The sequence below is a fragment of the Oryctolagus cuniculus genome, chromosome 1 (assembly GCF_051225735.1).
Source record: "Oryctolagus cuniculus isolate XC-2025 breed Fujian yellow rabbit chromosome 1, ASM5122573v1, whole genome shotgun sequence".
NCBI classification, from domain to species: domain Eukaryota; kingdom Metazoa; phylum Chordata; class Mammalia; order Lagomorpha; family Leporidae; genus Oryctolagus; species Oryctolagus cuniculus.
Window position 1 is genome coordinate 232,933,884 of NC_142867.1, and position 275,812 is coordinate 233,209,695.

At 59.6% G+C, this 275,812-nt stretch overlaps 6 protein-coding genes and 2 long non-coding RNA genes across 32 annotated transcripts in view; 5 read left to right on the forward strand and 3 right to left on the reverse strand.

Moving 5' to 3' along the window:
- The window catches only part of TOR1B (torsin family 1 member B), a 6,151-nt gene extending 1,547 nt beyond the window's left edge, over nucleotides 1–4,604 (forward strand). The window contains exons 3-5 of one of the 3 annotated variants that reach the window (XR_016225943.1): nucleotides 3–1,287; nucleotides 2,772–2,899; nucleotides 3,169–4,604. Coding sequence is in view for 2 of the 3 variants with exons in the window: in XM_051829512.3 (XP_051685472.1) it covers nucleotides 1,112–1,287; nucleotides 2,772–2,899; nucleotides 3,169–3,410 (546 nt within the window). In the remaining variant the exon portion in view is untranslated. Of the gene's footprint in view, nucleotides 1–2; nucleotides 1,288–2,771; nucleotides 2,900–3,168 lie in introns of those variants that run through there. The other 2 variants (XM_051829512.3, XM_089321237.1) reach the window with 2 other exon arrangements.
- A 3,983-nt stretch (nucleotides 4,605–8,587) lies between these two features.
- Nucleotides 8,588–15,082, reverse strand: TOR1A (torsin family 1 member A). Its single transcript, XM_008251716.5, has 5 exons — nucleotides 14,770–15,082; nucleotides 14,200–14,465; nucleotides 12,429–12,604; nucleotides 12,220–12,347; nucleotides 8,588–9,113 (listed from the first exon to the last, which is right to left on the reverse strand). Exons 1-5 carry the CDS (start codon nucleotides 14,948–14,950, stop codon nucleotides 8,863–8,865), a joined length of 1,002 nt encoding a protein of 333 aa, XP_008249938.2. The 5' UTR covers nucleotides 14,951–15,082; the 3' UTR covers nucleotides 8,588–8,862.
- A 14-nt stretch (nucleotides 15,083–15,096) lies between these two features.
- On the forward strand, nucleotides 15,097–15,895 carry LOC149128905 (uncharacterized). The gene is made up of 2 exons (XR_016225972.1): nucleotides 15,097–15,314; nucleotides 15,504–15,895. It is a non-coding gene; the product is annotated as an uncharacterized LOC149128905 (long non-coding RNA).
- Nucleotides 15,896–17,444: 1,549 nt separating this feature from the next.
- Nucleotides 17,445–21,833, reverse strand: C1H9orf78 (chromosome 1 C9orf78 homolog). The gene is made up of 9 exons (XM_051829511.3): nucleotides 21,706–21,833; nucleotides 21,389–21,448; nucleotides 20,089–20,140; nucleotides 19,926–19,996; nucleotides 19,188–19,265; nucleotides 18,654–18,851; nucleotides 18,211–18,347; nucleotides 18,023–18,121; nucleotides 17,445–17,696 (listed from the first exon to the last, which is right to left on the reverse strand). The coding sequence occupies exons 1-9, from the start codon at nucleotides 21,786–21,788 to the stop codon at nucleotides 17,605–17,607; spliced, it is 870 nt and encodes a 289-aa protein (XP_051685471.1). The 5' UTR covers nucleotides 21,789–21,833; the 3' UTR covers nucleotides 17,445–17,604.
- A 148-nt stretch (nucleotides 21,834–21,981) lies between these two features.
- USP20 (ubiquitin specific peptidase 20) lies at nucleotides 21,982–58,095 on the forward strand. Of its 5 annotated transcripts, none has more exons than XM_051829502.3 (25): nucleotides 21,982–22,089; nucleotides 32,586–32,697; nucleotides 34,720–34,816; nucleotides 39,173–39,226; nucleotides 41,521–41,583; nucleotides 42,017–42,148; nucleotides 43,273–43,369; nucleotides 43,766–43,835; nucleotides 45,547–45,660; nucleotides 46,397–46,475; nucleotides 48,173–48,620; nucleotides 49,017–49,157; nucleotides 49,397–49,512; nucleotides 49,685–49,857; nucleotides 50,416–50,510; nucleotides 51,814–51,847; nucleotides 51,931–51,976; nucleotides 52,469–52,649; nucleotides 53,146–53,272; nucleotides 53,553–53,722; nucleotides 53,802–53,883; nucleotides 54,027–54,135; nucleotides 54,781–54,883; nucleotides 56,190–56,261; nucleotides 56,790–58,095. In XM_051829502.3, exons 3-25 carry the CDS (start codon nucleotides 34,736–34,738, stop codon nucleotides 56,948–56,950), a joined length of 2,748 nt encoding a protein of 915 aa, XP_051685462.1. In that variant the 5' UTR covers nucleotides 21,982–22,089; nucleotides 32,586–32,697; nucleotides 34,720–34,735; the 3' UTR covers nucleotides 56,951–58,095. The 5 variants fall into 5 exon arrangements, with proteins under 5 accessions (XP_051685462.1, XP_051685465.1, XP_051685466.1 ...); XM_051829505.3 differs by having other exon boundaries at nucleotides 54,079–54,135; XM_051829504.3 differs by having other exon boundaries at nucleotides 22,080–22,216.
- A 1,817-nt stretch (nucleotides 58,096–59,912) lies between these two features.
- On the reverse strand, nucleotides 59,913–181,800 carry FNBP1 (formin binding protein 1). Of its 19 annotated transcripts, XM_070057987.2 has the most exons (18): nucleotides 181,526–181,800; nucleotides 136,642–136,757; nucleotides 118,780–118,836; nucleotides 117,232–117,379; nucleotides 103,977–104,039; nucleotides 103,553–103,657; nucleotides 88,869–88,997; nucleotides 87,536–87,682; nucleotides 82,940–83,137; nucleotides 81,922–82,104; nucleotides 74,897–74,911; nucleotides 71,720–71,829; nucleotides 68,139–68,271; nucleotides 66,902–67,008; nucleotides 66,673–66,812; nucleotides 65,500–65,658; nucleotides 62,098–62,133; nucleotides 59,913–60,327 (listed from the first exon to the last, which is right to left on the reverse strand). In XM_070057987.2, the coding sequence occupies exons 1-17, from the start codon at nucleotides 181,547–181,549 to the stop codon at nucleotides 62,126–62,128; spliced, it is 1,842 nt and encodes a 613-aa protein (XP_069914088.1). In that variant the 5' UTR covers nucleotides 181,550–181,800; the 3' UTR covers nucleotides 59,913–60,327; nucleotides 62,098–62,125. The 19 variants fall into 19 exon arrangements, with proteins under 19 accessions (XP_069914088.1, XP_069914083.1, XP_089177430.1 ...); XM_070057982.2 differs by having other exon boundaries at nucleotides 59,913–62,133; XM_089321304.1 differs by lacking the exon at nucleotides 74,897–74,911 and having other exon boundaries at nucleotides 66,673–66,809; nucleotides 181,526–181,799.
- LOC149128906 (uncharacterized) lies at nucleotides 157,368–158,407 on the forward strand. Its single transcript, XR_016225913.1, has 2 exons — nucleotides 157,368–158,251; nucleotides 158,287–158,407. It is a non-coding gene; the product is annotated as an uncharacterized LOC149128906 (long non-coding RNA).
- An 8,040-nt stretch (nucleotides 181,801–189,840) lies between the features above and the next one.
- GPR107 (G protein-coupled receptor 107) lies at nucleotides 189,841–255,457 on the forward strand. The gene is made up of 18 exons (XM_070058072.2): nucleotides 189,841–190,039; nucleotides 208,104–208,226; nucleotides 209,490–209,540; nucleotides 209,761–209,840; nucleotides 213,172–213,311; nucleotides 215,677–215,714; nucleotides 216,736–216,792; nucleotides 220,151–220,261; nucleotides 221,805–221,938; nucleotides 226,205–226,280; nucleotides 227,927–228,000; nucleotides 229,169–229,286; nucleotides 232,220–232,350; nucleotides 234,181–234,224; nucleotides 250,312–250,361; nucleotides 251,713–251,796; nucleotides 252,760–252,881; nucleotides 255,128–255,457. The coding sequence occupies exons 1-18, from the start codon at nucleotides 189,899–189,901 to the stop codon at nucleotides 255,222–255,224; spliced, it is 1,671 nt and encodes a 556-aa protein (XP_069914173.1). The 5' UTR covers nucleotides 189,841–189,898; the 3' UTR covers nucleotides 255,225–255,457.
- Nucleotides 255,458–275,812: the final 20,355 nt, after the last annotated feature.

The window sequence follows — 275,812 nt, forward strand, 5'->3', positions numbered from 1 at the left end:
AGAGCTGCAGTGGGCGAGGGCCGTCTGCCGAAACGCTGGCTTGCTGCTTGCAGTCTTTGTGATGGGCCGCGGGGCAGAGCGGGAACGTGGACCCAGATCTCCCGGCTGGAAGTGTGCAGAGCGGCCGGCCCCGCCTCAGGGACGAGGGAACGGGCCCAGGGTGCTGGGGCGGGTGGGGCGGGCTTGACCTGTTTGCGTGGCCGCCGCCTTTTCCCGCCGTCTCTGCTGTGGTTGCCAGGAGCACTGGAGGGATTTTCCCCTCCTGAATAGCGTTGATTCTTTTTTTATTTTTGAAGATTTTATTTATTTGAGAGAGAGAGCTACAGACAGAGAGGGCTTCTGTCCTCTGGTTCACTCCCCAGATGGCTGCAACGGCCGGAGCTGAGCTGATCCAAAGCCAGGAGCCAGGAGCTTCTTCTGGGTCTCCCATGTGGGTGCAGGGGCCCAAGCACTTGGGCATCCTCCACTGCTTTCCCAGGCCACAGCAGAGAGCTGGATGGGCAGTGGAGCAGCCGGGTCTCGAACCGGAGCCCATATGGGATGCCGGCGTGGCAGGCGGAGGCTTAGCCCACTGTGCCGCAGCACCGGCTCCAGCATTTATTTTTGTCCTCCCATCCTTTTCTGAGATGTCCCTTGTGTGAGGCTGGTGAGGAAATTCTCGCTAAGTGGGCATTGGCCCTGACGGGGTTAATCTAAGAAGAAATAGAAACTGACCGGCCGAGGAAGTGGAAGTGCACGCGCCACAGGCTGGGGCTGGGTGTCGCCCTGCTTCTCAGGTTCCTCCCAGACATCAGCCGTCCAGTGGGGCGGGGAGGGTGTCCTCGGGTGTCTCACGGTCACGGCCGCGGGTGTCGAGCCTGGAGGGCTCGTTGCCGGGGTGTTTTTCCGTGGTGTGCGTTTCCCCCGGACGTCTGCAAGACCCCTTGTGTTGCGGCGAGGAGCCGACCCCTGCCAGCGCCCACTGTGGGTGGATTCCAGACAAGGCCTGGGAAGCGGTCAGAGAGCCCTGACCTGGGGCCGCCTGGGCCTCCCGGGCAGGAGGAGGACCGGGCACCCGTGCCCCGGGAGCGTCCCTGCCCCTCCGCACACTGCTGCCTCTCTGCTTGGCCAGGACCAGCTGCAGAAGTGGATTCACGGGAACGTGAGCGCCTGCGCGAGCTCCGTGTTCATATTCGACGAGATGGATAAGCTGCACCCGGGCGTCATCGACGCCGTCAAGCCGTTCCTGGACTACTACGAGCAGATCGACGGCGTGTCCTACCGCAAAGCCATCTTCATCTTCCTCAGGTCGGCCGGGGCGCGAGCCCGATTCTGCCCTGGGCTGGGGCTGGAGTGACGTCCGTCCGGGCGACCGCCAGCATTTCGTTTGCCAGCCTGGCAACGGGCACCTAACTCACTCCAGGAAAAAGGACCTGAAGGCAGACCGACTGCTGGGGGGTGGGGCATCGCCCATCCGCCGCTTCACTCCCCAGACGCTTGCAGTAGCTGGGGCTGGGCCAGGCCGGAAGCCAGGGGCCTAGAACGGCATCCGGGTCTCCCACGCGGGTGGCAGGGAACGTCCGCTGCCTCCCAGGGTGCCTTAGGGAACTGGATCCAGAGGCAGGGCAGCCGGTACCGGGACCGGTGGGCTGGCTTCTGTCATTTCCCTGTTGCCGTATCAGCGTGGCCCAGAGAGTGAGCTGCAGAAATGGTCACTGATAAACGGGCGACTGTGTGACAGATGGGCGACCTGACTGTGTGTGATGGGCGACCTGACTGTGTGACAGACGGGCGATCTGACTGTGTGACAGACGGGCTGACTGTGTGTGACAGACGGGCGACCTGACTGTGTGTGACAGATGGGCTGACTGTGTGTGACAGACAGGCGACCTGTGTGTGACAGACGGGCGATCTAACTGTGTGTGACAGATGGGTGACCTGACTGTGTGTGATGGGCGACCTGACTGTGTGACAGATAGGCGATCTAACTGTGTGTGACAGACAGGCGACCTGATTATGTGACAGACGGGCGATCTGACTGTGTGACAGACGGGCGACCTGAGTGTGTGACAGACGGGCGACCTGACTGTGTGTGACAGGCGGGCAATCTGACTGTGTGACAGACGGGCGATCTGACTGTGTGACAGACGGGCGACCTGACTGTGTGTGACAGGCGGGCGATCTGACTGTGTGACAGACGGGCGACCTGACTGTGTGATAGGCGGGCGATCTGACTGTGTGACAGATGGGCTGACTGTGTGTGACAGGCGGGCGACCTGACTGTGTGGCTTCTGAGGGTTGTAAGAAACCATAGCAGGACCCAGCAGGTTCTGAAGAGACAGATTGTAGGTCCCTTGAGGGCCGGTGCCGGTATCTGTTTCTGTGTAGTCTAGCAGTACGTAGTAGCTGTTCCTTGATAAGCATGGCCTTAGAACAGGGTCATTGCCCAGTGCACAAGGGGTCTGACTTAATCTGTGAGGTTTTTTTTTTTTTAAGATTTATTTATTTATCTGAAAGAGTTTCAGAGAGAGGTCTTCCATCTGCTAGTTCACTTCCCAGATGGCCGCAAGGGCCAGAGCTGGGCCAGTCTGGAGCCAGGAGCTTCTTCCAGGTCTCCCACGCGGGTGCAGGGGCCCGAGCACCTGGGCGTCCTCCACTGCTCTCCCAGGTGCATTAGCAGGGAGCTGGATGGGAAGTGGAGCAGCCGGGACTCGAGCAGGCGGCAGCGTTCCCTGCCGCGCCACAGCGCCGGCCCCTAATGCGGGTTTTGTTCTGTGTCTCTGGCCTCACAGCAATGCTGGCGGTGACCTCATCACCAAGACGGCCCTGGACTTCTGGCGGGCGGGAAGGAAGCGGGAGGACATTCAGCTGAAGGACCTGGAGGCCGTGCTGTCCGTCGGGGTCTTCAATAACAAACACAGTGAGTCCACTGGGGCGGCCCGGGGCCTCGGCCAGCCGTGAGCTGCGGCTCCCCGGGCTCCTGGGCCGCGTGGTCGCCCTCGCCTCGTGGCCGCTGAGGTCAGGACTTCTGTTCCAGAAACCAGATGGGGTCCAGCCGAGTGGTGGGTCAGGTGTGTCGCCCCTTGGCGCCGAGGGGTAAAGGCCTAGAGGGCGCACTGAGCCGGGATCAGGGCGGCCCGGGTGACGTGGCCTGGATGGGCAGGAGACGCGCCGGGTCTCGTTTCGCAGGCGGCCTGTGGCGCAGTGGGCTGATCGACAGGAACCTCATCGACTACTTCGTCCCCTTCCTGCCGCTGGAGTACAAGCACGTGAAGATGTGCGTGCGGGCGGAGATGCGCGCCCGGGGCTACGTGGTGGACGAGGACGTGGTGAGCAGAGTGGCCGAGGAGATGACCTACTTCCCCAAGGAGGAGAGGGTCTACTCGGACAAGGGCTGCAAGACGGTGCAGGCGCGCCTGGATTTCTACTGAGCTGCGCCTTTGCCCCGCTCCTCCGGGTTTGGCACGTTTGCACCTGCGGGCTCTGGGGACATCGCCAGTGGAAGATTCTAGGAGTTCGTTTTTGGAGAGAGAGACTCACCTGTCTGGGACGCGGGTCAGTCTGCCACGTGACAGCTCGTGGACTTCCAGGATCCCCCAACACTGAGGTGGCCGTGTGTGCGCCTGCCAGGCCCACGGCGGCCACACCCCGGGAGCTGCTCTGTCTCGGGGCTCCCGGCCCGCTCTCCATGAGAGCTTGGGGTTGGCAGCTGCCGTAGACGGGGTCTCCCTGCCTGGGAGGATGTCAGTTCGGAGCCCTTGGCTGGCGTGAGCTGGCTGCGTGTGGGGTGGGGGCACCCCTGGGCCTCTGCAGCTGCCTGGGCAGACCGGGCGGCCCTCCGTGTGTCCCTGGCCCTGGCGCCGACAGCCCCGGCCCTGGAGTTCCTGTGCCTGCCTCTCCCTTGTGTCGGTCCCAGCCTGCCTTGCATCGCATCTCTCACGTGTCAGTCACTGCCGGGGTCCCTCCCCCCCGGGCCCCGTACACCATCACCAGAGACAGAAGGAGACCGCGGCCTTTCCATTTGAGTCCTCGGTCCCCTCATCTGTTACATCCCACGCGGTCGGCCGCCCCGCAGAGCCCCATGAATCAGCAGGAGCTGCGCACGCTGCAGGGCGGACGAGGCCGGACCCAGCAGTCCGTGGGCAGATGAACCCCGCGTGGCCCAGGGAGTGGCCCTGCGGGACGCCGGGGAGGCCGGGTTTTAAGGATATATTTTTTTATGTTTTTACTTCATAAGGTGTTGCTTGTTTTAAAGCAGGGGGCGGGCGCAGAGCGGGACAAAGCTCATTCCTCTCTCAGGTGCTCCACGGTGTCCCACGTGGTCGCACCTGGAGCGGGAAGTGGGCAGAGGCCAGCCCCTGGGAGTGGTTCTGTGTGTGTGTGTGTGTGTGTGTGCACGCCCTAGTCCTGCAGCCTGTTTGCACGTGAGGGGCGACAGTGAATGTTTGGCGACACAGAAGTGCCTTGAGGTCCCGCGCAGTGAGGTGAGGCTTTCGGTGTTCAGGGCACGTTCCAGAACCGGAGCTGGGTTACATTTCTCTGACCACCTTCTGGGTGTCTGGACGAGAGCAGACACGACTTTGTGTTTACGATGACGCAATAAAGTCCACGTGGTGGCCACCTTTGACCGCTGTCGCTGATTCCTGACTTGGAAAGGCCCTCGGCGAGCACAGCCCCGCGCCAGCGCCGCCACCACCCCTTGCGAGGTGGGGACAAGGCCTTGACCCGACTTCTTGAATGGGAAGTGGCAAAGCTCCCGTCGGCCGGGTCGCATGTCACTGGCTAGCTCTTCCTGTTCACTTATTTGGTAGCAGCTTGAGCCTGGAATCAGGCTGTCAGGCCGGGCCGGGACCTGTGAGTTGGCAGTCTTTGCATCACAGAACCAATATTTACCCTGAAGACTATTATCCCCAAACAGACAGGATGGAGCTGCCTTAGGTGATGGGCAGTTGCATCAGCGATGGGCTTCTCTCTGACAAACGTGCTCCTACAGTGAGTGGAGAGCGGCCGGTGCTGTGGTGTAGCGGGTGAAGCTGCCGCCTGCAGCGCCGGCATCCCATGTGGGCGCCAGTTCAGGTCCTGGCTGCTCCACTTCTGATTCAGCTCTCTGCTGTGGCCTAGGAAAGCAGTGGGAGATGGCCCGAGTGCTTGGGCTCCTGCGCTTGTGTGGGAGACCTGGGGGAGGCTCCTGGCTCCTGGCTTCTGATCAGCCCAGCTGTTGTGACCATTTGGGGAGTGAACCAGTGGATAGGAGACCTCTCTCTACCTCACCTCTGCCTCTCTCTAACTTTGCCTTTCAAATAAATAAAATCTTAAAAATAAAATGAGTGGAGGAAGCAGATTGAGATGCTGGGAAAATGATTCCTTGATGGTTTCCCTGAACCCAGCTCGCTGGACGCTTAGGCCCGTGACTGGCAGATAAGGAAATCCTGGCTATGTTCACCAGGTCCCAGCGCGGCACTGAACTTGGCGGCTTTTCTCTTACCAGGAAGTGGGTGAACCCAGGCCCATCCACAGGAATGAGGAGGAACTGACTTCCTGTAAAGTTTAAACCCCCTGCACCGGGGTTCCCCGCTCACTCCTGCCATCTCTCAGTTCAAGGGACCCAAGTCACAAGACGCCGGCTTTGTAGGGCTGGTTCTCAGTTTGCTCCAGCCCGCAGTGCCTCGAAACGGGACCCCTGTGTCTCCAACGAGGGTCTGCAAGGTGCGGTCTTCGCATGACCGATAGGCTGAATCTGGCTGCCAGGGCTGGGACGGCAGGCCAGCTCCGGCGCGACACCAAGAACTGCCTTGGAGACCTGGGATGTGCTGAAGAGGAGCCCAGGCTTCCTCTGTCAGAGTGCTGGTTCGAGTCCCGGCTGCTCCACTTCTGATCCAGCTCCCTGCTAATGCACCTGGGAAAGCAGCAGAAGGTGGCCCAGGTGCTTGGAACCCTGCCGCCCGCGCGGGAGACCCAGATGGAGTTCCAGGGTCCTGGCTTCAGCCTGGCCCAGCCCTAGCTGCCGTGGCCATCTGGGGAGAGAGCCTTGTCAGTCAGGCACAGCAGTGTGTCTAAGACAAGGAGTCAGGGCCAGTGTTGTGGCGTAACGGGCTAGGCTGCTGCCTGCAGTGCTGGCATCCCACATGGGCGGGGTTTGAGTCCCGGCTGCTGTTTCTGATCCAACTCCCTGCTGATCGTGCCTGGGAAAGCAGTGGTGGATGACCCACATCCTTGGGTCTTTGCACCCACGTGAGAGGCGGGATGAAGCTCCTGCCCAAGCCCTGGCCATTGCAACCATCCAGGGAGTGAACCAGCGCACGGCAGATCTCTAACTCTGCCTTTCAAATAAAATAAATCTTCATTAACGCAAAACAGAGTCCACGTTCCTGCAGCCCCTGATCCTGCGTGGCACTGACGCCTGGGCTTGAGCTCCAAGGCACCAGGCGGTGATACCAGTGCTTGGCGAGGGGCTGCCCTGGTCCCGGCGGCCTCGGTCCTGTGTCAGACGTCACCCGGATCTTGCTGGCTAGGCCTCCGCTTCGAGCCTCAGCTCCTAAGGCAGCGGAACACAGCCACGAATCACGTGCAGTGCTATAAAGCCGTGGCCGTCGGCACAGGTAAACGCTGTTCTCAGCTGAGCCCTCCCAGGTTCTGCTCTAACAGAAAAGAGCGAAAAATGAGTCGAGACTTAAACAGCGTGGTGAGTGACCTCCACTGCGTTTTAGAAGCCAGGAGAGAGCAGGGGGCGTGGCTCGCCGGGGGAGCCCAGGAAGCAGGTGCCAAGCTGCCTGCACTTTGCTTTCCACTCTGGCTCCACGCACGGCAGCTCAGGTGCCACGCGAGACGCTCACGTCCGGTACCAGACTGCCCGGGACTGAGTCCCGGTTCTGCTCCCGACTCCAGCCTCCTGTAATGCAGACCCCAGGGAGCAGCAGACGGTGGCTGCTGGGCCCTGCCCCCAGGTGGGAGACCCGCGTTGTGTCCTGGCTCCTGGCATCTTGGGCCTGGCCCAGCCCTGGCTGTTGCAGGCATTTGGTCTGTGAGGCAGTGGATGGGAGATTCTGTGTCTGCCTTTTGCAACAAATGAACGCTCAGGGTCTGAGAGCAGTCACGTGGTCCCAGCCTGTCTGGTGCCCGCGTGACCCCCTGAAGTACCTTCCTTCTACCCATTCATCACTCCCCACGGTAGAATGAGAAGGCCATGCCAAGATGGCCGCTGGCAAGGGCGCGCCAGTTACTCAGGAATGGCTTCGGAAACTCCCTGGGAAACCACCTGGCAATGGCGCCTGCCTGGCAACAGCCCGCGATTGGTTAGGGCATAAGCCACCCCTTGACCGGATTGGCTGCCTCGGCTATATAAGCTGCTGTACCAACAGAAATAAACGAGTCTGGGGGCTGCTCCCCTCTGGCCTGCTTTCACTGGACTCTGGGGTCTGTGCAGTGACTCTGCGCCTCCTGCCTCCACCACACTTCTCCTCTCAGAACAAATCCATAGCAGCAGCTCCCAGCAGCATTGGCTGTGGTCACCCTGGGGTGGAACTGGCCCCTGCTGAGCCTGTCTCCCCTCATGCTGTCCCACAGGACAAACGCCACGGGCCGTGCTGCTTCACGATGTACATTACAATGACAGGAACTTAGGACACACGGGCTGCTGTTGTGGTCCAGTGGCTTCCCCCGCCTGCGACACCAGCATCCCCCGTGGTCACTGGTTTAAATCGTAGCTGCTAGGGCCAGTGCTACAGTGCAGTACGCTAAGCCTCTGCCTGTGGTGCCAGCATTCCAAATGGGCGCCGGTTCGAGTCCCTGCTGCTCCTCTTCCGATCCAGCTCTCTGTTATGGCCTGGGAAAGCAGGCACCTGTGTGGGTGAGCCGGAAGAGGCTCCTGGCTCCTGGCTCCGGATCAGCCCAGCTCCAGCTGGGAAGCAAACCAGCGGATGGAAGACCTCTCCCTCCCTCCCTCCCTCCCTCCCTCCCTCCCTCCCTCTCTCCCTCTCTCTCTCTCCCCCTCCCTCCCTCCCTCTCAAATAAAATCTTTTTAAAAATAAATAAATATGGGCCGGCGCCGTGGCTTACTTGGTTAATCCTCCACCTCTGGCACTGGCATCCCATATGGGCGCAGGATTCTGTCCCGGTCGCGCCTCTTCCAGTCCAGCTCTCTGCTGTGGCCCGGGAAGGCAGTGGAGGATGGCCCAAGTGCTTGGGCCCTGCACCCCATGGGAGACCAGGAGGAAGTGCCTGGCTCCTGGCTCGAATTGGCGCAGTGCCGGCCGTAGCGGCCATTGGGGGGGGGGGATGGACCAACGGAAGGAAGACCTTTCTCTGTCTCTCTCTCATTGTCTATGACTCTGTCAAATAAATAAACCCTAGCCGTCCCACTTCTGATCCAGCTCCCTGTTAATACACCTGGGAATGTAGCAGAGGATGGCCCAGGTTCTTGGGCCTCTGCACGCACGTGAAGTCCTGGATGGAGTTCCAGGTTCCTGGCTTTGACCTGGCCCAGCCCCAGCCATTGTGACCATTTGGCGAGCGAACCAGCAGATGGGAGATCTCCCTGCCTCTGTCTCTCCCTCTGTAACTCCATCTTTCAAATAAATGAATAATTAAAAAAAAAATAAAAGCCAACAGCTTACATTCTAAAAAGTTTCTCATAATGTTAAAAACCATTTTAAATAAAGTTACCACATTTTCAGTAAAACATTCATCCTTCCTTGAAACAGAAACACTTGAAATTAAAATATAATTTAAAAAAAATCATGATCGCTTGTGGGAGCTGGGCGCGAGGGCCTCGCGTCCATGTCCGCCGTCCCTGAGCGGCGACAGCCTGCGGCTCAGAGCAGTGTAGACGAGGTTTGTCCGGTTCCCGGGCGGGGCTGTTCCTCCTTCACTCGAAGCCGTCAGCTGTCAGTCGTCGTAGTAGTAATCCAACTTGGTGAACACAGTCTTGCAGCCCTTGTCCGAGTAGACCCTCTCGTCCTTGGGGAAGAAGGTCATCTCCTCGGCCACTCTGCTCACCACGTCCTCGTCCACCGCGTAGCCCCGGGCGCGCATCTCCACCCGGATGCACATCTTCACGTGCTTGTACTCCAGCGGCAGGAAGGGGACGAAGTAGTCGATGAGGTTGCGGTCGATCAGGCTGCTGTGCCAGAAGCCACCTGCGAGGAGCAGAAGGTGCTGTCCCCACCGACCCTCCGCCGTCTGTCTGTCCTGTCCGACACCCGGCCGCTCTGTGCCCCTCGCACCGGCCCCAGGGAGCGCCTGGCCACCTGCAGGGGGCTCGCAGCCCAGGGGGCCTGGGGGCTCCACGGGCGCGACCGCCCACCGGGTGAAGAGGGGCTCGCGGCCCAGGGGGCCTGGGGGGCTCCACGGGCGCGACCGCCCACCGGGTGAAGAGGGGCTCGCGGCCCAGGGGGCCTGGGGGGCTCCACGGGCGCGACCGCCCACCGGGTGAAGAGGGGCTCGCGGCCCAGGGGGGCTCCACGCATGCGACTGCCCACCGGTGAAGAGGGGCTCGCGGCCCAGGAGGCCTGGGCCAGCAGAGGCGGCCGGGAGGAAGCTGGTTCTCAGGCTGGCAGAGTTTCAAGACAGTGAAAGGAGGGGCGGGTTCCCAGGGAAGGGCTGGGCCGGCCACGCCCTTTCGTCCAGGGCCTCCATCGGCTCCCAGCAGTGGGAGGGGCCAGACAAGTGCACCTGGTCCCTCTGGGCAGGGGCCGTGCCGTGTGTCCCCCTCCCACAGGGGCTGGCGCTGCACCTGCCCAGTCCCCCTCCAGGCTCCTGGAACCCTGACCCAACACTCGCTCCCTCCTTGTCGGCCACGGGGCGCCCAGCACCCCACGGCTTTCTCCCCCTGAGCCGTTTCGCTTCAGCGTCCTCTGACCCTGCTCCCCCAACCAGCACTGCTGTGCACACAACTGGTGCCGACCAAAGGCGGGACTGGCCGGGCGGGGCTCACCTGTGGCCCTGGGAAAGAACTGACACGGAGCGGTGAGGGCTGGGACGCTGCCTGCCCCCTCCAGCTCGCTGGAAGGCCTCCCACGTGCAGACTCCCACTCGGCCCTGGGAAAGGGGCAGAGAGCCAGCCAGGGTGGACGCTGCCCGCATGGGTCTCCCCTTCTGGGTGCAGAGACAGGGGACAAACCAGTGAATTCACAGGTTCAGGCGGTGCTGGGGACACTGGAGAGTGGGCCAGGTGAGCAGTGTAGACGCAGCGAGGGCTGGCTGGGGGGGGGGGGGGTGTCCCCCGGACGCAGTCTGAGTGACAAGGACCAGACCAGCCAAGACAGGAAGCTTCGCAGAACAAGGGACCTCAGGGCTGGCGCTGTGGCGTGGCGGGTAAAGCCGCAACGCTGGCATCCCAAACGGGCACCAGCTCCCAGGGAAAAGCAGTGAAGATGGCCCAGAGATGGGTCCCTGCACGTACGTGTGAGACCCGGATGGAACTCCTGGCTTTGGCCTGGCTCAGCTCTGCCCGTTGCGGCCATCTGAGGAGTGAACCAGCGGATGGAAGACCTCTATCTCACCCTCCCTCTCTGTAACCCTTTCAAATAAAGACATGAAATCTTTTAAAAAGTAACACCTGGGGTCTCAGCCCATGGCTGCACAAGCACCTACTGCTGATGCCCAAAGGGGCACCCCCACCGCGCAGCCTCCCCGACAAACCACAGCGGCCAACCTCCTGCTCGCGCCCCTGCCTGGAGGCCCTACACACCCTCACGCGGCTGACCTGCCCCGCACCAGTGTCCCTTTCCAGCCGCTGAAGCCACACTCCTCCCCCACACAGCCCCGAGGGAGTCCCCACTTCGACCTCCAAGACCCCAGAATCCCAGCACCTCGCCCCACCCGACAGCTACCGCGCCGGTCTCCTGGCCCCTGCTGCCTTCGGTCTGCGCCCCCGGCAGCCGGCACAGCCCAGCGCCAGCCGAGCCACCACCTGCTCGGAAGCCTCAGCGCCTCTCCCACCTGGAATCAAACCCAAGGCCTCCGTAACCTGCGCCCCCGCTCTCAGCCCTGCTCACCTCCACTTCCTCCCGGAGCAGCTGCCACTCCTGGCCTGTGCCCACTGCAGGGCCTCGTCGGCCCACTCCCTCCCACCCTCCCAGGGAGCTGTCCACTCAGATCCAGCTTATGCGTGTCCCAGCACCCCCAGATCCTTCCTTAGTTTCTTCTCCCCGCTGGGGGCAAGAAGAGAACATACATACACCTGTGGGGGGGGGGGCACACATGTTATCTCCCACCATCTGACAGGCTTTACTGACATTAAGATGTAAACTGGGGGCCGGTGCTGTGGTGTAGCGGGTAAAGCCGCTGCCTGCAGTGCCAGCATCCCTTACGGGCGCTGGTTCAAGTCCCAGCTGCTCCACTACCGATCCAGCTCTATGCTGTGGCCTGGGAAAGCAGTGGAGGATGGCCCAGGTGCTTGGGCCCCTGCACCCGCGTGGGAGACCTGGAGGAAGCTCCTGGCTTCGGATCAGCCCAGCTCTGGCTGTTGCAGCCATCTGGGGAGTGAACCAGCGGATGGAAAACCTCTCTCTCTCTTTCTCTGCCTCTCAAATAAATCTTAAATAATAATAATAATAAAAAAGGGGAAGCTGGGTGAGGGTGGGAATGTCTTTCTCCCCACTGGCTGTGTGAACCTAGCAGGTGCTCAGTAAGCCTGGGGGTATCTGGCACCTGCCTGTGACCGGAGCAGCAGCCCAGCCGGTCTGCCTGATTCCCAGGCGGGTCCCCCAGAGTGGCTTTGCAAGCTGGCACGGCGCAGGCTCTGGGCCGCCGGCCCCCATTGGGGACGTGCAGGATTTAGTCTGTGAGTCGGCACCCGTCCTGCCGGCTCTCCACCTCCCGGGGTTCAAGGCCAAAGGTACGGATGACATTCATGAGAGAAGCAGCGAGCAACACAAGCTCCGGTTCTGGCACCGGGGACACGGGACAGGGCGCCCGTCTGCCCGAGCCTCATCCTCACCGGCACACTAGGGACAGCCGCAGTTTCTCCCCCCAAGGTTACTGAAAGGAGATGGGACGAAACGGACACGTGGGCAGTGCTGAGACAGCGGGGGCCCAGCGGTCACCTCCCCGACAGCCATCCTTGGTCACCATCTGCTCGGCTTCTACAAGAACCGGCAGCTGCAGAAATGGGCCAGTGCTCTGCAGGTTCCCAGCGCGACGCCGCTTCCGGGCCTGTGCCTCGCGGGCTGGAAGGGGCCGGGGCAGTGCCGGGCGCACAGGACCAGGGCTGCGGGGCGGTGGACGGGAGGGGCCACTTACTGTTCTTGTTGTTGAAGACGGACACGGACAAGGCGTGCTCCATGTCCTTCAGCCTGATGTCCTCCCTCTGCCTTCCACGCCTCCAGAAGTCTAAAGCCACGTCTGTGATCCTTTCCGCGCCCGCATTGCTGCAAGACACGCCCAGCGGGGTCACGGCTCCGCTCCCGGGGGCCCAGAACCGGCCCAGCCAGCCCCGGCCCAGCCCTCACCTGAGGAAGATGAAGATGGCCTTCTGATAGGAGACCTCGTCCACCACGTCGTAGTAGTCCAGGAAAGGCTTGATGGCGTCGATGAGGCCGGCGTGCATCTTGTCCATCTCATCGAATATGAAGATGGACCTGGCACAGGCACTCACGTTGCCTCGGATCCACTGCTGTAACTGATCCTGGGGTGCGGGGCAGAGGTCAGTGCCGGCTTCTTGGCGAAGCCTCGGGCCCTCGGGCCAGCGCCCACCACCTGCGCTTCCTGGTGCCGTGTGCCCGCTGCTCTGCTCAGAGCACTGCACATGTGAGCCCTGTGGTTCCCTGAACACCCCGTGCAGCGGGCGCCACCATACCCATTGGACAGATGAAGAAACTGAGGCCAACAAGCGCTTAGTCACCTTGCCCGAGACTGTAAGATCAGTGTGGCGGAGCCGGCTCTGAACCGACCCTGCCAGCTTCCCGAGCCCCACGCTTGGGTGGGGGAGTCCGTGCTGTGAGCATCGCCCACGCGTATCCCGGGCACTGGGGAAGGAGGCGGAGAGCAAGCGCAGAGCGGCCTGGAGAGGGGGAGGGCGGGAGGGCCGGCGGCGGCTCCGTGGGCAGCGACGCGCCTGGGCCCTGGACCCCGTGCCTGACAGTGTTCCATGAGCACACACTTGGGGCCTCCTGTAGGACAGGACCCCTTGAGGACATCTAAGACCTGAGCTCTGGTTCTAAACGAGTGGGCGGTGCCCCCCGTGCCCCCCGCCCCGTGACAACAGGGCCATCCGCTGTCTGTCGTCTGGGGAAGATTCTGGAAGTTACGGCGTCAGTCTTGCCGCCTTTCAGTTTTGACGGGGCCTCTGTGGCTCCGGTGACAGTGCCGCCTGGAAGCTGAGGCGGGCGGCAGCCGCCTGCCCTGGCCAAGGGGGCAGTCACCGCTGGAGCGGGGGCTCCCTCAGATCTGCTCGGCCCCCCACAGCCCAGGATGTCGCCTCTGCCACCTGGACTCCGTGAGCGACAGGAGACACACGGCGCCCGCTCACCGCGGGCACAGAGCACAGAGCTGGTCCCAGCGGCGCCCACACGGCCCCCCTGGAGCCCGCCACGGCGGTTACTGCTGCGGCCCCGCTGCTGGGGGACACTTGAGTGGCACAGGCAGGCCGGGACACCTGCCCGGAGTCGCCCAGGTGCAGCCGCAACCAGACCACAAGGACCAGCGCCGAATGCTCCTGGCTTTAGCACCGAGAGCCCAGCGTGCCCGGGTCAGGGTGGGGGTGGGGACACGCTCACGCAGGCAGAATGAGTTCACACCAGTGAGCGCCCCCATCCTGCCCACACTGGGGTCTGCTGCCCGGCCCCTGAAAGATCACAGTGAGCCTATGCTTGAGGTTCGGGTGCCTGGCAGGGTGATGGGTGCGAAGCCTCCCACGCACCTGTGAGCCTCTCCAGGTGGGAGAGCAGGGGCTGTTAATCAGTGACCTGCCCTGGGAGCCCAGTTTGCAACAGTTAGGCTAAACAAACACGTGCCTGCTTCCTCCTGGACAACATGAATGAGACCTGGGATCCCCTCCAGGCACCGCGCCCACGACCTGGGATCCCTCCAGGCACCGTGCCCACGACCTGGGATCCCTCCAGGCACCGCGCCCACTGAGCCGCACCCTCAACCCCTCTGCAGCTGCCACACCTTTCAAAGGGAAACTGAGGCGGGCGCCAGGCTGGGGCTCACTCCCCTCCGCAGGGACTCCCGCACCCCTGCCCACGACGAAGCGGCCGCAGCCGGGAGCGGGGCGCTTGCCTTGTACAGGGTGACATTGGAGGCGTGGGGGAAGTGCAGCGTGGCCACGAACAGGTGCACGTAGTCGCTGCTCAGGCCGCCCTCGTAAATGTTCTCCGCGATGATCTTGCTGACCAGGTTCTTGCCAGTGCCGGTCCAGCCGTGCAGGGAGAGGGTGAGCGGCTTCTTGGGCTTGGGGTTGCTCAGGAAGCCGGACACGGCGTTCAGGATGACCTTCTTGGCCAGATGCTGCCCGAACAGCTTGTCGTCCAGGTCCCGCTGCAGCGCTGGCAAAGACAGGGCCGGTGAGGAGCGGGGGATCCTCCAGCCTCTGGCCAGAGGGGTCAGCGCCCGAGTCCCGCCTGCTGGGGACGTCCTGGCCCCGCGGCCCCAGGGCCCCTGCTCGGTTCCTCCAGGCCCAGCGCCCGGCAGGGAGAGGACCCAGTCCCTGGTGCCCTGGCTCCGACCACGACGGAGACAAGCTCTTCGGAGAACGCCCGCGGAGCCGCCCACCCTGCAGCTCGGCTCCCCCAGGCCTCCGCCCGTCCTGCGGCCGGAGCCCCGCCGCCGCCAGCCCCCACCCCCGCCTACCCTCCCGGTTGAGGCTCCGCTTCTGGCCGCAGCACTCGGTGAACAGGCAGTAGAGGCGCGGGTAGGAGATGTAGCCGGTGAGGACGCCGGCCAGGGCCAGACCCAGGCTGATGGGCTCCACCGCCCGCACCACCGACGGCGCCAGCAGCAGCAGGCCCAGCGCGGCCCGGCCCAGCTTCATGCCCAGACCCGCGCCTCCCCGCGCCTTCCTGCGCTGACCACCGACCGGCGCTACCGCCAGACACGCTCTTCCGGTTCCACCCCGCCGCCGCCGCCATCTTTGTTCGGGGCGGGCTATAGCTGTCTCCGGTGTCCGCCATCTTTTTTAGGGGCAGCGCGGCTTCCTGCTTCCGGCAAGTGGGCTCCCAGGAGACCTCGGTTTGGTTTTTGTATTTTTATAAGGATACGCAGTGTTGTTTTTTTTTTTTTTTTTTTTTAAGGACAGTTTTGGACTTACAGAAAAATTGACGAGACAGTACGGAGAGACCCCATAAGCCGCACCCCCACAGTTTCCCCTGTTACTAAAATCTTCACACTGGTATGCTGTAAGTAGTATTTGGCTATCAGTTGGTTCCGATCTCTACTTTCTCTGCCCCAGAACCCACCCCCTCCCCGTCTCGTTGCCACATCTGCGGTTACCCCTGATGGTTTCTTAGACTTCCCTTATTTCGACGGCCTTGGGTACTGGACAGCACTGGTCAAAGCTGTTGCAAGTTCTCCCTCTGTTGAAACAGGCACGGTGCCGCTCTGACCAGGCTGGGGAGCGGGGTCACGGGAGTGGAGCCGTGTCTTCACCTGCCATACCCAGGGCAGCGCTGCCCACGTGACGGAGGCCATGAGGCTGCAGCTGTCCACCCCAGGGGCAGGAAGCTGCCCCACTCCTCGGGACAACAGCGGCGCAGAACTACCCATGCTCCCCACGGCCGGCCTCTCCACGTACTTATTCACTCAATTATTACAGCAGTGTGGGCCCTCGGCCGCTGATTTCACTCTGGGTTGTAACCCACTACTGTATTGTTCCTTGGATTGTTCTGGTTTTGCTCACGGAAGTCTCAGCTGGTCTCTTGTGTTCCTTTGATGTATAACCAATGTATGCATATTTTAAACAAGGTGTGCGCTTTTAAAAGATTTTTTATTTACTTGAGAGGCAGAGTAAGAGGGAGAGACAGAGAGGTCTTCCATCTGCTGGTTCACTCCCCAGATGGCCGCAGCTGAGCCAGTCCAAAGCCAGGAGCCAGGAGCTTCTTCCAGGTCTCCCATGTGGGTGCAGGGCCCCAAGGACTTGGGCCATCCTCCACTGCTTTCCCAGGCCACAGCAGAGAGCTGGATCGGAAGTGGAGCAGCAGGGAAAAAGACTGGGGCCCATATGGGATGCCAGCACCACAGGCAAAGGCTTAGCCTACTACGACACAGCACCAGCCCCTATTGTTGGTTTTTTAACCATTTTATTCATTTATTTAAATTTTTAAAATTTATTTTCATTTTATCTGACAGTTAAGAGACCTTTCAGCCCCAAGTTTACTCCCCAAACACATGCAGCAGCTGGGGTTGGTCCAGGCCAAGGCCGGGAGCCGGCAACTCCGTCCTTGTCTCTCTCATGGGAGCAGGGGCCCACGCACACGGGCCATCTTCTGCTGTCTTCCTAGGGGAGCTGGCATGAAGCTGTGTCCCAGGCGCGGCAGCTGGGCTATGCACTGGCACTCTGGTGCTCACGTCGCAAGTGCCCCACAACGCCTGGCCCCTCTCCATTTTATCGATGAGAAAACCGAGACTCGAGGGATTAGGAGCAGTGAGCAAGGGTCCGATCTGGCCCATGTGCACCAAGCCTCCACGGCCACGGGGCTTGCACGCGGCCAGTCCGGCGTGCACCAAGCCTCCACGGCCACAGGGCCTGCACTCGGCCAGTCGGCGTGCACCAAGCCTCCACGGCCACGGGGCCTGCACTCGGCCAGTCCACAAGTCTCAAGCCCACTGCTTCCCTGGCCCGTCCAGGGAAACACCTCGGCCAGCCGGTCGGAGCGTCTCCGTCTTTTGAGTCAGCGGAGGGGCCCGGCACTGTGGTGTAGAGGGTTTGAGTCCCACCTCGATGCTAAATGCCCCTGGGAAAGCAGCAGATAAAGGCCCGAGTGCCGGGGCCCTGCAGCCACGTGCGAGACCCGGGGAAGCTCCGGGCCAGGCCCTGCCGCTGCCGCCGTTTGGAGGATGAACTTCAGCTGGGACGATCTCGCTCGCGGTCTGCCTCTGGCTCTCCTTCTCTGTAATTAATTCTTTCAAATAAATCACCTCAAAAAACAAGAACGGAAGGAGAACCCGTTTCTCAGGAGCTCAGTTTGACATCTGAGCCCCCCAGGCCTCGGGCTGTGAGAGCGTCACCTGGTGTTGCTGAAGGCCACGAGGCCGCGCTCGCTCTGTATTTAATAATCCAGCCCCACACGGGGGAGGACAGGGAGTTCTCCCTTGCAGAGAGAGAGGCCATTTTGCAGAAGTCAGAAAATGCAGGCGTCCGCTGAGGTCGTCCCAGCTGCTGCTGCTCTGAGCCGTGGACGCGTCCCTCCCCAGTGTCTGGAAGTGGAGGACACGAGTCCATGTCCACCACTGAGAGCCCAAGCCGAGGCCGGGACCACCGGGCACACACAGCTGTTCCCTCCCAGACCAGAACAAAGAGAGAAAGCCAGTCTATTTACAAACAAGATTTAATAATGCAGAGTTTGTCCCCAAAACACACAAAGTAAACCCAGTTTTTCAAAGTTGACAACCTGCGTGCTTGAGGACCCCCAGGCAAGCCTGGGTGAGCCTGTTTCGGGAGCGCGTGCCCGGGGCCGGCAGCCGCCCCCCTCAGTACCGCCTGTTCATCTTCTTGAACTTCTCGTAGTGGTAGTCATCAGTGGCTTTCTCGTTAGCGGGCCGCTTGCGGTTGGGAGGGGACCCTGCAGGAGAAGACAGCGCCCCACTGGCACCCCCAGCCTCCTCCACGGGAGCCCCAGCGCCTGACCCAGCCCGTGGACGCAGCAGGCCCCTCACTGCCGGTTACACGAGTGACTTGTAGCTCCAGGTTGCTGACGGCAGCTTCCTGCCGTCTCTTCTGCGCTCGGCAGCCTGGTGCGTCCCGAGCGCACGCCCAGGGGCGCGTTCTGGTGCAGCCCCACTTAGAGGGGGACACCGCGGCGTGGGGAGGGCCGGGCGGGCTCCACGCGGGCATCCCGGCCCTGAAGCCCAGGCTCTGTCCCGCCCCGCCCGGCCCCGCGGGACTCACTCTCGGGCTCGGGCTTCTCCGTGTCGCCCACTCTCAAGGGCCGGGCCTTGGGCTCCTCCTTGTTTCTCCGGATGGGGGCGTTGAGCTCCTCGTGGTAGACTGCAGCGAGAGACCAGGGGAGAGTCAGGGGGAGAGTCAGGGGGGAGGAGCCCCGGGACCCCTCCCACGGGCTGGGGGCTGGGGCTCACAGCGGTTGTGCTGCACGTAGTTCACGGCCATGTTGGTGGGCACGAAGGACGTCTCGCTGTCCTTCTTCTTGTTCTGCTGCTCGGCCAGCAGGCGGGCCTTGGCGTCCTCCGTGGAGATGATGTTCTTGATCTTAGCACTGCGGGGGAGGCCCCAGCGCCGTCAGGGCAGGGCCGAGGGCACAGGGGGCGCCCTCTGCTGCTCAGGGGGAACCGGCCTCAGAGGAGGGGGCTGCTAAGGCGGAGCCTGGAGGCCAGAGAAGGGGCTCCAGACCCCCCCCACCGTACTCCTTCCCCCTGCAAAGCAGACTTCGTAGCCCAGAAACGGGACCAGGGAGGGCGGCTGGGGGGGGCGCGGCCTGGCCTGGCCTCGGGGGCGGGGCGGGGCGCGGCCTGGCCTCGGGGGCGGGGCGGGGGCACGTGACTCGCGGGTGGGCGGCGCCTACTCGATGCCGAGGTCCACCTCGGGGATGCCGCTCAGCATCTGGTTGGACAGCATCTCCTCCGTCCTCTTGGCGGAGCGCACGCGGATGCTCTCGGGCAGCTCGTACAGGCAGTCCTCCGCGCTCCGCGGCTTCACCCTCTGCTCCTCGCACTCCACGATGCCCTTCCGCCGCTTCAGCTCCGTCTCGATGTACTTCATCCTGGGGGGGGGGGGCGGGGCGGGGCGCTCACCACAGGCCCCGCCCGGGCAGGGCTCCCCGCGCCCCAACCCGGAAGTGCCCATCAGACCGCGGGGAAGCGGAGTCGGCAGTGTTCAACCTAGAGCACCGACCGCAGGCGCTGCCGGCTCTCTGATGGCGAGGCCGCCGCTCCGCCGGCAGCGCCGGGAGCACTGCCAGTCCTCGGCCCCTTTTCATGGGCTCTGGAGAGGCCTGCAAAGCTCTCAAGCCCGAGAGGCGGGAGGAGGGGCAACTTCGGTGTCTTCCAGGAAAATTCTAGAAATGCCAGCTCCGAGGGCGCGGCCAGGAGACACCTACATGTCCGCGTCCTCGTCCCTGCGGTTGGTTTCTGCGGAGAACGACGTCCCCAGGTGGAGGTCTTCCTCCTCGCTGATCCTGCAAGCGGGGACAGAGCCGAGTGGGCGGAGCCGCCGTCACCCTGGGCGGGGCGTGTGTGCGTGTGTGCGTGGGTGTGTGTGTGTGTGTGCGCTGCGCAGTGAGGAAGGCCGAGCACAGGAGACGCCCTGCTCAGGGCCGGAGAAAGCAGACGCTGCGGGATGGCGGGACACGCGGAGGAGCCCAGGACGCCCGGCAGGAGACCAGGGCCTCCGGCGCCCCCGTGGGGAATGAGCGGTGGTCCTTAAGCTTGTGAACTATCTGAGAGCACTCTTAGACCCCCAGGGGTCGAGAGACCACGGGCACAGGGGCACCCCCGCCCCCGCCGAGCTCGCTGCCAGTCGGTGTCGTTTCTGCCCGGTCCCAAGGGCCCGCGTGGTGACAGGCCATCCCAGGGTCAGGTACTGAGGCCGGCGGTGCTCAGAGGGGGCGCCCACGAGCGCGCCCTGGTGAGGCTGGGAGGACAGAGAAGCAGAGGCCACACGCCCAGCCACTGCCTGTCTCTTCCACCTCAGGCCACCGCCAGACGCGGCTGAGAAACCAGGGCTGTGGGCTGGGTGAGCCTCTCTCCTGCAGAAGCGGCCCCGTCACGCGGAACGGCCGGGCGCACGCGTGGAGCTGGGCGCAGGCCGAGGGGCCGCCCCGCCCGCCCGCACTTACTTCTCTTTGCCCCTCTCCTTCAGCTTCTTCATGTCCACCATGCCGCCCGTCTTCATCTGGAACGGGTCGTCCTGCGGGGAGCAGACGGCGCAGGGAGGCAGCTGCACACGCGGCGGGGCTTCCGGCCACGGAACAGCGGCCACGCGGAGGACCCCATACTTACCACCAGCGTGGTCTCTTCTTGTACCTTCTCTCCCACCAGCAGGGCGGCAGCACTGAGCAGAACCAGAGAGGAGAGAGGACTCGCACACCCCGAGACCACTCAGGCACACTCAGGCCTGAAGGTGCGACGTCACTTTAGGGCGGCATTTGAGAGGCAGACACCAGAGCCAGCGGAAGACCCCAGGACCGAGCCAGGGCTCACGAGCACTGTGGGTGCTGGGGAGGGGGTGCTGAGTGAGGTGGACACCAGCGGACACCACCCTGGCCTGGCGATCTCATTTTCAAGATTTTGCCGAAAGGGACTCTGCAGGTGAGCTGGAGACAAGTGTAAGAGAATAATACTGCGGCTCTACGGCTGGTGCACATTTACACGGCCTACGTGTCCCAGAGGAGGAGAGCTGCTGACAGACTACAGTCTGTACATCTGCTGGGATGTTAAACATCCCTCAAAAAGGTTTTCTGGGGTCGGTGCAGTGGGTTAACGCCCTGGCCTGAAGCACTGGCTTCCCACATGGGCGCTGGTTCGAGTCCCGGCTGCTCCACTTCCGATCCAGCTCCCTGCTAGTGCAACTGGGAAAGCAGTAGAAGATGCCCAAGCCCTTGGGCCCCTGTACCCGCGTGGGAGACCTGGAAGAAGCTCCTGGCTCCTGGCTTCAGCTCAGCCCCAGCTGTTGCAGCCATGTGGGGAGTGAACCAGCGATGGAAGATCTCTCTCTCTGTAACTCTGCCTTTAAATCAATAAATCTTTTTTGTTTTAAAAGATTCATTTGTTTATTTGAAAGAGTTACAGAGAGAGGTAGAGACAGAGAGAGAGAGAGAGGGGGAAAGAGGGAGAGAGGGAAAGAGGGAGAGAGGGAAAGAGGGGGAGAGACAGAGAGAGAGGTCTTCCATCCACTGGTTCACTCCCCAGATGGCCGCAACGGCTGGAGCTGCGCCGAGCTGAAGCCAGGAGCCAGGAGCTTCCTCCAGGTCTCCCACGCGGGTGCAGGGGCCCAAGCACTTGGGCCATCTTCCACCGCTTTCCCAGGCCACAGCAGAGAGCTGGATCAGAAGTGGAGCAGCCAGGACTCGAACCGGAGTCCCGGCTGGCGCTGTGGCGCAGCAGGTTAAAGCCGCCGCCCGCACTGCCGGCATCCCATATTCACCGGGGGCAGTTGCTGGCGTGCGGTAGCTTTGGGACACAGCCCCGGGCTACAGGGCTCAGGGCACGTCCCGGCTAAGCGTCGCGGCCGGGAACGCGGGTCCCTGGCCGGCAGTGTCCGTCACCCTTGCCCCGTCCTCCTCGCGTCCGCAGGACCCACCTCACGCCGTTGGGCCTCTTCCTCAAGTTCTGCACCTCTCGGGTCTCCTCCAGTTTTAATCTGGAAAAACAAAAAACCACGCACAGGCTGAGTCTGCTGCCGAGGCCGGAGGGCGACCCGGCGCCTGGGCCCACCGCAGTCAGCTCCTCCACGCGCCCGCTCGCAGCTGCCCGGCCCTGGGGCTCCTACCTCACCCCCAGGCGCCTCAATTTCTCCGTCCACAACCCCAATTCTCAAGCGTCCGCGCTGGGCCTGGCCGGCGGTCAGTCCCCCAAGCACATTGCTCCGGGTCTGCACGAGCCCCGCCCCCAACGCACCGAACCTCCTCTGAGTCCTGCTCATCTTCTTCCGACTCCGAGTCGGCCCGGCGCCGCCGGAAAGTCTTCCCGGTGACTGGCATAGCGGCAGCCGGGCCGGCGGTCCCGGCGCCCCGCCGCTGGACAGTGGCAGGGGGCCGCTTCCGGCGCGCCGCAGTGATGTCAGAGCGCCGGCCCCTCTGGCCCCGCCCCCAACCAGCAGGTCCCGCCCTCGACCAGCACCGCCCCCGCGTGACCACGCCCCCCCCGTGGCGCCGGCCTCGCCCGATTGGACGGCTGTGGGGGAGGAGGCGGGGCGCGGCCGAGCGGACTGCACGACCCTGCGCAGCGCGGCGGAGGGCTCGCTTGACTGACAGGCGGCGGCGGGGGCTGTGGCGGCGGCAGGTGAGTTCCGGGCCGCCGCAGGCTGCTTCAGGGGGGCCGGGCCTTTCTCCTGAGGAGCGACCCCAGCTGGCCCCGCTCCGGGCGGTCGGGGCCTGGTCGGGCCAGCGGCGCCGCACGCCGCGGCCAGGTGAGCGGAGCCCGTGGCCTCCTCCTCGGCGCCGCCGCCACTTTTGGCTTTCGCGGCCGGCGCCCGTGAGGGGCCTCTGGGGTGCCGGCGCCCCGCTTGCAGGCCGGGACGGAGGCCGGCCTCCGGGTTGCTTTCTGACGCGGCGTTGGAGGCTTGCGCGTGGCGTTCGGGGCTCTGTGGCTTTGGTTTCCCGGGGGCCCTGACGTGCGTTTTTCTCTTGCGGGACAAAAGATGACCGCTGCTCGGCGGTGGCGGGTTACAGCCCCAGCGCCGACCCCGAGGGCCGCGGGAGCTCGCGGGCTGGGTCGCCCCTCCAGCGCCCCGCCCCGGAGAGGTGCCGGGAGCGTACACTGGACGTGCGACGCGGGGCTCCTGCAGCGCCCGGCCGTGGCGCAGGTCCGAGTGTCCGTGTCGTCTCCAGGGGCCGGCCGGGCCCGTGCTGTCGGGAGACGGCCCTCGGGTTGTGTGGCTTGCTACGTGGCAGGCGCCTTGGAGGCTCTCAGAACCCTGCGAAATGCGTGCAGCCGCTTTGCGCTTTGCAGTGCGGATACTGAAGGTGGAGCCGGGCCGGCGGGCCCAGCGCGGCTATCCGGGCTGCCCAGCCGAGGGCGGGGCCTGCGGAGGCTGGGCTGGGCTCCCGCGCCGGGACCAGGGCAGTGCCTCGCCGGTCCCTCTGATGGGTGCTGCTGCTCCTGGCCATGGGGCCGCCAGGAGCCTCGGCACTGCTTGGCACAGCCCCTTGGTGTCTGCAAAGCCTCAGAAGCCTGCCTGGGGCGCACTGGCTCAGCCAGGCCCAGATGCACACGGCGCGCGCCGGACGCGTGGGTGTGCTGTGGGCACCCAGCCAGTGCCGTCTGCAGCTGCCCGATCGGGGCCCTCCCACCAAGGTGGACTCGCGGGCCCCCTTCCCACCCCACTCCAGGAGAGCCCGGCGACACCCAGCGGTCTGTGGCCGCTCCGGTTCAGTCTCCGTTAGCAGAGGGCAGGGGGCGGCGGGGCCGAGGGGCTGCAGGGCCTCTGGGGGGTGGGGGATGAGGCTGCTTCCTCCAGGGAGCTTGGGTTCCGCTCAGCTCAGAGTCTTGGTGGGGTCTGTGTGGCTGGCTGCTTGTCCAGGGCCGGCCTGGGGTGGGGTGGGGTGGGGTTGGCTTGCTGGTCCCTTTCCTGGACCTCGATGGAGCGCTGGCTGGGTACCGTGTGGCATCCAGCGAGGTGAGCGGAGCCAGTGTTAGCCTTCAGCAGAGTCCATCGGGCATTTGCTGCGTGGGCAGGCGCTGCTCTCGGTGAGACGTGTCCGGGTGCAGATCCCGGGTCGAGTGACATGCAGGGTGCTCTGATGGGTGCTTGGGGAGGAAGGGGGTCGGGCGCCAGGCTTCAGTCAGCGCGTTCTGGTATGTGGTCGGAAGGGTGATGAGGCAGACAGCGCACAGGCCCGAACTGCAGGCCCTGGGTTCAAGACCCGGTTCTGCCGGCTCACCCCCTGGGTCTGGGCAGGCTCCCCCCGCCCCAGCCTTCGTCCGTCCCGGGGCGGCTCCGCCCTTTCCCAGCCCTCTGCCATGTGGTGAGCCTCTCAGACCCTCAGCTGCTTGGGGGCTTTGGGGCCTTTGGGTCTGAACATTTTTTTAATTTCATTTCATTTGACAAAGGTGTTTGTAGAGTACGTGCGGTGGGCTCCAGTCCTGACCGGGGGACACGTGCAGTGCTGGAAAGCCCGCAGGTCAGCAGACAGCAGCCCGGCTGGCTCGCGCTTCTGGCCCAGCCCGAGCAGCCCCCGGGACCCCTGCCCCCCCCCTCCGGGAGTGCCTGGGTTCAAGCCCCAACCCCACCCCTGTCAGTGGGCTCCCTGGGAGGAAGCAGCTCGAGGTAGCTGGGCCCTGCCCCCCATGTGTGGGCCCTGCCCCCTGTGGGCCACCTGGATTGAGGGCCTGGCCTGGCGCAGCCCTGGCTGTGGTGGGGGCACTCGGGGAGTGAATCAGCACATGGGAGCTCTCTGCCTTCCCCATAAATCATTAAAAGAGAAGTCTCGGAGAAGACTTGAAAGCAGAGAACAAATATTTAAAGATACAGAAAAAATGACAGTTCTCTTTGGCTCCAGCAAGCAAACATGGATCAAAGACACAGAAGTTTCTGGAAGACCAGCTCCCATTTGTTACAAAGACTTTGAAACAAAGACAGCTGCCCTCTGGGACAAGAGCGAGTGCGGGTGATGTGGATGCCGGCTGACAGCGATTTCGCGGAGTGGGAGGGAGACGGATGCTCGTAAATCCCATTAAGCCCTGATCGCCAGGCAGACGCCGGCTGCCAGACGCCGGCTGCGTCACCTGAGCAGCCAGCTGCTGATTTCAGGCCCTAGGAGCCTGGCCCTCAGTGGCCGTGGCCGGGACGCAAGTCTGGGTCGGTTCCGAGTCGTCTCCGTCTGGCCTCCTGCTTGGTGCAGGATTTGAGGCTTCCTGTGGCTGGTCGCTGCCCCCGACCGCTGACTGCTCCCAGCGAGTGGCTCTCAGAGCCCGGTGCAAGGGTAGGGCCAGGCTTTGGGCTGCGCAGATGCTGGCCTAGGCTCAGGGCTGCCCACTGTAGAGGACGCACTGGGAAGGGAGGCTCAGAGGGGCTGCCTGTGAGGCTTTTCCTGGTGGGCGGGTGTTTGGGGAGCTCACCCGTAGGCCAGGCTGGCCGGGGGCTGTTGGGGCGCTGACAGCAGTCCTGGGTTCAGCTCCTGAACGGTGACCTCAGCCCGGAGCCGGGAGATGACACCAGCCTGGAGCTGCGTGATGACGCCAGCCGGAAACTGTGTGATGACCTCAGCCAGGAGCCGGGGGATGACCTCAGCCAGGACACTGTGATGACCTCAGCCGGGAGCCTGTGATGACCTCAGCCGGGAGCCGCGTGATGACGCCATCTGGAAACTGTGTGATGACCTCAGCCAGGAGCCGGGGGATGGCCTCAGCCAGAAACTGTGTGATGACCTCAGCTGGGAGCCGGGGGATGACCTCAGCAGGACACTGTGATAACCTCAGCCAGGACCCTGTGATGACCTCAGCAGGACACTGTGATGACCTCAGCCGGGAGCTGGAGGATGACGCCAGCCGGGAGCCGAGTGGTAGCCTCAGCCGGAAACTGTGATGACCTCAGCCGGGACCATGTGATGACCTCACTGGGAGCTGTGTGATGACTTCAACCAGGAGCTGGGGGATGACGCCAGCCGGGAGCCGGGGGATGGCCTCAGCCGGGACACTGTGATGACCTCAGCCGGGAGCCTGTGATGACCTCAGCCGGGACCCTGTGATGACCTCATCAGCTGCCCGGCCTGCTGAGCCCCAGTTTCTCCTGGATGGAGGTGGACTGAGCTTGAGACACTGCTGTCTCCCAGAGTGGTCGTGAGGATCCAGACACAGGCCTGTCAGTGAGGGCCGGGAGAGACCTCGAGGGCGTGGTGGGGGCTGAGTTGTGCTTGGCGGCTCGGCGGATGCTGGGCTCGCAGGAAGCTCAGGCTGGGCTGAGGGGGTGTGGGCTGTGTCTGGGACTTGGGGGAATGGAGAGACAGGAAGCAGGGAAAAAAGCCACACGTGCTGAGAGGCAGGGGGAGCGTGGGGGTGTGGGAGGCCGGCCCGGCAGGGCTGGTGGGCATCCTCTGCCCTGAGGGCCTGGCTCTGCCCTGAGAGGAGGAGCTTGGCCCGGAGCCCTGGGAAATGCTGAGTAACGGCACCCGAGGCAGCCGGGCGCGGTGGACGTGCGGCCTGTCCTGCCCTTGTCGAGTGGCCGTCCCTCCCCAGGTCCCACCCGAACTTGGTCCCGTGGGGGCAGGGGGAGCACCTTTGCCCTCACTCCAGTCCAGCCCTTATCAGGATGAAGCATCTTGGAAATCTCGCTGGGGCCAGGCATTGGTGCCCTTCCCGACGTCCCAGCCCTGCCCCCGCTCCTGCTCTTGGCCCCCAGGAGAGGAGGGTCTGGTGGGCCTGGGGGGCGAGCACACCCAGCCAGATCTGCTCCGGGCCTGGCGGCTTGCTGACGCAGCAGCGTGGTGGTCCAGCCGCTCCTGGGGCCTGAACCTGGGTCTTGTTCTTGGAGCACCCTTTCTCTGTGCATCCCACTTTTCTTTAAGGAGCCAGCCACATGGAGGAGCGTATAGGCCAGGAAGCTTGGGGTGGGTGGCCCAGAGGCCACGCGCCCTGGAGGTGCAGGGCAGCAAGGGCCCACAATGGCAAAAGGGCAGGCCCACTGTGTCCCAGGCCTTTAATCTGCTTCCAAAGGGGAGTGGTTAGTTAACCTGATTGGCAGGTAGGCACACAGGTGTGGCCAGGTAGGGGCATGAGGTCACACAGGGGCGTGGTGAAGGCGTGGTCTCCCAGCTCACAAACCTGATCCGTTTTATCTTGTATGCCTGCCTATATCATTCCCGGCTGAGAGACTCCATTCCCCTACTCCTAAGGGATGCTGATGGGTGTAGAGTCATCATGTCTTCTGTACCAGCTTCCTGCTATGAGGGGCGTGGTGCAGGCCCTGCCCGTCCTGGGTCTGGAAGTCTCCGCCTGTCTCATCTAACACATTCGCCTTGTGAGCTGGAGCAGTCTCGGCACCTCCAGTGTCTGTGTAACCAGGACTTGGACTCCACCTGTGTGGGATGCCAGCGCTGCGTGTGGTGGTTTAACCTGTTAGGCCGCAGTTCTGGCCCCTGAGGTCTCTCTCTTCTTAAAAGATTGTTTATTTATGTGGAAGACAGAGGGACAGGTGTTTCCGTTCTCCAGTTTACTCCCCACATGTCCACACAGCCAGGGCTAGGCCAGGCCAAAGCCAGGAACCAGCAACTCCATCCGGGTCTTCCGCATGGGTGGCAGGAACCCAAGTTCTGGAGCCATCATCTACTGCCCCCTGGGGGTGTGAGCAGGAAGCTGGATCAGAAGCGAGGGCGTGGCTGGGACTCGCGCCCTCCCACCGGCACTTGGATGTGGGAGGCAGGTGTCCCAAGCAGCAGCTTGACCGGCTGCACCACAACACCCACCCCCAGAGTCCTTTTCGTGTCTTGCTCTCTGGAACAGTCCCTCCGCTTCACTGAGAAGGGGCTCTTGCAGGCACGGGGAGGTGGGACTTGCGGCGGGGACGGGGTCCAGCAGGACCAGCTGCCTCTGCGGCAGGGCGCCGTGGGGCTCGGCACGGGTCCTGAGGCTGCCGTCCCTCTTGAAGCGGGGGGCTGGGGTCTTAGAGCCACCTGAAAATCAGAACTGCCGCGTCAGTGCCCTGCGGAGTGCCTGACTTAACCAGCGCCTTTGGGCGCCAGGGCTTTGCGGGGCCCCAGTGAGGAGCAATGGGGGCCCTTCTGTGTGACGTGGGCCTGTGACTTCCGTTCCTGTTTCAGTCTTCTCTCTCGGGAGCACGGCCATAACACACGCTGTGTCTGGTGCCGTGTGGATCAGTGGGAAATCTGAGCGACTGGCCTGAGTGCCCGCCCACGGAGGGAGGGCCAGGTCCTGTGCGCAGGGAGGCCTGTCTGGGCCTGTGTTCTGTTTCCTGAAGCTCCTGTGGAAAGTGTGAGATGTGGACGCTGGCGTTCTCGCGTCTCCTCTCTGTCTACCTGCAAGTGGAATTGTAAGGTCATATGCTAGGGGCACGAGCACGTTTCAACAGGTTCCTGAAAAATGGGTTTAAAGGTAAGCCTATTGGGGCCAGCGCCATGGCGCAGTGGGTTAAAGCCCTGGCCCAAAGTGCCAGCAACCCATATGGGCGCTGGTTCAGTCCTGGCTGCTCCTCTTCCGATCCAGCTCTCTGTCATGGCCTGGGATAGCAGTAGAAGATGGCCCAAGGGCTTGGGCCCCTGCACCCATGTGGGAGACCCAAAAGAAGCTCCTGGCTCCTGGCTTCGGATCGGTGCAGCTCCTGCTGTTGCGGCCATCTGGGGAGTGAACCAGCGGATGGAAGACCTCTCTCTGCCCCTACCTCTCTGTAACTCTTTATTTCACATAAATTAAATAAATCTTTTTTAAAAAGCCTGTTTTGGTGCAAAAAATTGAAATCCGTGCATTCTAGGGATCTTCTAAAAGTTCATCAAAAACATGTATTATGAAGATTCTGTGTTTGGATTTCACATTTCCCACAAACTCTTTGATGTACCCTCAGATGTTTAGCTTTATACGAGATTGCCAAACTGCTTTCCAAAGCTTTTTACACCATTTAACCCTCTCTCAGACTACATGAGAATCCATCAGTTCAGCAACACTTGGAATTGTCTTCCAGTTTCTGATCTAGGGAGTGTGAGGTGTTAGCTCGGGGTTTACCTTGGGTTTCTCTAACGACGATGATGTCGAGTGTGTTTTCATGTGCTCATTGACCATTATTTTTTTTTTTTTAACACTTACTTTATTTGAAAGGCAGAGTGACAGAAAGAGGGAGGGAAAGAAGGGGAAAGAGACAGAGCTTCCATCCTGGTTCACTCCCCAAATGCCTGCAACGGCCGGGACTGGGCCGGATTGAAGCCGGGAGCCAGAAACTGCACCGGGGTGTCCCATGAGGATATCAGGAATCCAAGTACTTGGGCCTTCACCCACTTCTTCCCAGCTGCATTCCCGGGATCCTGGGTCGGAGGCTAGGGAGCCAGGACTTGAGCTGGCACTCCCGGTCACGCCTATCCGGGATGCTGGCTTCCCACTGCACACAGGCCTGCTTCTCCCGATCCCTGTGTATGACACGGGGTAGGGGTTAGTTCATGTTTCTTCCACATGGATGTTGTTATCTGAGCACCACTGTTGAAAAGTCCATCTTGGCCGGCGCCGCGGCTCACTAGGCTAATCCTCCACCTGTGGCGCTGGCACACCGGGTTCTAGTCACAGTCGGGGTGCCGGATTCTGTTCCGGTTGCCCCTGTTCCAGGCCAGCTCTCTGCTGTGGCCCGGGAGTGCAGTGGAGGATGGCCCAAGTGCTTGGGCCCTGCACCCCATGGGAGACCAGGATGAGTACCTGGCTCCTGCCTTCGGATCAGCACGGTGCACCGGCTGCAGTGCGCCGGCCGTGGTGGCCATTGGAGGGTGAACCAATGGCAAAAGGAAGACCTTTCTCTCTGTCTCTCTCTCTCACTGTCCACTCTGCCTGTAAAAAAAAAAAAAAAAAAAAAAAAGAAGAAAAAGAAAAAAAAAGAAAAGTCCATCTTTTGCCCATTGAATTATGCTAACGTCTCTGTTGAAAGTCACTTGACTGTGTATGAGTGCGCTTCAGAAACCTCATGGAAAATGTGTACTATGAAGACAACTACAGATTTTTGAGGGATTTTTTTGGGCACTAAAATAAAAACGTTACCCTTAACTCCACCTTTCTGTTGACTTTGAAGTCCTCGTGTGTTCAGGTCTCATGCTGGAGTCTAAGAGATGACGCCACTCGGTGCTGTTTATTGTAGCTTTAGAGTCTTGAAGTCAGATGGTCTAAGTCCTCCAACTTTGTTCTTTTTAAAAATGTTTTGACTGTGCTAAGTCTTGGTTTGTTTGTTTCCATATGCACTCTATAATCAGCTCGACCATTTCTGTTAAAAGCCTGCTGGGGTGGGAATGGGCGTGGTGGCGTAGCGGTTGAGCCCCTGTTGGAACGCCTGCCTCCCGTGTCGGAGTGCCTGGGATCGCGTGCTCCCTTCACTTCCGATCCCACACTTTGCTAATGCACACCCTGGGAGGCAGCGGGTAATGGCTCAGGTTCTCAGTCCTTGACGCCCGTGTAGGGGCCCTGTTGGAGTTTCCAACCCTGCCTATTACAGGCATTTGGGGAATAAACCAGCAGATGGAAGATCTCTCTGTGTCTCTGTCCCCCCTCATCCCCTGGGTCTGCTACTCTGCCTTTCAAGTGACTTTTTCAAGCCTGCTGTGGGTGCAGCTATGGGGTGAAGCTGTTAAACTGCCACTTTGGGCCGGCGCCGCGGCTCACCAGGCTAATCCTCCGCCTTGCGGCACCGGCACACCGGGTTCTAGTCCCGGTCGGGGTGCCGGATTCTGTCCCAGTTGCCCCTCTTCCAGTCCAGCTCTCTGCTGTGGCCCGGGAGTGCAGTGGCCCGGGAGTGCAGTGGAGGATGGCCCAAGTGCTTGGGCCCTGCACCCCATGGGAGACCAGGAGAAGCACCTGGCTCCTGCCATCGGATCAGCGCGGTGTGCCGGCCGCAGCTCGCCAGCCGCGGCGGCCATTGGAGGGTGAACCAACGGCAAAAGGAAGACCTTTCTCTCTCTCTCTCTCTCTCTCACTCTCACTCTCTCACTGTCCACTCTGCCTGTAAAATAAAATTTTAAAAAGTGCTAGATCATATTAATTTATAAAAAAAAAATAAGCTGCCACTTTGGGCACCTGCATCCCCTATCTGAGTGCCTGGTTCTCGAGTCCTGGCTCCACCGCCCATCCCTGCTTCTTCCTGATGCATCCTGGGAGGCAGCACACGATGGCTCAGAGAGCTGGGTCCCTGCCACCGATGTGGGCAGTGACTGGGAACTCAGTCCAGGTCTCCCATGTGGGCAGTAGGGGCCCAGCTGCTTGAGCCATGCCCTGCTGCCCCTAGGCAGCTGGTCTGGGAACAGAGGCAGGACTGCAGTTCGGGCACTGTCGGGAGACGTGCAGGCGGCCCAGGTGGAGTCTTTCCCACCACACCAAGCTCCTGCCCCGGTTTCTTTCTTTCTTTCTTTTTTTTTTTTTTTTTTTATGATTTTTCATTTATTTGTTTAAGAGGTAGAGTTACAGACAGAAAGAGGGAGAGACTGAAGGTCTTCTATCTGCTGGTTCACTCCCCAAATGGTTACAACGGCCACAGCTGAGCCAATACAAAGCCAGGAGCCAGGAGATTCCTCTGGGTCTCCCACGTGGGTACAGGAACCCAAGCCCTTGGGCCATCTTCTACTGCTTTCCCAGGCCACAGCGGGAGCCGGATGGGAAGAGGAGCAGCCAGGACAGTGGGTGGAGGTTTAGCCCACAGCACCAGCCCCCGTCCCGGTTCTTAGTGGCTGCCTGTATGGTGCAGCAGCAGGTGTTGTCTGCCCAGTGGCCTGCTGGGGCTCACGCACACCCAGTTTCCCTCCTTTTACTAACAGTGGTGCAGAGAATGTCCTTGTTAGGTCTCTGCACACGGCCTTGTTTATTTACTGGATTTGTGTTCCCTGCTGCTTACGCTGTTGAAGCTGTTGGTGATTTGTGTGCAGTTGGATATGGAATGGCAGCGTTCCCGGCTGGCGTTTGGAAGCTGAGAAGCCTGGTGATTCAGAACAGAGCTTGGGAAACTGAGGCAGCGGGACAGGGTTGTTCTGGTTGGCCCATGAATTAAGAATTTTTAAGGGGCTGGCGCTGTGGCGTAGCGTGTAAAGCCACCACCTCTGCAGTGCTGGCATCAGATATGGGCACCGGTTCGAGTCCCAGCTGCTCCTCTTCTGATCAGCTCTCTGCTATGGCCTGGGAAAGCAGTAGAAGATGGCCCTACTCCTTTTGACCCTGCACCCACGGGGGAGACCTGGATGAAGCTCCCGGCTTTGGCCTGGCCCAGCCCTGGCTGTTGTGGCCATTTGGGGAAGATCTCTCTTTGCCTCTGCCTTTCAAATAAATAAATAAACTTTTCAAGAAAGAGTGGGCCTGTTGCCGTCATCCTGGTCCTAGGTACCAAGGTCATACCGGGCTTCCACGGTTGCCAACCGTCCAGCTGCAGTCAGGGCACATACCACAGATGCTAAGAACACCACACACTGCAGCTTAAAATAGCATAGGACTGATGCCAACTCAGGGCCCTTGGCCTCCACAGAAAGGATAAAAAAAAAAAAAAAGCAAACCAAGAAACCTGTCTTCAAGTGTTCACATAAGAAGGGCTGGAATTTAGAACCTTGAACCCTGTCATTGTCATGTGACTCTTTTAAACGTTAGCTTCTAACTGCCTCTCCCTCTTTGCCCTGCCTGCCAAGGGGGGCTGCAGCCATGCCGATGAGCCCTGTGGTGCCATAGCCTGAGCTCACTGATGACCTGGGGGCCAGGGGCCCTGAGCTCTAAGGATGATCCGAGGGGCCCGGCCGTCCTGTCCAGAGGGCCCGGCCAGGCCGTGGCAGCCTGAGGAAGGCCCCATGGCCCCCTCTGCATGCCGTTCGAGGTCTCCTGTCTGAAGGATCTCAAAGGTGATGCCTGGTGGTGACCGCTGGAGGGCCCTGCGCTCCTGGACCCAGGAGGGGCGGAGCCTCTGTGCCAACTCTGCCCAGGCCTTCTTAGCTGTCCCAGGGGTGGTGGGGTTTTACTGTGCCTGCGGGTGGAAAGGAGAGCGTCCAGCCATGGAGAAGTTCACCTGCCCCTGATGCGAGGAGTTCTGTGCTGTTTTTAGCTTTCTTTTGGTGGTAAGAGTGGTTTTTGAATAACAGGACCTGCTTGTAACGCACTGGTTCGTCCCCCAGGTTCCTTGGCCACGGTCGCCTGTCACCCCAGACCACCGCAGCCCGTCACTGCCGGCTGTCCTGGGAGAATGTGAATGCTGGCCGCTTGCTGTGGGCTTCGCTCCGCCCAGAGGTAGGCCCCCAGCTCCGCTCCCACGTGCACCCCTCGAGTGCAGACCAGGGAGGGAGATGTCTGCCCCCCCCCACCTCTCTGTAACTCTGCCTTTCAAATAAAAAAAAAAATCTTAAAAAAAGGCAAGAGGAAGTCGGAGGTAGAGACAAGACTGGCTGTAGATATTCATGGACGAGGCCAGGCGCGGAGCCGGGGTGAGTCGCAGCTGTGTCCATCTTTGCCCGTTCAGATTCCCTGCGAGTTAAAAGGGCGCCAGTGAGCCCAGCTAACTTGGGTTTCCTGTTAGCGGACTGTGCCTGTCTGTGAGGCCTCTAGACAAGGGCTGGTGCCCTGGAGTGTGGAGCTGGGCACTATGGGAGGTTGCAGCAGGTAGCGTGCCTCGGGGCTGACGCCCAGCTTGGTCAGTGCCTGGTGTCCGGGTGTGTGGGCCGGTCATGCCCCAGCTGCCTCTGCAGTGTGGGCCACGGCGGGGGGACCATGGGGGCCTGGGGTCCTCGACACAGCCCTGCCTTCGACGGGATGGCTCTTGGCTCCATTTGCTTTTGTGGCTGGTTTGGGCCTTTCTTGGCAGCAGAGTGGAGCGCTAATCAACGGCCAGATTCCTGGGTCTGGTTCTGCTGAAGACGCCAGGCAGCTGGAAAAACTACTCAGTTATTTTTAAGTGTGTTTTGAAATAATTACAGGCCGGCGCCACAGCTCACTAGGCTAATCCTCCGTCTTGCGGCGCCAGCACACTGGGTTCTAGTCCCGGTCGGGGCGCCGGATTCTGTCCCGGTTGCCCCTCTTCCAGGCCAGCTCTCTGCTGTGGCCAGGGAGTGCAGTGGAGGATGGCTCAAGTGCTTGGGCCCTGCACCCCATGGGAGACCAGGAGAAGCACCTGGCTCCTGCCATCGGATCAGCGCGGTGCGCCGGCCGCGGCAGCCATTGGAGGGTGAACCAACGGCAAAGGAAGACCTTTCTCTCTGTCTCTCTCTCACTGTCCACTCTGCCTGTCAAAAAAAAACAAAAAAAAAAAAAAACAAAAACAGATTCACAGGAGGTTGTAAACAATACACCAGGGTGTCGGTTCTGTGTGCCTTTGACCCCGCGGCGACACGTCACTGAGATGTCAGTAGTGACGTTGGTGCCACCCACGGGCTCTCCCAGACCCCGCCAGCTCTGTGGGTGCCCCCTGGTGTGTGTGACCGACCCCCTCCCCACACGGGGCTTCTGGCCCCGCCGGAGGCGCCTACAAAAGCAGTGTTCGTTTCCCAAGGCTGAAATCTCTAAAATCTGACCTAAAAGAGAAAAAGGCCACCGGCAGAGGAGTGCGGGGTGGACGTTTGCCCCGAGGTCACCAGCGATGTGTCCCCGTTTTACTTTGATCTCTCTGTGATGGACGCGTGTCACTTACACAAACCGACAAAGCTGTTTCTCCGCCCTTGCTTGAAGCCTGTCGCCCAGAGCTGTGCTTCCTGACGACCCCCTGCTCCCGGGACACGTCCTCCAGAGGTGTGCCGCCTCGCTGGCTGCCCCGGAATCGGGTGTTCAGGCGGCGGCAGGTGGGGCTCTCCGGGACGTGAGGGCCCTGCCTGGGCACTTGGCCTCACGGAGGCCCCTGCCAGTCCTGCTGGCTCCCAGGGTCGGGAGGCAGCCTCTGCCACTTGCCTTTTTGACACCCAGCCTCTCCACGCTGTCCCCTCCCCACCCGTGCACTTGGCAGCGGTGGGCCCCTGGACTTGGCCTCCTGAAAGAGCAGCGGTTGTGGGTTCTTTGGCAGGTGGCAACCTGAACGCAGGCAGGGCCTTTGTCCTCCCTACCAGTTATTCTCTCATCTCACCCACTGCTGGCCCAGTGCTCGCCCTAGGGTGGCCCTGTGCCGGGTTCTGACATCCTCAGTCATGGAGAGTGAGGCTCGGAGGTCCAGCGTCCCCCCTGCGTCCCCCACTGCTCTGTGCAGAGCCAGGACTCCTTCCCCCGCCCTCCCCGGCTCCCACCAGCAGTGGCTGCCAGTAACCTTGAATCGCGTGTGTCCTCTCGTAGGTGAGCCCGGGCCACTATGGGGGACTCCAGGGAACTCTGCCCTCACCTGGACTCCATAGGGGAGGTGACCAAAGAGGACCTGCTGCTCAAGTCTAAGGTAACGGATCAGGCCTGTGGGCCCGGGGCATGGCCTCCGCGGCCTTCTGTGTAAACGGGAGCGCCGGCGTCTGTTCAGAGGCCTCCTGTGGAAGTGGGGCTGTGTCCTAGCAGCCGTGAATTACAGTCTCAGCCGGGCCACCTGGGAGCCACTGATGCTGTCAGTCCATTAGCAGCTGGCCAGGCGCACAGGGCCAGCCTCCGGGCGGTGGAATGAGCGCTGCCCCCGGAGCCCTGGGGGTGGGGGTGGGGCAGGGCGTGGGGCTGGGAGGGCGGCGTCCCCTCTGAGAGGGAAGACACGCACTTTCGATGTCACTTGTGCTGTTCGCGTGGCTCAGAGGGAGGGACTGTGAGCAGGTGGGTGGCAGGAAGCCCCTCCCCGGGCACGCCCTCCCTCCTGCCTTTCCGGTTCCTGTATGTGAATACAAGCAGGCGGCCTCAGGTTTCATGTTTCCCTTTCTCACATGGACAGTGGGTGCCGGGGTTGCTTCGTCCCAGAGCAGTGGGTCGTGGCGTCCTCTTCAGCCTGGTCAATCTGCGTCTCCTTGCATCGTGAGTCACGGCGTGGACCCGGGGACTGGTCCTTGCTGAGTGGCCCTGTGGACTCTGCAGCCTCCCACCAACACAGGCCGTGTCTCACAGAATGTGAGGTGTATGTGGGCAGGGCGGGGTGCAGGACACATGGGGTCCGATTCCTGGACATCCTGCCAGGTCCTCTGTTGAGCCCCGGATGGCCGAGCTGGCCGTGGGAGTAGCTGCTCTCGGCGAGACTTTGCTTCGTGTGTGTGGTGAGAAGGGGCAGCGGGAGGCTCAGATGCGAATGTTTGCCCCGCTGACTGGCTTCTCTGAGTGCACAAGCGTGTGGGCTCACGCGCAGAGAGGATTCTTCCTGCAGGCAGGGATGGGGGCGGCCCTGAGGGCGGGGGAGAGGTGGACCTCTGGGAGCAGGTACAGCGTGGGCCCGTCCTGCTGGGCCAGCAGCCCGGAGGTGTGTCCGTGCCTGGAGCAGGGCCAGTGCAGGCCCGTGGTGTCCTGAAAGGGACAGAACAAACCAGCACTGTGCTAACATGTCAGAAAGTGCAGGGCTGCCACAGGGAGCTCACAGGGACGGGGACACGCGTGGCCCCCGTCGTCGGGGCGTGGCTCCTGAGAAAGGGCGGATACCCTTTCTCCGTGGGCAGAGGCGGAGTCCTAGTGTGCTCAGAGCTTCAGAGCCCGGTGCTGTGGGGACGCCTGGCCCACCACTCTGTAGCAGGGCTGGGGTCCCTGCAGCCTGCAACCCAGGGAAATGCATGCCGGAGAATGCGCTGGTTACAGCCCTCGGGGCGGAGCCTTCACCGAGCCATGAGCCCAGGAACAGAGCTGGGGCAGTCAGCCAGGGGAGGGCTGAAGAAATCACAATGTCTGGTGCGAGACCCCGTGCGCACGCCGCGTGTCTGGTGTGGGACCCCGTGTGCACGCCGCGTGTCTGGTGTGGGACCCCGTGTGCACGCCGCGTGTCTGGTGTGGGACCCCGTGTGCACACCGCGTGTCTGGTGTGGGACCCTGTACATATCACGTGTCTGCCATGTGGGACACTGCACATGTCACACGTCTGCCATGGCGGACCCATGCAGACACCATGGCTTCTGGTGTGGGACACCTCGCGGACATCCTGGAGCCTGAGGTCTGGTCTCCGATTGGTCTTAGGTGGATGCCCACAGATAGGTCAGTAGTGTCGGGAAGCTGTGTCGTGTGACCGGATCTCATCTACTTTGTGCGGAGCGTGTCTGGATGGCCGTGCTTCAGTGTCGTAGCCCAGGTGCCCCCGTGTGCTCAGGTCACACACGTGTGTTCACGTGGGGAGTTACATTGTGAGAACTAGGCCTGCTGAGGTCACACGCGGCGTGTTCACGTGGGGAGTGCACATCGTGAGAAAGCTAGGCCTGGACTTCCAGTTTCTTGGAACCCAATACAATTTTATCTTCTTCCTTCCTTTCCCACGAGCTTTTCGAAGTCCCCTCGTGTTTACCGTTGAGTTTCTGCGAGAGCACACGATGCGTTTATAGTGAAGGTGACTGAACGCATCAGGACAGGTGCACTGGGGAGTGCGGGGCCGCACTGTGTCCGGGCCGAGGGAGAGGGAAGTTCCCGTGGAGGCCGCGGTGGGCAGGGCGCCCAGCCCTTCTCGGGGGAGGCTTGATGACCTTGGTGCTCGGGGGCCCAGGCTGCTCCGTTGCACAGGGAGGCCGCCGAGCCCCCGTTCTCATCTGTGAGGAGGAGGCTTTGGTGGGGCCTGCTGCCCAGGTGGTGCCGAGAGTTCCCGGGGCCGCGTACGAAGCCTCGCTGGATGCCCGGCTCGGCGTAGTGCCTCGGCAGGTGTCAGCTCTCCCTGTGACGGCGCCTGATCACGCAGCTGCTGCCGAGAGCCCACTCAGCGCCCACCTCACAGTTGCTGTAGGATCTCGGCTGGCAGTGGCTGTCCTAGACACGCACAGACAGAACTATGTAGGGCACCGTTGAAACTGCGGTAACAGAGACCCTGTGCGCACAGAACTGGCCAGAAGTAGATGGGGCTCTGCTTTCTCAACACGTGGCTTTCGTCTGACTCCAAGGGGATTGCTTCCTCTCCAGCCATCACATCTGCGTTCCAGCACATAGTAAGAGAAGGGCAGGCCGGCGCCGCGGCTCAATAGGCTAATCCTCCACCTAGCGGTGCCGGCACACCGGGTTCTAGTCCCGGTCAGGGCACCGGATTCTGTCCCGGTTGCCCCTCTTCCAGGCCAGCTCTCTGCTGTGGCCTGGGAGTGCAGTGGAGGATGGCCCAAGTGCTTGGGCCCTGCACCCCATGGGAGACCAGGAGAAGCACCTGGCTCCTGCCTTCGGATCAGCGCGGTGCGCTGGCCACAGCGCGCCGGCTGTGGCGGCCATTGGAGGGTGAACCAACGGCAAAGGAAGACCTTTCTCTCTGTCTCTCTCTCTCACTGTCCACTCTGCCTGTCAAAAAATAAAAATAAAAAAATAAAGAGAAGGGCAAAGATGGCACACGGCTCAGAGGTGGCACACGGCTCAGAGGAGGCACACAGAGGTGGCACACGGCTCAGGTGGCACGCAGCCCTCTCTCTGCCATCTCCTTGGTGAGACCCGAGCCCTGATACAGGGGAGCTGGGCAACGTTGCCTGCAGCTGGCTGGCCGTGAGCTTCGTTAAGACTCACGTGTTCTGTCATTAAAGCAAGAAGGGGAGAGAGATATGGGTAGGCAAGGAGAGGCCCAGTCAGCAGACCACCAGCAACCGGGTGCTTTCTGTGGTCAGCAGATACGGTGATGGACGTGCCAGGTCCTCTGGCCTCACAGGTGTAGCCCAGGCTGACCACGTGTCTCAGATCTGAACGGTGAGAGAGGCTTCAGGAAGTGCAGGAAAGCGAGTGGAGGGGCTGGCGTGGTGGAGGAGCTGGCTATGCCGCCGCCTGAGACGCATTAAGCGCTGGTCGAGTCCCAGCTGCTCCCCCGATCCGGCTCCCTGCTAGTGCCCTCGGAAGGCAGTGGAAAATGGCCCAAGTACGTGGGCCTCTGCACCCACGTGGGAGACCAGCTGGAGTTCCAGGCTCCTGGCTTTGGCCTGGCCCAGCCTCACCGCTGTGGGCACTTGAGGGGTGAACCAGCAAATGGAATGTTCCTGTGTCTCCCTCTCTGTAACTCGGCCTCTCAAATAAATAATTTTCCAATAAATATGTAAGTAAGTTATAGAGAGGAAAAGGCAGAGAGAGGAGAGGAGTGGAGAGGAAGGTGAGGGAGTCTATGAGGGATCTGCTTGTTTATATTTCAAATGATTTTATTTCAAATGTTTTACAGACATAGGATTAAAAAAAAATCTGGGGGCCGGTGCTGTGGCGTAGAGGATAAAGCTGCCACTTGCCGTGCCGGCATCCCATATGGGCGCCGGTTCTAGTCCTGGCTGTTCCACTTCCAATCCAGCTCTCTGCTGTGGCCTGGGAAGGCAGTAGAGGATGGCCCAAGTCCTTGGGCCCTACACCCACGTGGGAGACCAGGAGGAAGCTCCTGGCTCGGGGCTTTGGATGAGCAAAGCTCCAGCCATTGTGACCACTTGGGGAGTGAACCTGTGATGGAAGACCTCTCTCTGTGTCTCTGCCTCTCTATCTCTGACTTTCAAATAAATAAATAATCTTGAAAATTTAAAAATTAAAAGAATCTGAACAGTGACAGGTACCGTGCCCGGGGGAAGCTTGCTCGGGTGGGTGGGGTGCTGCAGAGACCCGGCGGGCGAGTGAGCCTCAGGCGGGTGGAGCCGTGCGTGCGACGCCCTCCAGGCAGGACCGGAGTCCCCGCGCTCGCTCACGCTCCACTCTGTCTCTCCAGGGAACTTGCCAGTCATGTGGTGTCACCGGACCAAACCTGTGGGCCTGTCTTCAGGTAAGGAACCCCCTGTAGCTCCTGTGTCGCCCGTGGGCACCGTCGGAAACTCTGGGCAGGGGCACAGGGCCACGGGTGAGTGCGTCCTTGGCCGGCCGCTCTGGCAGTGGTAAAAGTGACGAGAGAGAGGCGAGCAGGTGGGCTAAGGCTCGCGCCGAAGGATCCGTCTCTGTGTGCACGAGTGAGCGGTGGCGGCGCCTGGCCTGGAGCCCTGCCCCTCCCCGGCCTTTGTTCCCTCACCTGCATAGGAGGGGCCTGTGCCACGCCCGTGGGGTCCGTACTGTGATGGGCTGTGTGGCCCCGGGCCCCAGTGGTGCTTTGATGACTCGGTTAATAAGAGTAAAAGCCGACGTGTCGGAAGCTGACGGTTCCTCTGGGTGGTGGAATTACAGGTCATTTTTTTTCTTTGTACATCTGTAGCCTTTTTCAAATGGACCTCGAGTATGTGTTTCATTTTACAATCACACTAGCAATGGCCGTTACTTAAAATTTCTTTAGACAAGAGAACAGCACAGGCCGGCGCCGGGGCTCACTAGGCTAATCCTCCGCCTGCGGCACTGGCACACCGGGTTCTAGTCCTGGTCGGGCACCGGATTCTGTCCCGGTTGCCCCTCTTCCAGGCCAGCTCTCTGCTGTGGCCCGGGAGTGCAGTGGAGGATGGCCCAAGTACTTGGGCCCTGCACCCCATGGGAGACCAGGAGAAGCACCTGGCTCCTGGCTTTGGATCAGTGCGGTGTGCCGGCTGCAGCAGCCATTGAAGGGTGAACCAACAGAAAAAGGAAGACCTTTCTCTCACTCACTCTCTCTCACTGTCCACTCAGCCTGTCCAAAAAAAAAAAAAAAAAGCACAGGTATAAATGAGATGGCCCGCAGGGGTCGGGGGTGAACGCACCCAGTATGGCTACTCCCGTCGGACCTGTCAGCCAGGGGGAAGTAGACTTCGAGGCGGGACACTGTCCAGGCCCCCAGGGGACCACAGGATGTGAGGCCTGGCCCTGCCTTGGGGGACCCCACAGCCCCTCCAGAGACAGGTGTGGGAACCTTATGCAGAAAACGGTGCCTGTTCTGAGACTCCCCTGCCTGTGCTGACGGCAGGTGGGTGTGACGGGCAGGTGGGTGTGACGGGCAGGTGGGCGTGATGGGCAGCTGTGGTTGCCAAGGGCAGAGGCCTGCAGGGGAGGCCCTGGAGCTGGGAGGAGGGTGGGCAGCTCTGGGATGGGAAAGTGCAAGGCCCCAGACAGGGTCCTCAGGGGCGTGTACGCCACGGCCCCCACCACCTCGCTGCTTATTCCGGACTCACTGCACATCCCGTGTGCCAGGCCGGAGTTGTGACTCAGCAAGTTAAGCCGCTGCCTGTGACGCTGGCGTCCTTATATGAGTGCTGGTGTGAGTCCCGGCTGCTCCACCTCCCATCCAGCTCCCTGCTAATGCTCCTGGGAAAGCAGCGGAAGATGGCCCAAGTACTTGGGCCCTGCACCCATGCGGGAGACCCAGGTGGAGTTCTAGTGTCCTGGCTTTGGCCTGGCCCAGCTGCAGCCATCGCGGCTCTTTGGGGACTGAACCAGTGGGTGGAAAATATCTCTCTCCCCGACTCTTTTTTTTTATATATATAAAAGATTTATTTATTTATTTGAAAGTCAGAGTTATACAGAGAGAGAAGGAGAGGCAGAGAGAGAGAGAGAAGGCTTCTATCCACTGTTTACTCCCAAATGACCACAACAGCCAGAGCTGAGCTGATCCAAAGCCAGGAGTCAGGAGCTTCTTCTGGGTCTCCCACGTGGGTGCAGGGGCCCAAGCACTTGGGCCATCTTCCACTGCTCTCCCAGGCCACAGCAGAGAGCTGGATCAGAAGTGGAGCAGCTGGCTCTTGAACCGGCGCCCATATGGGATGCCGGTGCTTCAAGCCAGAGCTTTAACCTGCTGCGTCACATTTATCTTTCAAATAAATAAAATCTTAAAAAAAAAAAAAAGAAAAGAAATGGTTCTGCAGTCTAGGGTTGCCCACCACACATGTTGGCCCCAATAACTAGCTCATCAGAAAAAGGGTTCTGGTGGAGGGAGAAGGTCTGGGATCCCAGCAGCCAGGCCGCAGCTGCACCCTGCCTGGGTTCCTCGTGGGAGAGTGGTCTTCCAGGGCACCCTGCCCAGCACAAACTGCAGGTGTAGACCATGTTCCCCCAGCGTGACGGTCCCACTCCCATGCAGGTCTTGGTGGGCGGAGAGGGGCGGCGTCTTTGGGGTGGGGTCGGAGACTTGCTGGGTTGATGCCATCTGCTGCCCTCCCCTCTCCCCAGGTCGCCTGCCCCTACGTTGGCTGCGGGGAGTCCTTTGCTGACCACAGCACCATTCACGCACAGGTGGGTGTGGTGGCTGAGAGCAGGGCTCTGCAGGCAGGCGGCCTGCGGTTCACACCCCAGCTCTGGCCACCTCCCAGCTCCATCTGCCTGCTCTGGGCCTCAGTGGCTGGGGCTGTAGAATGGGGATATTCACAGGAGAGGGACTGCAGTGAAGCCAGGGGCGTGTGGGTACTTGGCGCACATGCACCGGCTGACAGGTTGCAGCCCTTGGTGTTCCTGTCGGGAGGGTGAGCAGCGGCTGGGCGCACAGCCCCTCCCTGGAGGCTTCCTGAGGCTGAGCACACAGCCCCTCCCTGGAGGCTTCCTGAGGCTGGGCATACAGCCCCTCCCTGGAGGCTTCCTGAGGCTGGGCGGTGGAGGCAGCCCCGATGCAGGCTGGGGCCATCCGTACAGCCAGGGGATCCTTGACTCCATTTTGGGTCTTATCCCCTAGGCCAAAAAGCACAACTTGACAGTGAACCTGACCACGTTACGGGTGTGGTGTTACGCCTGTGAGAAGGAGGTGTTCCTGGATCAGCGGCTGGCGGCCCCCCCACGGGGATCCTCGCCCACGTTCTCTGAACAGGTAGTGGGGGCGGAGGGCTCAGTCTGGCTGCTGAGGACTGTGAAGGTCGGGTCAGCACTGTGGGGCACGGACCAGTGCATCCCCCATGCAGTCTGGTCCTGGGTTAGCACCTTGTCAGCAGACGCTCGCTGAGCCCAGCTCCGCACCAGGACCCCGTGAGGCAGTGAGTGTGCAGGACTGGCTGTCCACATGGAAGGCAGGGGTTGGGATGGGCCCAGGCTGTGGGTTGCGTGTAGACCCTTCCCTGCCCCATGGAGGGGGCTGAGCAAGGCCACAGGCAGCCCCCGGCTGCTCCGGGTCTAAAACACACCCTAAGGAACCACAGGTGGTCCTCATGGCTGCTTCTCCAGGAGAGCGTTCCTGCCAGCCCTGAGGGCCTGCCCTCGGCAGGGGCAGGAACCCTGCTGTGCCAGGGGCTGCCCACATGGACACTGGGGAAGCTGGAGTCAAGCCTGCATCCTCTATCAGAGTGCGTCCTGGGAAGCAGCAGGTGTGGCCCCGGTGCTCGGGTCCCCGTCACCCACCTGGGAGACACAGATGGAATTCTGGGATCCTGGCTTTGGCCTGTCCCAGCCCTGGCTGTCGCAGGCATTTGGGGATAAACTGAGAGACGGAAGATCCTGTGTGTGTGTGTGTGTGTGTGTGTGTGTAGCATGACTCTACCTTCCTGGAAGATGAAAACTAACAGTCCTCTTTTTAAAAAGGCGGCCAGCGGGTACTGTGTTGGTCTGTGGCTGCGAGGTGTTCATGAGTTTTACAAGAAGGCTGTGTTTGCACGCACCGTGTGCCACTCTGTTAGTTACAGACGTGCTTGGCAGTATAGGCTCTGCAGGTGCACGTGGACAGGAAATGAGATTGTGTTGTTTCTTTGTTTCTTTTTTCCCAAACTTGTTACGAATGAAGTAAGTTTGTTATTCATTATTGCAGCTCAAAATTATAGGTCAGGGAGTTCCCAGGGCAGGGCCACCAGGTCCGTCCCTCCCGGCAGTGCCCTGTGCGCTGGCGGGCTCTGTCCAGGCTCGGGGTGTGGGGCTGGGCTGCCCGCCCCCCGGAAGTTCCTGGGCCTCTGCCCCCTACCCACTGCCCCCATCCCTGTGTTTCCTCACCCTGGGCCTTTGCCGCAGGACTCTCCCCCGCCTTCCCACCCGCTGAGAGCCGTCCCCATAGCCGTGGCTGATGAAGGTGAATCCGAGTCAGAGGACGACGACCTGAAACCCCGAGGTGAGGCCTCCAGGGCCCGGCACCCGCGGGGGCTCCGTCTGCTGCACCGGGCAGCCGTGGGGGGACCAGTGACCTGAACGGTGTGGTGACTTCCCGTGGGGGCCAGCTGGCCCAGCTGAGGGCCTGGGGGGCCTGGCCATTCTCTCCCCCTCTCAGCCCCCTGCACCAGGGCCTCCCTGAATGTGTGGTGCAGGCAGTGGGCCTGGAGGGGTGGAGAGGCCAGGCGTCCGTTTCCCTAAGCCACTCAGGGAACCACAGCTGTTGGGAGCAGGGGCCGCCTGTACATGCTTGGGAGATTTCTGGGTGGGCACCCCTGCCCGTCCTCCTCTGGCTGGGTCTGGGGGCTGAGGGCCACAGGCCAGCGCCCTCCCCTCCTCTGTTGTGTTTGTCCCCCAGGCCTCACAGGCATGAAAAACCTTGGGAACTCCTGCTACATGAACGCCGCCCTGCAGGCCCTGTCCAACTGGTAGGTGGTCACCTTGCCTGGGACAGTGGGGGGTGGAGGAGTGGCCCCCATGCCATGCTGCACGTGTCGTCCACAGACATCAATGTGTATCTCAGAATCCCTAAGAAACACACGTGCCCTTGGACCCCGCGGTGTCTTGTGGGAATTTACCCCAAGGAGGCCCCGAGACGGGGAGAAGGCTTGTGTGGCGGGGCTGCCTGCCGTCCTGGGGCTTCATGACGGGGCTGCGTCCACAGTGGCGCGCTGGCCTGGGCTGCAGGAGCAGCGGTTCTTGGAGCAGGAAGTGTTCAGAACCTGGGGACTGTGGCGCCGGGGTCAGAGAGCCGCAGGTGGCGCTGCCTGTCTGGGGGCGACAGCGTTTCCTGTTGGGGGGATAAAGTTGCCAACCCCGTGAGCCCATCCCTGGAAGGGACTCCGTGTCCCATGTGGAGAGGGGAGGGAGGGGACGGGTAGAAATGCGTAGAAAAGTCTGGAAGGAGGAGCGCCCGGGTGTTCAGAGAAGACATCTTGCTTGTCTATATGTTCTGTTTTTTCTAAACTAAATTTCTGACAACTTTAAAAACATGCGGGCAGGAAGGTCTCTGTAGGCTAGGCCATAGGGGAGCAGGTGCTGGTGGGTCTTGGTCACAGGGCTGTCCCCTGGCCTGGCAGGACCCCTGCTGGGAGAGATCCCAGGGCCACCATAACAAAGGACCACAGGCTGGGCGACACCAACAGAAACGTTCTCTCCCCGGTCCTGGAGGCTGCAAGTCGGGGTCCCTCCCCGAGCCTGCCGGGCCTCGCAGCGTCTCCTCCCCGCCCCGTGCCCTCGTGTGTCTGGTGTCTCTGTGTGTGTCCCCTTTCCTCTGCACACGCGTGTCTGGTGTCTCTGTGTGTGTCCCCTTTCCTCCGTGCGCACGCGTGTCTGGTGTCTCTGTGTGTGTCCCCTTTCCTCTGTGCGCACGCGTGTCTGGTGTCTCTGTGTGTGTCCCCTTTCCTCCGTGCACACGCGTGTCTGGTGTCTCTGTGTCCCCTTTCCTCCGTGCACACGCGTGTCTGGTGTCTCTGTGTGTGTCCCCTTTCCTCCGTGCGCACGCGTGTCTGGTGTCTCTGTGTGTGTCCCCTTTCCTCTGTGCACACGCGTGTCTGGTGTCTCTGTGTGTGTCCCCTTTCCTCCGTGCGCACGCGTGTCTGGTGTCTCTGTGTGTGTCCCCTTTCCTCCGTGCGCACGCGTGTCTGGTGTCTCTGTGTGTGTCCCCTTTCCTCTGTGCACACGCGTGTCTGGTGTCTCTGTGTGTGTCCCCTTTCCTCTGCACACGCGTGTCTGGTGTCTCTGTGTGTGTCCCCTTTCCTCCGTGCACACGTGTGTCTGGTGTCTCTGTGTGTGTCCCCTTTCCTCCGTGCACACGTGTGTCTGGTGTCTCTGTGTGTGTCCCCTTTCCTCCATGCACACGTGTGTCCCCTTTCCTCTTACAAGGGCCTCCTTTAACCTGACTCCCTCCGTGAGACCCTGTGTGCGCACACAGCCACACCCCGGGGTCCCAGTCTGTGAGCTTCGGGAGCGCCAGTCCAGCCTGTGACGGGCAGGGTCTCCCGCAGCCGCGTCAGGGTCCACGAGGCCACCGTGTGTGCCAGGTTGAGCACCAGCGGCTGCGCCCGTCTACCCCACTCCTCGTCAACGATGCCACGGGCCCCTTCTTGTGGCCTGGCTCACCATGTCCCCCTCCCCCAGCCCTCCGCTGACCCAGTTCTTCTTGGAGTGTGGAGGCCTGGTGCGAACCGACAAGAAGCCGGCTCTGTGCAAAAGCTACCAGAAGCTGGTCTCTGAGGTCTGGCACAGGAAGCGGTGAGTGGGGACCTCCTGGGGGGCGCCCATCCCTGGTGTGCAAGTGGGGAAACGGGGGTGCAAAGAGCTTTAGGCTCCTGGTCAAGGCCACACAGCCTGTGGAAGGTGAGTCAGAATTTGAAGCTCGTGTCCGTCCCAGCTGGTGGCCGTTGGCAGGTATCTGCGGGGGCCGAGAGGTCCTCCAGGACCAGTCCCAGGTCTGGGCTGCAACCGCCGAGTGGGTGCTCGCGGGAGTGGCTCTGTGTGCTGCAGGTTTAAGGCCCAGAGCGTGGGGTGGGTGGTTCCTCCGGGAAGGGTCCGGGGCTGCTGGGCGGCTCCCGGGTGGAAGGTTCGGTGCCATGTGGTGCAGCTCGTCAGAGGCAGTGTGTCGCCACTTCTGCCCGAGTGTGCTGTGTACGTGTTCTCCCAGAAGGCCCTGGGGTCTCCGTGGTGCCTGCCTGGGGAGGGCCCTTGCTGGTGTTGCTTCCGGGTCTGCACTCACCTGAAATTGGGTGTCCAGTGATGAGCACGTGCTACTCTGGAATGAGAAAAGGCACAGTAACCGTTCCAGAGGGGAAGTGGGACTTCCGGTGGGCTTGTCACAGCCCCGTGGGGGCAGGTGCCGTCTGTTCTCTCGGCCTGGCTGGGGCAGCCGCCGCCTGGCCTCCCTCCCGACCGTGGAGGCGTGAGGGCTCCTGGGGCTCTCAGGACAGCCTGCGTCTGAGCGGCTCTGCCGCCTGCCTGTGTCTGCCCTCAGGCCGAGCTACGTGGTCCCCACCAGCCTGTCGCACGGGATCAAGTTGGTCAACCCGATGTTCCGAGGTTATGCCCAGCAGGTAAGCTGCCAGGGCACAGAGGGGCCTCCTCTGCCAGGCCTGACTTGGAAGCCAGGCTGGGTGGACAGCGGTGGCAGCAGCCCAGCATTGCCAGGCAGGCCCGTGACCAGGCCCTCACTACCTGAGCCCCTCATGTGTGTGGATACGTGGGGGCCTCCCAGCGACCCCCAGGTGTTAAACCCCACTGTACAGATGGGCAGACTGAGGCCCGGGGGCCGAGTCCTTTGGCCTGGTCACACGACCTGGACATGGAGTCCCCACCTCCAGCACTACACTCAGTGGCACCTAGGGGGGACTTCATTATGAAAAAAACACTTGATTAAACTTACTTTCAACCCGGAGAACACCTTTGAAATCAACCATATCTCTGTTGAATGAAAATCCTAAGACCAAGACATAGCCTAGAGTGGTCACGTGTGTGGCCCTGCTGTGTCCTGTGGTCCAGTCCCCGCCCCTTGCACAGGTAGCAGGTAACCAGTGGCTGAATGGGTTCCCAGCTGGTCCTGCCCGGAGGGGCTGGACCTGCGCACCTGCCTCCCGTGCTGCCTGGACGTGGGCCCGGATGGGGCAGCAGGCACCGTCCCCCTGCTGGCCGCGTCTGCGCACACCCTCAGGGCCCAGCAGCAGCTACTGCCTGAGAAGTCTGCACCGCCCGCGCACCCCCACCTGGCGCGGCCCTGTGTGTCCTCACAGGTGCCGCCCCTCCCCGCCCCGCATGAGGCACCCTGCTGGCCCTGGGCCTGGCAAGGCCACGGCCACGTGGCTGGATGACTGCTGGGTGGCGCAGCTGCGTGCGGGAGCAGCACCCCTTTCTCTGGCCCCTGGATCGCTTCTGAGTCTGAGACAGGAGCAGCCGTGGTGCGGAGGGCGCATCTGTGCAGCCGAGCCGACCGAGGATCTGCCAGGGGACACAGCACTTGTGTTACAAGCAAAACACAAGGAGTGAACGTGGCCTCTGGGTGTTTCCACTTGCCCAGCAAGCCCCAGGTTCCACCCTCAGAGTGCCGGGCTCTGCCTGAGGGACCTGCCCTGCGTGGGGGTCCAGGAGGCCAGCTCCTCTGCAGACGCCTGCCTGGACGCCTGGGGAGCTTGGCTTGGCCCCAGCCCAGGTTCTCCAGGAAGAACACCCCAAGCACCCCAGCCATCAGCCTTGGCCGCTGCTGCCACCTTGTGACCTCCCAGGGCAGGGCCAGGGCCCCTGCTTCCGCCAGGCTTGCAACCCGGTCACAGTGGTCAGAGTGGAGCCTGCCTTCACCTGGGACCAGTGGCAGCTTAGTCTGTGTTGTGCCCAGGTCTGTAGGAAAGGGGCTCACGCCACAGGCGTGCCCTGGTGCAGGCAGGCGGGTGAGGGCGTGTGGGGGCTATCCGGCCTGGCCTGCTCACTGTGGGTCCTCGCTGAGCCCCCACCTTCAGTGCCTGCTGCTTCCTCCCTCTGCGATCCCCCTGCCCGCCCCACTGGCCTCTCGGTCAGGTAGCAGGTGACCAGTGGCTGAATGGGTGCGATGCTCCCCCCCCATGAAGCGTTGTGAGCGGTTCGGGGCATGCGCCCGTGGGGGCTCTGCCACTTCTCAGCTCTGTGACTTGGGAGGAGCCCTCAGCCCCTCTGAGCCTCTGCCCTCCTCAGGAGGGTGAGGGTGAGGACAGAGCTGTCCCCGGTGCCCGTCCCCGGAGGCCGCTGATGCAGGCCCTGGTTCTAGGACACCCAGGAGTTCCTGCGCTGCCTGATGGACCAGCTGCACGAGGAGCTCAAGGAGCCGGCCGTGGCGGCCGTGGCCGCGCTGACGGAGGCTCGGGACTCAGACTCGAGCGACACCGAGGAGAAGCGGGAGGGCGACCGGAGCCCGTCAGAGGACGAGTTCCTGTCCTGTGACTCAAGCAGCGACCGGGGTGAGGGTGACGGGCAGGGGCGTGGCGGGGGCGGCTCGCAGGCCGAAACGGAGCTGCTGATCCCAGACGAGGCGGGCCGTGCCATCTCTGAGAAGGAGCGGATGAAGGACCGGAAGTTCTCCTGGGGCCAGCAGCGCACAAACTCGGAGCAGGTGGACGAAGACGCGGATGTGGACACGGCCATGGCCACCCTTGACGAGCAGCCCACCGAGACCCAGCCACCATCACCGCGCTCCGCCAGCCCCTGCCGGACGCCAGGTGGGAGACAGCTGGGGCTTCGCGGGGCTGTTGGGATGAGGCTCAGCCCTGTTTGCTCGGTGCCACAGTGGGGAGCAGGTCCCCCCGCTAGGCACACCCCGTAGGTTCCAGAGGCGAGACAGCATGTCCAGGTCTGCTTAGTCGATAAGGCTGGAGCCAGACACAGCCCTGGAGCCTGAGCCCTCAGCTGGACATGGAAGGGACAAGTCTGTTCCCCTGCGTGCGCTGGGCCCACAGGGGTGGTGGACGCAGGGCAGGGGAGACAGCGGTTCAGGCCTCAGTCCTGTTAGGACTTGCTCGCAGGTCCTCTTCGCACAGGCGCTGGGGTTGGCCGGGGGCTCCTGGCCCGGCGGATGGCTGCCTTGACCCACCGTGGCCTCCTCTGTCTGCCCCCAGAGCCGGACAACGACGCCCACATGCGCAGCTCCTCTCGCCCCTGCAGCCCCACCCACCGCCACGGGGGCCACGGCAAGCTGCCCAGCAGCCCTCCTCGGGCGAGCCCCGTGAGGGTGGGGCCGTCGTATGTGCTCAAGAAAGGTTCGCAGGCCAGCGGGGGGCAGCACCCGGGGGCTGGGCTGTGTCCTCCCGCAGCACCCCTGGGACCCGGGCAGAGGGGGCCCATTTTACACACAGCGACACTGAGGCATAAGGAGGTGTCGCGTGCCCAGTCACAAGTTGTAGATTCCACCCCACATCCTGGCTGAGAGAGCCCGGGCCTGCGCCTCGCCCCAGCAGGGCAGGTGGGGGCTGGAGCTGGCCCTGTGCTGTGCCCCCAGCCCAGGTGCCGAGCGCCGGCAGCCGGAGGCGGAAGGAGCAGCACTACCGGAGTGTCATCTCCGACATCTTTGATGGCTCCATCCTCAGCCTTGTGCAGTGTCTCACCTGTGACCGGGTAGGTGCCCAGGAACACGGAGGGCCGGGCTGCCAGTGGCCCCCTGACCTGGGGGTGACTGCCTGTCTGTCTGGGGGGCTCCTGTGTGCCCTGTCTGGAGATCGGGCCCTCTGCCCCTCCTGCCAACTGGGGCTGGGGCTGGGTGGGCGTCAGGCTGCCTTCAACCCCACAGGTGTCCACCACGGTGGAGACGTTCCAGGACCTGTCACTGCCCATTCCTGGCAAGGAGGACCTGGCCAAGCTGCACTCGGCCATCTACCAGAACGTGCCGGCCAAGCCGGGCGCCTGCGGGGACAGCTACGCCGCTCAGGGCTGGCTGGCCTTCATCGTGGAGTACATCCGACGGTGCGCCCACCCCCGCCCACTGCGACAGGAGCGGGGCCCATCCCCCTCTCCTGGCCGAGGACGGCCTTCACACAGTGACGCGCGGGCACTGCAGGGCCAGGGCAAGCTGGGCAGGGAGCTGGGGTCGCAGAGGCCCAGGAGTTTGCTAAACGGTGGTGTGAGGGGCTGTTTCTTGGGCACTATGGGATAGCCTGGATGGACAGTCCTGAGGGGAGTGACCAAGTAGCAGCTAGAGCGGGGGCGCAGCCGGGGCGCAGGCCGAGCCAACAGGGAGAGTGTCAGCTCTCCGGAGCCCTCCCGCCTGATGCCAGGGACACAGTGGCCGGCTGGAGGAGCCGTGTGCCCCGGCCCCTTCGCGGAGGACGGAGGCGAGGCTCAGGGAGAGGAGCTGCTACTCGCCCAAGGATGCCGTGGTGTCTGCCTCCAGGAGGCTGGCCGCATCCCCCTCCCCTGCTCTGGGATTTCAGGCTCCTCCTGGGGCTGAGGCCTGGGCGGACCTCAGCCAGCATCTGGGTCTGGCCCAGGCCCTGGTGACATGGTCATGACCCGCCTCTGCAGGTTCGTGGTGTCCTGCACCCCCAGCTGGTTCTGGGGGCCCGTCGTCACCCTGGAGGACTGCCTCGCTGCCTTTTTCGCTGCTGACGAGCTAAAGGGTGAGTGGCCTGGCTGGCAGGGGACCCCCAGCACCCATGCCTCGGGCCACCAGGGTGTAGCCCCGGCTCACAGGTGTGGCTGGGCTGGGCTTCAGAAGTGGGACCCGTTGAGTTCCCACCCGGCCACTTGCCAGCCTAGGCCTGGATTGAGTCTTCTCCCAACCCTTCCACCTTGTGACCCTTGGTGTTGACACATCTTGTTTTTTCACTGGTTTGGTAGGCAAAAGCGATACTGTGCTTTGATGTCCATTTCCTTGACGGTTGATGAGGTTGGCTGTCATTAGCGCATTGGCGACGTGTGTCCCGCCCGCCTGTTTCCTGGCTGATGATCACCTCGCTAACCTTCAGAAACGCTTGACCTCCCGCACACCATTTTCCTTTGGGGTTTCAGTTGCGGTAGAATACACATAACGTACAAGTGAACACTGCACCCGCCTTTAACCGTTTCACAAACCCAGCTGCTGGGCACCCCCGCGTCCCTCTCCATAACACGGTGTCTTGCAGAGCTGAAACCCTGTCCGCAGAGACAGCTGCCCATCCCGGCCCCCCCGGCTGGCCCCCTCCTGCCCTGTCTGACCGCGCTAGGGACCTCGTGGAAGTGAGGTTGCACAATGCTTGCCTTTTCTGTGGCCGGCTGACTGCACTGGGTACAGCGTCCCCCGGGCGCCTCCACGTTGCAGCAAGTGTCTCCGCCCCTTCTGCCCCCTGTATCCGTGCTGTGGCTGGACCACCCTTCTTGCTCGTCCACCGAAGGCTGCCCCTTGGGTTGCTTCATTTTTTTTTTAAGATTATTTATTTGAAAGGCAGAGTTACAGACAGAGAGAGAGGGAGGGAGGGAGGGAGGTCTTCCATCTGGTTCACTCCCCAAATGGCTGCAATGGCTGAGGTTGGGCCAGGCCAAAGCCAGAAGCCTGGAACTCCATCCGGGTCTCCCATGTGGGTGGTGGGGCCCAAGTGCTTGGGCCGTCCTCTCCTGTTCCCAGGTGCAGCGCAGGGAGCGGCTGGGACTTGAACCAGTGCTCTGATGGGGGATGCCGGCGTCTCAAGTGACAGCTTGACCCGCTGTGCCACAGGGCTGCCCCTGCCCACCCCAGCCCCTCACCCCTTGGTTTCACCTTGTTTTTGATGAAATCCATACTGGAGTCCAGGTGTTTCCAGGGTCAAGTGTATCCTAGGTCTGCTTTTCGTTTTCCTGGTCTGTCTGGGGTCTGGCCACGGCCTGCAGTGCTCAGGAGTTATCACACCCAGTGTTTACGCCACTCCCTGTCCTGCTCACCGTCGGCCTTTGGTCTTCCCACGCCAGGTGACAACATGTACAGCTGTGAGCGGTGTAAGAAGTAAGTGCGCCTGCCCCCTGACCTCCCGAGGTGACCCCTCCGTCTCCCACGGGACACCAACCCCCTCGCGCCCCTCCCCCTAGGCTGCGGAACGGAGTGAAGTACTGCAAAGTCCTCCGGCTGCCCGAGGTGAGTGGGAGGCTCCTTGTCCACGCCAGCGTGACATCGGGTGCCCTCGGCGCTGAGGGAGCCCCCGGAGCCCCCGCCTCAGTGAAAGCCCCCCCGGCGCTCAGTGGTCTCTGCGTGGGCTCCGCTTATTTGTCACGCGTTTCTGAGGCCCCTGAGCAGGCGTGGGGTCGTGAGGCCTCGAGAGAGTCAGCTGGGCCCCTGCGGACAGCCCAGTGGGGAGGAGGCCGAGGCCCGGACAGGTGTTAGCAAAGCCTTCCTGCGGATGTGCCGGGCAGGCAGGACCCCAGCACAGGAGGCGTGGCCACGCCCACGCGGGGCTGAGTGCTCAGTGGGGTTGGGGAAGCCTTGCAGGGAAGTCAGTGCCAGGCAGGCCAGTGAGAGCTTCCTGGAGGGCCCGGCCAGAGCCCCTGGATGGAACCGTGGGTGACCCCTGCGGGCGGGCCCCAGCCGCGGCCTGGCTCCCTTGGGCAGCCTTCCTGACCCCGCCCCCAGGTCCTGTGCATCCACCTGAAGCGCTTCCGGCACGAGGTGATGTACTCGTTCAAGATCAGCAGCCACGTCTCCTTCCCCCTCGAGGGCCTCGACCTGCGCCCCTTCCTGGCCAAGGAGTGCACCTCGCAGATCACCACCTACGACCTCCTGTCCGTCATCTGCCACCACGGCACGGCCGGCAGTGAGTCTGGTCGCTGGCCCGCGCAGCCTCTCCCCCGCCGTGCCCGTCCCCGGGGTCCTGTAGCCTGCTCCCCCCCCAGGCAGGCACCTCAGGGTCCTGCAGCCTGCTGTCCCCCCGAAGTGGGCACCCCCGGGGTCCTGTAGCCTGCTTCCCCCCACCAGGCAGGCACCCCCGGGGTCCTGTAGCCTCCTGTTTCCCCCCTCTCCGGGGTCTGTAGCCTGTTGTCCCCTCCCCCCAGGCGGGCACCCCCTGGGTCCTGTAGCCTGCTGTCCCCCCCACCCCGAGGCGAGCACTCCCCAGGCCCTGTAGCCTGCTGTCCCCCACCCCGGGCCCTGTACCTGCTGTCCCCCACCCCGGGCCCTGTAGCTGCTGTCCCCCACCCCGGGCCCTGTAGCCTGCTGTCCCCCACCCCGGGCCCTGTAGCTGCTGTCCCCCACCCCGGGCCCTGTAGCCTGCTGTCCCCCACCCCGGGCCCTGTAGCTGCTGTCCCCCCCAGGCGGGCACTACATCGCCTACTGCCAGAATGTCATCAACGGGCAGTGGTACGAGTTCGACGACCAGTACGTCACCGAGGTCCACGAGACGGTGGTGCAGAATGCCGAGGCCTACGTCCTCTTCTACAGGTGGGCGGGCTCGGGCGCTGGCCGGGCGCGGGAAGGGCTGGATGGAGCTAAGCCAGGAGAGTAGGATTCGGGCCCCGCCACGGGCCCCGCCCAGGATTCCTGGGATGAGAGTGCGGTGGTCCCGGTGGGACGGCGGTGAGGCCTGCGTGGCGTGCAGAGATGGCTGCGTGGATACGTGGGCTCCCGGTGCCCTGCACGCGCCCCCCTCAGCAGGGAGCCCGGGCTCAGCTGCTTCCTTGTCCCTCCCGGCCCCGCCCCGCCCCGCCCCGCCCCGCCCCAGGAAGAGCAGTGAGGAGGCTGTCCGGGAGCGGCAGCAGGTGGTGGCGCTGGCCGCCATGCGGGAGCCCAGCCTGCTGCGCTTCTACGTGTCCCGGGAGTGGCTGAACAAGTTCAACACCTTTGCGGAGCCAGGGCCCATCACCAACCACACCTTCCTCTGCTCCCACGGAGGTGAGGCGCCCTCTGTGGGAGGGCGTGGGCGGGGCGGGCGGGCTGAGCCCCCAGCCTGCCCTGCCTGACCCCTCTGCAGGCATCCCGCCCAACAAGTACCACTACATCGACGACCTGGTCGTCATCCTGCCCCAGAACGTCTGGGAGCACCTGTACAACAGGTGAGGAGCCTTCCAGGCCGGCCGGCCTCTGGGCAGCGGAGGGGGGTGGGAGAGGGGACACTGCCGGGACCCCACGCCCCCTCCCCCCGCCCCGGCCTCCCCGTCAGGGCTCGTCTCTCTCCCCGCCCCCGCCCCTTGTGCAGGTTTGGAGGTGGCCCCGCCGTGAACCACCTGTACGTGTGCTCCATCTGCCAGGTGGAGATCGAGGCGCTGGCCAAGCGCAGGAGGGTCGAGATCGACACCTTCATCAAGGTGCGGGCGGGCTGGGGGCAGAGCGGGATGCTGGGCCCCTGAGCAGCCCGGCCCTCCCTGGCCTCTGCCTCCTGAGTGTGACAGCCACAGCGGCCCCCAGACAGGGCCCGGGGTCCCCATAAGTGAACAAGCAAGCTGGGAGGCGGGACTCCGAGCTGGGTCCTGCGAGGGGGTGTGGGCGGGGCTGTGCTGCCCGTCTCCGAGCTGTGGGGGCCTGGTAAAAGGAGCAAGGGCTCTGCTCCGTGGCCATCACGAAGGGTGCGCTCAGAAGACCAGCGAGTGGCATGCCCAGACGCGGTCTATAAGAGGGAAGCAGTGCCCACCGCGGGGTCCTGCTTAGTGGAAAAGCAGTTGCAGGGAGAGGCTCGCAAGATGTCCCCAGTGGTCTCTGGTGCCAGGCAGACGAGGTGACTCGGGGCTGAGGGTGGGGGCTGAGCCTGCGCCCAGTGGTCTCTGGTGCCAGGCAGAGACGGGGTGACTCGGGGCTGAGGGTGGGGGCTGAGCCTGCGCCCAGTGGTCTCTGGTGGCAGGCAGAGACGGGGTGACTGGGGGCTGAGGGTGGGGGCTGAGCCTGCGCCCAGTGGTCTCTGGTGCCAGGCAGAGACGGGGTGACTGGGGGTTGAGCCTGCGCTCCCGCCCACCCAGCTCAACAAGGCGTTCCAGGCCGAGGAGGCGCCCGGCGGCATCTACTGCATCAGCATGCAGTGGTTCCGGGAGTGGGAGGCCTTCGTCAAGGGCAAGGACAGCGGTGAGTGCAGCCGAGCTGGGCGGGGCCTGTGCTGTCCCTGCAGGGGAGGCTGGGCGGGGCCTGTGCTGTCCCTGCAGCTGAGCTGGGCGGGGCCTGTGCTGTCCCTGCAGGGGAGGCTGGGCGGGGTCTGTGCTGTCTCTGCAGGGGAGGCTGGGCGGGGTCTGTGCTGTCCCTGCAGCTGAGCTGGGTGGGGCCTGCACTGTCCCTGCAGGGGAGGCTGGGCGGGGCCTGCGCTGTCCCTGCAGGGGAGGCTGGGCGGGGCCTGCGCTGTCCCTGCAGGGGAGGCTGGGTGGGGCCTGTGCTGTCCCTGCAGGGGAGGCTGGGTGGGGCCTGTGCTGTCCCTGCAGGGGAGGCTGGGCGGGGTCTGTGCTGTCCCTGCAGGGGAGGCTGGGCGGGGTCTGTGCTGTCCCTGCAGGGGAGGCTGGGCGGGGCCTGCGCTGTCCCTGCAGCTGAGCTGGGCGGGGTCTGTGCTGTCCCTGCAGGGGAGGCTGGGCGGGGTCTGTGCTGTCCCTGCAGGGGAGGCTGGGCGCCCTCCCCCCGCCCCCGTCCCCTGCGGCCACCCTCCTGTGCCCACTCCGCAGCAGCCCGGGCCGTAGATCTGAGCTGCTAGAACCACAGAGAGGGGGAGGGCGGGGCTTGGGCGCCGGCTCTGACCCCTGGGAGCCGCAGAGGCGGGAACATCCCCGGAGGTCCCAGTAGGAGCAGCAGGGCCGAGCTCCGGCCTGGACGTGGTCGTCCTCGCCAGAGCGTGGCCTGGCAGGCTCGGCAGAGCCAGTGGGTCCCATGCTCAGGGCGCTTGTCCTCAGGAAGGGGCGGGCCCCCACTGCCGCCTGGGCCCGCTGGTCGGAGTGGGCAGCTTTGCCGGCTCCGCCGGGTGGGCGGGTGTGCCGTGGTTGGGAGCCGACGGCCAGAGTCCCGAGCCCGGCCCAGGTGTAGGTGCTGGCCTTGGCCTTCTCCAGCCGCGACCCGAGCCGGACACTTGCCGAGCCCACAGTCTGTCTCTGCACACAGCCCTCGTCTCCCGTGGCTGCTGGGGTTAAATGAGACCGAGGCGCTTGGGGAGGGGCCTGGGCTGGGGCCGCTGCCTGCCCGGGGAGGGCACTGCCTGCCCGGCCGGCTCCGCCCCCCATGCTGGAGTCCCAAACCTGCCGTGGTTCTAGCTGGCTCTGAGGGCGCCCCCGCTGAGTGCGGTGCGGAGCCTCCCTGGAGGGGCTCCCTGGAGGGGCTCCCTGGAGGGGCTCCGCCGCCTGGTGGGGGGGGCGGGGGGCGGGGCCTGGAGGCGCTGAGCCTGAGCCGTCTCTTCCAGAGCCCCCCGGGCCCATCGACAACAGCAGGATCGCGCAGACCAAAGGAGGCGGCCACGTGCAGCTGAAGCAGGGTACGCCCACGGCCGGCGCTGTGTTCTACCCCACCCCACCCCACCCATGCCCCCCGCTGCCCTGCCCCTCCTACCCCACCCTACCCATGGCCCCCCACTGCCCTGCCCCTCCTACCCCACCCCACCCTGCCCCCAGCCCCCTGCTGCCCTGCCCCATCCCCCTACCCCACAGCTCCGCTGCCCAGACCCGTCCTAACCCACCCCACTCCGCCCACGGCCCCCCGGTGCCTGGCCTTGTTCTCCTACCCCTCCACGCCCCCCCACCCCGTCTGGGAGCAGGGTCCCAAGCAGGTCCTCTGGGCCTCAGCTCTCTCCCCCACCTACCTCCTGCGCCCTCTGCCGGCCCGGCCTGGCCTGTGTGCCAGCCCCGCCCGCGGGCAGCAAGGGGCCGCAGCTGCAGACGGTGCTTGGGCTTCTCTGGCCGGGCCTGTGGCCTCCATGTGACCGTGCTGCACTTGAGCCCGTGCTGGGCCTCCCGCCCTCCTGAGCCCCCGGCCCCCGCCCAGGCCTGCCTCTCCCGCCCTGCAGGGGCTGACTATGGGCAGATCTCGGAGGAGACCTGGACCTACCTCAACAGCCTGTACGGAGGTGGCCCCGAGGTCGCCATCCGGCAGAGCGCGGCGCAGCCCCAGGACCCGGACGGCCTACACGGGGAGCAGAAGATCGAGGCCGAGACGCGCGCTGTGTGACGCGGCGGGCCGCCCCTAGGTCACCCTGCCGGGCCCCTCCCTCTCCCGACACCCTCTCGTGTCCCCGAGCTCGCCTCCCACCAGGCTGCTCGGCAGGATCCGCGTGCGGCCCCGGCTGAGCGCCCGGTGTTCCCGCAGGCCGCGTCTGCCCGCGTGCCGGGAGGGCGCCGCGGCCAGGGCTCTGCTTCACCGTGCGAGGCCAGGAAATAGACTCCCTGCAGGCTTGTTTAAGCGACCAGGACTCTGTGACCTTCATTTGACACCAGTCCCAGGCAGCCTTGTGTCCCCCGACCTGCCTCTCGCTAGATCGGGCCCAGCCTTTGTCCCTGGCACCTGACGCCGCCCCCGAGTCAGAGCCTGGGGCCGGGATGGAGCCTGCAGACGTCTTCCGCTGTGCACGGGGCGACGCGGGGAGCCGAGGCGCCGGAAGCCGCAGGTGGGCAGGGCTCCCTGTGCCTGCCCCTGCGGCCTCGCTCACCCCTGCATCTCGGTGTCTCCAGGAAGACCCCAGAGGCCGGCTGCTCCCAGGGTCTCTGTCCTGCAGACAGAGCTTGGACGTGAAGGGGGCGTGGGTTGGACCTCCCACGGTGGGGACGCCCTCCCCGGTCCTGCTGAGCCTGCCCTGCGACTTGCCCCGCTCCTGGGAGAGCCGGCCCGGCCCCGCCCCCAGGGCACCAATGACAAGCAGAAATACCTCAACGTGTCGTCACCTGCTGCCCTCGCGCGCTCGGCCAAGCCTGCCGGGAGCCGTGTCCTGGGGGAGCCGTGTCCTGGGGGAGCCGTGTCCTGGGGGAGCCGGCGAGGATGGGTCCTGAGACCAAGCCCCTCAGCCCGCTGTGGCCTGTCCTGGGGGAGCCGGCGAGGACGGGTCAGGAGGAGGGGTCCTGAGACCAAGCCCCCCAGCCCGCCGTGGCCTTCTCCGTGGAAGCGCCCCCAGGCAGTTGGAGAAGCCCTGAGCCCCCAGTGGGGCGGGGGTGGGGGGGGCGTCCTTCCCAGGGCCTGTTCCTTCCCCGGCCAGCAGGTGGCGTTGCTCGAAGGGCCCCGCCAGCGTTTCCCGTGTTGGAGCGCTGGGAGCCTGGGGTCGCCCCGCGGCCAGTCTGCGCCCAGGCTGTACAATAAACACAGATGCGTTCCCACGGCCCGCACCGCCGTCTGCGCTCACTGCCGCAGCGTCCGTCACGGGGGAGGCCCGCACAGGCCGAGGCTGGGCGAGGGAGGGGCCCCAGCATGGTTGTCTGAGATGGGGGGGGGGGCTCCAGCAGCGCCTCTGGAGGGCAGGGTGCCGCCTGTGGTCCTGCGTCCAGGGCCCACATCAGAGGCCCGGGGTTCGAGCCCTGGCTCCAGCTCCAGACCCCAGCCTCTGGGGGCAGCCAGGGGGCTCCTGCTCCCCCAGGGGAGACTGGATTCAGTTTCTGGTGCTGGGCTTCGGCCCGGCCCGGCCCGGGCAGGGGGGGTGAATGAGTAGACTGGCACACTCCTCTTTCTCTGGCTTCTCCAAAAAAATTCACAAGATGCCTGTGCAGGATGCGGCCGCCCCAGCGCAGCTTCCTGCGTCTGTTCTAACCCAGCGCGAGCGATCGACGCAATCGACCCTGGAGCGCGGTGCTGCCTGGCGCCGAGGCCTCGCGGGCTCTTCCCTTCTTCGCGGTCGGGAGGGGGCTGGGCGCACCGGAAATGGCACCGCTGGGGGCCTGAGAGAGGGCAGTAGAGGTCTGGGCCAGGTGACGCCGGGAACCCGAGGGAGCTGCTGGGCTGGGGCCAGCCCCTGCCCGGGGGCGGCCTTGACACGCGAATTCCCCACCCAGGGCACCCGCGCTGCCGTGGGGAGGGCTGTCGGTCACCAGCCTCCTCCTGCGAGACCCGGCCTGCCCGTGGATGTCACAATTTCAGATCTCTGGCTTTAGCAGAGCAGGAGGGGGCGCGCCGCACCCCTGCCCCTGCCCGCTCGCGTCCACGCCCGGGCACCTGTCGGGGACGCTCTGGCTCCCCCCCTGCACTGCCTCCCGCGTCCGCCAGGGGTCGCCACCGCCTCCGCGGAGCGGCCGCCGGGCTCGGGCGCGGCCGTCCGCGCTGACCCCCACTCGGAGTCAGGGATGTGCTTCCGTTCCGAAGCCCGGGCGCCAGGTTTTCCCCAGTGCCCAGAGAGGAGCGGTCCCGACCCAGGGGCCGGCGTCCGCGACCGACCTAGGAGCTCCCCCGCAGGCTGGGAGAGGCTTGCTAAGAGCCTGCGGCGGGAACAGTTCGGCCGCGCCTGCCTGCACGGGAAGCCTCGCCCCCTTGGGCCATCCGCCCAGCGCCGGGGGCCACAGCCCCGGCCGGGAGCCTGGCCTTGGAGACGGGGACAAGTGCTGGTGCAGGGACGCCCCCGGCCCCGGCCAGCGTGGTGACCGGCACTCGGCTCCCGCAGGGCTGGCCCGCCCCTGCCTGGTGTAGCTGCTAGCGGCTCTGAAAACCCCTAGGGAACAGAAGTGTGGGCTCAAGCCCGCGCAGGGGGCCCGAGACCCCGGCCAAGCCGCCACCACGGAACCCGAGCGGGTCACCAGGGAGGGGCCACCAGCTGAGCGGGCACCGCACGGTGGGACGCAGCGGGCCGCCGCTCGCCCCTGCCACCCACGGGGAGACCTGAACCGAGTCCCCGGCCCCGGCTGCCGCAGCCACTGGGCAATGAATGAGCCCACGGGCGGGGGAGTCCTCCTCCGCGTCTCCTACTCTCTCTCCGCTCCTCCTCTGCCTTTCAAATAAAACTGAAGACCAGCGTTAGAAAGCCTCTGGAACCCTGGGGCTGAACCAGAGAGGATCTCACCTCACAGGAGGGGGTGGCACCTGGAGCCAGGGGGTCTCCAGCCCCCGCCCCAAGCAGATGACGTCAGGGGCCTTGTGTTTACCCAGCCCGTCAGCAGTGGTGCAGACCGGAACCAGCCCCCAGCCCAGGTCATGTCCATGCAACACAGCAGTCCCGGGATCCTAGGACAGACGTTATCTTTTATTGAACACGTGGATTAACACACAGTCGGCAGCGGCCCCCTGGGAAGCACTGTACTGGTTTCCTCCGCCTCCAACGACAGTGGGAGTGGGCCAGTGGGGCCGCCCCCGACACACACAGGCGTCCGAAGGTGCTCAACACAGGTTAACATGGAATTCTGGGTCTTTTTTTAGACAGTTTTTAGATGACCTAAGCATAGGAGGCAAGCCAGACGGAACTTTCTGGAAAAATACTTAGTAGGAACATAACCTCTATGTTGTGTAAACTTCATCGTCCCAGATGTTCCCCAAAGCGTCGGGGGCTCTGCGCCACGCGAGTCCCAGCAGCCACGGGCTCCTGTCCAGGGTGAGCCCAGCTGAGAACCACTGGAGGATCCCATCACAGCTTCCCATGCCTTGGAAAAAAAATTTTTTTTTTCTCATCCTGCAAAGGAAAAACCGGGCACAAGTCCTCCCCTTCGTCTTGTGTTCAGCTCAGTCCCAGGGCAGGTTCCTTTCAAGGTCGTCATTCTCACAGCGCTGGGGACGACGGGCGGACAGACAGGCGGCAGGTACACGGAGGAGGGAGGTGGTCACGGGGAGCCCCACGCGCCTGGGCTGCGTGAGCCGCTCCTGGGCAGAGTTCACAGTAGGATTCCCGGAGCGAGCGCTGCATCTCCACCGTCCTACGCCCAGCCCAGGGGCTCGGCCCCCTCCCCCCCAGCCACGAGCCAGCGCCAGAGACCCGCTCGCTTTTTTGGAGGGTGGGGTCCAGATGACCCGAAGCGAATGAACCAAAGGCGGCCTGGGGCCAGGAGAGGGCACAGGCTACGCTGCACCGGTCTGACCGACGGGCAGGACGAGCGGCGGCGGCGGCCGAGGGCTGTGTCGGTCCCGGCCCTCGAGATGAGGTGCACGCACGCCGTGCAGTGCCGAAGCTTCCAGGACCCACTCAGCATCCCTGGTGTGTGTGGGGGGGGGGGGGGGGGCGGAGCCCTTCGTGGCGCTGCCGGCAGCAGCGTGGTCGCCGTGCACCTGCTGCTCCGCAGGGACAGCAGCCGGGCCTTGGCCGTCACCCTCAGACCTGCCGGTGTGGGTTTGGCCTCGCGAGTGACTGCTGCACGTGACACAGCGAGGCCGCCACGGCAGGGCCCCGGAAGAAGCCCTGAGGTCTCTCCGCAGTTTCAGCGCCCGCAGGCTCACTGCTGAAACCCAAAGCCACTTCCTCCTGTCTCCCCGGGCGCTGTGGGCGCTGCTCCTGCCCCGTCAGCTCCGCGAAGTCTTAGACTCAGGGCGCGGGAGGCAGCCATGGTCGCCACGGTTACAAGGACAAACAGAAGAATGAAGATGCCGGCCCCACCCTCGGCTTCCAGTGCGGGGTGTGTGTGTGTGGGGGGGCTCCTCTGGCCAGTTCTGCCCCCAGCAGGGGAGAAGCCCCCTGCAGCAGGGCCAGGGACCCCGCCAAAGACCCACAGGGGAAGGGAAGCGGCCCCCCTAATTCTACAGGGCCCGGGGTGGGGTGGGGGTGGGATGCAGGAGTGGTGGCCACGGGGTCACACGGAGGTGCCCTTGCCGAAGCCCCAGGATGCTGGCACTGGGGCTCGCTGGAGGAGGAACCTCACTTTGCAACGGGGAGACCATGCCTGGTGGGGGCGAGCAGGCCGGATGCTCCTGGGAGAGGCAGACCAGCCAGGAAGCAGGTCGCCGGGAGCTGGACCGCGATGTCCAGTGCGGCCGCTCCCGGGCCTCTGAACCAGGGCTTCACGCCCAGCGCCCACGCAGGTGCTCCGGGCCGGAACAGGGCCAGAGGGCCAGCACCAAGCGCCCAGCGGGAGCCCAGGCCCAGAGGAGGGCGGGATACTCACCAGGCGTGGGGGAGGGTAAGTTTGCTAACGTAAACAGCCGGCCTGGGCTACTCCGCCCCCGTGTGCGTCCAGCCCCCCTCGTCCCCAGGAGACCAGCGGCGGGGTTCCCACAAAAGGCACAGTGTGAAATGCAAGGGGTGGGGGTGGGCCGGGGCAAGCCCAGGGTGGACTGGGGCCCCCCAGAGGGACACAGCCGAGGCCCCAGGGGCGGCGCTGTGGAGAGAGGAGGAGGGGGCGGCAGGCGGCTGTGGGTGGAGACTGGCGCGGGCGCTGGGGCCTGGGGGGACGGAGAGACCCCGCCGTCCCTCCGAGAAGGCTCACCCGAGGCTGTGACTCGCGGGCACCACGTTTAGGGATCTACAACACAGAAAGAAAGAGAAAGAAAAACCCCAGGTTAGAGGACAGTGCAGGTGGGAGGCGGGATGGGCAACTTTCACCATAGTGTCTCCGTCCCCAGCTGCGCGCTGGGAGGAAGCCACAGCGCTGGCGCAGGGGGCCAGCCCCGCCCTGCAGAGCCCGCGCCCCGCGCCCCTTTGGTTTCCAGAGAAAGACCAGGGTGGGCACCAGTGAAAGTTCTCCATCGCGCAGGGCGGGAAGCGCTGAGCAGGCTCTGCAAGGCCAAGGGCACAGAGCAGGAAGGAGGCAGTGGGGGACAGGTGCGGGGAGGCAGGGACCTGCTGGCCACCGGCCACCGGGGGGGGGGGGGGTTAAGCTCCCTGGGAAGGGGAAGAAGCACGTGAAATACACGACACTGAGGAAATACAACGTTTATTGTTAAGGAGGCGCGAGGGCACACGTACAAGACGCAAGACGCGAGACGGGGCGCTGTCTTGGAGGAGAGGCTCAGCCGAGTCACAGAGAACTTACTCAGAACAGCGCCAGCCGTGCGCTCCGGCGTGGAGCCGTGGCAGGGGACCCGCCAGCGCGGAGACCGGGGGCCAGCAGCCGGCAGTCACCCAGGAGACAAACGGAAGAGTGAGCCGTCCGCGCGACCCACGCCAGGGATCCCCTTCAGTCTCTCGGTGGTACGGGTGGGGGTGGGGGTGGGTGCAGCTGAACCGAAGGCCATTTAAGAAACACAAGCCACGCCACACCAGGCCACGTCTGGCTGACCAGCGGGAAGTGACTCTAAATATTTTGGCAATCGTTAACTAAGCACACTGTAGACACACACACAATGCGCACACAACACACGCACGTACACACACATGCACCAAGCGAGAACAGCAGCCCCTCCTGGGCAGGGGGCGGGGCTCGGGCCAGGCCCCCACCCTGTCCCCTTGGCCACCGGCCAGCGCACCTCTCAATCCACAGAGCGGTTTCTGTAAACAGCCGCGGTTTTGTTTCTTTTATTTAACAGAAAACTGTTGGAGGAAAAAAAGCGTGCTTCCGGTGGAGACGGAGGTTTCGTGGGGCCGTTTCCATGGCTGCGCGTGGCTTGGCACCCACTGGAGCTACCAGATCCCTGTCCCGGGCGGCTGTCGCGGGTCCCGAGGCTGCGACCCAGCGACCAACACTGTGACAAAGCCCCCAGCCCCAGCCCCGCACCTCAGCTCTCCAGAAACGCAATGTGCACAGCGCTTGTGAGAAACACCACGCCAACCCTGGATTCCAGACCCCACGCCTTCCAGAGCAGGCCTGGCGGGGCGGCTGTGCCGGCCCACTGCGGGCTGTTTCACTTGTTCGCTTGCACCTAGAGCTGGTCCCCTCCCTGGGGGGGTGGCCGCTGCCCTCCTCACGGAGGGGACCTGGATGAAGCTCCCCAAGGGGCTCGGTCAGCAGGAGTGGCTCTGGCCGCGCTGTGGTGGCACAGGCGCAACCGAGAATCGCGAAGTGACCCCGCCCTTCAAAAGTCCAGCTGTTGTCCTCCACCTGCGGGAGCTGTGGCCCTGCGACCCTGGGGGGAGCACACAGGAACCTACGGTGTGTGTGGCTTCCCGAGAGCTGCCGTTATTTCCAAATAAAGTGTTTAAAAAGAGAAGAAAAGAAGAAGCGGCCGGCAGTAGCAGGAGGCGACTCTGTTCCGCGCCTGCGGCTCTCGTGGAACCCTCCCAGACTCCTGGGCAGCCTCAGAACCCAGACTCGGGCGCCAGGCGCCTCCCCGGCTGCATGTGCAGCTGTCGCTTTGACAGGACTTTGGGGGCCGGCGCTGTGGTGCAGTGGGTGGAGCTGCCTGCCACCTGCAGTGCCCACATCCCCTATGGGTGCTGGTTCGAATCCCAGCTGCTCCACTTCCAATCCAGCTCTCTGTTATGGCCTGGGAAAGCAGTAGAAGATGGACCAAGTCCTTGCCCTCTGCACCTGCATGGGAGACCCGGAAGAAGCTCCTGGCTCCTGGCTCTGGATCGGCGCAGCTCCGGCTGTTTGTGGCCATTTGGGGAGTGAACCAGCAGATGGAAGACCTACCTACCTACCTACCTACCTCTCTCTCTCTCTCTCTCCCCCCCTCCCTCTTTCCCTGCCTCTCTGTAATTCTTTCAAATAAATCTTAAAAAAAAAAAAAAAAAAAAAAGGACTTTGAACTTGGGGCAGAGCCCGCAGGCGGAGGCCGGGAGCCTCTTTCCTACTTGCGGGCAGAGAGAACGTGAGCTAACAGCTTCCAGAGCCAGATGAGAGCCGACGCTTCGCGCAAGCCTTCTGGGCCCCGCGGCTGCCTCTGCCACCCGAGGCTGGATCCTCGCCTGGGCGTGGCGGCGTGGCAGCTCCACCGCCTGCCCTCCACCCTCCTGCCCACACCGGTGCTGCGTGGCCCAGACCCCTCGGGAGCCGGTGAGACTCTGTCAACTTGGTTCTGGCTCCGGTTCATCTTACGAAGGAGCCAGAAATTCTAAAACACTCCCCAGGAGATGCAAGCGCTGAGTCTGAAATGGGCTAATGATTAAAAAGAAGACACACACAGGAAAACATCTGCAAAGCTCCGGTGCATCTGGGGTCTCCGCCTCCCGGAGTTCTGTCCAGGCCCCACCTGCGTGGGCGCTGCACCTGCCGCGGGGCCGCCAGCAGCACAGAGGGCGCCGAGGCTGACGGCAGGGGTTCGGCTGCGATGGGCGGAGCCAGGGCACCCAGAACAGCTGTGTCGAATCCCTCCCCCTACTCCAGATACTGGCGCAAAGCTGGCCAGCTTGCGGTGGGTTGCTTGGGATCAGACAGGCGTCCAGCGCCCCTGGACGCTCTCAGCTGCGGGGCTGGCCCCGTCCAAGAAAGAGGCACACTTCCGGTACCAGCACTCGAACCCAAGGAGGGGGAGATGGCTTTTCTTAGCTTTATGACTTCCTCCCGAGTGAACGATTGTAGCACTCAGCCGGCTAGCATGGTCCAGTTTATTAAGCTACAAGACGTGACATCCTAGAGCCCCAGGCAGTATGGCGGACGCGAGCCACGGAGCACCCCGGGGGACGCACGTGGATGCTGCCACTCCAACACTGACCGGAGGCTGGGATGCAGCGGTCTGCGCCGCCCACACAGGAAGAAGCGCTTATCAGATTTCACGGCAGAGCTGAGTCGGCAGCGGCGGGCGCCTTCCACGCGCGATCTCACAGCGAGTGAGGCGACTACAGCGACACGAGACAAGCAAGGGCAGGCGGGCGGCACCTGCCGTCCACTGGGAGGTGCTCTCCTTCCGGCCTCGCCCAGAACTGCCCCGAGCAGCCACAGCGTGGGACAGACAGCGCCAACGGCTTTAAGTGTGTGTGTGTAAGCGGTATTAAATATAAGTCTTAGCACCTTTGGCATTTTTGTCCAAATAGACTTGGACGTAGGAAGTGGGGACATAGCCCTCCTCGTCCTCGCTCCTCCGAATGCGGGTCCAGCCGTCGCCTTTGTCCTCCTCAATGACGTACAGCGTCTCTCCTTCGGCCACGGAGATGGTCCCTTCGTTCTGGCCTGGGAAGGCAGGGTGGGGACAGTGTCTACTCAGGTACCGTGCGGCAGGTGCGGCAGGGGGTGCAGGCTGCCGCGTGGCGCCCTGGCCCTGGCCCGGGGCCTGCCTCCTGCCGCAGACACCACCAGGGCCTGTCCTCCAGGTCCCCAAGGGGCCCCCTCTCCTCCCGCCCAGGGCAGTCTTGGGGGGGGGGTCTCCTCTATCCTCGCACCTCCTTGGACTTCCGGCTGGGGCCAGCGACTGTGCTGCCTGCAGCCACGCCCCCTTTAAACGCCGCCCTCCTGTCTCGCTCCCCGTCTCTGTCTCGCTCCCCGTCTCTGTCTCGCTCCCCGTCTCTGTCTCGCTCCCCGTCTCCGCTGTTTCTCTGTGGCTAAGGCTGCACCCTGACGTTGCCTGGGCCCTGAGTGCTACACGGGGTGCACCCGGCCCCTCCTCCTTCCCAGACCGCACTCCTCTCTGCTCCTGGCTTCCCAGTGGCCTGAATCCGAGCGGTTTCTCTGTGGCCATCCCTTAGTGGGGTCTCCCAGAGACACGCGCCAAGGTCTTTTGTAAAGACCAGCACCGGGGCGGTGGGGGGACCAGCGTCGAGGTGCAATGGGCACCTCACCAGCATCCCATGGGAGCCCGTTTGGGTTCCGGCTGCTCCACTTCTGAGCCAGCTCCCCGCTAATGTGCCTGAGAAGGCGGCGCGGGCTCAGCCCTTACACCCCCACATCTGGCCAGGGCCCAGCCCGGCTGCATGGGCCGTTCTCTTGACCCCGGAGGGACGCACCGCCCCCCGGACCCCTTGTCCGGGAGACCCCGCCAGCCGCCCTCCACTGTGCGTGTCTGGGGCAGGGGACCCGCTCCGTCCTCTGCGCCTCCCTCGCTTCCGTTTACAGCCTCTGCAAGACAGCCACTCCGTGCGCAGCCACTGAGCAGGGGAGCACGCGTCTCCCACACCGCCCACCGCAGCCGCACCGGCAGGGCCTGGGCCAAGGGGAGGAATCCAGAGCCAGCAACTGCCCAGGCGTCACCTTCGAACGTGTACAGCGCCTTGCAGGTGCCGATGGCGGGCAGTGGCTCCTCGTCGTCAAACTCGTCGTCGAAGTCTGGGGCCAGCACCTTGGCCTCGCTCTCCTGGCTCTGCTCCTCCGTGTAGCTGCCATCTGGGCTGCTCAAGAAAGCAAGGCACACAGCCACTATAGCGCCTGCCGCCCGGGGCCGCCTGGGGCCGCCCGCCGCCGCGCCGCCCAGATACTGTACCTCTCGCGGTCCTGCACGCAGTTGTTGACAGCCGGGGCCGTCTGGCTGTCGTACAGCCCGCTCTGCCTGCGGGCCGGCAGCCGCCCTTCCACCTCCGCCAGCCAGGCCTGCGAGGGAAAGACGCCCGACGCTTACTCGGACCCAGGCTACCTGCAGGCTGCACCCTGCGCCAGGGTGGGGTGCAGGCCCTCCCTGACTTTCCAGACGGTCCCCCCAAGCCCCCAGGGCAGAGGCCCCCCCCCCCCCGACCCAGAGGCAGAGGCCCGCAGCGGGCGGGGCAGTGGGCGCTGGGCGGCAGTGACTCCGGAGGTCACTCCCTGCTCCTCCTGTTCCGGGGGTCCTGGGACCCTGAGGTCCCTCGGGGAATCTGGGGAACTTCCGCCCCAAGCACGGAGGAGGTTTGACAGCCACATGGCCCACGTTTTAGGAGTTGTTACCTCTTTTTTTTTGAGATTTATTGATTTCAGTGAAAAGGCAGAGATACAGAGAAGGGAGAGAGAGGGAGCTTTTATCTGCTGGTTCACTCCCCAAATGGCTTCAATGGCCAGGACTGGGCCAGGCCAAAGTCAGGAGCCAGGAGCTTCGTCCAGGTCTCCCCCGCGGGCGCAGGGGCCCAAGCACGTGGGCCACGTTCCGCTGCTGTCCCAGGCCATTAGCAGGGAGCTGGCCTGGAAGTGGAGCGGCTGGGACTCGAACCAGTGCTCTTGCGGGATGCGGCACTGCAGGCAGCGGCTTAACCCACTGCTCCAAAACGCTGGCTCCTCAGCTGATTTTTAAATTGCTTTTGGATCCACCAAGACGGTGGGTGGCTCTGGACTGCCAGCTTCACTGGTAGGGGACAAAGCAGAGTGAACGCTTCAGAGTGAACCCGGTGTGGGCGTAGGGCCTGGCAGTCAAGCCCTGGCTCTGCCCCACCCCGGCTCCTGCGAGTGTGCGCCGGGCGGGCAGCGGTGACGGCTCAAGTCCTCGGGCCCCGCGGGTGCTCCTGCTCCTGGCTTCAGCAAGGCTCAGCCCTGGCTGCGGCAGGCATCTGGGCACGACGCGGCAGATGGGAGAACTTGCTCACGCACACGTACACACACGCATGTGCACGGTGTGTAAACACAACTTGAGCGCTGTCAGTTTTCAGAACCGATTAAACCAGGACAGGCAGAGGAGCAGGGCCCTCGGTGCCGGGACCCGACCTCCCGCCCGTCTCTGCCGGCCTCGGGCGCCTCCAACAGCGGCTGTCTCGTACCTCGAATTTCTGCGCCTCCAGCCGCAGCTTTTCGATGTTGTGGCTGACTTCCGCCAGTTTGTGGTCCAGACTGGCCGGGTCCCCCATCTGAGGGTTCCTCAGGTACACGTCCTTCATCTTTGTGATGGCGTCTCTGGAAAACAGAGCAAGCAGGACGTGGTGCCAGCGGTGCTCCCCGAGGGTGGCGCCCGGCCTCCGCAGAGAACCCTGCACCCAACGCGGCTGTGAGGTGCTGCGTACAGCCTTCTCTCAAGGGCGTCTTCTCTCCGACCTCAGCGAATGAGAATCGAATTAACCCTGCGCCTCCCAGCCAAACTGCAGCGGCTTCTGGGGTCCTGTGGGCTGCAGCAGGCTCACTTCATGAAGGGCCACGGCACCACTCTCACGGTGTCATTGCAGACCACCTTAACTGTGGACACCCGAATCTACTGCAGACCACCTTAACTGTGGACACCCGAATCTACTGCAGACCACCTTAACTGCGGGCACCTGAATCTACTGCAGACCACCTTAACTGTGGGCACCTGAATCTGCTGCAGACCACCTTAACTGTGGGCACCTGAATCTGCTGCAGACCACCTTAACTGTGGGCACCTGAATCTGCTGCAGACCACCTTAACTGTGGGCACCTGAATCTACTGCAGACCACCTTAACTGGTAGGGAAGTGGAATCTATGGGGTCCCTGCTGCAGCGTGGCAGGTAAAGCCACCACCTGCAACACCGGTTCCTACCCCAGCTGTCCTACTTCTGGTCCAGCTCCCTGCCAACGGCCTGGGAAAGCAGAGGAGGACGGCCCAGTGCTGGTCCCTGCACCCACGTGGGAGACCTGGAGGAAGCTCCTGGTTTGGCCTGGCCCAGCCATGGCCGCTGGGGCCATCTGGGGAATGAGCCAGTGGACAGAAGATCTCTGTCTCCCTCTCTCTAATTCTTTCAAATAAATAAATAAATCTTAGAGAGCGAGCGAGCGAGTGCGCCAGCAAGCAGGCACCCCGCTGGTGCCCTTGGGGAGTGGACACCAAGAGGCTGGAGGCCGCCTAGTGGGTGACTCATGTCCTCCGAGGTCCTGCCGGGAAGCCGGACCCCCGCGCCCCAGCAGCGCTGCCCGGGGAGGCCGTGGGCCTTGCAGGACTCTAACCCGGCCTCCAGGTGCGGTCAGCAGGCTCCGGCCGCAAGCTGACCCAGAGGCCTTCGCGGGTTAAGGAGCTCCAGACGAGCAGGGTGCGAACCCGCCGTCACGCAGCACACCGAAGCGCAAGCTGTGCCGTGACCTGGGACGCGGAAGTGCGTGGGAGACGCCCAGGGGTCCTCGGCGCCGCCTGCGGCCCGCCCCTCCACCAGGGAGGGACCCCAGTCCCTCCCCGGCTCCCTCAGCACCACCGGAGCGGGGCCCTGCGGGGGCTCAGGGCTCCCTGGGTCCCCGCGTCAGGGGGCCCGTCACACGGCAGCCGCTCAGGGTCAGCATTCAGGACGCGAACGAGCGCCCACAGCAGCTCCAGCGTCTCCCTCCGCCGTCTTCCACACAGGACCCCGTCCCGGCCGCCTGGTCCACCCCTCCGCTACTTCCTGGGTGTGAGCCCCGCTCTGCCCTCAATTCCAGCTCCCGCTAAGGCACAGCCTGCGAGGCGGTGGCTCCAGTACCTGGATCCCTGCCACCCACAGCGGACACCCGGATGGAGCTCCCGGCTCCCAGTCCCGGCTCGGGTCGGGCCTGGTCCGGTCCCGGCTGTTGCAGGCATCTGGGGGGTGAACTAATGGGTGGGAGGTCTTCTGGTCTTCAAAATAAATAATACATTTTTTTTCCTTTTTTTTTTTTTTTTGACAGGCAGAGTGGACAGAGAGAGAGAGACAGAGAGAGAGAAAGGTTTTCCTTTGCCGTTGGATCACCCCGCAATGGCCGCTGCGGCTGGTGCACCGCGCTGATCCGATGGCAGGAGCCAGGTGCTTCTCCTGGTCTCCCATGGGGTGCAGGGCCCAAGGACTTGGGCCATCCTCCACTGCACTCCCTGGCCACAGCAGAGAGCTGGCCTGGACGAGGGGCAACCGGGACAGAATCCGGCGCCCCGACCGGGACTAGAACCCGGTGTGCCGGCACCGCTAGGCGGAGGATTAGCCTAGTGAGCCGCGGCGCTGGCCATAATAACACATTTTTAACCACAGAAGTTGATGGACTTCATCGCTGTCTGTGAGGACCCCTGGGGCCTCTCTGCTGAGTCGCTTATTTTAAAATTAACTGCGCGACTTCCTGTGTTCCATCCTCTGCTGTTCTTTCTCCAGCTTCCTGAGGTGGCTCGCAGCTTGCTGGCCTCTCATTTTCTTGCTGTCTGTTTTCTTAAGATGTACTTTATTCATTTATTTACAGACGGAGTGACAGAAGGGGAGAGAGAGATCCCCAGGTCCACTCTGCAAATGGCTGGGACAGACCCCAGCCAGGAGCCTGGGACTCCATCCAGGTCTCCCACACGGGGGGGGGGGGGGGGGGGGGGGGGCCCGAGCACTTGGTGCTCACCGGCAGGACGCCGGCTGGGAGCAGAGCGGCCGGGACGTGAACTGGCGCCCCGGATGCCAGCCCGGTGCCCGCGACGCCAGCCCCGGCTCACGCTCCGAGCACAAAGCAAAGTTCCTCCCTTGTAAACTATTTGAAACACACAATGACCTGTTTTTTAGCAGTTGCTCCACAGCGCTCACTGATAACAGTAACGGCGCTTGCTTTGCAAGTTCTTAAACGCGCCGCCTCCCCGATTTCGCCTTTTACAGAATCAAACCTCACCACCGCAGAACTGCACCGTGTGCAGGGTCAACACCGAGCCTCTTCAAAGGGCACACAACCTCGTCATCAGGTGTGAAAGTCAGATTTAAAATGCATGCGTATTTTTTCATAATATACTTTTTTCAGGAAGATTTGAGAGACCCCCCCCTTTTTTTTTTTTTTGCAAGAGGGAATCCCACGGGCTGTAACGAAGCCGTGCAGTATTCAATGACAAAACACCCAGCTAAGATGATCGCTTTTAAACCTGCTGTAGGTTAGCCCGCCTTCCCGACTTTTTTTTTTTTTTTTTTTTTGGTCTTCCTTTTGCCATTGGTTCACCCTCCAATGGCAGGAGCCAGGTACTCATCCTGGTCTCCCATGGGGTGCAGGGCCCAAGCACTTGGGCCATCCTCCACTGCCCTCCCGAGCCACAGCAGAGAGCTGGACTGGAAGAAGGGCAACCGGGACAGAATCCGGCGCCCCGACCGGGACTAGAACCCGGTGTGCCGGCGCCGCAAGGCGGAGGATTAGCCTAGTGAGCCGCAGCGCCGGATTTTTTTTTTTTTTAATTCATTGGAAAGGTAGAATGATGGAGGGAGAGAGGTCTTCCATCTGTAAGTTCATTGCCCAAAAGCCCTAAACAGCCAGGCCCGGGCCAGGTGCAAGCGGGGAGCCTGGAAACTCCACCCGAGTCTCCCACGTGGGGGGCAGGGCCGTCATCGCCTGCTGCCTCCCGGAAGCACTGGGGGGAGCTGGATCGCGAGGGGCGGGGCTCACACGGGACGAGGGCACCCGCCCTGCACTGGACTTCCCCGGGAGTGCCTGCCCACCTACCTCTGGTCCACCTCCTTCTGGATGTCCTTGTTGAGCTCATCGACCTTCTGCTGCAGCTTCTTCCGCCTCTGCTCGGGTGGGAGGTTGCTGAAGTCCTCCGGCGTGGCGCCCTGGGGACGCAGACACAAGTGAGGAGCCCCGCGCGCCCCGCGCGAGGCACACGGGGGCTGCAGGGGGCTTCCCGAACCCCGTGAAGCTCCCTCCCGCCACGCCCATGGCATGCAGACTGCAGGGGTCCCGCAGCCCCCAGAGAGGCAGGAGGAGAGCGGCTCTCCACTTCCGGCAGGGCAGAGCCGGGCAGCCTTTCCAGGGGGACCCTCCTGTCCCCCGCACCAGTGTCGGGAGCAGTGCTCGCGTCGCCCTCCTACCGACCAGAGGCGACCCTGGCAGCCGCCTGTCCTTCCCTTCCTGTCTGCACAAGGCAGCTCAGGCTTCCATCCCCGGGACAGACTTTGTCAGAGAAAAAGTTTTTAAAGACGCGATCTGATCTTCCCTCTCCCCCTCCACTTCCTGCCCCCTGCTGCTGTGTCCCAGGGCAGGGCTGGGAGCCGGAGAGAAGGCCCTCCAGGGGCTGGCTTCCCCAGGCACCAGCCATCCAGGCGTCCCGACTCCTTCCTCGGGAAACAGTCGCTCTCGCTGCTCTGAGCACACGCCTTCGTAGGGCAGACCTGGGCAGACGCGACGTGGAAGGAGGCGCCAGGTGCCTTCACGTAGGCGAGGCTGTTTCCACGCGGACAGAGGAATCCGTTCCTCCAGCCAGGGGCAGGGCGAAGCAGGGGCTGCTAGCGGACTCCAAGCAGCGCACACGGGGCTCGTGCCCGGCGACTCCGCAGATGGTTACCCGGAGGCCCGGCCCGGCCCTCTGGGCCCACGCTGTGGGCGCCGGGAGCACGGCTCCCGAGGCCAAGCCCGGGAAGCAGCATTCAACTCCAGAACCACGAGGACGCAAAGCTCGCGTTCAGTCCAAGGCCAACGCGACCCGTGCTTGCAGGCCGCGGCGCCGACGGGACAGGAAGCCTGGGAATCAATCTCCCGCTTGTCGGCTCGTCCCACTGCCGCGTGTGCAGAGTCTGCTTGGGGCTGATCGGCGCGGTTTCTACAATGCTGGGGTTTTGCTTCTGCTTTCTAAAAGTCGAAATGTGACAAAACTCAAGTCAGACACGCTGCTTCGGGAGCCAGGGGTGAGGGGAGCGGTCACTGTGAACTCTGGGCAGGCCTGTCGGGCCTCACCGTGCTGCTGAGAGCCGGACACAACTTTCTAGGAGGAGGCCCCAGCCTGGCAGCTACGGGTGGCGACTGAGAACCCGATGTGGGGAGTGACTTTTCACAGTCCACTTCATGTTAATGAATCAAAACGTGCATGGACGACGCGTGGCGGGGGGCCACCTCCGACCGTGGACGGCGTCAGCAAGAGCAAGGCCCGGAAACAGAGCACACGGGGCCCACAGCCTGGGACAGTGTGGACAGAAACTCAGACTTCTCTCCCGTTGACCAGGAGTTGGTCTGAGTGACCGCCTGCGTCCCTTGCGGAAGACGTCCCGACTGTGTCGCGTCGCCGCTGGACACCTGGGCAGGCACCTTCAAAGGCTGCTGCGGCCAGCTGGAGCCTGCGTTCTTTCAGACAGCACTCGGCCATGGACGCACCCTGCCACGATGGACTTTCCCGTCGGGCGGTGAGTCAGGCCCCACCTGGGGCGGCTGGCGTGGCTGTGCCTGGCGTGCCGCCGTGGGAGGCGTGGATCACCCCCCCCCACACACATACATGCCAGGTCCAGAGGCCTTGCTTCACTCGTGGGCAAACGCTGGCTCCTCGCAGCCCCCTGCAGGCCGGCGCTAGCCCCAGGATTAGATGCCTCCTGGCTTCCTTTGCCCCTCTCCTGGGGCCTCTGTGTGCAACACTTGGCTTCAAAGTGACGCTAGAAAGTAACACCTCGGCAACAAGTCGGTCAGGAGCCGCTGGCGCTCAGCGAGAGAGCAAATAAACGCCCCTGGTCCCAGCAAGACTCCGGTCAGTCGATTTCATCCCCCCGTCCCCCCGCAGGTGGGCTCACGTCCTTGAGAACACCCGGATCGCTCTGCTTGTACCCGGATCGCTCTGCCTGGAGCGGCCGTGGGGACGCGGAGGGCTCCTCTCGCAGCCCAGGGGCTGTTTCATGTCCTACAAGATTCTTCTTTTAAGGGTTGCGTTAGATGACAAATAGGTTGAAAAAAATACACATCTCTCTGTATGCGGACACACATCCATGAAGGTAGTTCAAAATGTTGTGGCAAAAAAAATGGAATTCAAAACTAAGTCTGTTTTGCTCCAAAAGAAAACTTGCAAATCCGTGCCTGGTTCTTCCCGAGAGGCGACGTCCACGAGCCTTCGTGAGGTTCCCTCTGGAAACTGCACAGGTCGGCACGAGAGCCCGTCCCGGGCTGCCGTCGGCGGTGCCCTTGGCGGTGCCCCCGGTGCCCACTTTTTCCTGGCTAAAGGGCGGCCCCCCGCTGCCCCCGCTTTAGGGGGGGCCCTCAGCTGCAGCCCTGGGGGAGACCGTGTAACCAGGACGGTTATGGGTTATGTCGGTTAAGAGTTTCTTTTAATCAACGTAATGATTAGTTTGGCTGTTTACCAGGGCTGCGCGTTAAACAGAGACGACACAGGACGCTAAGTGAGGAATTCTGAAAAGGCTTAGGGGTCTTCTCACCACCCACACGTCTTCTTGTGGGCCTCGAGCCAGCTCTGCCGAGGCCCCAGCGTGTGTACGCGGCCCCCGCGGGCGGCCACGGAGCTCGCCCCGCCTGCCTCCTGCAGGTGCCTCCCCCCCTTCCAGCAACTCCGGGGGCTCCCAGAGGGGGGCATTTTTCATCACTTAAACTGACTTTTATTCCACACGATCCATAAATAGCCCCGTATTTAAAATGCAGATTCAAGTTCCCACAGGCGGACCCCAACATCTGTCATCCTCCCAAGGCCCCCGTTCACGGGTTAGGCGTTAATTTTCTTAGCCACTGGAACAGATTAAGGTCACCTCCAGGATCTCTGTCCCCCGAAGGCCCCATAAAGAACCCCCCACAAAGCACAGGCGAGGAGAAACACACGCCGACAGTTAATGTGGACACGGGCACAGCGTGGCAGCCACACACACACACCACGAAACCAGGGCAGACCCAGCACATGCACGGGGTTGTGCTTACCAGTTTGAGAGAAAGCTTCGTGGGAAAATTGGAGAGAAAACAGGGGGAAAAGAGAGAGGGAGAGAGAGAGAGACAAGTGAGAAGGGAGGTTCTGGGTGAGCTCCCGCAGCAGCAAGTCCACCTGTCGCCCGGGGGCAGTGGCTCAGGCCGATCTGTGCCAAAGTTCACACGAGGGGCTGGGCCCTGACGCAGCTTCGGGGCTCCAGGCCGCCAGCACGGATGCAGAGACAGACAAGCAGGCTGACGTCACAGTCCCATCTCAGTCCCCTCACGAGGACCCGGACGCCAGCCTGCGGTTGGCAACAAGTGGCTGTGAAAATAATCCCGTGCCTGTGGCTCAGAGAATCCCCCTGGGCGGCCCTGCACACAGGGCCTGACCGCTCATTCCACACTGGCACCCGAGGCCGCTCACGTGCCTTAAACCACCCAGTGGGCCACCTCTGGAACTCCTGAGGGGGGCCGCCAAGGACGAGGCCGAGATGATGCCCGTGCCACATGTGCATGGGGGGGGGGCGCGGGAGCCCGGTGCCTCGGGGGGCCGGGGGCAGGTGCCTCCGGAGGCCTCCCATTGAACTCAGGACCCCGCCAGCTGTGCCAGCTGCAGGGCGAGCACCCACGGCCGCAGCCCTGCCACTTCCACGGGAGAACAGGACGGGACCGGCGAGGCCCCGCCTGCATGTTGAGATTCCAGTGCCAGGCACCCCACCGTCAATCCAGAGGTAGGGCAACCACCTGCTGGGGCCAGACACTTTGCAGACGAAGTCTGAGCAGTGCCCTCGCGGTTGCAGAGGGCTTAAGAATCCCTCCACCAGATTAAAAAATTCGAATTCTTCCGACTTACTCAAGGTTGATGCTTTTTTTTTTTTTGTAAATAGCCAGTAACCTTCTAAAGAAACTGTCTCTATGGAGAAGAGAGATTTCTATAGGAAGGAAACAGCAAGACGGACTTCTGGGGAAGGCCGGGTGCTGCAGCCGCGAACCAGCCGGTGCCGCGCGCGTGGGCCCTCCTGTGGACTTTCGCACAGATCTGCTCAGCACGGGTGGAGTTCGGCACACACAGACACCACGGTGGCGCCCCCGGCATCTCCCCAACAAAGCGCACGGCCGAACACAATTACCACCGTACGCGTGGTCTGGACAGCGCTAACTCGCGGCCCGGCGCCTGCACTGGCGCGCCGTGGGCTGTCTACCCAGCTACTTCTGGACATGAGGTCGCCACGTTCTGACACGGACAGGTCGTACAGGAAGCAAGCCGTCAGGGCTGAACGCGAATCCCGCCAGATCCCTGCGCGGCGCCGCGGCACCGGGGATTCTTGTCCAGGATTCGACCCTGGTTTCCAGCCTCGAGCCAGCCAATCAGATCATGGAAAACCAGGAAGCCACTCAGAGGTTTTGGCAGGGACACTGCCAGAGGCCACATGCGGGGACAGAGCCAGAGCCAGGGTGGCTGAGCGCTGAGGGACAGTCACAGGGACCAACCTCACGCACAAAGAAAGGGGACGGGGAGGGAACGCACGGCCGTGTATTTAAGGGGGGGGGGGGCTCGTTGTGCCCCCTGGGACGGCGCTCTGCTGCGTCCCCTGAGCTCAGGGCACCCCCCCTTACAGAGCCACGCGTGCCACACGTGCACGGGGCTGGTCAAGCCACTCAGCTGCCCGCAGCGGCGTCTCAGGGTGAAATTTGGCCAGGAAGTCACACCCGGTGTCGTCTTAGACGAGGGCCACAGCCCCCTGCCGGGAGCGGCACAGATCGGGGCTCGAAAGATCGGCTGCTCTGCGCACGCGTGGTTTCCGGCCGGAGCAGCCTGTGGCCGCATTTGCACGATCAGGCTTTTTCCTGGTGAGAATTTCACCGGGTGCCAGGGCCTGAGTCCCCGGTCTGGTGCTGTCAATGGGGTTAGTGGCTGTGCCGAGACAGCGCCACCGGTAAACTTACAACATAGTCCCTAGCCTCGAAGGCATAGGTGGGTTTCCCTAGGGTCCTCTTCATGAGTTCTCTGTGAAAACAGAGAGACTGAGGCTGCCAATCACCAGCGAGAGAACAAAACAAAAAAAATTAGAATTCAAGTGACCGGGAGACCGCAACCCCGGACAAAGCCCTGACCGTCGCTGGGGACTTTCAAAATCTTTCGGATGGTATTTCCCATATAATGAACACGGGAGGGTCCACACTTGAGATACAGAAGTCCCTGCAGAGGCCAGAAGAGCAGACCCTACACGAGGGCAGGGAAGCCACGCCGTAGGCTGCCCCGTGAGAACAGAGTGCAGGTGTTCAGAGAAACAGAATTTTCTCCTGGATGCCGACTGCTTGCAAGAAGAAATGGTTCACCCTGTTGAATTCCTTAGATGCAAAACAAATTCTGGGAACAGCGGTTTGCACAGGATTTGTCCCCTCTGATAAGTGACTGAAACTGAACCGGGGCCGGCGCGGCGGCACAGCGAGTAAAGCCACGGCCTGAAGCGCCAGCATCCCATATGGACACCGGTTTGAGTCCCGGCTGCTCCACTCCCGATCCAGCTCCCTGCTAATGTGTCTGGGAAAGCAGCAGAAGACGGCCCAAATGCTTGGGTCCCTGCACCCACGTCGGGGACCCGTTTGGAGTTCGGGTTCCTGGCCGTCTGGGGAGTGAACCAGAGGATGGAAGATCCGCCTGTCTCTCCCTCTCTCTGTTTGGCCAGCGAAAGCTTTGGCCGGGCCCTGCAGGTGGGCCTCGAGTTTCAGCGACCCTACAGCAGGCTCGTCTTTAAGTTGATCATTTGACACGGCCCTTGATGGTGTCATCAACACCCAAGTGACGCTTGGCAGAGAGAGGGCTCCTGGTCCCTGCTAATGCTGAGATCACTAATGCTAACATCAAATCCGACCTGAGCCTGCTAACCCCGCTGCTGTGGAGTGTTTCCTATTGCTTCTTTTTTTTTTTTTTTCCCCACTTTTCGCACTGCTGCTTCCTGCGGAAAGAACATCAAATGCGGCCCAAAACGAGGGCAGCAGACGCCTGTTCTCAGCGACAGCACACCGTGCGAGCGGCCCTCAGAAAAACCCGCGGCACGTGGCAGCTGCTTTTAACAGAAGCTTGCCAAGCACATATTTGAGGACTAAGAAATAAAATTTGTTTTGTTGAATATGGTTTTTTGTTTAAAAAAAAAAGGGCCATTTCCCTCTAAATCATCAGGACAGCCAGCTTCTCATGTCAGCGTTGCGTGGTTTGAGTATTTTCCCCCGAGCGCCGTTCTGCACGTCCTGAACGCTGACCGCTTGGTCTTGTCCTACACATCTGGGGACACCGCGAGCACAGAGAGCCCTGGCAGCCGACAGTGTGGCGGTGACAGATGGACGGATTCGATGCATCAAGAGCCGTGAACAGTCGCGCACATCCGCGAGTCCACCGCGAGAACCCAGAGACAAACGCACAGGCCTTCACGATCGATGGGGTGAGGGGGGGAGCGGCACTGGCGGCAGAGCTGGCCGAGAGCGCCCGGGCCCTGCTCGGCTTCTGGAAGTTCTGGGGGGAGGGGCCGGGGAGGCCTGCATCCAGCCAGGAAGCCGCGGATTCCTCAGCGAGTCCTAACAATAGAGCCCGGCACAATCCATCACCCACTCCTCGCCCAACGATCCCTCTGCTGGGCCACTGCGGATGTCACTAGGAAAGGGGCCGCCTGCTTCTTAGCCGGACCCACGGCGCTGCTTTCCCACGCACTGCCGAGGGAGCGAGGCCGCTTCCGCCGCGCCTGGAGAGGCACCCAGCCGGTTCTGTTCACACACCGCTCGGGTTCGCAGCCACTGCCACCATTCTGCCGCCACTGGCCAGCCGCTGTTCCGTTCCAGGGCGGGCACCTCTGGTCTGGGGAGTCGGTCAGGGCCTGGACTCCGTCCCCAGCCCAGTGCGGCAGCTCACAGCACGGCAGGGGAAAAACCAAAATGTGACGGGCACCCAACTCTGGCTTCACAGACACGGAGGTTACCCGACTACCAGGGGCCTGGGACCCCAGAGGAAAAGGCGAAATCACGTTAGACCGGAAGCGTCCCCGCAACTACTGCGGCTCCCGCAGCTCAGGAATGTTGAACCTCGCTGCATTCGGTGAGGCGCGAGGTGCACGTGTGTGTGTGTGTGTGTGCAGGGGTCACTCCCGGTGTGTGTGTGTGTGTGTGCAGGGGTCACTCCCGGTGTGTGTGTGTGTGTGTGTGTGTGCAGGGGTCACTCCCGGTGTGTGTGTGTGTGTGCAGGGGTCACTCCCGGTGTGTGTGTGTGTGTGTGTGTGTGTGTGCAGGGGTCACTCCCGGTGTGTGTGTGTGTGTGTGTGTGTGTGTGTGTGTGCAGGGGTCACTCCTGGTGTGTGTGTGTGCAGGGGTCACTCCTGGTGTGTGTGTGTGTGTGTGTGTGTGCAGGGGTCACTCCTGGTGTGTGTGTATGTGTGTGTGTGCAGGGGTCACTCCCGGTGTGTGTGTGTGTGTGTGCAGGGGTCACTCCTGGTGTGTGTGTGTGTGTGTGTGTGCAGGGGTCACTCCCGGTGTGTGTGTGTGTGTGTGTGTGTGTGCAGGGGTCACTCCTGGTGTGTGTGTATGTGTGTGTGTGCAGGGGTCACTCCCGGGGTGTGTGTGTGTGTGTGTGCAGGGGTCACTCCTGGTGTGTGTGTGTGTGTGTGTGCAGGGGTCACTCCCGGTGGGTGTGGGTGTGTGTGTGTGCAGGGGTCACTCCCGGTGTGTGTGTGTGTGTGTGTGTGTGTGCAGGGGTCACTCCTGCTGTGTGTGTGTGTGTGTGTGCAGGGGTCACTCCTGGTGTGTGTGTGTGTGTGTGCAGGGGTCACTCCCGGTGTGTGTGTGTTGTGTGCAGGGGTCACTCCTGGTGTGTGTGTGTGTGTAGAGGGGTCACTCCCGGTGTGTGTGTGTGTGTGTGTGTGTGTGCAGGGGTCACTCCCGGTGTGTGTGTGTGTGTGCAGGGGTCACTCCTGGTGTGTGTGTGTGTGCAGGGGTCACTCCTGGTGTGTGTGTGTGTGTGTGCAGGGGTCAATCCTGGTGTGTGTGTGTGTGTAGAGGGGTCACTCCCGGTGTGTGTGTGTTGTGTGCAGGGGTCACTCCTGGTGTGTGTGTGTGTGTGTGTGCAGGGGTCACTCCTGGTGTGTGTGTGTATGTGTGTGTAGAGGGGTTACTCCTGGTGTGTGTGTGTGTTGTGTGCAGGGGTTACTCCTGGTGTGTGTGTGTGTGTGTGTGTGTGTGTGTAGGGGGGGTCACTCCCGGTGTGTGTGTGTGTGTGTGTGTAGAGGGGTCACTCCCGGTGTGTGTGTGTTGTGTACAGGGGTCACTCCTGGTGTGTGTGTGTGTGTGTGTGTGTGTAGGGGTCACTCCCGGTGTATGTGTGTGTGAGTGTGTGGAGGGGTCACTCCTGGGGTGTGTGTGTAGAGGTTACTCCCAGGGTGTGTGTGTGTGTGTGTAGGGGTTACTCCCGGGGTGTGTGTGTGTGTGTATAGAGGGGTCACTCCTGGTGTGTGTGTGCGCACGTGCGGAGGGGTTATTCCTGGTGTGTGTGTGTGTGTGTAGGGGTTACTCCCGGTGTGTGTGTGTGCGCAGGGGTTACTCCTGGTGTGTGTGTGTGTGTGTGTAGGGGTCACTCCTGGTGTGTGTGTGTGTGTGTGTAGGGGTCACTCCCGGTGTGTGTGTAGGGGTTACTCCCGGGGTGTGGGTGTGTGTGTGTAGGGGTCACTCCCGCTGTGTGTGTGTGTGTGTGTGCAGGGGTTACTCCTGGTGTGTGTGTGTGTGCGCGCGCAGGGGTTACTCCAGGTAACACAGGCCTGGGGGAGCTGAGAGCAGAGCACTCAGGTTTACCCAGGGGGCTACACACGGTGCCAGTCCCCCTCCTTTTCCATAAACCCACCGGCATCTATGTGGGACTGAAGCACCAATCCCACCAATCCCTGTGGCCAGCGTAGGTGCCACCTGGACCACACGGCAGGCCATGGAGGAGTCAGCCACGTGACCCACCTGCTGCCCGGACAGGGACGTCACAGAGCCTCAGGCTCCGAACACAGACTCCGCGCTCAAACCCCGGCCCGGCGCTTCCCACCCTCAGCTCTGTGCGCTTCAGGTTCCCTTGCAGTGAAATAAGAAACATTACTACCCAGGCTTCAAAGCGTGGATGAAACAGTTAAATGGGCGCGTGACACTGAGCACGTGGTACGTAGCAGCCACGTCTCGCAGCTCAGGACTCCTGCGTCCCAGACCGCAGTCCCGGCTGCTCCACTTCCAACCCAGCTCCCCGCCGATGCACACGGGAAGGCATTGGATCAGGACCCAAGAACTCGGACTTGAAAGACCCAGATGGACTTCCTGGCTCCTGGCTTTAGTCTGGCCCAGCCCAGGCGGTTGGTGGGCACTTGGGGAGAGAACCAGTGAATAAAAGATCGGTCACTCGGCTTTCAAGTGGATGAGGAAAGAAAGAGAGAAAGAAAGAGGAAGAGGAAGAGAGAGAGAGAGAGAGAGAGAGAGAGAGAGAGAGAGAAAGAAAGAAAGAAAGAAAGAAAGAAAGAAAGAAAGAAAGAAAGAAAGAAAGAAAGAAATAATTAGGCCTTGTGCAGGCAGCAGGTACTTGGATTTTACTAAAAACGCTACTGGAACCACGAGGCGTGGGCCAGTTCCGCTCTGGCTCTGCACGACGTTCACACGATTTCAGCAATTATTAAGCAAATATTTTCTGACTGCGCGGTCACTTCCAATTCCTCATCTCATCGCTGCTTTTAGAAACAGAATCTAAAAAGTCCCCCTTTTTGGTAAAATCAAGGTAAAAAAAAATCAATGACTTAGATGCTTTGCAGAGGAAGCGGGAACGTTCCAGAAAGCACTGGGGCCGGGGCCCCTCTCTTCCCGCCCCCTGTCGTCGCTTGCTGCCTGCCTTCTCCTTCCAGCTACAGCCCCAGCTCCTTCTGCACGTCCACGGGAAAACACAATGGATTCACTCACAGACACAACGGCTTCTGCAGAAGAAAACGTGCAAGGGAGAGTGCGCGTGAGACGGGCCCCGGAGCGGCACTTACCCCACGCTTTAGGCTCCTGAAGCAGTGGATTTTGGGTTTGGAGGTCATGAACTCGTTGAAGCGATGGGAGAGGGGTTCCTTTGGCTGCTTGGGAGACTGGGGGCCGTTGGGAACAGCAGAGGGGGAGGCAGAGGCAGGGGGCGGGGGGGGAGGCTGACGGGGGGATGTTAAAAGGGACACAAGCTACGTGTGAGAGATGGAGCAGTGACAGAGTAAAAACCAGAAACAAGAAGACACAAAACAAAAATAAGCATCAAATCATATCTGAAACCCAAAGCAAGTAAACACAAACAAGTACACGTCGAGGCCACGGCCGGACGCCAGCGTGGAGAGCGCGTGAAGTGGAGTGCGGGATGGAGGGGGGAGGGGAGGCACCCCGGCGCATGCAGCCTGCCCACGCCCACCAGCCCCGCCAGCCGCAGGGTTCAGCGTCTACACCGTCTACACCATCTACACTAACACAGCTGGGGGGAGCCAATGGATGACCTTCGGTGCGAGGTTGTGAAAACAGCAAGACAGTGTCAATGGAACATTAACTCGCTCTACAGTTAAAGCAGGAACATTGCCGCCACCTGTCTTCCGCCACCGTTAATGCCGACATGCACCTGTGGGTCCCGTGAGGAAAACTCAAGGGACGGTGTGCGCGGACACACGTGTTAACCCACGGCCACCAGTGCGGTTAGATCAACGGTTACAGGGACGCCACGTGCTCTGCCCTCCGCCGGCCGGCCTCGGCTGTCTGGGGACCATTACGGATGAAAGGCGGGAGGCAACGCGCCCACCGGGTGAATCAGCCGTTAGTGTGGTGACACGGGACAGGTGAGAATGCGTCCGAGACAAGACAGAGGCCATGGCAAAGACACCACCACCACCACCGACGCCACCACCGCCACCACCGCACACCGGGACACGACGGCCCGCCCGCGCCTCGTCTTCGGCATCGAGGCAAGGCCGAGCCGTCACGTGGCCGCCTCCGCACCGGATGTGCGCCTTCCGCACCCCGTCCGAGCAGCAGTACCTTATTTTTCTTGATGAACGGCCAGAGCTTCCCCTTGGATTTGCCCGCGAACTTGGGCTCCGCTTTGCCCTCCCCGCGCGAGCTGGACAGGCTGTGGTCGGACACGGCGCGCTGCATGGGCTGGGAATAATCCTCGAACTCCACGTCGCCCGGCGGCTCGAAGCCGGACTTGTAAGCTTCGACGACCAGCTGGGAGTCCTGAAATCACAGCCACGAACAGAGACTTGCTGAGGATAAGTTCCGACGACCTCCGACAGCCGCTCTGCGGAATGACCCTCACTGGCAGCCGGTTTTTTCTAGTAAGAGTCTCATCACTGCCTGTGACCAGCGCAGTCTGTAAAGCTCTGTCTGTCGTTGAGATTCGAAGATACTTTGAATACCTATTTTTCTTTCTTTCTTTCTTTCTTTCTTTCTTTCTTTCTTTCTTTCTTTCTTTCTTTCTTTCTTTCTTTCTTTTTTTTGACAGGCAGAGTGGACAGTGAGAGAGACAGAGAGAAAGGTCTTCCTTTTGCTGTTGGTTCACCCTCCAATGGCCGCCGCGGCTGGCGCGCTACGGCGCTAATCCGATGGCAGGAGCCAGGTACTTATCCTGGTCTCCCATGGGGTGCAGGGCCCAAGCACTTGGGCCATCCTCCACTGCACTCCCGAGCCACAGCAGAGAGCTGGCCTGGAAGAGGGGCAACCAGGACAGAATCTGGCGCCCCGACCGGGACTAGAACCCGGTGTGCCGGCGCCGCAAGGCAGAGGATTAGCCTAGTGAGCCGTGGCACCGGCCCTTACCTGTTTTTCTACATTTGGAGAAAGAAGTTTTGGTTAAAAACTGGTGCGTGTAGGGCTGGTGCCGTGGCTCACTTGGTTAATCCTCCGCCTGCGGCGCCGGCATCCCATGAGTGCCGGGTTCTAGTCCCGGTTGCTCCTCTTCCAGGCCAGCTCTCTGCTGTGGCCTGGGAAGGCAGTGGAGGGTGGCCCAAGTGCTTGGGCCCTGCACCCCATGGGAGACCAGGAGGAAGCACCTGGCTCCTGGCTTCGGATCGGCATAGCTCCGGCCATTTGGGGAGTGAACCAACGGAAAGATCTTTCTGTCTCTCTCTCACTGTCTAACTCTATCTGTCAAAAAAAAAAACCAAAAAACAAACAAACAAAAACAAAACAAACAAACAAAAACTGGCATGTTGAAAGCAGGGAAAAAAAATCAATGGCTTATGATTATGTAATTCCCTTGAACAACATGTGATTCAAAAACCTGGTTCCCATGAATACCTTCTAGGGGCTGGGACTGGGGTACAGCAGGTTAAGCCCTCGCCAGAATCCCACACGAGTGCCAGGTGACTCCCGGCTGCTCCACTCCCGATCCAGCTCCCTGCTGATGCGCCTGGGAAAGCAGCAGGAGACGGCCCAGTACCTGGGTCCCTGCACCCACTCCAGAGACCTGAATGGAGTTCTTGGCTCCTAGCTTAGCTCTGACCCAGCCCCAAATGTCACAGCCATCTGGGGACTGAACCAGAGGACGCAAGACCTCTGTCTGTCTGCTTCTCTCTGTCACTCTGCCTTTCCCAGAAATCTTTTTTTTTTTGGTAAGTTCTTTTTAAAATTTATTTTTATTTATTTGAAAGGCAGAGAGGAGAGAGAGAAGGAAAGAGAGGCAGAGCGAGCGAGAGAGAGCTTCCCTCTGCTGGTTTATTCCCCAAATGGGACGGGCCAAAGCCAGAGCAGGAACCGCATCCAGGCCTCCCACAGGCAGGGACCCGAGCACTCGCCGCACCCTGGCAGCCCCACGGTGCGCATGCCGCAGGAGCCCGGAATCAGCAGTGGGGCTGGGACTTGAGCCAGCAGACGACGGGGCCGCAGCTGTCCAGCTGCACCTTAACCACTAAGCCAGGCGCCTGCACAGTGACCGCTGGATTCTCATTGTTTGTTTTAAAGATTGATTTATTTATTTGAAAGGCAGAGTTAGAGAGAGAGAGAAGACACACAGAGGGAGACATAAAACTTCCATCTGCTGGTTCACTCCCCAAATGGTCACAATGGCCGGAGCTGGGCCGGTCAGGAGCCAGGAGCTTCCTCCGGGTCTCCCGTGTTGTGCAGAGGCCCAGCACTTGGGCTGTCTTCCTCTGCTTTCCCAGGCGCATCAGCAGGGTGTGGATCAGAAGTGGAGCAGCCGGGTCTCGAACTGGCACCGCTAAAGGCAACGACTTTACCCATTACACCACAGTGCCGGCCCTCACTGAATTCTTTTTAAAACAGTTATTTATTTCAAAGACAGAGTGACAGTGACAGAGAGACAAAGAGAGAGAGAGAAGAGATCTTCCCCTGGCTGGTTCACTCCCCAGATGGCCACAACAGTCAGGGCTGGGCCAGGCCAAATTTCCAGCCAGGAAATCCACCTTGGTCTCCCACGTGTGTTACAGGGCCCCAAGCACCTGGGCCATCTTCCTCTGCTTTCCCAGGCGCATCAGCAGGGAGCTGGCTCAGAAGTGGAGCAGCCGGGACTGAAACCAGCACTCTGGTATGGGCTGCCTGCCTGGCCAGCGGTAGCTTAGCCGGCAGCATCGCAACACTGGCCCCAGGACCTTAAAGTAGACCCAGCAGAATGAAGCAGTCGGCCGCTCGAGTAGACCCCAAGGGGGTGAGGGGTGACCCTGCAGACAAGGTGGGGGGTCCAGGCAGAGAAGAGCTGGGAGGAGGGGTCCGCAGTTTTCAGGAAAGTCCAGGGGCCACTGTGGCTAGGATGTCGGGGAGGGCACGGAGGACAGGGGATGCGCCAGAGATAAATAGGGTGGGCAGGGCTCTGTGGCCAGCTCAGGGCTTTGTACCCCATGTGACTTTGGCTCCTGCCAAGGGAGACAGGCGTCCCTGGACGCTCCTGGGCAGAGGCGGCCATGCTCCACGTACGACAAGGCTCTCTGTGGAGGGCAGGATCGGCACTGAGGCAGGGGGCGGGGCCTGGGGGGAGGGGCCGTCCCAGGTGCCGCACATTTGCAGGGCTGTAGACTGACACGCGTCGGGAGGATTCCTGTGGCTGGGTGCAGAGAGGGAGGGCCACAGGGAGGGCGGGGCAGGGCCATGGCGTAGAAACGGCCCTCGAGTGTCCCCCCCAGGCCTTGGTGTGCGGGCCTGGTCGCAGTGGCTAAGCTGGAGGCTGGAGGGGTCAGGTCCCTGGCAGCCCGCTGGGCTGGGACAAATGCAGGCTCCCTCCCCCTTGCACACACCCCTGCAGGGACACCAGTGCTATGGCGTGAGGAGTCAGTAGGGCCCGCAGCAGGGCCACACGGGGCTGCCTGCTACTGGGCTTTCAGCCTCCATAACCTGGAGCTAAAGCAACCTCTTGTCTTGTCCTGGAGAGAGAGAGAGAGAGAGAGAGAGAGAGAGAGAGAGAGAATGCTCTTCTCTAATGGTTTACTTCCCAAATGCACACAATGGCTGGAGCCAGAGCTCAACCCGGTCTCCGGCGTGGGTGGCAGGGCCGCAGCCACTTGAGCCATCACCGCGGCCTCCCAGGGCCTGCCTCGGCGGGAAGCAGAGTCGGGAGCCGCAGCCAGGAATGGACTCAGGTGCTTGATGCGGGGCGCGGCCTCTTCGCTGGCATTTCACCTGCTACGCCACGTTACGCCTGCCCCGTACGCTGTCTCTTTCTAAGTATTCAGCCCCAGGTATTTTGTGACAGAGACAGAAAACGGGCCAGCCGGTCATCCAGGCGGGAAACCCCACGGCAGGTGAATCTGGACGCCCACAGCGAGGCCCAGAGGTGCAGTAGATGGGCCAGCGTGGGCGGGGAGGGGCGCTCTGAGAGCCTGGCCCCTACTGCGGACAGCGAATGCCGAGACCGGGCGAGGGCTGGGGCCTGCGGAGGAAGAGAGGAGGAGGAAGCAGCCACAAAGGAGACTGAGACCAGCCCAGGCGGGCGGCGAGATGTCCCGGGAACCAGGAGGAGGCAGGGCCGGCAGTGCTGACGGTGCGAGGAAGAGGAAGCCCAGGCCCTGGGCTAGCAGTGCGGGGGTCGTGGGGGTGGGGGTGGGGATGAGCAGTTGTAACAGAGAAGCGGGTTCCCGTGATGGGAGAAAATCCTCGAAATCTAGACGGTCAGATTTTCCCAGACAGGGGCAAGCACTGGTTCGAGTCCCGGCTGCTCCACTTCTGATCCAGCTCCCTGCTAATGTGCCTGGGAAAGCAGTGGAGGATGGCCCAAGTCCTTGGGCCCTGCACCCACGTGGGAGACCCGGAAGAAGCTCCTGGCTCCTGGCTCCAGCCTAGGGCAGCCCCAGCAGTGGCGGCCAACTGAGGAGTGAACCAGCAGATGGAAGACCGCTCTCGGCCTCTCCCGCTCTGTAACTCTGCCTTTCAAATAAAACTTAAAAAAGAAAACACTTTAATTCGGAAACGTCTCAGTGACCACTGACGAAATGTTTTGTGCAAAAGGAAGTGAGAGAGCTAAGTCCAAGACCCAGAGGTTTTCATAAAGGGCTCTCAAGCGGGGCTGCCCCAGCGGCAAGGCGCCTGGGACCCCAGCGCCTCCCCGGCACGTGCCGTGGGAGGGGGAAGGGAGGGCAGAAGGGAGGCGCGGGCTCGGCGGTTCGCAGCCGCGGGGCCGATACTTGCGTTTTTCTGGTCGATGGACTCGGCTGCCTTCACGATGCCGTCCAGGCACTTCCCGATGATGGGCATGACCTGCCGGTCCACCTCGGCGTACATCTTCATGGACTCCCCCAGCCGCACGATCCGCCTCTCCTCCATCTCTTGTATTTTCTGCAAAATCCGACTTAGTGTGAAATCAACGCGTCCCACCCTTCTGGCAGGAAGGTGCTCCCTGGCGGTACCGTGACCTCCCGAAACTCCCCAGGAAGGAGGCGGGCTTGGAGGCAGGGCAAGCCGGGGGCTCAGCGGGGCCGCCCGGTGCGTGCCTCCCACGCCTCCACCGGGCAGAGCCTCAGCCCCACGCAGGAGTTTTAAAGTGACAGCTAACAGAAAGCACTGTCTTTGGCTGCTCCAACTCGGCCCTGGCGGAGACATAACCAGCGTGCCTGCGGCTGCATGTCAAAAAGCGAATCGTTGTTTTCTGTAACCGGACTCACATTTGTAGAAAGATTCCCAAGCAGGGGAATATGTACGGGGCACCTCAAAAATGTCCTGGCACAGAAACGGTGGAAATCCATGCACCGGAGGGTATTCAAAAAGTTCATGGAAAAACTGCATGGGGGCGGAGCTGTGGGGCAGCGGGTTAAGCTACCGCCTGCAGCGCCGGCATCCCATATGGGCGCTGGTTCTAGTCCTGGCTGCTCCGCTTCCGATCCAGCTCTCTGCTGTGGCCCAGGAAAGCAGTGGAGGATGGCCAAGTGCTTGGGCCCCTGCACCCGTGTGGGAGACCTGGAGGAAGCTCCTGGCTCCTGGCTTCGGATCAGCGCAGCTCTGGCCGTTGCGGCCAACTCGGGAGTGAACCAGCAGATGGAAGACCTCTCTCTCTCTCTCTCTCTCTCTCTCTCTCTCTCTGCCTCTGCTTCTCTCTGTGTGTAACTGTGACTTTCAAATAAATAAATAAATAAATCTTAAAAAAAAAAAACTATGCATGGACCTCAACATTTTTTGCACCAAAATAAACATATCTTCTTTTAATTCCATTTCTCCATGAACTTCTTCAAGTACCCCCCCGCATATGTAGGTTTCCTCGTGCTATTTTTGACAACCAAAATTGTCAGAATGAAGCAGTCCAAGGGGAGACGTCCAGGTGCTCAGACCTGCGGGTCTACGGCAGCTGCTCTGCCTCCCGCGACCTGGGCCGCGACTCCCGGCTCCACACCTGGCGAGGACACGGTGACCCGTGCAAAGCGGGCGGCTCCGGAGACACTCCCCCGGGCTGCGGCGGCGGCGGCGGCGTCCGGGGCTGCAGAAGCATCTAGAACACGACGCGCGGGCAGGGCGAGGGCCGCGGCCTCACCTGGAAGATGCCGGGGATGTGGGCGTGGTAGTACGCGTGCTGCTCCTGGTTGAACTTCTGCAGGACCGAGGAGTAGTCGGCTTTGCTGTCCTCTGCCATCTGGTGCCGCACCTGCGCCTGCTGCCGGGCCTGCGGGCACAACGGTCCCTCACTCCGGGCAGGAGTCAGCCCGGGGCTGCCCTCCAAGGGACCGCCGTTAGTGAGTGGGGTTTTTTGGGGCAGGGGATGTTTTGAATGTGAATTTCCTTAGGGCAAGCAATGCGAATGCCACCCTGCTGCAAACCCCGCCGGTCTGCGCACTGTCCAGTGCCCCGTCCCCCAGGCCTCCCGGGCCCACTCTGACACCAGGGTGCCCACCCGCCTCTCCACACACGCACTGCCTTTTCTTTGAGGAGGGGGAGGAGAATCCATAACTATGTTTACTCGATTCCCAAGAGGGTTCGCGCTCGGAAGGAGCCTATGTCTAACCTACAGCCTATGACCTAGACCACAGGTCTACGGGGGCGTGTCTAAAACTCTGTGTGGGCCCGTCAAAGACTCTGTGGAAAATGGAATTAAGACAGAAAATTAATTTTGGTGCAAGAAAAGCTTTGAAATCCACGCCCACTTTTTCTTTTAATGTACATTTCCGTGAACTTTTTGAAGACCCCTTATAAACAGGGTTTTACACGTTCTTTGCATCAAAACCGTCTTTTAATTTCATTTTCCATGACCTCTGGCAACCTCTGAAGCAGTGGTGGGCATGGCGCCTCCTTTTAAACCGGTTTCTTCTAACTCAAGCGCATGCCTAAGACGTGAGGAGCGAGCGCACGGACACTCCAAGCAGCGCGCCGGACGCCCAGCCCCACCGGGTCAAGGCTCGGCTCGGTGCCGGGTGGGTGGCAGAGTCCCCACGCTGAGCCACGGACCGGGCAGGACCCCAGCCAGGCGGCCGGGTGCTCTGCACACTGCTTTACCGCCCTGCACCGCTGTCACGGGGGGCAGAGACCACCGGCACCAGCCAGCCAGCCAGCCCCAGGATAGGTGGCCCAGACGCTGGCTCGGCCCACTCCCCAGGTGACCTGACCCGGTTTTCCGCCTTGCGGGCTCCTGCAGGTGGCGGGATTGGCACCCCACCCCGGGCGGGGACCCCGCAGGGCCGGCAGGGTCTGGGCAGGGTCTGGTGCGTTGGAGCCCCTGTTCGTGGCCCCGCGGGCTCTGCCGGCGGCCCCGCAACTCCCTCCCTGGCCATCTGCTTCGGCTTCCGCCCCTGCTGGTGTCCACGGCTCGGTCTCTTTGGCCAGTCTCCAAAATATTAAAATCCCCAGCTACCTTCAAAACTCCACCTCCTTTGGACACACACACACACACACACACACGCACACCCTTTGGCCTGCCCAGCCCCCACACCCCATCTGTTCCTCCAACGCGTCCAACCCCAGACTCTCCGACCCGTTAGGATTACCCACAGCTTCTGCATTTACTGAGTTGTTCTGGACACACAGAAACCCAGGGAAAGCCCCACCAGCCCCCACGCGTCTCAGCCGGCAGAACCAGGACACGGGCCTGGGCCACGGTAGCTCCTCGCCCGAAAGCAGGTGAAATCCTCTTGACCCCTTCACCCCTGCCTCCTTCCCAGAGCCCAGCTCTGCCCCACCCCTCCCTCGGCTCCCCCCACTGCCCTCCGCGCCGACCCTTGGCCCACCCCGGGTACACAAGACCCAGCCAGCAGTCGGCCACCTCTGTGGTTTATTTTTCTTCTTGAATAAAATCGTTTTGGCTGTGAGTTCGAATCTGGCTCCCCTGTCCCTGACAGAAGCCGTTCTCCGTTTCACTCGCCAACCTCCCCCAGAGAGTCTCAGAGCCGGCACCGCGGCACCCCCGGCACCCCCGGCTCGGAAGCGGCTGCGGCTGGGGTCCCCTTCCTCCCACTTCCCGGAATCCCCGCCATCGCCTTCTTCCTGTTTATGCGCCGCGATCCTGTGACCCGGCTCAGGACCGCCAGACCTAAACCGTGGGAGAGCTGAGTCAGGCAGAAGGCGCACGGCTCCAGCCTGGAGGGCAGCCGAGCAGAAAACCAACCGGGCAGCGCTCCCGCGGGCACGGCCTGCTCAGGCAGCCTGCTCTCGGCCCGGGACGTCGCCCGGCGAGGCCCACCGCGTCCACAGGCACGCGCTCGCTGTGGCTGCACCGGGGGACTCACACACCGCCAGGACGGCTGGCCCTCGGGCCGAGACGCTGCCATGGGGAGAGCGGCTGTCTGTTTTTCCACCGCGATGGGAGAGTCCTCTAACGCTGGCGGCGCGTCGGTTACTCACGACTACAGATGCAGGGAAGGAAAGACGTCACAAGCACTTGCAGAGGCGCATCCCGAGGCCCTGCTGGGTGGCAGGTGTCTCAGAGGTTCACCTGCTGACGGCCAGGCAGGCCCCCCGCCCCCACTTCCCCATCCGGGGTCTCGGAGGGGCAGGGTTTCCATTCTAAACCAGGGCCGAGGCTGAGCGGTTTCTCCTAACTCAACGGAGACAAACACCCCGGACACACACACACATACATACACACCCCAGACACACACACACACACACACCCGACACACACCCCGGACACACACACACACACACACACACACACCCGGTCTTAGAATGCAGGGAGGTGCCTGGGACGGCGGCCTCACCCGGGGCAGACCTGTGCTGAGCCCTGCTTTGTTTTGTTTTGCTCCGGATGAGTCAGACTTGCAGAATTTAGAGAAAATATTCTAAAAAGTCCAGAACGGCCACAGCCGCCCGCGGCTGGCAGTCGCAGACGCCGGGGACGAGATCTGGACGCCTTCTGTGGTCTCCACCGGAAAGACGGAGCTTCAACCTGGGAATGTCTTTGGCAAACCCCTGGGGACTCCCCCAGATGACGGGAAGGGGGCGCGAGGACGTGGCCTGCAGGCAGTGACCTCACTCTGGGGGAGTCCTAGCGAGGACCCCCGGGGGCCAGGGTGGCAGGAGCGGCACTGCAGCCCGACCTGGAGGTCCTGATGGGTCTAGACAGAGACGCTGTTGGGGGTCCTGATGGGTCTAGACAGAGACGCTGTTGGGGGTCCTGATGGGTCTAGACAGACGCCGTGAGCCACTCCGAGGGACGGGGCCAAATCGTGCTCTAATCCAATCGTCCTTCCCCCCGAACACCTGAGAGCAAGCACAGTTCTGCAGGCTGTCCCGCGGCCGGCAGCGGAGCAGCCGGGGCACACGGGCTCGCTAACCACACGGCACCCTCCCGTCTCCATCCAAGGCTGCCCGTGGCTTGAGTTTTAACCACACGAGTGGACACGGACGGTTCCATTTACGCAACAGCACTTTAAAAAGTTAGGGGGGGGAATAAAATTGGAAGATGAGTTTATTTTGGTACAAAAATTGTTTTGCAATCAATGCATGGTCCATGGCAAACAGGCAGCAGGACAGTACTGAGGCATGGATGTCAGAATTTTTTTTACAGTGAAATGAACTTTTAACTCCATCCTCTCTCCTCCCCTTTCTCTGTCTCTCAGGATTTGTTTGTTGATCCGAAAGGCAGAGCTACAGGAAGGAATCACAACAGGCAGGCCACAGCCAGGAACTTCCTCCCGTCTCCCCTGTGGCGCAGGGGCCCCGAGCTCTTGCCAGGTGCACCAGCAGGGAGCTGGATGGGAAGTGGAGCGGCCGGGACTCGAACCGGCGCCCATGGGGTTGCAGGTGGCGGCATCACTGCCCGCCGGCACTCCAGCCCCAACTGCATTTTCCGGGACCATGTTTACGTGTGCTTGTGTCTCAGCATCGCGCACACTGCTGTCCCTCAGATGAGAAACTATGTAACACCGCGGCGGCCAGAGGTTCGGGAAAGCCACCTGTCCCTCTGTCAAAGGGTCCAGCACACCACAGACGTCCACCTCTGACACCAGTCCTTGGGGGACATCGGACAGCACCGCGGCTCCGGCAACCAGACTCAGGGTTCACTGCACCACAACGGTGGGCGGAGACGGCAGGATGGAACGGGGCGTGCGGGGAGTGCGGTCCCCCCTGCCCCAGCCTCTGAGAACTCTGCGTGTCGCACTCTGCAGAGGTGCGTGTAATCACCGTGCAAGGCCTGGCCCTGCGGCAGCTCCACCGAGCAGGCAGATGGGCCCCGGCCCAGGGCCAGGAACCCAGCAGGGCACCGGCTGCCTGATTCTCTCCCGGAGCCATTGCCAGCATACACAAAACCAAACCTGCTCACCAACAACCCGGCCACCTTTCTCCCGGTGACACAAACCCGCTTGCTGTAACTCACTTCCAGAACCGTACAGGCGGGACAGCGACAGCCCCACTGCCGACACGGCCCCCACCTGTCCCTAGGTCATTCAGCTCAGCAAACAGCAATGCGTGGAGAACCCTGCAAACGCGACCTGACACGCTGATTCCCCAGCACTTGTCAAGGATCTGGAGCAAAACGGATTTCACTCAGTTTTTCTTTTTCAAAATTTACTTTAATGGAAAGGCTGAATAAGACCAAATGAGAGAGAGAGAGAGAAACAGAGCGAGAGGGGCTGGCGCTGGGGCACAGTGGGTAAAGCTACGCCTGCAGTGCCAGCATCCTATATGGGTGCCTGTTCAGGTCCTGGCTGCTCCACTTCCAATCCAGCTCCCTGCTGTGGCCTGGGAAAGCAGTAGAAGATGGCCCGAGTCCTTGGGGCCCTGCACCTGCATGGGAGACCAGGAGGAAGCTCCTGGCTCCGGATCAGCGCAGCTCTGGCCATTGCGGCCATTTGTGGAGTGAAGCATCGGATGGAAGACCTCTCTCTCTCTCTCTCTCTCTCTCTGCCTCTCTCAAATAAATAAATAAATCTTTAATAAAAACGACCAGTTCAACACTCACCACTCCTGGAGAGGGGCTGGGAAGGAATATCTTATTTTGCCAGGAAGGTGAAGGCAGGTCCTAACACTAGTTCCCAGAGCAGGGATGGGCGGAAGAGGTTTGGCTGCCTCGAGACCCAGTCAAAAACACTGCTCTGGGAAGCGGCTGCCCTGGGACGAACACTGACACAGAGAGAGACTGAGACGACCCTCCGAGCGGAGCGAGCTGCCGGTGAAGTGTTACTGCTTCAATCTCCCGGCCAACGGCTGCAACTGCCGACATCCCCAAGTCCGAAGCTAAGAATGCCTTGAAAACCCCTACGCAGGCAGAGCGCTGTGGGTTCTGGTCGAGACTCCCAGGCCGGGGCCTCTTGCCAAAACAACGAGTCTGTCTTTGATCAATTACAAGGGCAGCTAAAATACAAAACAGAGAAAAGCCTCAAAATAAGTTAACCAAAGAAATATGCTCCAAATATTCCAGCAATTTCCTGACTTTTTTTTTAATACTCTTACAACTTTCCAGCCCCGGGGGGTTCCCCGGGCGCACAGTCCCTGCAACAGAAGAAGAGAGTAAGGAGAGACAGCACCGGAGACCGAATCTCGATGGGGCTCGGCCGTTCGCTCGCTAAGCAGCCCTGGAGAAGGCTCTGCCCCAGGCCTCGGTTCAGGGGAGACGTTCAGGATCCGTTCACCCAAGGGGAGCTAACAGAGAGGCAGCGAGCGCTGGCGCCCGTTCATCTGGACGGTGGCACAGGCCCAAGCAGGCTGGCACAGACAGGCGGGGATGAACCCAGAGATCCGGCTCCGGCATCCATCAGGGACCAGCCCCTCCCTGGTGTCTCACGCAGGGTCACTGGCAGCCGATGCGGTCTTCGATACAGTGGGGTTGAGATGGACTCCCTCTTCCCTGGTCTCGTTAATAAACAGCCTCCCCCGGAACAGGGTCCCTGCGGTGCGGACCTTCAGCCTGCACGCCGGCTGAATGCTAACGGCCGGGCAGCCACGGAGTGCACTGGCAAGGACAGGAATGCGGCCAGGGCCGTGCAGGGCAGCTCTAGAGAGACGGCTGCCACGGCCCGAAGACCAACAGCGCACCTGCCCTGGGCCAGAACGCCCGGGGCTCTGAGTCGCCAGATGCCTCGCCGAGGGTCGGGTGGGCACCAAGGCCCTGCCCGTGAGGTCCAGAGTGAGGGAGGCTTCCTCCTCGCTGCACGTCGGGGACCAGAGGGAGAAGGCCGTGCGGGTCCTGGGCCGTGGGCGCAGTGGGGAAGGGAATGCTCTGTGAGGGCTGCACAGATGGCCCACGCGGTCCCCCGCCGGGAAATTAGCATAAGAATGAGTTCCAGGTGGTCTGGCAGAAACTGCTGCAGCTTGCTTCGGGGTTCGCTTCCGCAGCCCCGAGGCACCGGAGGCCGGGGAGGAAGCTCAGCCCCGTGGCACGGGAGGCCGGGGAGGAAGCTCAGCCCCGTGGCACGGGAGGCCGGGGAAGAGGCTCAGCCCCGTGGCACCGGAGGCCGGGGAGGAAGCTCAGCCCCGTGGCACGGGAGGCTGGGGAAGAGGCTCAGCCCCGTGGCACGGGAGGCCGGGGAGGAAGCTCAGCCCCGGGGCACGGGAGGCCGGGGAGGAAGCTCAGCCCCGTGGCACGGGAGGCCAGGGAAGACGCTCAGCCCCGTGGCACGGGAGGCCGGGGAAGAAGCTCAGCCCCGTGGCACGGGAGGCCGGGGAGGAAGCTCAGCCCCGTGGCACGGGAGGCCAGGGAAGACGCTCAGCCCCGAGGCACGGGAGGCCGGGGAGGAAGCTCAGCCCCGTGGCATGGGAGACCGGGGAGGAAGCTCAGCCCCGTGGCATGGGAGACCGGGGAGGAAGCTCAGCCCCGTGGCATGGGAGGCCGGGGAAGAAGCTCAGCCCCGTGGCACGGGAGGCCGGGGAGGAAGCTCAGCCCCGTGGCATGGGAGACCGGGGAGGAAGCTCAGCCCCGTGGCACCGGAGGCCGGGGAAGACGCTCAGCCCCGAGGCATGGGAGGCCGGGGAAGAAGCTCAGCCCCGTGGCACCGGAGGCCGGGGAGGAAGCTCAGCCCCGTGGCACCGGAGGCTGGGGAGGAAGCTCAGCCCCGTGGCACCGGAGGCCAGGGAAGAAGCTCCTACATAAAAGATGATCGTCGGCCAGTGAGGAAACAGTGGGACAGCCCGAGAGCAGCCACGGCAGAGGAGGACGGGCCCCACGAGAACGCGAGCGGGAAGAACAGCGGGAAGGAGACTCAGGACGTCTGAAACGGTGACGGAAGTAGAAGCAGCAATGGGAATCGCTAGGAAATCCTGACGCTGCAGACGCAGTCGCTGGCGCCGGGCTGTGGCGTGGCGGGTTAAGCTGTGACGCCCACATCCCACATGGGCGCTGGTTTGAGTCCCGGCTGCCCCGCCTCTGATCCAGCTCCCTGCTGATGCACCTGGGGAAGCGGTGGAGGACGGCCCAAGTGCTTGGGCCCCCGCACCCATGCAGGAGACCCGGATGTGGCTCCTGGCTCCTGGCTCTGATCTGGCCCAGCCCTGGCTGTTGTGGCCATTTGAGGAGTGAACCAGCAGATGGAAGACCTCTCCCCCTCTCTCTGTAACTCTACCTATCAAATAAATCTAAATAAATAAAAAGCTCTGGAGGAACAGGTTTGGTGGTGGCATTCAGGAGGGTCACGTTCACCATGTGGCTTTGAGCCTCCTCCCCCGGCTGCGCCCTGCCTCTTCGTCCAGATGGCCGCCCGGCTCCAGCGGCGTCTGACTGCGGTGCCCTGAACCAAGCTCTCGGCTGCCTGCCCTCCTCTGCTCTCTCAGTTTCTGCCCAGCCTCCTTCCGCTGCAGCCCCCGGGAGACGCCCTCCGTGGACGCGTCTCCACCTGCCGCCCTTCCGCAGGGCTCCTGTGGGGGAGCCGTCCAACTCCGGCTGGCTCAGCCTTCCCAGCCGCCCCGCCTCACTGTCGCTTGCTCACAGGGCCTCCTGGAAGGGACCGGTCACAACCCGACTGGTGTGTGAATTCCTGGACAGTAAGTCCCCCAGTGAGGGCCTGGACGCTTCGCACGCTCGAGGAACACGCGACCGATCAGCGGCAGATGGACAAGAACACGAAACCGATCAGCGGCAGATCGACAAGAACACGCGATTGATCAAGGGCAGATCGACAAGAACACGCGACTGATCAAGGGCAGATCGACAAGAACACGCGATTGATCGAAGGCAGATCGACAAGAACACGCGACTGATCAAGGGCAGATCCACGGACAAGAACGGAGCACGGAGCGCCCGATGCAGCCCGAGGAGCAGGGCACAGGCAAGGTTGGGACGACAGCAGTGCCGGCTGCCAGGCTGTGGCTCCACTGGGCCACACGCTGCACCGAGGCCTCGCCACCCATCATCCCAGCCTCAGTGACAAACAGGAAGTGGGCCCAGGCTTGTGTCCTGCCGTCAGGAAGTGGTGGGGACGAGACCCGAACCCACCCCTGTGTGGTTGAGGCAGGATGAGGGCCGAGCCCTGGGCCTGGCCGGACCGCGGCTACCAGTGAAAGGGAAACATTCCACGAGGCACCACGGGGAAGCCACGAACACAGCCTGGGGCTCACAGGAAGTGCTAGGTGGTCGGAGCCATGACCCTCCCTCCCCCAGGACACACACTCTCACACACACATACACACTCACATTCACACATGTACTCACACACATGCACACATGTACTCACATTCACATATACACACACTCACACACACACGCACTCACATACTCAGTCACATAGAAACACATACAAACACACATGTACTCACATTCATGTATACACACTCACACACATGTACTCATGTTCACACACGTGCACTCACACATACAGTCACAATACTCACATTCACATAGAAACACATACATATACATACTCACACCCATGCACTCACACCCATGGACTCATACATGCACATTCACACATGTACTCACACACATGCACACATGTACTCACACTCACACACATGCACACATGTACTCACATTCGCGCGCACACACACTCACGTTCACATGCAGGCACTCACATACATACATTCACAATGCTCACATTCACACAGAAACACATACATACACACACGTGCTCCCATCCACATATACACACACGCACACACACACGCTCACTCACACATCCTGGGGTCCACGTCCATCTCGGGTTGGGGCGGGGGAGTGACCGCTGCCGCCTGGCTGCCGTCCGTCCCTGACTGTGCTGCACAGCCCGGAGCTGTCGGGCGGCTGCCCCCTGGGAGTGAATGGGCCCTCCACGGCTCTGGCTGGGCGCTGACGCCGGTGTGAGAGCGGCGACAGCAGAACCGCGCTGGGCGCGCCCTCCCTCCCTCCCTAATTCTGCGTCGTCTTCTCTTGCTCTGAATAAAAAGCCGCCTTTTTAAGTTTCACACACTAAGCCGCAGCCGCAGTCGCAGCACTGACTTCCCTCCCGCGAGCAGACCGAGCACTTCCCCGTTCACTTCTCATCTAATTGTCTTCTCCGTTGCCGCAGTGAGCGGTTCCCTCGGGCGGCCGGGGCCAGACGTTTTACGACACGGAGGCCGGGGGCGTGCTCAGGACTGCTCGCGGGTTCGGGAAAGACGTCAGCCTGGTGGTGACGGCCGTGGCGCAGCGAGCGTGGAACGGCACCACGCCTCGCATGCGGAGCGGCGAGGTAGCCGACTGGCCGGAGACGTTCCCACAAATGGTAAAAATAGTCCACACTCCGCGGCTCAGCTGGCGCGGGGCGGGGGGGGACCCGGCCTGCTTCCGGGCCCGGACACCCACGCCGACCCGAGGAGCCTCCCGGAACAGCCAGGGACACGGAGCCTCCCGGAACAGCCAGGGTCACTCGTGCTCTGAGCTGGTTACCCTGAGGATCCCTATTCACGGTCAACTCCTTCTTCCTCCCTGAAAGCTGACAGCGACCCCTTACTGTCGCTTCTCCTTCACAGTAGTCCGTGGTAGGACGATGACACACTAAAGCACAGCTCTAGGGTAATTAAAAAGCCCAGGAAATGTCAACTTGTATCACATACTGGCCTAGCGCTCTACTTTAACTCACAAATGCCCCAGGACGGCCTGTGCTGCTCACAGAAGGGCATCCGCTCAGGATTTAAAAAGCTAAAGACATTCAGAGCCAAACACTTCCAGGGACCCTAACGCCGCCCGAAAAACCGGCACGCAGGCTCCCGCAGAACCAGGGCTCTCCTGAGACTTCCCGGACGTCTCCTCGCACGGGGTTACAGAACGAGGACCCAGGGCGGCGCAGGAGCGGGGGTCGGGGACCCTCGCTGTGCCGGGAATCCTCCCAGCGAGGGCCCTGGGTGAAGGCCTCACGGTGACCCCACGTGGCCGACGACCGCCTGTAAACCGAGCCCTGGCGGCTGAAGGCCCAGACGAGCTGGAATTCAAAAACCATAACTTGAGCCGCGCTGTTTGCGACCGCGGGCTGCAGTTTCCGTGAGACAATGTCCCATTCTGCGTTTGCAAATTATGTCAGAGGCAGCGGTCCCGGGGCGCGGGCGCGGCAGAAAGGGAACGATTCAGTGCCCGCGCGTGCCCTCGGCTGGATGCAGGCATTTGCCAAACACTGCGCTCTCTGTCCAGAAACATTAGTCCACATTCCAGTCATTTTGATAACCTTCTCCTTTGTCTCCCCAGCACCACGCGAGCCCCCGTGGCATCCTCAGAACTCGGAGACGGCCGGCCCCCAGCACAGGCAGACGCCCACCCCCAGGTCGTCACCAGCCCGCCTCTCAAGAGGTGCTTAGGGGCACACGGGAGATTTCACAACACGGCAAACGCGGCGGCAGGGGAAAAAAACGGAAGGCAAATTCCTCAAAGCCGAACACCAGTGATTCTCCATCCGCGGCCCTGCGGGTGGCCAGGGGACAGGTGAGTCACAGAGCAAACGGATGGATGAGAACCCTTCTCAGCTTCGGGGCTGAACAAAGCCAGAGACAGACGGGAGAGGCAACAGACCACGAAGACACGATCCCGCTAGAATTTCCCAACGACTGGACTGTCCCAGGTTCCCGGCTGTCCCGAGCGCTCGGTGTAACCAAGCCGGCTGGGAGGACCTGACCTCCACCACCTTCAGCACAGGCTGCGCTCAGCTGCAGCCTGCACGGATGACCAGTGCCACAGCACCCACCGGCCCCTCACCCACGCAGCTGACCTCCACGCCACGAGGTCCCGCATCCCTCTGATGCTGCAGCAGGCTGTGCCACTGCCTGTGATTCCAGCATCGCATGAGCACAGGTGCACAGGTTCAAGTCCCGGCTGCTTCACTTCCCATCCAGCTCCCTGCTGATGCCTCTGGGAAGGCAGCAGAAGATGGCCCAAGTGCTTGGGCCCCTGCACCCGCGTGGGAGACCCGGGTGAAACTCCTGGCTTCAGCCTGGCCTCGCTCTGGCTGTTGTGGCCATCTGGGGGGTGAACCAGCAGATGGAAGACCTCTTTCCTTTTTTTTTTTTTTTTTTTTTAAAGATTTATTTATTTTATTTGAAAGTCAGAGTTACACAGAGAGAGAAGGAGAGGCAGAGAGAAAGAGAGAAATCCTCCATCCGATGGTTCACTCCCCAACCAGCTGCAACGGCTGGAGCTGTGCCGATCCAAAGCCAGGAGCCAGGAGCTCACTCCTGGCCTCCCACATGGGTGCAGGGGCCAAAGGGCCTGGGCCATCTTCCACTGCTTTCCTAGGCCACAGCAGAGAGCTGGATGGGAAGAGGAGCAGCTGGGACTAGAAGCGGCGCCCATATGGGATGCTGGCGCTTCAGGCAAGGGCATTAACCCACTGTGCCACTGTTCCGGCCCCAGACCTCTCCCCCCCCAACTCTGTTTCTCTAACTCTGCCTTTCAAATAAATAAATAGATCTTTTTTTAAGAATTATTTTATTTATTTGAAAGTCAGAGTTACACACAGAGAGAAGGAGAGAGAGAGAGAGAGAGAGAGAGAGAGAGAGAGAGATCGGTCGGTCTTCCATTCTGCTGGTTCACTCCCCAAATGACTGTAATGGCCAGAGCTGAGCTGATCCGAAGACAGGAGCCAGGAGCTTCCTCTGGGTCTCCAACGTGGGTACAGGGGCCCAAGGACCTGGGCCATCCTCCACTGCTTTCCCAGGCCACAGCAGAGAGTTGGACAGGAAGAGGAGCAGCCAGGACTCAAATTGGCGCCCAGGTGGGATACTGGTGCTGCAGGCGAGGGCTTTAACCTGCTACGCCACCTCGCCGGCTCTCAATCTTTTTTTTTTTTAAGAAAAAAGTTTGACTTCTTTGAACATATTTGCAAAATAAAAGAAATCACACAACATGAAATTAACACTAGGCAACGCTAAGAGTGAAAACACTGCCTCGACTCAGCCTGGTGCTGGCACACGGCTCCCCGGGCAATACAGTTAGGAGCGGGGGGAACAGCCAAACTGCTGTGCGTGGGGAATCGCAGTGTCAGGTCACACTGAAAGCAAAGGAACTCGGGAGCTCCCACATCCAGACGCCGCTCCACCAGCTTCCCTGGCTGTGATGCCACCCGCGACGCCGTGGAGGGAGCAAACAGGACGCTCAGGGAAGAAACAATGAGGAAAAAAAGACAACAAAGCCCAGCACCGCATTTTTGGAAGTACTCAAGCGGCTAGCAGCAAGTGGGCTGAGCGGAACACGGACGTCCGGCGGCCGCACTGCAGGTCCCTGCTCGGGATCGGACCTCGGGGGCGGGGGAAAGTCCTCTTGGAGATCACTGGGCCACGGGAGCCTGAACTCACAGAATCACGCAGACCCAAGGCTCACGGTGCGAACCCAGACTCATGGATCTCCCAGCTTGGGTGCGATCCCAGTAACGCCTGCCCCCCGGACAGCCCACAAGCCGTACTTGGCTCCGAACGTCAGCTACCACAGAACATTCTGGAAGCAATCCTGGGTCCACGCTCTCATGACAGTGAGCCCCGGCTCCATCGTGGAGAGCATAACTAAGAGTAGGGAAATCCACAAAACTGCAGGCTTCCGGCACGACTACGAGGTCTGGGGAGGGCAGGTTGGTGGGGCCGGCAGAATGAACCCAAACCCGGGCAAGGTGCCGCCACTGCCTTAAGACAAGGGATTGATGCAGAACGCCACACCCCGCTGTTCACTCGGATGGACGCAGCCTCTCTCGGAAGCGAATGCTCCCAGGGACCCTACGTCTCCCAGGAGGGAGCCCAAGGACTCTGGGACTCAGCGCAATGCAAGGGGAGAGAGGAGCAAACAGAGCGACACCCACAGAAGATGCCAGCAAGGACTGATAGAGAAATGCCTCTGTGTGCAGCCGTAACTACGCGCAGCCACGCGGTTACACAGTAGTAAACAGCAACGGGAACGGAACTGATACAGCAAATAGATGACAAACAACCAACCTTGCGGGTAAACAGCCAGGACGCCACAAAAGTGTGGCGAGAATTACCGTGGAGCGTGTTACGGGCGACTCACTGCTGATCAGTTTGAGAATTCCTGACACAGTGGATTCAGAATCACAAAAACGCAACCCACCAGGATCGACCGAGGAGCAGACAGAAAAAACTGGATCGCTGTGGCACAGCAGGTTAAAGCCCTGGTCTGCAGCACCCGCATCCCATGTGGGTGCCTATTCGAGTCCCGGCTGCTCCACTTCTGATCCAGCTCTCTGCTGTGGCCTGGGAAAGCAGTAGAAGATGGCCCAGGTCCTTGGGCCCCTGCGCCCGCGTGGGAGACCTGGAAGAAGCTCCTGGCTCCTGGCTTCGGCCCTGGCTATTGCAGAAATTTGGGGAGTGAACCAGCGGGTGGAAGGCCTGCCCCAACTTACTCTTTTTTGTAAAGATTTATTTATTTATTTGAAAGGCAGAGTCACGGACACACACGCAGAGGTCAACCCTCCGTCCGCTGGTTCACTCCCTCAAAGCCCACAACAGCCAAGGCCGGGCCAGGCCAAAGCCAAGGAGCTTCTTGCAGGTCTCCCACGGGTGGCAGGGCCCAAGCACCTGTGCCATCTTTTGCGCTTCCCCAGGCCATCGGCAGGGAGCCGATCGCAAGTGGAGCAGCCGGGACCTGAACTGGCGCTGCGTTGTGGGCTGCCGGTGTTCCCAGGGGCACAACGCTGGCCCCAGAACACGTATGCTCACATATTAAGTAATTCCAGAGAACACACTGAGTCTTGAGGAGGGGGCTGAGCAGAACTGAGTGCCTGCTACTTCCCTCCCAAAATCATCTCCAGTGAACATGGCCAGGAGAGCAGCAGGGCGAGGCCGTGCAAGGGCCGACAGCCGTGGGCGGCGGTGACTTCCACCGAAAGGGCACGCACCGGGCCCTGGGAGGAGCCGGCACCAGCCTCACCACAGCTCTAGCCGCTCCGGAGAAACAGCGCCAGTCCAAGCCCATGGCACAGCAGCGTCTGCGGGGGCTCTGACATGTGAGCCGCGGGCGGCCTCCAGCCACTGCTGCCCCGAGCCGCGGGCGGCCTCCAGCCACTGCTGCCCCGAGCCGCGGGCGGCCTCCAGCCACTGCTGCCTGTGAGATAGGATGAGGACCCTCCGTCGGGTTCCAGCGGCATTCCGAGTGGCCAGGCGCATCCAGGGGCGCTCGGCCGCCCGCCCTGACGCTCCAGAAACGCACTTTGCTTTGAAGAGCCGTGAAGAGAGCGGCACAGCTCGTGAGACCACCCCCACCCCCGGCAATGCACTCCCCGCATCCTAGCGCCAAAGCGCCCGCGGAGGTCCGAGTGTGTGCGTCCCCGGGGCCGGGGCCCGGTGCGCGCGCGCGCACACACACACACACACACACACACACGGAGGCCGGAGGCGCTCTCGGCCGCACCTCACCTTCTCCACGTCGGCCTTGGTGACGTTGATGTCGGCGTCCATCTTCTCGAAGTACTGCTGGGCTCGGTCGGCCTCTTTGCAGTCACGCTCAAACCGCCTCTTGCTCTGCAAGGCAGGGGAGGGGGCGTTGCCGACGGAGGCCCGAGGCGCCCACGCCAAGCAAGGGGTCTGGCTGCACCCCAAGCCCACCCTCCACGAGCCCGTCGGCCAGGTGGCCTCTCAGGAGTGACGTTAAAGCCTGCGCTCGCGGCCACCAGAGCGGCCACACTCGAGCCGGCACGGCGGTTCCAGGGACAAATTACGCCCAACTGGGAGAGAACCGTCACGGCGGCGGCGTGTCCCGTCCGCCCGCGATCGGATCAAGCGTAAACTGAGTGCCAACGGGAAGGCCCACGCACACGTTCGCGGGCTGCTGTCCACTTACTGCCTCGAGCTGCTTCCAGCAGGTCTCTATGTGCTGCTGTGCCTTCCGCCCGTCATGGAAGTTCTAGAAAGGGGACAAGACATCCGCGGTCAGCAGCCGCCTTCTCTCGCACGGACACGGGAGAAACAGTCCACACAGTGACATTTAAATATCGAATGCTGGGGGCCGGCGCCGTGGCATAGCGGGTAAAGCGGCTTCCTGCAGTGCCCGCATCCCATATGGGCACTGGTTCATATCCTGGCTGCTCCACTTCCAATCCCGCTCTCTGCTATGGCCTGGGAAAGCAGTAGAGGATGGCCCAAGTCCTTAGGTCCCTGCACCCTCATGGGAGGTGCAGAAGAAGTTCTCTGGCTCCTGGCTTCGGGCCAGGCAAGCTACAGCCATCGTGGCCATTTGGGGAATGAGTGAGCCGGCAGGTAGAAGGTTTCTCTCTGTCTCTTTCTCTCTGTAACTCTGGCTTTCAAATACATAAGCAAGTAAATAAATAAGTAAATATCGAGCACTGAGTGTGTGTGCTCCAAAGAGATTTAAGAGTTACAGATCACAAGAGGAACTGGAAGCGAGCAGGGTCGCAGGGTCCCCCACAAAACTTCAGGTCCCGATGACTGGATCTGCAGGCGCTGTTTCCACAGGCGCACAGCAGCGCCGTGGGGCGGGGACCGCCATCACTTCCGCCGCCTCTGGGACCCACGCTCCAGCACCACGCTCATCCGAACCCCACCATTCGGCTGTCTTTACTCCATCAGAGAAACTGCAACATCCCACCGCTAATTTCAGAACATTTTTCTCACCCCAAAGAGAAGCCCCGAGTCTCTCAGCTGTCGCCCTCCCGCTGTCACCGCGGCTCTGCCTGCGGGGGTGTCCCGTGCGGACCCGGTCACACAGGAGCAGGAGGACGTCTGTGGCTTTACCGAGTACATCATCCCCATGCGCACCGGTCTCACCCGGGCCAGGCATTAATTCCTTTTTGTCACCAAACGATGCTGCAGTGTGTAGCTACACCACGTCTCCCACACTGTGCCTGTCCTTCCTCACTTGGCAGACACGGGGCAGGGGTGAGGCCGGGTGCTACAACCGACGCTGCTAGATTTGAGTACGAGCTGTGTGTGGTCGGTTGCTTTAAACACTGCTTTAGGGGCTGGCGCTGTGGCACAGTGGGTTAATCCGCTGTCTGCAGCACTGGCGTCCCATATGGGCACTGGCTCGAGTCCCGGCTGCTCCACTTCCGATCCAGCTCCCTGCTAATGCACCTGGGAAAGCAACGGAAGATGGCCCAAGTGCTTGGGCCCCTGCACCCACGTGGGAGACCTGGAAGAAGCGCCTGGTTGCAGCCAGCAGATAGAAGACCTCTGTCTGTCTCTTCCCCCCTCAACTCTGCATTTCAAAATTAACGTAGGGTCTGGCAGGCTTCCTTATGTGAACAAGCAAGAGCCAGTGGAGGGCTCTGAGCTCAGATGCTGGGGGGGGGGGGTCCCACAGAGGGGGCCGCTGCGGCAGAGCTGGGGAGACGGTGCAGGTGTGATGGGATCGGATTCCAGGCATTTCTAAAAACACACACACCCCTTCTAACTGTTGGTTTATTCCTCAAATGCTCACAAGAGCCAGGGCTGGGCCAGGCAGAGGCCGGGAGCCAGGACCTCCATGGGGGTCCCCCCCAGGAGCAGGGACCCAAGCATGGGAGACATCACCCACTGCACTCAGGCGAGGAGGCAGGACTTGAACCCGGGCCTCCACTGAGACGCGGGCATTCCAAATTTATTTATTAACTGAAAAACAGGGAGAGAAACATTGATCTTCTAGCCACTGGCTCACTCCCCAGACAGCCGGAGCTGGACCAGGCAGAAGCCAGGAGCCAGGAGCGTCCTCTGAGTCCCTCCCATGTGGGTGCAGGGGCCCAAGCGCTTGAGCCATCTTCCTCTGCCTCCCCAGGCGCATCAGCAAGGAGCTGGATAAGAAGTGGAGCAGGCGGGACTTGAACTAGTGCTCGGATGTGGGACGCCGAACCGGCAGATGGCAGCTTAGCTCAATGTGCCGCAACGCCAGCCCCCAGGTGGCATCTCAGCCACCGTGCCAGAGGCCGGCCCGGAGTATCTTTTGATCCATCAAAGATTCTCAGGGCGGGCGGGTGGGGGTAACGGGGCACCGGGTGAGCCCGAGGTTGCTGGTCTGGGCGGGGAGCTCAGACGTGTGGCTGCGGGTGTGAAGGTGCTGAGACCTGTTCGAGGCTCCAAGCAGAGAGCCCGACGTTCACTGGGACCTGCGCCTGTGCTCAGCGGGGCCAGCCCAGGAGATGAACAGGCACGAGGGGTGCTGACAGTCGGAGACCCGGAGACCGAACAGCGTCAGCAAGGAAAACAGACTGCAGAGGGAGAGACGCTAGGCACACACGGCTCTGTCAAGGAAACTGTGTCTTTTTTGTTAAATTTTCTTTTTCCTTTTTTGTTAAAGCTTTATTTTATTTGCTTGAAATGCAGAGTTAGCGAGAAGAGGGAGGGAGGGAGGGAGGAGAGGAGAGGAGACAGGAGACAGGAGAGGAGAGAGAGGCCTTCCACCTGCTCGTTCACTCCCCAAATGGCCACAACAGCCGGGGCTGGGCCAGGCAGGACAAAGCCAGGAGCCAGGAGCTTCTTCTAGGCCTCCCATTTGGGTGCAGGGGCCCAAGGACCTTGATCATCCTCTGCTGCTTTCCCAGGTCCATTAGCAGGGAGCTGGATGGGAAGTGGAGCAGCTGGGACTTCAGCTGGTGCCCATATGGGATGCCAGAGCTGCAGGTGGCGGCTTAACCTGCTGCACCACAGCGCTGGCCACACAATTTTTTTTTTTTAATTCAGTGAACTAAAATCACCCGTTCCTGCCATCCCCAATATCTCCTTCCTGGCTCCCCCAACTCAGCCGATAGACTGGTGGTGTCCTGGGTCCGTCTCCAGCCCATCAGCGTCCCTGGAGGCCAACTGGCCTGGGCCCACTGCTTTGGCTAGAGTGCCACGCCCAGGCCTGGCCCTGCCCAGGACAGGGATCTGCACCTGCAGCCTCTCCGGGCTGGCCGGGTCCCCGATCTTGGCTCTGGCCGGGCAGCCCTCCCAACTCTGCCAGTCTACGGCGCATGCGACCTGTGCGCCCGGAGGCTGGGAGCACCAGCACTTCCCCACAGTGACCGGTGATTGGCCTGGACCCTGCCCGCTCCTTGAATAAACCTCCTTCCTCCAATTATGGCTGTGAATGTGCCGCCTGTTTGCTGCCTGACTAGGTAGGCACTGGTGCCGGGCTGCACTGCCGAGGGGACAGGACGGCCAAGGCCACAGGTCTGTCCCTAAGTGCAGGCTCAGCGCTCTGCCCCCACACAGAAGATAACCGGGTCCCGTGTTTAAAGAACAGGGCTCCTTTATAAGGCAGTGCCGGCGCGGGTCCCCTGTGGGGTCAAGTTTCACTGTTTCTCTGCTGCACACGGGACTCTCAGGAAAAGAATTCAGGCAAGGAGGAAGGAAGGCTGTCCCCCAGGGAAAAGGGACGGGGAGGCGGAGACAAAGGCCCAGGCGGCTTGCCTGCACCCGCGCGTGGGGCTCTCCCCGCTTCCCCGGGGACGCCCCCCCCCCCCGGCCGGGCCCCGGAGCCTGGCTGAGATCTGAAATGCTGCAGCCCAGGGCGGTGAGCAGGGAGAGGAGCCCCGGACGGACGGATTGGAGAGGCCGCCCGGGTCAGCCTGTCCCGCCGAGTGCTATAAAAGGAAGCATCTCCGAAGACAGCAGGCTTCCAGAGAAGGCCAATTTTGGAAGCACTGGGATGACTGATTGAAGGCCCGCGCGGCGCATTCTCGGGCCACTCCTCCATCAGCTTGCACAGTGTGTGCCTTCCACTTCGCTGGCGAGTCCTCTCCCAGGAAGACGCCTCGGCCGCACCTCCCCCTCCGCTGCTACAGTCACCTGGAAACTTCAGCTAGGATCCTGTCATTTCACGTGGCTTAAGAGATAGGTGGGGGCCGGCGCTGTAGCATCCCATACGGACGCCAGTTAGAATCCCGGCTGCTCCACTTAAGATCCAGCCCCTTGCTAGCGCCCTGGGAAAGCGGCGGCGGACGGCTCGAGCCCAGGTCCCTGGGCCCCTGCACCACGTGGGAGACCTGGGTGGGGCTCCAGGCTCCTGTCGTAGCCATTTGGGGATGGAAGATCTCCAGTGTCTCCCTCTCTGTAACTCTGCCTTTAAATCAATCAATCCTTTTAAAAAACAGACACAGATCAAGGTGATGATGGCCACTTTCCATCCAGTCTTTCCTCCCCAGCACAGGTGCCCCCAGCACTTATTTGTCTTACTTGTTACTTATTTGTTACTTAAGGGTGTAACAGGAGCCTTAAGGCCCAGTGCGCCCTGGGGGCCCTCATTCTCCCCGTCTGTCTCTTTCTCTCTCTCTGTCTCTCTCGACCTCCTTTAAGGTACAAGTTCAACAAAGGGGCTCCCCAGATATATCTGTTGTTTGGTACAAACAATAGGAGAGCGGTTCTCCTCCGCACAGGGAGCCAGTGTGCGCCTGCAGCCGGTGCACAAAGACGGATTGTTCTCTGCACAAAGATAACCAGGCTTGTTCGGGGCCCCGCATGAAGTCATCCAGCTCTTCCCCTGACCAGAGAGGAGACAGGAAATGCCATCCCAAAGGGCCCACAGAGCCGCTCCTTATCTCCTCCGGGGAGAGGAGGCTTGGGTTTCTCTTTGCTTCTTTGAAAACCCCGTGAGGGACGCCAAGGCCACACGCACCTACTTCATTCCAACTTCTCAGCGGCACGTTAGTCTACACAGATGAAAACCAACCTTCAAGAAAAACTCTCAAGAAATTTCCTGCCGAGACAGAAAGCAAAGCCGAATCCCAGAGGACCAAAGTCGGCAGGCACGAGGGAAGAGTGGAAACGGAAAAGCTTCCCAGGGTGGGAAGCAGCACCGTGCGCAGCCATGCCGACGGCCGGGGAGGGCTCAGCGCCCTGCTCCGCCACCCGGCCGCCTGTCCCTTTAAGGCTGAAAACCGATGTGAGGACAGAAAAGGCGGGAAGAGTAGAGAGGGAACTCAACCGAGGGCAGCGGCCGTGTGCAATTTTAAATAAAACACGGAGGCCGCAGTTGAACGCAGAGGAACTGGTGACAGACGTGGGGGGTAGTGGCCCCGACACGGCGGCTCCCAGCCCCACCCGGGCCTCCCCGAGCCCCCGTGTGTCTGAGGGGTGCGGTAGTTACGTGGATCGTGCAGCTCTGCTTGCCTCACTTCTGTGCCACACCCTGCCTTTAAACCCCAAATCAGAAACCAGGTACACGCACCCTGTTTGCACCCGGTGAGGCCCGAGCGTCAGAAAAGCACCATGCGTGTGGCCCAGGTGCCACGTGCAGGGGCTCGGGCCCTGCACTGACTGCCCGGGCATCGGGCAGGGGCCGGCAGGCGGCAGAGGGGATGGAGCCCGAGTCTTCCTCCACTGTGCTGCCGCCACGCCCACATCCAGCACCGGCCCAGACCCCGCATCCTCTTCTCTGTCCAACACGATGCCCTCTCAGTGGCCTTCCAACGCCGGCGCCTCTGCAGGGCCTCCCTCGGCCGACTTCCAGAACAACCGAATGGCTCCCGTCCCCCACCGAGTCCCTTCCCCGGCACTGAGCTGCCACCTGCGCACGAGAACAAGGAGAGTTCTGGATCGAGCGCCAGGTGGACAAGCGGAGCTCTGGAGGCTGCAGCGGCCCAGGCTGGGGGCCTCACAGCCTGACTCGATCGCCCACGGCACAGGCCGACCGCGGGCCCGGGTGTGCGGGGGCCACCGGCAGCAGTGGCTTCAACAGAAGGCAGTTGGGTGCCAAGGGCCTGGGCTGTTCGGGGACTGGCCAGATGCCAGTGCCGGGACATGGAGGAGGAGGAGAGGTGGGCTGGGGCCGGACCTCGCGTGGCCTCCCTGGACACGGAAGTGTGATGGAAGCCACTGAAGACTTGGGAAGGGGAGTGGCACCGTCTGAGCTGCGTCACAGCAAGCCCGAGCTGGCTGCCCTGCAGGGGGACGTGCAGGGGACGACTGAATGGGGGTGGGGACAGGAGGCTGTGGCCCGCGCCTTCCCTGGGCAGAGCTGGCTGGGAGACGGGGCTGGCCACGGGCAAGTGTGGGAGGTGAGTGAGGAGGGTCAGCGCAGCATTCCCAGGGGACAGGAGGACCAGCTGGGCCGGGAAGAAAAGAAAAGAGAGAAAAGTTCCCTCTGCCCCTCCCCCCCCCCCCCCGCCCCAACCTGCAGTGACTGGGACAGGCCTGGAGGCGGCAGGGCACTCAGCCCAGGTCTCCCACGTGGGTGGCAGGGGCCGACTACTCGGGCCGTCACCGCTGCCACCCAGGGCGCACGCTGGCAGGAATCTGGAGCCGGGAGTGGGGACTCGAGAGCAGGTAACTGCCACGTGGGATGGAGACACCCGAGCCGACAGGGTTCCTGCGGACAGGAGCCGGGCTGGAAGGGAAAAGTGGAGGCTGGGAGGGCTCCACGTTTTCACCCACAACAACGAGGTCCAAAGGCCAGAAAGGGGTGCCGTGGCACAGCAGGTGGTCCCTGGCTTGGGGCACCTGCGCCCCACAGCTGAACACCTGAGAGGCGGCACCCTAGGAGGCGGCGGGTGACGGCCCGGGCACTCGGGTCCCTGCCGTCCGCCTGAGAGACCCGGATGCAGTTCCAGGCTCCTGGCTTCCGCCGTGGCTTTTGCTTTCAAATGAATAACTTAACCTCTAGAAAACGGTGCCACTTAGGGGCCGGCGTCATGTCTCAGCGCACTAAGCTGCTGTGGCGATGGGGGCACCTCATCTGGAGTGCGGTGCTGGTCCCCAACGAGTCCAGGCTGCTCGGCTTCCCGGACGTTGCAGCCATCGGAGGGGGTGAACCCGCAGACTGAAGACACCGCTGTCACTCTGCTTCCAAATAGATCTTAAAAAACATCCACCCTGCAGAGCTGCCTTACGGGAAATGAGCCTCTACATGGGGCTAGAAACTGGACTTATTTTCCTTTTTGAGGCTTATTTTACTTATTTGAAAGGCAGAGTCACACACACACACACACACACACACACACACACACAGAGAGAGAGAGACTGATTCCATCTGCTGGTTCACTTCCCAAATGGCCACAATGGCCAGGGCTGGGTCAGGCAGCAGCCAGGGGCCCAGACACTTGGGTCATCCTCTGCTGCTTTCCCAGGTGCATTAGCAGGGAGCTGGATCAGAAGTGGAGCAGCCAGGACTTGAACTGGCGCTCACATGGGATGCCGGTGTTGCAGGCGGCAGCGTATCCCGCTGCCCTACAACATAGGGCCCAAATAGGATCTGCTCAACCCCAAATGTTAGCAAGAGCGTTCCAGCTTCCAGTGTAGGATCAATTTCCAAATATTTCTGAAACCTCAGGAAGCACTTAGTTAAGGGGTCCGTCCAAGGTCCGGGTGTCTGTGGGGACGCCCTGTGGCCCAGAGGATGGAGCGAGCGGCAGGAGGCATCGCGTGAGTGCCCAGTGATGCTGACTGTCCACCTGCAGGGGGCGCTGGCCAAGAACCTCCAGGTCCCCTGGGAGAGCCACGGACCTCCTCCGGCTGCTCCCGCGTGGTCAGCGGCGATCCCCATGGATAACCCCGGACAGGCTCGGAGCTTGCAGCTGAACCAGACAAGCCCTAAACGCTTTCGCAAGCAACAGTTGCAGCAGGGAGGGATGTGTTTGTCGTCAACTCCGAAGTACCCAAATCTCAGAAGAAGCCAATTCACATCCAACTCAGGAGCCCAGCCACACCTGGGGCTCTCGCCTGCGTCTACCAGCGACCACTAATCCTAATGGATGACCGGCGGCTCCCTGCGAGTTTTGACCTCAAAGTCTCCAGCCTGGGAGTTCGGCTTGGTAACAATCTTGCCTCTCCCGCCAAGGAGGCAGCTTACTCCAGTCCTGTTCCTGTAACTTGTTAACAACCTGTGAGAGCCTACAGCTCAGACAAGAAGCCAGGAGCGAAATTAATTTTAATAGCATTAAAATCAGGCACAGCTACCAAAATCCTAATGATTAAAATGGAAGGATATAAACTGGGCGCTGGTGTTGTGGCACAGTGGATAAAGCTGCTGCCTACAATGCTGGCACCCCATGCGGGTGCTGGTTCGAGTCCCTGCGGCTCCTCTTCTAATCTGCTGTGGCCTGGGAAAGCAGCAGAAGAAGGTCCAAGTGTTTGGGCCCCTGCACCCGTGTGGGAGACCCAGAAGCAGCTCCTGGCTCCTGCCTTCAACTAGGCTCAGCCTGGCTGTTGTGGCCATCTGGGGAGTGAACCAGTGGATAGAAGACCTGTCTGTCTCTCTCTCTCTCTGTCTTCCCTGCCCCCTCTGTAACTCTTTCAAATAAATAAATTTTTTTAAAAAAGGATATAAATTATATGTATACTGGTACTAGTACTTTTGAATACTATATTAACATAAACTTATCTGTAAATGACACTGGGAAGCAAACTCGGAAAACGTGGGTTTCCATCCACGGCAGACCGTGGGTTTCATTCTTTCATTCATCACTAACATTCTCTTAAAATTTTGGGAGCCTGTAAATGCATCCTGGCTCCCCCTGACCCCAAAAGGAGAGTAAATTTTAAAATGTTAAGAATTCTATTTTTTGTGCTCACCTGAAAAACAAAACAATTACAATAGTCTCTGTGAATCTGAAAACCAGGAAAGAACCAGGCAACCACGACCCTGTCGGGAGCTCACTCCGCTGCTCGCTCTCCTTCCCCACTCGCTCCTGCTCACCCCCGAACCCCAGCAACCCCGGCCCCAGACAACGTCCCCGTGCCGGGCACTCGGCCTGCATTCACCCCGGGGCCCGGGCAGGGCTCCACCACTTCCAGCGAGAAGGTACGGTGGGCCAGAGACACGGCCACCGGTCAGGGAGCTGCACAGGGCAGGTGGGGCTCTGGGGAGGCTGCACGGGGCAGGTGGGGCTCTGGGGGGGCTGCACGGGGCAGGTGGGGCTCTGGGGGGGCTGCACGGGGCAGGTGGGGCTCTGGGGGGGCTGCACAGGGCAGGTGGGGCTTGGGGGGGCTGCACAGGGCAGGTGGGGCTCTGGGGGGGGCTGCAGGCTGCAGAGCCTGTGCCTGTCCTCCCCTTGCACCCCCACCTGCTGGCAGCCCCAGCTCCTGGTCCCACCACCGACCCAGGTCAAGGTGGAAGCACATGGCCCGCCGGTCACAGGGGCACAGTGAAAGGTGCTGGATTAGCCCCCCCGTTCTAGTCGCTCCGTGTCCCTCTGCTGAGGACGAAACGCTAAGAGTCCACAGCTGCGCTGGAAGTCACCCTTGGCCTTGGTGAAGAACCCGCGTCCCAGTCCTGGCTCCACCCCAACCTCAGCGTCCTGCTCACGCCCACTCCAGGTGCAGCAGGTGACGGCTGGAGGAACTGGGTCCCTGCCACCCATGTGGGAGTTCCCAGCTCCTGGCTCCACCCAGGCCCAGCCCTCGCTATTGTGGGTATTTGAGGAGTGAAGCAGCTGATGGCGCTGTCTGTCTGTCTGTCTCTGTCTCTGAAACTTCAAAGAAAAAAGTCATCATTATAAAAATTAGAGTGTTTAACCAGGAAAAGCCAAGTGGCCAAAACTCAAACTCCAAAGGGAAACACTGGTTACCAGGAGACCCCAAATAGCTCCTTTTCCAAAACTAACTGCAGAGGGAGATGTTCCCACCATGAAATCCAGCGTCCCTGTGTGTTAATGGAAACACTCGATGATATAAAGAAGGCGCACACGGGCCCGCGCTGTCGGGGAAGGGCCCCCGGCCCCCGCCCCCTTCCCGCGCTGCAGGCTCCGTATCTGGGGAGAGAGGCCTAACATGGCCATCTTCATCCCCACGGGACATGGCGAGGGCAACGGTGACGTGCAGTGGATGTCGGCTTTCAGGATCTAAATAATGAAAGAACCAACGGTATCCGAATAATTTGTAAATGACACCGCGCTAGCATGGCGCAGTGGCTGACGACAGGAGCCTGCTCCCGGCCAGGGCTCGGTCCTCCCGCCCGCACCTGCTGCCCACGTGTCCCATGTGTGCCCCCGATGGCCTCCCGGGGCCCTGACGTGTCGCCTTCCTCTGAGCAAGCAGGGAAGGGGCTTCAAGGAAGCTTCAGGCCAGCAGCTCCACCCAAGAGAACGTCTGACTCAGGTCTCTGCTTGTAAATCTGCAGATAAAAGGAACGCGGTCTTCTAAGATATTATTTAATGTGTGTCTCAGCCACCTATAATTTACTCCATAAAAGTACTATAATTTCTGATAAAAAAAGGGAAAAGAATTCAAACACAGACACGACTGCCCATAAAAAAGACCTATGATTACCAATGAGTAAATAAAACAACAACCCGGTCCCCCACGGCCAAGGCGCACGAGGCCCCTCACCGGGGAAACAGCAGGAGAAGCCGGCCTCCTCCGGCCCCACGGACCTGCTCTGGCCCCGGCAGGCGCGTGGGGTACAGCACGGTGGGTTAAGGAAACCCCTGGAGCTCACATTCTAGCGTGAGATGGGGAAACCGACAAGCTGGCACAGAAAACGTGAGACGCCAGGAAGTCCCGGGCAGAGAGCGGGAAGCCGGAGACGGTGCGCGTGGAGGGGAGGAGGGCTAAGGGGCAGGGAGAGGGTCTTTAAACAAGATGGGCAGGGAAGAACCCAAGTGCCCGAGGAGAGCAGGTGCACGGGTCCTCGGGCAGGTGCGCGGCGGGGAGGCCGGCCCCTGCGGGCTTCCCACCTAAGACTCGCGCCAGACACAGAGCTCCTGTTTGCTTCTAAGACCCAGGCTCCGTGGGCGCCGGGTGGAGGGCGGTCAGGGACAAGACCCGGGGCACTGAATAAAGTAACAAACAGGAAGAAGACAGAGGCCTCGCGAGGTCGGGGGAAGTCCAGGGAGCAGGTCGGCCGGCTCCGACTCTGTATTTGTTTTATCTTCCTGAGGCCTCTGGGCTCTGCTTCCCTGCTTCCCCTCCTCATATCTCGCGGAAGACGCCGGGGCCTCTCCCCCTCAGCGCCACGGACGCCCGGCCCTGGGTCCTGGAATTCTCTGGGTGGGGCTGAGCCGTGCCCTGCTCAGCGGGCGGCAGTCCTGGCTCCAGCCACGTCCAAGGCCGCCCGTGCAGGGACGAGCTTCCCGGGGCCGATCAGCCGTCCTGGTCCAGGGCCCTCGCTCTCATGCAGACACCACAACTCCTTCATCAGCCTGATTTTTCAATCGGTGGGTTGACCTGAAGGCACACGGCTCTTCCCAAGCACACGGCAAGGCCTACGCTGCACGTGTGTAGCTCAGCGCGCGCTGAACTCAGATGCTTAAAGGCCCTGCCGCCCCGGCCTCTGCACGGCTGTGCGCTCTGGGGTGCTCATCCCAGGCCGCCCCCCCCACCCCTCCAGTCTCGGGGTGAAATTCTTCAAGTTAAGGCCCCTGGGAAGCTTGTCCCTGGGCCCCAGTCCCAAGCATGTGAGATTTTTCCATTAAATGCTCTCATGGAGCGGCTGGCGCTGCGGCAGAGCAGGTAGAGCTGCCGCCTGTGAAGCCGGCATCCCATGTGGGCGCAGGTTCAAGTCCCGGCTGCTCCTCTCCCAGTCCAGCTCTCTGCTGTGGCCTGGGAAAGCAGAAGAAGATGGTCCAAGTGCTTGGGCCCCTGCACGTGGGAGACCTGGATGAAGCTCCTGGCTCCTGGCTTTGGCTTGGCCCAGCCCTGGCCATTGTGGCCATCTGGGGAGTGAACCAGCAGACAAAAAATCACACTCTAACTCTTCCAAAATAAATTAAATATTACTAAAAATTATTATAAATAAGTAAATAAATGCTCGCATGAATGACACCTGTACAAGCAGACGTCTTCAAAATCTTCATGGAGAGGCTCGTGTCCCATATGGGCTCCAGTTCAAGTCCCTGCCGCTCCACTTCCAATCCAGCTCCCTGCTGTGGCCTGGGAAAGCAGTGGAAGGTGGCCCAAGTGCTTTGGCCTCTACACCGATGTGGGAGACCCAGAAGAAGCTCCTGGCTCCTGGCTTCAGATTGGCCCAGCTCTGGCCTTTGTGGTCATTTGGGGAGTGAACCAGCGGATGGAAGATTGAGCTCTCTATTTTTCCCTCTCTCTGTCTGTAGCCATATTTTTCAAATAAATAAATCTTTAAAAAATAAAAAAAATAGGAGCCAGTGCTGTGGCGCAGCAGGTTAAGGCCCTGGCCTGAAGCACTGGCATCCCATATGGGCGCCAGTTATAGTCCCGGCTGCTCCTCTTCTGATCCAGCTCTCTGCTGTGGCCTGGGAAAGCAGTAGAAGATGGTCCAAGTCTTTGGGCCCCTGCACCCGCGTGGGAGACCTGGAGGAGGCTCCTGGCTCCTGGCTTTGGATCGGTGCAGCTTCGGCCGTTGCGGCCATCTGGGGAGTGAACTAGCAGATGGAAGACCTCTCTCTCTCTCTCTCTCGCTCTCTGTAACTCTGTCTGTCATATAAATAAAATAAATCTTTAAAAAAATAAAATGAAAATGGCTAAAGCAAATTTAAAAAAAATAAATAAGAAAGTTGTGGAAAATGGAATGAAATGGTTACTGCGTGTTCCCCGCGATCTCTCTGGGGCCCCGTACTCTGACTTTGCTCGGCCGTCACAGCCGCGATGACACATGATCTCTGCCACTATTGAGCGCGTCCTCTGTGTCCGCAGGAGCCACATCTGTCGCTGGCTCACGTACCTCCGTGGCACCGGGTTTCTGTGGCCCCAGAGTCGTATCCAGAAGTCTACACCTGGTCCACTCTGCCTCTCTATTACTAGGACCCGGTTATCACAGGCATCAGACAGCGGCCGAACGGTGAACGAGGGCAGGATCTCGACCAGGCTGTCCTCCGGTTAGCAACACGAGGCCGCGGTGGCAACGGCGGGGTGGGGGGAGGGCATGGCCAGGCCCTCTGTCCGCCTCCTTAACCCCCTCCCCAGCACCTCTCACGCCCGTGTTCCACCTCGTCCAGACCACACCGCACTGCTGCCTCTTTATGTCGGCTTCCTTCCAATACAGCAGACTCAACCCCCTCACCGGGATTCGCATTCCGGGGTTTGTAGACAAGTTCTCGGAGTGGTGAGGGGGCCTGGCACCTGCCCTGGAGACCCTGAGAGCCTGCCCGGGAGCAGGGCCTGCCGTTTTCATAGGACCCCCAGGCATGGCACACGTGGCCCCACGGAAGCTCCCAGGGATGCCCCGTCAGCCGCGCCCCTCCCCCACCGGGTACAATGCGCGGAAGCCGGGTTACCGATTTCCTCTCCTGTTTTAGCTCCTGCACGTAGCGAGCCAGGTCCACCATGATCTGCGCCGTCATGTTCTCCGAGATGAGCTCGTGCTGCCCCGCGTAGTCGTTCATCTCGTTCAGGGTGGAGAGGAAGGCCTTGCAGGACGTGTACCTGCGGGGCAGAGCACAGGCGGGCGCGCCTCACGCACGGCCCGGCCCCAGGGAGTGGCCCCGGAAACCAGGCTAATTGGCATGGACCTCCCGCGGGGTCCCGAGGACTCCTCACACGCCCAGGGCTCAGCCTTGATTACAGCGGAGCCGGCTCCTCCCTCTGGAACCGCGCCTCCCGCAAGAGGCAGTGTCTGCCCCGTTACCACCTGGTCCAAACACACCCAGGCCGAACGTGCGGACGCGAGAGCACAACTCAGATCTAAGCCACGCACACACACACACACCCACACACACCCACACACACGCGCCTCCTTCAGCCGGCCACTTCCAGACGCCTTCGTGGCTGGCCGACAGGGGCGGTAACGTTAGGTGATGGCACTCCGGTAACATGACAGCCCTCCGGATGCCGTAAAGCCAAACCAAGACTCATGGAGGTATAACCAGAGTTCCCGTATCCCAGTTACTTTAACTGAAGCCACCTGAACAGGCCCAGGGGCTCGGTAGAAGACGAGGGCATCCAGGACGTTTCTACCGTTCTCTCCCCTGATTTAAAAACTGACCCAGAGGCCGGCACTGTGGCGGTGTGGCTAAGCGCCGCCTGTGACACCAGCATCCCATGTCGGAGCGCTGGTTCCAGTCCCGGCTGCTCCACTTCCAATCCAGCTCCCTGCTCATGTGCCTGGGAAGGCGCCTGGGCCCCTGCACCCACGTGGGAGACCCGGATGGAGTTCCTGGCTCCTGGGTCCGCCTGGCCCGGCCCTGACCATGGCAGCCATTTGGTGAGTGAATGAGCAGATAGAAGGTCCATCTCTCTCTGTCCCCCCCAGCCCCGGTCAATCTGCCTTTCAAATACCCCCCTGCCCCCCGCCGCCTTTTTTTTTGACAGGCAAAGCGGACAGTGAGAGAGAGAGAGACAGAGAGAAAGGTCTTCCTTTGCCGTTGGTTCACCCTCCAATGGCCGCCGCGGCCAGCGCGCTGTGGCCGGCGCACCATGCTGATCCGATGGCAGGAGCCAGGTGCTTCTCCTGGTCTCCCATGGGGTGCAGGGCCCAAGCACTTGGGCCATCCTCCACTGCACTCCCGGGCCACAGCAGAGAGCTGGCCTGGAAGAGGGGCATCTGGGACAGAATCCGGCGCCCCGACCGGGACTAGAACCCGGTGTGCCGGTGCCGCAAGGCAGAGGATTAGCCTAGTGAGCCGCGGCGCCGGCCTCAAATAAACCCTTAAAAACACGATGTAAAAGCTGGCCCAGACGTGAGCGGAGACACAGTCACTCTTGCAGCTCTGGCCGGGGGCGTCTACACACGGCCAGTCAGCCAGTCAGCCAGGGGCGTCTACACACGGCCAGTAGCCAGTCAGCCGGGGCGTCTACACACGGCCAGTCAGGCACGACGCACTCACTTGTACTCGTCCTCCTCCTTCGAGTTCTTCTTCGGTTGGTATTTCTTGGAAAGATTCCTGGAATGGAAATGCAGGTATGTCACTCACAGAGGATGATGGTGGGGAAACCAGGAGGGAAGACAAAGCGAGTGCTTCGAGTTTACACTAAAACAAAAACACGCAGCGCCCCCAGATGCAGTGCCCCCGTCCTTCCTGTACCCACAAGTGTGCTGAGCGGCCGTTACCAAAGACTCGCACGGCTCTGCCCAGAGGCAGAGCAGCTGGGAGCGGCCGTGGCGGCCGCGGCAGGACCCGGCTGGGCGACACCCAAGAGTGCAGACAGGCAGGCAGCCCCCATCCAAGAGTCCCAGTCAGAACTCAGCACCGAGGGTGTCTTTCCAAGGCTGAGTGGCTGTCCCTGCACAGAGCTGACGAGAGCCACTCGGGACCAAGTCTTCCACGTGGCAGAGACACAGATATGTCTGTGCTGAGACATTTAACCAGAAAAACCTGTTCTGGAGACACAGAGAGCAGGCGAGCGGGTGAGACAGCGAGAGACGGCATCGGCTCCCGTGCGCTGGGTTCACTTCCCCTAGGCCCCCAGTGGCTGGGAGCTCAACCATGGCTCTCGCATGGGGGCAGGCCCCCAGCCCCTGAGCCATCACCTCCGCCTTCCTGAATCCCCATGAGCAGGAAGCTGGGATCAGGGGCCAGAGCTGGAACCCGAACTCGGGCATCCAGACCACCAGGCCAGTGCCCCTCTGCCCAGGGGTCTTGTCACCCCTAACAGGCACACGCCAAGCACACAGCCCCCCTCAGTTCCCTTCCCAGTCCTGCCTCCAGGTTAAGAACCCAAATGCTACTGCCTACGTCCATCGCGCTAGAGGACCCACAGAAAGCAAGAAGTGATCCTGAGAAGAGAAACTCCTCCACTGCCCCCCCGGCCGGCACCGGCCCCCGGTGCCGGCCACTGATCCTCGGCGGGGCCCCCGCCGCTGGCACCTCCGTCTCCGCTTCCTTGTTGCCGTTCCTCTTTCGGCAGGTACCTTTATGATTTCTCGTTTCACTTTTATTTTTCTTCCACTTCCCTGAAATCCAGACTCATCTAGAAAAATGTGTGCCAGCAAGTCTCCCACGCTGAACGGGAACCTTTTACAGATGAACTGAAATCTACGCACATCTTAAAGAAACAGGATGCGATAAAGCCAGGGGCATGGACGGATGGACACTCCAGGGGCCAGTGTTGTGGCACGGAGGGTAAAGCCCGCACTGTACATGGGCGCCGGCTCAAGTCCCGGCTGCTCCACTTAAAACCCAGCTCCCTACTAACGTGCCGGGAAAGCAGCAGAACGTGGCCCAAGTCCTTGGGCCCTGCACCCACGTGGGAGACCCGGAAGGAGCTCCTGGCTCCGGACTGGTCCAGCTCTAGCTGTAGTGGTCATTTGGGAAGTAAATCAGGGGACGGAAGACCTCTCTCTGGGTCTTTCTCTCTCTTTCTGCAACTCTGCCTTTCAAATAAATAAATGAAGCTTAAAAAAACAATGGCCATTGCTGTGGGAATCAAGAGGCTACTGCCTGGACAGCGCGACCTTGGACAAATCCATGCGTCCCGCTCCTCATCCGTAAGCTGGAGCCGGTGTGGACATCACTCCTACTGTCCCTCTGACGGTCCACCATCCGGTGCAAGATATTCCAACTGTTGCAATGACGCCAGAAAGGTAGACGTGAGCACAGAACCATCTAGAAATTACTGGACACTCTGATTTTTTGAAGGTTGTGAAAACGTGAGTGTGCACTGAAATCTATCAACAATGGTACGTTTTTTTCTGGTGCTGTGTTTATCTGAGAAACCCAGATACAAAAGAACACAAGAAAGCAAGACTTTCTTAAACGGGAAGGAAAAAAAGCAAAAAGAAGAAATCTTTGCTGTTCAAAGCACAGCCTGGTGCTTCTGAGTTGCTCTATCACAACCAGTCCCGGGAGGCGGATGGAGGGGCAGCACCACGGCGCGGTAGGCCAAGCCTCCACCTGCGGCACCAGCAGCCCAGTCAGGCACCGATTCAAGTCCCTGCGGCTCCTCTCCCAACCTCGCTCCCGGCTGGGGCCTGGGAAGGCAGAGGAAGATGGCCCGAGTGCTTGGGCCCCTGCACCCGCATGGGAGACCAGAAAGCTCCTGGCTTCAGATGGGCCCAGCTCCAGCTGTTGCGGCCATTTGTGGAGTGACCAGCAGACAGAAGACCTCTCTCTCTCTCTCTCTCTCTCTCTCTCTCCCTCTCTGTCTATATCTCTGCCTCAAATAAATAAATTTTTTAAAAAAGAGGCAGATGTACGGGCAGGCGTTGTGACACAACGGGTTAAGCTGCTGCCTGCAATTTGAGTCCTGGCTGTTCCACTTTCACTCCAGCTCCCTGATAAATGCCTGGGAACGCCGTGGGAGACGCCCACATGCTTGGGCCCCTGCACCTAAGTGGAAGACTCAGATGGAGTTCTAGGTTCCTGACTTCCGCCTGGCCCAACCCCACGCATTAGGGCCATTTGGAGACTGAACCTACAGATGGTAGATCTTTCTTTCTCTCTCTGCCTTTCAAATTAATAAACCTCAAAAAAAAAAAAAAAAAAAAAAAAAAAAAAAAAAAAAAAAGAAAGGCCGGTGCCTCAACAGGCTAATCCTCCGCCTTGCGGCGCTGGCACACCAGGTTCTAGTCCCGGTTGGGGTGCCGGATTCTGTCCCGGTTGCCCCTCTTCCAGGCCAGCTCTCTGCTGTGGCCAGGGAGTGCAGTGGAGGATGGCCCAAGTGCTTGGGCCCTGCACCCCATGGGAGACCAGGAGAAGCACCTGGCTCCTGCCTTCGGATAAGCGTGATGCGCCAGCTGCGGTGGCCATTGGAGGGTGAACCAACGGCAAAGGAAGACCTTTTTCTCTGTCTCTCTCACTGTCCACTCTGCTTGTCAAAAAGAAAAAAAAAAAAGGAAAGAAAAGGCAGAAGTAATAAAGACCAGAACAGTCCAGGTGAGGAACGAAAGGGGGCCACACGCTAGTGGACACAGAATCGAGATTCACTCCAAGCCCAAGAGAGCAGCACGCCCGGGACAGGGGCCCCAGAGAAGCCTCGGTGCCCCGTGGGACACACTATCACATGGTTTTACATGGTAAACATTCTTCTGTTAACTGTTATTTACAAATCCACATCCCACATAAAAATTCTTTCAAAACGGTTACGTGAAAGCAGTTCATTAGCCGTCATAAAAATCATTTTCATTTCACGTGGAGTTGAAGGGAGCCTGGCTTGGACAGAGCCTGGTGAAGCCAGGGCTCCCTCTGGCCCCCCGGGACCGCAGGGACCTGTGGTGGTAGCGCGGGGGGAGGGGGGCCGGGGGGGCAGGAGCGCTGATGAATAATTCACTCCATAAACACCAGCAGGAGCCCCCGGCCAAGGAGGCCGGTGAGTGCGGCCCCAGGACGTCTCTCCAGAAGCGCCACAGGCAGATCAGCTCTGCCCGTGTGGGGAGAGTCTAACATGGAGCAGGCAGGTGCGCTGTGGAAAACATCGTTTTATAAAGATTCACCTAATCCCGTTCTCCCATTAATGCTAAATTGTTTTTTATTTATCTTGGATTTATCTGAAAGACAGAGACCGTCCATCTGCTGGTTCAGCGCCCTGATGCTCACCACGGTCAGGGTTGGGCCAGGCCCAGAGGCAGGAGCCCGGAACGCCATCCAGGCGTCCCACACGGGTCCTATACGGGATGCGGGCGTCCCACACGGGTCCTATACGGGATGCGGGCGTCCCACACGGGTCCTATACGGGATGCGGGCGTCCCACACGGGTCCTATACGGGATGCGGGCGTCCCACACGGGTCCTATACGGGATGCGGGCGTCCCACACGGGTCCTATACGGGATGCGGGCGTCCCACACGGGTCCTATATGGGATGCGGGCGTCCCACACGGGTCCTATACGGGATGTGGGCGTCCCTCACGGGTCCTATACGGGATGCGGGCGTCCCACACGGGTCCTATACGGGATGCGGGCGTCCCACACGGGTCCTATACGGGATGCGGGCGTCCCACACGGGTTCTATACGGGATGCGGGCGTCCCACACAGGTCCTATATGGGATGCGGGTATCCCACACGGGTTCTATACGGGATGTGGGCGTCCCACACGGGTCCTATACGGGATGCGGGCGTCCCTCACAGGTCGTATACGGGATGCGTGTGTCCCTCACAGGTTGTATATGGGATATGAGCGTCCCACATGGGTCCTATATGGATGCGGGCATCCCACACGGGTCCTATACGGGATGCAGGTGGCCCACACAGTGGCTTGACTGCTGTTCCAACCATCTGCCCCCGAAAACATCATCTCTACAAGGGTGGGGTCTTTCGGGAACCCCCAGCTCGCCCAAGGACAGGGAAGATGGCTCCTCCAGTGCAACGCTGGGCTGGATGGTGGCTTTGACAACCACACGGAGACCTTTCAACAGGACACACCGGCCCGGCTCCGGCCCCTCCGAACCACCAGCTCCAGGGCGGGGCCAGGAATGTTTCGGCTTTTTCCCCTTGTTTCATTTTCTTAAAAAGCTCACCACGAAGGAGGCAGAATGAAGCTCAAACCAGAAAACTTGGCTTTCTCGGCACCAAAAGGTGAAAAACAAAAGGCAGGGACACTTCAAAAACAGCCCCGGCCACTCGGGCAGAGCCACAGGGACAGCGACCCGTCCCCGGCCACCCACTCGGGCAGAGCCACAGGGACAGGGACCGGCCCTGGCCACTCACTCAGGCAGAGCGACAGGGACAGGGACCGGCCCTGGCCACTCACTCGGGCAGAGCCACAGGGACAGGGACCCGTCCCCGGCCACCCACTCGGGCAGAGCCACAGGGACAGGGACCCGTCCCCGGCCACCCACTCGGGCAGAGCCACAGGGACAGGGACCCGTCCCCGGCCACCCACTCGGGCAGAGCCACAGGGACAGGGACCCGTCCCCGGCCACCCACTCGGGCAGAGCCACAGGGACAGCGACCCGTCCCCGGCCACCCACTCGGGCAGAGCCACAGGGACAGCGACCCGTCCCCGGCCACCCACTCGGGCAGAGCCACAGGGACAGGGACCCGTCCCCGGCCACCCACTCGGGCAGAGCCACAGGGACAGCGACCCGTCCCCGGCCACCCACTCGGGCAGAGCCACAGGGACAGCGACCCGTCCCCGGCCACCCACTCGGGCAGAGCCACAGGGACAGCGACCCGTCCCCGGCCACCCACTCGGGCAGAGCCACAGGGACAGCGACCCGTCCCCGGCCACCCACTCGGGCAGAGCCACAGGGACAGCGACCCGTCCCCGGCCACCCACTCGGGCAGAGCCACAGGGACAGGGACCCGTCCCCGGCCACCCACTCGGGCAGAGCCACAGGGACAGGGACCGGCCCTGGCCACCCACTCGGGCAGAGCGACAGGGACAGCGACCCGTCCCCGGCCACCCACTCGGGCAGAGCCACAGGGACAGCGACCCGTCCCCGGCCACCCACTCAGGCAGAGCGACAGGGACAGGGACCCGTCCCCGGCCACTCGGGCAGAGCCACAGGGACAGCGACCCGTCCCCGGCCACCCACTCGGGCAGAGCCACAGGGACAGCGACCCGTCCCCGGCCACCCACTCGGGCAGAGCCACAGGGACAGGGACCCGTCCCCGGCCACCCACTCGGGCAGAGCGACAGGGACAGGGACCCGTCCCCGGCCACCCACTCGGGCAGAGCGACAGGGACAGGGACCCGTCCCCGGCCACCCACTCGGGCAGAGCCACAGGGACAGGGACCCGTCCCCGGCCACCTACTCGGGCAGAGCCACAGGGACAGGGACCCGTCCCCGGCCACCCACTCGGGCAGAGCCACAGGGACAGGGACCCGTCCCCGGCCACCCACTCGGGCAGAGCCACAGGGACAGGGACCCGTCCCTGGCCACCCACGCGGGCAGAGCCACAGGGACAGGGACCCGTCCCCGGCCACCCACTCAGGCAGAGCGACAGGGACAGGGACAGGGACCCGTCCCTGGCCACCCACGCGGGCAGAGCCACAGGGACAGGGACCCATCCCCGGCCACCCACTCGGGCAGAGCCACAGGGACAGGGACCCGTCCCTGGCCACCCACTCGGGCAGAGCCACAGGGACAGGGACCCGTCCCCGGCCACCCACTCGGGCAGAGCCACAGGGACAGGGACTGGCCCTGGCCACTCACTCAGGCAGAGCGACAGGGACAGGGACAGGGACCAGTCCCCGGCTGGAAGCCGGCACCACCCACTGATCACAGAAAGAGAAATAACTGATTCAGACAGAGGGGAAGACAGGCAGGAAGCCCAGGAATCTGGTTAGGATCAGGGGCTCAGCAGGTGCACCTCCACTTCCCAGACTGAGTGCCTGTGGCAGGCCCTGCAAACCTAGGGTCCCCCAGGACTAGGACAGCTCTCTGCCCAGTGGAGACCCCCAGGACAGAGCCCTGAGCACCAGAGCCAGTTTCAAAGCCAGCTCCAAACCCCACCCCCCGACCTCAGCTTTCAGCAGCCTGCGTGGAACACACAGCCCCCAAGCCCCCCACCCCCCAGCACCAGGTGAGGAGGGAGGGAGGCCGGGCAGGGAGCAGGCACCTGAGTGCCCAGAGAACAGGTGCTGAAATGACGGGACACTGAGTCGGTCTGGGCCTGGGCCCATCATGTGCTTTATGACCGTCGTTACTCATGGTTTAGATGATGCAGCGTCAGCACTCTGCCCAGATCATCCACCCGGGCAAGGACCAGGATGCCGCCCCAGGCACCGGGAGTCAGACATAAACCTTCCCCAAGCTGCCCAGGTTACAGAGGAGCAGGATGGAAAGATGTCAGGTCACACAGAAGGAAGGGAAGGAGCAGAGAGAATGACGGAAAAAGCTGACCTGTGAGAACGTCACAGGGAAAAATAAGTGCACCATGTCGGGCCAGGGCTGTGGCGTGTGGGGTAAACACTGCCTACAGCGCCGGCATCCCACGTGAGCACCGGCATCCCATGTGAGCGCCGGCATCCCACGTGAGTGCCTGTTCGAGTCCTGGCAGCTCCACTTCCAATCCAGCTCCCTGCTAACAGCCTGGGAAAACAATGGAAGACGGCCCAAGTGCTTGGGCCCCTGTACCCACGTGGGAGACCCGGGAAAAGCTCCAGGCTCCTGGCTTTGGATTGGCTCAGCTCCAGCTCTTGTGGCCATTTGGGGAGTGACCCAGTAGGTAGAAGCTTGCTTGCTCGCTCTCTCTCTCTCTGCCTGTAACTTTCAAATAAATAAATCTTTTAACAAAAAATGCAAATATCAAAACCTTCCAGGGGCCAGCGCTGGGGCACAGCGGGAAAAGCTGCCCCCTGCAGTGCCAGCAACCGATATGGGCAATGGTTCGAGTCCTGGCTGCTCCACTTCTGATCCAGCTCCCGGCTAATGGCCTGGGGAAGCAGCAGAAGATGGCCCAAGTGTTTGGGCCCCTGAACCCACGTGGGAGACCAGGATGGAGCTCCTGGCTTCAGCCTGGCCCAGCTCTGTCCATTGCAGCCATCTGGGGAGTGAACAAGTGGATGGAAGGCCTCTTTGTCTCTTCCTCTCTCTCTGTAACTCTACCTCTCAAATAAATAAATAAACCTTTAAAAACCATTCCAGAAAATTTTCCACTGCAGACAAACTCAATAATAACACAAGCAAGGCTCCCAAGAGCACAGGGCGAGGGCACAGAATGGGAAGAGAAGGGAGAGGCACAGCCAAGTCAAGGAAATGAACTCAGGACGCAACACTGAGGCGGAGAACAAATAAATAACCAGGCTGAGTAGCTCATTCATTAAAGGAAAACAGCAGCAATGACCCAGCATGAAAACAAAGACCACAATCAGCGGAGGCGGGGGGGGGGGGGGGGGGGGACGGGACATAAAGGACAGGAGACGTGAGGTGGGCCTGTACGGCCGCGTCTGAGTGCACAGACGTGAGGTGGGCCTGTACGGCCGTGTCTGAGTGTACAGACGTGAGGTGGGCCTGTACGGCCGTGTCTGAGTGTACAGACGTGAGGTGGGCCTGTACGGCCGTGTCTGAGAGCACAGACGTGAGGTGGGCCTGTACGGCCGTGTCTGAGAGCACAGACGTGAGGTGGGCCTGTACGGCCGTGTCTGAGTGTACAGACGTGAGGTGGGCCTGTACGGCCGTGTCTGAGAGCACAGATGTGAGGTGGGCCTGTACAGCCGTGTCTGAGTGTACAGACGTGAGGTGGGCCTGTACGGCCGTGTCTGAATGTACAGACGTGAGGTGGGCCTGTACGGCCGTGTCTCAGTGTACAGACGTGAGGTGGGCCTGAACGGCCGTGTCTGAATGTACAGACGTGAGGTGGGCCTGTACGGCCGTGTCTCAGTGTACAGACGTGAGGTGGGCCTGCACGGCCGCGTCTGAGTGCACAGACGTGAGGTGGGCCTGCACGGCCGCGTCTGAGTGCACAGACGTGAGGTGGGCCTGTACGGCCGTGTCTGAGTGTACAGACGTGAGGTGGGCCTGTACGGCCGTGTCTGAGTGTACAGACGTGAGGTGGGCCTGTACGGCCGTGTCTCAGTGTACAGACGTGAGGTGGGCCTGTACGGCCGCGTCTGAGTGTAGAGACGTGAGGTGGGCCTGTACGGCCGTGTCTGAGTGTACAGACGTGAGGTGGGCCTGCGCGGCCGTGTCTGAGTGTACAGACGTGAGGTGGGCCTGTACGGCCGCGTCTGAGTGTACAGACGTGAGGTGGGCCTGTACGGCCGTGTCTGAGTGTAGAGATGTGAGGTGGGCCTGCACGGCCGTGTCTGAGTGTACAGACGTGAGGTGGGCCTGTACGGCCGTGTCTGAGTGTAGAGACGTGAGGTGGGCCTGTACGGCCGTGTCTGAGTGTACAGACGTGAGGTGGGCCTGTGCGGCCGTGTCTGAGTGTAGAGATGTGAGGTGGGCCTGCACGGCCGTGTCTGAGTGTAGAGATGTGAGGTGGGCCTGCACGGCCGTGTCTGAGTGTAGAGATGTGAGGTGGACCTGTACGGCCGTGTCTGAATGTACAGACGTGAGGTGGGCCTGTACAGCCGTGTCTGAGTGCACAGCCGAGCAGTAGAGGAGACATGGCAGGGGCGGGGCGTGAGTCCGATGGTTAGGACGCCTGTGGAACACCTGCACTGTATAGCACGCCTGCCTCCTGCTCTTGCCCCCGCGCCTGCCGACGCTCGCCCGGGGAGGTGGCGGTGACGGCTCGAGTGCCGGCTCCCTGCCGCCTGCGTGCAAGGCCTGGGCTGAGTTTCCAGCTGCAGCTTTCAGTCCTGGCCCAGCTACAGCTGGGAAGTGAGTGGGTGGACAGGAGGCACTCGCTCTCGCCCTCTATATCCCTCAAAAAGAAATGCGGCTCTGTGAACACCTGACAACAGTTCTCCCTAAGCAAAGCACAAACTCTAGTTCTAAACAGGTCATAGGACAATGGTGAGAGGGCCCACCAGCGAGGCCCGGCCCCGAGAAGCCATCACGCTGTGGGCGGCACAGAGGTTCCGCACGTCTGTCCTCAGAAGCCACAAAGACGCCGTCGAAGACAAAAAAAAAATCTGCTGGTCCCAGAGCCTAGGGTGGCGCCGTGTGAGAGGAAATCATCCTGATACAGGGCACGTGGTTCCAGGGCAGGGGTCATCCAGAAGGCCCCGGCCAGGGAGAGGCCGGGCGAGGAAGGGCGTGGAGGCGGGACCCGCCCGGAGAGGCAGAGGTGAGGTGAGGCAGGCGAACGCGGGGCTCGGGTCACAGAAGCAACCCACCCCGCTCGAGGCACCAGCAAAGGTGTTGATGTCCCCTCCAGGTGTCCACCCACGGAGCTCGGTCAGGACTGCGACACAGAAGTGACCGCGTCCTGTAAGGGCTTCATAATTGCTGGGTAAGTCTCCCGAGTTTAATGAAGTTCAGGATTCCTGCAGCTCATCCTAATGTCTTCAACACACTGAATACTTTGCACAGAGGCCAGCGCTGTGGCTTAGTGAGCTGGGCTCTCACCTCAGGGCTGGCACCCTGTTCTGGTCCCGGCTGCTCCTCTTGCAGTCCAGCTCTCTGCTGTGGCCCGGGAGGGCAGTGGAAGATGGCCCGAGTGCTTGGGCCCTGCACCCCATGGGAGACCTGGAAGGAGCTCCTGGCTCCTGGCTTTGGCTCAGCCCAGCTCTGGCCGTTGTGGCCATCTGGGGAGTGAACCATCAGATGAAAGACCTCTTTGTCTCTCCCTCTCTCTGTCTGTAACTCTGCTTCTAAATAAATAAATAATTAAATAAAGTATTTTTAGAAAAAGCCCTCTGTGTACACAGGACATGAGATACACGATGTATTTGAGGAAATGGCTTCTACCTCGACGCTGCATGGGCGCTCGGCACACAGGGTAAGATGCCGGCCGAGACGCGAGTACACGGGTCCCGGCTCCAGCGCCAGACTCCAGCTTCCTGCTGACGCAGACCCTGGGAGGCAGTGGTGGTGGCCGCAGGCACTGAATTCCTGCCGGGCACACGGGAGAGTGGATGCAGTTCCTCCAGCCGCTGCAGGCATGTGAGGAATGAACCAGAGATGCTGGCTCGCTCGCGCTCTCTCTGCAAGTAAGAATTTTTACCAAGTGAGTAAATCCAATGAGCTCCTAGGACAGTACGGATGGCTCCAAGGACAAGGAACCCCCGATGGACCAATGTTTATGCATCAAATTGGCGTTGGGGACACAGGCCACGGGGAGAGTGAGTTAGGCAGGCTCCTTGGAGCTGGGCTGACACCGACCCGGCAGTGCCGGCGGGGTCGGAAGGCCTGCACTGAGGAACCGGACCTCCTGACAGGCCCTGCCCGCGGGCCGCGGTCTACCTCGTCTTGATCCTAGCTTTGCTCCTGTTGCAAACAAACAACTGGAAGCAATCAGGATTCCATCAGGGAGAGGGGAGGCTGTGAAGCTGTAAAAGCCGCCGCTGCTGGGAGGCAAGGAAGAAAACACACGCTCATTTGCCTGCGTAAGACCTCGGGTCACCGGACACCGGAAGCCTGGCTGTCCCGGGCTGGGGGGCGGGGAGATGTGCATTGCCTGCAGGGCTTCGCCGTATGAACCCACTGTGCAGCCAGGACAAATATCTGCTTTTTATCAAATGAACACTGCTAAAGGCAATCAGCAATGGATTCTCCTATACAGGTCCACATGCATGGCTGTGGCCATTTTATTTACAAAACCAAGCAGCCCACGGATTTCGCCCCAGGGTCACTTTGCCAAGCCCTGACCCCCAGAGGCCCAAGTCCCATTTATCATTCCTGCATCTGGAAGAAGCCACATTTTCTCTCCTCTACTGCAGGGGAGGGAGGTGCTTAAAGACAGGAGTCTTTCCCCCAGAAAGACACTGACTCAACGTCACCCTTCTCTCTCTCTGCCTCCCAAATGAATAAACAAAGATTAAAAACAAGGGGTAGGCAGTGTGGCCTGGCAGGTCAATCTGCCACTTGGGATACCCGCACCCCGTATCAGAGCTGGGGCTCACTGAGAGTCCCAGCAGCTCTGTTTCCAATCCGGCTTTCGCTAGTGCACCTGGGAAGGCAGTGGGTGACAGCTGAAGCACCTGGGTCCCCGTACTCCTGTGGGAGACCCGGAGGGCGTTTCCAGCTCTCAGCTTCAGCCTGGCTCGGCTCTGGCTGTTGAGGGCATTTGTGGAGTGAACCAGGGAATGAGAGGTATCTCCCTCCCTCTCTGCCTTTCAAATAAACAAACAAATCCATCTTTTAAAAACAAGAGGTAGTCAGAGGTTAAGGCTCTGATTAAGGCTGAGGCACCTGCGGGGCTAGGCGTTGTGGGCAGTGGATCAAGCCGCTGGCATCTGCCATCGGAGTGGCTTTTGATCAAGATTCCTGGGAGGCAGCAGATGATGGCGCAAGCGCTCGGGGGCCCTGTCACTCAGGAGAGCTGGCTGGAGTTCCTGGCTCCTGGCGTGGGCCTGGTGCAGCTGTGGCTGTTGTTGGCATCTGGGGAGTGAACTGCAGGACAGAAGATCTCTTTCTCTCTCTCCCTCTCTCTCTCTCCCCCTCTGACTTTCAAGTAGATGAAAAAAATAAACCTAAAAAAAAAAAAAAAAAAAAAAGGCCCTGCAGAACTGCCTGGCTCCCTTGCTCTCTCCGGCTCCAGGGTTCAAGTCCCGCGCCGCTCCAGTGCCAGCTTCCCGCCCATGCACACCGTGGGAGGGGGCAGCCGACGGTCCGAGCCGCTGGGCCCCTGCACCCACATGCTTGACCTGGACTGAGGTCCTGCTCCTGCTTCAGCCTGGCCCAGCCTGGCCATGGTGGGCACCTGGGGACTGAGCGAGGTGGGAGTGCTGTCTGCTTCCTGCAAAGGGTGCGCGCACTCCCTGAAGCGTCAGTGAGCTGACTCAGCAATTCCACACGCTCCGCGTGTTAAACACGATCAGGTCACACACTGCACACGTGCCGTTTCTGTCCATTAAAAACAAGAAGTGACGGAAACTGGAGACTGCCAGAGTTTTCAGGGATGCGAGGAAGCTGCGAGGCGCAGCAGGGGAGGGGCACGGAGCAGGGGCCTGAAGGGGGAGGGGCTGCCACACGGGAGCTGCGGGAGGCCCTGGGGACGCAGCACGCCTGACCTGCACAGGAGGCAGGGACCTGTGCACGGCTCCAGCAGAGACCAGGGCGCAGGGAGCCGGGTCCGTGGGTTTTCCGGACACTCACTGGGGTGCGGGGTCCGTGCAGGATGCAGGCAGCCGCTGCTCAGTTTCGAACAGACGGAAGCTGTGACCCTGCGGCTGTGCAGAAAACTCGCAGACGATGGGGACCAGGACAGAACAAGGGACGCCAACGGCGACTCGCGGTCGGTGGTAGCGCTGGGAGTGACAGGAAGGAGTCGGCTCCAGGACAAATCTGGACAGTGGAGTAGCCAAGGTTCCAACGGCGTAGACAAGGGGGTGATCAGGAGGGTGAGAGAGAGCGCGCGCACAGGGAGCCAAGGGCGGCTGCAGGCTCTGTGACGCCAGCCAGGGCGGCTGCGGCGGTAGAGGTGCAGGTGTTTGGGTCGGGGGCGTGGGGAGTCTGGTCTTGGGCCACACCTCAGATGGGGAGGGACAGCTGAGCTCCGGGAGAAGGTACGGAAGAAGGGTGCTGGGGGAGGAGCCAGCCAGGAGGGACCCTAATGGGGCTTCAACGACCAAGGCTGGGCCAGGCCAAAGCCAAGAGCTTCATCCAGGTCTCCCACGTGGGTGCCGGGGTCCAAGCACTTGGGCCCTCCTCTTCTGTTTTCCCACGTGCATTAGGAGCTAGATCAGAAGTGGAGCAGAGGGCAGTGCTGTGACATAGTGGGTGGGACCCCTGCCTGCAGCGCCATCCCATATGGGTGCCAGTTCGAGCCCCGGCTGCTCCACTTTCAATCCAGCTCTCTGCTAATGCACCCGGGAAAGCAGAGGAAGATGGCCCAAGTCCTTGGGCCCCTGCACCCATGTGGGAGACCTGGAGGAAGCTCCTGGCTCCGTATTGACCTAGCTCTGGCTGTTGCAGCCATCTGGGGAGTGGGCCACCAGATGGCAGACCTCTCTCTCTGCCTCTCTGTAACTCTGCCTTTCAAATAATAAATGAATGAATCCTTAAAAAAAAAGTGGAGCAGCGGAGACTTGAACTGGCACCAACATGGGAGGCTGGATTCGCAGGCGGTAGCTCTACCTGCTACGCCACAGTGTCGGCCCCAGATGTATTCTTTACTTTTCTTTTTAAATTTATTTATTCGAAAGGTGGAGTTCCAGAGAGAGGGAAAGACAGAGAGAGAGGGAGAGAGGGAGGGAGAGAGAGAGACAGAGATTTTCCATCCCCTGGGTCACTCCCCAAATGGCTGCAACCGTCAGGGCTGGGCCAGGCTGGAGCCGTGAGAAAGGAGCCAGGAGCTTTGTCCTGGTCCCCCATGCTGGTGCAGGGGCCCAGGGACATGGGCCATCCTCCACTGCCCTCCTGGGCCACAGCAGGGAGCGGGATCAGAAGCGGAGCAGCTGGGACTTGACCCGGCGCCCATATGGGATGCTGGTGTTGTAGGCGGCGGCTTTACTCACTGCGCCATAACGCCGGCCCCAGCAAACGCTGACATCAAAGTCACGGGGGAAGGGGCTTCCCCAGAGAGTGGGGCCACGGCAGCTGGGCTGCGAATGAAGCTGAGGAACGGGAGCCTCACAGGGCAGGGGCCGGGGGAGGGCTGCTGGGCACGGGGCCGGGGGAGGGCTGCTGGACACGGGGCTGGGGGAGGGCTGCTGGACACGGGGCCGGGGGAGGGCTGCTGGACACGGGGCTGGGGGAGGAGAGCTGCTGGACACGGGGCTGGGGGAGGGCTGCTGGACACGGGGCTGGGGGAGGGCTGCCGGACACGGGGCCGGGGGAGGGCTGCTGGACACGGGGCTGGGGGAGGAGAGCTGCTGGACACGGGGCTGGGGGAGGGCTGCTGGACACGGGGCTGGGGGAGGGCTGCCGGACACGGGGCCGGGGGAGGGCTGCTGGACACGGGGCCGGGGGAGGGCTGCTGGACATGGGGCCGGGGGAGGGCTGCTGGACACGGGGCTGGGGGAGGAGAGCTGCTGGACACGGGGCTGGGGGAGGGCTGCTGGACACGGGGCTGGGGGAGGGCTGCCGGACACGGGGCCGGGGGAGGGCTGCTGGACACGGGGCCGGGGGAGGGCTGCTGGACATGGGGCCGGGGGAGGGCTGCTGGACACGGGGCTGGGGGAGGGCTGCCGGACACGGGGCCAGGGGGAGGAGAGCTGCTGGACATGGGGCTGGGGGAGGGCTGCTGGACACAGGGCTGGGGGAGAAATGCCGGACACGGGGCTGGGGGAGGGCTGCTGGACACGGGGCTGGGGGAGAAATGCCGGACACGGGGCTGGGGGGAGGGCTGCTGGACACGGGGCTGGGGGGAGGGCTGCTGGACACGGGGCTGGGGGAGGAGAGCTGCTGGACACGGGGCCGGGGGGGAGGGCTGCTGGACACGGGGCTGGGGGAGGAGAGCTGCTGGACACGGGGCTGGGGGAGGGCTGCTGGACACGGGGCTGGGGGAGGGCTGCTGGACACGGGGCTGGGGGAGAAATGCCGGACACGGGGCTGGGGGAGAAATGCCGGACACGGGGCTAGGGGGAGGGCTGCTGGACACGGGGCTGGGGGAGGGCTGCTGGACACGGGGCTGGGGGAGGAGAGCTGCTGGACATGGGGCTGGGGGAGGGCTGCTGGACACAGGGCTGGGGGAGAAATGCCGGACACGGGGCTGGGGGGAGGGCTGCTGGACACGGGGCTGGGGGGAGGGCTGCTGGACACGGGGCTGGGGGAGGAGAGCTGCTGGACACGGGGCCGGGGGGGAGGGCTGCTGGACACGGGGCTGGGGGAGGAGAGCTGCTGGACACGGGGCTGGGGGAGGGCTGCTGGACACGGGGCTGGGGGAGGGCTGCTGGACACGGGGCTGGGGGAGAAATGCCGGACACGGGGCTGGGGGAGAAATGCCGGACACGGGGCTAGGGGGAGGGCTGCTGGACACGGGGCTGGGGGAGGGCTGCTGGACACGGGGCTGGGGGAGGAGAGCTGCTGGACACGGGGCCGGGGGAGGGCTGCTGGACACGGGGCTGGGGGAGGGCTGCTGGACACGGGGCCGGGGGAGGAGAGCTGCCGGACACGGGGCTGGGGGAGGAGAGCTGCTGGACACGGGGCTGGGGGAGAACTGCCGGACACGGGGCCAGGGGGAGCTGCTGGACACGGGGCCGGGGGAGGGCTGCTGGACACGGGGCCGGGGGAGGGCTGGGGGAGGAGAACTGCCGGACACGGGGCTGGGGGAGGAGAACTGCCGGACACGGGGCCAGGGGGAGCTGCTGGACACGGGGCCGGGGGAGGGCTGCTGGACACGGGGCCGGGGGAGGGCTGCTGGACACGGGGCTGGGGGAGGGCTGCTGGACACAGGGCTGGAGGAGGAGAACTGCCAGACACGGGGCTGGGGGAGGGATGCTGGACACGGGGCTGGGGGAGGAGAACTGCTGGACACGGGGCTGGGGGAGGAGAGCTGCCGGACACGGGGCTGGGGGAGGAGAGCTGCTGGACATGGGGCTGGGGGAGGGCTGCTGGACACAGGGCTGGAGGAGGAGAACTGCCAGACACGGGGCTGGGGGAGGGCTGCCGGACACGGGGCTGGGGGAGGAGAACTGCTGGACACGGGGAACAGGAGAGAGCTGCTGGACACGGGGCTGGGGAGGGCTGCTGGACATGGGGCTGGGGGGGAGCTGCTGGACACGGGGCCGGGGGAGGGCTGCTGGACATGGGGCCGGGGGGGAGCTGCCGGACACAGGGCTGGGGGGAGCTGCTGGACACGGGGCTGGGGAGGGCTGCTGGACATGGGGCTGGGGGGGAGCTGCCGGACACAGGGCCGGGGGAGTGCTGCTGGACACGGGGCTGGGGGAGCTGCCGGGCTTCCTCATCTGCAAGCTTCTCCCATGACCCAAGTCCTCGGGGCTGGGCGGGGCGGCGGCCAGGTGCACTGGCCTTGCCAGCGCAGCGACGCAGACCCCTGGAAGAGCTGACTTCTCCACGTCTCCCCGGGCTCCGGAAGCAGAACTGACGCTGGAGCGAGGCAGCAGGGGGAGGCAGGAGTGAGGGATTCGTTTGTCTGTGCTGACACAAGGGAAGCCACCACGACCAAAACAAATCCAGCCCCAAGGGGAGGGGGAGGGCCGCCGCAAGTCCTCCTTTCGCCCGCGGGGATGTGACCTATTTCCACTCGACGACAGCACTGTATGACTCAGCGTGGACTGGGGCAGAGCACACCCGCTCTGGGTTCTGACAGCCTCCGGGTGAGGCGGCTGAGCGCACCTGACGCCGGGGATACAACGTTTCCACCAGGGCCAGGCTTCGCTCTCAGCTACTCAGCCGGCGCTGCCGAGGGAACCGCATCAGCAACCTGCTAAGAGCCAGGTTCCTTCCACACAGACCTCGCCTCTCACAGAGGCTCGGCGATCAACACCAAGTGCTTCCACTCCGCACAGCACGCACCGGCCGAGTCGACCACGCGATGAGAACGCCTTCAAGATTTCCCATGCCACGTCTGGGTCTATCAATCATTTTAAATATCTTTACACACACGCGCACACAATCCTTGGATAATTCCATCACAAAAGAGTGAGGGTGGCCCCAAGGACCTCTAAATACAGCTCCGCGGACCTCTCACACGCTGCTCGGGGGACTGTGCATTAGCGCAAGCACCTGGGGAAGCGGCTCCAGCCCGGCTCCCGGAGCCACGCAGAGGTGCAGCCCGAGACCCCGCGATCCACGCCTCGGAGCGCACGGAGCCATGTGTTTAGACAGGCCCGAATGCTTCCCGAAGCGCTATCCCTTCTATTCCAAGTCACCCAGGGACAACAGGACGGCCGAGCCTAGGGTCACTGGCAACCAAAATGCCAGGAAGACTAAAGCAATTCACCACCACCTGCTACAACGAGAAGGAGGAACCAAAGGTGCCCAAAACATCAGCTGCAAGCCCCACGCGGGGGTGACTCAGAGGGCCCCCGAGGCCGGTCACCGTGGGTCAGGTGGCTGTGCCCGAGTGCACCTGGGCACCTGGGGTCTGCACACGGCCCTGCTCCAAGACTCGGCAGAGAAAACCGAGCCCTCTCCCCACCAACAAAGACAGAAGCAAGACACGAACAGAGCCGAAAGCAACGGCTTGGTCTGCGTTTTAACTCCTCCATGGAACTGAACTTCCTGCATTAAACACAATCACGGCTGTTGAGACGGCGCTTCGGAAAAAGGGCAGGATCCAGGGCGGTGCCGGGGGCTCGGCTGGGAGAATCACCCGCTCCGCAGCCGAGCTCCTCCCCACACCCACTCACCTGAGCTGCTTTGCATAGCTGAGCTCGATCTCCGTCCTCTCCTTCACGAATTTGATGTATTTCTCGAGAACGTCGATTCCCCACTGCGTGTGCTTCTCTAGGTTGTCAAACTGATCCTGTTTCAAAAAGCAAACACAGAGGGGTTCACGGTCTCTCTCTGGGACGAGCACAGCGCCGGCGGACAGCACTCAACAAGCAGCGTGGCTGTGTCCCACGAGAGCTCAGTGCCAGGGGTTGAAGGGTTCCAAATCAACCGGACCACGTTCAGTTTGGAAACTGCTGGAGTGCTGACCTCTGACCCGTGCATGCGTGTCTCCCAGTCCTCTGAGAAACATGGGTTTTGGATGTAACTAACGTCCCAGTGCGGAGGGAGATGCCTTTCCCAGATGTCAACAGGTGAAACACACGCACGTGCACATCGAGCTCACACACGTGGACACGAGCTCTCACACATGGACACATGTGCTCACACACGTGGACGCATGAGCTCACACACGAGCTCACACGTGGACACGAGCTCACACACGTGCACACATGAGCTCACACACGTGCACACATGAGCTCACACATGTGGACACGTGCTCACACACGTGGACACGAGCTCACACACGTGCACATGAGCTCGGCCACACTCTCAGTGCCTCCTTGCCAATGCGCCTGGGAAAGCAGAGGAGGCTGGCCCAGTGCTCGGGCCCTGCACTCCGGATGGAGCTCCCGGCTCCCGGCTGTGGCCTGGCTCCGCCCTGGCCGCTGCGGCATTTGGGGAGTAAACCAGCAGCTAGAAGCTCTCTCTCCCCTTCTGCCTTTCAAATAAGTAAAATAAATCTTAAAAAATAATCTTGGGGCCGGCGCTGTGGTGTAGCGGGTAAAGTCACTGCCTGCGGCGCCGGCATCCCATATGGGCACCAGTTCGAGTCCCGGCTGCTCCACTTCTGACCCAGCTCTCTGCTGTGGCCTGGGAAAGCAGTAGAAGATGGCCCAGGTCCTTGGGCCCTGCACACACACGGGAGACCCGGAAGCTCCTGGCTTCAGATGGGCCCAGCTCCAGCCACCGCGGCCTTTTGGCGAGTTAACCAGTGCATGGGAGACTCCTCTCTCTCTCTGCCTCTCTGTAACTCTGCATTTCAAATACATACATAAATCTTTTTTTTTAATCCTGCTTTCTCCACGTGAATGAAGTAGCTCAGGAGGACGGTGCTCAGACACACGTGAGGCTCGCACAGAGAGCCAGGAAGTGCCTGCCGCGGGGGAGCCGACGGGAACAGCAATGCAGCCCGGCCGCCACCCCGAGAACCAGGGCCGCGGGGTCCTGCCCAGAAAGGAAGCACGGCGGCAGCCAGAGGAGCACGGAGCGCAGATCCACAGGGAGAGCTCCAAGGGGGCCGAGGGGGAGGCTGGCCACCTCCGGGGAGGCCCCAGGACAGGGCTGGCGGCGACTTCTCCCAGGCCGAGTCATTTGCCTACGGGATGCAGACAGAACCTTTGCCTAAGTTCACAAACCAGTCTCGGGGCGCATGCAAAGCGGGACAGTGCCACGTCAAACGTGACCACGCAAGGCGGCCAGTGGTCCCCTCCCACGGCTGGCAGCGCGCTGCGAGCTCAGCGCCACGCTTCAGCCTGGTGTCTGCAAAGATCCACCACGCCGGCCGCCTGCTTCCTTTTTTAAAAAACCACTTTATTGGGGGGTGACTGACATAAGAAAGCTGTACATATTTAAAGTCCACACCCCGGTGAGTTTGCAGTACACACCCGTGAAACCACCACCACCGTCTACCCCAGAAACACACCCTCCACGTCCCAGAGTTCCCCGTCCTTTTATTTACGTGTTATTTGTGGGAAGATCTACCCTTGGGGCCGGCGTCCCCTGTGAGCGCAGGTGCAGATCCCGGCTGCTCCACTTCCAATCCCATCTCCTGCTAATGCACCTGGGAAAGCAGTGGAAGATGGCCCAAGGGCTGGGATCCCTGCACCCACGTGGGAGACCCAGAAGAAGCTCCTGGCTCCTGGCTTCAGCCTGGCTCAGCTCTGGCCGCTGCAGCCATTTGGGAATGAACCAGCAGATGGAAGACCTCTCCCACTCCGCCTTTCAAATAAAAATAAAAGAAATCCATGTTCAAAAGAAGAGGAAGATCCACGCTTTCCAGGAACTTTCTAAGGACACACATAGTGTCAGGAACTGCAGGCCCTGCGGCTGGCTGTGGCTGTAATTTGGCCGTGGTGCTGTTAGTCCATTTCCCACTTGTCGAAGGCGTAAATTTCCCACAGACTCGTGCATTGCGCTTGGGTGAGAGGAGACACAGGCACGCGGCACACAAATTTGAGAGGCTCCCTCCTCACCCCCAGCCTCACGACCCTGGCCAGCCCCGAACAATCCCAGGAGGTAAGGCCTTACTTCACCAAGATGACTCGAGAGGGGCCGGCTCGGTGGCACAGAGGGTTAAATAAATAAATACACTTGTCAAATAAATAAATCTTTTTATTTAAAAGTGCTTCTTTGGGCCCGGCATTGTGGAGCAGTGGGTTAAGCCGCTGCCTGCAGCGCTGGCATCCCATATGGGCGGCAGTTGGAGTCCTGGCTGCTCCACTTCCAATCCAGCTCCCTGCTAATGGCCTGGGGATGCAGTGGAAGATGGCCCAAGCACTTGGGCCCCTGCACCAGCATGGGAGACCCGGAGGAGGCCCCTGGCTTCAGCGTGCTGGGCCCTCTGGCGAGTGAACCAGCACAGGGAAGAGGCCTCTCCCTATCTCTGTAGCTCTGCGTTTCAAAAAAAAAAAAGAGAGAGAGAGAGAGAGAGAGAGCTTTTGATACTAAAATAAAAATAAAACAAGCACACCAACAAAATCCATCTGCACTCACGCTGAGTCCACCTTAGCCACCACTGGGCACAAGCCAACAATATGCTTTCCGTGGAGTGATCCGCACCAGGCCACGCTGCAAGCTGCAGCACAGCTCTCACTAAAAGCGCAGGCGCCGCCGATAAGCCGGAGGCAATAAAAGCCCCTCCTGGGGCAGCCACACCAGCGCCCTGTGAGGGAGAGGGCGGCCTCGGTACGTGCCCGGCAAAGGCTTCCGTGCAGCCGCCACACCCTGTGTCCTATCACAGGACCCGCAGCAGCGAGGAGAAATTCAAAACAGATGAGAAACTCATCAACCCACTTACATTCTTGACGAAAATGTGGAAAACTTAATGGGAAGAAATTCCAAACCTTCTGAAGGCTCCTTTGTGGGCAAATATTCTAAACGGTCCTTTCACAAAACAGCCTTTGCTACTTCAAGGAGGGAGCCCTGGTCAAAAGCGCGCCCCCTCCTGCTCCAGGCCCCCAGGGAGCAATGGTCCTCAAGACCCCTGGGGTCTCTGAAGAGCCTGGAGGACCGCACAGGGCTCGGGGTCCAGAGTTGCATCTGCTCACATGGACTCGATCAGGAGGTAAAACCCCCGCTTCTGACATTCATTAATGTCTTTAAGAGGACAGCGCTGGGGCCAGCCTTGTGGTCCAGTGGGTTCAGCCTCTGCTTGCGACGCCATTATCCCATATCAGAATGTGGTTCGAGCCCCGGCTGCTCCACTTCCCATCCAGCTCCCTGCTAAAGCACCTGGGAAGGCAGTGGACGACGGCTTAAGTGCTCGGGCCCCTGCCCACCCATGTGGGAGACCCTGGTGGAGCTCCTGGCTCTGGTTTTGGCCTGCCCCAGCCGCGGCCATTGTGGCCATTTGGGAAGTGAACCAGCAAGGATCAGCAGAGAAGATCTCTTCCTCTTTTGCTCTGTCACTCTGCTTTTCAGATAAATAATATAAACCAGAAATGAGCAAATGAATAAATAAAAAGACAATAGGATAGCCATCGTTTGTTGATGTAAATGGCTTTTTAAAAAAATTTTAGAACTGTACTTTCCAAAACAAAACAAAAAAATTCTTGGGAAGAGTGGCACTGTTTTACATTTTTGCAAATCTCTTAAATGTCTGGCTTAATGGAAGACAGCTGGGTTCTCACGGAGGCTTCTGCAACCAATCCCCTGCCGTTCCTCACTTGGGTTAAACCACATGAAAAAATGCAGCGTCACACAGATACGGCTGGACGACACACGAGTGGTCCAGCGCTCTTCCCAGGTCCCATGCTGCTTCCCGTGGACGGCACACCAGAACCGGACACACAGTTGCTTCTCAGAGGCCGATTGCAATGGCCATCTGCTGCTGCTCTCCCAGGCCCACTCGCAGGGAGCTGGACCGGAAGTGGGCGGCCAGGGGGCCGGCGTCCCCTGTGAGTGCCAGTTCGAGTCCCGGCTGAGGAATACAGGCACCACGCACCAGCGGGGTCTGGAGCCCGGGCCCTGACTCGTGCCATGGGGCCGCTGTCCTGCCCACCCACACCCTCGAAGGCGGCTCTGTCTCCGGGGAACCTCCAGGGGCTGGGGGACCACACGCTCAGAATCCCTGCTGTAGACACAGACTCTCAAGCTTCTGAAAGCCGTGCGCTTCCAAGGAGTCAGAAAGTCGGGCGAGAAACAGCCTGGGGGACACAGCACACAGCCTGAGCGCACCCTGCACACCCACGCTCTCAGCGCCGCACCTGCTCGCTCCTTCCTCTCCCTGGGTGCTTTTAGGAGTCTCCCCAAGCCCCTCTCCTGACCTCACACTGCTGCTTGGGCTGGGTCAGGGGCGTTCAGCTACGAGGTGTTCAGCCAAAAAAGCTGCAAAGACCCCCGAGGAGGGGGCAGCTGGGTCCAGGGCGGGCAGCGTCCTGCGGTGCAAGGAGGCCCAGGTCCACATGGTGCCACAAAGAAATCCCTTTATACGCTGGAGACTGAACCCGGCAAGGCCGAGCCCATGACCCTGGCCCGGCTCAGCACACCGTCGCAGCGCGCTCACAGAATCAGGAAGTTCCCACGGCCTTGAGTGTCATGCTGCTTCCCGGGGACTCTGGGAAGTCTGCTACAATCACACCCCCTGCCCCAAATCACGCACGGGGCCTGCACGCCGTCCACTCTGCCGTGAGGAGACTTCCACAAGGACGTCTGTGCCAGCTTCTAACTCAGGGCTTCCTGGAACGGGAAAGTGTGCTGAACTGACAGTGATTCCAAATCCCCCGCACAGGCCCATCTGGAGACCGAGTGGCTGAAGGGACCTCTGTGTGAGTGGCAGACTCGGTCCTGAGGCCTCGCCCCGCCCTGCCCGCCCCGCGGGTCCCTCCCTGTGAAGGGGTTACGCCCTCTGACCCTGGAGCCAGTGCCGTGATGCTGCACAGACGTGGAGGTGAGCACGCTCAGATTTTTTAATATTAATATATATATATATATAGAGAGAGAGAGAGAGCGCGCGCGCGATACAGAGACCTTCCATCTGCTGTTCACTCCTCAGATGGCTACACTGGCTGCAGCTGGGCCACTCTGAAGCCAGGAATTCTACCGGGTCTCCCACACGGGTGCAGGGGCCCAAGGACTTGGGCCATCGTCTACTGCTTTCCCAGGCCACAGCAGAGAGCTGGGTCAGAAGTGGAGCAGCCGGGACTCGAACCGGCACCCATATGAGATGCCGGCATCCCAGCTGTCAGCCCCAGCACTGGCTGTCGAGAGGTCTGACACCAGCAGATGGAAAAGATCTGGTCCTCTCTACCCTTCAAATACAATGAAACAAAATTGTGAAATGTTGAAATGCCTAGTGCAGCAAGAACCGCGATGTGAGTGCCGCCGCAGGGCAGGGCTGGGGAGCCCAGCGACGTAACAGACTTAGGAGGGAGAGCACACCCAAGGAAAGGCACTCGGGGTTAACTCAGCATCTCTCCACGGCGCAACCCTGCACCCTGCCACCACCGCGGGCACAGGCGGGGGCTCACCTGCTGCCAGCAACCGTAGTCTGAGTCTGTTGTGAAAACAGAAACACTAGGGAGTCAGTCCCCGGCCGGGCGGAGGCCACGAGAAGGGAACCAGCACGGCACATGCAGGGTTAGAAAGGCAAAGCAGACAGAGAAGCTCTGCCGTGGACGAGGCGGTGACACAGGGCCGTGGGCAGATGCCGAGGATGAAAAACCGCACTTTTGTTTTTATGACAATAATGACATTGTGCAAAAGGGCAGCAGGGAGGCCGAGGCTGGGGGGGGGGCATAGAGGGGCAGCCGCCGGGCGGGGAGTGCAGGGCTGCGTCCCGGTGCGGAGAAAGCTCCGGCGGCTGCCGAGCGAGCGGGGCGGGGCGGCGCTCTGCCGTGCCTTCCTGTGAGAACCGGAGGGCAGCTGCTGCCTGTGTCACTGCTCTCTCTACACCGTGGCCACTTTCGGTTCCTCTCTCTGCTCCTCTGGCTTCAGTAAAAGCATCAGAGGCAGACACGTGGAGCTGCCTCCCGACCCAGGTGAGAGAGATCCCACGGCACACAGCGGGAGGCAGCGGACGATGGCCCAGCGTCTGGGCCCCTGCACCCACGGCGGAGACCTGGATGGAGCCCCTGGCTCCTGGCCCAGCCTGGCCCAGCCCTGGCTGCTGTGGCCAACTGGAGAATGAACCAGCAGATGGAAGCTCTCTCTCTCTGTGTCATTCTCGCTCACTCGCTCTCTCTCTTTCCTTCCCTTCATGTATCTCTGTGCCTTCAAATAAATAAATGACTTCAAGTGTATTTTAAAAAGATGCCCAACAATGGCCTGTGCTGCGGCTCACTAGGCTAATCCTCCGCCTGCGGCGCCGGCACCCGGATTCTGTCCCGGTTGCCCCTCTTCCAGGCCAGCTCTCTGCTGTGGCCCAGGAGTGCAGTGGAGGATGGCCCAAGTGCTTGGGCCCTGCACCCACATGGGAGACCAGGAGGAAGCACCTGGCTCCTGGCTTTGGATTGGTGCAGTGCACCGGCTGTAACAGCCATTTGGGGGGTGAACCAATGGAAGGAAGACCTTTCTCTCTGTCTCTCCCTCTGCCTGTTGTCTCAGCCTCTCAAAAAGATAAAACAAACAAACAAACAAAAACAACTTCACTAAAAAAAAAAAATCTGTCTCAAGGCTGGCACTGTGGTACAGTGCATTAAGCCACTGCCTGCAGTGCCCGCATCCCATACGGGTGCCAATTCAAGTCCCGGCTGCTCCACTTCTGATCCAGCTCCCGCTAATGCACTTGGGAAAGCAGGAGAAGATGGCCAAGTGCTGGGCCCCTGCACCCACGTGGGAGACCTGGAGGAAGCTCCTGGCTCCTGGCTTCAGATGTTGCAATCATCTGGGGAGTGAACCAGCAGATGGACGATCTCTCTCTCTCCCTCTGTCACTATGGCTCATAAATAAATAAATCTTTTTTATATTTAAAATCGGTCTCAGAACTCACCCCTTACTAACCTGTAGCCGTGGGAGTTGAGCGGACTCTAAGGAAAGCCCCACGGCAGAGTGTCCTGCACGGGGCAGACAATGCTCCGCCTCCCAGCAAGGGAAACAGGACGGGCTTGGCCGGGGTGACCGGGAGACGCTCGTCCTTCCAGCGTCTGGCTTCCACCCGGAAATGGAATCTACTTGTTCATTTCCTGGCTGCCATGCAGACGCCGGACAACAGAGGCGTGCCCTGGGAGCCGGTCCCTCCTGACCCTGCTCGGCCAGCCGCACACAGGTCCCGCCAGCTGCTGTCCCCTGCCTGAAGCCTCTTAAACCCCCCACACCACCCTCTGCCAGGGAGCCCATCTCTCCTCCAGGAAACAAGTTCAAGGCCAACCCAGGAAGAGGAAGACACGCGCCCTGAACCCCAGGAGGAACCGTACGGCAGCAGAAGAGCCCAGGGCACCAGTGCAGCTCGTCATGGGAAGGGCAGGACACATCTTTAAAGCCCTGACTTATTTCTAAACTCTAAATATTTCCAGGTTTCGGGGAGAGAAGGGGTACTGGCTGCAAACTATTTTTTTTTTAAATATCACAGGAAAAACAAATCCAAGGCCCTGGCATCTGTAACTCAGTTACCATTTAAAAAATTCCTTTTTTTTGCACCACAAGGCTTACAATTCAGTCACTCACTTTGGTTTAAGAAGGTTCAACACACAAATGTGCCATCCTGTGCCGTGAGAAGGGACCCCAGTTCCCCACACCCCTGCCCCTACTGGGCACCTGGCCCGAGGCTCACAGCACAGGGCAACCTGGGCCAATCACAGCCTCCCTGGGTGGGGCCGGCACCGCGGCTCACTAGGCTAATCCTCTGCCTGCGGCACCGGCACCCAGGATTCTAGTCCTGGTTGGGGCACCGGATTCTGTCCTGGTTGTGCCTCTTCAGTCCAGCTCTCTGCTGTGGCCCGGGAGGGCAGTGGAGGATGGCCCAAGTGCTTGGGCCCTGCACCCCATGGGAGACCAGGAGGAAGCACCTGGCTCCTGGCTTCGGATCGGCACATCGCTGGCCGTAGCGGCCATTTGGGAGGTGAACCAATGGAAGGAAGACCTCTCTCTGTCTCTCCCTCTCTAACTCTGCCTGTCAAAAAAAAAAAAAAAAAAAAAAAAAAAAGGCCTCCCTCGGTGGGCACCGGGTGGAGCCGCTGGGGGCCCGCATCCCATGTGGAGAGCCCGGGTTCCAGTCCTGGCTCTGCTTCAGACTCCAGCTCCGTGCTAACCTGCACCCGGGAGGCAGCAGGTGATCGCAAGTCCTTAGGTCCCCGCCACCCACATGGGAGGCCTGGCTTGAACTCCTGGCTCCTGCCTTCAGCTGCCCAGCCTGGCTGTTGCAGGCATTTAGGGAGTGAACCAGCGGATGGAAGATCTCTCTCTCTGTTGGCCTTTCAAACAGAATGTAAATGGATTAAAACCAAAACCTCCGTGGGAGCAGGTGCTGGAGCTGAGAAGTGAAACTGCTGAGCACGTGGGCACCAGCCTGCAGGGAGGAGCAGAGTGAGCACAAGACAGCACCACCCCAGGGGGCAGACAGAGAAATAAATCCTTAAAAAATAACGCAGAGTGGAGCGAGGGGCAGGCAGCCAGGGTTCCCCAGGACAGGGGGCTTGGAAGGATGCGTGTTTGCCAACTCATACACACGACACCATTGAAAAAATTATTTATTTAGTTGAAAGTCAGAGTTACAGAGAGAGGGAGAGACAGAGAGAGAGAGAGAGAGAGAGAGACCTTCTATCCACTGGTTCACTCCACCGATGGCCACAACAGTGGGCGCGGGGCCAGGCCAAAGCCAGGAACCAGGAGCTTCATCTGGGCCTCCCACGTGGGTGGCAGGGGCCAGAACACTCGGACCACCTTCCGCTGCTTTCCCAGGTTATTAGCAGCGAGGTGGACCGGAAGTGGAGCAGCTGCGACTCAAGCTGGTGCCCACGTGGGATGCTGGCGCTGCAGGCAGCAGCTTTACCCGCTACGCCACAGCGCTGGCCACACAACCACCTTTTTTTCCCAAGATTTATTTGTGATGTACAGCCTGTGTTTATAAATTATTTAATGAGACTTACAGATATAACATATAGTTCTGAAAAGAGTTTTTACTACAAGAATCCTAAAATCCCATTATAGATGAGAAACCTAAATTTAAAACAAGATTTATTTAAAAGACAGAGCAATACAGAGAGGGAGGGAGAGGGAGAGACAGAGAGAGGGACAGAGAGAGGGAGAGAGAGATTGCACCTGTTGGCTCACTCCCCAAACGGCCTCAACAGCCAGGGCTGCGCTGGCCTGAACGAAGCCAGGAGCCAGGAGCTCCATCCAGGCCTCCGGGTGGGTGCAGGGCCCAAGCTCGTGGGCCATCTGCCGCCGCTCTCCCAGGCCATCAGCAGCGAGCTGGGTTGGCAGGGGAGCAGCCGGGACGCGACTCGATACGGGCTGTCAGCGTGGCAAGGGGTGGCCTCGCCTGCTGTGCTGATCCCCGCTCCAAGACCTTGTTACCCGGGCTGTTCGCATTGTACAGCGGAATTTCTGTCAGCTCTGAGTCCTAACACAGAGGGTGGCTTGGCACTGGAATCCTCAGGAAAGGAACAGCAATGGAGAAGCGACTTCCCGGGAGGGAGCGACCAGGATCACGGGCGGGACTTGAGGCGATTCACGGAGGGCAGTCCTGGGCCAGGGCCCCTACGGTGAACTCCGCACAGAGCCCTGTCCCTTCATGGCCAACCCATAATAAGAGGCAGGTGATTAGCCAGGAGGGCCCTGCCCTCGTGGGCGGGATTAATGCCCTTATTACAGAGGCTTCAAAGAGCTGCTCTTGCCCTCCATCCCCGGTGCCACCTGAGGACGGCTCGACGTCACCGGGGCGACGGGGGGAGACCAGGGCTTTGCCAGCCCCCACGCCTGCTGGCACCTTGATCGTCAATCTCCTGTTTTCAGAGCCGTGAGAAACACAGTTTTGTTGTGGATAGAGTACCCAGTGCCAGTCATTCTGATGGACAAACCAGAACAAACGGAGGAAGACACTAGGCGCATGGACTGCCAGGCCGTTCTCTGTGCAGTTACTCACAGATTCAATGCATTTCCAAGTTAAACCCCCCAACAAGGGGCCTGTGCTGCAGCACACCAGGGAAAGCCACTGCCTGTGACGCCGGCTCCCATAGGGGCACGGGTTCCAGTCCCAGCTGCTCCACTTCCGATCCCGGCTCCCTGCTAATGCACCTCTGTGGGAGACCGGAAGAAGCTCCTAGTTTTAGCCACTGCAGCCTTCAGGGGAGGGAACCAGTGGATGGAAGAGCTGTCTGTCTGTCTCTCTCCATCTTTTCTTCTCTATATATAATTCTTTCAAATAAATTAATCTTAAAAAAAAAAAAAAGCCCGACAAGTTGTTTGGAGAACATGATTCTAAGACGTCAGCTGGGTTGCAATGGCCCATGAATCACCCAAACACTCCTGAAGAACGAGGTGAGTGATTGGAGGTGCCGCACAGATTACAAGGTGATTAAAAGGCTGTAGGGTGTTGGCCAGGGACAGAAATATAGGCAAAAAAGGCCCTGGATTTGGTTAGAGGCGGCCATCCAGAAAAAATGCGGAACCTGGAGCTGGCGCTGTGGTACAGCAGGTGAAGCCCTGGCATCCCATATGGGCGCCGGTTCAAGTCCCAGCTGCTCCACCTCTGATCCAGCTCCCTGCTGATGGCCTGGGAAAGCAGCAGAAGGTGACCCAAGTGCTTGGGGCCCTGCACCCCCGTGGGAGACCCAAAGAAGCTAGTGGCTTAGGAGCTCCCGCTACCCCACTGTGGGCATTTGGAGAGTGAGCTGGCCGATGGAAGATCTCTCACCCTGCCTTTCAAATAAACAAAAGAGGCCTGCACTGCAGCTCACTAGGCTAATCCTCCACCTGCAGCGCCAGCACACCGGGTTCTAGTCCCAGTTGGGGCGCCGGGTTCTGTCCTGGTTGCCCCTCTTCCAGGCCAGCTCTCTGCTGTGGCCAGGGAGGGCAGTGGAGGATGGCCCAAGTGCTTGGGCCCTGCACCCCATGGGAGACCAGGAGGAGGCACCTGGCTCCTGGCTTCGGATCAGTGCGGTGCACCGGCCATGGTGGCCATTTGGGGGGTGAACCAACGGCAAAAGGAAGACCTTTCTCTCTGTCTCTCTCTCTCTCTCTCACTGTCTTAACTCTGCCTGTCAAAAAATTTAAAAATAAACAAAATAGATCTTTTTTAAAAAATGCAGTACTTGGTGGCTAAGGATCCCGACTCCTTGAAGCACCAGCCATGTTCCACGGAGCAAGTTACTGGCCTGCGTTTCTTACCTTAAAAATGGGGTTAAAAGTAGCCCCCCCTGCTGAGTCAACAAGAGCCTAACTGAGCCTTCATCATCACCACCACCACCACCACCATCACCACCATCATCACCATCATCACCATCACCACCACCACCACCACCATCATCACCATCACGACCACCATCATCATCACCACCACCATCACCATCATCTAAGGAAAGCCTGCTTAGCAGAACGTGCAGGGGTAATCGCTCATCTGTTGATAAAATGCAACCGAACCTCTGTCTCTCACAACACAACAGCCAGGGCTCGGCAGCTGCAGCGCTGAACGCAGAAGGCAGCACCATGAGACCCTGAGGAGACAACAGGGTGATGCTTGCTCGCTTGTTTGTTTCAATGGTTCACACATCATAATTAGGATGTCAGCGTATTCTGAATATGTTGGTATAGCTCCTCTTTTAAAAAAAAAAAAGATTTATTTATTTATTTATTTGAGAGACAGAATTACAGAGAAGCAGAGGTAGAGAGAGAGAGGGAGAGGGAAAGGGAGAGGGAAAGAGAGAGAGAGAGAGAGAGAGAGAGAGAGAGGTCTTCCATCTGCTGGTTCACTCCCCAATTGGCTGCAACAGCCGGAGCTGTGCTGATCTGAAGCCAGGAGCCAGGAGCTTCCTCTGGGTCTCCCACGTGGGTGTGGAGGCCCAAGGACTTGGGCCATCTTCCACTACTTTCCCAGGCCATAGCAGAGAGCCGGATCAGAGGTGGAACAGCCCGGACTTGAACCGGCGCCCGTATGGGATGCCGACACTTCGGGCAGCGGCTTTACCCGCTACGTCACAGCGCCGCCCCGGGGTGATGCTTCTGATGTCGAGGTGGGGAATGCTCTTGAGGCAGGCGTTCAGAGGGACATCCACGATAAAGCAGCGATGGACACATGACTGTACGGGAGCTAAACAATTCTCTTCATGGAAACACGCCGCAGGGAGAGTGAGCAGACGACGGATGGTGGGGGGGCGTTTGTACCACGCCTGCGCACACCGTACCGGTCAGTTTTCAGTGCTATAACGAAACACCCGAGGCAGACAAGAGGGTTACTCTGCCCTGCGTTCTAGGGGCTCGAGGCCACGGTGCCAGCAGCAACCACGTGGCCAGACAGGAGCCAGAGCGGGACGCCGGGGCCAGGCTCCCTCAGGCTCCCACAACTCACTGCCAGTGTCTCTGGATCCCTTGAGACTGTGGGGGTGGTCTTCAGGGGCAGAGCCCCCGGGATCCGAGGACCTCTCTCTAGGCCCCGCCTCTTAAAGCCCCAGCACGCCACTCCCACCTCCCCAAGGACCAAGCCTCAAGAGCAGCAAACTTTGGGAGACCAACCACAGCCAAGCCACACCAACCCACACTGAACAGCGCAGTGCCACCAGCGACAAGAACGCCCTCCCATCAACTGCTAAGGGGAAAAAAAGCTCAGTGGGGAAAAGGCAGAGGCAGGAGAAGAATGAGAATCCTAAGCGTGACAAGATCTGTGGCATTTTTGGTGACCAGGAGCGTCTGTGACACCACAATGAGCACCGGTTGACATGTACCCGTCTGACAAAACGCAAACTCAGAAACAGGAAGGATGTGGTGTGATGGGAACACCCCCATCCGCTGGGGCCTTGGAAGCCAGGTTGGTTTTGCCAAGAACAGGGGTCCTGTGTGCCCCGCGTGGCCCGCGTGGCCCAGCCGCTTCTCTGGGCAGGGGGCTCCAGGATGAGGACCCGGATCGCCCACGCGTGGTGCTGCCCACGTCGGGATGTTTATGTGTTCGCATGTTTATGGCAGCAAAACGCTTCGTAGCAGAATCCCGGGAACAACCCCGCCGTCCGGCTGATTCTGTCTATCCGGGTCTAAAAACGAGCAAAACTCAACAGCACCTTTTTCTCTACAAATGATGAAAAACGACAAAGAGAAGGAGTATTTCAGCACAAGGTGTGGATGACACGACTACACGGGGAAGGGGGGGTGTCACCAGGCGTGTTCTCCTTCTTTGGGTGGTGCCTACATGGGCGCGCATTTCCACACGTCCCTTGTGATGTCACATTCACTCCATTGTCACTTTACGACCAGGCTGACGGGAAGCCGCTCCGGATCGCCTGGGCTCCTGCCAACCGGAGATCGAAGCCCAAGATAAAACATTCACGGAAGAAACGCCGAAATCGATAGGAAAATCTATTGCATAAGATATCGAGCTATTACTTTTATCTGATTTATGTGCTTCTTATTATGGACCCATAAAAAACCTAAAATGGTCTTCAGAAAATGGGCCTCACTTCATAACCAAGTATGGATTGATGGCAAAAGGAAGACTTCACACTTGAGGGGGAAAACAAAGGAAGAAAAACCTGGGACAATTATCTAAAAAGCAAAAGTACTTTCCACACACTGTTGTAGGAATACGATTTCCCTTTCAAGTAGAACATTCACAAAGTTAGAGCACAAGACACTGCAGAGGCCGAATGCGCTGCCTTCCCCCTGTGCCAAAAACACGTGCGGCCAACAAACATTTCACTGTGCGGCTACTGCGTGCCAGGCACTGTCCTGGGAACCAAGGACACGTCCACAAGCCAAAGACCGACCTCTCTGCTCTCACAGAGCTGACCTGCGAGTGGATCTTTTTTTTTTTTTTTTTAATTTTTTTGACAGGCAGAGTGGACAGTGAGAGAGACAGAGAGAAAGGTCTTCCTTTGAGTTGGTTCACCCTCCAATGGCTGCCGCAGCCAGCGCGCTGCGACCTGCACACCGCGCTGATCCAATGGCAGGAGCCAGGTGCTTCTCCTGGTCTCCCATGGGGTGCAGGGCCCAAGCACTTGGGCCATCCTCCACTGCACTCCCTGGCCACAGCAGAGAGCTGGACTGGAAGAGGAACAACCGGGACAGCATCCGGCACCCTGACCGGGACTAGAACCCGGTGTGCCAGCGCCGCAGGCGGAAGATTAGCCTAGTGAGCCGCAGCGCCGGCTCTACAGACCTCATTTAACATGAAATAGAAACGCGGGATTTGGAGCCGGCCTTGTGGTGCGGGGGGCGGCTGCCCCACTTCCCATCCGGCTCCTGCTAAGGCGCCTGGGAAGGCAGCAGACCCTGCACCCTCATGGAGACTGGGATGGAGTTCCAGGCTCCTGGCTTCAGCGTGGCCCAGCCTTGGCCACTGAAGTGATTTTGGGAGTGAACCAGCAGATGAAGAGCTCTTTCGCTCGTTCTCTCTCTGTAACTGCATTTCAAGTAAATAAATAAATCTTTACCAAAAAAAAAAAGACCTGTCTTGCAGCATCTTTGCCCTCAGATTTCTAAACGTAGTGCTGCCCCTGCATGGCGTCCACTTCCGGAGGTCCCAGGAGAAGGCACCTCCTCAGCTGTGTCCTGCCTAAGCTGTAGTCGACAAACACTTGCCAGACGCAGGGCTGAGGAACTTCCGGCCTGGTCGGAGTCGGTGCCGACCCTGCCTGTTCTTTCTTATCCTGGGCTCCAGGTAACGCGTCCTCCCCCACCCCCTGCCCCCACAGGCTGCTGGGAAGCACTGTGGAACAACAGGAGGGTACCTGTTCTCACCGACCTATGAAGATCACCGGGGCTGGCGCTGCGGCACTGCAGGTTAAGCTGCAGCCTATGAAACTGGCATCCCATGTGGGCACCGGTTTGAATCCCAGGTGTTCCACTTCCGACCCAGCTCCCTGCTAATGTGCCTGGGAAAGCAGTGGAAGATGGCCCATGCCCTTGGGCCCCTGCCACCCACGTGGGAGACCTGGGAGAAGCTCCTGGCTTCAGCCTGGCCCAGCTCTGGCCATTGTGGCCATCTGGGAAGTGAACCAGAGGATAGAAGATCTCTCTTTCTCTCCCTCCCTGTAACTGTGCCTTCCAGATGAACACATACATTTATGAGAGAGAGAGAGAGAGAGAGAGAGAGAGAGAGAGAGAGAACCTTTGGAGGCAGATGTTAGGAGGCAGGTTGGGGCGCCCAAACCCCACACCACAGTGCCTGGGTTCGAGTTCTGAGTCCACTCCCAATCCCAGCTTCCTGCCAGTGGGCTTCCCGGGAGGCTGTGGTGAGGGCTCAAGTACTCGGGTCCCTGCTGCCCACGTGGAGACCCAGATGGAGCTCCTGGCTCCTAGCTACGGCCTCTGCCGAGCCATGGAGGTGGTGGGCACTGAGGGAGTGAGCCAGTGGACGGGGGTGCTCTCTCGTGCTCTTTCTCAAATCCATAAATAACCTAATTTATGAAAAATAGGCAATAACGTGAGAATTCTACATAGAAGATGATAAATCTGTTTTTGAAAAAAAAAATTTCAACTGCACCATCAGGATCTGTGCTACTTTCTGAGATTCAGCGCAAAAAAAAAAAAAAAGTTAAGAAAAAAATCCCTAGCACATGACTGCCTTCCCCAGGCCTTGCCAAAGAATGTGGGCTATCTACGTGTTTATATACCTATAATTCTAGCACCAGTGTTTTCTTTTCATTAATTATACAAGGGCGGCCAGCTCTGCTTAATAGCTGAGAGCCATCCAGGCCCCAGAAATAAACACTAACCGGTATTTCAGAGAGACCGCGCCATGTTTGGCTGTATTTCTGAGTGGCTGTAAATTATCCCAACTGCATCTTATTTCCGTGTTTTCAATTCCCCACGTCTGCGTTACAGTGTCTGGGGGGTGAATGCTAATGTTATCGACTCAGAGAGAGACGCACAAGGGGCGAACCTGCGCTGCCCGGCGTGCCTCGCGGGTGTAGACGCCGGCCCCAGGGGCCCCACCTCGCGGGCCGCCCCAGAGTGGATTCCCTTCTCTGAGTTTCCTCATCACGCACTGCACGTAAGGCTGCGTTTAGAAAAGAAACGGGTAAGATGGCAAGTTTTACGTGGTGTGTATCTTACAAGTTTAGAAAGGACGAGCAGTCTGGGGAGAGGCGGGCGCACAGCAGATCAGACCATATAGGGCCATGCGGGCCGGGGCAGGAATCCGGCTGGAGGAACACTGCAATCCTGCCGACGGAGTTCAAGACTCCTGCAACCCGACACAGCCCTGCTGCGCTCCTACCTCACCCCAGGGGCCGCGGGACCTAAACCTGCACTCGCAGGCGCTCCCACGCGTGAGGAGCTGAGTCTGCGTTTCAGAGGCGAGAGGGACTCCCGTGGGACCTGGAGACGAACATGAGGCAGTGAGACGCGGGCCAACAACACAGGACGAACCTGGAAAGTCACAGGCCCCTAAGACCAAGAGCTCCCCGCCGCCCGGAGGCCGACACCGGCTGCCACGGGTGCCGGGGACATCGCGAGGCAGGGTCCTGCCACGGGCCAGCGACAGGCCCTCTCGGCAGGCACGGGCGCCCCATCCCCACTTCCTGCCCGGCCCTGAGTCAGGGCGGAAGCCAGCGAGAAGCCTGGGGGTGGTGGTGACAGCAGGGGGGTGGGGGTGGGGGGTGTCTGAGAGCAGGATGTTCTCCCTGGCGGCCCAGGGGTCTCTGACAGGGCCAGGGAAACCCCCCGCTGAGGGGGAAGCACCGGGCAGGCTCCAGGAGTCCTGCAAAGTTCTATGCAAATTCAAGGGCCGGCGTGGTTTCCAGAGCAGCTGGCAACTCCTGCGTGCAAGGCTCGCCACTGCTGACGGCTCAACTGCAAGGCACGCGGTGGTCAGCGTAAGGTCGGCTGCTCACCACCCTTGTCTTCCGAACACAAGATCCGAGAGGAGCCTGTGGACCGGACATCACCCACCCCGACCTCTCCGTGTCTTGGTTGTTCCTTATTCAAGCCACGATCATCACAGACGGAGGTGGGCATGTGGCCTAGCAGGTTTTTGTTTTTTTTAAAGATTTGTTTATTTATTTCAAAGTCAGAGTTACAAACAGAGAAAGAGAGAGAGAGAGAAAGGGGTCTTCTACCCGCTGGTTGGCTCCCCGAATAGAGCAATGGCCAGGGCTAGGCCAGGCCGAAGCCAGGAGCCAGGATCTCCACCCAGGTCTCCTACGTCGGATGGCAGGGGCCCAAGCGCTTGGGCCCCCCTCTGCTGCTTTCCCGGGCTCGTCAGCAGATTGGAAGCAGAGCAGCTGGGATTCAAACAGGCGCCCATGTGGGATGCTGGCACTACAGGCGGCGGCTCTACCCTCTCCCGTAGCACCGGCCGAGGTCTAGCAGTTAAGACGGCTGTGCCCACAGTGCGGTACCCACGTTTGACTCCTGGCTCCATCTCCTGACTCCAGTTTCCTCCAGTGCACATCTTGAGATTCAGAAGCAAGCGATGGCTCAAGTTATCTGGGTTCCCTCCTCCCGCATGGGAGACACAGATAGAGTCGCTACCTGGTCCATAGCCAGCTGTTGTGGGCATTTGGGGAGTGAACCACTCGATGGCAGATCTCTGTCCCTCCTCTTCTCCGACTCTCGCTCTGCCTTTCAAATACATAAAGATCTTAAAATAATAACTATCGGCTGGTGCCGCGGCTCACTAGGCTAATCCTCCACCTGCGGCGCCGGCACCCGGGTTCTAGTCCCGGTCGTGCCTCTTCCAGGCCAGCTCTCTGCTGTGGCCCGGGAGTGCAGTGGGGGATGGCCCAAGTGCTTGGGCCCTGCACCCCATGGGAGACCAGGAGGAGCACCTGGCTCCTGGCTTCGGATCAGCGCGGTGTGCCGGCCACAGCGGCCATTGGGGGTGAACCAACGGCAAAAGGAAGACCTTTCTCTCTGTCTTTCTCTCTCACTGTCCACTCTGCCTGTCAAAAAAAAATTTTTAATTAAATTAAATTAAATTTGAAAATAAAATAATGACTATCACTTCCTGTATCCCAACTACATGCCAGGCTCTGCTCCAAGCACTGCTAACAGCTGCTTACTTGAGGTGGGGAAAAGCAGGAGCACACCAGACCTGGTCAAGGGCCACACGGTCATTAACGCGCAGCAAGGACGTTTGGACCCAGAGCTCTCGGGTCTGAGTGCCCACCTGACCTCTGGGCCGCTGGCTGAAGACGAGCCTCGGTCTAGGAGTCTCCTACTCTTGGATGCCCGCAGGGTGCAGGATTCTTTTCGAAGCTCCCGCCTTTGGGCCCCTCGACAACGCACGACAGAGTCGGTGCCGTGTCTACGTCCTGACAGCGGCCCACGGAAGCAGGTGCAAGAGGAGAATGGGAATTTGAACCTAAGGTGATTCCGGTCTATGCTTCAGGCTTTTATAGACGGGGGAAAACAAGTGAAGGAAGCCAGTCAGAGTGAAAGACGCAGCCTTGCCCAGGTCGCGGGGGCACTCTGTGGGGATCCCCGTGGTGAGACATCCACGGAGTAACGTCGAGCAACACGGGGGAGTGGGTGCACGCGTGTGAAATGCTTGTGCAGAGGGAGGGCCCCGTCCCGAGGACGGGAGTGACAGCCCCAAGTACCCAGAGGGGGCCCGTCCCAAGGACAGGAGTGACAGCCCCAAGCACCCAGAGGGGGCCCCGTCCCAGGACAGGAGTGACAGCCCCAAGTACCCAGAGGGGGCCCCGTCCCAGGACAGGAGCAATAGCCCCAAGTACCCAGAGGGGGGCCCCGTCCCAGGACAGGAGTGATAGCCCCAAGTACCCAGAGGGGGCCCCATCCCGAGGACAGGAGTGACAGCCCCAAGTACCCAGAGGGGGGGTTCAGTCCCACAGACAGGAGTGATAGCCCCAAGTACCCAGAGTGGGGGTTCAGTCCCACAGACAGGAGCGACAGCCCCAAGTACCCAGAGAGGGGGCCCCGTCCAGAGGACAGGAGTGATATCCCCAAGTACCCAGAGAGGGCCCCGTCCCAGGACAGGAGTGATAGCCCCAAGTACCCAGAGGGGGGACCCCATCCCAGGACAGGAGCGATAGCCCCAAGTACCCAGAGGGGGGGCCCCGTCCCAGGACAGGAGTGATAGCCCCAAGTACCCAGAGGGGGCCCCGTCCCGAGGACAGGAGTGATAGCCCCAAGTACCCAGAGGGGGGGCACAGTCTCAGGACAGGAGTGATAGCCCCAAGTACCCAGAGAGGGGACCCCGTCCCAGGACAGGAGTGATAGCCCCAAGCACCCAGAGGGGGGCCCCGTCCCAGGACAGGAGTGATATCCCCAAGTACCCAGAGAGGGGGCCCAGTCCCGAGGACAGGAGTGATAGCCCCAAGTATTCAACCGGCAAGCTGACTCTGCTCATCTCACAACATGGGACACTAAAGTCACGACACATTTTCACGTCCCTCAGGCCATGCGGGGCAGAGGTCCACTTCCGCAAACCTACATAAATTCCAACACCACCACAAAGGCGAGGCCACCTTATAATCGTCCTCACACATGGCACCATAAACAGCAATTACAACACCAGTCAAGTTCAAGTTTGGCTTCAGGAGAGATTCAAAGCAAACAGTGATTAAGTTCGGTCTTATCTCAGTGACCCAGAGCACCTCCAACACAGAATTCTGCTTGAAACTTTATTTACTCATTCCTGAAAATAAATATGACAGTGACCGAGTGAGGTCCCTCATGGCCTCCTCATTGTAATAGAATTTGAATTTTTAGTATTCCTGAAAATAATTTCAACCTCTCTTTTATAAAAAAAAATACTTGGCCGGCACCATGGCTCACTAGGCTAATCCTCCGCCTGCGGTATCACCACCCCTGGTTCTAGTCCCGGTTGGGGCACCGGATTCTGTCCCAGTTGCTCCTCTTCCAGTCCAGCTCTCTGCTGTGGCCCGGGAGGGCAGTGGAGGATGGCCCAAGTGCTTGGGTCCCTGCACCCGAATGGGAGACCAGGAGGAAGCACCTGGCTCCTGGCTTCGGATCAGCACAGCGCCGGCCATAGCGGCCATTTGGGGGATGAACCAACAGAAAGGAAGACCTTTCTCTCTGTCTCTCTCTCTCACTGTCTAACTTTACCTGTCCAAAAAAAAATTACTTAATTCATAAGTGGAATGATCAGAAAGAGCTTATTCTGTGAAGTCATACATCAACAGAACACTACCTCCTGAGGGCAGGGAACCTCATTCTAAACAGCACAGAGAAAGAAACGTTTAAAGGAAAACCGGTAGCATCTTTCTCTTGGCCACAGCTAATTGCTCCAGTGACACAGACAAGGAAACCCAGAGTCTTCATGCTTATTTGAAAGTAAGTTTGTTTTTTATTTGAGAGGCACAGAGAGGGAGAGCAGGAGACAGAGGAGCTCCCAGGCACTGGCTCACTTATCAAAGTCCAGGGACGGCCTGAGACTGAGTCCCGGCACTGGGAACTCTACCCAGGATCCCACATCTGAGGCGGGGACCCAGTTTCTCGTGTCCTCACCACGGCTCCCAAGGCCCCCATTAGCAGGAAGCTGGAATCAGGTGCTGGAGCTGGGTCTCAGAACCAGGTCTGAGGGCTGCAGGTGCCTTACGGGCATCTTAACCGCTCGGCCCAATGCCTGCCCCACACCGATTTATTGCTTATGGATAGATTAAGTTTTTAGGAGCAGCTTCAGGGTGACGGGAAAACTGAGCAGAAAGTTCCCGCATGTGGGCTCCCGTGGTTTCTGACACCATTACCGGCCTACACAGGAGTGGCTACATTGTTACAACTGATAATCCAGCTCCGATACATTATCTTCAAGTCCAGGGTTCACATCAGGGCTCCCTTTGCGCTGTACAGCTCTGCGGGTTTTGCCAACGGGATAACGGCCGTGCCCACCTTCAGAGTCTCACACAGCTCATCCCTGGGCCCTCAAACCTGCTGTGCTCATCTCTGCACGCCACCCTCCCTCCCCGACCTGGCAACACCTGCTTTTCCACGGGCTCTGGGCCTTTCTGGCAGCTCCCGGCGGGAACCGTACGGGACAGAAGGCTGGCTGCACACTTGTGAATGGGCATTGACGGGTCTCCCAACTTCCCAGGGCTTGATCGCTGCTCATTGCATTTTGTGGTGAATAACGTCCCACACCCCCGGAAGGCCTACACTCTGCTCCCCATCCACCTGCTGCTTGGCTGAGGGTCGGCAACTGTGACGAGAGCTGCCAGGACATCAGGGAACAGCTGACAGGTGACGGGCTGCTCCTCTTCCAGTCCAGCTGATAGGTGACGGGCCGCCGGGCTCCTCCTCCAGTCCAGCTGATACGTGACGGGGCCGCCGGGCTCCTCCTCCAGTCCAGCTGATAGGTGACCAGGCCGCCGGGCTCCTCCTCTTCCAGTCCAGCTGATAGGTGACGGGGCCGCCGGGCTCCTCCTCCAGTCCAGCTGATAGGTGACGGGGCCGCAGGGCTCCTCCTCCAGTCCAGCTGATAGGTGACAGGGCCGCCGGGCTCCTCCTCCAGTCCAGCTGATAGGTGACGGGGCCGCCGGGCTCCTCCTCCTCCAGTCCAGCTCTCTGCCAACAGCTCTGAGAATGCAGTGGAGGACCACGTGGGAGACCTAGGAAAAACTCCTGGCTCCAGATGGACTCAGCTCCGGCCACTGTGGCCACTTGGGGAGTGAACCAGCGGATGGAAGACCTCTCTCTCTCTCTCTGAAACTCTTTCAAATACATAAATTAAATCTTCTAAAAAAAAAAAAAAAAAAAAACCTGTTTTTTATTTATTTGTTTCAATAAGAATCACAGGTGACAACACGAATATAGTGCTACTTAGAAAGCACACAGAGCCTTTGATGGCTTCAGGAGGATTGAGACAGAAGGGACAAAGGAAAAGGTCTTCATTTTCTGTTGGTTCACCCCCAATGGCCACTGCGGCCGGTGTGCTGCGCTGATCTGAAGCCAGGAGCCAGGTGCTTCCTCCTGGTCTCCCATGCGGGTGCAGGGACCCAAGCACGTGGGCCATCCTCCACTGCACTCCCTGGCCACAGCAGAGAGCTGGCCTGGAAGAGGGGCAACCGGGACAGAATCCAGCGCCCCGACCAGGACTAGAACCCAGGGTGCCGGTGCCACAGGCGGAGGATTAGCCAAGTGAGCCCCGGCGCCAGCCGCTGCTCTGCTTCTGATCCAGCTCCCTACTAATGTGCCTGGGAAAGCAGCGGAAGATGGCCCAAGTCCTTGGGCCCCTGCACCCGCATGGGAGACCCGGGTGAAGCTCCTGGCTCCTGGCTTCAGCCTGTCCCAGCCTTGGCTGTTGCGGTCATTTGGGGAGAGAACCAGCAGATGGAAGATATTCATCCTCTCTCCCTCTCTCTCTGTGTCTCTCTTCCTCTGTAACTCCGCCTTTCATATAAATAAGTTATTTCTTCAAAGGAAGGAAAGCACACCGACCCCACAGAACAGAAAGTCAAGGTTTCCGCACGTTAAGGGGAAGCTGACCTTTCCCCCGGCAGCTCTCCCGACACAGCAGACGTCTATAGGAAATGTTGATGCACAAAGGGCACAGCTCTTCATGTAATACTGCGAATAATGTGCGGTCAGCTGCGGGCACGGCCGCCTAATGTGCTCCCGGAGGCACTGCCGGCCGGCATGCACTGGGGCTCGTGTGCGGCACGGCAGGGCGCGCCCCCCTCCCGCAATGCCGCTGGAGTCCCTGCGCACCAGCGGGAAGCTGGGTCAGAAGTGGAGCAGGCCGGCGCCGCGGCTCACTAGGCTAATCCTCCGCCTAGCGGCGCCGGCACAGGGGTTCTAGTCCCGGTCGGGGCGCCGGATTCTGTCCCGGTTGCCCCTCTTCCAGGCCAGCTCTCTGCTGTGGCCAGGGAGTGCAGTGGAGGATGGCCCAGGTGCTTGGGCCCTGCACCCCATGGGAGACCAGGAGAAGCACCTGGCTCCTGGCTTCAGATCAGCGCGATGCGCCAGCCGCGGCAGCCATTGGAGGGTAAACCAACGGCAAAAGACCTTTCTCTCTGTCTCTCTCTCTCTCACTGTCCACTCTGCCCGTCAAAAAAAAAAAGGAAGAAGAAGAAGAAGAAGAAGAAGCGGAGCAGCCAGCTGGGACTCAAGGCCCTGCTCTGAGAGGGAACGCCAGGGTCACGCCGGGGTCACCGTGCTGGCTTAGCCGGCCGCGCCACAATGCGGGCCCCGGATTGTTTTTGATGTAGTCAAAACTCTGTCTCTACCACCCAGTTGCCCAGCACTTACAAACAGTAAGAGTATAATGTAGCTAAATGTACCACAACAATGTCTACAAACTGAAAATTCTGTCCCTTGAAATCTCCACGTGGGGGCTTTATGTCAACAAGCAAGAATCATTCATAAAACAACACATCAAAAAATTAAATCTAAACTCAACTGCATTTGTCTCATAAAAAAGTCTTTGTGGGTCTACCAGTGATGTTGGAATGAAAGCTCTATCCAGAGTGATTTCAGGAATCATTTTGGAATATCAATTCTGTAATTTGCTCCTACATTTACAAAAAGCAATGGGTAAAATTTGAAAACATTATCATGACTGCTCCATCTGGAACCCAAATCTGCCACATAAATTCAAGTCTGGCAGAAACCAACTGGGAAGAAGTCAACAAAACCGCCCTTGCTTGTTTTGTTGTTTACTTCTGGTCTTCCCAGAGATGGCCAGCCCCAGGCACATGCCAAAGCTGACCGTTTCTCACAAGCACTGGGCTGTCTTCACAGGACCTGACTGGATTAAAAAGCAAACAAACAAACAAAAGGCTTCAGAATTGAGAGCAACCACCAGAATTCCCTTTTAGGGGACAAAAGCATGTTTTAATTACACTTCTCAATGTGAATACTAAGAGGGAGATTCCTGCTGTTAAAACCCCAGCAAACAGGCAGAGCCTGCAACAGGGACTCTGCCTGGGGACAATGCAACAGGTTCATTTTCACACCAGTAACAGGGGCTGGGCAGGCCTCTGGCCTAGCGGCGGAAAACCCCCAAGTCCCGTAGGGAAGAGCCTGGGTTCGAAACCTGCCTCTGACTCCTTCCTAACTCCAGCTCCCTGCACAGGCAGACACCAGGACTCGAGGCCCTGCCACCCATGGGAGAGACCTGGACTGAGCTCCCAGCCCCCGGGCTGGACCTGGCGCAGTGCCAGCATTGCTGGGCGTGTGGGGAGGGAACCGGCGCGCGACAGGGCTCGTTCTCCTTCTCTCTGTGCGGGTCTTTCCCTGTCTGTCTCTCAAAATAAATAAAACCAACAGGCGCAAACATGCACTTTCTCCTCTCATCGAGTATTCTAGAACTCCCTGTGCTGTGAGCATCTTTCTTCTTGGTTGACCACATCTTGCCTTATGCTGGGAACAGCGACTTGTTTCTGTAACAAATGCCCTCAGCAACACAAAGACCTTTAGGAATCGAGGATTTAACAAGCCGGGAAGGAAGCCACAGCAGTAGGGGGTTCGTACCCTGAGCCAGCCGGGCAGATTCGGCCCGACCCCAGCCTTCAGTTCCTGGCGCTCTGCTCGGAATGCCTACACAGGCTCCAGGGAGGCTCCAACGGGCGCTCTGAGAGGCTGCCATCTCCCACCCCTTCAGCGGCAGGCGGCTCTCAGCCCTCCACGCCCCTGCGAGCCCTGGACCTCACGGCAGAGCAGACGCACAGACCGCCACTGCTTCCCAGACCGAACACGTCTCCAGAACACTCTTACCTGGCCGGGCATTTTTCCAAAGCGCTTTTCGTGTAAGATCACATGGAAACATGGAACTGGTCATGATTCTAGCAATTTCTAGAAATCTCACCCCTGCTGATCTCATGGCCAGTAGTCAAGCAGTTTCCTCTCCGCTGCCCATGGCACACGGCTCGGTGCCTTGCACAACGTGTGTTTGTGGAAGTGAATGACAACACGGGCGGACTGAACCGTGTCTAAGGCCAACCTCACCGCAGTGGCTCAAGAAAAGAACCAAAGGGACAGCTCCAGCCAGACTGTAATGTCAGCAAGGTACAGAAGCCGCACCTGGGACACTCCCCGTGAGCGCCGCTCTCTGCCGCTGCAACTCCGGCTTCCCGAGGAGCCAACCAGACACAGAGCCGCCACACAGCGCCACAGCCGACGTGGTGGCAGCTAGTTCAGGGGTGAGCAGCGCCCACGCCCTCCTCGGGGTTCCACTGCACGCTTGGCCCATCACCCTGCAGCTCCTCACACACCCTTGACCCTGCCCAGCAGCGAACACGTCCACATCAGGCAGGCGGCTTCAACCAGCAGATCCTCCATCCGCAGCCCTGCAAGGTCACACAGCCACCATGTCACACAGCACTCACGCTGCCTCTGACACCCCCAGGGCCCAAGCGACGACTCGGCCGCTCAGCACCAGTCTGGTTTTGACTTCCCTTCTCTTTTATTTATTTATTTATTTATTAAGATTTATTTAGAGAGCTCTTTCATCCATTGGTTCACTCCCCAAATGGCTGCAACAGACAAGGCTGGGCCAGGCTGAAGCCAGGGGTTCCATCTGGCTCTCCTACGTGGGAGGCAGGGGCCCAAGCACGTGGCCCACTTTCTGCTGTCTTCCCAAGGTGCATTAGCAGGAAGCTGGGTCAGGGCAGAGCAGCTGCACTTGAACTAGCAGCACTCTGATATGAAATGCCAGCATCCACAATGCCAGCCCCTGCGTTTACTTCTTCTAATTTATCTATCTGAGACAGAGACAGAGAGAGAGAGAGAGAGAGAGAGAGAGAGAGAGAGAGCTCTCACCCTCTGGTTCCCTCACCAGGGGCTGAGGCTGGGTCAGGCCAAAGCCGGGATCCAGGTACTCAGCCCAGGTCTACCAGGAGGTGGCAGGAACCTGAGCCACCACGGCCGCCTCCAGGGTCTGCATTTTCAGGAAGTTGGAGTCAGAAGCTGGACTTGGTTACGGAACCCAGATCTTATCACACGCTGAAGACTGAATGGGGACTTCCTTTGCCCACGTTAGCTTTTTAGTTCACAGCTGTCATCAGAACTTGTCTTCATCCTGCCCACCCTCTTCCGACTGCCGCCCGGGCTTTTCTTCCTGGTTTAGTTGGCTGCTCCTTCCACGTGCTCACACACAACCCCTGGCATCGCACAGGAAACCAGGGCAGGGAGGAAAGATGACCCACTGCGGTGACCAAACAAACAACTCGGTGAGCCTTTCGCTTTCTCGGCCAAACGATGCCTTTCGGGCAAAACAGTGATGGTATTTCCACCTGTGGAGTCACACCCAAGACATCCAGTCTAGGTCCAGGGAGCCTCGCCATGCCAGGAATGCACCCAGCGACTCCATGGACGGGTCACTTTCTGCGTAGCTGAACCTCTGCGGGAAGTCCGCAGGAGACGTCCAAACAGGGCACCTGGCCTGAACCGTGGGCGCTGTGCCGTAGCTGACAGTGAGGGACTCTCTGCTCATCCAGGATCACCCCCGGGACAAGTGTCTCAGTGTCCGCTCATGCTCGAAGTCAGCTCGAGGGCAGGAGGTCATCCAGGCTCGCCGGCACCCAACTCCATCGATCACTTCTTCTTCATTTTGTTTTTAAAGACTGATTGATTTATTTGGAAGGCAGAGTGACCGGGAGACAGAGAGATTTTCCATTAACAGGCTCACTCCCCAAATGGCTGCATCAGCCCAGATGGGCCAGGCTAAAGCCAGGAGCCTGGAATTCCATCTGGGGCTCCCACATGGGTGGCAGAGGCCCAAGCACTTAGCCATTATCTGCTGCTTCCACGGGCGTGTTATCAGGGAGCTGGATTGGAAACAGAGCAGCAGAGACTGGAACTCACCGGGGATGCCAGCACTGCAGGTGGCGGCCTAGCCCACTGCACCACAATGTCAGCCCTACGGATCACTTCTATGGTATTCCGAACAAGGAAGCACACGTTGCATTTCTTTTCGTCTCCCACTCAATTTCTTCTTGACATAGAATTCGAGACATGAGAGGCCGGCACTGTGGTGTAGCAGGTAAAACTGCCACCTGCAGCGCTGGCATCCCATGTGGGTGCTGGTTCGAGTCCCGGCTGCTCCACTTCTGATCCAGCTCCCTGCTAATGCGCCTAGAAAAGAAATGGAGAATGGCCCAAATGCCTGGGCCCCTGCACCCATGTGGGAGACCTGAAGAAGCTCCTGGCTCCTGACTTCAGACCAGCTCAGCTCCGGCCACTGGGGAGTGAAGTAGCAGATGGAAGACTTTTCTCTCTGTCTCTCCACCCCACCCCAGTAACTCTGCCTCTCAAATAAACAAATTAATCTTAAAAAAAAAAAAAAATTTTTCAAGCCATGAAGGAGAATCAGCACAACCAGCAAATGCAGAGGTGAGTAACAACCAGCAAAACGCAAGCAGGTTACGGCGTCCGAACTTCACTGCTCCATGCGCTCGTTAGCTCGCTCATCCCGGGGGGTCCCTAAGGCGGGCACTGCCATTATCCCCACTTTACAGCTGAAGGAGCTGAGGTTAAATGACTTGTCTAGGATGACTCAGCTGGTTACGAACAGGAAGCGAACCACGCAGGCTGGCTCCAGACCTGTATGCTTGACCATATGACACACTAAGCAAATCGTAGAAAGCTTACAAAAACTTAAAAATAAATGGCCTTGGGGTGAGCTTTTGGCACAGCAGTTCAGCCACTGTTTGTGATGCCTGCACCCATATCAGAGGCCGGTTCAAGTCCCGGCTGCTCCGCTTCCAATCCAGTTCCCTGCTAATGCATCCCGGGGGGCAGCAGATGATGGCTCAAATGCCCGGGCGCCTGCACCCACGTGGGAGACCCAAAAGAAGTTCCTGGCCCCTGATCTACCCCGCTCCAAACATTGCAGCCATTTGGGGAGTGAACCAGCAGATGGAAGATCTTTCTCTGTCTGCCTCTGTGCCTTTTGATCAAAATGAAAATAACTTTCAAAATCAAATAAAAACACGCAGCCTTAAGAGACGACTCTCTATATCGAGCCCACCAAATGCATCAGATTGTGCATCCTTTTACGCAAGGAGGGCGTGGGCTGCCAGGAGGAACCAGATCCTCTGCCCGAGTCCGGCAGAGCAGGGGCGCTGGCCCAGCGGCGGTCCTGCGTCACACTGAAGCCACAGGAAGCTCGCGTTTTATTTCCTCCCTCTTAGCACACGTGTGAAGCAGAGCAACACGGGCTGTATTTCAAAGAGGAAATGAAACCTGGGGGGGAAATGGCAGAAATATCTCTCAGCAAAGGGAAACTGGGACTTGATGGGTGTGACAACATGAAATGGAATCTGACTTTTTCCAAAAATGAGAACTGCCACATTCAGAGTGTATAGTGCAACAAGAACCCGGGAGCCACTGTGGCAGTTTGGTTCTCTCTCTCTCTCTTTTTTTAAAGATTTGTTTTATTTATTTGAAAGAGTTACAGAGAGAGGGAGAGAAAGAGAGAAAGGTCTTCCAACCACTGGTTCACTCCCCAGATGGCCGCAATGGCCGGAGCTGTGCCGATCCGAAGCCAGGAGCCAGGTGCTTCTTCTGGGTCTCCCACGTGGGTGCAGGGGCCCAAGCACTTGGGACATCTTCTACTGCTTTCCCAGGCCACAGCAGAGAGCTGGATCAGAGTGGAGCAGCCGGGTCCAGAACCGGTGCCCATATAGGACGCCAGTGCTGCAGGCTAGGGCTTTTAACCCAGGGCCCCATAGCACCAGCCCCTCTTTTTTTTAAAAAAAGATTTATTTAAATATTTGGAAGGTAGAGTGACAGAGGGGCGGTGGGAATGGGGACTATTCCATCTGCAGATTCACTCCTCAAACACCCACAACAGCCGGGGGCAGCCCTGGCTGGAGCCAGGAGCCAGGAACTCCATCCGGGTCTCCCACGTGGGTGGCAGGGGCACAGGCAGCTGGGCAGCCGTCTGCTGCCTCCCAGGCGCATTAGCTGGAAGCTGGAGCAGAACCGCAGAGGAGTCGAGACTCAAGGCGGGCGCCCGGACACGGGATGTGGGCACCCGGACACGGGACATGGGCGCCCCCAGCCACAGCTCGGCCTGCCGCGCCGCAGTGCCCATGGCTTCCTGCGAGCCTCAGGGCTCCACTTCCTCTCCTCAGCTGCAGACAATGTGAGCACAGAAGCTTCCTGAGGCTTCTCCACAACCGGCGCCACGTTCAAGCACGGGCTGATCTCACACGCACGCGGTAGCCCTGTCCTCCAGCCAACGAAGAGCGCCAGTGCGCCTGTCGTCAGCTGCGGCATCCGGGGACACCGGTCCACTGGCCGCTTCCACACTAAACCACCCCCAAAGCCCAGGGGTTAAGACCCAGCCTAGGCCGGCGCCGCGGCTCACTAGGCTAACCCTCCGCCTTGCGGCGCCGGCACACCGGGTTCTAGTCCCGGTCGGGGCGCCGGATTCTGTCCCGGTTGCCCCTCTTCCAGGCCAGCTCTCTGCTGTGGCCCGGGAGTGCAGTGGAGGATGGCCCAAGTGCTTGGGCCCTGCACCCCATAGGAGACCAGGAGAAGCACCTGGCTCCTGGCTTCGGATCGGTGCAGCACTGGCCATGGCTGCCATTTAAGGGGGTGAACTAACGGAAGGAAGACCTTTCTCTTGTCTCTCTCTCACTGTCTAACTCTGCCTGTTAAAAAAAATAATAATAATTAATTAAAAAAAAAAAAAGACCCAGTCTGTGATGGGCCAGGATTTGGACAGGGACGACCCTGGCTGCAGCCTTGGTGGGCAGGGCTGACGGCTGGAGAGGGGCACCTGTGGAACCACCCAGAAGCCCTCACTCGTCCGCCTGGCGGCTGATGGGCACGGCGGGCTGAGGCCTCAGTGGGGCTGTGGACGGAACCCTCTGGGCCGCCTTCTCCTGCGGTCTGTGTGCGCTGCTGAGGCTTCCTTACAACATGGCGGCTGGGTTCTGAGCCAGCGCCCTGGGAGGCAAGGCAGGAGTGTGCTGCCGCCTCAGAGGCCTCAGCCCCCCACCCCGGGGAGGGGGGAACCAAAGCCCCGCCCACCACCCAAGGGGAGGGGCCTGAGGTCACACACTGTACCAGGAGTGGTGGCTGGGAGACTGTTGTGGGTGACCCGCCACACGCGGAAAGGAGGGTTCTCCCGCAACCTGATGCACTTGGTGACATAGCGTCACCCATCTTCAATGATCGCTGCGAGACATAAAGAGGAAAATTGGGGGCTGGCACCGTGGCACACTAGGCTAAGCCTCTACCTGTGGTGCTGGCATCCCACATGGATGCTGGTTTATTTCTGGCTGCTCCGCTTCCGACCCATCTCCCTGCTAATGTACCTGGGAAAGCACCAGATGGCGGCCCCAATACTTGGCCCCTGCAACCATATAGGAGACCCAGAGGAAGCGCCTGGCTTCGTATCAGCCCAGTTCCAACCACTGTGGCCATTTTGGGAGAGAGCCAGAGGATGGAAGATCTCTCTCTCTCTCTCTCTCTTTCTCTGTAACTCCACCTTTCAATTAAAATAAGTAAGTCTTTAAAAGAAGAAAATTTGGGGAGGCCAGTGCTGCGCACAGTAGGCTAAGTCTCCACCTATGCTGCTGGCATCCCACAAGGGCGATGGTTTATGTCCCGGCTGCTCCACTTCCGATCCAGCTCTCTGCTCTGGCCTGAGAAAGCAGTGGAAGATGGCCCAAGCCTGCACCCGCGTGGGAGACCCAGAAGAAGCTCCTGGCTCCTGGCTTTGGATCGGCTCAGCTCCAGCAGTTACGGTCACTTTGGGAGTGAACCAGTGGATGGAAGACGTTTCTCTCTCTCTCCCTCTCTCTCTCTCTCTCTAACTCTGCCTCTCAAATAAATAAATAAACCTTAAAAAAGGAAAAAAAAAAAAAGGAGAAAAATCGAACAATACTAAGCACAACGGACGTCTGAGCTGGGGAACCAACGGAGGCTCCCCTCGGGACGCGCCTGCTTTCCTGGGGGGTCCGGGGAGGGGGTTCATCTCACAGAACCCTTGCCAAGAGCCGAGCGCGTGGGCACAGACGCGTTCTCTCTCTTCCCCGCGTCCCCCACCCCCACATCTGATGCAGGGGTGATGGGAGCAGCACTCAGAGGCACTTAGCTTTCTCAGCTGCACACCGCTCCGCCGTGAAGCCCCAGGGCAGCACGGGAGGCTGTGTGGTGTCTGTGTTCTCTTCCACAGTTCCTGGCTCACAACCTCCTCCCCAGGACACAGACACCCAGAGAGTGGTCATGAGACACCCCCCCATTCCAGGGGGCCCTGCCCACATCCTCAGGGAGGAGTGAGGAGGGGTTCTCCCCTCCAAGTCTGTGGGGGCGTCACCACAGAAACCCCAATGACAGGCTCCAGAACCTTCCGCGAGCACGGAGCAGGTGGAGGTTCTCAGCAGAGGGCGGGCGCTTCGTGGCCCTGGGCCCTCCCCCTCCCCCCTGCGGTGTCGGAAATATACAGAAATCCAGCAATGCACGCTCACTGGCTGTGAACACGAAGAATTCTGAACTTGCCCGGCCCATCTCCGTAGTCAGAGTAAGCGCACAGGCACTGCAGCCACACTCTTAGGCCGTCTGCACAAACCTATTGAAGGGACAAATACGCGACATTAATTCCTGATGACGCCCCCAAACCGAATGCCCACAGGTGGCCATTTATTCTTAGTTTTCCCCATGTAGGACTCGGTGATGAGTTTTACTTCTTAGCACATCAAAGCTCCGAGCACCACCTATTATGCCCTCATACCCATTTACAAAACCAACCAACTCCTCCCTGCCTGCGACCCCACCCACCTGTGAGTTTCACAGGAAGATTCCCGGGAAGGTAAGCAGCTTGGCGGGCAGAGGGCACAGCCGTGTCCGAAAGGGCAGTGACCGCTGGGCGAAGCCGCCGGGCTCTGAGGTTAAGTAACAGTGTTTGCTGGACTCCCTGCCAGCAGCCTAGAATCTACCTCCTTCATGCTCGCTTTTCTCATTATCCAAATTCCTGTCTCCCACTTAGAGCTCTACCTTGAACTCCAGTATTTAACTATCTACTAGATTTCCTCTTTTTGTGTGTTTGTTTCAAAAATATTCATTGATTGTTAGCTAACTGAAAGGCAGAGAGAAAGAGAGAAGACAGAGGGGGGACTGGTGCTGTGGTGTAGGGGTTTGGGACGCTGCCTGCAACGCTCGCGTCCCATACGGCCACTGGTCGGAGACCCAGCTGCTCCGCTTCCAATCCAGCTCCCTGCTAATGGCCTGGGAAAGCACGGGAAGTTGGCCCACATTCTTGGGTCCCTGCACCCATGTGGGAGACCTGGAAGAAGCCCCTGGCTCCTGGCTTCAGCCTGGCATAGCCCTGGCCCACTGTGGCCATTTGGGGAAGTGAACCAGTGGGTAGAAGATCCCACTCCCTCTCTCTCTCTTTCTCTCTCTCTCTCTCTCTGTAACTCTGCCTTTCAAATAAATAAATTTTAAACAGAAGGAGGAGGAGAGAGAGAGAAGGAGGAAGAAACCTGCTGGTTCACTCCCCAGTGCCTCCAAAAGCCAAGGCTGGGCCAGGCCGAAGTCAGGAGCCAGGAGCTCATCCTGTCTCCCATGTGGACGGCGGCAACAAAGTACTTGACCCTTTACTGGCCATTTTCCCCGGCGCATTAGCAGGAAACTGGATTGGAAGCGGAGTGGCCAGGACTGGAACCAGTGCTGTGACGAGCGATGTGTCCCAGGAGGCGGCTCTACCCACTGCGCCACTCTGCCTGTCCCCACCGGGTTTTAGACTCTGTTCGCTCCCACTCTCTTTTGCCTCCATTGCATTTATCATGACGTGACACACTACAAGCAGAAATCATACATGTGAGAGTTATCTAAGTCATGCAGAAAAGGGAATTAATAGTTTATTTTGGTGCAAAACAAGTTTGAAGACCATGCATAACTTCTTCATAATACAGATTTTCCAAGAATTTTCTGGATATCCTCTATATATGGATTTCAAATTGTTTTTTGCACCGAAACAATTTATCTTTTCATTCCATTTTTCTACAGAATCTTTTTAGAGGCTTGAATTTTCTTCCCTAAATTTAAAAAAGGTGTGTATTCGAGAAATGGAGAGAGAGAGATGGAGAGAGAGTTCTCCCATCCATTGGTTCCTACCCCAAATAACCCCAACAGGCAGCACTGGGCTGGGTCAAAGCCGGGAGCCAGGCATTCAACCCAGGCTTCCCACGTGAGTGGCAGGAACCCAACCACTGAGCCACCCCCTCTGCCTCCCAGGGGCTGCAGGAAGCTGGAGCCAGAGCCAGAGCCGGTGTCAGAGCCCAGCGCTCTGATGTGGGCTCCAAGCTTCTTAACCAGCAACGCAACCAAAGGCCAGACACGGCCCTGCGCAGGACACTTGGAATTTCACACGCTTGGTTCACTGCCCTTTCCCCTTTGCCCAGAACAAGGCCTGGCACATACTAAGCTGTCCGCTATATTTTTTTCAAATAAATCAGTGAGTGGTGACTTATCTGAATGAATCACAACTAAAAATCAAAAAGAACAAAGAAGACCTTAACGGGCCGGTGCTGGGGTACGCTGGGCTGAGCCACTGCTTGCACCAGCTCGAGTTCCCGCCAGGGAAGGCAGAGGAGGACGGCCCCAGCGCCTGGGCTCCTGCCACCCATGTGGGAGACCAGGATGGAATTTCCGGCTCCTGGCTTCAACCTGGCCAGTCCAGCTGCTGCGGCCATTTGGAGAGTGAACCAACAAATGGAAGCTCTTTCTCTCTCCTCTTTCTCTGATGGCCCACCTTTCAAATAAACAAATAAATCTTAAAAAGAAAAAAAAAGACTTTAAAATAGTTATATCTATTCTAAGCGGCTGACAGGGCAAGGAAGTAGCACTAAAATATTACCAGATTTTAAATTCATTAAAAAAGAGAAAATGGGGGCCGGCGCTGGGGCGGAGTGGGTAAAGCCGCCATATGGGCGCTGGTTTGAGTCCCGGCTGCTCTCCGCCCAATCCAGCTCCCTGCTAAGGCACCTGGGAAGGCAGTGGGAGATGCCCAAGTGCTTGGGCCCCTGCACCCACGTGAGAGACATGGATGAAGCTCCTGGCTCCTGGCTCTCTCGCTGCAATTCTGCCTTTCAAATAAATAAATATATATTTTTTTTTAAAATGAGCAAAAACTAAAACTGTGGGGAATGTGGGGAAGCAGTGAAATGAATACCCCACATCCAATCTGGGAACTAAGTGGGAGCCCAAGGATGGAAGACGGAACAGAGTGAGGATTAAAACCGATCTGATCCTTAGTTACTGTGCCGTAGCCTGCTCAGGGCAGGAGCGGGTTAACAGACAAGGCATCTGCGTAGCAACTGTGAAACAGGCTCCATTCTGTCCCCGTGCAGGGGAGGCCAAGGCGCCCGGGGCGCGCTGTCACCAGCCGCTCGGCTCTTCCAGCTCCGTTCTGATTCTATGCTCTCCAGGAAACCTGGTATAGGAGGAGCCTTCCACACAGCTCAGCAAACCCGAATACCCCCTCTCCTTACACACTCTTTCACCCAAGGTTTAAAATCTGCGTTCTGGTTTGTTCATCAGTCTTGGGAATTTATTGGAAAGACTTAAGTCTGTTGGCTAAAAAGTGCTGAGAAGCAGACCTGGTAACTCTCTCAGGCCTGTGCCAGCCGAGCAGAGACAGACGGGAGAGACGGCAGGTTTGGATTTTTTCCCCCGAGGCTGACCTACACGGGATGCCAGGAAGTCCGTGGAAAAACAGAATTAAAACTTGTTTATGGGCCGGCGCTGTGGTGCAGCGGGTTAACGCCCTGGCCTGCAGTGCCAGCATCCCATATGGGCGCCGGTTCGAGACCTGGCTGTTCCACTTCTGATCCAACTCTCTGCTGTGGCCTGGGAAAGCAGTGGAGGATGGCCCAGGTCCTTTGGCTCCTGCACCCACACCAGAAGAAGCTCCTGGCTCCTGGCTTTGGATCGGCGCAGCTCCGGTCCTTGTGGCAATTGAGGAGTGAACCAGCAGATAGAAGACCTCTCTCGCTTTCTCTCTCTCTCTCCCTCTCTCCCTCTCTCTCTCTCTGTGTAACTCTCTCACATAAATACATAAATATTTTTAAAAAATTGTTTATGTTGGTGCAAAAAATTCTGGAGCCTGCGCCAGCACCTGCGCCATCTCTCCAAGGACCCGTCTGGTCCTGTCACACACGTTAGGAGCCCATGCTCCGTTTCGGGTGTGCAAACAGAAGTGTAAGGAGAACAGCCCCCTTTAAAGGTGCCACGCTGGAGGCCGGCGCTGTGGCTAAGGAGCCTGGGAAAGCAGGGGGCGTGGCCAGAGTGCAGGCATGGCCCCTGCACCCACCTCTCCCTGCCTCCTGGTTTCAGACACTGGCCTCCTTCACTAGACTCTGCAAGTGAACCACTGTCAGGAAGATCTCTCGATCTCTCTCTCTCTCTCTCTCTTTCCCCCTGTGTCTCTCCCTCTCTCTCCATCAGTCTGCCTTTCAAATAAGTAAAATAAATCATAAATAAAAAAAATAATAATAGGGGCCGGTGCTGTGGCATAACAGGTAAAGCCGCCACCTGCAGTGCCAGCATCCCACATGGGTGCCGGTTCGAGTTCTGGCTGCTCCGCTTCCGATCCAGCTCTCTGAAATGGCCCCTGCACCCACATGGGAGACCCGGAAGAAGCTCCTGGCTTCAGATCGGTGCAGCTCCTGCCGTTGCAGCCATCTGGGGAGTGAATCAGCAGATGGAAGCCCGCCCGCTCGCTCGCTCGCTCTCTCTCTCTCTGCCTCTACCTCTCTGTAACTCTGCCTTTCAAATAAATAAATAAATAATCTTAAAAAAATAATAATGGTGCTAAGTTTCCTTTTCACTACACACATAAGAAAACATTTGTTTCTCAAGAACCACAAGCTTGGGGCTGGCATTCTGGCGTAGCAGGTGGGGTCACCGCCTGTGATCCCATAGAGCAGCCGGGCGTGTCCCGGCTGCTCCACTTCCAATCCAGCTCCCTGCCTGGAAACTGAAGCGGAAGATGGCCCAAATGCTTGGGCTTCTGCACCCACGTGGGAGACCCAGAAGAAGCTCCTGGCTCCTGGCTTTGGCCTGGCCTGGGCCAAGCCTTTCTGTCCATCTGGGTAGTGAAGCAGTACATGGAAGATCTCTCCCTCTCTCTCTCTCATAGAAAAAAAAATCTAAAAAAAGGGGGGGCGGTGCTGTGGTATAGTGGATTAAAGCCCCAGTCTGTAGTGCCAGTATCCCATATGGGCGCCAGTTTGAGACCTGGCTGCTGCACTTCCCATCCAGCTCTCTGCTGTGGCCTGGGAGAGAGTGGAAGATGGCCCACGTCCTTGGGCCCATGCACCTGCGTGGGAGACCCGGAAGAAGCTCCTGGCTCCCGGCTTCAGATCAGCCCAGCTCTGGCCATTGTGGCCAGCTGGGAAGTGAACCAGTGAATGGAAGACTTCTCTCTCTCTCTCTCTGCCTCTCCTTCTCTCTCTGTGTAACTCTGGCTTTCAAGTAAATAAATCTTAAAAAAAAATAAAAAAAGACATTCAGTTCATGTGATACTAAATATGAATGGATTATGGCTTTTGCCACAAGAAAATGAAGTTCTCTACCTTTTCTTGAATCTGGTAGTGTTGGTCTGAACCTATTACCAATATTAAATAACCGAGGTTGTTATATTTTACATAAATTTAAAACAGAATTTTGAAAATAGGACGGTGATTATAGGTTGGTCCCAGCTAGAAGACCATGATCCGTCAATATCAGAGCAGGGTGTTCGGCCTTGAGGTTAAGACACCAGCTGACACACCCAGCGTCCTGTTCCCGAATTCCTCCTCACTCCAGCTGCCTGCCAGCACAGCCCCTGGGAGGCAGCACCCAGGGCTCCGTTGTTCAGGTCCGGCCGCTCCCCTACAAGCCTGCACGGAGTCCTTGGTTTCTTGTCTGGGCCCCAGCTGTCCTAGGCCTTTGGGGGACGCACCACTGGATGGGGAGCATACACACTCTCTCTGCCTCTCAAATAAATAAATAACCAATTTTAAAAAATAAAACTTGTATAATCCCAAATTTTTCTCTAATACATATACACATTTGGCTTCTTATGATTTAAAAAAAATTTTGTAAACGGAGTATATCACTCGGCTCAAGCTAGTATGAGTGCATGTTACTAAAACAGGAAACAAACACTTCTTTATTAACACTAATTCCGGAAGACTTCACACCCACATTCCTCTAGAATTTAATTAGATTAATTTTCCAGGACATTCACGCAGTTTTTTTAAGTGTCAGAATAAAGTCTTATTTTTAAGTGTGGGCGGTGTTGCTGAAACAAGGGTGAGTAATGCTCGCAGGAAACACAATATTAGTCTTCGCTGGGAAGTAGCAGCACTTTCTATGTCCCTCACCAGCAGAAAGCCCAAGGCACAGGTGGCCACAGCACAAGCAGGGGCGCTCACGGCCCCACCCACCCAAAATGCAACCTATACCAAGCTGCGGGATTATGCCTGCCGGCAAGAGGACCCTAAGAAGCTGCTGGGGAAACATCAAACAGGACCACCGGGCCACCTGTGTCTCGTTTTGTTTAATATCTATTAGCTAGAAAGGCCGTGCAAGGATGCAACAATGTGACGACGATTACACTCGATGCAGCCGCCAGTCTGAGGGTACGACAGGGTTCCGGGCGTGCTCTCGCCCCTGAGGGTCTCACCGGGCTCCCCCCAAACAGAAACCTCTGACGCATTCAGAAGAGTGGCAGAGCTCTGAGCTGTGGTTAGTACTGCACCGCACTGGTTCAAGGGTAGTGAGAAGACGCGACAGCTCTCCCACCCCCGGCCCTACCAACAGTCCAGCGACAGCTCTCCCACACCCGACCCTACCAACAGTCCAGAGACAGCTCTCCCAAACCCAGCCCTACCAACAGTCCGGAGACAGCTCTCCCACCCCCGGCCCTACCAACAGTCCAGCACAGCTCTCCCACACCCAGCCCTACCAACAGTCCAGCACAGCTCTCCCACACCCAGCCCTACCAACAGTCCAGAGACAGCTCTCCCACACCCGGCCCTACCAACAGTCCGGAGACAGCTCTCCCACCCCCGGCCCTACCAACAGTCCAGCACAGCTCTCCCACACCCGGCCCTACCAACAGTCCAGCGACAGCTCTCCCACACCCGGCCCTACCAACAGTCCAGCAACAGCTCTCCCACACCCGGCCCTACCAACAGTCCAGCAACAGCTCTCCCACACCCAGCCCTACCAACAGTCCAGCACAGCTCTTCCACACCCGGCCCTACCAACAGTCCAGCGACAGCTCTCCCACACCCGGCCCTACCAACAGTCCAGCAACAGCTCTCCCACACCCAGCCCTACCAACAGTCCAGCACAGCTCTTCCACCACCGGCCCCACCAACACTCCAGCACAGCTCTCCCACACCCGGCCCTACCAACAGTCGAGTGATAGCTCTCCCACCCCCAGCCCTACCAACAGTCCAGCACAGCTCTCCCACCCCCAGCCCTACCAACAGTCCAGCAACAGCTCTCCCACCCCCGCCCCTACCAACAGTCCAGCACAGCTCTCCCTCACCCGGCCCTACCAACAGTCCAGCAATAGCTCTCCCACACCCGGCCCTACCAACAGTCCAGCAACAGCTCTCCCACACCCGGCCCCACCAACAGTCCAGCAATAGCTCTCCCACACCCGGCCCTACCAACAGTCCAGCACAGCTCTCCCACACCCGGCCCTACCAACAGTCCAGCAATAGCTCTCCCACACCCGGCCCTACCAACAGTCCAGCACAGCTCTCCCACACCCAGCCCTACCAACAGTCCAGCAACAGCTCTCCCACACCCAGCCCTACCAACAGTCCAGCACAGCTCTTCCACACCCGGCCCTACCAACAGTCCAGCGACAGCTCTCCCACACCCGGCCCTACCAACAGTCCAGCAACAGCTCTCCCACACCCAGCCCTACCAACAGTCCAGCACAGCTCTTCCACCACCGGCCCCACCAACACTCCAGCACAGCTCTCCCACACCCGGCCCTACCAACAGTCGAGTGATAGCTCTCCCACCCCCAGCCCTACCAACAGTCCAGCACAGCTCTCCCACCCCCAGCCCTACCAACAGTCCAGCAACAGCTCTCCCACCCCCGCCCCTACCAACAGTCCAGCACAGCTCTCCCTCACCCGGCCCTACCAACAGTCCAGCAATAGCTCTCCCACACCCGGCCCTACCAACAGTCCAGCAACAGCTCTCCCACACCCGGCCCCACCAACAGTCCAGCAATAGCTCTCCCACACCCGGCCCTACCAACAGTCCAGCACAGCTCTCCCACACCCGGCCCTACCAACAGTCCAGCACAGCTCTCCCACACCCGGCCCTACCAACAGTCCAGCAACAGCTCTCCCACACCCAGCCCTACCAACAGTCCACAACTTCAAGATGAAAAAGGAATCAGGAGTCCCTACTTTAAAACTCTGGGGCCTGGGCAGGGCCGGGGCTGTGGCACAGCAAGTAAAGCTGCTGCCTACAACACCAGCGGTGCCAGTTGGGGTCCCAGCTGCTCTGCTTCCGATCCAGCTCCTGGCTAATGGCCAGTGGAGGATGGCTCGGTGTGTGGGCCCCTGCAACCACATGGGAGGCCCAGATGAAGCCCCTGGCTTCTGGCTTTGGCTTGCCCCAGCACTGGCCATTGCAGCCATCTGGGGAGTGAACCAGCAGATGGAAGATCTCTCTCTCTCTCTCTCTCTCTCTCTCTCTGTCTTCCTCCCTCCTGACCTCTCTCACTCCCTCTCTCCAGCTCTTTCAAACAAATAAATAAATCTTGAGAAACAAAAAAGTTTAACAATTTTAGTGCCCGATAAAATAAACACAGCTGTACCCACCAGGCATAGACAGCAACACGAGCAACAGAGGAGGAAAAACTTCGCAAAATCTGTGTTTAAAGGGGAGAAGGCTGCCTGCAAACCACACAACGGGCTCACAGCGATGTGACTGGGCCAGCACCTCAGTCTCAGACTTCCAGCCTCCAGGACAGTGAGAAATCAAGCTGTTGTTTATAAGAAAAACAAAACAAAAACCCAAAAAGGCAAAAAAGTTACTCAGGCCATGAGTGCTTGTTGGGCAGGAGGGTAAGAGCCAAGTCCCAACCTCCTTTGCAATTTTGTTGCGAACTTAAAACTGCTCTAAAAAAGAAATCTATTTTGTTAAAAAAAAAAAAGTGTCTAGAATTATACAAATTTTTACCACTGCCAAAGAACAGGAAGTTGTTATGGGCCGGCACTGTGGCGCTGTGGGTTAAGCACCACCTGTGACACCGGCATCCCATAGGAGCTGCCCTTTGAATCCCGGCTGCCCCACTTCCGATCCAGCTCCCTGCCAGTGCTCCTGGGAAAGCAGTGGAAGATGGCCCAGGTGCTTGGGCCCCTCACCCACGTCGGAGACCCAGATGGAGTTCCTAGCTTCTGGTTTTGGCCTGGCCCGGCCCTGGCCATCACAGTCATTTGGGGAGTGAACCAGAGAATGGAAGATCCCCCTTTCTCTCTAATTCTGCCTTTCAAATAAGTCAATTTTTTTTAAATTACCTTCTCACCATTTTTAGAAAGCTGATATTAAAAGGGAAAAAGGATCCACTCATTCAGTAAATATTTATTGAGCTCCTACACTCAATCAGGCACGGTTGCCAGTCTAGTCGGTAGATAATAGGTAACACTGCTGCCTCTTAAAAGTACACAGCACAATTAATGTCAACAGATCCAACACAGCTGAATGTACACTGTAGGCCTGGCTCTGTCCTGAAAACACAGGCAAAAAAAAAAAAAAAAAAAAAAAGGTGCACAATGCAGACGGGTGAGTGGCTTCCTACATTCACCAGGGTGCACCCTGCCACTCCCTGGGCTTTTTTTCTGCACGTTGGGCTACTTGGGTTCTCATCAGCTCCAGAGCAGAGAGAGAGAGAAAAGACGGCAGAGGAGCTGTCTGTCAGCCGGAAAGACAGGAACTGGGAAAAGGGCAAAATTTCCTGCGGATTTACACATCCTTCATGCAGACGAGCGAGTTCACACAAAAAGCCCAGCCGACACTTCCTCCCAGTAAGTAGGTAAGAGGAAAGCACCCAGGCCAAAGACACGCTCGCTTGGGCGTTGCCCTGCGGACCGGTGACAGCTCCGAGGCGGTGAACCCCGGTGAACCCCGCTGAGCCGAGGACTGTGTTTCTGAACCAGGCCTTGAGCAGGTGCGAGCTGGCTCATCTCTCCCAGAAACACGTTTCTCTTTTGCCTCTGAGGTCGCGGGCTAGAAGGTGAGCCCACTGCACGCGATTCGGCCGTGAGAAGCAGACCTCCGTCAGCGCAGGCAGCGGGCTTCAACCGTCTCACACGGGTGTTTCACGCACAGCAGTGGTTCAATGAAAATTTTAAAAACTGATCTGATCGGAGGTGCTGGCGTTGTGGCACAGTAGGCTAAGCCACTGCCTACGCTGCCAGCATCCCCTATGAGCACGGGTCTGGGTCCCAGCTGCTCCACTTCCCATCCAGCTCCCTGCTAACGCACCTGGGAAAGCAATGGGGGATGGACCAATTGTTGGGGCCACTGACACCCCCATGAGACACCTGGATGGAGCTCCAGGCTCCTGGCTCCAGCCTGGCCCAGCCCCAACTACTGCAGTCACTTGGGGAGTCGATCAACAGATGGAAGATCTCTTTTTCTCTTTCCTTCTCTCAGTAACTGCTTTTTGGGTAAGTAAAATGAATCTTTCCAAAAAAAATTGAAAAGCAATGTGAAGGCAGAGCCATACAGAAATAATTTTAGAATACTATATATATAATAATATAATAATAATTTCTGTATTAAGCACTTCAAAATAGCGATTAGACTTTGTCACAACCTTCTGATACAGTGAGAAGGCCCAATTTAACCTAAACTTACCCAAGAAGGTTATTGCAAATTATGAGTTTTAAGTTCATTTTTATGGTTGTATAACAACTCCCTGACATTTCACAATTTCTCAGAAATTTCCTAGAATGTGGAAGAACACGACCACGGAAGAGTTTAAAAAAGAGAGAGAGAGAGCAAGAGAAAGGTTTTACCCCTGTACAAAAGCAGGATGTGGCTACAGAGCAGGCCCTTCATGTAAAACGCACAGTGGAAACCTGTCAATTCCAAAGCCTTTAGCTAAACGGGCGTCAGATCTAACAGTGTTTGTGAAGGACCCAGAGCGCGGCAGCCACCTGTTACAAATAACTCACGGCCACCAAACCATGGCTCCGGCTCGCTCTGTCTGGAGAGCGATCCTGCCAAGCCAGGCTCCAGTGCCCCATCATTATCTCGTTACCCAAGCGCACGCTCCGCAAGCCACCATGCTGGGAAGCCTTCCCTCCCTCAGTGCCCAGCGCCCTGTGCAGACCCAGGCCCCAGGAAAACCAGGCTCGACCCGAGACTTCTTCATCGCTGTAGGGTCAGCTTTTCTTCTCATCTCAGAAACCACCAACAGGGCGGATGCTTGGTGCAGATGTCCAGAGGCTGATGGGGACACCTGATCCCACATGGGGCACCCGGGCTGCGCCCCACTAGGGTTCCCCAGCTTCCTGCTAGCGTGCACCCGGGGACCCAGCAGGAAATGGGCTCAGCGTTAGGTCCCTGCCGCCCACGTGGGAGACCTGGACTAAGCTCCCTGCCATCTATGGGTATTCAGGAGCGAACCTGCAACCAGGAGATTCTCTCTCTCTCTCTCTCTCTCTCTCTCTGCCTTTCAAATAAATTTTTAAAACTTTTTTAAAAACTACTAATAAAATACGGCAGCCGATGGGAGGCATTTTGCTGCTCTCAGCGGCGACGTACTCTCGCCCTCCTGTTAAACTCGGCTACTCCAGGCAGAGGCGGAACCCCTAGGGGAGGCCGTTTCCAACAACTCCTCACTGCCACACGCTTGCCTTTTCAGAACCGAACACTGATTCATTCCTTCTCATCAGGGACCAGCCCGGAAACACTCAGCTACCGCACACTCTCCTCCCTTAGAAACATTTTCCTGCTGTTCTCCAGGGCAGAGGAGCCCCAACACACATCGCAGAATGAGCAGGACCAGGAGTCGCGCCATCCCAGGCGCCAAGCCTGCTCCCCTGCGCCCCATCCACGACCACCTCCCATCACGCGCCCCCGTTCCCAGGTGTGCTCAGCCGTTCCCATCCTGGCCCTGCCACCTCTCCACTCCCCCTGCAGAAACGCACAAATATTCACTGCAGTCATGTGGTCCTTCCACCCCCACCCCCACTCACTGCCTCCTGCAAGACGGCCAGGGTCAGTAGGAAACGCCCACCGTGGCCTTTGGTCCCCAGCCCCTGGGCAAGGCCTGTAGCTGTTGCGTCCCCCCACACCCCCCAGCATCCCACTCCGCCCTGCGGCAGCCTCCATCCTCTGGCTCAGGATGACATCTGGTTTCTGCCTCCACGCCAGGTACGCGAGCAGGACCCAGCAGTGCAGGGAGCACCGTGCCTACTCAGCTCAGGTGTGGGCAAATATTCTTTAAAAATCTGCCGTCTGACACTCGGAGTGAATATCTGTGACCATCAGCGGCGCTGTCACTCAGGGTCCCTGTGCACAGGGGACGTCTCCAAGACTAATTATCTAAGGGAGGCATCGCCCTGGGCATCTTGGCTGCTTCTGAGCCCAAGAAATGGTTATGTAAAAACAATTAATGCAAAAAAAAAAAAAAAAAATGTGCCCTGTCTCTGGAGCCAGCCCTGTGTCTCGCCCTGCGAGTCCCGGGCCTCGCTCGCCCGCACCCTGTACAGCCCCGAGAGGTGGGAAGCGGGGAATTACAGGCCGGCCCGGGCGCCCAGGCTCGCCCGCTCCTCCTCGGGCCAGCGCACCGCCATCGCCGCCCGGCGCCGTCCCCGGGGGAAACCGCTTCCCCGCCGGGGCCCTGCGCCGCCCCGGGCGCCCTCCGCGCGGGGGCCCCAGCAGCTCTTTCCCGCGCCGACGCCCCTCTCCCCCCGACCCGGAGGAAGCCGACCCCCGCACTCCCGCCTCGGGCCACAAGCGCCGCACCCTCCCCACCTCCTCAAATTCAGGACCCGAGAGCCGCGGTGCGCCCCAGGCCAGCAGGGTCGGAAGCCCCCGCCTCCCAGGGAAAGATACCACTCCCCGTCCCCGGCTCCCCCGACCCGAGCCCCCGGCCCGCCGACCCCTGCCCTGGAGAAGGCGGCCCAGGGACAGGGGCTGGGGCGCCCGAGGACACAACGCAGCCGCGGCGCCGACGGCCTCCACGCCCCCTTCGGCCCCTCCCGGGCTCAGGCGACTCGCCCCGGGGCCGAGGGCTCTGCCCACCCCGCCCGCAGCCCCTTCCTCGGCCTCCGGCAGACCCGGGCCCGCGCCCCCTTCCCAGGGCGGCAGGGGGCTCCGACGCGCAAGGACCCCCACACCGACTCGCCCGGCCTCGGAAAGGCGAACTGGCTCGTACCTCCCGCTCCGGCCGAGGCCGACGCGGGGCGCCGGGACCCGCGCCTCCTGCCCAGGCCGCAGGGACCCCGAGCGGCGCGCCCGCGCCCCCTCCCCAGGCTGGGAGCGCAGGCAGTCGGCGCCCGGCAGGCCCGGCCCCTCACTTACCCAGAGCTCGGTGCCCCAGCTCATGGTGCAGGGGGCGGGAAGGGGCGCTCCGCGCGGCGGGCGCGGCTCTCCAGTCCCCCTCCCCGGCGATGCCCCGGTCCTCGAGACCCCCGCAGCCGCGGAGAACGCGGTGCCCGCACAGCCGCCGGCTCCCGCGCTCCTCGCCCCGGGTCTCCGCGGCGCTCTCCGCCCGTCGCTCCACGGCAAAATGGCCCGAGGAAGCAGCAGCCGCGGCCGCCGCAGCGCCCGCCCGCCCCACGCCCGGCGCGCGAGGGGAGGGGGCGGGCGGGGAGGCGGGGCGGGCGGGGGGCGGCGCGGGGCGGGGCGGGCGGGCCTGACAGCTCGCGCACGCGCGCCCCGCCCGGCCGCCCGGCCCTGCGCCCCTGGCCGGGTCCTGCGCGTCGCCGCGGGGTCCAGGAAGGCGCGGAACGCGGCGGGAGGCCCGGCCGAGCCCCGAGCGCAGCCCTGGCCTTGGCTCCCCGAGGCCGGGGGCCGCTCCGCCGCGCGGGGCTGCAGGAAAACACTGTCCCTGGCAGCCGCTCCCCCGAGCCCGGGGGGCTGCGGGCGCTCGCCTCCCGCGGCCCAGAGAGCGCGGAGGCCCGGGGGGTGGGCACAGCCCGCGGGGCGCGAGTGGGGCCTGGAGCGAGGCCGTGCGTGCGCGGGGCGGATCCGGACGGGGAGCCCGAGGCTGGGAGGGAGCAGGGACCCTGGGGCGCACACCCTAGAGAGTTCTGGTTTCGGAACCCAGCCAGGTCCAGCTTGCTGGACCCGGAATCTCGGACGTGAACTCGAAGGCGCTGGCCGCTTCCGGGCCTGCGTCCACCTGCAGCGCGTGGCGCCGGGCCCGGCCCACGGCGGTGACCGGAGCGGAGGGCCCCGTTCCCTGTGCTCCCACGCTGGCGAGCTCGGGACCCTCTCTGCCCCCACCAAGGGCCCTTGTCCCGCCCCGCGCCCAGCTCCGAGCCCCCCAGCCGCGCCGCCCCCCGCCCCGATGTTGCTGTCTGCTTAAACGTGTTGCCATCCCGGTGGCCCCACCGAGCCCTCTCTGCTCCAGACACTGCTGGGCGCGGGGGCCAGACCCTGGGTCCCCGGGCAGGGCCACAGCCGGGGCGGCGGTCCAGTCCGGCTCACAGGTCCCCCAGCGGGCCCCCGCCTTGGTAATCCCCTCTATTTCCCTGCCTGCCCGGCCTTGGACGTGTGCTCGTCTGGGAGGCCTCACAGGCGGCCGCCGGTGACAATGCGCTAAGCGGGGGTGAAACAACCGGCCGCTTTGAAGAGGAAGAAGAGGAGCGAGAAGAGGAAGGAGCGGCAGGAGACCACATGAGGGTGAAACTCCACGATGAGTAAGCAGGAAACTGTTAGCTACGGAACCATTACGGTCACGCCAAGGATCTCTAACGTCATTCAGTGGTGGCAGTACCCGGAACGTGTTTGCAAATACCAGAATCTTCCAGAGATGAAGGAGAAAGACACAAGGATCTGGTGGCACTGGAAACAACCGGGAAGAGAGTGAAATAGCCCACGGGACCGGCGCTGTGGCGCAGCGGGTAAAGCCGCGGCCTGCGGTGCCAGCATCCCAAATGGGCCCCAGTTCTGGTCCCGGCTGCTCCACTTCCAATCCAGCTCTCTGCTATGGCCTGGGAAAGCAGTGGAAGGTGGCCTGAGTCCTTGGGCCCCTGCACCCTCGTGGGAGACCCGGAGGAAGCTCCTGCCTCCTGGCTTCATATCAGCACAGCTCCGGGCATTATGGCCAACTGGGGAGTGAACCAGCGGATGGCAGACCTCTCTCTCTCTCTCTTTCAAATAAATAAATAAATCTTAAAAAAAAAAATCGCCCAGCAGGGTGGGGAAAAAGGCTAAAGTGCACTATTTTTTAGGAAGAACTAAATATCTTTGTTTCCCTCATTGTAAGAGGGAGTGGTTCTAAGATCAGGGCTTTTTGCTACTAACCCCTGTAACCTGACCTGCCAAGGAATCACCGGGGGTATTCTAAACCCTAAGAAAATGCTGCGGGTATCTGGTGGGTCAGTCCGGGCCATGCACACCTGTCTGATTCCTCGGGGACACCCAGGTAACACTGATCTACAAAGCGACTGTCTTGCTGGGTGACCACACCCTTCCACGGAAACATGGGCTCACGTGATCCAGCACTAAAATAAGCTATGTGCACAAAGAGGAGAACGACCCTGATTAGGCTTCGGTGTGGCCCACTTAGGGCTTTCTGGCAGTTCTAACTCTGCTTGCAGGGAGTAAACATCTAATTCAGGGTTTGGGTGTGCAGACATCGACAGATGTGAGATTTTACAGCAGGCAGGGTTTAGTGTTCCCTAAACTGGCATTCAAATGTCCCCCTACTTATTGGGGTTTTAAGCGTATGACCTCTGGCAGGTTGCTTAAGTTCTGTGAGCGCTGGTTTCCTCATTCGTAAAACAGGGACCCCAAGGTTGTCGGAGGCTGGAATGAAGTTGGGGGTGGGCAAAGGCTCATATGTCAGTGTCAGAAAGCTGTGGTGTGCTGGCTGAATTACTTTTTCTTTTCTTTCTTTCTTTTTTTTTTTTTTTTTTTTTTTTTTTTTTTTTGACAGGCAGAGTGGACAGTGAGAGAGAGAGACAGAGAGAAAGGTCTTCCTTTGCTGTTGGTTCACCCTCCAATGGCCGCTGCAGCTGGTGCACCACGCTGATCCGAAGCCAGGAGCCTGGTGCTTCTCCTGGTCTCCCATGGGGTGCAGGCCCAAGCACTTGGGCCATCCTCCACTGCACTCCCGGGCCACAGCAGAGAGCTGGACAGGAAGAGGAACAACAGGGACAGAATCGGGCGCCCCAGCCAGGACTAGAACCCGGGTGCCGGCGCCACAGGCGGAAGATTAGCCTAGTGAGCCGCGGCGTCAGCCTGAGTTACTTTTCTAAGCACTCTCCTGCTCTGTAAAATGGAAACGATGCTACTTACTTCAGAGCTTCCTGTGCAGGTGAAAACAAAGCCGGCAGGTGCGATGGTCTCTGGTGAGAAGGCCAGGAGTGTCGGCACCCTTTCCTGTCCCCCCACCTCCTGCAGAACTTTGGCCATAGCAAGGAAGGCCACTGTTTCAGCATTTCATTGCAGCAAGAAGGCTCATCTGAATTACCGGCAACTGGTTGTCTATTGATGAAGGTCTACTCTATTTTTAAGATTTATTTACTTATTTGAAAGGCAGAGATACAGAGCAAGAAGGAGAGTGCAAGCTTCCATTGGCTGGATCACTCTCTAAATGGCCCAAGCCAGGAGTCAGGCGCTCCATCCAGGTCTCCTATGTGGGTGCAGGGGTCCAAGTGCTTGGAGCATCTTCGGCTGCTTTCCCGGGCGCATTAGCAGGGAGCTGGATTGGAAGTAAAGCAGCCGGGACTCGAACCAGTGTCCATTTGGGATGCCTGTGCTACAGGCAGAGGCTTAACCTACTACACAATGGCACTGGCCCAGTGAAGTTCTACTCTAATGAAATTCTCAGGATTTGTGTTTCATAAAATATGAGGAAATTTCAAAAAGTCTGTGGAAACTGGCATTTCTGAAACCCATGAATTCAAGAAGTCTTCAAAATCTTCCATTAAAAAAGGTGCATTATGGGGCCGGCATTGTGACAAAGCGTGTAAAGCCGCTGCCTCTGACGTCATCCCATATGGGCACCAGTTTGAATCCCAGCTGCTCCATGTCTGATTGAGCTCCCTGCTTACATGCCTAGGAAAGCAGTGGAAGATGGCCCAAGTGCTTGGGCCCCTGTCACCCACGCGGGAGACCAGGATGGAGTTCCTGGCTCCTGGCTTCAGCCCAGCTTAGCCCTAGTTGGCCAGCTGTTGTGGTCATTTGGGGGGTGAACCAGGGGATGTGAAGCTGCCGCCTGCAGTGCCGGCATCCCATGTGGGTACCGGTTCGAGTCCTGGCTGTTCTACTTCCGATCCAGCTCTCTGCTGTGGCCTGGGAAAGCTGTAGAAGATGACCCAAGTTCTTGGGCCCCTGCACCTGTGTGGGAGACCTGGAGGAAGCTGCTGGCTCCTGGCTTCGGATCGACCCAGTTCTGGCCACTGTGGCAAACTGGGGAGTGAACCAGCAGATGGAAGACCTCTCTCTCTCTCTCTCTCTCTCTCTCTCTGCCTCTCCTCTCTCTGTGTAACTCTGACTTTCATATAAATAAATACATCTTAATAAAATTTTACTTTCCATAAACGTGTTTGGCTTGAAACTTCCCAGTCCTTTAGCACTGTAAGGACCCATGAAGGCAGTCAAAGGTTAAAAGCTGGTGTTACATCTAGCTAGGAACTGGCCAGTGAGTACAATCTTAAAACTGCAACCAATTTTTAGACCTGATCATTGAAAATTCCCCTGGAGGTCTGAGCAGGAGGAACTGGCTGTCCTGTGGGTGGGGTCGTTACAGGCTGTGCCTGGGCCAGCAGGGTGAAGAGAAACAACTCTGACATTCATCTCCACTCCCAGAATTCAAGACCTGTCAGGGCCTGGCTTTCCTGTGGGGGCCTCTGCAGAGAGACCTCTTCAAGGGTCTTCCCGGGCCCCAGGAAATCTCTCAGAGCCCTGAGGACCTGGCGTGTGGACGTGGACCTGACGCCTGCATGGACTGCCAGGCCTCCGGTTCCTCATACCGTGCTTAAAGGGGCTTTTGGTCTGAAATACCAACACTTTTTTTTTTTTTTTTTGACAGGCAGAGTGGACAGTGAGAGAGAGAGAGACAGAGAGAAAGGTCTTCCTTTTGCCATTGGTTCACCCTCCAATGGCCGCTGCGGCTGGCGCGCTGTGGCCGGCGCACCGCGCTGATCCGAAGGCAGGAGCCAGGTGCTTATCCTGGTCTCCCATGGGGTGCAGGGCTCAAGCACTTGGGCCATCCTCCACTGCACTCCCTGGCCACAGCAGAGAGCTGGCCTGCTGGAAGAGGGGCAACCGGGACAGAATCCAGCGCCCCGACCGGGACTAGAACTTGGTATGCCGGCGCCGCTAGGTGGAGGATTAGCCTATTGAGCCACGGCGCTGGCCACCAACACTTTTGATAAGAAAAAAAAAATGGCAATTCTACCTTATTGAAATTGGAGATGGAAATACATGAAATTTGTATACCTAAAATAAAGTAAAAACAAAAAAAAACAAAAAAACAAAAAAACTGGAGACTATTAACCCATGAGCTACTAGAAATTTCTGGGGGCTGGTGCTACGGAGCAGAAGGCTAACCCTCCACCTGTGAGGCCCATGTGGGTGCTGTTCGAGTCCCGGCTGCTCCACTTCCCATCCAGCTCCCTGCTACTGCACCTGGGCAAGGCGGGAAGATGGCCCAAGTTCTTGGGTCCCTGCACCATCGGAGACCTAAGAGACACTCCTGGCTCCTGGCTTCAATGTGGCTTGAGCCTGGTCCTTGTGACCATTTGGGGAGTGAACCAGCAGAGGGAAGACCAGATCTCTCTTCCTCTCTCTCCTTCTATCTCTTGCGTTTCAAATAAATAAATCTTAAAAAAAAAATTTGGAAGATGTTTAAACGGATGCTGAATTTTATTACTAGGTTCAAACTACCAGTACAGTCTTCAGCTGATATTGCGCAGTTAAAACAGCAAAACAAAATGCGCTTGACCGAGACGGGACGGCTAAACAAGCTCAGGAGACGTCCTTCCTGCCCCTCCAGTGCGCAGTCAGTACCTTCAAGTTCAATGCCCCTTTGAAAAAGCTGCCAGGGAGAAGCAGGCATAACTCGTTCTGTTACTCACCCTGGTTCCACTTAGAGGATCATGAATATGCAAATCACCTTTTCTTGAAACTGAAATCTCGGGCCCTCATTGCCAGAGTGGTGGTTTCTTCTGAAAAGTAACTGTCTGAAAGGCTCCGTAACCGGCTCGCCCTCGCCGCTCCTCTCCACTCCCAGAGAATGCCTGGCGGGACACGGGGCCCAAACACGGGCAGGCAGGCCGGGCGCTGGCACCCCCGGGCAGAGGCCTTTGGTGTGGCCCTGGGCACAGCACATAATTCCCAGGTACAAAGAGGCAAGGAGTCTAAAGAACCCAAATTAAGCCCTTGTAAAGTTTTTAAGAAAAGATTAAAGTCTTCTCCTCTGAAACTGCTTTCGGGTTTCGTCATTAAGTGGAATGAGAACGCTGGCTGGGAGTGGGCGTTGGCTCGTGGGTCAACTCTCGGGGACAGTCGCCGTGTCCTGGGGCCCAGCTCCTCCCAGTGTGCCTCCTGGGAGGCAGCAGACGATGGCTCACGTAGCTGGGACCCTGCCACACGCGTGGGCTCCCTCAGTGGAGTTCCAGGCTCCGTACTTTGGCCTGGCCCAGCCCCGGGTGTTGTGGGCATTTGGGGAGTGAGCTGGCAGCCGGAGGATCTGTGTCTCTCCTCCGCCTTTCGTACAAAATGGAAACATGTAAATATTTCTTTAACAAAGGTTCTACTTGCCCATTCCGTTTTTAGCATCACGTTCAAACTTAAAACCAGAGATTCCTAAAAATGGCACCTAACTTAAAAAAAAAAAAAGCCCAAAGTATTGCAAACTGCCTTCAGAAAATGAGAGGACGTCTAAAAATCGCTTTCCCTTACCACTTGGTTCACGGTGAGAATCGGTTGTCCTTGTTCCTACTGTTCTTTCGCATTGCTGAGTCACAATGCTTTCTGGAAGATTCTAGCACTTCATTGGATGACACGTTGGTTTCTGACTCCGGGCTTTGCTCTCCTGAACACTAAACGCGTGGGGCGGGCACTGTGGCGCAGCAGGTTAAACCGCCGCTTGGGACACCACATCCCGTGTCGGGAGTGTGGGACTGGGGTTGAGTCCAGCTGCTCCGTCCTGGGAGACAGTGGCTCAACGCCGCCTCCAGCCCGGGAGACCCAGATCCAGTTCCCAGCTGCTGGCTCTCACCTGGCTCAGCGTGGCGGTTGCTGACATTGGGGAGCGAACCAGCTTATGGAAAGCCTCCCTCCCTCCCTCCCTGTGCCTTTCAAGTAGCCAAAAGTAAATACTTAAAAAAAAAAAAAAACATTCCCATAGACCTCTAAAAAAATAAGAATTAGAAGACAATGTGTGGTATAGTCCGAGAGGCACACCAGATCTGAAGCCCTTGAGGTTCCAACCTCAGTTTTAAAAAAAGGTGCCTGCTGAAGGGGCCTGGGCTGTGGCGCAGCAGGTGAGCCGCCGCCTACAGCGCCCACATCTCATGTGGGCACTGGTTCGAGTCCCAACTCCTCCACTTCTGATCCAGCACTCTGCTGCGGCCTGGGAAAGCAGTAGAGGATGGCCGATCTGAAGCCAGGAGCCAGCAGCTTCCTCCAGGTCTCCCACACGGGTGCAGGGGCCCAAGGACCTGGGCCACTGATGGCCGTCTGGGGAGTGAACCAACTGATGGAGGACCTCTCTCTCTGTCTCTGCCTCTCTGTTAACTGACTTTTAAATAAATAAATTAATTAAAAAAAAAAAAAAAGTAAGCCAGACGCTCCGGCCCCCCTTTCGCCCTTGCAGGAGGTGCGCCGGAAATCGCGGTGTTTTTTTTTTTTTTAACAAGGGAAGAAGTCGCAGCTCAGGACTTCCCAAGAAGGAACACAGCGACCACCTGGGGCCCTCCCCGCCTGTACTTTCCCCGTGGATTTTCTTCTTTTTAAACAGAAGCGGGGCACTTAGCACAGTAAGAGCTTCTAAGAGCCTCGACTTTGTCACAGCACGCGCTTGGCTGTGGGATTCCCGGTGGTTTTTACTTATCGCCGTCTCTTTCGCTTGTTACTACAGCAACAGAGCGCGCGTCCACGCGGCTCCCCGGGTCACGGGTGGCGAATCCTCGCCCTGTCCGCTCCCAAGACTGGACGGGGAAAGTCTCCACGCAGAACCGGGGCGGGAAAAGCGTGGAGACGCGGTCTGCGGGGCAGCCCCCAGCTCGGCCCGGCACAGACGACCCCGTTCCTGCAGCCTGCGAGGCCGGGTGAGGCGTGATACCCGCCCGAGGGCGCAGCCCCTCGCGTCACTGCAGCCATCTCTCCCTAAGCGGACGGGGGGCTGAGCCCTCGGGAAAACCGTATTTTCCACCGAGTGGGAATCCCGGTGAAGTCCGCGCAGCGCGCACCAAGGCCGCGTCCACGGCTCCGCGAGGCCCGGACTGGCCCCGCTCGGCCACCGTCGTCCCGGCAGCCGCCGCCGGGCGTCCACAGAGGGGCCTCCCCCACTTCGGCTAAGCCTGCGGTGCACACGCGGAAAAGGCAGCAGAGCGGCCCCGAGGCCAGCGCGGGGAGCCGCCCGCCCGGCCCGAACGCGCCAGAAAACCGCCGCGGACGCCCGCCGCGCCCCCGGCCCAGGCCCTTCCGGCCGCCGCCGCCCTTTGACCCCGGAAGTGGGCGGGAGAGGAAGCGGCTGGTGATGCTGGAACCAACATGGCTGCCCCGGCGCCCGTCGGCCGCTCGGGCTCCCGCTGTGCCCGGCTGGCTGCGGGCCTCCGGCTGCTCCCGCTCCTGGGGCTTGTGCAGCTGCTGGCCGAGCCCGGCTTGGGCCGCGTCCACCACCTGGCACTCAAGGTAAGGCCGGGCGGCGGCGGCGGCGGCGGCCGAGGCCACTCCCCCGGGGCTGCGGGCGACTCCAGCCCAGCGCGGGCCTCCGGGCGTCCGGGCTGCCGCTCTGCCCGCGACGGGGTCTGGCGGGCGCCGTGGGGACGGTGGGAGGGAAGGAGCTCGGCCGCGGCGTGACCCCGAGGCCGGCCCTCGCAGCCCCTGCTGGCTCCTCGCGGCTCCCCGCCCGGGGCCGCTTGCTCTTCCTTCGCCCGCTCCCTTCCAACTTCTGTCCGCGGCCTCGGCTTTCCCATGCCCTTGCGGCCTGGCGGCGCCGGCGCCTCCGCGTCCTGGAGGAATCCCTCGTCTCGGATTTAAAGCCTGCATTGCAGCCGTGCTTCTAACTCGGGGGCCTGCTTTTCCCTCCAGCGTCCCCGAGGTTGTCCGTCGAGGGAGGAGGAGTTTATGGCAGGCCTGGGGTATCCCCTGGCCTTCTGACGGGCAGCCAGAGGTCCCCTAAGGACTCGGTACCTGCGGGGGGCTCGACCGGGTACTCTGTCCCCGTCCGGGCGGGGTACCTGGGGGTGACCCTGACGCCCCTACCGGATTTTCAAGATGCGCGGTTTCTCGGGGCTTGTGCGGCTGTAGAAAGTTGACCTTGCAAAACCACCTTGCTGTGACGAGCCGTGAGCGCCGTTAGGAGGGACACAGAATCCGGGCTAGAAAGCCGGGGCTCAGCCAGGCAGCCGTACCGCGGAGTATCAGCTTTTTGTTGATTGTGAATAAAGGTTAACGCTGATTAGAGTTCACCACGGCAGGATCGGGGCATCCTGGCTGCTTTAGGGGATCTGCTGCGGGCTCCAGGTGCCCTCCCCAGAGGCGGGCGTGCACTGAAGGGGCAGAGAGAGGGAGATCCGCTGACTTGCTCCCCAAACGGCCCCGACACCAGATTGGGGCCAGGCCAACGCAGGCTGCAGGAGCACCATCCAGGACTTCCACGTGGATGGCAGGGGCCAGGGACTTAGGCCGTCCGCACTGCCTTCCCAGGCACACCAGCAGGAAGCTGGGTGGGAAGCGGAGCAGCCAGGCCCTGAACTGGCGCTGGGGGGGGGGGGTGCCGGCCTTGCAAGCATCGCCTGCTGCACCACAGGGCCAGCCCCTCAGATGACCTCACGGCGCGTGCCTTCCGCTCTGACCTGCTGAACGGGTGTCCGTCATGTGCCGGGTGGGCACCGGTCCACGCAGGCCGTGGGGGAGGACAGGAGAGAGCCCTTCCCGAGTGGAGCTTTCCTCCTGGTGGTGCGGGCAGTCAGCACTGGACTGTGCGGCCGTTTAAGAGGCGCAGAGCGGCCTGGTGACCGGTGCTGCAGCGGGAGTCCACTGCGAGGCGTGCCGGGAGACGAGGCGTGCCGGAGAGCCCCTCTGAAGAGGTGGTTCGAGCAGAGACCTAGACGACGGCCGAGCGCCTGCGGGCCTCGGGAGCAGCGTCTGGCAGGGGCGCAGGAGGTGCAGCTCACTCGTCTGGAGCTCGAAGGAGGCCCGGGGGCTGCAGCACGTGACCTGGGCGAGCGGCGAGGGTGGAAGAGGTACCTGTTCCGTGTGGTGAGGAAGCTGCCCTGGCTTTTGGTGTGCGTGTGGTTTCCTGAAGAAGGGACAGTGCAGCCCCGGCCCGGGGAGCTGGAGGCGGAGCGGGGGCGCTACCTGGCTGTCAGCTCCTTACCTGTAAAGTAGGGGCGGTGGTAGCTTTGTCGCAGGTGCTCATGGGAACAAGGTGCAGCTTAGGTTCAGGAGTGGCACAGAGCCACAGTGAACTAAGCTGCGGTTCACTTACTGCTTATCGGATGCCTGCCCTGAGCGAGGCCGCGCCTGCTGACGCAGTCCCAGCCAGGGCCGTGGACACAGGGGCAGAGGGCTGCTCTCTTGGAGGGAGGGTGACAGGAGAGATTTCTTAGAGGAGGTCGCACCCGAGCTGAGCCTTAAGAGCACGTGTTAGGAAAAGGAGTCGGCCAAGAGACGCACCTGGGAAGAGCCGGTCCGTCGGACGCCGCCGCACACGGGCGAGGTGAGGCGCGGCGCGTCCAGGGAGGCCCTTCCGGTGTCAGCCTGTGTGAGGCCTGGCTTTGGTGCTGGGGAGCTGTGAAGTTTCCTTTGTAGGCCAGGAGTGGCTGAACAAGATGTGCGTGCCAGGTGGATGCATTTCTGTGGGAGCTGAAAGTAGGGGGTCGCTCAGGCTGCAGGTGTGGTCCAGCTGTGAGATCAGGGCCTGGACGGGGCAGGGGTGGCAGGGAGACCGCCAGCAACGTGGAAGGTCAGTGATGGACGGATGGATGCGGCAGGGAGTGAGGAGGTGGCAGCCGTGTGGCTGCAGAGGTCGTGAGGGGATGTCGGTGCCACCCCGACTGACTCCCGAGGAAGCTGAGCTGACTGGGGTGGGAGGGAGCAAGAGCGAGGTGCACGGCTGGCCCACCTTCCCCTCACGTTCCTGGTGGGCGGCTTGGGTGGGCCAGTGGTGCAGAGGTAAGACACCTGGGCCGCGGCCGTTACCACAGCGAGCCCGTGTGTGAGGAGTCCCAGCTGGCTCGTCACCGGGTGGGCTGAAGCGTGGCAGATCTCCTTTTCCTGGGAGCTTGGCTCATTTGAACGTGGAGATTAATCTGGTTCTCCTCATTTTTCCTACCTGCTTTCCCTGCCAAAGTGGGCTGGTCCGTAGCACTTTGAGGTTATTGTTATAGCAGTACTGGCCGCACATGACCTGGGAAGACTCCTGTTCTCGGCCTGCCCCTCCAGCGACCTTTCCTATAGACACTTCGGCGTTTCTTCTCTCATAAGCACAAGCCCTGTCCACCGTCTGCCCTGTGGCGCGTGTTTACACGAACACGGCACGTGCCTCTCTAGGGATGGTGTTCAGTGGTGTGTGCCAGTCTGCTTGCTTCCGAGGACACTAGTGGGGTACCCCAGTGGTGGTTGCTGGAGCTCCCCTGAGCAGCCGTGGAGAGCCGCAGGGACCACTGGCCTGCTCACCTTTCCTGCCCTTGCTTGGTCGCTGCGGCTTTTTGAGTGCCTGTGTGCACATGGGGCCAAGAACACGCCAGAAGCCCTCTAGGACACAAAGAACTTTAAAGCTCTGTTTGTTTATTTTGAAAGGCAGAGCAATAGAGATGAGGACAGGCAGAGACACAGGCTTCCATCTGCTGGTCATCTTCCCAGAGGGCCGCAACAGCCAGGCTGGTCCAGGAGCCTGAACTCCGTCTGGGTTTCCTGTGTGAGTGATAGGGCCCACGTCCTTCAACTGTCACTGCTGCCGTCCCAAACCCATCAGTAGGGAACTGGATCGGAAGCAGCACAGCCAGGGCTCAAACCAGTGCTGCAGTGTGGGATGCTGGTTTTGCAGGTGCTGGCTTAACCCGCCACGCCACGCCACGCCACGCCATCAGCCCCAGAATCCAAATTTTTAAGTGCTACTTGTTATCAAAGCATCTGTTGTAGGCCAGAGACTGTGCTAACTGTAGTCACTGACTGCTCATAGCAACCTTTCGAGAGGAATGCTACCCCCTGCTTATGAATTAGGAGAGCACGGTTAAGTGGGGAGGCGGAATTGAACCTGGATCGGTGCTCCCTCTGCCTGTACCTGTACGAGGTGAGCTCCCGATGCCCAGAGCCTGGGTGCCTGTCAGGATGACGCTCGGCAGGACCATCTTCTCCCACCTCGGTGTGCTTAGCTGTTGGACCTTTTGTTAGATGACTAAATTTGACCCCATTCCATTTTTATTTATTTTTTTGACAGGCAGAGTTAGAGAGAAAAATCTTTCTTCTGTTGGTTCACCCCGCAAATGGCCACTATGGCCGGAGCTACGCTGATCCAAAGCCAGGAGCCAGGAGCTTCTTCCTGGTCTCCCATGAGGGTGCAGGGCCCAAGCACTTGGGCCATCCTCCTCTGCCTTCCCAGGCCATAGCAAAGACCAGGACTAGAACCCAGGGTGCCGGTGCCGCAGGCAGAGGATTAGCCTAGGGAGCCGTGGTGCCAGCCACCATTCCATTTCTTTTTTTTTTTTTTTTTTTTTGAAAGATTTATTCATCGCTGAAAGGCAGAGTGACCGAGCGAGCGAGCGAGCGAGAGGAGAAGAGATCTTACATCGGCTGGTTCATTTCCACATGCCCACAACGGCTGGGCCAGGCCAGGCAAAAGACATGAACCAGGGCCGCCATCCAGGTCTCCCATGTGGGTGGCAGGAACCCAAGTACTTGGCCCGTCATCTGCCTTCCAGGCGCACTGGCAGGGAGCTGGATCGGAAGCTCAGGTAGCCAGGATTCATACCAAGCGTTTGTATGGACCCCATTCCATCTGTGAACGGCTACCCGTGTGCAGTAAGCCAAGCATCGGCACACTGAGCGTGTCTGGGTGTTTGGGTGGTGTCTGTGTCGTGGCACTAACAGTAATTACTGGTCCATGACGGGCAGATGGTGTTATTGTGTTTCTCAGAGAAGCTGATCATGGTGCTTACAAGCTCCCCGCCCCATCACTCCCTGGCCTTTTGGCTAAGATCAAGTGTAGTGCGACCTCCCCCCACCTTTCTTGTTTTTGCTGACCTTGAGATCTGATGTGTGTCTAACTCGGGGGCTGTCGGAGCTCCTGGGAGCGGGGCCGGCGTGGAGGCACAGCAGGCTAAGCCTCCTCTTGCAGCGCCGGCATCCTGTATCAGAGTGCAGTTCACGTCCCAGCTGCTCTGCTTCTGATCCAGCCTCCTGCCAGTCTCGTTCTCCTTCTCTTTCTCTGTGTTGCTTTGTTTCAAGTAAGCTAGCCCCCCCCGCCCCGCCCCCCGTAAGCAACTCCTGATTTAGGCAAAGCTGGCCAGCCCTGCAGCACGGAGGTGGCCAGTGTGGAGCATCCTCCCCGGGTGTGGCTGACCGGACTGTGGTCTGCAGGGGCTGGATCTTGTGGGTTTTTAAGAGAAATTAAAATATCAAGTTTTTATGGGAAATAAAAACCAAGCAAAAACGCTCTGTTGGCCATGTATCACACTTGTGGGCCCACACAGGCTTGGGCCACCAGGTCCATGCTTTTTGAAGAAGGGACCAGGTAGGTGACCTTCAGCCAGCTTGGTCAGGTGTTGCTGCGTTTATTGTTTTCGAAAGTGTATTATTATCTGCTTTATACCTGAAAGAATTTAGTGTGGAATTGTTGGAAAAGTTAAAAGCAAAGGGGCTGGCACTGTGGCGTAGTGGGTAAAGCTGCTGCCTGCAGTGCCCGCATCCCATATGGGCACCGGTTCTGGTCTCAGCTGCTCCACTTCCAATCCAGCTCCCTGCTATGGCCTGGAAAAGCAGTAGAAGATGGCCCAAATCTGCCTGGGAGACCCGGAGGAAACTCCTGGCTTCAGATCCGCACAGTTCTGGCCATTGCAGCCATCTGGGGAGTGAACCAGTGGATGGAAGACCTCTCTCTCTCTTTCTCTCTCTCTCTCTCTGCACCTCTGCCTCTGCCTCTCTGTGACTCTGACTTCAAATAAATAAAATAAATCTTTAATAAAAAAAAGTTAAAGCAAAAGCATTTCTTATTCTGATATTCAGTTGAAATAGAATTGCCACAGCAGAGAACTGGATCGGAAGTGAAGCAGCCAGGATTTGAACCGGCGCCCATATGGAACACCGGCACCACAGGTGGTGGCTTTACCTGCTGTTGCACAGCGCTGGCCCCAAGGAGCACAGTGTGTGTGTGAACAGCCTCCTCCCCAGTCTCTTAGCTATTTCTTCCTTCCATTTCTCAGTTCATGAATGTGCAGCTTGATGGAGTTTGTTTGAATAGTTGAACAAGAGGCACAGAGACAGGCTTGGGTCCCCCCCCCCCCCTTTTAATGATTTGATCATTTATTTGAAAGGCAGAATTACAGAGAAGGGGAGAGATAGAAAGATCTTCCATCCGTTGGTTCACTCCCCAGATTGCTGCTCGGCCAGCACTGGGGCAGGCCTGAGCTGGGAGTCAGGCGCTTCATCCGAGTCTCCCACGAGGGTGGCAGGGACCCAAGCATTTGGACCATCTTGCACTGCTTTTCCCGGGCCATTAGCAGGGAGCTAGATTGGAAGTGGAGCAGCCAGGACAGGAACTGGTGCCCACCTGGGGTGCTGTCGTCCAGGGAGGCAGCCTTACCCACTGCGCCACGGCACCGGCCGCCACACTTGAGCTTAACCTGCAGCAGGTGGCGTCACAGGGCTTAGGGGGTTAGGACAGATTGCTGTGACATTGATGTCTGCCCCACAGGGAGCAGAGAAATGTATTTCAGGTGGATTAAGACCAAAATGTGAAAACAGAACCTGTGGAACTGTCAGAATAAAGTATTGGTGGATGTTTTATGACCTTGAAATCAGTAATTTTTAGAAGATTTATTTATTTGAAAGAGCTACAGAGAGAAGAGGAAGAAGGGGGTGCGCAGGTGCAGGAGAGGGATCTTCCATGAGCTGGTTAGCCCCAAATGTCCGCACCGTCAGGTCCGGAGCGGGCCAGGGCCAGGGGCTCCGTCCTGCTTTCCCACATGGGTGGCAGGGCCCCGGGAGCTTGGCCCATCATCTGCCGCCTTCCCAGGCGCCTCAGCAGGAGAGCTGGCCTGGAAGCAGAGCAGCTGGGACTTGAACCGGCACTGTGACATGGGACACTGTGTGCCACAATGCCAGCCCCAAGAAGAATTTTTAAAATGAGTTCAAAAATACTTCTAGGAATAAAGATAGGTAGGCTTTTCCTTCAAAACCAAGAAGACATAAGGCAAAATAAATCAGAGTTTGGGGGGGGGGGGGGCTGGAAGAAAACTCGCAGTGTAAAAATCAGAGACCCGCTGCTGATAAGCAGAAGGCATGCTCAAGCCCAGTCTCAGGAAAGGAAAATCAAGTCATGTCAGCGTTAATTCCCCCAAGACGGGAAAAAGAAGTCTGACAGCGTCAGAGTTGGGTGAGGATTAAGGAACAGGAGCTCCTAGACCTTGTCGATTGGTTTTGCGACTTCTAGCAAAATTGAAAACACACTCCCAGCTGTCTCCGAGTGTGTACACCCTGGGAGCCCAGGTGCACTCAGTGTACGTGCAGGGGGGTGCACAGCGAGTTCACAGCAGCCCTGTAAAGGCCAAACGTTGACGTAGCCTGAGTACACAGGGATGAGGAAGTAGCGTGTTGTGCAGTGAAGGAATAAGCAGGTGCCTGAGAACCTGGAGCAGTTAAACGTACCGGAGTCCTCAGTGTTGTCTGAAAAGACATGGTGCAGTAGGTAATTATGGCACAGTATATCCAAATTTTAAAAAGTAGAGAATGAAACTTTATGATGTTTATGGCTGGGGATCTAAGTAGGGAAAGTATTTAAATAGAATACCGATTCCTGCATGAGGGGAGAGGTGGTGACAGGGGATGGGGGTCTGCATAGGGACCTCACTTTCTCACTAGTGTTTTCTTTTTCTTTTTGAGGATTTATTTATTTATTTGAAAGTCAGAGTTGAGAGAGGGAGAGATCTTCGACCTGCTGGTTCACTCCCCAAGTGGCCACAATGGCCGGGGCTGAGCCCTACTAAAGCTGGGATCCAGGAACTTCTTCCAGGTCTTCAAGGGGTGCGGGGGCCCAAGCACTTGGGCCATCTTTTGTTGCTTTTCCAGGCCATTAGCAGGGAGCTGGATTAGAAGTTCCACAGTGGAGCATCTGGGACACGAACCGGCGCCCACATGGGCTGTTAGCATCGCAGGCAGCAGCTTCACCCACTGCACAACACCAGCCCCAGTGTTTTCCCTCTTCCCCTCCCTCCCTCCCTTCCTGTGGTCTGAAGCAACTTACCATAGATAGGTGAGCGTTCTAGGTTGTGGAGAAAGAGCCTTTTGCTGTTATTCCTTTTACTTTACTATAATTTCAAAACCCTCTTACAAACCAGAGCGTGGGACCTTTCTCCTGGACCGTGAGCTGCCCGGGGACCAGGCTTGCTGGTCTTGCTGCCCCCAGCCTGCGCAGGGCGCTGGGCAGTCAGGTTTCTGCAGTGAGCACCTGTTACTAGAAAGGGTGGTGATGCCACGTCTTTAAAACCAGAGACTCTGCGCTCCTGGTGTTGAGCTTGGTTGGTGACCGGTCTTGCTGTAGGTGCCTCAAATCGCAAATTACAAGTCGCAGCTGTGCGCCTGCTGTTCCACTTCCTTTGTTCGCTTAAAATCACTTGAAAGTGATACAGTGACTGGAAAATGTTTTCTAAATTCCTTAGACATAGGAGGAAAACATCACACTGTATTATTCATAGCTATCTCTGAAGGGCAGGTTATTGCTACCTTTCAACATTTTTTCCAGTTATATCTTCTGAGCATGTATATGTGTTGGAATTCAAAGCAGACAAATGGTACTAAAAACATAAGATTAAGAGGAAAATTCTAAATGATTTTCATAAGATGGTAAAATAGGGGTGACTTTCATCCCTCCTGTGGTTTATTTCTCTAATGGAGCTGTCATTTTTAATTTTTAAAAGTTAGATTCTTTGTTTTTAAAATTTTTAAAGATTTTTTTTTAAAAAGATTGTTTATTTGAGAGATAGGGTTGCAGACAGAGAGAGGGAGAGACTAAGAAAGAGGTCTTCATCTGCTGGTTCACTCCCCAAATGGCTGCAACAGATGGAGTTGGGCGGATCTGGGGCCAGGGGCCAGGAGCTTCTTCCAGGTCTCCCATGTGGGTGCAGGGTGCAGGGGCCCAAGGACTTGGGCCATATTCCACTGCCTTCCCAGGCCATAGCAGAGAGCTGGATTGGAAGTGGAGCAGCCGGGACTGAACCAGCACCCATGTGGGACGCTGGCACTGCAGGCAGCGGATTTACCTGCTACGCCACAGCTCCAGCCCCCCAAATTTGATTCTTAAAACCACCGTATGTTTCAGTCTTCAAAGTCAAATAAAAATGATTTTTAAAAACGTAGTACTTCTTGGTGATATAATTCATAGAAAACTGACAAAGACGTTGACTATCCCGGATAAAGTACAAGTACAGGGGCACAAGTTCATTTACCTTTCGTAAAGTGTTTGAAGAAGTAAAGTGGCCGCAGTCTGTGCCTGGACACCGTGCTGTCCGGACACTTTGCTGCTGCGAGAGAGCGACAGGCAGGGTGTTGGGGAGTCCTTCCTGCTGTCCCCGGGCCGGGCTCCTCTGAGCCAACCACCATTGCCGCCTGGTGTGCGTCTCCCACTTAACTGCGTAGCTCCAGTGTCTGCACCCCCAGCCTCCACGTGGCGCTTGCTTGCTTTGTTGGCATCATCCCACTTCATAAAGTCCCAGGCACATCCGGTATGCGCAGAGCTCTGCGATGCTGATGATGTCGGAGCCAAAGTCCAGGCGTGCTGGCAGCTTGCAGTCAGCCCACAGAGCGACGCTGCACGCCAGGGTGACGCTTGCTGATGCCGTGGCCCGGCACGTCCTCCCGCTGACTGCGCTGTGGGGCCGCGCTCCTCTCGGTCCCTGCTCAAAGGCACCTGCTCTGGGAGCTTTCTCCCTCCGTGGCTGCACTTCTGGGTGGCACCCGTCACGAGCAGTCCACCGTGCAGTGGCTGTTTATCTGTTGCTGTGCAGTCTGAGCTCACAAGGCAGGAAGTTTTGTTTTGGTGAGGGCTCCATTCTCAAAACCGAGAGCAGCACCTGTCTGCTCCGTGGACGCTTGCTCAATGAAGAGGTTGTCTTTAAAAGACGTTAGTGTGTGGGCTCACTGCTGAGATAACCCTCCGTGTAATGAAGACGCAGAATTTATTTTTTAAGATTTATTTATTTATTTGAAAGTGACGGGGGAGACAGATTGTCCATCCACTGGTTCACTCCCCATGTGCCTGCAATAGCCGGGGGCTAGGCCAGGCTGAAGCCAGATGCCAGGAACCCTGTCTGGGTCTCCCATGTCGGGGGCAGGAACCCAAGCACTGGGCTGTCACCTGCTGCCTCCCAGATGTCTTAGCTGCGCTGCAAGCACTGACAGCCGGGACTTGAACCAGGCACTTTGCTAGGGCAGTAGCTGTCCCAAGTGGCAGCTCAGCCCACTGTGCTACAGTGCCCACCCCTAGAGTTTTATGTATTTATTTATTTGAAAGACAGAGCGATAGAGAGAGGAGAGAGCTTCCATCCACTGGTTCACTCCCCAAATGCCCACAGCAGTCAGGGCTGGGCCAGGCCGAAGCTAGGAGCCAGGAACTCCACCCGACTCTCCGTGCAGGTGACAGGAACCCAAGTGTTTGGGGCATCACTTGCTGCCTGACAGGCAGGTGGAACAGAAGTCGAGGCAGGGCTCCATCCCAAGCACTCTGATACGGGATGTGGGCGTCCCAAGTGGCACTTAACCTGATGTTCCACAGTGCCCACCCCTTCTTAATGAATTAACTAATGTATTCTTAAGATTTTTAAAAATTTTTTTAAAGATGTGCTTATTTATTTGAAAGGCAGAGTTGCAGAGAAAGAGAGAGGGGAGAGAGAGAGAGAGAGAGAGTCTTTCATCTGCTGGTTCGCTTCCAAAATGGCCGCAACGGCTGGAGCTGGGCTGATCCAAAGGCAGGAGCCAGGAGATTCCTCCAGGTCTCTCGCGAAGGTGCAGGGTCCCAAGGACTTGGGCCATTTTCTACTTTCCCAGGCCATAGCAGAGATCAGAAGTGGAGCAGCCGGGACATCCCAGTTTCGTTTATTTGAAAGGCAGAGTTAAAAGAGAGAGAGATCGATCTTCTAATCATTGGTTCACTCCCCAAGCAGCTGCAACAGCCAGGGGAAGCCAGGAGCTTCAAGCAGGTCTCCTATGTGAGTTTCGGGACCCAAGCACCTGCGCCATCTTCTGCTGCTTTCCCACTGGCAGGAAGCTGGATCGGAAGTGGAGCGGCCAGCAGCCTGGCATTGCAGGCGGCGGCTCACTCCCTGCACCACAGCGCCCTCCCCTCCATAGTTCATTTTAAAATCATTCTTTTGTGGGTTGACATTTGAAGCACATTTTTTTTTTTTTTTTGACAGGCAGAGTGGACAGTGAGAGAGAGAGACAGAGAGAGAAAGGTCTTCCTTTGCCGTTGGTTCACCCTCCAATGGCCGCCGCTGCAGCCGGCGCACCGCGCTGATCCGATGGCGGGAGCCAGGATCCAGGTGCTTTTTCCTGGTCTCCCATGGGGTGCAGGGCCCAAGCACCTGGGCCATCCTCCACTGCACTCCCTGGCCATAGCAGAGAGTTGGCCTGGAAGAGGGGCAACTGGGACAGAATCCGGCGCCCCGACCGGGACTACAACCCGGTGTGCCGGCGCCGCAAGGTGGAGGATTAGCCTAGTGAGCCGTGGCGCCGGCCCTGAAGCACATTTCTATTACCTGGCTCGGCTATTGAAGGCAAAGCTGTGACTGTCGCTGTACGTACGAGTGCATCGTTCTGATGGAAGGGCTCAGTGATCGAAAGCCAGGAGTGGCCTGTGGCACTGTGGCACGTGTGTTTTCTTGGTTTTCGTCCCCAGTTCCTGGCTCATAGCTCCCTCCCTGGGAACAGAACACAGAACCTCAGAGAGAGGGCCCTGCACTGCACCCTTAGGGAAGGAACGCTGAGGGGGTTCCCCCCAGGCTGTGGGGGTGCCAGGCTTGTCCCTAGACACTCGGGAGGACAGGGTTCCGAGCTCCCCAAGAGAGCTGAATGGGTGAGGGTCCTGGAAGTACCCGTGTGTCTCTGTGCATCAGCACCGGCGTTGGCGGAGCAGATTCCCCAGCACGGGGGGACTAAGTGGAGGTACTGAGCAGCCCTCCTCTGCGAGGGTTTTGTCGGCTTACTCAGCGTGTAATGGTGAATGGAGGAGCCCGAGGGTCTCACGACACTGCACAGAAGGCTGGATTTGCCGACCTGATGGGAAAAAGGTGGCCTCTCAAGTAGACTGTTGAGGTTCAGGGTGGCAGCGTGTTTGTTAGCCTTCCAGTGTCTTTATTTTATTTTTTTAAGGAAGAGAGAGAGGCAGAGAAATCTTCCACCCTCTGATTCACTCCCCAGGTGGCCTCAACAACCAAGGCTGACCAGGCTGGAGCCAGGAGCTTCTTCCCGGTCTCCCACATGCGTGTAGGAGTCCACGTACTTGGGTTATCTTCCATTGTTTTCCCGGGTGCATTAGCAGGGAGCTGGATTGGAAGTGGAGCAAGACTAAAACCGACGCCTGTATGGGACACTGGTGCTGCAGTCTGCGGCCCTACAGCATGGGCCTCTGTCCCCCCCCCCCCTTTCCTTCAGTATTTTTATTTGGAACTAAAGCAAATACTTCAGTATCACAAATATAATATTCAACTGCAAGAACTAGGCCACTAATTTGGCGTGAGCGTTTATTTGCACAAACATGATATGCAGATGAACCCAGACAAGGTGAACGAGTGTGACGTGGTCAGTGTCGTAGGACAGGGGACAGCCACCGAGCAGCATGAGACGAGGCCAGGCCACTACTCCTCGCTGGAAGATTCTCTACAGCGTGTGGGCTATGACAGTGCGTCTGTTGGGGACAAGCAGCTGCCCGGGCCTCACAGGCTCCAAGCCCAGAAAGCCGAAGGTGCGGGCAGGGCGCCTCTCTCCTCAGGGTTCCTGTGGAAGCGAATGAAGGCGTGGGCAGTGTGCCACGTGGCAGCTCCCCGTGGAGACTGGTGGCGCTCAGCACCGCTCTCCAGGTGCCGTGCTGGCCTCTGTGAGCCTGGACTGGACGTTCAGAATCCTGTCTTGTTAGGCGACCTCAGTTCTGTGACTCGCAGCGAGGACCAGAGTGGAATAGCCCAGCTGAAAGATTGTGAGCCGTCTGTTCCTCACCCAGCTGGGAGCTGCAGGGTTGGGGGGACATCAGGAGCATCCCCGGGCCCCCGGCCCAGGTTACTGACGCCGTGGTGGGGGGGGGCGGCTGCCGTGCAGGCTGAGGAGTGGCGTGGTGCGGCTGGTGAGGCCGTGGCGCCTGGTGTGCCCCTTCCTTCTCTGGCGGGGCGCTGGCTCCCGAGGATCTGCTGCAGGGAGGATTTCGTGGTCCGGCCACTCGGGTCCAAAACCAGGAAAACCTTGGCTGCCCCCGCCCGCCCCCCCCAGAGGCCTCTGTTGTCTTTTGATTTCAGATCTGCTCTCCAGGCGCAACGTTTTAGGGAACCTTCCTCAGAGAGGCTGTTTCTCAGGGCGTGTGAAGCCCGAGATACTGATACAGCAGCTGTGCTGGTAGGAATAAACTGCCTGCAAAGAGGGAGACAGAAAGCCTTGCAAACGTAATTATGACTAGATATGTGCGGCCACTTGGGGAGTGAACCAGTGGATGGAGGACCTCTCTCTCTCTCTCTCTGTGTAACTCCAACTTCCAAATAAATAATTCTTAAAACAACAGAAAGAAAAAGAAAATACTTAAACCTCAGTTTTAAATGCACAGTGCGTTATTAAGGATTTTGATGGTGTCGGTGAAGCTCCGTTTTACAGGGTGGTCTGTGGAACGAGGACGAGCGTTCCTGACTGTTGAGAGCATCCAGGGCGTCTGCCCTGCGCGTTCCCCTCGCGAGGGCCGTGTGGGCAGCGCACGTCGGTGCTCACGCTCGTCCCACGCTGCACTGGTGCTTGCAGGGTGCCGGTTGTGTTAGAGCCAGCTGTGTTCTCACCGCTTCCAGATAATCAAGTCTGGGAGGAGAGCCAGGAGAACCTGTTCTCACCCTGAACTGCATCTGAGCGCAGTCCTGTGTTCTAGTGACCTTGGCTTTTCTTGGGTGAGCAATCTTGCTTAATTAACTTGATAAGCAATTTCTGTGTTATCTTGGTTATTGTTTCTTAAAGCCTTTATCAGAGACACACATTGAGATATTGATAGATGAAGTGATAGGATGTCTGTTCCTTTTTTGGCTTTTTAAAAAAGATTTATTTATTTGAAAGTCAGAGTTACACAGAGAGAGGCAGAGAGAGAGAGAGGTCTTCCATCTGATGGTTCATTCCCACCTGGCTGTGATGGCTGGGGCTGTGCTAATCTGAAGCCAGGAGCCAGGATCTTCTTCCGGGTCTCCCACGTTAGTGCAGGGGCCCAAGCACTTGGGGCATCTTCTGCTGCTTTCCCAGGCCACAGCAGAGAGCTGGATCGGAAGTGGAGCAGCTGGGACTCGAACCAGTGCACATATGGGATGCTGGCACTGCAGGTGGTCGCTTTACCCACTATGCCACAGCGCCGGCCCCTGGGATTTGCTGTGGAATAAGTGTTGGGGGGTGGAGGGTGGAGCTCAGACCAGCGTTCTCAGGGCCCGAGTGTTTTTCGCTTCTTGGCCTCGGCCCTCTGTGGTGTCCTGTACATATTGACTCACTCCCGTGGACTTGAATCAAGCAAAGCTGAGTGAGTTCCGGGGTGGTCCTTGCAGTCTGGAGACGTCTGTGTCTCTGAGGTCTGTACAGAGAGGTGTAGTTTACAGGCACTCCTGTGATGTGATAGCTTAAGATGGAGCTGAGCGTCAGGTTACTGCCTGCTGGTCACACTTGAAAAACAACAGTTAATTATTTTCTAAGTACAAAGTAATCCATGAACATTGTTAGAAATTTGCAAAAAAGACAAAGTGTAAGGAAAAATTTCCATGTACAGTCCCACTGCACTAACCTTTTTATTGTTGGATAAATTGTTTTCAAGTCTTTGATAAATTTAAAAAAAATAGAATGATATGTGCCTTTTGGTGTTTTTAAAGATTTTTTAGAAAAAGCTTATTTATTTTTATTTGAAAGAGCAGCAGAGAAAGAGGGAGAGGGGGAGAGAGAGCGCGCGCACTCTTTGTCCATGGGATCCCTCTGCAAATGCCTGCAGCAGCTGCATCTGGGCCAGGCTGGGGTTGGGAGCGGGGAACTCAGTTCCCCCTCTCCTGTGCGTGGAGGAGCCTGGTCCTCACTGCCGCTCCCCAGGATGCACGTTAGCAGGAGCCGGAAGCAGGAGCAGAGCGGGGACGGGGCCCAGGCGCTCTGCCGCGGGGTGCAGGCATCCTGAGCAGCACTAAGCAGCGTCTCTGCGCCAAGCACCGGCCCTACGAGAGGATGAGAGAGCGTAGCCAGAGCCCGCAGGGCGTCAGTTCTGGGAAGTGCTGGACGCTGGTCACTGCGACGCCCGTATTTTTCCTGGTATCCTTCAAAAACCTGTCTTCAGTGGGCATTGTGTCACCACATGAAATGATACAAAGGTGGGAAAAGAGTAAAGAAAAGTGCTGCTGATGTCGCACACCGCAGCCGCTCGTCGCTGGGGAGACGGTCTCTCTGAGGGCGTGGAGGGCGCGCTTCCCTGCGGGGCTGGCTAGAGGGCATCCCTTCAGAACACACGGGTTCTTGACCTGTGATGGACAAGCAAGTGACTCTCCTGAGGCCCCACCTTCCTGACCTCTCACCCGGGTGGGGCCCCTGCACGTGGCTGTTACACACCAGGCAGCGCATTCTGTGTGCACTGCCCACCGGTCGCTGTCTGCTCCATTCTCTCTGCAGCCCTGCCCAGCTGGGGATTCTGGGGGAGAATTACACCCTGAGAACGGCTGTGATCTGTGGCTTTTCTCTCTCTCTCTTTTTTTTTTTTTTTTTTTAATGATTTTTAGATCTATCTGCCACTATCTTAAGCCTTTTAGTTTTTTTTTTAAGATTTTATTTAGTTATTTGAAAGTCAGAGTTACACAGAAAGAGAAGGAGAGGCAGAGGGTGGTGGTCTTCCATCCGCAACAGCCAGAGCTGCACCAATCTGAAGCAAGGAGCTTCCTCTGGGTCTCCCACGTGGGTGCAGGGGCCTAGGGACTTGGCCATCCTCCACTGCTTTCCCAGGCCATAGCAGAGAGCTGGATCGGAAGTGGAGCAGCTGGGACTCGAACCAGCGCCCGTAAGGGATGCCAGCACTGTAGGCGGTGCTTTACCCGCTACGCCGCAGCGCCGGCCCCGGTCTCTGTGGTTTTAAACAGTTAGCAGCGCTCCACTGCCTTCCATGCAGGTGGCCACCGCCGTCTTCCCTGGCATCCTGGCGGGTCTGTGGGAGCTGCTGCGAGCCCCTCCGTCCTGCTGGGAAGTGGGAGTTGAGCAGACTCGCTGTGAGCAGGGCTGAGCACCGAGAAAGCAGGCAAGTCCCCAGGAGCCAGAAAGGGGGAAAGGAGCCGAAACCGTGGTAAGGACAGGGAAGTCAGGACTGCCCTGGGCATTGCCGAGGTTTGACCTCAGAGCCTTGAGTTTTTCACAAGTGCTGAGGGGAAACAGGGACCAAAACCTCAGGCCAGGGCGGAGAGAGAGGAAGTGGAACAACTGTGTCTCTCCTTGGCCTCTCCAAGAGCTGTTTGGTACAGGGTTCATGACAAAGAAGAATTAAAAGTTAAGTTTATTTTGGTGCAAAACAGCTTTGGAATGCACGCATAGGTGTTTGTTTATTTGAAAGGGAGAGCAGCAGAGCCAGAGGGAGAGGGAGAGAGACATGCCATCTGCTGATTGGCTCCCTACATGCCCACAACAGCCAGGCCTGGGCCAGACTGAAGCCAGGACCCAGAAAACCCATCCAGGTCTCTCACGTGGCTGGGGAAGCCCACATTCTAGGACTGCCACCTGCTGCCTCCGGGCGCCGTTAGCAGGGGTGTGGGGCGAGGGCATCCCAGGCATTGACTCGGCTGCCGCACCACGGCACCTGCCCCGTGGTGTTGCCATGGTGTGCCTTTCCTGTGGACTTCTGGAGGACCCCTGTGTGCTCCTTAAGTGGAGGACGGACTAGGAGAGAAGGCTCCTTTGGTGGCAGGCAGATGTGCGGCGGCTCCGGGCTGCGGGTGTAGCGCGGCTGCTGCTCCTGCCGCTTTGGCCCCAGCCTCTTCTCACCGGCCTTTGGAGTTTGCCGTCAGCCCTCCCCTGATGTCCAGGAGATGTCCGATCTGCCACTCGCACCAGGAAGCAGCTGCCTGCTTACAGAAGGCGTTGGAATTTGGGTTAGCGCAGTCATTTTACACAGTATCAGTCTCTGTGGAACCCAGGCTGGAGGTGTCTGCGGCGGCTGCTGTCGTATGGGTCTGGCATTGTGTCGGCTGGGCTGAGAGGTCGGCGTCTGCCTGTGGGGCGCGGTTCGGGTTGTGGCAGAGCGCAGGATTTTCCTGCTTCTGGGTCGCAGCTGGCTGACTCCAGGGATTGCTTTTGCATGAGGTTTTGTCCCTGAGAACCCACCCTGTGCTATATACTAGTAAATTTTTTTTTTATTTGAAAGGTTGCGTTAGAGACATCTTCCGTCTGCTGGTTCACTCCCCAAATGGCCACAATAGCCAGGACTGGGCCAGGCCAAAGCCAGGAGCCAGGAGCTTCTTCCAGGTCTCCCACGTGGGTGCAGGGGCCCATCTTGGGTCATCTTCTGCTGCTTTCCCAGGCGTGTTGGCAGAGAGCTGGATTAGAAGTGGAGCAGCTGGGACTTGAGCCAGCACTCATATGGGATGCTGGCACTTCATTCAGGGCTTTACTCGCTGTGCCACAGCACCGGCCCTGCAAATAAACCTTCCTTAAAAGTTGAATTATATGTTAGAAAATTAAGATGCAGGTGCACTCTGATCCGGCAGCGGGATCGCCACGTACCCACAGGGTAATAAGGTCTTTGTTAATGAGTGATTCTTGGAGCGGCTTTGGCTGTCCTCCCCATCCCCTCTGCCCCTCCCTATCCCTGTGCACGTGTGAATGCCGGCAGTGGCCTCTCAGGAAGGATGCGAAGAGGACTAAAACACGGCGCTCATCCCGGCTGACCGCCAAGTTTGCCCAGAACCCGTGCGGTTGCCCCGGGGTGCCCTGACCTTGCTGTGTACCCCCGCCGAGTCTGCCCAGAACCTGTGTGGTTGCCCCGGGGTGCCCTGACCTTGCTGTGTGCCCCCGCCGAGTTTGCCCAGAACCTGTGTGGTTGCCCCGGGGTGCCCTGACCTTGCTGTGTACCCCCGCCGAGTCTGCCCAGAACCGTGTGGTTGCCCCGGGGTGCCCTGATGCTGCTGTGTGCCCCTGCACAGCTATTGGCACCTTAGGGCTTCCCGAGGAGCCGCCACAGCTTCTGGAGAAAGTTACGTTACCACAGCCGTGTGTATTACTGAGGCTGGCTGGAAACTGCAGGTTATGTAATCCAGAGTTAGCGTCTGCGTGGGACTGATTCTGCCCCTGCGTGTGTCTGCAGGACGACGTGAGGCACAAGGTTCACCTGAACACCTTTGGCTTCTTCAAGGATGGGTACATGCAGGTCAACGTCAGCAGCCTGTCGGTGAGCGAGCCTGAAAGAGCCGCAGACAAGGACGCCGCCGTGAGTACCTGCTCCTGCCGCTCTGCCCGGGTAAACAGGAAGTGTCAGAGTGTGGAGGGAAGTGAGCTGACCAGAACCAGACTGTGTGTTAGGCACCAGGCAGTTTGCTTTTAGTACTTAGATTGCAGTTCTTGAATAATTCTAGTCCTTGGTGATTTTATGAGTGCTCAGAAAGTGAAGAGGAACTAGGCTGAAAGCATGCCCTTTCCTGCTCCCTGATTAAGGAGGATGTGGGCGAGGCGAGACTTGGCACAAGGAAGATGCTGGTTGGAGGGCCAGGGGTGCGGCTGGCAGATGAAGCCACTACTTGGGGTGCCTGTACCCCGTATCAGAAGGCTGACTTGAATACCAGCCACTCTGGTTCTGCTCTAGCTCCTGCCATGTGCATAGGGAGCAGTGGTTGATGGCTCAAGTACTTGAGTGCCTCCCACCCTCTGTTTGGGGAAACCCGAATTGAGGTGTTGACTCCTGGCTTTAGCCTGGCCCAACTGCAGCCACTGTGGCCATTTAGGGAGTGAACCAGTGACTGGAAGATCTCTCTCTCTCTCTCTCTCTCTCTCTCTCTCTCTGCCTTTCAAATAAATAAATCTTTAAAAAAAAGGAAAATGCTGCTTAGGACATCGCCAGCCCGTACCAGAGAGCCGGGTTCAAGTGCTGGCTCCACACCTGATGCAGCTTCCCACTAACGCACATCTTGGGAGACAGCAGGTGCCTGGGTCCTGCCACCCATGACCGAGCTTGAGGCTCCTGGCTTCAGCCTGGCCCAGCCCTGACTCCTGAGAGAATCTGAGAAATAAATCAGCAGATAGAGAATGTCCCTGCCTCTCAAGTAAAGTGAAAATAAATACATACTTTTTAAAAAAGATGTTATTTTATTTTATTTGAAAGGCAAAATTAGAGAGAGAGAGAGAGAGAGAGATCTTCCACCTGCTGGCTCACTCCCCACATGTCCACAGTGACCAGAGCTGGGCTGATCCAAAGCCAGGAGTCAGGATCTTTTTCCAGGTCTCCCATGTGGGTGCAGGGGTCCAAGCACGAGGGCCATTTTCTTCTGTTTTCCCAGGCACATTTAGCAGGGTGCTAGATCGGAAGTGGAGCAGCCAGGACTTGAACTGGTGCCCATGTGGGATGCTGGCACTGCAGATCACGGCTTTACCCGCTACACCACAGCGCTGGCCCCCATCCCTGTTTTTTTAAAGAAAGGAATGGACAGTTGTGTAGATGTTTACTTCTCTTTTTCTGCTCTTCCCCCACCGCCTGTAGCTTGGATTCAGCCTAGAACGTACGAAGAACGATGGCTTTTCGTCCTACCTGGTACGTGTTAAATGCGGTCTGATCGCTGCGTTCACTGAGCCCCAGGTGTGAAGCGGGGCCCCTGCTGCTTGCAGGCCTTTTCTGTGGCAGCCGCGTGGCTTCCAGGCGTTGCAGAGCGCTGTGGTGGGCTTTGCATTTTGGAATTTACCTCGTGCCGGAAAACGTACTGTTCTTGTTCGGAATGGACTGCATGAGGGACAGTTGGTCCTTCCTTTCTCAGGATGAAGATGCGAATTACTGTATTCTGAAGAAGCAGTCCGTCTCCGTCACTCTTCTAATCCTAGACTTCTCCAGAAGTGAGTAAGTAAATCTAATCTTGCTTTTGGTCAACCCTAGAGAGAAGCTGTTGCCTTCACTGGGTGCTTGCTACTTGCCAAGTATCGTGCTGAGATGCAGCACGAGATGGGGAGGCAGAGTGGGGCAGGCAGACCGGCCACAGGAGCGGTCACGGCAAGGTGGAGACGTGGTTGGAAAGGGAAGCCTTCAGGGCAGTGGGCGTGGGGGCCGCCCACGCCGCCTTCCAGGGTGACCGAGGACAGGAAGAGCACTTCAGGCAGAGGGAACGCCCTGTGCTGAGGCAGAGGGCCGTGAAGTAGAGGTGCGTTCAGTAAGCTGGGTCATCATTACAGAGAATAAAACTGGAGGGCCAGGGTAAGGAACGGACGGGCCCGAACGACGCCTCGTGCCGCCCACCAGCTCTGTGACGCTGGGCCTCAGTGTCCCGACCGCCTCGCCACGTGGGCCCTGCTTCTTGAGAGTGCTGGCGAGCGTGGCTGGGTAGCAGGTCGTTTCAAAGCATCTGAACTCGGATGACTGTGGGGCTGTGTTTTGAGGTGCGGCAGGTGCCCCCTGGCCACACTCCAGGTCCCTGTGTGTCACTGCTGAGGGAGCCTTCGAAGAGGTGTAGGCTAGGAATGGTTGCTCAGGCTCGCTGTGAGGTGGGCTGCGAGTAGCCCAGAAGGAGGGTGTGAGATGAATAAGATGGGAAGGAGGAAGTATCTATGATAAAAATGAAGTACTTTCCCATAAGACCAGTGTAGGCCCTAGCTCCATACTCTCCATAAGAACTTAAGGTTTTCTAAAAAGAAAATATTTATTTATTTTTAATTTACTTGAAAGGCAGAGTTATAAAGAGAGGAGGAAAGACAAGAAGAGGTCTTCCATCAGCTGATTCACTCCCCAAATGGCCACACGGCTGGGGTTGGAGCAGGCTGAATCTGGGAGCCTGGAGCTTCTTCCAGGTCTTCCACATGTGCACAGGAGCCCAAACATTTGGACCATCTTCCTCTGCTTTCTTGGCACATCAGCAGGGAGCTGGATTAGAACTGGAGCAGCCGGGTCTCAAACCGGCGCCCATATGGGATGCCAAGTCACAGGCAGAAACTTAATTGCTATGCCACACACTAGCCTGTTTCCTTCCTTCCTTCCTTCCTTCCTTCCTTCCTTCCTTCCTTCCTTCCTTCCTTCCTTCCTTCCTTCCTTTCCCTCTCTCCCTCCCCCCCTCCTTCCCTCTCTTTCTCTTTGTTTCTTTCTTCTTTCTTGATTTATTTTTTTTATTTGAAAGAGAGAAGGAGAGAGAGAGATCTTCCATTCGATGGTTCACTCCCCAAATGGCCAAAACCATGAACCAGGAGCTTCTTCTGGGTCTCCCACAGGGGTGCAGGGGCCCCAGCACTTGGGCCACCCTCCCCTGCTTTCCCAGGTGCATTAGCAGGGAATTGGGTGGAAAGTAGAGCAGCTGGGATTCAAACCCATGTCCACATGGCATGCTGGCACTGCAGGCCATGGTTTTAACCCAGTGAGCTCCAGCCCTGGCCCCTTGTTTTCTTTTTCTTTTTCTTTCTCTTTCTCTCTCTCTCTCTCTCTCTCTCTCTCTTTTTTTTTTTTTTTTTTTTTTTTTTTTTTTTTTTTACAGCCAGAGTTAGTGAGAGAGAGAGAGAAAGAGCCAGAGAAAGGTCTTCCTTCCATTGGTTCACCCCCAAATGGCTGCTACGGCAGGCCCGCTGCGCCGATCTGAAGCCAGGAGCCAGATGCTTCCTCCTGGTCTCCCATGCGGGTGCAGGGCCTAAGCACTTGGGCCATCCTCCACTGCCTTCCCGGGCCACAGCAGAGAGCTGGACTGGAAGAGGAGCAACCGAGACAGAATCTGGCGCCCCGACCAGGACTAGAACCCAGGGTGCTGGCGCTGCAGGCAGAGGATTAGCCTAGTGAGCTGCGGCGCCGGCCCCTTTGTTTTCCTTTTTAAAAAAAAAATTATTTCTCATTTTGAAAGGCAGAGAGACAGAGATCTTCCCCCTGCTGATTCACTACCCAAATGCCCGCAATAGCCACGGTTGAGCCAGGCCAAAGCAAGGAGCCAAAATTCCGTCTGAGTCTCCCACAGGGGTGGCAGGGACCTGACAGAAGCTAGACTGGAAGTGGAGTTGGGGCTCCAGCCAGGTTGATGCAGGACACAGGCACGTCAAGTCACCTAGCTGCTGTGCCAAGTGCCTGCCCCTTGTTCTTTTTTTTTTTTTTTTCCTAAAATGTTTGTTTATTTTCATCTACTTGAAAGGCAGAATTATAGAGAGGGAGAGATATTTTCCATCTGTTGGCTCAATGCCCCAACAAGGGCTGGGCCAGCCAAAGCCATGAGCCTGGAACTCCATCTGGGTTTCCCACCTGGGTGGCAGGGACCTAAGCACTTGGGCCATTACCTGTGCCTCCCAGCATGCAGCAGCAGGAAGCTGGATTGGAAGTGGAGCTGCTGGGACTTAGAGCTGCCCTCCGATACGGGCTGCTTCCTAACTGGTGGCTTAACCCGCTGGGCCACGCCCCCTGCGTCCCACCTGCTGTTTTCATTTAAGGAAATGAATTTGAGTTTCGTATTAGTCAGGGTGCTTTTGGTTTAAACAGTGGAGACATCAATAACCTCACTTGTTTGAAAGTCCAGGGTGGGGCGAGCGGGTTCAGGTGAGAGACGGAACAACAGGATCTGCTGTCACGAGGGGCTCAGGGCTCGGGGCTCGGGGCTCAGTCAGCGCTCAGCACTCAGGTTCATGTCTGCTCTGCTGCCTCGAGGTCAGCTGCTTCAAGCTCAGCAGGGCTCCCAGCCCACACCACACCACATGGCCCTGCCTCAGCGGTCAGAAGAGAATGCGCCTTCCCCGGGCGGGTCAGCAGACGTGCCGGGCTGGGGCACGTGTGCACACTGGTGCTGGGAGGACGGGCTGCACAGATTGGGTGTGTGAAGAGGGAAGGGTGGAAGTGGGTGTGAGGCAGGCAGCTCGGAGGGCTCACTGCCCCTTCGGGCTCCCCCAGACGTCACCTGCGCTTCCTGTGTCTCCCTGGTGCGCTCATTTGCTGAGCGTTGAGAGCGCCAGGGAGATGTGGGCGCAGCATCGTGTGGTTGCTCAGGATCCAGGCTTTGGGAAGTGAGTGGCTGGTCCTTGCCCGGCTACCTGAGCCTGGTGCCCTCGGGCAGTGTTCACCTTCCTGAAGCTCGGCGTCATGTTCTGGGAGATGCGGGCAAAGAACCTGCGTTTAGCAGGGGCCCGTGTGTGTGGGGCGTGGCTCCGCACCTGGCACTGGCGTCCACAGACGGACAGGAGCACCGCTGTGAGCGTCTTCCTTCTGTCTCGTCTGGATGCAGGGTGAAGGTCAAGTCTCCGTCGGAAGCTGGTGCTCCCTTCCCGGTGGTGGTCGTCAGCAGGGATGACAAAGTCCTTGGTCAGAGCCAGAAGCCCGACGCTGACCCTGGCTCCGCAGGCAACCACACCCAGGAAGCCCAAGGTAAACCCGGCGGGAGCTGGCGTTTCCTCCGCACCCTGCCCCGTGGGTGCGAGCGTGACGCGTTGTCCTCTTAGCATTGTTTTATTTTGAGGCAGACAGGTGTAAAACTAAAGAAAAATGTAGGAAAATAGAAAGAGCAGTCCTTTCTCCTTATTCCTGGTGCTAGAATTTTAGTCATTTAAGTTTCCTTAGGAGCTTGTTTCCTAAGTCTGGGACGTTCGATTCTCAAAATCTATAGTGATGTTTTTAACTTATTTAATGTCTTTGTTAGTGATCGAATAGTTGATTAAGTGGATGCTGTAACTCTGGAGACATGTCTGTTCTCTTGTAATACTGCCGTGTGGGACTCTGGGCATAGACCTTTGTTGCGTAGGTAGAACTGCCTTGAGGGGGTTCCCAGAAGAGGAGTTTCTGGTTCAAAGGTTATGAATGCTTTTGGTAAGATTGTTACGTATTTTCAAGTTCCTTTGAGCCTGAGTTGGGTGAATTTACACTCCTGTCAGAAATGCATCGGGGTGATGCACACGTCATCATGTGTGCCATGTTCTCCCAAACACCAGGTGCTTGCTTGCTTGCTTTCTTTCTTTCTATCTTTTTTTTTTTTTTTTTTTTTTTTTTTTTTTTTGGACAGGCAGAGTGGACAGTGAGAGAGAGAGACAGAGAGAAAGGTTTTCCTTTGCCATTGGTTCACCCTCCAATGGCCACTGCAGCTGGCGCACTGCGCTGATCCGATGGCAGGAGCAGGTGCTTCTCCTGGTCTCCCATGGGGTGCAGGGCCCAAGCACTTGGGCCATCCTCCACTGCACTCCCGGGCCACAGCAGAGAGCTGGCCTGGAAGAGGGGCAACCGGGACAGAATCCGGCGCCCCGACCGGGACTAGAACCCGGGGTGCCGGCGCCACAAGGCGGAGGATTAGCCTAGTGAGCCGCGGCGCCGGCCTACCAGGTGCTTTCTTCTTAAAAAATGATCCTAAAATGAAAGGCAGCGAGTGTTCTCGTCCTGCTCGTTGCTGAGCTGAACTTTCTCTCCACGTGTTGAGTGACCACTTTTCAGTTACGACCTCTTTTGTTAGCTGTCAGTTTTTTCTGTTGATATATGTGAGTTCTTTTTGAAAAAATTTTTGAGATGTATTTATTTATTTGAGAGGCAGAGAGAGAGAGAGAAATCTTTCATCCACTGATCTACTCTCCAAGTGTCCATCCACAGCAATTAAATCTGGGCCAGGCTGAAGCCAGGAGCCAGGAGTGCTGTCGTCATCTTCCCGCGTAGGTGGCCATCTTCCAGTGCCTTCCCAGACGCACTAGCAGGGAGCTGGGTCGGCATCGGAGCAGCCGGGGCTCGAACCAGCGCTGCAGCCGAGGATGCCGTTGTTGCAAGTGGCAGCTTAAGCCGTTGTGCCACAACACAGACCCTTCAGTTCTTTTTAATAAATGCTTATTAATTTACTTATTTAAAAGGCGAAAAAAGACACAGGTTTTCCCACCCACTGGTCCACTCCCACAAGAGCAGGGATCCAAGGACTTGAGCCACAATCTGCTGCCTCTCAGGGTGTGCGCTGGCAGGAGGCTGGGCTGGGTGCACGGAGGAGCTGGACTTAACCCAGGCACTGGGATCGGGGGGCAGGCATCCCACGCACAGCCTAACCTGCTGAGCTGGGCTGCAGCGCCCCCCACCATGAGTCCTGTGAAGGTGGTTTACTGTGCTATTCATAGTTTTCCTCAGTTTGTCAGGCGATCCAGGTGAAGATCACACAGAGCCATCCAGTTGTGTGCCAGTGTAGTTTAACGTCTGGGCACCGTCTCCTTCCTGTCTGGGTTCCTTGTGTTCAGTGACCACGGCCTGGGCAGGAAGTCTGTTCTGAAACTCCTCCCCGTCCTGCAGGGAGCCTGAAACCCTGGCTCCGCCTTCAGGAGCTCTGAGTAAAAGCGAGGCCCGGCGCTCGGCGTGTGTGCGGCAGAGCCCCAGCACCGGGGCTCCCTCGCAGAGGACAGAAGGCTGCATTGTGCCGATAGCATTTGCAGTCAGTTTTTCCCTGCGTACGTCAGCCTCACAGGTGTGTTTTATGGCATGATCTGTTGTCAAATATGATTACTTAGGAATAAGCAAAGTGGTCTGTGTGCCATCTCTGGCGGCAACACAGAGCAGATTATTCGGAAGTGAGTTCCCTTTTGGTATTATCGCTTGTTGGATGGCACTGTGATGTCACTAGTTCTGCGTGCTGCTTCTGCAGCTAAGATCACGACTTGCCACAGGAGGAGATGGTGGCTCTGCATTTTGTTGCGTGCTGACGTTAGGCCAGAGCCTCGTAAACGGCTGCGTATGAGCAGAGTCATGAATAACGTCTTTTAAATGTTTCTGCTTCTAGAAAGTGGGAATTCTAAAAGAAGCGCAGTGGATTCCAAGGTAAGCACCACCCGCCCACTGCCCGGCTTCCCTGGACGTGTGTGAGTGCAGTCACCTGGGTACCGGCTGCACAGTGGAGGGCATTGATGTGCAGGCAATGGGACGTTGCCTGGGCTCCTGGTCAGGAAAGGCCGTGATACAGTAACGCTTGCTGAAGCTCACCCTGCCCAAAGTGCTGGGCAGGGCAGCCTTGGAGGAAGCAGGGACACCCCAGACACAGGGTGCCCAGGCTCTGGCCCGGGGGAAAGCCTTGGGGTGTGAAAGAAGAGGTCCTGCTGGGGCTGGTTAGTGGGTGGGAGGAGGAGTGGGGAGAATGGATGGTAGAAATAGAAGTGGAGAAGTTGGGGAAGTTTAGATTTGGGATCTCTGGACTTTTTTCAGTAAGGGGCATCCAAATACATTTTATTTTGATAGCTTTGTCAAGGTGTAATTGACATTCAATAAATTGCACTTCTTTAAAGCAACCGTTTGATAATCTTACTTATCATCAGTGAAGGTAGTGCACATGTGTATCACCCAAAGTTCCTCCTGCCCTTTGTGATCTCCCTCTCCTGCACCCGCGGGTTCGTCGTTGTAGTGTAGAGTTGGGTGGTGTGTAACCTCTGTTTTGTTTTGCACACTTACTTAGAGTTAACCGTGTGTGCTGTGTATCAGTAGTTCGTTTCTTTTCCTCACTTAGCGTTTGGGGTCAGGAGCGGAGTCCAGGTGGGGTCCGGCTGCAGCCTGGGTCTCTGTCTGGGGCTCTCTGGCGTGTTACGGTACAGGGCACTGTGGCAGGTGGCTCGGTCAGTGGGCTGCAGTTGGGTGTCAGTGGAGAGGCAGGGGAGAGCTGAGAGAGGAAGTGGGTGGAGGGTGACTGCCGTGCTCCGTGAACGGGATTTCACACGGATCCCGAAGTGATGGGACATGCCATCCTCAGAAAGCCCACAAATAAGAATGGTTTTTCTCAGTTAATTTTAGTTTCAGTTAGCATACCTTCCCTGCTGGTATCATCCTTAAACGGGTTATTGTGTCTTTTTAGGTGACAGGCGAGAAATCCTTTTCTGTCCATACTAGTGGCGGTGCCGTTTCATTTCAGGTAGGTGTTAAATTTGCAGGCTTTTCTGTCAGGGAAGATGGGGTTCCCGAAGGAATTTTGTGTTTAGGGGGAGTCACCTGGGCGGGCTTGCAGTCACCGAACACAGTTAAAGCTTTGTAGGGACCCAGGAGGCAGGTGCTGTTAGCACACCCTGGGAGTCCCCTGTGCTGGAATGAACACCTCTGTGGCCGTGAGCCACAAGGACCAGCTTGCAGTCCAGTTTTGCCTGCCTGCTCCAATGACCCCTCGGCCGCTCTGACCCTGTTGAGCATGTGTCAAGTGTAGAATTCTGTACCGGAGGGGGCCGGTGCAGTGGTGCACTAGGTTAATCCTCCACCTGCGGCACCAGCATCCCATATGGGCGCCGGGTTCTAGTGCCGGTTGCTCCTCTTCCAGTCCAGCTCTCTGCTGTGGCCTGGGAAGGCAGTGGAGGATGGCCCAAGTGCTTGGGCCCTGTACCCCATGGGAGACCAGGAGGAAGCACCTGGCTCCTGGCTTCGGATTGGTGTGGCTCCGGCTGTGGCAGCCATTTGGGGAGTGAACCAACGGAAGGAAGACCTTTCTGTCTCTCTCTCTCTCACTGTCTGTAACTCTACCTGTCAAATAAATTAAAAAATAAAATAAAATAAAATTCTGTATCGGAAAGGACCCTTGGCAACGGTGTAGAGTGAGGCTGTCATCTCAGATGAGCTCACCGAGGCCCAGTGGCCGTGTGTGGCCAGCCCCGTGGTCACAGCGCAGTGAGGTTGGATGACAGTATCACAGTGTATGTACGTGAATGGTGCATTGCCCGGGCCTCACAGCCCGCTACCGAGTGACCCTGGACAGCTCACTTTGTGTCTGTGCCTCACTGTGAATCATCTAGAAACGGAAAGTGGGGCCAGTATGTGGGGCAGTGGGTTAGTCACTGCCTGTGATGCCGGCTTCCCACGAGTCCTGGCTGCTCTGCTTCCGAGCCAGCTTCCTGCTAAAGTGCCTGGGAAGGCAGGGGATGAGGCTCAAGTACTTGGGCCCCTGCCAGCCACATGGGAGACCTGGGTAGTGTTCCTGGCTCCTGGTTTCAACCTGGCCCAGGCCAAGCTGTTGCCGCCAACAGGGGAGTGAACCAGTGGGTGAAAGATCTCTCTCTCTCTCTGTCACTTCTGCCTTTCCAATAAAAAGTCTTAAAATAGAAATGAGAAACGGGAGGGGAGGTAGCAGCATGGCGATGGACAGATGCCGCTGCCGCCTGCACGCCGCGTCCTGTTCTGGAGCGCTGGTTTGTGTCCCGACCTGGCTTCCTGCCAGCGCACCCACCACGGGAGGTGCACCAGCGGGCAGGACCAGCCGGTCGGTCTGTCTGCCCCCTCTGTCTCTTCACCTCTCACTGCAGAATGCTTGTTCACAAAGGTCGTGTTTGCAGGTGTTTCGGGGGCCACAGGATGTCCTCATCGGGGCCTGGTGCTCGGTGCTGGGTTTGTGGGGAGGGAGCAGCCTGGTGGAGATGGGCGCCCGCGCTGCCGGAGCCTGCAGGGCTTGGCCGGCTCCCTCGCGCCCTCTCTGTCTTTGCCGCCCCCTGGCCACGTGCTGGGACTGCAGCTTGGGCCCTCAGCCTTTGTGCCTCCTGCTGGAAAAGCACTGCCTGTCCGCCTGCAGCCAGCCCTGGACTTCACTGTTCTGTTTCACTGTTTCTTTAAGGTTCGGGTGTCTACTGTCATCAGCCTTGGTGGTTCTGTTGATTTTTTTAAAATCTCAAACTTTTATACCATTTTTAGACTTCTTCTTTCAGTCTTATTTTTAGAACAAAATATGTTTGATAAACTTTTCCCTTTCTGGCTACCTGAATGGATTAAAATTCACGCTGTCACATTTACATAGGAATTTGGGATGATTTAGCAGAGGAACAATTTCAGCTGCGTATTCTTGGTCTTTTGTTTCTGTCTCCTCGGGTGTTTCTGTCCCATGCTGTGGTATACGTGCCTGCGGTACTTCCACTGTGTTTAACAAGCAACTGTAAATAATCAGCTTTATTCCATCACCCAGGACAGGCACGAAGAGTGGTGCTGGTACCCCAGGGTCCTGTGTGCCCCTCGAGCCCCTTCCCGACTCTGGGATAACCGATGGGAGCCACACTGTCACAGTCCTCGTCGTCCCCCAAGTGTGCATATATGTTAGGCTCTAAACAATATATTAAAACAGATTCCTTTGTTTTTTAAAGATTTATTTTTTATTTATTTGAAAGGCAGAGTCCACAGAGAGAGATCTTCTATCCGCTGGTTCACTCCCCAAATGGCTGCAATAGCTAGGGCTGGGCCAAGCCAAAACCAGGAGCCCGGAGCTTCTTCCAGGTCTCCCACATGGGTGCAGGGGCCCAAGGACTTGGGCCATCTTCCACTGCTTTCCAGGTGCATTGGCAGAGAGCTGGATCTGAAGTGGAGCAGCCGGGACTCAAACCGGTGCCCATATGGGATGTTGGCATTGAAGGCAGAGGCTTAACTTGCTGTGCCACAACGCTAGCCCCAGCAGATTCTTTTTTGTGGCTAGAATTTTTGCTAATAGTAAAATGTTTGTAGAATTGACCAAGGAGGCGCCCGGTGGGAGACATGGAAAAAGCTCCTGGCTTTGGCCTGGCCCAGCCCTGACCATTGCAGCCATCTGAGGAGTGACCCAGCAGATGGAAGATCAGTCTCTCTGTGTCTCTCCTCTCTGTCTCCATAACTCTTTCTCAAATAAATAACTAAATCTTTAAGAAAAATATTGATGAAGGACTCACATTCTGTATGTGTGTGTGTGTAGTCTCTCAGTTACATGAAACTTCATTTCAATCTATGAAATATATGAAAAGCAGAAAAAAAATGTGGGCCTGGATATGGTTGTCTAAAATCGCAGGTTTAAGTTTTTTCTTTCTTTCTTTCTTTTACAGGGTAAGTTTTGATGATGGAATATTAACTCTTTGCAAGTAGATGTTGAACCTCCTTTTTTTTCTTTTATTAAATAGTATTTCTTTGTTTTGCCCAAACTGCAAAATGACGTGTTGACCTTAAACCTAGGGAACTGTGTCTTAGATGACCTCTACAGGCTTCTGTGCCAGCCACCAGAGCTGGACGTACGTGAGAGAGCAAGCATGGAACGTGGCGGTTGTTGACCCCGGTCGTGGGCTTACAGGCACTCACTGTGCGATTCCGACAGCTCCTCTGTATGCTTGAAAAGTGGTTGTTACACAGCAGAGTGTTGGGAGGGGATCGTAGGATGAGAAAGCCCCCATTTAAACTCTGCTTTAGGAGAATTTAAGCCCATTAAACACGTAATTTTTTCCTGCGAGTTAAAACTTCAGCCGAAAATTTGGGTGCGCTTACCTTTTTTTCTTCTTCACTTGCAGTTTTTCTTTAACATCAGCACCGATGACCAAGCGGGCCTTTACAGCCTGTATTTTCACAAGTGCCCTGGGAAGCACTCGCAGCCTGTGGACAAGTTTTCCTTCAGCCTGGACGTGAGTACCCTATGAAGAACATTCCACGTGGGTTTCATCAGCAGGAAACGCCAGATACTTAGTGCTCCATAAGAATAGCTTTTTCTTGGGGCCGGCGCTGTGGCACAGCGGGTTAAAGCCCTGGCCTGAAGCGCCAGCATCCCATATGGGCGCTGGTTCTAGTCCTGGCTGTTCCTCTTCCAATCCAGCTCTCTGCTATGCCTGGGAAAGCAGTAGAAGATGGCCCAGGTCCTTGGGCCCCTGCACCCGCGTGGGAGACCTGGAAGAAGCTCCTGGCTCCTGGCTGCCGATTGGCGCAGTTGCGGCCATCTGGGGAGTGAACCAGCGGGTGGAAGACCTCTCTCTCTCTCTCTCTCTCTCTCTCTCTCTGTAACTCTGACTTTCAAATAAACAAATATTTTTTTAATTTTTTTCTTTTATTTTTACAGAATTATAGTATAGACAGTGAGAGAGAGATAGACAGAGAGAAAGGTTCCATTGGTTCACTCTGCAAATGGCCGCTACGGCCGGTGCTGCGCCGATCTGAAGCCAGGAGCCAGCTGCTTCCCAATCTCCACAAATAAATCTTACAAAGAAAAAGAAAAAGAAAAATCTATTCCTTTTTTTTTTTTTTTTAAGATTTATTTATTTATTTGAAAGTCAGAGTTATACAGAGAGTCAGAGAGAAAGGGGTCTTCCATCCACTGGTTCACTCCCCAGATGGCTGCAACAGCTGGAGCTGCACCTATCTGAAGCCAGGAGCCAGGAGCTTCTTCCAGGTCTCCCACACGGATGCAGGGGCCCAAAGACCTGGGCTATCTTCTACTGCTTTCCCAGGCCATAGCAGAGAGCTGGATCAGAAGTGGAGTAGCCAAGTCTCGAACCGGCGCCCATATGGGGTGCGGGCACTTCACTTCAGGCCAGGGCTTTAACCCACTGTGCCACAGCGCCAGCCCCAATTTTTCTTTTTAATATCAGGGCATTTTTTTTTTTTCCTATTCAGCCATCTTGGAATCCTACTTATTTACTTTAACGATTTATTTATTTGAAAGACAGAGTTACAGAGAAAAAGAGGGAGAGACAGGGAGGTCTTCATCTGCTGGTTTACTCTCCAAATGGCCACAACGGCAGGAGCTGGACCAGGCTGAAGCCAGGAGTCAGGAGCTTCTCCCGGGTCTCCCACGTGGGTGCAGGAGCCCAAGGACTTTGGCCATCTTCGGCTGCTTTCCCAGATGCATTATCAGGGAGCTGGAGTGGAAGGAGAGCAGTTGGAACGTGAGCCGGCATCCATATGGGATGGCTTAACCGGCGACAGTACAGTGCCAGCCCCAGGAACAGATTTTTAGGACACTTAAAGCAAGAGAGAGATGCGGCCGGACGAACGTGCTCGCCAGCGGGCAGGAACGCCGAGCCGTGTAGGAAGTGCACGAACAGCCCGTGCCCTAGGCAAGTGCTTGTTAGGTGGGCACTGCCCTCTGACGCCGAGGGCGCAGCCGGAGGGCAGCTTGCAGAGGCAGGGCTGATCTGTCTCTGAAAAGCACAAACTCATCCCCGCTTGTTCCAGGTTAGGATCACAGAGAAGAACCCTGACAGCTACCTCTCCGCGGGAGAAATCCCGCTGCCCGCGCTCTACATCTCTGCGGCGTTTTTCTTCTTCCTCTCGGGGACCGTCTGGATCCACATCCTTCGGAAGAGAAGGTGAGCGCCTTCCTCGGCTCCTTGGGCCTGGGGCAGGGGCGCTTCAGGGCGCTGCGTGTCCTCTGTGCCTTAGCTGCCTGCGGCCCCGGGGGGATTTGGCCTGGAGCAGTTGTTCTTCTGGGCGCCTTCCCTGATCCCTCGGGGCCTTGCAGGAGCCTTGCCAGCCCAGAAGGCCTTTGTCTGCCTTGCTGTGGGGCACTTCCCACTGCGTTTAGAAAGCAAATCCAGACATTCAATAATGTGCAAGCAGAGTAAAGCAGAGTGCTTCCCTGGTGGAGCCCTCCCGTCCGGGGTGCTGGAGGGGTGCATGGGTGCCCTCGGGCTTGGTTCTGGAGAGGAGATGAGCAGGGCCCACCACGGCCTGCCTGGGAGCAGAGGCGTTCCGTGTAGTCCCGGAGGCGACCTGGAGCCTGGCGGGGATGGGTTTTGTGTCTTGACCCTGTGCCTGTCGCCGGGGAAAACCTCTGCAAAGCCCACCTGCCTGGCCCGGGCCTTCATCTGAGAGCCTGGGGGCTCCACCTTCCTGTACTGGGTGCTGAGGACAGTGAGTGTGGGGATTCTCTGTTCACCTCACAGAGCTGAGACCAGAACCCCGAAGGCCCATTTAGGGAGTACCGCAAAGTGCTTGTCATAGTCCAGAAGCTGGATTGCCTTCCAGTGGGCGTGCGCGGGGCCTGGTGGACCAGACCGGCTGGGTGCATTGCTGGCACCTGTTTGTTGCAGCATCTTTTTTTATTCTTTTAAATATGTATATTTATTTTAAAGGTAGAGTTACAGAGAGAGGGAGAGAACTTCCATTGCAGGTTCACTTCCCAAAAGGCTGAACCGGCTAGGACTGGGCCAGGTCAAATCCGTGAGCCAGGAGCTTCATCTGGCCTCCCAAGTGGGTGCAAGGGTCCAGGCACTTGAGCCATCTTCTGCTGCTTTCAGGCTCATTTGTAGAGAGCTGGATCAGAAGTGGAGCAGCTGGGGCTTGAACCGACGCCCATGTGGGATGCTGGAGCTGCAGGCAGTGGCTTAACCCGTTGTGCCCTGATGCTGGCTCCTGCAGTATCTTATATGCGCCACGTGGAAGAGTTTCTGGTTTCCTTGGTGTGGTCTGTGTAATCCTGTTTGGAATAGGTTATCAGGAAGCCATCACCAAGAAAGAAGGAAGCCTGTGAATTCAGACGGCTGTTTGTTAGAAAACAGCGAGGGGTCAGAAGTGTCGGCTGTGACCGTGACGGCCGTGTGCCTCGCTTCTTTCTTCAGTTTCTCCTTCCTCAGGTTCAGACCTGGGGCAGGACTCATCGCTGCCTTCCCCTGTGAGGTCCTTAGGTTTGCTGTGTGGTCCCCCACGGCAGGGTGTGTGAGAGGGCCTCGTCCAGCAGGTGCTCTGGGATGTGGACTGGCCACGTTCGGTGGTTTGTAGTTTCCCTTGGTGTTGGCAAGGTCACTCACATAGAATTGTAGGAACAGTTTCAGTCGGTGGTTGGATAAGGCTTGTACTCTGTACAAGTCATGTTGTTAGCTTTTGGTGGTGGTGTCGTACTCACAGAAAGGTGTCATTTCAGCCATCCTGTGTTTTTCTGGGAGTCTTAAAGCATGGGTTGGAAATTTAGGTATAAAGGGTAACGTCTATAGCGACTGTTCTTTCTTTAAAAGTAATTTTATTTCAAAGGCAGAATGACAGAGAAAGAAGGGAGGGAGAAAGAGATCTTCCCTCTGTTGATTCGTTCCCCAAATGCCCACAAGAGCCCGGGCTGGGCCAGGCTGAAGCCAGAAGCCAGGAGCTCCATCCGGGTCTCACACCTGGGCGGCAGGGGTGCAAGCACTTGGCCGTCACCTGCTGCCTCTCAGACGCATTCGCAGAAAGCTGGAGTGGAAGAGGAGCAGCTGGGACTTGAACCAGTGCTCTGATGCTGGGCTGTGCCAGAGGCCCGCCCCTGCGTACTGTTCTTGCACATGTTCCTCTCAGTAACGTCCTCTTTTGATGGACCCACATCCCTGTGTACCTCTAGCTCATAGATTTGTGGCTTTAGCCTTCCGTGGGCTGCGTCCTCGCCTGCCTCTGTCTCCCTGGCCCCTAGACGGTGCTGTCAGAGCCTCCCTCCCGCCTCCCGCCTCCCGCCTCCCGCCTGCCCTGGGCATCTCTGCAGCCTCTGAGGGCCAGTCCCTGAAGGAGGTGCGCTGGCTTGCGAAGGGCTCTGGTTTTTTTTTTTTTTTTTTTTTTTTTTTTTTTTTTTTTTGACAGGCAGAGTGGACAGTGAGAGAGGGAGAGACAGAGAAAGGTCTTCCTTTTGCCGTTGGTTCACCCTCCAGTGGCCTGCGCGCTGCGGCCGGCGCACCGCACTGATCCGATGGCAAGAGCCAGGTACTTCTCCTGGTCTCCCATGGGGTGCAGGGCCCAAGCACTTGGGCCATCCTCCACTGCACTCCCTGGCCACAGCAGAGAGCTGGACTGGAAGAGGGGCAACCGGGACAGAATCCAGTGCCCCGACCGGGACTAGAACCCGGTGTGCCGGCACCGCAAGGCAGATTAGCCTAGTGAGCCGCGGCGCTGGCCTTCTGGTTTGGTTTTGTGGCATACTGCCGGACTGCTGGTTTATGGTGCTGCCAGCAATGCGTGAGGGCTCCGACGGCCATGTACTCAGCAGCAGTGTACGTCTCTGATGGGAGTGATGTGGGCTATTGTTTCAGGACTTGTTCACCCCTGGGAGTGTGTGCTGTGTGTACTGGGTTTTCTTCTAGCTTTTTTGCATATTGGTCAAGCCCATGGGTATCTTATCCATTGCAGTTTCTTCCAGTTAAACCTCTCTGTGATACTCATGGTTAAATGAAAATCTTCCATTTTAACAGTCAAAGCTGTTTAACTATAGTCTTCTGGTTGGGTCCCTTGGATCTTACGAAGCCCTTTTGTATGGGCCCTGCACTCACAGGGAGACCCAGGAGAAGCTCCTGGCCCTTGGCTTTGGGTCAGCGCAGCTCCCGCCATTGTGACCATTTGGGGAGTGAACCAGCGGATGAAAGACTTTTCTCTGTCTCTGCCTCTGCCTCTGTAACTCTGCCTTTCAAATAAATAAATCTTTTTTTAAAAAAGTGACAGATTTTTTCTTTTTTAAAAAGAAACTTTCTCCTCTCAAGTCCCAAGGCCACAGGATGCGTATTTGAGATCCATCTTGCACCCTCCTGTGTGTCAGTGTGAAGCACAGGTCAGCACTGATTTTTCTCTCTGTGGAGGTATGAGCTGATTCCTCTTCTCTGTTCCAGTTCCTTCTTAACGTTTTCAGTTTTCGTTTTATTTGGAAGGCAGACAGAGCTCTTGCATCCGCTGGTTAACTCATGTCCTGTGTGGCTGTTCATGGAGCTCTCTTTCTCTCAGCAGTGGGCTTGTATGTCGTAGTGGATTGGTTCCCAGGAGGAGGTGGAAGTGGTACAGGAATTCAGTGCCTGGTAGCCGTAGGGTGACCTGGCAGACCTGTGGGGGGTGGGGGTGGGACGGGGATGGGGTGCCTCGCTCATGGCCTGCTGTGATTGGCAGGTACCAGCCATGACGGAGCAGAAAGGGACACGATCCTTCACCTGTTCTTGTAGGCCCCTGGGCTGTAGGCTTCCTGGTAGCTGTACCCAGTCACTCTGCTTTCCCAGGGATTTTTTTTTTTTCCAAAGATTTATTTATTTGAAAGGCAGAGTTATGGGGGACAGAGGAGGGGGAGGGCAGAAAGAGATCTTCCATCCGCTGGTTCACTCCCCAATGGCTGCAGCAGCCAGGACTGGGCCAGGCTGAAGCCAGGAGCCAGGAGCTTCTTCCAGCTCTCCCACGTGGGTACAGGGGCCCAAGCACTTGGGCCATCTTGTGTTGCTTTCTCAGGCACATTAGCAGGGAGCTGGATTGAAGGTGGAGCAGCCAGGACTCAAACTGGCACCCGTATGGGCTGCAGGCGGCGGCCCCTTTCCCGGATTTTGTGTTGTGTTCCTGGGTCCGTCGCCTCATTCTTGCCTCCGGGACCTGCGCGGGTGGTTTCCGAGGGAGGCCGGCAGCCTGTGCTAGGTTTCCGTCTTGGCAGGGCCTGGAATCCGTCAGGTCAGCCTGCCGTGTGTGACGGTTCCCTTCCCAACATTAAATCATAGATCAGAGACGGCTGGGACGAGACGACTTTTTGTACAGAGGCTTCCTGCTTGTGGTTGCTGGGGTTCTGTGTACTCCCTCCTTGTAAATCGATGCCCGGAGCCCTGTCCGTCTGTCTGCAGACTGGAGTCTCTGTTAACGCCTGCCTCTCTTCACAGGAACGATGTGTTTAAAATCCACTGGTTGATGGCGGCCCTTCCCTTCACCAAGTCTCTCTCCCTGGTGTTTCATGCAGTATGTATTCGCGTTTTGGGGATCATTTGTGGGGTGATGCACATGCCAACAAGAGCAGGCAAAGGAATTAGGAGAAGGCAGTAGACTGTGGGAAGCGGGGGGACCAGGCCTCTTAGAAAGTCTCCTTTTGACGGGGTGGGGCCAGGGCCGGGCCATCTGCAGTGACCACAGCCTCCCTGCCAGGCAGGCTCCAGTCGCCCGATCCCCCTAGGAACCTGGCGTCACGAGCACCTGCTTCTGGTGGCGATCTCATTCCTGAGATGGCAGTGCCACCTGCTGCGCTGCTTCCTGGCTTCCTTTATTTCTCTAGACCCCCGTGTTGCTGCTCATTTGAGAGTTCAGCGTCAGCAGGCTTCTTTGAGAGACAACGATGCGAGCTTTGGCTGTGAGCTGCTACAGATTAAAACAAGCTTTTCCCGGGCTGCGGGCCTCGCCCGTGGCGGTGACAGTGACAGTCTCCAGACAGGCCTCTGCTGCACTCGACAGTGCTGTCATAGGAAACGGCGCAGCGCATCCACTCACAGTGGCAGGAAAAGACAGTCATTTGGCTGACTTCCCGTTTGATGTGGGTTAAGTGATTCTTTGTGGAGCCTCAGAGAGAACGAGGGAAGGCTCCTTGAGTCCTGCAGTGACAGCAGTGTCACCTTGTAGGTTCTGCCGGCAGGAGTTGTGGGTGTGTCACTAGAAATTGCCACTGCATGGCCGGCGCCGCGGCTCACTAGGCTAATCCTCCACCTTGCGGCGCCGGCACACCGGGTTCTAGTCCCGGTCGGGGCGCCGGATTCTGTCCCGGTTGCCCCTCTTCCAGGCCAGCTCTCTGCTGTGGCCAGGGAGTGCAGTGGAGGATAGCCCAGGTGCTTGGGCCCTGCACCCCATGGGAGACCAGGAAAAGCACCTGGCTCCTGGCTCCTGCCATCGGATCAGCGCGGTGCGCCGGCCGCAGCGCGCCGGCCGCGGTGGCCATTGGAGGGTGAACCAACGGCAAAAGGAAGACCTTAAAAACTTTTTAAATATATAGATTTATTTATTTATTTATTTAACAGAGAGAGAGAGAAAGGGTTTCCATTTGCTGGTTCGCTCCCCAGATGGCTTTAACAGCCACAGCTGGGCCCGGCTGGAGCCCCCCCCCCCCAGGTCTCCTACGCGGGTGCAGGGGCCCGAGCACTTGGGCCACCCCCCGCTGCTCTCCCAGGCCGTTAGCAGGATTGGAAGTCGAGCAGCAGGGAATCAAACCAGCTCCCACATGAGATGCCTGTGTCGCAGGCAGCGGCCCACCCCCCAGGCCACAGCGCCTGCCCCACCATACGGATTTTTTTTATTGACTGACTGACGGGAGCAGAGGGGAATGAGAGACACGGTTCTTGGCTGAGATGCCGAGTTCGGCATTTGGACCGTGGAGGTTTTAGAACACAGGAATCGTCTGCCAGGGTGTATCGCTTGCCTCAAGAGAGAGACCTGGGCTGGGAGTCCGTGACATTGAAATCTTGTGTTGTTTCTCAGGCTGCCTGCCTCTGTTAGGACACTCACTTGCTGAACTGAATTACCAAGTGTGCTCTGGGGCAGTGCTGGGGGAGGGCCAGCGCCGCTCTGGGGTCTTGGGGTCAGGTGGCGGGCCAGCCTCGCTGACGGGCGCTGTCTGCTTGCAGATCGACTACCACTACATCTCCTCCCAGGGCTTCCCCATCGAGGGCTGGGCCGTGGTGTACTACATAACCCACCTGTAAGTACCGTGTGCTTGTGTGTGTGTGTGTGTGTGTACTACATAACCCACCTGTAAGTACCGTGTGCTTATGTGTGTGTGTGTGTACTACATAACCCACCTGTAAGTACCGTGTGCTTATGAGTGTGTGTGTGTGTACTACATAACCCACCTGTAAGTACTGTGTGCTTATGTGTGTGTGTGTGTGTACTACATAACCCACCTGTAAGTACCGTGTGCTTATGTGTGCTTGTGTGTGTGTGTGTGTACTACATAACCCACCTGTAAGTACCGTGTGCTTATGAGTGTGTGTGTGTGTACTACATAACCCACCTGTAAGTACTGTGTGCTTATGAGTGTGTGTGTGTGTACTACATAACCCACCTGTAAGTACTGTGTGCTTATGTGTGTGTGTGTGTGTACTACATAACCCACCTGTAAGTACCGTGTGCTTATGTGTGTGTGTGTGTGTACTACATAACCCACCTGTAAGTACTGTGTGCTTATGTGTGTGTGTGTGTGTACTACATAACCCACCTGTAAGTACCGTGTGCTTGTGTGTGTGTATATGTGTATGTGTACTACATAATTCACCTGTAAGTACCGTGTGCTTATGTGTGTGTGTGTGTGTACTACATAATTCACCTGTAAGTACCGTGTGCTTACGTGTATGTGTGTGTGTGTACTACATAACCCACCTGTAAGTACCGTGTGCTTGTGTGTGTGTGTGTGTACTACATAACCCACCTGTAAGTACTGTGTGCTTGTGTGTGCGTGTGTGTACTACATAACCCACCTGTAAGTACCGTGTGCTTACGTGTATGTGTATGTGTGTACTACATAACCCACCTGTAAGTACCGTGTGCTTGTGTGTGTGTGTGTGTGTACTACATAACCCACCTGTAAGTACCGTGTGCTTGTGTGTGTGTGTGTGTGTGTGTGTACTACATAACCCACCTGTAAGTACCGTGTGCTTGGACGGACAGCTGGGCGCGGCTGGGGAGCGTGCACCGGTGTGCATCCTTGTCCAGACTTGAGGACCGGGCGAGTGGCGGCTCCTGCCTGTCTGCCCTGGGCTGCTCACATGGGACGCACTCGCAGAGGTCGGCCAGTCTGCGAGAAGCCCGTGAAGTCACAGAATTGGCTGTGTAGGCGGACTGTGGTGACTCTAAACTGTTTTCTCCCCCAGTCTGAAGGGGGCGCTGCTGTTCATCACCATCGCACTCATCGGCACTGGCTGGGCTTTCATTAAGCACATCCTCTCGGATAAGGACAAAAAGATCTTCATGATCGTCATCCCACTGCAGGTAACTGCCCCTCTCGGCCCTCGTCACCTCCTGTCTTGGCACTTGGCAGAGCTCAGCGCAGGTCTGTGTGGGTGGGAGGAAGGATTCGGCTCCTGGAGGTCGGGGCTCTCTGGGACTTCTGATGGACTGTCTGTAGGCCTTTGCCCCGGCGAGGGAGTTTGGCCCTCAGCTACCTGTAACCTGGCCTGTGGGCGCCTACACCGGCCGTGGGGCTGCTGAGAAGCTGGGGCGCCCTGCCTCCTCGCCGGCATCTTTCTGTCCTGGGAGCGAGGGCGCTCCAGTGAGTACGAGAGCCCTCTAACAGCCTGACGCCAGGGAGCCCCACGGGGCAGAAGGCAGCCGCAGACTGCCGGGCCGAGGCCTCATTCCGCCCGGCTGTGTTAGGGGCCTTAGACTGAGGCCCGCCTTCCAAGGCCAAGCGCCCGTCGGGAGAGCCTGGTCTCGCACTTGGCAGTCACGCTGGAGACAGAACTTGGGCAGAAAGAGCTGATGGTGAGCCGAGACGTCATTGCGGGCTTGCACGAGTGCTCTCCTGACCGGGGTACGTGGAAAATGGGATTGAAAGAAGTTATTTTAGTTCAGAAATTCTGAAATCCACCCACAGTTTTCTCATGCACATTTTCCAGGAACTTTTTGGAGACCTCTCAAATGCGTTTGACTCTTTTTTTTTTTTTTTTTTAACACCAGAATAAACTTTTTATTCCGTCTCCATGAACTTTTGGAGTGCTCCTGGTTGTGTCTGAGAAGGCGTTCTCATTAGCTGGTCTCAGGGTCTGGCGTGCTGTCGGCCAGCCCGTGCGCCTCTGCTGATTGGCGGATGGCGCAGTTCCCAGCAAAGGCCCGCCCCGTTCAGTCGTGGAGAGCCCACGTTGGCACCACCACTGACTGGTCCCTCAGGGTTTCCACTAAGCTGGGTGTCCCAGGAGAGGAATGGGACGGAGGCAGGGGGCAGCCGCCGAGCATGCCACTGCGGAGCTGTGAGGTCACTGGCTGCCGCGCCACCAGGCCCTGTCCCCGGCCACACTGGGCTTCGGCCTGCCAGCGTCTCAGAGCGCGTGCTCCATGGGCCTGGCTCCTCTCCTCCCCTTGCCCTGCTGCTGCCGGGCCCCTCACCCAGTGGGTTAGAGCCCCTGTCCCCTGGCCAGAACCGTGGGCCCCAGGGCTTCTGTCCAGCTTTCCCACTGTGTGCTCCAAGATGAGCACACGGGTGCAGGGGACCCCGTGCGGAGCAAGGACCCTGGAAGCAGGGCCAGCAGCAGGTCGTGAGCATCTGCACGGTGCTGCCTGGGAGGTCTTGACTGTCTACCACTGGCCCGGGGAGAGACTGCCAGGGAGTGCAGGGGCACAGGCGGGACAGTGTCGGAGGAATGTCCCCCAGACACCTCCCCAGCATCTGTCTCAGCAAAGGGCGGGAGTTCTGGACGGCGCCCGGGAGCAAACATTTCAGACAGGCTGGGCTTCGGGAAGGAGCTGACTGACAGGTGACCGCTGCGTGTGTGTTAGGTTTGCCTTTGTGGGAATTCACTCTGTAACTTCTGTGTAAGGAGAGACTTCCCGGTGACACAGTGAACTGCACGTTCTTACAGCAAGTCAAGCAGAGAATTTGGGACGGGGTTTCCCTGGTGCACAGACGCGTTCACCGTGCGTGCCGGATGCTAGTCTGCGAAGAATCCCTGCATTGTGACTTTGGTGTAGCCAGCGGAAACTCCGTGTCACGTGCCGAGAGCCTGGTCCCGGGAGTAAGCACATCGGCCGCACCCTGACTTTGGAAGCCTGCTGGGCTGGCTCCTGGGAGGAGCCGTGTGGGTGCTCAGCTGTGGGCTCGGAGCACCAGCCACACCCAGGGAGCACGTGGCCTCGTGGCCTGGTGGCGTGGACGGCCTGAGTGAGTCCACTGAGGCTCGAGGTGCCTCCAGAGCAGTGCCGAGCGTCTTGCCTACCTCTTTTTTTTTTTTTTTTTTTTTTTTGACAGGCAGAGTGGACAGTGAGAGAGAGACAGAGAGAAAGGTCTTCCTTTGCCGTTGGTTCACCCTCCAATGGCCACTGCAGCTGGCGCACTGCACTGATCCGATGGCAGGAGCCAGGTACTTTTCCTGGTCTCTCGTGGGGTGCAGGGCCCAAGCACCTGGGCCATCCTCCACTGTACTCCCTGGCCACAGCAGAGAGCTGGCCTGGAAGGGGGGTGACCGGGACAGAATCCGGCGCCCCGACTGGGATTAGAACCCGGTGTGCCAGCACCGCAAGGCGGAGGATTAGCCTAGTGAGCCCCGGCGCCGGCCTTGCCTAACTCCTTATCACCCCACAGTGACTTAAAGGAACTTAAAGTGACTTAGTGACTTAAAGGAACAGTAACCAGTAATTCTCTCTGCTTCTTGAGGTCAAGAGTTTGAGAGTGGCTTGCCTGGGTAGGACTGGCGTGGGGTCCTGCGCGGGTGTCAATGGGCAGTGCCCGGGTCTGTGGCATCTTGAAGTCGATTAGGCTCTTGTCTCCCCGGCTGGGAAGACACGACCTGAGCAGCTGGTGCGCCTCGTGTGTGTGTTCTTCTGCTCCTGCATTTGGGATGGCCACACTGCTTACCAAGGCCCCGGGAGCACCAGGCCGAGCCGGCTGTCCACCCTGGAGATCACACGGTACCTCGTCTACCTTACCTGTTGGTCACAGCCATCACATGCCTGCCCACAACCAAGGCTGCCACAGAGAGTCAGCTCCTCAGAGGCAGGATGGCAGAGCCCTGGGAGAATCCAGGGGCCCAGCAGTGTTGCCCTGGCCCTGGGCTGGGGTCCTGCAGGCCCGGGTGTACCCCTGGCCCTGGGCTGGGGTCCTGCAGGCCCGGGTGTACCCCTGGCCCTGGGCTGGGGTCCTGCAGGCCCGGGTGTACCCCTGCTGTGCAGGTGCTCTTGTTAACAGGCCGCCCGTGCCTCGTGCCCCGCAGGTCCTGGCCAATGTGGCCTACATCATCATCGAGTCCACTGAGGAGGGCACCACGGAGTACGGCCTGTGGAAGGACTCCCTGTTTCTGGTGGACCTGCTGTGCTGCGGAGCCATCCTCTTCCCAGTGGTGTGGTAAGTGCCGCTGCCCCTCTGTGTGGGCACCGCCCTGCTTGGCTGTGAACCCCGCCAGCCAAACTGGCTGCTTCCGAGGGGTCCGGATCACACAGGGCGCCTGTGAAAAACACGGCTCTCCGGGCTCCAGACTGACCCAGGCTGGCCTCCAGGGGCGGGGCCCTGTGTCTTTGTTATGTGCCCGGGGGATTCTGTCAGAAGCAGTCTGGCTCTGTGGAGTGACGCTCAGCACAGTCTAGGACAGTGGAGTCCAGCCGCAAGGGAGGACTTGGTAGCAACACGAAAGAGCAGCCTGAATGTGCGGGAAGGGAGCTGAAGAATCCCATTCACTGCCGTCCCGGCACGTTGGACGGAAAGTGAGGAAGGACGTCAGCCTGACACCGCTGGGAGCCGGCGGCTCAGACGTCGCCCTGGAGAGTGGGTCGCTCTGTTCCCGAGAAGGGCGGCCTGGCACAGTGTCGAGAGGTGTTAGTGCTGGTTAGTGGTGGAGGAGAAGGACTGTGCTTGTCAGTCACCTGGCTAGGGCCGGAGGGCCTGGGCCAGCGGGAACCCGGGCGGGGGAAGCCCTCCGCCCCCTGGAGATCCGCATGCAGGCCTGTGATGCTGTTGCCTGCCTCCCGTGCCCTGGAGACGTGAGAGGCTGCGAGGGAGGGAGTGTTAGGATCCTGGGCTCGGCGGGCCGTTTGGTTACGAGGGAGGGAGTGTTAGGATCCTGGGCTCGGCGGGCCGTTTGGTTACCCTGAGTGTTCAGGGCACATTGCGGGGGATCATGAGCCTTTCCCAGCAATGAGAGCCACACTCACCCAGTTCCATTGCCGTGTGTCTCTCGGCACCGGCGGCTGAGACTCGTCAGCACAGCCGCCCCGCGTGAGCGAGTAGCCAGTGTCCGTAGCGCAGGACAGTGGGCGCTGTCTGCAGACCAGGGGACAGGTCCCCTGTGCAGCTGTGGAGTGCAAGGGGCCACTTCCTGCCACTTGTTCCTTAAAGCCCCAGGGAACAGCTGCTAAGTGGCAAATACCTGAAAGTGGCTAGAAGGTGCCAAGGTACCAGACACGTTACTGCAGAAACAGGATCCCCGAGTCTTTCAGAAGCGCATTCAGCTGGTGTGGTGCCGGTGTCCTCCAGCAGGCGGCCCCCACGGGGGGAGGGCCACTGCCGAGGCTTTAGGACACATGGGTGATGAGAGTGAGCCCCAGCGTTGGGCCAGGGGCCCGGCCCACTCCCCACGCAGCCCTATCTGCCTCGCTAGCCTTGAACGCTGTCTCGTTCTCTGATCGAGGGCTTCCTTAATCACGTTAGCTTCCCCCGCCCGAGCTGTAATGAGGTAATTAGTTACCGGCACAGCAGAGCCAAAAAGAGACTCCCAGGAGGCCGGCGTTTTCCCGGTTACAAATCTGCGCTCGACGGAATGGATGTGTGTGACGCCGTGTGTTCACGGCTCCTAGCCCTAGGCTCCAGGCGGGGGCTTTGTCCTGGGGCCGATTTGCTCCCCTGTTGGTGAGCTCCCCACCATCTGCTGTTTCCGGAGTGTTGGGTGGGGGGTGGCCGTGGGAATGAGAGCACCGACGGAGGCCAGATGCCTTTGTGTTGTTTCCGCCTCCGGTTGCGGCCCCTGTCAGACTCATGGCCGCGGAGCCGCCACTGGAGGGGGTCTTCGCCTCTCTGGCTGGGCGCCATGCTTGAGAAGAGTTGGTGACCAAAGATCACTCTTTAGGGGGAGGCTGTCGTCAGTGTATCATCAAGGAAGCCAGAGCCTCCAGTGACGGAGGCCGCAAGTGGAGGAGAGTCCGCGCCTCAGCTGACCTCTTGTTCCCCCGTGTTTATTTGTAGGTCAATCAGGCACTTACAGGAGGCATCAGCAACAGATGGCAAAGGCAAGTTCCCCGTGCTGCTTGGCGCTCCTGGGGCTCACGCGTCGGGGCACTGCTGGCCTAGGAGCAGCGGGGCTGGTTGGGTGAGCCGTCAGGAGGCCGAGGGTGGGGCGGGGTGCTACTTGTTGAGATGAATCCTTGCGTGGTCGCTGGTGATGGTGTTTGTCACTTCCCCAAACGGAGTCAAAGAAAGCCTTGTCTGGGCAGGGCCAGGTGCCCCTCGGCTGTGAGAACGGGAGGTCCTGTGCCGGGGCGGCTTCCTCCCGCGCGGACACTGCCCAGGGGACGGGTCGGTGCTCACTTACAGTGAGACTGCGCCCACGGCACGTTCCCGACTGCACGAGAGCCCCGCTGCGCCTCCCCGACCGTCCGGTCGCGCCTCCTGGATCGCAGGAGAAGCGCAGGGGAGGTGTCGTGCGTGTTTCTGGGCGGGCTGCCGGGACAGAGACAGGAGTTTGAGAGCAGTGCTCGCCGGGGTCTGTGCTGCCCCTTGCCCCAGCACCTCACTCCTGCCCGACACAGACACCTGTTTGTGTTGTTCAGCCTTTCTGACGGTAGACGTTCTGTCGATTCGTTTTAGACAAATGGGGTGCTAAGGTGACCACAAGTCTTACTTTACAGACTTGGTATCCAATCAGTAGTCCACTGTTGCTTTGAACTAAGCTGGATTTGACGTGCACACCAGGGCCGGGCAGGCTCAGTGGGGTCTTACTTAGGGCTCTTGGGAGACTGCCCCTCCCCCCTGGCCCCGAGTCCTTGCTGCCATGGCTCCTGCCGGCCAGTCTCACAGGCCTCTGTCGCTGCTGGGCAGCCTTGCGGTGAGAACCTGGCCTGGCACCAGCGGCCGTGCTGTGAGTCTCCCAGGGCCCTGGGCCCCAGGGGGAGCCTGTGCCAGTGTTTGTTTTCCCTCCAGCCCTGGGATGTGCCCTGTCTCTTGTTCTCTCTTCTTTTCCTTCCAAGGCATTTCCTGGCACAGGCTACAGGAAACACAAGCGAAATTCAGAATAGCACCTGCTGCAGGCAGAAAACCTGCCTCTCCTTCTGTGTGCGTTGTGTAAAAAGATGATTTGCTTATTTGTGTAACTCAGCGGATAAGTTTTTATTTTCTTTTTTAAAGATTTATTATTTGAAAGAGTTACAGAGGGAGAAGGAGAGGCAGACAGAGTTCTTCCATCCATTGGTTCATTGCCCCGAGGGCTGCAACAGCCAGGACTGGGCTAGGCCGAAGCTGGGACCCAGGAGCTTCATCTGGGACTCCCGTGTGGGTGCAGGGCCCAAGCTCGGCTTTTCCCAGGGGCATCAGCAGGGGCTTGGATGGGAAGGAGATAGGAAGTGGAGCAGCAGGGACCTGAAGTGGCACCCATGTGGGGTGCAGCGTCTCCGGCTGTACCACAACGCCGACCTCAGATAGGCTTTTCGTTTTTGGATGTGAGCTCCAAGTGCTGTGTCTTACAGTTGGGAAGTTTTGTCTGTTTTCTTCTCGACCTTGTCCTGCGCCCCCCTCCCCTCCCCCATCATCCTGACCCTCTGCCTGCCCCTGCACCTCCTCCATCTCGCTCTAGAGGGCTTGGGCGTGGTTGGTGAGGAACCGAGCTCAGCCAGGGGTGGATGGCACAGCAGGTGGAGCCACCGTGTCCCCAGCTTCCCTGTGAAGAGACTGCCTTTGTCGCAGCCTGCAGCACACGGGCAGTTGCTCACTCTGTCCAGCAGGTGACAGCATGGGCCCTGTGCAGCAGGGAGTGGCACAGGCAGACCAGGGCACACGGCCCCCATTCTCAGCATAGGCCTGTTTCTCGGCAGCTGCCACAGACCCTGAGGGGCTCGCGGGAGAGCAGCCTGGTGGTCTGCCTGACTCGGGTTCTTTCGTCGGATTGACTCAGGCGTTGGGGATTTTGAACTAATCTGCAGATACGTTTTCCAGTGTGTGCTTTGAAAGATGCCTGTGACGCTCCCAGCGTGAAGGCAGCCGTGCTCCGTGGCAGGGACGTGCCAAGAAAGGCATGCTGGCCAGCTGGCCCCCTGCAGGTGTGGCTGCCGCGTGCCGGCCAGTGAGGCAGCGCAGGAGAGCTGCAGTGCACACGCCGACCTGTGGTTCTGGAATCAGTGTGGTTGGACCCCCGGGACCCAGCCCAGCCTGGAGCAGCTGAGCGGGGGCCACGGCAGCCTTTGGAAGCTGTTGCTGGACAGGGGCTGGCATCGCGGTGCCCAGCATGAGCTCGTTGTTCGGCGGACTGCACAGCGAGACCTGGACAGCGACTTGGGCTCACGGATCTGCCTTGGTGCGGGCGCAGTCCAGGCTGAGCAATTGCAGGGGGAGAAATGCTGTTCACAGGTGGTCTTCCTGCCTTGGGTTGAAGATGGCTCTCAGGGAGAGTTTGCTTGGATTATGTCCTCGTAGCCTCCGGGTTCCCGAGACAGCACCTGAGGGAGCATGAGGGAAGCGTTAAGGGCGCGGCTGCCCACCCTCTGGGGTTTCGCCCAGGTCCCCGTCACCCACGGTCACCTGCGGTCACCCGCGTTCCCGCCGTGCTGCCGCCCCAGGTGGAAGCTCCCGAGTCGCGCACACATGCCCCGCTCTGCTTCGCCTGCCTCCCAGCCCCTCCTCCTTCTCCAATGTCCTCACCTTGTAGGACTGGCACGGAGAAATACACTATAAATTTAATTAACAGTCTCTACCTCTGACGTCCTTTTTTCGGCCTTGTGTATCGGAAGGAAAGTCGGGGACGGGTTCTGCGGAATCTCCCCTTTGATGTGAGCTTCGGAGTAGCGAAGCTGCCCGCTGAGCGCCTGCCTCCCGTGCACCAGAGGCGCCGCGGCCGGGAGGGGCCCTGCCGAGGGCTCGGAGGGCACTGTGTCGATGAGAGAGCATCGCTGGCCTTTCCCCTGGCAGCTTTTGCACAGCCGGGCACGCGTCCCTCACTGCTCTCCACTCGCAGGGGTGCGAACAGGCTCAGGTCACCTACGTGTGGCCCTGGTGAGACACCACAGCTGCGAAGTCTCGCCTCCTGGTGCGGGAGCCTGGCGCTCCGTGTGGCAGAGCGCAAGGTGTACCGAGGCGCCGCGTGGTCTGAGGAAGTGTGTGTGCAGTTGTCTGGGTTGAGGATGCACTCGCTGCTTTTCTCACCAAGCGCCTTTTTTGATTTTGATGTATTTTGTTTATTTGAAAGGCAAAATGACAGGGAGAGACAGAGAGGGAGGGGACAGAGAGAGGCTGAAGCCAGGGGCCAGGAGCTCCATCCAGCTCTCCTGCGTGAGTGGCAGGGGCCCAAGCTCTTGGACCGTCTCCTGCCACTTTCCCAGGCCATTAGCAGGGAGCTGGGAGTGACAGAAATGAGAGACTAGGAGCTCTTCCATCCTCTGGTTCACTCCCCAGATACTGCCACAGCCAGGACTGGGCCATGCTGGAGCCAGGAGCCAGGAACCTACGTCCTCATCTCCCACCTGGGTGCAGGGACCCAAACACTGGGGTCATCTGCTGCTGCCTTCCCAGGTGCGTTAGCAGGGAGCTGGACTGGAAGCAGAGCAGAGGGACCCAGAGCAGCTGCTCCGATACGCGATGTCGATGTCCCGTAGACAGCTCACCCACTGCATAAGCGCCGTTTTATTGAAAAAAATAAACAAATAAAATGACCCCTGTGCTTACTTAGGCTTGGGACTTGGCAGACTTTTTTTGGAAAATGAACCAGATGAACATGTCATTCTGAGGAAAACAACTTGACTGTTTTGCTAGTGATAAAATTTGTGCTTTTAAGGGAAAATTAGAATTTAGGAAAACTTACATCCACTACTATAAGCTTAACCGTTCAATTTAAAATATTTATTTGTTTGAAAGAAGCCACAGAAACAAAGGGAGAGACAGATGCTAGTCTGCTGGTTCACTCTGCAGATGGCCACAACAGCCAGGGCTGGGCCAGGCTGAAGGAAGCCAGGAGCCAGGAACTTCCTCCTGGTCTCACGTGGGTGCAGGGTCCCGGATACTTGGGCCACCCTCTGCTGCTTCCCCAGGCGCACCAGCAGGGAGCTGGGTCAGGAGGGAGCGGCCAGGATTCACGCTGGTGCCCCGGTCTGGGATGCCTGCATTGCACGCCATGGCCTCCCTCGCTGTGCTGCAGGGCCTGGAGCGAGGGTTTCAGTTCTGAACAGAATTCCAAGCAGGAGTGGTATTCTTGTTAATCATATAATCAGATTTTCCAGTGCTTTTGAGATCTGTGTAGCTTGGAGAAATGAGGTCTTCCAGGCAACCTGGTGGTTCACAGTCACGCACGGGAAAAAAATCCCTGTGAGGTGCGGGGTGAGCAGTGGGGTTTAGTGTGACAGGTGTGCGCAAGCGCTGGTAGCAGTCCAGGCTCCCCGCCCCTCGTCTTCAGAGCGTGGAATCCAGAAAGGCCATTCACGCTGTCTGCTCCTGTCTGCTTCCACTAAAACCCTTCCTCAGACCGGGTTGAACACAGGAGGGGGTATGAAAATCTAGCTGCGTTTCATTAAGCCAGAGATGGGCAGGCATGGAAAACCGTTTGTCCTCCCTTTTTAGAGTGGATCTTGATGAGAAAGCTGCAGTAGATTGTTCTCTGTTGCTGTAACAAAATGCCCACGGCTGAGTCCTGGGTGGAGAAGAGCGGTGCATCGAGGTCGCGCTGGGGCAGTCCCGCGGCCGGCGTGGGGCGGCGCTGTTTGCTCGGCCTCCGGTGCGGGCCTCGGGCCTGCCTCACAGCGTGCAGCTGGTGTCAGGGCAGGAGCGCCGCGGCGTGTGACGCTCGGGAGGCGGGCTTGGTCCTCCTGTGCCACCGCGCTCTCACAGGAGCTGACTCAGCCTGAGACTGGCAGTGACAGGTTCTGAGGGTGCTGCCCCGAGCGCAGCTGCCTTCCTGAAGGCTCAGCTCCACCTCCTCACGCCAGCGCCGCACCAGGCCCCCAGCCGGCTGCCGCACAGGGCCAGCCGAGGCCAAACCCCAGCGAAAGTGTTCCTGTTACTTTCCAGTGAGCTGGGAAATCCTCCGGCCGTCTGTCCACCTCACAGTGTGCTGGCTGTGGGTAGATGCACCCGTGCAAACAGAACCTCTCGGGCACAGCGAGTGGACCGGGTCCCGAGACCAAGACAGCGCCGTCCTGCTGCCTGGGTGGCTCCGGAGCCTCGGGTCTGGGGGTGTGGCCGTGAGTGCAAGCCTGCCTGCCTGGCTGTTTTTTTTTTTTTTTTTTTTTTTTTTTTTTCCTTTTTTATTTATTTGAAAGAGTTACAGAGAGAGAGGGAGGGAGAGAGAGGTCTTCCATCCACCAGAGAGAGAGAGAGAGAGGGAGAGGTCTTCCATCCACCAGAGAGAGAGAGAGAGGTCTCCCATCCACCGCTTCACTTCCCCTGGCCAGAGCTGAGCTGATCCAAGGCCAGGAGCCAGGAGCTTCTTGTCTCCTACGTGGGTCAGGGGCCCAGGAGCTGGCGCGCGTGTGGGCCGCCAGCGCTGCGGGACGGGCTTTCACCCACTGCCTTGCTGGGGACGTCCGTCACCTCAGGGCGGCGTGCCCGAGAGCAGGGCCTTGTCTGGGCTGTGTCCTGCACACGCCCTGAGGTGGAGAAGTCGTCTGGGCTGTGTCCTGCACACGCCCTGAGGTGGAGAAGTCGTCTGGGCTGTGTCTGCACACGCCCTGAGGTGGAGAAGTCGTCTGGGCTGTGTCCTGCACACGCCCTGAGGTGGAGAAGTCGTGCACGTGGTGGTTGCAGCTTGTGGCTGTGTGGTAAATCCTGTCAGTCTCACTTTCTTCACACGAGTGGTTCTTTTCTTTAAGATTTATTTTGTTTATTTGAAAGGCAGAGTTAGAGGCAGAGAGAGAGAGAGAAAGTCTTCCATCTGCTGCAAATGGCAGAGCTGTGCCGATCTGGAGCCAGGAGCCAGGAGTTCCTTTGGGTCTCCCATGTGGGTTCTGGGGCCCAAGGACGTGGGCCATCTTCTCCTGCTTTCCCAGGCCACAGCAGGGAGCTGGATCGGAAGCGGAGCAGCCGGGACTGGAACTGGTATCCATATGGGATGCCGGCACTGCAGGTGGCAGCTTTACTCGCTACGCCATAGTGCCGGCCCCACTAGTGGTTCTTAGCCCTATTGGGATGATAGCTCTGTTTGAGAATTTATCTCTTGGCTGGCGCCACGGCTCACTAGGCTAATCCTCCGCCTGCGGCGCCGGCACCCCGGGTTCTAGTCCCGGTTAGGGTGCTGGTTCTGTCCCGGTTGCCCCTCTTCCCGTCCAGCTCTCTGCTGTGACCCAGGAAGGCGGTGGAGGATGGCCCAGGTCCTCAGGCCCTGCACCCGCATGGGACACCAGGAGGAAGCACCTGGTTGCTGGCTTTGGATCAGCGCGGTATGCTGACTGTAGCAGCCATTTGGGGGGTGAACCAACGGAAGAAAGACCTTTCTCTCTGTCTCTCTTTCTCTCTCAGTCTAACTGCCTGTCCAAAAAAAAAAAAAAGAGAGAGAAAATTTATCTCAGTGTTTACTTAAAGTTTTTCATAAAATTTCATGGGATTCATGTACCCCAGATTTAATAGCCCCTTCTTTGGATTAATTTAATGCACATTATTACTCTTGGACAAGGATTTGGATGGCGGTATGCCAGCATAGGGGCCAGCATTATGGCACAGCGGTTAAGCTGCCACTTGGTTTGTTTGCATCCTGTATCAGAGCACCAGTTTGAGTCTTAGCAGCTCCACTTCTGATCCAGTTCCCTGCTAATGTGCCTGGGAAGGCAGCAGAAGATGGCCTGCGTGTGGGAGATGTGGATGGAGTTTCTGGCTCCTGACTTGAGTCTGGCCCAGGCGGGGCTGTTGTGGCCATTTGGAGAGTGAACCTGCAGATGGAAGAGCTCTCTCTCTCTCTCTCTCTGTCTCTCTCTGTCTCTCTCTCACTGTCTTTTTCCCTGTCACTCTTTCAGATCAACTATACTTTAAAAATGGTAATGCTGGGAGCTGGCCCTGTGCCATAGTAGATTAAGTCTCTGCCTGAGGCATTGGCATCCCATATGGGTACCAGTTTGAGTCCAAGCTGCTCCAATTCTGATCTAGCTCCCTGCTAATGCACCTGGGAAGGCAGCGGAGGACGGCCCTAGTGCTTGGGCCCCTGCACCCATGTGGGAGACCCGGAGGAAGATCCTGGCTCCTGGCTTTGGATTGGCGCAGCTCCAGTTGTTGCAGCCATTTGGGAGTGAACCAGCAGATGGAAGACCTCTCTCTGTCTCTCCCTCTCTCTGACTTTAACTCTACCTCTCGAATAAATAAATAAATCTCTAAAATAACAGTAATAATAATATACTGGGGCTGGCGTTGTGGTGCAGCAGATTCAGCCGCTGCCTGCAGTGCCGGCATCCCCTGTGGGCGCTGGTTCGATTCCTCACTGCTCCACTTCCAAGTCAGCTCCCTGCTAATGCACCTAGGAAAGCAGTGGAAATGGCCCAAGAAAGACCTCTGTCTGTTTCCCCTCTTTCTCTCTGTAACTCTGCCTTTCAAATAAATAAAATCTTTAAAAAAAAAAAAAAAACAATAATAATGTTGCTGTTACCTTGAGTGCACGAGTATCTGTTCAGGTCCTCCCCTTCGGTTCCTTTGGGTTTCTCCCAGAAGTGGGTCGTGTGCTAATTCTGCGTCTAGTGTTTGAGGAGCTGCCACCCGGCCCCACCCGGTTACTCCACTTGACATTCCCGGCAGCAGTGCAGGTGCATGCCGAGCTCCAGACTCTCCAGCACCTAACTGTTCGCTACGTGTGGTGTGGTTTGGTTTGGTTTGAAGAATATTTGTTTATTTATTTGCATAATTTGAAAGAGAGAGAGAGGTGCAGAGACAGGAACATTCACTGGTTCACTCCCCCAAATGACTGTGGCAGGCAGGGCTAGGACGGACAGGGCCCGGTGCCTGCACTCTGTGAGAGACTCCAGCACTGCCGCCTCCCAGGGTGCACAGCAGGGAGCCGGAACTGGAGCTGGAAGTGGAGCCAGGACTTGAAGCCCAGGCATCCTGCTACAGTGCCCACGTGGGATGCTGGTGCCAAGGCGAGGCACACCACAATGCTGGCCCCCAGACTTTAAAAAAAAAAAAATTATTTATTTGAAAGAGCTACTGAGAGAATGGGGGGGGGGGGGGGCGGGGCTTCCACCCACTGCTTCACCTCCCAGACAGCTGCAGTGGTCAGCCCTGGGCCAGGCTGAAGCCAGGAGTCTGGAGCTTCTAACAGGTCTCCCACGCGGGTGCAGGGGCCCAAGCACTAGGGCCGTCCTCTGCTGCTTTTTCCCAGGTGCGTTAGCAGGGGGCTGGATTGGAAGTGGAGCAGCAGGACACGAACAGCCTCCCTTACGGGATGCCCGTCTCGCAGGCCGTGGCTTTACCTGCTAATCCGCAATGCCGACTCCTGCCCAGTTTCCAATTGGTTTGTGCTGTGATTTGGATAGAGTTTGTCCCTCAAGGATTTGTGTACTAGAAGCTTAGTCCCTGGTGTGGCGATGTGGGGTGGTGGGAGGCAGTTAGGAGCTCAGTCCCTGGTGTGATGATGTAGGGGGTGGGGGGTGGTTAGGAGCGCAGTCCCTGGTGTGGATGTGGGGGGGTGGTTAGGAGTGCAGTCCCTGGTGTGGATGTGGGGGGGTGGTTAGGAGCGCAGTCCCTGGTGTGGATGTGGTGGGCGTGGTTAGGAGCTCAGTCCCTGGTGTGATGATGTAGGGGGTGGGGGGTGGTTAGGAGCGCAGTCCCTGGTGTGGATGTGGGGTGGGGGTGGTTAGGAGTGCAGTCCCTGGTGTGGATGTGGGGGGGGTGGTTAGGAGCGCAGTCCCTGGTGTGGATGTGGGGTGGGGGTGGTTAGGAGTGCAGTCCCTGGTGTGGATGTGGGGTGGGGGGTGGTTAGGAGCGCAGTCCCTGGTGTGAATGTGAGGGGTGGTTAGGAGCTCAGTCCCTGGTGTGGATGTGGGGGGGTGGGGGTGGTTAGGAGCGCAGTCCCTGGTGTGGATGTGGGGGGGTTGGGGGTGGTTAGGAGTGCAGTCCCTGGTGTGGATGTGGGGGGTGGTTAGGAGTGCAGTCCCTGGTGTGATGATGTAGGGGGGGTGGGGGTGGTTAGGAGTGCAGTCCCTGGTGTGGATGTGGGGGGTGGTTAGGAGCGCAGTCCCTGGTGTGGATGTGGGGGGGGTGGTTAGGTCGGGGAGGGATTGCTCTCTCTGTCCCCCAAGGCGTGCCTTCCCACTCAGGAGCTTGTGCCCTGCACCTGGCTCTTGTCCACCTTCACGTCTGTCACACGTGCTGTCACCTCTGTGAGCCCGCGTCAGAGCCGGCAGGTGCTGGCTCCCCGCTCCTGAACCTGCTGCACTGGGAGAGGAGTCAGCTGCTCTCCTTCATAACGGCCCCATCTTAGGTGCTCTGTTTAATGACACAGAACAGACCAGACACATGGTTTCTGGTTGCACGGGGTTTTTCTTGCTTGTGAGATACTCACTGCTTCTAGAGGCCACGGAGCCTGCTCCCCTGCGTGACCGCATGGCGGCTCGCCCTCTGGAGAGCGCCCGGGGCACCGAGAGGTCTGCCCTAGCTGCCTGTTGGGTTCCGTGGGCTGCTTCTGGCTGCTCTATGACACTGCCATCTGCCTTTTTCCTACGCAAAAATGCCGATTTGGAGGGAAAGGAGGAAGCAGATTCCGCCCTATCATTTCGCAGCACGATGCGGGGGCCGCAGCTGGGCCACGTCCCACCCACCTGCCTGGGTTTCGTTTGACTGCAGCCGTGCCCCTTAGCCAGCTCATCGCCGTGGCTGCCGGGCTCCAGTCACGGAGTGCAGCGGTTGTGAGACACCGGCCGGCCACGGCTCTCCCGTTACCGGAAACCTTTGCCACCCTCTGTGCTCAGACGTTGAGGAGCTGCCATTCTCAAACCACGCTGAACGCTGAGTGGCTGTGACTGCCCCTTGCGGACGGCTGAGTGCTTCTGAGTCTTCCCCAGGCCCGGCTGTCCTGAGCCGAGTTCTTCCCACCTGGTCTGCTCGCGAGGTCTGCGGACCTGTGACTCCTGCGATGGGCAGGTCTGCCTCTCTTTACTGAGCTGCCTTCCACATGGGCTCCCCTCGTGGTTCCGCAGTTCCGCCTGCGCGTTTGTAGGCCCTCTTTCCCTCTCCCTGGCCCTGGCTCAGTGCCTCGATCCAGCTTTCACCTCTGACTCCGAAAGTGAGGTAGCCCCTGCACTGCCGGAGGTGGTGGAGACCGCAGCCTGGAAACCTTCGGGAAGATCAGCCTGAGGCAGAGGGCAGCCTCTCTAGTCCCGTGTGGCCGGGGGTGCCTGCTGCAAGCCCGGCCCCTGGAGCGCTGTTCCCTGACTCGGGGGAGGAGAGGCAGAAGCAACGAGGGTCCCTCCGCCTGGGTATTCCGAAGCGTAGCCTCCCTCCTCTCGCCTCTTTGTCGAGGGTGACTGTCAGTCTGCCCTGAGCCGGGAGGGTCCTGCTTGCGGCCGGCTTGTCGGGTGCTGTGTTGGGAGCACTCTGGGTGCTCCCTGCTCTCTGGGGGCCTGAGCTGATGTGGCTTCTGTTAGCCCTGCCCTGAGCTCAGGGCCGCATCCCGTGAGCCTCGCTGACCCTCTAACTCAGGTGTCCACACGGCATCCGTGAGTTGCTACCCAGGGGCCCCGTGGGGGCCGGAAACTGCAGGTGAGACTTTGTACGTGCGTTGACCTGTGGCTTTTTGCAAATGGGCAGTGGGCTTGTGAACCTAGAAAGGTTTAAAACCGTCGCTAACGAGACTGTTTTGAAGAGAAGGAGTGCTAGAGAGCTGTGGGGTCTGGAGAAGGTCGTGCAGGATCGTGAGTTAGGAAAATGCCGTGCACGGGCCTCACTTTGTACACCCAATTCCTCTCCTGATTCTTCTTTCCACAGACTTTCTGAGGGCTCATATTTGTTAGGCTGGTTTAATGCAGGGATTTTTTATTTCTTTTAATCTCCTAAAATACCTGTTACTTTCCCTCAACAGATCAGCCCAGTCACAGCTTCTGGCAGACATTATGAGGTGGGCAGTTAGCAGGGACACCCCCGGGTTCCTGTGAGCCACAGGCGAAGGCAGAGAGGCCGCTTCTGTAGCCAGACGGGAGCAGCTGTGTCAGGGAACAAATCGCCAGGGCTTTCCCGGGCCTCTCAGGTGCTGGGTGCCCGCTTAGCATGGGGCCTGGCGTCTGCCTGGTGTGGCCCTGGCTGGCCGCAGCTGAGGTTGCTGTGGGTTGTGAGCCGTGGTGAGGCCGGCGCTTTGCGCTGGGTGGCTGCTGTATACAGGGAAGGTTGTGCTCTCTCTGAGGTGCTGCCTGCTGGTCACCGGCAATGGGGATTCTGACCTTGGTCCTCAGCTGGCCCACTGCCAACTGTGACAGCGCAGCGGGCAGCCAGGGTGTGGGGAGGGAGGAGGGAGCGCCATGTGACTGATGGCACCCACAGCATTGCGGCTGCACGCATGGCGGGCAGAGACGGGAGGGCCCTCTGCACACTTGCTGTTGCAGGGCCGCCGGTGTAGGGAGTGAGCTGGAAGCCGAGGGCTGTGCTGCGGTGGTCTCTCGGAGCCAGGCTGGCCGGCCGCTGCCACTGCTTGCCTTGCTGCCTTTATTTATCATTTGAGATGGAACTTTACTTACGCAGAGTGCTCGGCCCCTCACTGTTCAGTTCGGTGGTGGGTGGCATCTTCTGGGCCATTGCTGAATGTGTGTTGGGAGGCAGATCAGAGGTGGCCTTCTGCACCGGCTTCCTGGGTGGGGGTGGAGCCGTCAGGCCCCCTGTGGCCTGGACCTCCGTGTCTCTGGGGAGTGAGGGGCTTGGCAGACGTGGAGTCGCTGAGACCAGAGTGAGTCCCGGCAGCTCTCAGGCTGTCCCAGCTTCAGGTCCGCGTTTCGCTGATCTTTGAGCGCCTGAAAACCCCCTCGGAGGCGGGAGGCGCTGCAGGAGGAGCAGGCATGGTCGGGGCCGCCCTCCCTCCAGCCCGAGGCTGTCCTTGCAAGCACGGCCGATTGTGTTGGAAGTTTTCACCCTCGTAGTAGCTTCTGTGTGTCCCTTCAATCATCCGTTGTTTACTGCTTAGCGCGGACTGCCTTTCCCTTCGTGCCCAGCATGGGTGTCAACACCTCCGTCCTTGTGGGAAGCCAGACGGGCACAAGGCCTGGCACCGCCACTTAGGAGCTGTGTGCCGTGGTGGCACACTCGCTGCTCCAGCCTGAGCCCTTCCCCTGCCACGCAGCAGCGAGGGCGCCACCTGGGCTGAAGCGAGAGGTTCACCCCGCGCTGGCACGGGATCATGCGGTGCTGTCCTCACTGTCACTGTTCGAGCCCGGCCAGGGAGGTCGTTGGTGGGGAGGGGATGGCCTTGTACGGCCGCGCTGCTGCCCGTTGCTGCGGCGAGGAGAGTGTCTGGAGGCACAGGGCCCGGTAGGCGTGCGCACCGGCCCTTCCTCCCCAGGCCAGCGACAGCGCCGGCTTGCCGCACGCTTGCGGCCTTTCCTTCTCGGTGGGCTCCTGTTGCGTTCTCCGCAGTAGGAGGTGTTTGCTGGGCGGACATCTGCCGGGACCCCGCACCTCCTGTTGGCGCGCCGGCTTTGACCCCAGCTGTTCTGCTCCTACTGATGAGCACCCAGGGGAGCAGCAGTGCCGGCTCAAGTGTTTGGGTCCCGGCCACCTGTGTGGGAGGTCCAGGTGGAGTCCGGAGGCCTGGTCAGCCTGCTCAGACCTGGCTGTTGCACACATTTGGGATGTGACCAGCAGATGGAAGATTTCTCTCTTTCTGCCTCTCAGATAAATTGAAAATAAATTTAATTTTTTTTAAAGAAGTAGTTGTCAGACTGGAGACTGATGGTCGCTGAGAGCGAGCGGCGTGTGCAGGTCAGCTGTGTGGGAGCCCCAGGGTAGGGCCGTGATCCCCCGCCCCCCGCAGTGGTGTGGAAGCCTGTATGGCCAGGCCTGACCACGTAGGAACTGGGCGGCCTGGCATCGGGACGTAAATCAAGCTCTCCAGATGAGGCGCCTGGTGCCTGAGACGGCAGCGCAGGCCGGGGCAGGCACTGAGTTACGATGGTGCAGCGGCCGGAATTCAGGGCTCCTGGCTCCCATCCGGGGCACGTTTCCTCTCCCCGTGCTCATTCTTTGACCATATTTGCTGCTCCTCGCGGTGGGGTCAGAAATAGCCAGCCTGGCCTTGGTGCGCCCTCTCTCCTGGGAGCCTGCTCCCCCGTGGTCCAGCGAGCGCCGGCTGCTCAGCTTCTTAACCCAGGGGCTCTGGAGGAAGAGCAGAGTGGGGCTGGGATCCAGCGCAGCCGCAGCCTGCCCCCCCTTGCCTAACGGCGGGGAACTGCATCCGCCCGGTGCCCTCCAGGACTGGCCCTGCCCTGCTCTGCGCCCTCACTCCTCACCAGCCCCAGGCTGGTTCCAGCGTGGTTTACTCGAGTCTGGACGCTTGTGAGAGCATTGCCAGCCCAGTGCGCCCCTCACACGGTCCCGACCCTGTAGGGAGCTGCCTTGTGAAAAAAATTTTTTTTTTTTTTTTTTTTTTGACAGCCAGAGATAGAGAGAGAGACAGAGACAAAGGTCTTCCTTCCGTTGGTTCACCCACCTAAATGGCCGCTACGGCCAGTGCACTGCACTGATCCGAAGCCAGGAGCCAGGTGCTTCCTCCTGGTCTCCCATGCGGGTGCAGGGCCCGAGGAACTGGGCCATCCTCCACTGCCTTCCCGGGCCACAGCAGAGAGCTGGCCTGGAAGAGGGGCAACCGGGACAGAATCCGGTGCCCCAACTGGTCCTAGAACCCAGGGCGCCGGCCTGCCTTGTGAATTCTCCCAACAGCCCGGGTTAGGTCTTGCCTTTCTTTCCCTGACAGTTGGAGAAACCAAGGCTCTGAGAGGTTAGGTGACTTCTCTGAGGTCACACAGCCAGGAAGCTCAGATGTGCAGGGCCTGTGGTCTTAACCTCTGTGCTCTCCTGTTTGCTGCGCCACGAAGACAGCTTAGCCCCTGCCCTCACTGCCCTGCCTGTGACCTGCACAGTAGCCTGGGCGTCGGGAGCCTGCTCCCCCTGGCTTGCGTCTTGGAAGGGAGTGTCTGAGTGGTGACGCCGTCGTGTCTGGGGAGTTCGGGAAGCCAGCCCGAACTCTGCCTGCCACGGCTGCATCTCTCAGAGCCCACCCCGGGGGTCCCCAGCTCCGTCTGTTAGCCCTTAGCCCATCCTGGATGGGCAGCGCCATGCTCTGGCTTCTTCCTGGTGCCCTGGTGTGGGACGAGCAGGCTCCCCCAGGGGCTGGTCCATGGTGGTGCGTGGTGCCTCCTGCCCGTGCTCCCCCCATGGGCTCCTTACCCAGCTCAGACCCGCGCGCCTTCACCCTCCCACCGCCCACGTGTCCTCGGCAGGCAAGGCGGGGGTCCACTTGCCAGCCTCCACCTGAGGCGTCCTTTCTGGTCTCCTTGTGCCATTGCCTGTGCCCTCCTCCCCAGCTGGACACTGAGGAGGGTCAGCACCTTCCCTCCCAGGCCACACCTCCACTGCCTCTCGTTTCTCCCACAGAGGGGCCTAAACGTACACCTGACCGTGGCAGTGATTGGGCTTCTGCTTAAAGCCCCCGGGAGGCTCCTGGGCCAGGAGCCTGCACAGAGGGCGGGTGCTCACCAGCGTGGGGCTCTGCTCCTGGCCATGCCCCGTCTGCTGGCCTCTCCGCTGCCCAGCTGCTCTCCGCCTGTCTTCCTGGACTTGTGGAGCCGTCTCACCTCTGAGTCTCGGAGTTTGCTGTTTCCCGAACATTCTCTCACTTGGCTCTGGCTCGGGGCTCTGGGAAATCCTCACTCTCAGCCCTGGCCTCCTGGCCAGGGTCGGGATCCCTCCCTGGCAGCCACGCTCACCCCTCCTCTGTCCTGACGCGGCGCCGTGGAGCTTCCGTTTGTCAGGGCACAGTTCTCACCAGGGCTGTTGTCCTCAGTCACTCACAAGGAAGAGCAGAGGGCAGTAGGAGGCGGCAGTGGTCAAGGGACCGGGAGCAGGAGCGAGCCCACGTGCGGCGAGGGGCTCGGGCACACACGGGTTCTCCGTCCACGGGGACCCTGTTCATGTGCACAGTGCAGCCTCTCCTGGTCCTGCAGCTCCTCTGTGAGCGTGGGGCTGGCCTCCTGCACCCCTCTCCCCACGGATGCCAGGAGCCGGGGTTGCCCCAGGCCCTGCCTCACTCGTACAGGTGAAGACGAGAGAGACTTAGTAAGTTACAGGAGACTGCGGAGGGGCTGAGTCCCTGCACCGCACTCCCGTCCCGAGGGGGCTCCCAGGCACACGCGGTGTCCTCCCCTCGTCCATGCATTTGGTTCCTGGCCGGGGGAGGGGTCTTGCAGCTGCTCCTCCTTGATGCTCACCTTGTAGGTGATTCAGGGTTCCAGGAATTTCCCAGCTTGATTGCCCCCACCCATGAGCCAGAGGAGAGAGGAAGAAGGCGAAAGCCTTCGCCACCACAGCCCGTTCTTACACTGCATCAGTAATTGAGTGCTCTTAAGCAAAATTAATTTGCCTCCTGCGGGAAGGTTTATGATGAATGAGAGGACTGCCGATGGCGAGGGCTCCCGCTGCCCTCTGTGGTCATCAGTGTTTCACAGCTGCAGGCAGTGTCGGGAGTGGTCCTGCTTGGCTGCCTTGCACTTCGGGAAGGGAGGTCAGAGCTAGGGAGGTGGTGTGCAAAGGGTTTCTTGTAAGGCGCTTGAAGGAAAGTGGACTTCGCAGAATGGACCTGGGGGCTGACAGCGTCTGCATCCCAGCCAGGGGGCAGCTCCCGGACTGTCACAGCGCAGGGTGGGGCTCAAGGGCTCAGCTGGCGCCCGGGGAAGAAAAGTCCTGATTCCTCTGGGGTCAACGTAATTGCAACGTGGCAGGCTAAAGCTGCTGGCCCCAGCATGGGGAGTACCTCGGAACCCTTTGCACCAGCTCAGTGCACCGCTGGGCCCGCTGCGCTGGCCCTCCACTCTCCCTCAGGCTGGGGAGAGCCCCCAGCAGCTTCCTGTCCCCTGTCCCCGTGGCTGCGCCTCAGGGCAGCACTGAGTGGGAGTGGCCTTTAGAGTGAGGAAGGATGTTAACCTCTCGCTTTCTCTCTCTTCTCCCCAGCTGCTATCAACCTAGCAAAGCTGAAGCTTTTCAGGCACTACTACGTCTTGGTGAGCGAAACCAGTCCTGAATCTGGACGCGCGCCACTCAAGCAGTGGGGCCGCGGGTGTCCGAGGGTGGGGGAGGCGCGGGAGCCTGGCCTGGAGCTCTGTGGTTTCTGCTTGTAGACTCAAGCGGGATCGCAGAGTGGGGAGATGTCCGAGTCACTTTATGTAAAATGTTGGCTTTAAATACTTAGGAAATACCACAGGCTTGAGGTTAAATACAAATGCAGCGATTATGGAAACCCGGCACAGGCCCCCTGTGAGCTGCTCTCCCACCCCTGCCCAGGGCACGCAGGCGCTGCAGCTGCCCACTGCGGAGGGGAGTGGGACTGCCCGCCACGCGGCCTGCTTGCTGCACCCCAGCACTCACATTTACCAGCGTGTCTGCATCTGTCTGGGTTCTCTGCAGGAAACTAGGTTCCTGCTGATGGTCCTACTTCAGAACAGGCAATTGAGACAGTCTGTATAAAGCCTGAACCCAGGACTCTGGGGGCCTGAGCAGGCTCTAAGATAGCACCGCGCATGGGACTTGCTTGAGACTCTCAGGGTTGTAGATTCTTGGCATATGGAAGGTGTGGGTCTTGAGTTTGCTTCCTGGGTCCTGAGAGAACAGTCCCAGGTCTCCCACCTGCGGTTTCCGTGTTGACTGTCACTTGAGATGGTTCCTTTGCTTGGGCAAACCCGAGAGACTGCGGTGGGACAGAGCAAGGCAGAGGCCCTGCTGGGGTTGGACGTACTGCCTTTCCCGTGGATTGTGTCACCCACTGGAGCAGGCACAGTTGTCGGCACACACCTCTCGCTGCATGTGGAGAGGGTGGTGAGCAGTCCCCAGCGGACATGGCCTGACCTGCGAGCCCGGCTGCCCTGGGCTGGAGCCCACGATCAGGCCGTGCTCGGGGAGCCGGCCCGGCAGGCCCGTCACGAGGAGGACGGGCACAGACGTCCTTGCTTGTCAGAGTAGCGCCGGGCCTCTTCTGAGCGTCCGTCTCCCGTGTTCCAGCATCCACGTGGAGAGACCAGAAGTCGTTGTTTGCCTGCGTGGCTTTGTTTTGCTGTTGCTGCAGTCTGCTGCTGGGAAGTGTTACTGAGGTCCCGGGGTTGTTTGCGGACAGCTGGGGAGGAGTTCAGGGTGGCCCTGCCTTGTCCTGTCCTCTGCCCAGCGTGGCCGAGCAGGGTCGTGGTCGCCTGGAGCGAGGGACGAGACCCCTGCAGTGTGGGCAGCAGACGAGCGGCTCTCCCCGCGGCATTCCTTAGTTAGGACTGTGAGTGGATTAACTTGTGAAAGCAAGTTGTGGGAAGAAAGTGATGCCTTAATTTCTCTGATTTTTTTTTCCTCATTTCTTTCCTGCTCATTTAGATCGTGTGTTACATATACTTCACCAGGATCATCGCGTTTCTCCTTAAACTTGCTGTTCCCTTCCAGTGGAAGTGGCTCTACCAGGTAGGCCGCTGCCAGGCCCAGAGCCAGGGCATCAGGGCTTGGGGGTAACTTCAGGTGCTTACGGACGTCTCTGGGGGTGGCCTGGTCTGTCCAGGACAGCTGCTGGACCACTTGAGAAATCTGGAAGAAACTGCATTATTGATTTAGTTTTCACTTGAAAGTCTTTGAAGAGAAGAGCCTCAGGCAGTCAGGTTGGCCCTGTGTGCCCGAGGTGCTCTCCTGCAGCCACGGGCCAGAGGCGTTCAGGACGCACCTTCCCTCGCTCGCCCCTTAGCATTGTTTCAGTAATGAGATATTTCAGGAGGTGCAGAGCTCGTTAGACGCCACGGTCTGTGCCACATGCTTTGGAGACTTCCTTGAGCTCACATGTGGCTGTGCGTGCCATGGGTGAGAGGGGCTCTTCCAAGGGTCCCGGCTGTGGGCGCCGTGGGTGAGGGGCTCTTCTGAGGGTCCCCGCTGTGGGCACCGTGGGTGAGGGGCTCCTCCAAGGGTCCCGGCTGTGGGCACCGTGGGTGAGGGGCTCCTCCGAGGGTCCCGGCTGTGGGCGCCGTGGGCGAGGGGCTCTTCCAAGGGTCCCGGCTGTGGGCGCCGTGGGTGAGAGGGGCTCCTCCAAGGGTCCCGGCTGTGGGCGCCGTGGGTGAGGGGCTCCTCCAAGGGTCCCGGCTGTGGACACTGTGGGTGAGAGGGGCTCCTCCAAGGGTCCCGGCTGTGGGCACCGTAGGTGTGAGGGGCTCCTCCAAGGGTCCCGGCTGTGGGCGCCATGGGTGTGAGGGGCTCCTCCGAGCACCAGCTCGCCACTGGTGTCCCAGGCAAGGGTGCTTTGGTGGGGGCCGCAGTAAACCTGCAGACCACCTGCAGCTGTGGCGGGCCGTGGAGGGGCTGTGTCAGTTTGGTTAGTTCCACTGCTTTCTGAAGAAGAGTGTTGCTAACCCCTTTATGTGTGGTGGGTTTTAAAATCTGCAGCTCCTGGATGAAATGGCCACGCTGGTGTTCTTTGTACTTACGGGGTACAAATTCCGCCCGGCTTCAGACAACCCCTACCTGCAGCTGTCTCAGGAGGAAGACGACCTGGAGATGGAGTCTGTGTAAGAAGCCTTCTTTCCCTCCCTCTCCTCGGCCCCGTCCCTTTTCTAACTGAAAGCGACGCGGTGAGCGGTGGACCAGTTGCTCCAGAGGTGGCTGCTCTATTTGTAACAGATGACGCGGGTGCGGGTGCGGGCGCTCCAGCCTCAGGCTCTCGCGATTGGTTTGACTCCCGGTCTGGTCTGCTGGCCGCTGCTGGGTCTAGCCAGGAAGATGGGACCTGCCGTCCTGCTGACCATCATCGAGCCCTGCTTCCAGCAGCCCCACCTGACCCCGGGCCGGGGCGTGGTCCTCAGAGCTGCCTGTGGGCCTGCCGGCGACCCCTGACCCCTGACCCCTGCGTCATCCGGGTGGGCTTGGGCCGGGGCGTGGTCCTCAGAGCTGCCTGTGGGCCTGCCGGCGACCCCTGACCCCTGACCCCTGCGTCATCCGGGTGGGCTTTTCTGAGTCACTGCGCTGGGAAAGGGCCCTCCTTTTCCAGAAAAGAATGGCGACAGAGCGCCTCTGCGCTGTCGGCCTCAGGCTGCTCGCCCTCCCCTCTGCTGCCCCCAGGGCCTCAGCCTTGACCTTGCAGTTCGGCTGCAGCCTCGCTGGGTCTTGGGGCTGGCAGGCAGGTTAGGCAGCCGGGGACAGCTCTTTGTGCTCAGCCCTGTCACTGGGACGGTGAGCCCAAGGCAGGTCCTGCTGATGGCCTCTGTGGGCGGCGGAGGGGAGGCGGCAGCGTCTGAGCATGTCCCGTTGGGTGAAAAGCCACAGACGCAGGTCAGGACTAACCCAGGGCGGGGTCTGCTCCTCCGTTCCACCAGGGACCTTGCGCACGGTCCGTGGATGGTACCCGGAGTTTCCCAGTTGGCCGGCCATCCGGAAGGAAATGTAGACACGCGCCCCAGCCTCCTGTCAGGGCCACGGTGGCCGTGCCAGCGTGAGCCCACCCCCTCTGCCCTTTGCACGTGGTGCTGTAACCCTGGACACTTGCCTTGCTCTGGGGCGGTTTCTAGAAGGCTCAGGCTTCTGTTCCTTTCTGATCTGCTGCAATTGGAGCAGCGTGGGGCTGCCGTGCTGCCCTTGGGAGGTCGAGTTGGGAGCCGCACGGTCTCCCTCAGGCCTGAGATGTGAGAGGAGCCTGCCGGCCAGAGTCAGGGAGCCACGCCCTTGGTCTGAGGACCGCTGCCGCTCTCACCACCGAGAGCCACGTTTCCCAGAGGCCACGGCTCGGCCATGCCTCGATTCTGGGAACAGCTGCACCTCTGGGCGGCTCGGGGGTTTGGTTGCAACAGGAAGGAAGGGGGGGAAGCCATCTTCCCCCTAAAGCTCTGCACTCCGGAGGCGTCTCAGGGGTCCCGTGTTGCCGTTGTTGGGTGGCGGCTGGGTCCTGGGGCCGACAGGTGTGATCGCTGTTACTGACCAGGGATTCCTGGTGGTGCCAAGTGTGGGACGATGGCCCCGGGGCCTTTGCCACTTGGTTCCCTCTGCTGCTCGTGGAGCCACTTTGTTCCTTCGTGGATCCAGAGCGCCTGGAAGGCTGCCGGCTGCCCTTCCGTGAGGCCAGAGGTCCTCCCAGGGCCTCGCGTTCAGAGGGAGAGGCCTCACGCCACCGGGCAGTGCCACGGGCAGAGCCACAGGCCTGCTGTGAACACTGTGCCTGCCCCAGACAGAAGGCCCTGCCCTGGGAGCCCACAGCCTGGTGCTGCGGCTGCATCTGACCGACACTGGGACCTGGGCTGGCGGAAAGCAGCCTGGCTCTTCCTCAACGGGCCCTGGTTCCATCCCACGACTCTGAAATGACCCATGGTGGCCGGCTGCTAGACCCGCGCAGATGGCTTGCCCGGCATGATGCGCATTAACACCCTGCAGGGGCTGACGGCTTACACCCCGCCTGCAGCGCCCTGCACCCACATGGGAGACCCAGAAGAAGCCCCTGGCTCCTGGCTTTGGATCGGCCAGCTTGAGCCATTGTGGCCATGTGGGGAATGAACCAGTGGATGGAAGTCCTCTCCTTCTCTAACTGCTTCTCAAATAAATCAGTAATTAAAGAATAAATTAAAGTCCTGGGGGCAGGCAGGAGGTGAATGGCGGTCGGTGAGGTCGGCTGTCGTGGGTGCTCTGGAGACCGGTTTCCTGCGACCGTTCTGGAAAGCGGGATGTGTTTATGCTTAGCACAGAGAGGTCGAGTGAGCTGGCCAGGGCCCCCAGCCTGCAGGGCGTCTGAGACGAGGCGGTTCCCTGACTGCTGTGTTTCCCTCCTCAGAGTGACGGCGTCTGGGGTGACGGAGAACGTGAAGAAGGTCAAGAAGGCAACCAACGGCTCCGTGGAGCCCCCGGGCGGCTGGGCGGGCACGGCGTGACCTCCCACCGGGGCCGGCGCCCGCCGGGGACGGCGCCCGGCAGACTGTTCACACACTGACGGTCCTGCTGGCCAGCAGGAGCTTCCCGACAGCCCCAGCGCGGGCTGCGCCGCCTCCGGCCTCTCGCTTTCAGCTGGGTCTGCGGCTGGTGGCAGGCAGCTAGGACTCCTCAGGTGGGAGCGTTCGGTGGGGGGAGGGACAGAGGAGGATAAAAGGAAGAGAGTCTGTTTTTAGATTTCTTTTTTTTTTTTCTTTTTAACTGGGAGCACTGAGGGGCGCGGCTGTGCCCCGTGTGTGTTGCACCCAGGGCGCGGTGGTGGCTGGGCAGGAGGCACGGGCGGGCTGTCTCCACGGCACAGCGCACGGAGGGGCCGACAGGTACCGTGGAAAAGCAGAGTCGGCTCAGTGAGTGCAGCCCTGCCCGCGGCTCCTGGCCCTGCGACCCCAGACCCTTGTTCCGGATTCTGACAGCTCCGGAGGCCGGGCGTCTGACGGCACTGTGGGGTCTGTGTTGCCAGGTGCACGGAAGGATATGGAAGCTCCCAGAGCCTGGGTCCTGGCTGCCACGCGGCACCCGCCCCGCCCCCTCCCTCTCAGAGCTGTCTGTTCTTTAAGAAGGGAAGGACTTTCCTTACGGGTCAACGAGGGGCCAGGGAGGTGGTGTTTCTGCCGGGGCTTAAGTACAGTGAGCGTTCCCCAGAGAGGTGCTGCCGGGCTGGGGCCCGTGCTGCAGGGAAGGCGCAGGGGGAGGTGAGTGCGTGCGGGCGTCTGAGTGGTGAGGGAACTGCAGCTCTCACCACACTTGGGGTGGGGTGGGCAGTATTTTGAGTCGCAGATGGGACACACTCAGAGGCCCTGTGACCAGAACATGGTGCCGGCAGGAGCGCTGGTGCTCAGGGCTGGGGGCTTCCAGCAAGTCCAGGGCACCCCTGCCGGGCTCACCGGGGAGCTGCGCCTCCGGGTGACAGCAGCGTCCTGGGGTTGCTTTCTCATCTCCAGTTGGGGTCTGTGAGAAGCCATGGGGGCTGAGGGTGACAGTGCCCCAGGTCATTTCTCAGCCACCTCTGTGCTGGGGTCACTCCCTAAGTGTCCCGAGGAAGTGGGGTCACTGTGCACACTTCGCTCCCCCTCCAAGCTCTGCCCCGCCCACCCCTGCTGACTCCCAAAGAACAGGCACCTCCCTGGGCCTCTGGGGGTGTGGATTGTCCCGTCTTGGGGAGAAGGCAGGTGTACCCCAAGTGTTCGCTTTCATGTTGTACAGTCTCGGAGCTGTGTGACAGGTGGGGCCGCACTCCATTCCTGTGCATCAGCGACACCAGTGCTGCAAGAGTGGGGTCTCAGGTTGTGACCCCCCAGGCCCTCCTGGGCTCCCAGGTCCTTGGCAAGAGCAAGAGGTGTGATGACCCCTCCCTGCCAGGAGGGGTCCCCATTTCCCAGACTGGGGTGCAGGCAGGGGAGTGAGTGAGAGAAGAGCACGGAGCCCAGCCTGAGCGCCGGGCGCACCTCCCATACTGGCGCCCTGCTCGCTCCCAGTGGCCGGTGGCTGCAGGTGGCAGCCCGCAGGGCTCAGCACAGGGCTGCACGGGTGAGAGAGGGCGCACTGGCCACAGCGTCCGGCACGGAGCCTGGCTGCCCATCCTGTGCCGGGGCTAGAGGAAGGGTCCAAGCCAGCGTGGTGATACCGGAACTCAGAACCTCAGCCCAAGGTGGCAAAGCCGGCCGCAGCTCCAGGCTTCCAAGCAGCGTTGTCAGCTTCCCGCCCCGTCTGAATGTGGCGCTCGTCCGTGGCCTAAGCTGTGACCCAGCCTTCGGCTCTGCTGGGGCCGCTGCCGGTCGCTCCCTCAGCTCACAAGCGGCCTCCCTGCTGCCTGATGCCCAGAGTCCTCTGGGGCTTGGCGTCACCCCGTGTTTGGATGCTGGAGCCCTTGCGGTGTTTCGGGGCAGGAGAGCTGGGCTGCACGTGGCAGAACCGCTGTGCTTTGTGCTCCCTGCCTGCCTGCCTGCCTGCCTGCCCAGAGCGTCCGCGCTCCGTGGAGGGAGCTGCCCCAGAGCGTCCGCGCTCCGTGGAGGGAGCTGCCCCAGAGCGTCCGCGCTCCGTGGAGAGCTGCCCCAGAGTGTCCGCGCTCCGTGGAGAGCTGCGTGGACTGCAGGTGCCACCAGCCGCGAGGTTAACAAGTTGCATGCATTTTGCTAGAAAACCGTTTTCTGGACAATAGGAGCCATCACTGATCCCCTGATCCCGGCTCCTGACGGCGGCAAGGACTGGGGCTGTCTGTCTCGCGGTCCCTCCGTGCTTCCAAGGTTAGCAGTGATGCGCACAGGGTGCCGGCTGGAACTGGTGGGCTGGCGCCTCTGGCTCCTGAGGCGGGGCGGGCTGGGGCCTTGCTCCCCTGTGAGAGGCCCTGGTCTCAGTCCAGGTTCCTTTAAGAGACCACGTCACATACAGCCAGGCTGCCCCCCGGACGTGCCACTTGGGGTGGAGTCTCCACTGTCCCTGGCCCCACACCTCCCCTCCCCTCCCTCCCGCCAGGCTTGCTGTGGGGCCACAGCCATGTGGGGAGGCTCACAGGGGGGTCACCTTACTCAGAGCGTGGCTTGTTGGGTCTTCAGGCAAGTCCGCTGCCAGAGGGGAGTGCAGGAGCCCACCGGCCTCACGCCCCGCCCCGGCCTTTGTCCAGGAGGCCCCTAGGGCGAGGCCTGAGGTTGCTGGCCCAGCCCCCGCCCTCCCAGCGCGCTGTGTACTGGAGCCCGGGCTGCCGCTCATTTTTCCTTGCAGGACTCAGTGCGTTGATGTCTGCTACACCCGTGCCTCCTGGTTGATCAAGAAGGCATCGATGTGGGAACACCCAGTTGTCGCGGAAGGGCCGCTCACGCGCTTCCCTGGGTGTTGCGGGCAGGCGGTCTGTGAGACGCGCACCTTGGGCCACGCCGGTGCTGCTCGACCTGCACGCGGGCCCGCTCTCCTGGGGAAGCCGCTGTGCCTGTCCACGGGGGCTGTGCTGGAAGAACGCTGCCTTTCCGCTGGGGCATGGACGCGTACCCCAAAACACTGAGGGGCGCGGTGGGCCGTGGTCAGCCGGATCAGGGGATTCTTGGCGGGCGGTTTGCAGCTGGCCATCGGAAGGGGGAGTTAGAATGAAGTCAGTGGAGGTCAGAGTGGAGCGGAAGTACCCGGTGGCCCCTGTGGCCGTCAGCTCTCAGCGATGCGATGTGGCGCAGCCAGAGCTGGCAGTGGGGCCAGAGGTCAGCCTCCGTAGTGCGGAAGGTGCTGTGAGGTTGCAAGACCGGGGAGCGCTGGCCTCCGCAGCCTCTGGGCGCCACCCGATGCGTCTGCCTGTGCACGTGACCCCAGGGGCACGCAGACGCCTGGAATCCAGAAGTTGGGTTTGAGCGGGGGCTTGCAGGACTACAAGTGGCATTTGCTTTTCAGGTTAAACTGGGGTGCAGGGGGCTTCGGTAACCTTCTAACAGTAACGATCGCGGCAGAGTATTTATGTAAACGTGACGGCGGGGTCGGGTCAGGTACTGCTCATGTGTACAATAAAGGCTCTGTGACGGAAGCGTGTGTGTGCAGCGCCCTCCGCACCTCCCTCTCCTCTGTTTCTTTGTGGGTCTCGTTCATTAAATTAGTTAACTGCCTCCCACTTCTCTCCCTGACAATGGCGACACCAACTAGGGAGCTCCAGGTGTCTTAGCAGATCCGTGGCAGAGGCTATTAGAAGCCGACGGCTTCGCGTCAGCTGCGAGTCACAGGTGTCCACGCTGGGGCTCGCGTGGGCTTTCCCAGTCAGGCGGCCCGGGCGCTGCTGCTGCCCCTGGCAGAGGCGTGGGGGCTGGGACGGGCTCACACGCTGCTCCTGGCGGGATTACCAGATGGCTGTGCCCCCTCGAGGCCATTCAGCCCCTCGTTTTCCCTGGAGGGGTTAGCCTGTTTTACATACAGTGGGGCTGAGTGCCCCGGGGCCTCCACTGCAGGGGTGGGAAGTTCCCACCGCCCTGCAGTCCCCTCCTGCCCATTCCCTCAGAACCGCCCCAAGCACAGCTGGGACTTCCCCCTGGACTCCACTGAGCTGAGCGGCCCCTGGCTTCCATGGGTCTCCCGCCGGAACTCTGCCTTCAGAACTGCGGGGCCCAGAAGGCCCTGCCGCGGCCCCCACCCGCTAAGCAGCGTCAAGCTGCACTGACAGCCCAGGCCGGCTCCTCCCACCTGTGCGGGGCAGGGGTTAAGTCCAGGCCTTGGCCCAGCCCCGCGCAGTGGACGCCGGGAAGTACCCCGTGGTTGTCTGTGATGTCAGCAGCAGCCTCCGGCCTCCGCGAGGGTCAGGGTGAGCCCGCCTCTGACCGTGTGTGCTGTGACACCCCTGGGGCCTCAGGACCTGAGTCGGGGCAGGAAGGTGCAGCTGGGGGGTAGGCGGCCGAGCCGATGGCGCTCCGCCTGTGCCGGCCCCAGTCCCCTGGAGGCCTAGTGCGAGACCTCAGAGGGCTCCTGTGGGGCCCACGTCTGCATCGCCGCCGCTGCCCGTGATGCTGCCGGGGCCGCCCCAGACCTCGCTGTCCCTACCTGAGTGCTGGGGCAGGCGCCCACCTTGCCCAGAGCTGCAGGGCCCGAACAGGACCGCCGCTGTCCTGGGCTCTGCTTCCTTCCTCACGGCAGCCAGCTGAGCTCCCCTGGTGGGAAATGCAGCTGTGGGCTCTGCCGAGGGCTCGATGCAGGAAAGCCCAGGCCTGGAGCAGGCGCGTGGCACAGACTGGAGGTGGCCTTCATGGGGCCGTTTGGGCGAGCGGGTTAAGCTGCCTCTTGATGCCAGCATCCTGTATTGGAGTCCCAGCTGCTCCGCTTTTGATCCAGCTCCCTGCTAATGTGCCTTGGAAGCAGCAGATGCTGGCCAAGTACTTGGGTTCCTGCACCCATGTGAAAGACCAGGCCAGGGGCTGGTGCTGTGGCGCAGTGGGTTAAAGCCCTAGCCTGCAACGCCAGCATCCCGTGTGGCACCGGTCTGAGTCCTGGCTGCTCCTCTTCCGATCCAGCTCTCTGCTGTGGCCTGGGAAAGCAGTAGAAGATGGCCCAAGTCCTTGGGCCCCTGTACCTACCTGCGTGGAAGACCCAGAAGAAGCTCCTGGCTCCTGGCTTCATATCAGCTCAGCTCTGGCCGTTGTGGTCATTTGGGGAGTGAACCAGCGGATGGAAGACCTCTCTCTCTGGCTCTACCTCTCTCTGTAACTCTTTCAAAAAATAAAGTGATTCTTAAAAAAAGACCAAGCTGGAATATCTCCTGGTTTCTGGCCTGGCCCAGGCCTGGCTGTTGTAGCCATTTGATGAGTGAAGATGGAACATCCATCTCTGTCTCCTTCCAAATAAATATTAAAAAAAAAAAAAAAGCCACTTAGGACACCTGCATCCCATCTCCGAGCGCCAGGTGTCGAGTCCCTCTGTGCCCGCCATCCCGGCCTCCGCCGTCACGTGCCCTGGGAGGCAGCAGTGATGGGTCACGGGCTCGAGTTCTGCCACCCACAAGGGAGACCCAGATGGAGCTGCCTGCTCCCGACTCCGGCCCCTACTGTTGCAGACGTTTAGGGAGTAAGCTAGCAGATGGAAGGTTCTCTCTGCCTTTGAAAATAAAATGAGAGAAAAAGAGAGGGAGAGGGTCCAGCACTGTGGCCTAGCGGGTAGAGCCTCTGCCTGCAGTGCCAGCATTCTGTATGGGTGCCGGTTCGACTCCTGGCTGCTCCACTTCAATCCAGCTCTCTGCCATGGCCTGGGAAAGCAGTGGAGGATGCCCAAGTCCTTGGGTCCCAGCACCTCACGGGGCCTGCTGGAAGCCCAGGACCCTGATGAGCCCTTCTAGACCCCCCTGGGGGGGGGGCTCCTTAACTGTCACCGCTGCCCGGGGGCCCACTCCTCCTGTCACCTCAGCAGATTGAGACCTCACTCCCTCGGACCGCCCAGTGGGCCACGGTAAGGAGAGTGAGTGCTGACTCCCCCCACCTCTGGACCCAGCCCCTCGACCATGGCTGGTGCACCCCCACTGCAGGAAGGGCAGCTTGCTCAGCAGTTTGGGGACCGGATGTCTGGGGCCACTGTGACCCACTTAGCAGCTGGGTCCTAACCGCTCCGGCCCGGTTTGCAAGGAGTGCTGACTTCATGCACGTGAGGAACTGCACCTGTGGCCTTGGCAGCCGCTTCACAGCCCTGGAGGTGGCTCCAGTCCACCTGCCACCGGTCACCCAGAGATGAGGACAGGGGCCACACTGGAGGTGGCAGCCAGGCTGCGGCGTCCCCTCCTCCCCCCCAGCATTGCCGGAGCCCCTGTCCCAGAGCCCGCACTGGGCGCCCCTTTCCCACCTCACTCGGCTCCTCATCGGCAGGGAGCGTCAGTCAAGTTTTTCTGGTTGTGAAAGGAACCCTGGACCCCGCTGGGATGGCCCCCAGCTGAGACACAGCAGGACGCGGTCCCCACCACCCTCCTCGCTCTGACGACCGGGTGCCGCCCCCTGGGGTTGTCCCTGTCCCGCATGCCATGCTGTGGCACTGCCTGGTCCTGGGTGTCCCCTCCATGCCCTGCCCGGACGCCCAGCACTGCTGTAGTTCCTGCGTGCTTACTCATTTCAAAGGTGGAGTGGCAGAAGTAGTTTTACTTATTTGAAAGGCAGAAGTTAGAGATCTTCAGCTACTCGTTCACTCCCCAGGTGGCCCCAAGGGTCCAGGGCTGTGGCCTAGGCCTGGGCCAGACGGAAACCAGGAGCCAGAAGCTTCATCCGCGTCTCCCGTGTGGGTACAAGGGCCCAAGGTCTTGGACCATCTTTCCCAGGCACATTAGCAGGGAGCTGGATGGGAAGTGGAGCAACTGGGGCCCACATAGGATGCCGTAGGCAGCTTTATCCGCTGTGCCACAGGGGCAGCCCCAGACACAGGGATCTTTATCTGCTGGTTCACTCCCCAAATGCCCACAACAGCTGGGGCTGTGCCAGGCCAGAGCCAGGAACTCATCTGCGTCTCCCACATGGGTGGCAGGGATCTGAGCACTCGGGCCGTCACCTGCTCCTCCCAGGTGCGTTAACAGGGCGCTGGATGGGAGGCGGAGGTGGGACTCCATCCCGGGCACTGGTACCAGACGCCACTGCACCACACTGCCCGCCTGTCCTGGGCACACCAGAACCACACTCCTGGACAGGAAGTGCCCCACCCCACCACAGTCCTGATGCACAGCACCCAGGCGAAAAACCTGGCCTTGTCCTTGATGATCCCCTGTCCCCACCCCGCCGTTGTCCTGTTGTTCAAGTCCTCCTCCTCCCACCCTGTTCGCCGTGTGTTAGCCGAGTGACATTTCAGAGGCGCCGGCAGACAGACGGAGGAGTGACATCAGCACACAGAGGCCGCCGTTGGGGCCAGTGCTGTGGCGCAGTGGGTAAGCTGCTCCACTTCCCATCCAGTTCAGGAAGGAACCAGCAGATAAAAGACGTCTGTCTCTCTCTCTCCCTTTCTCTCTGTAACTCTGCCTTTCAAATAAATACATTTAAATAGGAATAATCTTAACCGAAGTACAAAACTCAACACCCTGAAAACTGTAAAACATTAAAAATAAACAGATGGGCAGACACACTGTTCATGGGGCACAGCATTGTTACAGTGTTCCCCAAAGTGGCGGCGCAGGACCTGTGGAAACCCCAGCTGCTCGGGCAGACTTGGGGCCGGTGTGCAGACGGCGCCTGCTGCGACGCCCACATCCCACAGCCGAGCACCCGGGGTTGGTTCCCGGCTCCAGCCCACGGCTGCCACTTCCTGGGAGGCACGGAGATTCATTCCCAACAGCTGGCAGTGGCGCTGGGCCCAGCTCCACTCTGGCTGCTGTAGGCATTTGGGGGGTGAACCAGTAGATAAGGACACAGTCTCTCGCCCGCCCTCCCTCTCAAATACCTCTTAAAATAAAAACCATGTAACAGTTCTAACTGGGTATTTCAGTTAGCATGGTTTCAGAGTTCATCTATGTTGTAATGTGTCAGAATTTCATTCCTTTCAAAAATCTTTTTTTTTTTTTTTTTTTGGACAGGCAGAGTGGACAGTGAGAGAGAGAGACAGAGAGAAAGGTCTTCCTTTGCCGTTGGTTCACCCTCCAATGGCCACTGCGGCCGGCGCACCGCGCTGACCCAAAGCCAGGAGCCAGGTACTTCTCCTGGTCTCCCATGTGGGTGCAGGGCCCAAGCACTTGGGCCATCTTCCACTGCACTCCTGGGCCACAGCAGAGAGCTGGCCTGGAAGAGGGGCAACCGGGACAGAATCCAGCGCCCCGACCGGGACTAGAACCCGGTGTGCCGGCGCCGCAAGGCGGAGGATTAGCCTAGTGAGCTGCGGCGCTGGCCTCAAAAATCTTTTAAAACCTTATTTGAAAGGCAGTCAGTACCACCCATGTGCTGGTTCACGCCCTAAATGGCCGCAGCGGCTGGGGCTGGGCATAGCTGAAGCCAGAAGAGGCGGAAACTCAATCCAGGACTCCCACGTGGGTGGCAGGGACCCAAGTACCAGGGCTGCCACCTGCTGCCTCCCAGGAAGGTGCATTAACAGGAAGCCGCCAGGACCCGACCCCGGGTGCCCCGTGACGGCATCCAGGCACCCCAGGCAGCTCCTGCCCCTGTGCCACCATGTGTCTGCTCGTTTCCTGCACCCGTTCTCCGGCCGGTGGACATCGGTCATCTGCACCTCTGCCCCCTGTGACCCATGTGCGCAGTAGCGCGCCCACACCTGCTCGGGTCCCTTTCGGCTGGAATCTCGAAGAGATGTGAGGAGGCCGGCAAGGAATCGGAACCTTCCCTACCCTGCTGGTGGGGGGAAGAGAGGCAGTGTGGGGCCCCGGGTGGTGCGCGGAGCCCCCTCCTAGGTGAGCAGCCCAGAGAGCTGGGGACACAAACGTGGGTCCACACGAATCCGTCTGCAGCACCATTCATGATCGCCCCGCAGCGGGAGCCGCCCAGCCGCCCTGCAGCTGAGAAATGGGTAAAGCAAATGAGGGCCGGCTTCCCCGGGAGCAGGGTCAGCACCCTGCACGCTCGCGGCCGCGTGCTCGGGAGGGAAGCGGCTCACACCACGTCCGAGCTCCATGTCCCGCACAGGCAGGTCCCTAGAGACAGGAAGTAGGTCGGGGGTCACCAGGGCTGGAGGAGCGGGCTAGTGAGGGCCGAATGCTAAGGGAGTGAGGACAGTGTTCTGAAGTGCTGTGAGGTGGACCTCTGGGCTGCACACGGTCAGTGGGTGAACCGTGCGCCCTGCGAGGTGGCTCTCAATGAAGCCCTCACAAAGGACGAGACACACAGGGGCCGGAGCTGAGAGCTGGCTGGGCGTGGTCCAGGAGGGCTTCATGGAGGCGGCCCCACACAGAGTGTGGGGTGGGGTGCGAGCTTGATGGGGCAGGTATTCAGGCCAGGGAACAGCAGGTGAGCGGCCGGTGGTGGGAGTGACATCGGGACATCTGTTGTCTGTGCCTCTGGCCTTCAGCCCCTTTCCCTGTTGAAGATGGGGCCTTGGGGCTCTGGGGGTCTGGGTGGGCCCTGACCCCCAGCTGGTTGAAGGCGACTGATGTGTCCCTTGTCCCCCCACCCCTTGCACTGACTGGTTCAAGAATAGACAAGTGGCCTCATCCGTGCCAATCTGGGCCAGTGAGAGCCAGCCCCGGAGTCTCGGCAGCGGGGGCGGGCAGGAGCTGGGGGAGAAGTGGGTCACTTTCAGCAAGATGGGAACCCTGAGCCGGAAGTCCCAGCCGCTGCCGCAGCACCGAGTCAGCCTGAGTCCTGGGTCAAGCCTTGCCTGAAGGCGGCCGCGATGGGGACATAGCAAGCAAAGGAAGGGGCAGGGGGACGCTTACCAGGTGCCCTCTGGGTCGTCACGGGTGGCCGGTGTGCCCCACAGGGCTGTGGGAGCCTGGAGCCAGCGTGACGGGCTGGATTGGCCCTGCGGTAGCTCGGCCTCCTGCCTACTCTAAGTCAAGTTCAGAGAGGGCAGCAGAGCCAACCGCAGCCAGCACGGAGCCCTGCACCAGCAGCCCAGCGGTGCCAGCTGAGTTTCGGGGCCACGCCGGAAGCAGCAAACCTTCCGGGACTGCGCCTGGGACCCCCTGCGGAGCTCCCGCTTGGCTCCTGGGCCCTGCCTGCTGCCTGCTGGTGTGGCTCAGCTCCGGCCTCCTCGTCCGGTGATTGGCGGTCCTGGTCCAGCCCCGCGTGCTGAGTCTCCCTGGGCCCTGCCAGGCGTCCAGAGGCTGCAGCGCCGGGCGGGTGTGGACAGTTACTAACAAGGCCGTGTTTACTCCTGCAGCCGGGCGTGCCAGGAGCCCCGTCCACGCCGCAGCTCGGAGGAGGGTGGGGCCGCTCCGGCTGTCCTCACAGGACACACAGGCCGGGAGGTTTGTAAGCAGTGCCGGGTTTCCTAAGCCAGGGAGTGCAGGCCGCAGCCAAGGTGCAGAGAAGGCATCGGCTGAGGGCCTCCCTGTGGCCCCAGAGCAGCGCGAGTGTGGGCCGGCCAAGAGGCTTTGGTTTGAAAGGCGAGAAATGTCAGTGCGTTCACTCCCCAAATGCCCGCAACAGCCGGGGCTGGGCCAGCTGGAAGGCAGGGGCTCCATCCGGGTCTTCCCCGTGGAAGGCAGGGACCCAGGTACTTGAGCCATCACCGGCTGCCTCCCAGGATGGGAAGCGGAGCCCGGCCTCGGACCCAGGGACTCTGAAGTGGGATGCAGAGGGTCCCTTGTGGCTGCGCCACAGCACGAGCCCCCCCCCCCCAACAGAAGCCAGCCTGCTCCTGAAAGGGCTCCGTCCGTGAGCACAGACCTCTGGTGAGGGCCCGCTCTCAGCTTGCCGTGCGGGGGATTGGTTCTAGCACGTGAGCTGTGGGGCTGTTTGGGGCCAGAGCTGTTGCCCGAGAGCCATGTCAGGGGCCAGTGCTGCGGCCCGGCGGGCGAAGCTGCCACCTGCACTGCCTGCCTCCCAGATGAGCTCTGGTTCGAGTCCCGGCTGCTCTGCTTCTGAGCCAGCTCCCCGCTAATGCACCTGGGAAAGCAGTGGAAGGGGGCCCGAGTGCTCGGGTCCCTGCACCCACATGGGAGACCCGGATGGAGTGGCCTGGCCCAGCCCCGGCCACTATAGCCATTTGGGGACACATGGCCTGGGCATCATGGGGTTCCATGTGTGGCCTCAAGGAGACAGACACAATGTCAAGGCCAAGGCAGAGGGGCATGAAGAGTCAGCTGCACCCACTGAGCAGTGCTGTCCAGCTGCCGCCAGGGGGCCCCTGCTGGGCTCAGAGCTGCCTCATGCTGGGGGAGGGGGGACCTGGAGCCTGCCTGGGGGCTCTCCCAGGCCCTCTGCCTCGGATCTGCGCAGGGCTGGGCCTGGCCTGGGAGGCAGCGGGTGTTATCAGCAGGCATCGGGCCGACGAGCTGGGGCAGGCCAGGCGCTGCGGGCTCCACGCCTGGGCTCCTGCACTCGGCAGCTCTGGAGCCACGGAACATGGAGAAGCCATCCTTGGGTCTCCTTTCCCTGGGGATGAGCACATTGGAGCACGGTGTCTCCCCCACGTGGCTCCCAGCTTTGAGGGCTCCTGGGTTCCGTGGTCCAGGGATCCAGGGTGTTTTCCAAGCACCCCGTTTCCCGGCTCACATGGGCCAATCAGATCTCTCCTGGCCTGGGGCTTTGGGACTCACCTGGCGTGCAGGTGGGCAGGTGGGCCAGGCAGGGACACGAGGCCCCGGGGAAGCTCCTGCAGCCAGAAACTGCCCCTGAGACAGAGGGGGGCCCTGGATGTTGCCGCCAGCTCTCCCACGGACCAGTCTCTATTCCCCGTTCTTCCAGAAAACGCACCCAGCTTTCTCTGTGGGACACGCCCACCACCACCCAGGCAGCCGCCCACCCATCCACGGTGGCCTTGTGAACTGGCACGGCCTGTTAGTCTCCCCGGTGACTGAACCAGGAGCCAAGCTGCAGAGAGGGAGGCGTGGCCGGAACCCGGGGCCCCGCCCCTCACTCCCAGTCCCGGGATCCCTGGGTCCTGCCCCCTCCTTGCCCAGGCTTCAGCTGTCTCCCAGCCCCTGTTCTGCAGCCATCGGGGGAGGGGACCCAGCTGCCCGCAGCTGCTGTCCTCACCCTCGGATGCTCCTGCCGCCCCTCCTGCCCTTCCTGCAAAGCCCCTTTCCCCTCCCTGGCACAGAGGCTGCTTGCCCCTGCTCTCTCAGCTTGGTGTTACTTAGAGACCTGGGGGCAGCCGTGGAGGCCGGAAGCGGGGTGCTCCAGGGCTCACGGGTCGGGAGGTTCACAGTCCAAGGCTGCTTTGGTGTCTGAGAGGCGTGCAGAGGGAGGAACGCCCGGCGAGCGGGAAGCAGAGAGGGAGACCGGGGCAGGCCTACCTCCCAGGCACCCTGAGTCCCCACCCCGAACCACTGGCCAGGGGCGGCATCGTCGGCTTGGGTGGGGGCAAATCCTGTTCAAGCCGGATCACCCTGCAAGCCAGGGCCCGCTGACCTCCCCCAGGGCCCTCAAACCCCAGAGAGTGGGATGTGCGCCCTCCTCCAACCTCCACCTCCACTGGCTGCCGGCCCACGCTGGGACCCCAGCCAGCTGTGCCCCTCACTTGGGGCTCCACACTTGTTGGAAGGTCAAGTTCAGGGGGCATGCCTTCCCCGGGCTCCACAGGCGGGCAGACTCAGGTGGAACGTTCCAGCTGCCGACGGCTGTGCTGTACCTATGTCAGAGGCTCTGGGAGAGAGGGTGCTGTGGGGTCCCCTCTCACTTGCAGATGCCTGGGAGAACACGCGCGGGAGCTGTTTGTCCACAGACCAGATGGGCTGCGCACCTGTTTCTCATTCACAGATCCGCGCGGCTCAGATGCGGAAGGCACCGGAAGCCTAGCCAACAGCCCTGCCAGGTGGCAGGTGCCCCCGGGGCCGTTGTCCCGAGACTCGGGGGCTGTGTGCCTGGCGCCGGGCCCACACTCAGACTGCAGGTGTGCCGTCCTTCCTGGGGAAGTGCAATCAAAATGAGTCATTTTTCCTTAGCCAGGGATAATTAGAGTGATAGCACAGTTCAGACTGACAGCTGTGTGTCATCAGTGGTCAGTGGCTGCCCTGTGCCGAAATGGATCAGAAGTGGAGCCGCCGAGACACGAACCGGCGCCCATATGGGATGTTGGTGCTGCAGGCAGTGGCTTAGCCCACTGTGCCACAGCGCCGGTCCCTGGAGGTTTTTGACATTGTGCATTTTTTAAAATATTGATTGATTGATTTGAAAGGCAGAGAGAGAGAGAGAGAGAGAGAGAGAGAGAGAGAGAGAGGTCTTCCATCTGCTGGTTCACTCCCCAGATGGCTGCAATAGTTGGAGCTGGGCCAATCTGAAGCCAGGAGCCAGGAGCTTCTTCTGGGCCTCCCACGTGAGTGCAGGGGCCCAAGGACTTGGACCACCTTCCACTGCTTTCCCAGGCCACAGCAAAGAGCTGGATCAGAAGAGGAGCAGCCGGGACTGGAATCGGCGCCCATGTGGGATGCTGTTGCCACAGGCAGAGGCTTAGCATACTACGCCACAGTGCCAGCCCCTCATTTTTATTTTTTTAAAGGACTTGTTTTATTTATTTAAAAGACACAGTTACTGAGAGAGAAGGAGAGACAGAGAGAGATCTTCCATCCTCTGGTTCATTCCCCAAATGGCCACAATAGCCAGGGCTGGGCCAGGCTGAAGCCAGGAACCAGGAGCTTCTTCTGGGTCTCCCACGTGGGTGCAGGGGCTCAAGGACTTGGGCCGTCCTCAGCTGCTTTCTGGGTGCATTAGCAGGGAGCTGGATCAATTTATTTATTTGAACAGCAGAGTGGCACAGGGGGCGTGGAGGGAGAGAGCAAGGGAGCTCTTCCATCCAGGGGCTCCCCCGAAATGGCACAGCTGCTGCGCCAGGATGAAGCCGGGAGCCAGGAGGGCCACCTGGGTCTCCCATGTGGGAGGCAGGGACCCGAGTCCCCGAGCCGCCGTCTGCTGCCTCCCAGGGCACGAATTAGCAGGAGGCTGGAGTCGGAAGCAGAGCCAGGATTTGAACCCAGGCCCTCTGTACTGGGACGCAGGCATCCCAGCAGCAACCTGGATGTTATGCCAAATTCCCACACCCGAAATTCGTCTAAACCGTCTATTTAATTACTTAACTCCCCTTACCCAAAACACGTCCACTTATCCTGTGGAATTAAAATTTAAAAGTATATGCATGGTGTGGCTTTTTTCCATTCTTTCCCTTTCATTCAAGCCTTCGGAACCTGGCATATGTGTGTGTGTGTGTGTGTGTGTGTGTGAGGACCCCCCACGGTGTCAGCTGGAGCCCCACATTTCTGGCCACCAGAGGCCAGGCCCACGTGTTTGCCACAGCGTGGGAGGGGCATCTGCAAAGGCCTAGGGGCTGAGATGGTGGCTTGTCAGAGCCACCAGGAGACAAGGGGACAGCAGGTGGCTGCGGGGGAACCGTGCAGAGCCCCCCCCTCGCTGTGAGGGGCTGGGCTGTGGTGGTGTGGGAAGGGGCAGCAAAGATTCTGGGGCGGCTGGATTAGACCAGTTTGAGAGACAAGGGGTCAGCCTCGAGGATCCGTTAGGGAACAGGTGTGGCCCAGGGGGTCCCAGGACTTCTGGCTGCAGCCCTCGGGTTTGCTGTGGGAAGAATGGTTCCTTAGGGGGTTGGGTTGGGGGCTGTGAGGGGACACGTGTGGGGACCAAGGAGTTGAGGGGTTGTCCCATAGCCCCTCACCGCCCCCGGCCCCTGTAGGGCGCTGATGCATAGACAGAGGGCGGGGAGGTGGCCAGAGCCCAGGGTGCAGCTAGCTTGGGGGTCACTGAACCTGGGCTTGCTGACCCCCACCACCCGCTCACAGCCCGTCACCCTCGAGCTTTCTGGGGGCGGGGTGGGGGACGCTGAGCAAGCTCCTGGATCGCGCTCCTGCAACGAGAGGGGGCGGACACGACCCCCAGGCCGCACCCGCCGCACTCAGATTCCCCACGCCGGGAGTGGGGGCTGGGAACGCGGGGCCGGGGAGTCTTGGCAGCCGCTCCCCGCAGCTCTCTGCAGACGACAACATGTTTCTGCTTCGGAAGCAGCGCAGCTAATTGTGGAAGGCAGACTGCGTGCCTCGCGGAGGAGCTCTGGACTCCGGTGCGGGGCGGCAGCGCAGCACGCAGTCCCCCCGCCCCCCGCCGGATCCGGGGCTCCAAGGACTGCGCCGCACACACACGGCCACGTGTTCATCCGCGTCCCCCCGAACAAAGCTCATCTGATTAGATACAGCTTGCACAGGATGAAGGCCGTGCTATGTGCGTTGTCACGATAAAGACGCAGACAGACGCGGGGCCCGCGCTGTGGTGGTGGGCAAAGCCTGCGCCTGCGTCGCCCGTGCCCCGAAGGGGCGCCAGTTCCAGTCCCGGCTGCTCCTCCTCCCATCCAGCTCCCTGCTAATGTGCCTGGGAAAGCAGCGGAAGATGGCCCGAGTGCTTGGGCTCGCGCACCTGTGTGGGAGACCTGGAAGAAACTCCTGGCTCCTGGCTTCAGACCGGTCCAGCTGCGGCCATTGTGGCCATCTGGGGAGTGAACCAGTGGATAGAAGATTTTCTCTCTGTTTCTCCCTCTATGTGTAACTCTGCCTCTCAAACAAATAAAATTTAAAAAATAATAAATGCAACCAAGAGAAGGAAATAAACTGGCCTTGCACTGGCCCCTGTCCAGTGTGGCATCTTGCAGCCACAGACCACATCCCACATAGCTCATATCAGTGTACGTGATTATTACAATCCTAAGTAGAGCTTGAAATTTTTAAAAATGTATTGAATGGCCAGCGTCGCGGCTCACTAGGCTAATCCACCTGCAGCGCCAGCACCCCGGGTTCTGGTCCCCGTCGGGGCACCGGTTCTGTCCCAGTTGCTCCTCTTCCAGTCCGGCTCTCTGCTCTGGCCTGGGAATGCAGTGGAGGATGGCCCAGGTCCTTGGGCCCTGCACCTGCGTGGGAGACCAGGAGGAAGCACCTGGCTCCTGGCTTCGGATCGGCGCAGCGCCGGCCGTAGCGGCCATTTGGGGGGTGAACCAACGGAAGGAAGACCTTTCTCTCTGCCTCTCTCTCTCTCTCACTGTCTAACTCTACCTGTCAAAAAAAATGTATTTGATGAGCAGAGAGACAGAGCTTCCATCCACTGGTTTCCTCCCCTACTGTCCACGGCAGCCAGGGCTGGGCCAGGCGGAACCAGGAGCCTGGAACTCCGTCCGGGTCTCCCACGTGGGTGGCAGGGGCCCAAGCACCTGAGCCGTCACTGCTGTCTCCCAGGGTGCCCATTAGGAAGAAGTGGGGTTGGGGACCAGCGCCGTGCCGCAGCGGGTAAAGCTCCTCCTGTGATGCCGGCCGGCATCCCATATGGGCACCGGTTCTAGTCCCAGCTGCTCCTCTTCTGATCCAGCTCTCTGCTGTGGCCTGGAAAAGCAGTAGAAGATGGCCCAGGTCCTTGGGCCCCTGCACCCACATGGGAGACCCAGAAGAAGCTCCTGGCTCCTGGCTTTGGCCTGGCCATTGTGGCCATTTGAGGAGTGAATCAGTGGATGGGAGATCTCTCTCTGTCTCTCTGCTCTCTCTCTTTGTAACTCTTTCAAATAATAAACAAACTCTTAAAAGTAAAACAAAACAAAACAAAAAGGCTGGGTTGGATATGGAACCGGGATTTGAACCCAGAGACTCTCATGTGGGATACGGGTATCCCAACAAGTGGTATCTTTTAAGTTTTTTTTAAATAAGATTTATCCATTCAAAAGGCAGAGAGAGAGAGAGAGAGAGAGAGAGAGAGACAGAGTGGCCTTCAGCCTCAAATGGCTGTAGCGTTCGAGGATGGGCCGGGCCAAAGCCCAGAGCCAGGGGCTGCGTCCGGGTCTCCCCGGTGGGTGGCAGGAACCCGAGTGCTCGGGCCACCTCTGCTGCCTCCCAGTGCATTAGCCGGGAGCTGGGTCGGGAGCAGAGCAGCCAGGAGTCCGCCAGCACTTCCGCATGGGATGCCGGCGCTGCAAGCAGCGGCTGCACCCCACAACCCTGGCCTCCAGGTGGGCGTGAGCCCTGTGTGCAACGCCTGCCCCACCACGCGTGCCCGTGGGCCCCTCTGCACACGCTGGTTTGTTCCCTCCTTCACGCACAGAACTTGGCAGCCACACACAGGCAGCTGTCAGACAGCTCCCTCCTCGGTCAACCTGGCCCCATCTCCTTGGGTGCCCCGGGCAGCCCCCAGAGAGCTGCCCCAACCCCCTAACCTTTGACCCCTTCCCCCCATGGAACCACCCCCAAGCCTTTCCCTCTCTCATTGCCCCGCCCTCATCCGATCCATCGCCACTCACATTCCTGGGCTCATTCAGGTCCTCCCACCTCTAGCAGCCAGAGGACGCTCGGGCCTGGCACCCCAGCTCGGAGGTGGGCTGCGCTTTTCTTCTGGGAACATCGAATCCTATTCAAATCCTATGGCAGAAAGAAGCGGAACCTCCGGGCTCCGAGAATGACCAGGCCTTGGAGAGTGAATGAGCGAGCGCCCAGCCAGAGGTCAGGATGGAGGCTGTGGCCGAGGCCGGCCCCTGTCCCCACACGAAGAGGGCCCACGACACTCGTGCCCGACCAGCTCCTGTAAATTACCCTCCCTCCTGGGTCGCGTTCTTCCTGGGACTTCCAGGACGGACGCACACACACACACACACACATGCACGCACACACACACATGTGCACACACATACATGCACACACATGCGCACACACGCACACACACATGCACGCGTGCACACACACACACACCGGGGGTCTTCCTGCCTCTGCTCACCCCTGGCTGAGCAGCTCCCCTGTGCTCTCGCGGGTCTCAGGCGGTGGCTTCCACTCCGCCAGGCGACCCAGCCTCCAAACCCGCCCACTCTCCTTTCTAGCAAGTAGAAGGCGGGGTCTTCCAGGCACTCAGCCAGAGGCTTGGGGTTGGCCATGGACCCCGGGCCCCTGTGTCCCACACTCCTGCAGCGCCTTCCAGGTACAGCCGTGCCTGCCACACCCCTCGGCCTGGCCGCCGCCACCTCCTGGCTGACAGCGCAGTCCTTTCTGGTCAGCCGGTTCTGCTCCGGCCACCACCGCTCCACGAGGGCCCAGCTGCACAATTTGACCTCACCCCCTCCCCCGCCTCGCCCCCCGCCCCTGGCCTAATTGGGCGCCCCCGCCCCCCACCCCCCACGTTCTCCATGAACAATCTTTTTTCAAGATTTATTTAGTTATTATTTCAAGGGCGGGGTGACACACTCCCTAGATGGCCACAACAGCCGGGGCTGGGTCAGGCCCAAGCCAGGAGCCTGGAGCTTTATCCAGGTCTCCCACCTGGGTGCAGAGATCCAAGCACTTGGGCCATCTTCCACTGCTTTCCCAGGTCATCAGCAAGCAGCTGGACTGAAAGTGGAGCAGCCGGGACTTGAACCGGCGCCCGTATGGGAAACCGGCACTGCAGGCAGTGAGTGGCTCTACCCGCTATGCCACAGTGCCGGCCTCTTCTGAGATATTTTTACTGATGCGTGTTGTTCCTCGTTTATACCCGTCTCCCGGCAATAGATTACACACTCCGGGACGGCAGGGCCTTGCCTGCCTTGCCAGGGGCCTGGCACATAGTAGGTGCTCAGCAAATTTTCCCAAAGGAAGCAGCTGGGAGCCTCCACGCTCCCAGGCAAATGTTTTCCCGTGTGCCCACCCCCGGCCTCTCCGCTCTGTGCCGGGGTTTCTCCCACGGTGTTGTCATCAGGTTGGGGCAGATCCGCGAGCTCCCGCCTCGGTCCCAGTGGTGCCCCCAGTGCCCACCGCAGCCCCTGGCACACAGGCAGTGAGCCAGCTGCGGCTGGCTCTGTCCCCACAGGCTGCACGGCCAGGCCCGGGGCTAACTCTGAGCCCTCTCCCTGGACCCCTCACTGGTGCCCACTCTGAATTGGTCCCCGTGGCTGGGACGTCCTGCCCCCACGTCCAAACCAGGTCCCTCCAGCTCTGGGTCCAGTCGCAGCCTTTGCGGTCCACGCCCTGCCCACCGCCTCTTGCGGATGAGCTTCCTGGGGCCAACAGTCCAGGGTCCCCATGAGACGGCTTCTGAGGCTTGGGCTGGGGCCTCGAGGGAGACGCTGGGGGCATGTCTGGGGGACTGACAGGCACTCAACCCTGGTTGGGGTTGCTCAGAGCTGTCAGGGCCCCCCCCCCAAGATCTGAACATTGCAGAAGCAGGCAGGAAAGGAGACCCCAGCCACCCGTCATCCCCGCTGCCCCAGAGAGCGCTGTCTGGTTGTCCCGGGTGCTCTTGCGCCACCAGGGGCCCAGGATGGCTGCCCTTCCTGCCTGCCCATTCACGGGAGTCTGAGGGTGGCCTTGTCTCTGCCGGAGGATGAGGCAAAACCACGGTCAGCAAAACCCGGGTTCCCTTTGTGACTGATGTTAAGGAGAGAGAGGAAAAACAAAAAAACAAACAAACAAAAAACCACAGAAGCTGGGAAGGAGAGCAGGGAGGCTGCATCATGTGTTGGCATTTTACTTATTTGATTTTTTTATTTGGACAGGGAGAGTTAGTGAGAGAGACAGAGAGAAAGGTCTTCCTTCCGTTGGTTCACTCCCCAAATGGCCGCCACGGCCAACACGCTGCGCCGATCCAAAGCCAGGAGCCAGGTGCTTCCTCCTGGTCTCCCATGCGGGTGCAGGGCCCAAGGACCTGGGCCATCCTCCACTGCCTTCCCGGGCCAGAGCAGAAAGCTGGACTGGAAGAGGAGCAACCAGGACAGGACCAGCACCCCGACCGGGACTAGAACCTGGGGTGCCAGTGCCGCAGGCGGAGGATTAGCCTAGTGAGCTGCAGCGCCAGCCTTATTTGAAAATTTTAAAGATTTATTTATAAATAAATAAGAGTTAGAGAGAGAGAAACAGAGAGAGAAATCTATCCACTGGCTCGCTCCCCAGATGGCTGCAACGGCCAGAGCTGGGTCAAGCCAAAGCCATGAGCCAGGAGCTTCCTCTGGGTCTCCACACGGCTGCAGGGGCCCAAGTCTTCCGCCGCTTTCCCAGGCCATGAGCAGGGCGCTGGATGGGAAGTGGAGCAGCTGGGACCCAGGCCAATGCCCAAATGGGATGCCGGTGCTGCAGGCGGCGGCTTTATCTGCTCTGCCACAACGCTGGGCCCCGAAATATCAAACATTTTAAAGAAATGTGTTCCTGTTAATTTGAAAGGCAGAGGCAGAGATTGTCTGGTTCACTCTCCAAGTGCCCAGAACGGCTGGGAACGCCACATCCGGGTCTCCTCCGTGGGTGGCACGGACCCAAGTACCTGAGCTGTCACCTGTGCCTCCCAGAGTGTGCATTAGCAGGAAGCCGCACTGGAGAGCCCGGATGGGGGATGCCGGCATCCCACAGGGGTCCTAACCACGTTGGGAGCCGGGAGGGCTTCCCAGACCTCCTCCACCCGCGGCCCAGACCCCTTGACTCTGCCCGCGCAGGTGGAGCACTGGCCAGGCACCTCGTTGTCACTCCTGCCTGCCCCCAAGGAGGCAGAGAAAGCCAGCCGGCCGGCCAGCCCCTGCGGGC

What these genes read in the sequence shown, in the direction of transcription:
- USP20 (XM_051829502.3), top strand. Translation starts at nt 34,736, where the DNA reads ATGGGGGACTCCAGGGAACTCTGCCCTCACCTGGACTCCATAGGGGAG. An exon ending in ACAGCACCATTCACGCACAG is followed by an intron (nt 41,584 to 42,016) that starts GTGGGTGTGGTG and finishes CTTATCCCCTAG; the next exon opens with GCCAAAAAGCACAACTTGAC. An exon ending in CTTCCTCTGCTCCCACGGAG is followed by an intron (nt 53,723 to 53,801) that starts GTGAGGCGCCCT and finishes ACCCCTCTGCAG; the next exon opens with GCATCCCGCCCAACAAGTAC.
- TOR1A (XM_008251716.5), bottom strand. Translation starts at nt 14,950, where the DNA reads ATGAAGCTGGGCCGGGCCGCGCTGGGCCTGCTGCTGCTGGCGCCGTCG. An exon ending in GCCATCTTCATCTTCCTCAG is followed by an intron (nt 12,348 to 12,428) that starts GTGAGGGCTGGG and finishes CGTGTCTTGCAG; the next exon opens with CAATGCGGGCGCGGAAAGGA. An exon ending in CGTCTTCAACAACAAGAACA is followed by an intron (nt 9,114 to 12,219) that starts GTAAGTGGCCCC and finishes TGCTCCTCGCAG; the next exon opens with GTGGCTTCTGGCACAGCAGC.
- GPR107 (XM_070058072.2), top strand. Translation starts at nt 189,899, where the DNA reads ATGGCTGCCCCGGCGCCCGTCGGCCGCTCGGGCTCCCGCTGTGCCCGG. An exon ending in GAAGCGCAGTGGATTCCAAG is followed by an intron (nt 215,715 to 216,735) that starts GTAAGCACCACC and finishes GTGTCTTTTTAG; the next exon opens with GTGACAGGCGAGAAATCCTT. An exon ending in ATCCTCTTCCCAGTGGTGTG is followed by an intron (nt 232,351 to 234,180) that starts GTAAGTGCCGCT and finishes GTTTATTTGTAG; the next exon opens with GTCAATCAGGCACTTACAGG.
- FNBP1 (XM_070058065.2), bottom strand. Translation starts at nt 181,549, where the DNA reads ATGAGCTGGGGCACCGAGCTCTGG. An exon ending in CAGAAGGAGGTGGACCAGAG is followed by an intron (nt 68,272 to 71,719) that starts GTAGGTGGGCAG and finishes TCTGTTTTCCAG; the next exon opens with AGACGCCATCACAAAGATGA. An exon ending in TGGAGGCGCAGAAATTCGAG is followed by an intron (nt 67,009 to 68,138) that starts GTACGAGACAGC and finishes TTTCCCTCGCAG; the next exon opens with GCCTGGCTGGCGGAGGTGGA.
- C1H9orf78 (XM_051829511.3), bottom strand. Translation starts at nt 21,788, where the DNA reads ATGCCAGTCACCGGGAAGACTTTCCGGCGGCGCCGGGCCGACTCGGAG. An exon ending in AGGGACGAGGACGCGGACAT is followed by an intron (nt 18,852 to 19,187) that starts GTAGGTGTCTCC and finishes CCCCCCCCCCAG; the next exon opens with GATGAAGTACATCGAGACGG. An exon ending in CTACGTGCAGCACAACCGCT is followed by an intron (nt 18,122 to 18,210) that starts GTGAGCCCCAGC and finishes CTCTCGCTGCAG; the next exon opens with TCTACCACGAGGAGCTCAAC.